Genomic DNA, 282,331 nt, shown 5'->3' with positions numbered 1-282,331 from the left:
ATTATAAGATCAATTGGATATTTCTATTTAAAAAGAAAAAGAAGCAAAACGATACTTATTTAAATAGATGCAAGGATCGAAATAATATCAATAGTTTGTTGTTTGCTGCTGATCTATATATGTAAGATCAACCTTAGAATATTGTGATTGTTTATTCTCGAAGTTGGAGAACGTAATAGCACAAATGTAACATAGATCTGTATGCGATTATGTTCAAAATACAGTGACTTATTTTCAATAAATTTAGATTTATGTTGGCATTCTGCTTGTTTGCTTTTGGTGTTATAAACAAATTCACCTAACATTCGGTTGGGCAATCATTGATTTTCGTATTTCATTTAGCTTTATAGCACACAAAAACATAGTTGTAAAATAATTTTGATTAGTTCCAAGGGCCACACATGTTTCGCCCAACTCGTGTTGGCCAAAAAATTGAACAAATGTCAAACTGGTGGCTTGTCAATCCAATGTTCGCACTCCTATCAACTTTTTTCTATTTTCTTCGTTATACGAAAAAATGTCGGGTCTTCGGAGAAACGCCAAATGTCAAAGTTGTAATTAAGATTTTTGTCTGCGGCTTTCGAGCTCTGTTTCTCGTCGCCGAGGTCCGTCCATCGGGGTTGTCATCTTTGGACCATCGGTCCACCTAACGGCCCCCTTTCCCCCCTGCGAACTACTGCTTATTATAATGTACTACTATTAACAGCAACTACAACAGCAATTATAGCCGCCGGATTGCTCACATCTCGGCATCTTCCATCTTCCATTTACCATCACCCATCGCCCATCACCCATCGCCCATCTACCGGGCTGCCAGCTTCCAGCTCTCCGAATTCTTCGGTCTTGTCTTGTCTTGGGGACTTTCAACATTTTGCTGCTGCTGCTGCTGCTGCTGCTGTTGATGCTGCTACCACTGCCACTGCCGATAATCAAAAAAACGTTTCGTCCAAGCCATCAAAACTTGTGATTGGTTTTCCGCCCCGCGTTCCCCCCTGCACCCTCGGTGGCTTAAGACATTTTAAGTGTTTGACAAAAATAATTACCCATGTACATGCATACTCACCTCGATCTGTCCAGCGAGTGCACTGCGCGAAAAACGAGGTAATCCTGCTGGAATGCTGCGGAATGTGGTGCACGTGTTTTCAAGGAAATCCAAGCTGTTTGTTGTTCAAATCTGCAAATTAAAAATAGAAAAAGGTACTTTTAATAAACTTGAAGTTAGTTGAGTTTGTTACATCAATCAAGAAATCCTAAAGTTGAATTTACAAGTTTTATAAATTAAATTCATAGATATATCATAGATAGTTATCAAGAATTCTAGTTGTATCAGAACTCATTATTTGGACATCAGCAAAGAAAAAGTGAAGAGAAGCTGGAATACAAACCCATTTTTTATGGCAGGCAGAACCCGATCGTTTCGAGTACTTGGCAATTGAGTTTAGAGTTTTTTTTGCGTTTTTTTTGAGTTTTTTTGAGTGTACATACACTCATTTTAATGCTATTGTTGTCATCGTTACTAATGAGCCCCATAAAAAGCGACCATCTCCTGGCTTTCTGCATTTGTATCCGAGTATCTGTGAGCCATAGTCGTCGTATGTGGTTTTGGCTTTTGGTGTTGGTTTCTTGGCCTGGCTTCTTCTTTTTTTAGCTGGCATTGGGCAAGTCGGGAGTGTGTTCGACTTTTGAGATCGAATCCAGATAGCCAGCCACGACATCGCACACACGATCGTCATCATCTCACCGCAGCCCCAACAATTGTCCCCAGTTTTGTGACGCCCCTGGGTTCGGTCTTTTTCGTTTGGTTTTTTTTCGCTTTTTCTACGTCGATTGCTGCTCACAATTACGGTAGCGAACGGAGCCCACAATAATAATAAAAAAAACTACAAAAAATAAAACAAAAAAGAGACAAAGCAGCAGAGAAAAGGCTAGCTCTTTGGTTTGGCTTTAAGTTTAGCGACTGATCGGATCCAAAGTCGAAGTCCGGCACTGATCGCCGCATGTTGTCGTCGCCGTCGACGTTGTCAGAGGCGATTTTAATGGCCACAAGAACCGAAAAAGCTGTAAAAGATTTCGCTCAAGTAAATGAGCCAATGTGCACTTACACGAGTACAGGTCGGCTTGGCTAAGTCGTAATGCTGTAAGGCAAACAGAAATATAGCTGCAATTTAAAACATATCGAAATTAAACAGGGTTTTCCCGAGTAGGGAATAAAAGTTTCACTTGCATATCCTTTTGATGTTATTCAAAAACAAAAAACGCCGATGATCTAATAATATTTTTCCATATATGTGTGCATATAAATTCAGCTTAAAATGTACAATTTGCTATTTGAGTGAGGCGTAAGTGCATCTTAATGATAGTCTACTGTTTTATTTGCTGACATAAAAGATTTGCCGACGCGAGTGTCACCGCTACATGTTTGAGTATTTTTCACACATGTATAGGTGTGTCTTACCAATAAATCTGACTGGATTTGCACAAAGTTGGCCAAGCTCCTTGGGAGCTTTCACTTGGGAATTTGGCAATACACTTGAGATATTTGCTTTAGAGCGCTTTTCAATAAAACAGATTAATGTTTCTCGGCGTGGCTGTGGTGTCATACATTTTCCCAATAAATATTTCAAAATACATATAGATTTTTTTTGCTTTTCGCAAGATAAATGACAAAGTAATCTTTGTTGTAATCCCCTGATTAATTGAGCACCCCGTATGGGGGGAGTTTGTCCCCTTGAACTATTCGACCGTTTCTCCCGACTTTTTGCCACTCTAATTGCGCATTGAAAGCGGGATGACCAATGTCCCAAAGTCCCCAAGTCAATGTCCACAGCGGCATGTCAAGTTTGCCCTGCTGACTCCGGGCGATAAGGTTGATTTTGATTCCAAATAGTTGCACAATCGACTGAGTTGACTTGACTTGCGTTGCGTTGCGTTGAGTTAAGTCCCATTCCCAGTCACTCCAGTCGGTGCAGCCACCCTGGCATTTAGCAATGGCAATAGCAATAGCAATAGTTTTTTTCGATTAGGACTGACCGAGCCAACCGATTCAATGACTTCCTGATTGACACACCCTGATTGACACTTCTAACGATACGTTCGCCTTTCTTTCCCCGCAGGCATCAAATCAGAGGAACCCAAGGAATCCGAGAATCCGAGAATCCGAGAACGGAGGAAAAACCCACACCGAAACACACACACACACACACACCATGGAGCACATAATGAATCCGTTCATGTCACCGGCTTATCTGCTGGGCCATGGCCCACATTCGCACCAGCACTTGTCCCACGGACCTTCCCACCCACAGACCGCCGCCTCGCCGGCCAGCTCACCCGGCGGATCCAGTGGCTCCGGCTCCGGCTCCGGCTCCGGATCTGGTTCAGGATCCGGTTCGGTTACCAACTCCTCGCTGAAGCAACGCCGCTGGGGCTCGCCGCCCATCAACCTGGCGGGCCAGTTCATCAATCCGGCAACGGGAAAGAAGCGCGTCCAGTGCTCCATCTGCTTCAAGACCTTCTGCGACAAGGGAGCCCTCAAGATCCACTTCTCCGCCGTCCACTTGCGGGAGATGCACAAGTGCACCGTCGAGGGATGCAACATGGTCTTCAGTTCGCGGCGCTCGAGGAATCGCCATAGCGCCAATCCGAATCCGAAGCTCCATTCGCCGCATATTCGCCGCAAGATTTCGCCGCACGACGGACGGACGGCGCAGCAGTTTCCGGTTTTCTCGCCCGGCACCGCTGCCGTTGCCGCCGCAGCCGCCGGCCGACTTCCGGTCGCCTTTCCCGGACTCTTGCCGCCGCCGCCACCGCACCACGGCCATCATCCGTACGTGATGTTCGGCGGACAGGCGGGTCTGCACAGTTTGGGTCTGCTCTCCGCCGGCTGCCAGGACAACGAGGCCGAGGCGGATCACGAACAGGACGCCGATCCCGAGGACGAGGCGGACTTCGTCTACGTGGACATGCAGGCCAACAGCTCCAGTCCGGCGGCTTCTTCCAATGAGGATCAGGAGGAGCACGAACAGGATCGTGACCCCGAGCGGGACGAGGAGATGCACTGCAGTCTAAGCATGGCGAGCAGCAATAGTCTGGATGAGGAGCGGAACGTGGATCAGCCGCTGGACTTCAGCCTGCACAAGCGACGCAAGTCGGAGCAGGAAAGGCAGGAAAGGCAGGAGGAGGAGCAGCAGGAGGATCTGGATCGCGACTCCCTGAGGGGGCAGGAGCACGAACAGGAACTCGATTCCGATAAGGAACCCGAACCGGAAACGGAGCGTGAAAAGCGCTCGCCCAGCGATGCCTTCTCCATGGACCAGTTGCTCGGCAAAAGGAGGCGACACGATAGCACCACCACCTCCAGTTCCGCCTGCTCCAATGCCACAATGGCAATGGTTGCCCCCTCCTCCTCCTCAACCTCCTCTTCTTCTTCTTCGCCACCGACCATCCTGCCACCTGCCAGCATCAAAATGGAACTCGATCCGGAGAACGAGAGCCCATCCTCCTTCTTGACCAGCCGGCGGCAAATGCTGCCACTGCCCGTTCTGGATCTGGAGGAGCGGCATCATCTGCGCCTGCTGCAAACCCAAATGTTTGCCGCCGCCGCCGCTGCGGCTGCCAGTCAACCGGCGGCACCGCCGAGCGGCGGCGCCTTCCTGCCCGCCGGTTCGCCCGTCGATCTGGCCAAGGACTCGCCGCCGATGTGGAGCCTCCTCTCCGAAATGTACCGCTCCATGCTGCTGAAAACGCAGCACCATCAGCAGCACCTGCAGATGCAGCAGCACCACCAGGAGCCGCATCCCCTCAACCACCACCTGAACCTCCATCATCTCCACCATCATCATCAGGAGCAGCACCACCTGAACCATCACCACCATTTGGGACACCAGCACCACCAGCAGCAGCCGCAGCAACAATCGCCGGCGGCCACCAATGCACCGATTTCGGTCTAGATTCGAGATTCGGGATGCTAGTTGTCTAGATTTCTAGATTGCCAGAGTTAAGATCACAGATTCTAAATTGCTAGATCTTCAGTTTATGGATTTTAGTTACTAGATTTTAGATTCTAGATTCTAGATTCTAGATTCTAGATTCTAGATTCTAGATTCTAGATAAACTGATTTTTGGATTCTAGATTCTGAACTCTAGATAGATTGAGTGGTTTTTAAATCCTACATTCTAGATATCTAGATTGCCAGTTTGCCAGCTGTTTTCCTTAGTCAAATTTTTGTTTATAAATATTTTTTTTTGTGCGTATTTTAAGGATACGTTTTGGGTGTTCGGGGGTGTTCGTCTGGTTGGCTGGCTGTTCAGCTTTTTTTTGTCGGTGGGGTCGTGCCAAAAGCTTGACCATTAAATGGCTGGCACTCCTCCTCAGGCGCGCACCCCGCCCGGCCACGCCCACCACGCCCCCAATCCCGCCTACCAGTCTGTAAACTGGAATTGCTCCAAAACTAAGCTTTTTCTGCTCGTACGTGTGTTATATGGATTTTTTTTTTGAAAACCTATATATATATATAAAAAATAATGTATAATGTATACCGTAGTGCGACATCTAATTGTATAGTATTCAATCCGTTCCTCAGTGTGCGAGTGTGTGTGTATGAAAGGATGTGTGCTTGTGTGTGTGCATGGGATCCAGAAATGCGGATCCAAAAAAAAAAAAATAAAGTCTGTCATCTGAAGAGCGGGCTGGGCAGTGCAGAATCGGGGAACGGGTTCAGTTTTTTTCCCTGCCCCACCCCCAAAAAATCGGTGTACAACGAAGTATTGATATTTATAAACGAAATCTATATTATGAATGCATATATTAAATAGTTTTAAGACAATTTTTTTCGTAGCCAATAAATAATTGTATTGTATAACTGAATGTACTAACGGCAAGCTAATTCTATTGAAAAACATATCCCGTGTGTTAAAGAAAGAAAACCCATCCCTAAAAAAAAACAGAAATCCATCGTTGGGTGAACGAAAAATGTTATTGCTCTCACAAACAAACGAAAATTCCTCCCGACGATTGTGTACTGTATTACAACAAGATTTTAAGTTTTTATTAACAATAAACAACGGCAAAATTGACGAAAACATGTAATCAAAGATTTGTTTTTTATTGGTGCTCCGGGCGGATACGTACTTTTCATGTTTCAGTACAATAAGTGCAAAGGAAATAAATTGTACTTTATGTGGAAATAATGTGAGTCATTGGCTTTGTAAATATTTACCTGGAATAGCTACATTATTTGTTTTGTTTATCCATCAGAAATTATACAAATATTTTTAAAAATGTGTCCTTGTTAAGGTTGTTGTTGAATAGCACTTAAAATTTGAACATTCTTTCTGTTTTGTATCGATGCTGGCATCCATTTTTCTGGTCTTCGGAATTTGTTTAAAACTATTTCTACAGCGTAAATACTAAACGTATAAAAAATGAATATTAAAAATACATTTTTACTCCTGCAGGTAGGCAACATTTTCTAAAACAGAATTTCGAATGTTTTATAATGTATATAAAATTTCATACGAAAAAAAATCAGAATTCTTATATTAAAAACTATTTTGTTTAGGGGAACAAACTGATTTTTATTGAGCATTTGAGGGCCTTTGAACGCCGATCTGATTTGCTATAAAATCAGTGCTTTCTGTGCGAACTCCATTATTGTATTATTATTGGGGGGTCGCAACCCGCAAGCCTTTCTCCCCAACACGAATCGCACATGGATATTTGCTTGTCTCGACGGACCCAGATTCAAATGTGTATAATATTGGTCTGATGAGATCTATAATGGGAAACGCCCTCGAAATTGTGTCTCCCTCCCGCTTGCGCATTTGGGTATTGGTATTGGTTTCGGTATTGGTATTGGTAAACCGACTCTTCGAGAAGGCGTGACATGCGGCATAAATTGTTTTTCGGTTCCGCGACTATACTATACTATTCCATACCACACTATACTCCTCCCTATAGACATACCCTACACCCCAGCCCCCCTCATTGCTATCCCCAGCCTCACCAGCCCGACCGTCGTGATGAATGATGACCAACTATTGGTCGCAGCGGCAACCACATCATCATCATCATTATGGATAGGCATTTGAGGCCACTTATGGACGGATTACACACTCGGGCATACGCACACTCGGTTAGTGTTCCCCCATACAGAAACAACGGCAAATATATATACGTATATAGTATAAGTGGCCGAATAGAAAGACCCTATAAGTAGACGGGGAGTACGAACCTCGCATTCTCGTTCGCCGCTCGCACATATTTACGATTCTATAAAACACGCAACGATATTAACACCGCGCTCTTTTCTTTTCTCTTTTTTTTTTGTTTTTTTCTTATTTCTCGTTTTCAATCACATCGGCGGACTCGGCTAACTTAAAAGAGACTAATTATACCCGGCGAAGTGGTACATTCTATAATACTTGCGCAAAAGATGGTTACTCGTACCTCAGTACATTCTTCTATCATCATCAACTAGGGAATAAAAAATATAACTATATTGAATTTAACCTACTCATTCTATTTTATAGCATTTTGATGATCGAAAGAGAAAGATTTTTGCCAAGATTAGTTTTTTGCAAAAGGGTTAATTTTTTATAAGTTCTTACGCCATAAATAACCGCATTATTTTTTCTTGCAATTAGCTGCAAATAAACTTTGTGCTACCTTCTCAAGAAAAATTCAAAATAATTCAATTTTCTTACATTTTGTCAACTCGACCTGCAGTAAAATGTCTACACAACAACAAAAATGTGTGAAGAATAGTTAAACTTGAACTAATAAAAACCTAAGCGACTATAGTATTTGTCAAAAAGAATTAAAAATGATTTTTAAGCCATCGTAATGTCCCGATAGAACTTACATTTGGTTTCCTGATTTTGTTCTTTAAACCAGTTCCTGCATATCATTAGGATTTTTATTAATATTTTATCAGATTCCATAATTTTAAGCTATCATTTCTTGCCGTGTGCCCACAAAATCCGAGCTGAAAATTCCACATTTATGTGGAGAATGGAGCTGTGCACACACACACACACATACACACACACACTCCCACCAAAAACGAATGTATGAAACCGAAACCGCAAAATTGACATGGATGCGAGACTGTGAAAATGTCAAGTGGTTTGAAGCGAAGGATATGAGTCGAGAGTTCCGTGCTTAGAGTTCTGAACTCACAGCTCACAGCTCAGAGCTGAGAACTCGGATGCCTCAGCCAAAATAAAAAAATAAAGAAAACAAAAAGAACATCAGCTAAGCCAATCCGTCAGAGCCCCCAAACCCGAACCCAATCCCAAACGCAGTCCCAATCCGAATCGGAATCCAAAACCCATTCCCACTCCCCTTGAGTTTCTCAATGGGGAAAGGAGGCGGTGGGGCAAACAGGGGGACTAAACGCTTGCCACATTATGAGATGATCCTTGGCAACGATGTCACTTGAGACAAACAGAACAGAACAGTACAGAACAGAACAGTCAGCCAAAAGACAATGGAACGCACTGGCAATTTGTATGGTGCGACGGACTCGCATCTCTTGGGATCTATTTACTTTTAAGTTTTTGAATTGGATGATGTCACGAGGCAGCCATCGGAGTTGGGGTTTCACCAGGGGCTTCCTGGCTGCCATCCGAGCAGATATCAGCAGGCATGGTATGATATGGTCCCGGGGTGTGTAACGTTTTTCAAGTACTTTTTTGCGTTTTCGAGAGGCAGAACGGAAACGGCGAAAAGGTTTTGCTCATGCCTGTCAACCTTTGGCAATGCTCTTTCAAATATTCACGGGATAAGCGCAGTATTTAGGCAGGGTTAAAAATGAATAGAAGAAGTAACTCACAAATAAATATTAAAATTTGCATAAGCAGTCTCACTAATGATTTACCAGCAAAAACCTTTCGAAAGATTAATATATACTAAACTAAAAACACTAACATTTCTAAAAGTAAATTGTTATTTTCATGACTTTGAGCGGCAAAGAGCATTTCGTTTTCGCTATGTTCTGCATATCATATTTTCTATTGCCATTTCTTAGGCTTTTGGCTTTATGAAATATTTGGAAAAATTTACAATGCGTTAAAAATTAACATTTAAAATGGGTTTGCGATTGACTCGCGTGTGAGTTTAGCAGGGGATGCAAATGCGTTTATTTCTGGAGACAATTGAAAACCACTCGAGGGTTATTGAGATGTGAGATGTGACAGTCAAGTAGTTGGAGTCGAGCCCGAGCCGAGTAACTTGACGTTTGAAATAGGATCAACAGCGACGTTGGCCACACTGGCATGGCAGCACGAATCCGAAAAATGACGCAGATACGAATTCATCCACATCCAAAGTGGTCCAAAATCGCACTGTCCCATGCTCGTCACGTGTGGCAGATCCCCATGACATCCGAGTGACACCCAAGCGACAGGAGAACACAAAGGGGGTTTGGAAGGGGTGTACACCACCCCTTTGGGAGCAAGTCAGCCGATTGGCAACATAAGTATCTCCCTAATGCGGTTGTAATTCACGATTTGACAGTTCCTCAAGATGAGTGAAACTGGGTTTAAATTCAGGTAATCACATTGATTAGCTTTCATTATTACATGCAATAATAACCTTTCATTGATCTACAAAATTGTAATCAACAATTACAAAATAATAGCAACAATTCACTTATAAGTATTTTGGATTATCTTATAAGACATCATTTCAATCCAACCTTTTTAATTTTATTTAATATTACCCAACCGAAGAAGTTGCTTGCCAAAATGCAAAGCTTTTCTTAAAAATAAAAGAAACTAATCGTTAAATCTTAGGAATTCTAAGAATGTAATTGAGAAAAGAGTGTCACCCTAAACTCTTCTGCATTGAAAAGATCTTCTGTGCGGCGCTCGATTTTAATGCACCTGATCTGATAAAAAGCCCACAGAGTTCCATTAAAGAGGTCATTTGATTTTATATTTGGCCTGGATGTAACCCCGATTTGGAGGCTCTTCATTCATTTGCTCACTTTGAATCGCTTCTGTTGGGTATTTGGATGCGCCAGAAATCGGTAAATAGATCGTTTTGCTGGGGAATTACTGCTCCTAGGAGAACCATAAAATTTGTTTCGATTTCGGTAATTGTACATATCAGAGACAGAAATAACAACAATCACGCGATCAACAGCAGACGACAGCAGCAGGCAGCAGGCAGCCGTAACTTTGATTCCGAGTAAGTGAATATACTTAATTTTAATGACAAGAAACCGCTGCTTAAGTGGCCACTGATTGAATCTCGTTAGTTCTTGCTGCCCGGGAGTGCGAGTGCCAGTGCCAGCCAGCCAGCCAGTCGGTCGAAAACAAGAAACGGCCTCAGTACTACTTGGGCAATAAATTCGACATTTTAATTTACATTTCATGGAAACATGATGGGTTGTCGTACACATTCACCAGAACACGAACTGGCCCGGGGGGCAGGCACTATCCCAATCAACTGCGAACAACTATTCCATGTTGTCACATCTGCACACACACCGGGGTGTCTTATAGAAGCCGAGGAATCGAGAACTAGGACCACTTCTTTTTGCACAAAAGTGACTCACTTAATAGCTCATCTAGTGACCACCAAGTGACGTGTTTTTTTCACGTTTTTTGGGCATATAAGAAAATATATTCTGGTGTAAACATCATAAATTGGTAATAAATGGTGCCAAAAATATACAATAAACTAATGTTGCAGTTTCTAAAAGAATTAAAATACAAAAACATAAAGAAAGGCCACTTCTAAATAACATTTCAATTATAAAAGTAAAAATTAACTAATGATGCAGCTCATTAGGAAATTAAACTGCAATCTTTAGGAGGTATGCCAGTCCCAAATCGGATCAGAATTAGAAAAGTTATGGTTGCACCCGGTGTGGTTTTACCTGATAATTAAAGGTTCTAGCTACCATCATTTCCAGCTTGACTTGGAAATGCTCTGCATTATATTTGGGGCATTAATATCGCAATTACCGCCCACTTGCCACACAACAGTTGGAGTTCAGTCCTAGCGGCGATTTTGACACCTGTCGTGGAGCCACGGAGTCCAGTTTGGAGCTCCATGTTTGCACACACACACACACACACGCATGTTCTGCGGGGAGGGGGCATACATTATCTGGTTAAACAATTGATTAAGTTTTAATAAATTTGAAAAATCAATATTAAAAATTAAGTGCTGTAATTACTTAAATGGCTATTTGCTTGCCAGCTCTCCAATGCAAATATTTTGCGAACAACAATTTAAACACGCCGTCGTTGTTGCCGCGGGCGTGTGTGCATTTGCACGGATGAATGTGTTTTCGCACACACACACACACATGTGAATGGGGGGATATGCGTATGTGTATGCATGTATGTAGATTCTACCTGCTGCATTATATAAATATTTACGTAATATCGCACGCACACACTGCCAGGCAGTCACGTAAAATGCGTAACGCCCGTTGTCAACAACATAATCAACAACAGCGCCAGCGCCACGAGCAGCCAATGGCGCCCCAACCCTGAAACTCTCGGCCAACCGACGGAGCCACTGCCCACTGCCCCACCGCACCACTGCCCCAGCGGACCAACGGACCAACGGACCACCGGTGGCACCACTGCTGCACTGCACCACCGCCTCGTCAGCAACCCACTGAGCCTCAGCTCGAGCTGGTTGAAGCTGGTAGGTGTTTTGTGTGCCGGTTCCCCACCGATCCCCTCACCGATTCCTTCACCGATTCCTTCACCGATTCCTCCACCGATTCCCCCACCGATTCCCCACCACTTCCTCCTCCTCCTCCACCTCCTCTTGGATTTTTTGTGCGTACGTTACACACTCACATTTGTGTGGAAAGCGATTTGCATATTTCTCCGTTCTCTCCATTCTTTTTTTGTCATTAATTAAATTACATTGCGCAAATTGCAGCTACCACACACTGCAGCAGCAGTGGGCATTGTGTGGGCACTGCATCCTCGAGGCGCGGGAGCAACATGAAACAATAACATACCCCATGTGAGCGGTGACCAGGGGTCCACCCCATCGGAATCACAGATGTGTGCACTGAGAATAATTGACATCTAGGGGGAAACTAAACTTAAACCCTTTAAATAACTTAACGTTTGGGTTATTTTAAACGAGTGATAAACAATCTTTCGACTTCCAACAAATTAGATCAGAAGTTTAAGTTTTATCTCCCATGTTTTTTACAGACTGTTAGGGTTAGACAAAGCTATATTTGAACCCTGAATACATGGTCAAAAAATACAATTCAAAAACCCTTGAAACTTCCTCACTGGTTCCATGTCAAGTGTTCAAATGATGGCCTAAATTTCCACCTTGTCATTAATGATATCAAGGACTTTCCATAAAGACATTCGGCCTTTTTGTTCTCCATTCTCCATTCTCCATTCTCCTTTCTCCCTGTGTATTCATCCCCTCGGTGGGGAAAGCAGCTCTGTTCGCCTGTCATACGCATCATCGGATGGTTAAATACGATATGTGAGGGAGGAGAGGAGGTGAGATGATCTACCAGCCACAGGATAACAAGATGAGCCCGATTATCCTGGGGGCGGGAAACGTGGATGTGGATGGGGCATGTGGAATTCCAAATTGGACAGGAGCGAGCTCAACACGGTTCCATGAAAGTTTCATTTTAAATTCTGGGATGGCAATTAGCAGACCAATAAAAACACAATGCACAAATACTAGTTAGGAGTCGTAACTGCTGTGGCCCTGATCTTTCCGGAAATTTTACTCGGAATATCTACTGAAAGAATCCAATGGTAAAAGAAACTTCAAGCAGACGTATCCAAAATAAAAGGAGGAGTATAAATGAATCAGGATAATGTCTCCGTTTAATCAGTATGTATAAACCTATTCCAAATTAGTTCTATTATTCAGGGAATTATGTATTCATAATATTATATATAATTATGTTGCATCAGAGTTGCTAGAGAAAAACGATTCATATAAAAACGTTTAAGAATCACGTTAAATGTTACTTTGACATTAATGGCATTGGTAATCCCTTCGATAAGTCGGTCTGCATCCGTGTGACACCTATTCATTAAAGAATGCTTGTCGGGAATGTAAACAAATTAGTGATCGTAAACACAAATGCATTCATCAATTTGTGCATCGTCGCAACATCGTGCCAACAAATAGATGCATTTCCATTTCCATTTCCCTGCCCATTATTTCCCTTTCCAATTCCGATTCCAATTCCATTTCCATGCTTATCTCCATTTCGATCTACCAGAGAAAAGAACAACAAAATAGTAAATACTAAAAGATAAATAGAAAAACCGTGAAAGGGTAAATTGGGCGACATGTTGTGAAAACATGCTACCGAATTTCAGTTTACAATAGTGCGACAAAACGACCCACGACGACCCAATATTGTGTGTGTGCGTTGAGAACCCAAAGTCTTGTGTTTCGTTTCTGTTGTTGGGTTACTGTTTGTGTTTGCCAAGACCGAGAGACCTTAAAGGTCCAAGGTTAGTTGTTGTCGGCAGTGCCGTTTAATCTGATATCTGGCCAAAGGGACAATGTCCGTTTCCCGATGCCCGATGCCCGATGCCCTTTGACCCGAGTGCCCATATTGATATCGCCATGCGGCGGCGGCGGCGGCGGTAGCAAAAAAGGATCACTTTTCAGGAAAAACACACGGCCAAGTGCAATTAACACATTCGGCATTCGGGAAATGTGTGAGGAGGATCGGGCTCGTCTGATAATGATAATGCGATCTGTGAGCATCGCTTCGGTTTTGTGTGGATCTGTCGCTGAAAAGGATCTCTGTGTTGTATCAACAGAAGACCAGAGAAGGAGACCCGGTGCCTTTGATTCATGCCCGAAAAACTAGTGGGTAAGTGCTAATTGGCTTTGCCAGAAACCGATACCGATGCCCCCGAACCAAACCGAATCTACTATATACACATATATATATCTATTTGGAAGGCGAAAGGGCTGCAGTCAGCTGCATATATCTTCTTCGTTTTCAGTTTTTGGTTATTGGTTTTGGGGGTCGGGGGTCGGGGTTAATGCTGTAATAGATCCTAATTCCACCCAACATCAATGTCACTTCTGTCTGGGCATCCGTTTCAGTGGCACAGCGCGCCACATGCTGGCAAGCCAACAACCAAAACGGTTGGGGGCTTCTTATTGTATTTCGTTAAACAAACTTGTATTTAAAGTATCGGAAAACATTAACTGCACGTGGATCTATTCTACGAGTGATGCTGATCAGAGATATAAATATATAGGATAGAGAGTTCTGGATGAATGCGCTTTAAAGTTTTGATAATGATATATTGAGTGGAATAGGGATGTATTGAATATTGGATGGATCTGTTTTATATTATGGTTTAACTGCAGCAATTTCTTTAAGTTTCTGTAAGCGAGATAAAATTGTTACTTTAAACACCCGAAAATATTGAAATATTAAGCAGAAAAAGCTTTGTTTTTCATCTAACGTAAAATATATCTTAAAAGCACGATATTCCTTTCAATTTCTGATTCCCAAATACTTTAAAATATATGTTATACATCTCGTATAGTTGCACAAAAACCTAACCGAAGGCCAGCTAATAGTTCTTCATGTTGAACAGCACTCGATTCAAGTGCTATGAGCTAGGTTTTTTTTCTGAATACTTAACTCTTTGTTGCACATTATGTCCTGATTAGGAATCAAAAATCATCGCCCGTATCAAATGCTTTTTTCTGCTCATAACGCTTTGAATTGCGAATCCATCAACGAGTTGCCAGTTGGCATTGGCCTGGCGATTGGCGATTGGCGATGGAAGGCGAGTCGGTCGATGGGTCTGAATGGTTTGGGTTTGGGTTTGGGCACTGAAAACCCAAGCCAGACGAACGGGGCCTAAGTTGTGTTTTTCATTTTTTGCATCTGTTAGTACTGGTACTTCATGCACTTTGACCGCTGCGGGCCTTCTCGCTTGACCAGAGGTCCAACATAAAAAAAAATAAGTTTGTTTTTGGTTTTCCTTTTTTTTTTATACTTTTTTATTAGCTCTGTGTGTGAGTGTGGTTTTTGAGCGATTCAATTGAAATTGAATGCCATGAATATCGAAGCAAACCGAGTGCAAGCGCGTTGCTTCTTTTTCTGCCGTTTTTAACAAACATAAAATCAATTACACAAGCTTCATTAAGCTCGCCGGCCAACTGGGTGTGAGTGAGTGTGGTCGTCCGTCGGCGGGTTGGCCAAGTCGGTAAAGTCGGTAAGGTTGGTAAGGTTGGTTTGGCTCGGCTGTCGAGCTGGGCTGGTGAGCTTGCTAAGGTCGCCGCCTTGTATTCGGCTTACCTGTGCCGGAAGCCGCAGGGAAATGGACCGAAAGTGGGTGGCGAAAATCAGTGTCGGTGGCGTGGCGAAGCAACTACCACATACGCGACCTCAAGAGCAGCGAAACCTGAAGGAGCGGGCTTTGAACCCAGACCCCCCTCACTTGAAATAATAATCCTCATTAAAGATATTGAAGAGTTATTAAATCCTACACTTGAAATATAACTCCTAATTAAATATCTCATTACATTGCATAGCTATTTCATTTAATTTCATTTTAACATATTTGTTTCGTCTTTTTCCTGGCACAACAATATCTGTATTATTTATTATTATACATATTTGCCTAACCTTTTCCTTGCACAACATTATTTGTTGGGATTCGCCACTAAGCTGATAAAATCCATTTGATCTGCAAATAAACGGGGAGTTTTTTTGGGGGAGTTCAGAGGGGGTGGCGAAAATTGGGGAGCGCTTAGGAAAATTAGCTGACGGCACAAAGGAAAATGCTTAAGCCACAAATATTTGACTGTCGACCGCATCAACAATGTTTCTCTTGGCAGAAGTTTGGTTTTTTAGTTTTGCGGCACTCGAACTGAACGAACGAGCCGGAGGTCGACTTCGAAGCCACCCACTCTGTCGCCCCCCTGAAAATCCACCTCCCCTTTCCCAAATTTGTCCATCCATCCATCCATCCATCTATCAACTTTGGCTCGACCTCGTCGTCGGAATCCGTGTGTTTACCCATTAACTTGCCTTTATTGACAACGACTTTGGTGATGAAACGTAAGTAAGTAAAGGAACATCAAAGCCAAATGCTCCTTGTCCTTAACCCAACTCCAAACTCCCAACTCCCATTTCCAAACTCCCAACCAAAACCAAGGCAGGAGAAAAAAAAAGGGAACTCCACCCACTTGGTTATTTGTTTGTTTGCCTGTTGGGCCGGCTTGTTTCGAATGTTTGCCCAGCCACCGGCCACTCAGCATTATGCTGATCCAAAGCGACCGACAGACCGACAGACAGACAACGAGGAAACGACGACGGATTCACATTATAAAAATCAATGAATTAACATTTACATTTACAAAAGTATTTGACCACAAAAAAGAAACAAATGTACAGCGACCTATGCCTATTTGTATACGTTGGCGTTAACCACCACCCTATTATATCCCATTTCCCCATTTCCATCCCCCCGAAAGCCAGAAATCCTGGGGAATCCTGCGGAATCCCGGAATCATCCCATCCCATCCCATCCGTTTGCCATGTCCTTCTATGTACACACGTGATTACTGGTGTTTTTTACCCCGCTGTTGTATTTGCTTTTCATGCGAATGCTTTTCCCTTTTTACTTCCTGCTTTTCGTCTTCCCCTTTACTTTTTTATATTTTATACTTATTTTTTGTGCCGTTTTGTAACATTAAAGTGGAATGCTGGAGCTCCGAGGGGCGTGGCATTTGGCCAGACGACAAAAGAGCGACCGAAATCAATTCTATCACGAATTTAATCATCCTAAACAGTTTTCCCCACACCCGCCAATTGATTCATGTCAGTGGCTTTCAATTGGCTTTCAACCGATTAGCAAAAGCAGAAGCTGAAGTCCCAAAGCCAAAAGGAGTAAATGCGTAAATGCGGCAACCCTATAATGTTAACCCCTTAACCCCTTCGTGGGTACTTAAAGCACTTCATTAGCATAAAACGGCAATATTTGACAGGTCGGTCCATATGTCGGGATCCTAAGCAGCATTTGCCATTCGAGTTCGCCATTCGCATTCGCATAAAAATTAGTATAAAAACTAGTCACTGCTAAAAAAAAGGTGCATTAGGGATGAGCATTTTATTCAGAAGTGGAAGCAATTGGGGTTTGGGCTTTTTTATTTAAGTAAAATCACTTCACCTGTACTATTTTTGTTAGCCAATGAAAATGAATAAATAGAGAAACAGGGTTTCAAACAAAGGTTAAAGTTTAAGGCATCTAAGATTCTATTGAAAATAGTTTTCTGTTTTTCTATTAATTTCACAATCTGACAAAACATATTATCTTTGATTGGTTTTTAAGTCAAGTAAATACTTTTAAATTGTTCTAACAAACTAGAGAGCTAGTATTTTCTTTAGGTGCACTCAACTAGAGTTCCTTTCTTGTTACGCGGCTATCTTAGCGGCTCTAATCACAATCCTGGGCCATTACCCAGAGCACTCGTTAGCCCGTCGGCGACCGATTGTATGACACATGGAGTCCATTGGGGCATCACTAGTTTACGATCGTGTACTATCCATCCAAACTGGGAATTGAGAACTGAGAACTAAGCACTGAGCATCGAGAACTGGGAACTGGGAACTGGGAACTGGGAATTGAGAACTGCAAACTGAAAACTGAAAACTGCGAGCCGATAAAGTGAGATCAAGCCGGCGTGGCCGCAATTTGCAGATTAGATCGACGAGGAGCGACAATGGAACGTGCTGTGTTTATTTTTTTCTCGCCGCTGATAAGAGCTTGCAGCAACTGGAAGTCGACTGCGATTCGCACCTCGCCACTTTTGGGATCGGTTGGGGGAGCCAAGGAGGAGACCTGAAAACCCGATCCACTGTTGTGGTTGGTGGTGCTGCTGGTGGTGCTGGTGGTGCTGGTGCTGTCAAAGACAAAGTGTCTGGCATAATGCTCATGGGCCTTGTGGGCCACTTTTAAAAGCCGAAACGAGTCTTCTTCGGCAGCGTTTCCTGCTTGTAATGCCGATGAGAAGCTGCAGAGAGAAGCCCCCTGATTTCCCCCCTCTTAATCTCGCTTTCGGCACGTAAAGAAAAAAAATACAAAAAAAAATCAAGTAAAGTCAAGTAAAGTAAGAAGAAAAAGTATCGCAAAGTGCTGGCGGTCCTTGTCCTGCGGCAGTAGTTTTACATACAATGCCATGCTGCTGCTGCTACTGCCACCAACTGGAGGAGAGTTCTCCACCGAAGCTCCAAGTGGAGGCTCCTTTTCTTTTCTTTTCCTTTCCTCCTTTTTTTGATTTTTTCTTTTCTCAACACAGATCGCATGCGATTGCGATCGGCGCGGTAACAAAGCGATAATGCGAAAATCGTGTAATCCATTAGCGTAACTTTTTAAAAATTTGTGACAATGACAATATTTAGATAACACATACGACTACACAGCAACGTGTGCATTGGTTCCACTCAGTCTTGGATTTGTTTTTTTTTTTTTTTTTGTCCTGAGTGGCGGGGAATTCAAATCCGTGGTCTCTGCCAAATTAATTTGTCGTCGGCGGAGAGCTGAGCCGAGCTGATCCGATCCGATCTGATCTCCGGCGAGTGGGGCAACAAAAGAATCGGATTCGGTGGTCCGTTCCTTCAGATCCCCCTCCTCACTCCCCTCCCTTTTTTTGTTGTTTTTTTTTTTGAGGGGAAGGAATTGCGATGCAGCAGAAAAGCGCAGCCGCAGATTAATTTCAGCAAGTTGCAACTAAGAGATTCAGATTCGGCTTTTGCCTTAATTGAAGATGCGTGCGCGCATACTTAAATCGCGCCAACAGCACTTTGATCTTAAAAAAAGTGACGTTTAGTGGTAGTTTTGCGGTGATAATGATCTCCCAGATGGGACAGTGATGCCATTTATTATGCATCGATTGCCGAAGCAGCGAAAGCGAATCCGTGGCGCCCGATCGCTGCCACCACATGGAATGCCATGGCTTGTAAGGATTATCAAGTCGAAATTAAACAGGAGGTCTCTATAAGGAGTACGAATATACTTGAGAACAGTTCTATGACTTACATAGAACAGGCAACTGATACAAATTAAAAAAAAAAAATAGCAGTGCTTCTGCTATTGTAGAATATGCTTCTATAAATCCATAGATCCTTTTTCTCTGTGTACTATAACTCCACATTTAGCACCGACGACAGCGACAAAAACAACGTCAACAATGTGACTTTCAGATACGGATATTTGTTTTCTTATATTGGGCTGTGTTTACATCCCGAACGACAAAGTTTACGTTGGCTGCCATTTAAAAATGAAAAAAGTGACAACAGCCGATGGGCAACTAAACACAGATCTTGGGGATCGTGTGGCAATATAGATTGAGAAGGACATTGACTCCAATTAAACTATCATGATAAATTGAACAAATAATAATGTTCGGTAAACATTATATTTAAAATGAACATTTAATATTTTAAACACAATAAACATGTTAATTATAAAAACTATTTTAAATAGAGTAACTATACTAAATAGAATGCAATTTATAAATATTATAAAATAATAATGAAATATATTCTATTAGCTCGTTTCTAAGCGATGGATTTCAATTTGTGGTTAAATGGATGCAAATCACACCCACAGTGAACTTCTCAAATGATGACAGTTGGCAGATTCTGCCACTCTTAGGTAAATAAATTGACATGCTCCTGACCTCCAATGCTGTTCCCCAATTTTTCCAGTGCGGAATCGAAAGATAAGCGGAGTAAATGGCACGAGGCGTCGAGCATCTGGATTCCAGCGACTCACATCAAATGGCAGTTTATTGCACTGCATTTGCCACAACCTACAGCCCCGAATCCTCCGCATGCCGCCGATGTCATACATTTCCTTGCACACCACATTTGCCCGCCTCAGTGGTCTCAGTCTGCACTGGGAAAAACACTTTGGCATCACATCTTATTAGATCATATAGATCGTATTGTACTTCTATTGGTTTAACTGCATCCACCGCCTGATCTTATGGAATCAATGTATTATTTTTGGAACCATTCGAAACTGTATGACATTCAAAAGTTTAAAACCTTCTTTGATATTACTATGAAGTTAGGAACATGGTTCTCAAACTATTAGGGATGTATTTCAGATAATCTTGGCTTGAAGGAAGTAAATGAAGTTAGGTCTTAAGCTAATCAGTTACAAAAGCTTTAATAGATACTTTCTTACTTATCGAATGTTTCATATTTAACCCTAATTAAGTTCTGCAACCCTTTTTTTTAGTGTAGAAGCACGGGGCACAAGAGCTGCCTGGGGCAGAGATGCGTGGAAGTTTCCCGTTGCCACCGAACTGGAGAACTACCCAACTACAGAACCGGGCAACTGGAAACCTGGAGAACTGGTGGACTGGAGAACTGGTGGACTGGAGAACTGGTGAACAGCACCCAAGAAGCCACCCACTCCAGTGCAGCCATCATCGATTACTCGCGGCATACACATCTATCGTATTTTTAGCTGGTGTTGATGTGTTCAATTAAAGAACCGTGGATGCTGCCTACAACAATTAGATTGCGGTGCGTTTAGCTAGTGCGAGTGCTACGCGATGTCAGACTGAGAATGGGTGGCTTTTTCGGTTTCTTCCAATGGATTGGATATTTTTCCTTTTTTTCGGGTGTTTGGGTGGCAAATGGAGGGAGGGAGAGGGGTAAATGTTTTCTGCAAGGTGTCGACACCCCGGGAAATTAGTTGTCAAATGCTTTTCAGCGATCTCGCGGTGACAGACGGCTTTTACCAATGTGTCGCCATGTCGCCATTCGGCCGTGAATCACCCACGAAACGAGAGAATTTCAATGTGTCTGCGTTAATAACTTATAAATTTATGATTTTTGTCGCTCGCCTCGTTAATGGTTTAGTTTCCTCACCCCCCCGGGAAAAATATATAAAAATATATGCATACATAATACACATTGCTTGCCCAGCAGCTTGTCAATATTATCAATTTAATGTGAATTTTTCCATTAGTCACAGTCTCCGATTTTAGACATGTCGTACACATCGGCGGACAAAACATTTTGTGTGTGTTTTCTTCTGCCCCCGCCCCCCAACATGTGTGTGTTTTGCCGGGTTTTCGGCTTTGACTATCGATGTACTCGAACTTTAAAAATATTCCCGGGATGCTTTGGTGGCAACCGAGGGACCACCAATTGCGAAGTTCCCGCCGAGCGGCTGAACAAATACATAAACTGGTCAATTCGAATTGTGTGCGGTGCGGTTTCAGATTTTATGACCTCTGACTATTCACATTCCCCCTAAAGATCCGCCGATCCGCCGATCCGCCGATCCGCCGATCCGAACTGATCCTATTCAATCGAATCGAATCGAAAGGTGGTGGTGCAAAAGCAAACGCATCGAGTGGATCCAAATACTCCTTCGCGGTGGTCCAACAATGCGGGCCGATCCGATTATTGAGCCAGATATATACTATATATATAGTTGGATATGCGTACAGTACACATTGCATGCGGTTCGACGCTTACATTACTGGACATTATTCCAGCGAATCGGCTACTCCAGACCGTGACTCTTTGGACACATGGGTGTAGAATCAACGGGCCCCCCGATATAATTCAGTTTTTAGTCACGAACGGATGTATTTTTGGACGCATCTCGAGACCCCAAAGCCAAAATCCTACGGGCTGCTGCCGGAAAGCAGTTGTGTAACGTAATCGGTGCATTCAATTGCATTGCAAAGTGCGAGTCTCCCCCTGGAAATGATCGAACAATCTCTGCTTTCAGCAAGGAGGCGAAAACAACGATCCTACTTGCCTAATTATGATTTCCATTGAAATCTTTGAAATGTAAGATTTGGCTAGATTAATGTGCTACATCAAAAAACATATTTCTTAGCCCGTTTAACCACTACATTAATTTATAAAAACATTTTTTTGATCACTCGTTTCTATGGCTTTAGATATTTTGTAAACCTTTTTGAAATCTTTTATAATAAAATGTGTATAGAATTGAGTCAAGTTCTGTGCAAGTATATTTATTAAACAATCTTGTGAAACTTCCCAATCCCTTTGCATTTAATCAACGACCCATCGAAGCTAACTTTCTTCGCCAGTTAAACAAATTTCTATACGGTTAGGGAAAATGTATCCCAAGAGTTGTGGTGCTCGGGAAGGCAAGAAGACAAATCGCCTGACCCGATTTAAGCAACAATTTGAGGACTCTCTGTCAAAAGCGACGCTTCGCAAATTGATACAATGGCATTTGCATTTGCTAAACCGGAAACCCCTTTTTGTGGCATTCGTTGTTATTGTTGTTGTTGGTGTTGTTGGTGTGAGGGAGTTGGGGAAAAATGTGCTGTTGATACTTGTCGGTTGTATTGTGTTGGAAATTGATTCTTAAACGCTGTGAAGAATGATGCGAGATTGACTGGGTGTCCATCCAACCCCGAGGAACCCAGGAACCCGAACCGAAACCCCAACCCCCAACCCCCAATCCAAAAAAAAAAAAACGAGGAAGATGAACGGATGCTGCCGGAAAGCAATATTCTGGGGGATGGTGTTACCAGTGGGTGGTAAAGTGGAGTGGGTGCCTCTGGAAGCCCATTAAACAGGAGTTCCCAAATGCAGTAGTGCTAAAAACAAAAAAAAAAACGAAACAACTGAAAATTTAAATGCCACTGTGTAAAAATTGTGTGTTGGTTAAGGGATACGAATATACGGAGATACGGATACGGATACCGATACCAATACGGATGCGGATGCGGATGCGGCTGGGGATACGAATACATATTGGCAAAAGGAAAACAATGTGAAAAAGTGACCACAACAACATGGTCCACGTCCAACCACATCCACCCCGGAAGGCTCAAAAATATATATGTATATATAGCAGTTACAGATGCGGATTCCGATTCCGATAGGGATACGGATACAGATACATTTACAGATACGGATACGGATACGTACAGATGTCGAGAGTCTTAAATTGCATTAACTCATTTAATGATGTTCAAATTGAGGCTGCCACAAAAGGATGGTGGGTGGTCGTTCGGTTGGTTGCTTGGTTGGTTCGTTGGTTGTTCTTCTGGTGGCGCCTCCCCGGATCTTTTGTCCCTCGCACTTCCTCAAAAATCTCACGCCACTTTGTCACACCAGCAGCACAACGGTGGGCCGCACAAAAACGGGGTGTTCCCCCGGCGACAAAACTGGGAGGAACTCGTCATCTCGTCATCTCGGCATCGGCATCACTTTAAATTGCTGCTGTCAAAGCGACAAGAGTGTGAGTGTGAGTATGAGTATGAGTATGAGTGTGAGTATGAGTTTTGAGTTTGGGCTTGGGTTTGCTGCGGACGGGGGGTTGAGATTCGTGTGCTTTTTTCGGCACGGGGAGTGCCAAACTATTTGTCATGCCTGTCATACTCTCGTACATCTTTGTCAACACTATTTAGAAGTTTAATAAATTTTCACTTTGCCTCCAACGGCAAGGGGTGAATGGCGAAAAGGGGGTTGAGAGGGGGAAAGGAGGGAAATGGGGGGTGGAGGCATCAATTCCGGATTTTAATAACAAGTGAGACTGGCGTAGTTCATCATGCTGGAGTGACAACTCATTCTGCCGTCGTTTTAAATTTACATTTTCTCCGCAATTACACAATGTGCCACTGGAAATTTGCTTGTACAGAAGGTGTGAAATGAACAAAAGTTTTACATCCATGACAAATAGTGATTAATATCACTAAATAAACAAAATCGTAATTAAATAAGTTACATTTTTCATTACAAATTTTAAGTTTGTATTTAAAAAATAATATAATAATTACTAATATATGTTTTCGTTCCCAAACTGGAAATTTGCTTGTAAAGAAGGTGTGAAATGAACAAAAGTTTTACATCCATGACAAATAGTGATTAATATCACTAAAGAAACAAAATCGTAATTAAATATGTTACATTTTTCGTTACAAATTTAAAGTTTGTATTTAAAAAATAATATAATAATTACTAATATATATTTTCGTTCTCAAACTTGGATTTGTTATCATAACTTTCACTTTGTGGTAAAGCATTACAAAATTAATTGATGCGTGGAATCTGAAAATGTCCAATCGAAATTAATTCGATTTTATATTTTCCTCAGGCAAATGCAACTAAAATGAGTTTCCCTTACCATATATATTACCAACATATTTATCGTAAATACAAATGCCAATTTACGCACATGAAAGTTATATTCAGCGATTCACCTGTAAAATGATGTTCCCCCCCCCCAACTGACATCCGCCTGCAAAAAAGGAAAAGCTACAATTTAGATAATAAATATAAGATCTGGCAATGTGATACAGTCATAATTGCTACCGCCAGTTCCACCCATTTGGCGTTGGCACCTGGAAAACTCAATCAGCCGGGCATCATAAATTTATGAGAACTGAATTAAATTATTCAATCAGTTGCCAATCCCAATACCCCGCCTTCCCCCCTCGCCCCCTCCCCTTGTTCTTTCGTATTATTATTACCTTTGTCAGCGAGAGTGTGTGGCGCTTTTTCAGCTTTTTGTTTTATTTTTTTTTTGTTTGTTGCTTTTGTTGCTTTGTTTTATTCCATGGCAAAATCTGCGTGAGAGTCTCCGGAGGGAGGTAAATGTACTATACTATATATACGTGCGATGCGATATATTCCCCTCGATATTCCCCAATGTTGTTGTTGCTGCTGCTACTGATGTTGCTGGTGTTACTGTTGCTGATGTTGCTGCTGTTTACTGTTGCTGTTGCTGTTGCTGTTGCTGTTGCTGGTGTCGTGTATGCAAATGTTTGACAGTGTCGCTTTATTGTTCCGCTCCGTTCCATTTGGTTTAGCAGGGGAAAGGGGAAAAGGGCAAGTGGCAAGTGGCAAGTGGCAGAACCACTTGCCTTCGTTGAGCGGACTACTATATAGGATGTTGCCTTAGTTGTGGAAAGTCACGCTGCCATATTGCGTGTTTTGATTGATGGATAAGCGCGATATTTGTTTTGCAAACACTTGACAGGAGGCTTGATTAAAAAACTTCACTGCTCACATGGGACTTGCCAGCGCTTGGCACTTGCCGCTGACTTTGCCAGGCAGAAAAACCTCCTCGACGACATTTACGGGCGTGTCCCAGGACCCAGGACCCAGGACCCCGGACCCATGGAAAAGGCAGCAGGAAGGGAGGAAGGGGAAGGAGCACAGTAAAGCCCAGGGAACAGCAGTCGGAACTGGCGAACCATCTGATTCCCGGAGGGGGCGGCGCGATACGAGTGTATACCAGAGAAACAATTACCAAAGGGCGGCAGATACCATTTACATGGGCTCTTACGCCTGTTCCTGATTTCTTGTCGCTATTTATTTCACGACCTTTTCTGTTCAACATGCAAATTAACATTAATGAAATTGTCGAAACGCCTGGGCACAATCTCTCTTCCTGTCAGATATGTCATCGCAAGTTCCCTCAGCGAATGAAACTCGGGCGTTGATTAATCGAAAACTCATAAACCCCGGAATGCCGGGAAGTTGCTCCATCGGATTTCGTGGCTATCTTTGTTTATATGTTGTGTATTTTACTCACTTCTCTGCAGTGCGACAGATGTTCCCCGGTCACCATGAGTGGGCAACTATTTGTGGATGGGTGATATGGCAAATGTGTCAAGAGGATAACTATGCAGAAAGGGTAAAGACAGCTGAGCTAAGGAACTCCTATTAAATATTATTTTTATGGAACATATAAAGGGTTTATTTCGCAATATTATCTGTTACTTCTTCAATATTGTATTATTTATTTAATTGTTTAAAATTGTTTATATGCTTCCATTTGCTGCTCTATGATTTACAAGATGCAATCAAAATGTATTTTCTTGAATGCAAAGCTTTAAACAATTTAAAATAAATCTAGCGTGACTCCTACAAATAAATCTTATCTTGACTTTTATTAAAATAATTAGTTAACTCAATAAATAATTTAATTAAAAATTGTAGTGATTGAAAAAATCGTAATATGGCAAATATGTCAAGAGGATAACTATGCAGAAAGGGTAAAGACAGCTGAGCTAAGGAACTCCTATTAAATATTATTTTTATGGAACATATAAAGGGTTTATTTCGCAATATTATCTGTTACTTGTTCAATATTGTATTATTCATTTAATTGTTTAATATTGTTTATATGCTTCCATTTGCTGCTCTATGATTTACAAGATGCAATCAAAATGTATTTTCTTGATTGCAAAGCTTTAAACAATTTAAAATAAATCTAGCGTGCCTCCTACAAATAAATCTTATCTTGACTTTTATTAAAATAATTAGCTAACTCAATTATTAATTTAATTAAAAATTGTAGTGATTGAAAAAATCGTAATAAGGCAAATATGTCAAGAGGATAACTATGCAGAAAGGGTAAAGAGAGCTAAGCTAAGGAACTCCTATTAAATATTATTTTTATGGAACATATAAAGGGTTTATTTCGCAATATTATCTGTTACTTGTTCAATATTGTATTATTCATTTAATTGTTTAATATTGGTTATATGTTTCCATTTTACAAGATGCAATCAAAATGTATTTTCTTGAATGCAACGCTTTAAACAATTTAAAATAAATCTAGCGTGACTCCTACAAATAAATCTTATCTTGACTTTTATTAAAATAATTAGCTAACTCAATTAATAATTTAATTAAAAATTGTAGTGATTGAAAAAATGTTACACATTATTTATCACGACCAATAACCCCGGTAATTATGGCATTTCGAATCACCTATGCAAATATTAAGCTTGTGTGCCTGCAACTGCTTCTTGTGCCATTGTTTTCCATTTAATTCCAGCTTAAACAACAACTTAGAATTCGACCTTCATCCAACAACGGGAAACACAAAAGCCAACACCTACGATTGTTTCCTACTAAAGTCACTTCACCCACAGAACTTCTTGGGTTAAATTCTTAAGGGAGTCCAAGCTGCGGATAATTTACTTGGGGGCTCAATGCCCTAATATGCAACAAACATATATTATATTCTCTGAAATCATTAAGGTGGCTACCGACCTCGGTGCGGTGGTAATGGATTGGATATTTGTAGCCCGCAATTACGATAACTGCATAATGGTATATTTATCATGAACGGCTTGCTAATCAACGTGGTGGGGGCAAAAAGCAAAAAGAAAAAAAAAAGAAAAAAAAAAAAAAAAGGCGAGTGGAACGGGTACTTGAGTGGGCGGCGAATGGGTTGAGGGTCAATCGGGTTCGACAAATGTCCCCCCGGCATTCGTTGTATTTATTTAGCCCGAATAAAGATGTCATAAAAAACAAATTCCGCTTTTATGTTTTGCCACGGCCAACGGGCGGAAAAGATTCATGGCCCAATCGAATTGGCCCTTAGCAGAAATCACAATTGGGGTGCTCTAGTCGGCTGGCACTGAAGAAAAATCTTTGGAGTAAAGAGTTACCTCCTAGCTGGTGTTACTAAATTCTTATAAATATAACCTATCTTATGTTACAAATATTATAACTATGTCCTGAATATTAAATATCAAGAAGGATTGAAAATATAGTAATGATTCTCGAATTTATGTCGTTTGACAAAACGAAAACCATTTAAGCTTGGTGAAAAAATAGCAGTATTAATTTTATATTTATTTTATAAAAGTATTACAGATTTGTATGCCTTATGTTTTCAGTAGTTGAAATGCATATTTTATTTCTCTCTGTGCATGAACCGAATGTGATGCTACCAGCGATGATTTCAAAGGACTCGCAAGGCATCAAGGCATCGAGGCATCGAGGCACTCGGCTCTGGCATCGAAATTAGCAGCTCCGAGGCGAAACTCAAAGGGTTGTCTCGCATACATTTGTCAGATCCCGAGGGTGGAGACCCCTTCCCCTTTTATGCTGATGTTGTCACCCTTGTGAGCCGGTGAGCTGCTTCCATCCTCGGACCAAGCCATCCGTTTCCACATCCACATCCACATCGGAATCACCATCACCATCACCATCCTCATCCTCATCTCACATCTACTTTCACATTCACTTTCACTGCCCAGTTGGAGATGGAGAGGTGGAAGGAAGGGAAGGGTTGGGTTGGGTTGGGTTGGGCCGGGCTTAAATGATTTGTCGCCTTTTACGCGAGCGATTACCACATTATAGGCTAAAGCGCTCCTTATATATCGGAAAACACTTTCGTTTATTGCAGCCGTGCTCGGGGTATTCCCAGTATTCCCACTTGTGCGCCAAAATAAGCCCCGGAAAATGCTGAAGGGTGCCAAAGGGGTGGGGATGGGTGGCGTTTTACTGGTCCACTGGTGGGCGGGCATTGCGACACATTTCTCCCGTTTTCCCATCGGGTTCATAAATAATATCCGAGGCCCTCCTGCATAAACAACTAAAGCCAACGTACACGAATTCAATTTGACGCTGGTGCGCTGAGCCGAAAGCCGAAAGCCGAAAGCCAGATCCTGAGCCCTTTTTTCAGCTCCGCTAATGAGTTTCTACGCAATTTCGTGTGCCGGAATTATTAAGGGCCAGCACACAAATTGTACTTCGAGCACTGAGAGAATTTCAAGTAATGTTGATGGGTGCAAAAATTGTTTGAATAGAAATTTAGATATTACATAATATTTATATTTATAAAGCAACTATTTAAATTAAACAGTTGTTATTAAAATGTCTGTTTATTTGTACAAAACTCAAACTTATCATTTTGTTTAAATTGAAAATCATACAGCCATAAAACGGATTCATTTAGCTGATAATGTTATACTTCTATGCAACTAGGACTGACTTATTTCAAATGCAATTTTATGCAAAATTTAGTGAGTTCTTGTACAGAGAATGGAAGCACTCCTTAGTTACCATTTGGTTCCCAGCGAATTGTCACTGATCCGATTCGTGAAGACCCACTTACATATCTGATTTGTCATTGTCCTGATCGAAAGCCAGCCGAGGGCATCATATTACACCTCTTGTCGCGGGACCTGCTCCCAAGCTCTGTTTTCCCTGTGGGTATCCGCTTCCCCGCCAAAAGACACTTACAAATGGGACCACCTCTTAGGTGGCTGCCGTTGTAACTGTTGCATTTCGCAGATAAGATTGGCGGACATTACTTTGATGAGCTGGTGGAGAGTAAAAACGTGGAATACCTTTTCTACAACTGAAAACAACCATTTCGTTGGCTTTGGCTACAAAAATTGTTTCGTAATAATCTATTATATTATATTATAAGATATTTTTCTCTGTTAAAAAATGTAACATTTTTATCTACTCTTTGATTTTTAACTGAGAATTTATTTAACATGAGTGGAATTGTGACCAAATGATGGATACAATTTTTTTTATTTGCATACAACATGTTGATAAGAGTTTATTCTCTCTGTTTTCAGAATTAAAAGAGGTGTAAGTACGCATTTCTCATCTGTAAATATTTTAAGAGACTTAAAAACTTATTTTCAAAGGGTATTCCCAGGTTGGCTGGCATGATAGAATTTTTTCCCCGATCTTAGTTGTCGATTCGTGTGGCTGGGTGTCCGAAGCGAAGCGTTTTAAGGCCGACTTCATCTTTCTCTGCTCGAGCTCCTGGTCTTTGGATTCAGATTCGAGTTTGGGACTTGGTCGTGATCGGGTCAGATTTCAAGCTATGGCCAAGGCTTTAAAGCTGTCCGTGTATTGTTCGAAATCTGGGCGACAATGGAGACAATATTCCTTTATCTAGAGCAGGAGCCTTTCAGTTGATATAAACCAGACAAATGGACAGGCTAAGCCATAATGAGTCGCAGTCACAAATTGGAACTCCGGCGAGGCTTTCCACTCTACAATGTGTACTCATTTAATAACCTCAAGCACAACCCCTTTAAAAAAAAAAAATAATAAAACTGAATACTACACCTCTCCCACTTTTTTGGCCGCAAAATTGTTTTGTTTTATTGGTTTTGTCGATTTGCTTGGCGGGTGGCGAGTGAAAGAAAAATATGGTCAACGGTCAGCGGATCAAGTTTTAACAGGACACATAAAAAAAAACAAAGAGAAGAAGAGAGGAACGAGGGCAGAAGGTCCTGCAAAAGTTTGAGCCTGGCTGGTTGAACCTGGGACAGCTGCTGGAAACAAATTGCCGATATGTCCAGAAGCGATGCCGCAAATTAGTGTGTTTAGTACGTGTGTGTCTGCGGCACTAACAAATTGAACTCATTTCGCTTACATGGCGATGATCACCGGAAAACAAATGGTCGCCGAGTGACGGAAGCCGGCCACACGTAGTGCGTCCTCTGTCCCAAAGCCCAGTAACCAACAACCAACAGCCAACAACCTACAACCGACAACCGATGACCAGTAGACAGGACTCTGGATCCTGCCTGGAATGGGGGCAAGGTGTTGTCGCTGTCCTCCGCTGAACTGTCCTGTCCCGCACTAGAGCTTGTAAACATTGCCGGTCCACTCAAAAAAAAAAAAAAAAAAAAAAAAAAAATTAAATCAGCTCAGAGGAATGAAAAAAAAAGAAATAACAACTATGTATATAACTTATAAAACCAAATCAAATATTATATGATAACTTCAGAAATGAATTAAATAAAACGATCTAGAAAGATCTAGTTTTTGACATATATTCTGGTAATATGAGACCCATTCATTTCTTGGAAGAGTTTCTGCGAGTGTCGGCTTGCGTGCTGGTCAAACATCCTCGCACTTCGCACACATCCTCGGACAATGACAAAGAGACAAATGAGAGGCACGTAAGTTATTTGTTCGACTTGTTTCCCCCTTCCAACCTCAACCCTCCAACCTCCAACCCTCCAACCCTCCAACCTCCAACCGACGACCGTCAACGGGAAACGCCCTTCGGACATCAGATGTTATGGTCATAAACAAAAGTGTTTTAATAACAAGGTTAATGACAAGTGGAATGCCGCTCGTCGTTTTCTACCCGCACTGCAGTCCGTACGTGAGACAGGATTTTCCCGCTTGTCTCAAGTTTTTTCCTCTCCCTATTTTCGAATGTTTGAGGGGGAGTTGAGAAAACAACTGGGCAAATCTGTCCAACTTGTCCAGCTTGTCCCATGTACGAACATTTGGCCCACAGTCATGGACGACGACTGGTATCAAAATTTAATTATGTCAAATAACTCACACATGTCAATGCAACTTGGGGACTACTTAGTGGCCGGCCAGCCAGTCCAAAAGGGAAGACAATGAAGAAGCCACAGACTGCGGTCGTTTTTGGCCAAAGACAAAGTTCTTATAAACTCGAGGCGAAAGTGGCAAGAAGCAAAGAAGCAGCGACCAGTGGCCACTGGCCAGTGCTCCATTCAATTCATAGATTATTAAAGCGAATTGCTGCTTGGCGAACACACAAAGGCATATAATTCTTATTTCGTTATTACTCGTACACTGCGAGCAAAGCAAAGCAACCCTGGCACGCTGATGCAATCAATTCATGCATAAACCCTTATGACTTTATACGCTTCACGCTTTCCCTTCAACGGAGACCGCTCCGCTCTGTCGCTTTACCGCTCCGCAATTCAGTTGGTCGTCCGCTCTCGAATTGGACACGAGACCAACACAAAACAACAAAAAAAAAGAAGGAAAATCCAAACCCAAAGCAAAAACAAACCCAAAGTAAAAGCCCAAGACCCAAACTCAAAACCAAAATGAAAACCCAGCTCGAAAATTCAAGTCAAAAACCGAGACGGTAGTATCGACCGAATGCCAGGGCAATATTTTACCATAATGTAACGGAAAATAGCCAAGACGTGGTCATTTGAAATATTTTATTTTATTTCGCTTCGGGGAAAAGGTGTAACGACAAAACGGAGGCAGCCGCAAAGGCCACAAAAGGCCAAGAAGACGGCAAACTATATGACTCGTTACCTCCAGATACTCAGATACATGGATACTCAGATACTTGGATACTCAGATACATGGATACTCAGATACTTGGATACTTGGATGACCGCCGCCGCCCACTTACATGAATTTTCGGCCATCCATCGCAACAATGAACGGATATGGACTCGAGTTCACTTGCCTCTTGGCGAGTCGCAATTTTAAAGACCCCATTGGAGCAGCGGCAGCCAAAAAATGTAGAAGTTCAAGAAGCGCATTCAGCTCCATTTGAATTATCTCAATGGAGCATCACTTGAAAATCCCCCTTTTTCCGAAGGATTGACCTCTTTCTGGGGTTTTTTTTTTAGGAATGGGAGTAGTTGAACCCTTACACCTAATGCGAGGTATAATCAAATAATTAAGGGAGGAAGGCAATTGCTTAAATAAAATGGTAATATTTAAAAGACCTCATTAAGTCATCAGCAGATGGAGGATAGAGTTAAAGAACCGCAGTAAGCTCTCTTTTAATTTTTTTGTAACAACTTTAAGAAAAACAAGAAAGGAAGCTAGCTTCGGCAAGACGAAGCTTATATACCCTTGCAGTCATCAAATATTTCGAACAGAATACACAAAGGCTAAACAACATCGAAGCTACGACGACTTTTCTATTAATTTTCCATATTTTTGACTATTGTTCATATGGCAGCTATATGATATAGTCGTCTTATTTTGATAAAATTTAATTTGTTATTCGAGAGTCGTTAGAAAACTCGATATTCCAAAAATCATGATTTTCTGAAGAGAAATAACGATGTTATCATTTTATTTCCTTTAATTCTATATAGATTTTTCGATGTTTCCTATGGCAGCTATATGATATAGTTGTCTGATTTTAATTTAAATTTTAAATTTTTAAATTTTTTAAATTTTTTTTTTATAATTCAAGGCTAGGTAAAAAACTTTATACTGAAAAAAATCATAGTCGTGTGATGAAAAACAATGACGTTATCAATTAATTTCCATTAATTCTATATATACCTATTTTTTGACCTCTCCTATGGCAGCTATATGATAGAGTTAACCGATTTTGATAAAATTTAAACCGAAATTCAATAGTAGTTAGAAAACGCCATCTGGAAGAAATCAAGTCGATCTGATTAAAAACAACGGAGTGAGAATTTTTTATTTCAATCTCTCGTATGGGAGCTCGTTCCGACTTATATACTGCGTGCAATAACTACACAACTTTTGTGAAAGTTTCAGCAAGATAGCTTCAAAACTGAGAGACTAGTTTACATAGAAACAGACCGACGGACAGACGGACAGACGGACCGACGGACAGACGGACCGACGGACAGACGGACCGACGGACAGACGTACATACATATTTCGATTCAGATGGTGATGCTGATCAAGAATATATATACTTTTTGGGGTCTGAGGTGTCTCCTTTACTGCGTTGCAAACTTCTGACTGAAATTATAATACCCTTTGCTCTGCAAGGGTATAAATATAACTCTTATCAATGATTTAAGGTGTAATAAAACAATAAAACCGTATAATTGAAACCACCTAAAGTAAAACTAAACAATAATGAAAAATTCACCTTTTTTATTATTTTCTTTTTATAAAATACAAATTGAAAAACCCAACTTCCTAAATCCTTCACAGATTCCCAATCGTTTTAAAATCAAATGAAAATTGTTTCCAAGTGTGGGGACACTGATAACATCTCAGGATCCAGGACATTTTCACCAATATTAAATTATGCGGAAGTCCGCAAGGAATTTTAAGTGAAGCATTGGGGGAGGATAAAGGCAAACCGGACGATAATCGATACATTGAAATGGATACTACGTGAAACACGGGCATTCGTACCGTACAACGTATAAATATGTTGAATGAAAACTTTTGATAAACCGATTTCAATTTCAATTGAAAAATCTACCGCATGCCGGAATGCATTAGAGAACTCTCCGGAGTTCCCGGCTGCCCACCGAAATGTTACGTGACTAAATAAAATATAGAATTCAGAATCCTTCCGGATGCGGAACAAGGGCGTCCCATTCAAGGATGTGTGTATGCCATTTGATTCATGAGATCTACAACATACCAAAAAAAAAAAAAAAAAAAATAGGAAGGGGTGTCCAATGTACCCGTGCGTGAGCTTACGTGTTTATGAGTCCGTGTGTGTGAGTGAGTGTGGGTGTGGTGTGTGGTGTGTGTGTGTGTATGTGTCTGATTTGAAATTATTGGCTGCTCCCACGGGTGTCGTAAGCTCGGACGAAACGCTCGGCTTCTGCATAGTTAGCCCTAAGGATGCCGTCCTCCTCGAACTTGGCCCACGTCCTCCTTTTCCCTTCACGTCCTTCAGTTTTCTTCTCCTCTTTTCTTTTTTTTTTTTTGCTTTCCCAGGCTGTAGCGGTGGCTTTTTATCTTATTGGATTGCCGGACTGACCACAGATTGCCGAGGCTGGGGCCCCACTGCCGCATATTACTCACAAAAAAAAAAAAAAAACCAGAAGCGGAGAAAAAATAATACTTCATCGAGCCATTTTAAATTCCGTGAGCAGCTGCCAAATAAACGCGATTGATCGTTAAAGCGAATGCCAGAATCGAAGCTAGTGGTGGGCACTATATTTTATGGTTCTTAAATTGAAATAAATGCCGCTCGAATCATTCTCATAAATTTTATTTGCTCTTAAAAAATAAGAAGTCGGCACTGAGGGTTGCACACTTCCAGGACTTTCATCTTGAAAGTCAGGGTGGATACTAAAACGGACCTACATGGACCCTCGACCGCAAATCTGTAGCTTTCCCTTCGCAAAAAGGCGCTTCGAAATCTATAATATATTGATTACTATTTTTCAAGGCAATATCGGGGGTTGAACGTGTCCTAGATTTTATTTTCTTTTTAATTTTATATAGATTTAAAATTGTATGAATAATGAAAAGACAAACTGCATTGCAATCATTAAAGGGTTAAGTTATCAATATATTTCTTCTTAAATTAAAGTTCCATAAAGTTTGATCAAATCGACAGGTTGATACTTGTTCGTATAAAAGCAAAAAAACCCCTAATTCCCTAAAAAAACATATTGTTTTGTCACGTAAAAACGAAGCACTTTGAACGGCATTCCATGCTGCCACTCACGGATCGAGACAATTGCGTTCCATCAAAGTCTTCTGTCTTTTGTCTTCTGTCTTCCAGCGGTGACAATTTAAAGAATCGCCACACACACATGGTACTATATGGCCAACAAGCCATAAAGCCGAGCCATTTTAGCCGAGAAACGAGTGCGAGTGCGACACTTAGACAGTGCTGACAGGTGACAGAATTAGCCTTGAACACCGCGTGGAGGTATTTTGGCCATGTCACCCCAACCGATTGTCTTGATTTTCTGTTGTTTTCGTTTTTTTTTTCTCTTTCTTTCCTTCGAATCTCGAATGGCCAACACAGTCGCTCGTCAACGCCAGCGCGGTATTTTTGACCCACTCCAGATGACAATGGAACGTTAGTAATCGCGTTTCTGTCACAGAAGTTAAACGACTGCGCGTTTGACAGATAAATTGACACGATCAAGTGCACCCCAAGCACCCAAGCTATATATACTCGTACCTATATATCCACATTAAGGTGGATTAAGCAAAATGGCAACTTCTCTTGGTCGTTTGTGTCTCCGACAGAATTCCTATTAAGACGACTTGACAGCTCGGCCAAGACGGCAAATTGAGCGACACTTTTGTGTTTCTTATTGAATGCCAACAATTTCTCCGCACTGAAATTACCTGTTTTTACCCTTGCAATGCGAGTATTGAAGTTCAAACTCACCTACACAAGGAATTTAATTGGTAAAGTGATGAACGTGCTTTTATTTTAACCTTGAATTTCGTGAACCAGTTGGGTAGACACATAAATAATTCTGCTACTTTAAGTTGTAGAATATAGATTGTAGTAAAAAATATCCTAAAGGGTTAATTTTTATTATAGTTAGCTTTTCAATATTTCAAATTCAGTAAAGATTTATCTACTGCAGCTTACTTGCTAACTTTAAATTAATTAAAGTTCTATTTTTTTACTGAGGTAAAGGTGGAAAAATTACCCGCCGACACTTGAGAAGTTTTCCCTTGTCGGTCGTTTGGTAATTGGCGCCAATATGTTATTTTTAAAGACTGCCGTTTACAGTCTGCATTGTAAAAGTTTTTCGGTGGAGTAATTGGCGCTAAACCGCCTACAAATCATCACAAAAATGTGACGAAATAAAATAAACAAACTGTCAAATGTCAAGACACTGGCATAAACATTTACAACTCTTCTATGCCCCTCTCCATCTGTGTCTGAACCGCGATATATATTCTGGATTCTGGATTCTCCATTCTGGCGCCCGTTGCTGTTGCAGGGAATTTGTGGAGAGGCCCCCTATATATCCCCTATGTTCAACACTACTCCTTCCCCCTTTGGAAAAATGCTGAGCATATTAGATAGGGCCAGCACCATCAGATTCTTGAGCATATCCGCCTGGCTCGACTTCTTCTTCGTCGCCGGCACTAATGCACCCGAGGCACCCGTGCACAGATGTCTACTAATTTGTGTATGGCTTCGACTCCAGATGCCAGATATGTGGATCTACGGAGACAATGCATATATACATATATTTATATATACCTATTTACAATATACTCGTCGTATGCATCCCAGCCACCCATCGAAAGCCGAAAGTCTGGCAGTGGCACCTCAAAACGAGGGCTGTCGTATCGTTTATGCCACACATACAACGGTGTATTTTTGAAAACCTCCGCGTTTGCCGCAGACATTACACACACACCCACACACCCACACACACACACACATAAAAGATTTAAAATTTGTCCCAGGAGCATTGAAAATTTACAATTTAATTTGCAAATGCTTTTTGCTTGGTTTACCCGAAAATGGCACAAACTTCAATGTCCAGCCCCATTCCTCTTTCTAATTTGTATGCAGGCGATCCAAGGATTAATTTGGGGGAACAAGAAAAGACTTTTTGGCTGGCAAATTACCGAAAGAAACAACAAGTAGCTTTAAGATGCAGTGACAGCAGACTGTGACCTTTGATTGAAGACAGAGACAAAGAGGGGGTTACAGTTTATATGTGTTATATATATAATATGTCACCATTACCGGGTAGTCAATATCCGTGAGTGGAATGGACTGGAGTGGAGTGGAGTCCTTGTTAAGTCTGTAGCCTCGTTATCCGCTTAATTACGATAATCATTCATCAATGTGACATTTGCGTTTGACAGACCCAAAAGCTGAATCACGGCCCATGATTAATTCCGCCAACTATTTCCGAAATTATTTCGGATTTTTGTCAGCTCATGTGGGTGTCCGTCCAGCAGAAGCAGCAAGCAAGCTGCTTCCTTGTTTCCTTGGACACATTTCCCAAAAGCATTAATTGTTGTTCGGCTGGGGAGTTGGCTTGGATCCACCACCCCAGATCCAAAAATGTTCGAGCGCCGTTGCCGCCTTGCCAGTTGGAAAGTCAGAAGGCAAAACGCTTGGGCAACCGCAGAGTGTCCGGCAAGCAAAAAAACAGAAAGAAACAGAAAAGTCAGGGGAGTTTGCCCCACTGCAACTCAAGTGGATCGCCAGAAAAATCGGCATCGGCATCGGCATCGGCAAAGACGTCAGCGTTTTACCAACATACTTGTATATTACAGCGACTTTGCTGCAATATCGCGATGGCGATTGTGATGGCGACACGGTGGCGAATACAATCGAATGGACGGTGGTGCCACGCAATCGGTGGGGCAAGCTCAGGAAAAGGGTGTTGGCCAACCGATATTGGCGTGATCTTTGAAAAGAAATAGACAGCTACGGTTTCTACCCAAAAATAAGACCAGTGTAACCGACTTTTTTATTGCATATAACTCTTAAAATACGGTTGGTTTTTACGATCTTGGGAGGGCACTTTGGATTTTATCCACACCATTTATTTATGGTGTCAATATTTAAGAGATATTTGAGAACAAAGTGGACAGATAAAATATGTTATTGAAAGTGGAGCAAAATTAGAATTGTATCCACATGCGCTATATATATTTATATTTATTTATATTTAAGTAATTTAAAAAAAGTAAATAAGAAATATGATTTGTATTAAATTTGGATTACTGCAACGGAAAGGATATTTGCTTAATTAATTTGCTTTCTTTATACATAGACTAAAAGTGTGATTAAATATGTATAGAATAGCCAAGGAGAAGCTCTTTCCGCAATTATTAATGTTGAATAAAAACAAATAGAAGCAGGGCCAAGGGTCTGCCATTTTACCCTTAAACGATGCAAAACACTGTTTACTTTCGCGGCACATGATCCATCATCATCTTGTTAGCCGTGCGGCTTCTGGCTAACTTTCATACGTAAATATAATTTAGTGGAAATTGGCTGTCTCTTAATGCGTAATAAACGACTTATTTAACACTTGGGCGATGCAAATTGCGGAATTCATTTAGGGAAAAGTCCCGGCAGTTCAGTAGTCCCAGCGATCCGAACTTCAAAGGCAGTGCTGCAAGTGAGGACAACGAGGACAACGCACATTTACATATGCAAATCGAGCCGAAAAGCGAACCGAAACGGAGGACTCTGTTCGAAAAAGCCGCTAAAAGGTAAGTGTGTACGTACGTACGAGTAAGTATATGCACAACATACCCTAGGGTTTTCAATCATTACTCAAATTATGATGGTTTAATTTGGCCGCTTTCGGAATCCGCAGTCATTAGCCCTGCCTCTCCAAAAAAAAAGAAAGAAAAAATACAACACAACCAGGGGGCATGGTACCGAATTTATATATGTATATATATATATATATATATATATATGTATATGCATGGTTTATGTGGTTGGGGTGCATAATGTGGAGTGCAATCAAAGGCCTGTTTGTTTTGCATACATGAGATAGCGATCAAAATGTCAAGCCTCTGGCTGAGTCAATGAATCTGTCAATCGCAGCACAACCAGAACATTCCCATCCACTTTGAGTGAAAATAATTCACAATCCAAGTTAAATGGGTTGAGAGATCTCCGGGCAACAGATAATTATAATTAATTAAATCAGAGAGTCGCATTTTCTTCGGCTCCCCTCAATTCAAAATGCCTAAGTATGCATATTAGGGCGAAATGTTGTCACTATTTTATATGTGATGGCTTCATCAAAATATACAACAACCTGCCTCATTAACTTATCTCCAGCACAATATATACAGACATCTGGAAATATATATTCAAGAAGTTAATTGAGAGAGTTGAGGAAGGGGGACGACAAAAACGCTTTTAGCAATTTGGTCTAATATGTAAAGTCCGAAAGTCCGGTGGACGGAAGTCGTTGGATAGATAAAACCCCTTTAGAAAACTTGAAAACTGGAACTGACTAAAGTAGCAGAAGAAGAAGAAAAAGAAGAAGAAGAAGAAGAACTGCCTCTGCGATATAGTTGGTGATTCATGAATATTTAAACGTCACATTTGGTCGCACTTTTCACGATGCTCATTAATAAGGCAAGGCAAAAAAAAGGGGGCGGGCGAAATAAAAAAAATAAAAAAAAGAAAAGAAAAAAAAACTAAAAAAGAAATGAGCGAAAAATGAAGAAAATGTGGCGATCATCGTCGTTTGGCGAGTTTCAAACGTTACAGCGTTTTAGCGCTTTTTGGATTGTGTGTTTGCGTTTTGCGTTTTTGCGTTTTTTGAGCCTTCAGTCTTTGAGTCTTGAAGTCTTTGAGTCTTCGAGTCTTTGAGTCTTCGAGTCTTGGAGTCTTAAGTCTTCGAGTTTTGCGTTTTGCGTTCGCGATTGCGATTGCGTTCCGTTCGTTTCTGGGGCAGTGAACAAGTGCCCTCTCTATGCACATGGACATGGCACGGTTGGACAACTATAAACTACAACTGTGCGCCAGCATTGGAGAGAAAAGTTTTCTTTGTCTCGGTTTCGGTTTCGGTTTCGGTTTTGGCTTTGGCTTTGGCTTTGGGTCTCCTCCTCGGACACACATGCACCATGCATCTGTTGAATATCTGCGGATCTTCTGCACCACTTGGATATGCAAGATAGCGCCGTATAGCGACTGCTTCGACTTCGTTTTGGTCTTGGTCTTGGTCTTGGTCGCTTAAAAAGATACTCGTACGTACAGTCGGAATAGTGAGATACTCGAGGGGGTAGCAAGTTGGATTTAATTTCATGCCGCAGTAGTTCGCGCATTCGTTTTACGCCGCAACATTTCCAGCTAAACGACGGCAACGGGAGCGTCCAACGACTCTTTAATTCGAACCACACGCTTTGGGATCGGCATAATAAGCATAAAGCCAACAACACAGATCGGTGAATTTCAAGAGCGGGGCGGGGGAGGGAGGGAGGTAAGGGTATGAATATATAATCAGTAGAGCTGCGGCCCATGTTGTCAACCCCTGACAGTATGAAAAATGCAACAAAAAAAATAAACGCCTTCACAGGGTCTTCACTTATGTGTGGATAATGACCTCTCCTCTCCAGCGACTTTGCACTTGCCACAACCAAAAAAAAAAAAAAAAAAGAGGAGGAGGAGAAAAAAACCTTTTGTCACCCATATTGTACGGCTACTCTTGTTGACTTATTGGCAGGTGCAGCCGCGTCTTGGTCACGGCCCATAAACACCAGGGTTTTAAGTAATTCCACAAATTTATATTCTTAATCGGAGGTCCAAGAAGAAGTCGTTGGCTTGACCAACAAAGGCCACACAACTTTGCAGCTAAATATGAATTGGAAAGGAACCAACAACAACAACAAAAATATGAACACACAACTAAGTGTACAATAAAAGGCTCCTTCGCAGACGACGCCACATAATTTGTTCTTATTACGTTTTCGTGATTTTTCGAATTATTCAAGAAATTAATCATTTACATCATTACCACATTATCAACCTCCGAAGCTTCGGCCCGCATGACTTGTTGGTTTTTATATCAAAAAAGATTCCGTTTTCCTTTTCTCGATTTTGATTTTGTGATTTTGGGGGCTGTCATCCGATGGCCGAGACCATGTATACTTGCTTGTATGCTGGACAAGTAAATGATCTAACCACAGCGAAACACACGACCCAGTGGGGGTTTGTGGTCCCCGCTCGAACCGGGTAAAAACTTTAATTGACAGGGGACCTTAGCATTCGAAGGCATTCGATTATGTACTGGATGACTAATAATATTGTAGCTTGTCCATCCACCAGAACTTTATGGCTTACAGCATCAAGTTGTGAAACCACAAACGACCATAGAACAAGAGGTTGAAAACCATTCTGTGTTGACTCGTAAAATAGATCTCAAAATGAACAAGATTTTTTATAATTAAAAATATTTCGACTTTTTTATCAGGAAAAAAAATGATACAACATTAATACAACAAAATAAATAAAATATAAATTATATTTTCATAATATTTCTAGCTGAAAACTGTGCTGCAAATTTTATGTCTCAAAAGCAAATTGAATTTGAAATGCATTTCCTCTTTATTCGGTTTTAAAAATAAACTCTTCCAGTTGAAATCTCTTTTTATAGTTTTCGTTTCGTTTTTGTTTTTATTTTTTGCAATTTCGGACCACGCCCCCGAATACTTGTGGTGAGTCCCTGTCGAAGGACATTTTTAATTAGCGCATTCACAGCGGGTAAAGGCTTTAGATTGAAAGGCCTTCCGCAGTCGTTTTTGTGGCCATGGCCGTGACCGTGGATCTGGCCAAATTGGAGAAGAAGGAAAAGACACAACCATGGTCTGCCCTTTGGGTTTCCCTTCACTCAGAAAAAATCCACCATTAAACCTTTGGTGGAGAAAACAATTTTGAACTAACAATATCCATTTTTATATGATATTTCTTTTCACAATATTTGGCTTAATATTAGAAAGTTTTTGAAAAACTCTTTTCTGGTAATTTCTTTTAAGTTTTATATTAAATTTATTTATTTTATTTTTTATTACATTTTTATTTAAATTTATATCTAAAATGTATCTTTCTTTTCAATAAATGCATTTTCATTTGACCAAACTTATACTCAGAAATTGTCACCAAGTTAGTCTGTCAACCATAAAAATGAATGACTAACTAAATTTGGAAAAAAACAATAAAGCAGAAATAGGATGTAAAAAGAAATAGATTGAACAGCTAATTGTATTCAAAATAAGTCCCCAAACTAATCTGCCAATTATAAATGGTTGATAAACGTATTTCCTGCAGACGCCATAAATCAAAATAAGGATGCAGATGCGAAGATGCGAGGCTCTGACCCCAATTTACCAACAATTCTTAATTCGAAACTCGAAATTGGAAATTCTTTTCTGTTAGTGTCTCCTTGAGGATGGCTATCTGCATTTGGGGCGTTTCCGACGGCGATAGCGGTGACGTCGTCCACCTTCGCCTCGAGATCATCCGGAGTGATAGTTCGGTGTCTCTCCTGAGGTCGTCACCTCGCCTCCGTTCGAATCCGCTCGAATCCGTTCCAGCGGTTCCACCGCCCCACCGACCGCACTTCATCTCGGCGGCAGCTGATTCATTCCCCTACGCATTATTAATGCACATATTTTGATAATTGCCGGGTTCGGGCAGTCAAACGTCTGCTTCCGCGGTAGGCGTTCCTCTTTTCCTTTTCTCTCTTCGACTTGAATTTGTTTTAGTGGTTCGTTTTGGGTTCCACGTAATCCATACATACATATACACACGATCACCTAGAAACTGGGTTTGCGGTTGTGTCTCAAAAAAAAAAAAAAAAAAAAAATATCAGGTAACTATGTATGTACCAGATGCATTTGTTTCTCATTTGGACGCGTAACCTCCTTTGATCATCTCTGGTAGTAACTGGGCTTCCAGCCCAATATGAGTATACAATTCGGTTCGCCGGGCAGCCAAACCAAACCAAATCAAGCCAGAAGAGGAAAAGAAACCCCCATCCAATCCAATCCAGTCCAATCCAATATGTCTTACTATGGCTCACTTGAAATCTCGCATATTTCATTTATATTTCCATCTCATTCTCGTATTTACTTCCCATCCGTCAATCAAACGAAAATGACCAAAAGATTAATCGTTTCTTTTCGGAATTTTGTTTTGATGTTTTATCGCCACAGTCCTCCAGATTACCGAAGCACCACGAACAATAACTCATACCCATACCACGCAATCTTTTCAACTTGTATGCTATATGCCCCGTGTGCCGTACAACTTTTTTCTTTTTTTTTTTTTTTTTACCCCCCCATCCTATGCAAAGTTTCGGCATTGTCGTATACCTGACTCATTTTAACGCTCGGCCTAATGATACTAGAGAACGGGGGGTGTCCCCAGCCCAGTCGATCGCCCCGCTGGGGAGCTCGCCTTTTGTGGCCAAGGTAGGTCTTGGGGTTACTACATACAATCACAATCACGAGCCAGGCCAGTAATTTGCAAATCAGCGATATCTGGTCTAATTCCTTAATTTAAACAAGAAAAGTGTATATACAATTTTTTAATTATTTTTTGAAATTTGTTTGAAATATTCGAAGAATATATATTTTAATTTATATATTTATATATTTTGATATGCCACCTACATATATTATTTATTAGCATCCTGTATTTCCTTTTCTAATCAAACTACTCTTTGATTATTAATGCTAGCCAAACAAAGCTTTCACAAAATCTTCCTAGTAAAACATTGACTAAAATTTACTCGCGTAAATGATTTTTCCATCGATTCGGTGGATTTGTTTATGGCTTAGGCACAGCATGGGACACGCAGACCACTGCCAAGTGCCAATCACATTCACACTCGCACACACTTTCGCCTTTCTCCCGAATCGAAAATCAAATAGGAGAAAAAACCCCAAGCCCAGACCAAAGAAAAAAAAAAAAAAAAAAAAAAGCAAAAACCAAACCCAATCGCAGTGCCCAAAGTCTCAGCCCCAAAAAAGCCAGCCTCGTTGGTCAATTTGATTTCGACAATATGGCAATCGACCGTCTCTTGGCCTTTGTAACTTGTGGTCGCCGTTTTTAGCCAAGTGTTGTTGTTGTTGTTGTTGTTGCTGTTTTTGTTGTTGTTGTTGTTGTTGTTGTTGTTGCCACTACCAATGTTCTGGGCCGTGGTCGATGGGCTATGTCGATGTCGATTTCGATGTCGAGTAGATGGTCACAATTTAAATTAATGATTTTTTCTACGCTTGATCTGTGATAGTGACTGACATTTTCCCGTCATTTTTAAGATTAGTCCATAGTCATCGGCATTTACTTTCTACTTTTGGCGCAGCCAGCACACACACACACACTCATACACATACATGTACACACACTTTTGGACTGGACGAATCCATTGGAACCTGGCCAGTAGTGGCCACTGGCATTGTGTCTGGTTTTAGATCCCGGATCCCGAGACCTCATCTCCGACCCCGTCATTTATTCCGTGTGTATGAGCGAGCACTTTTTCCCCGCACAAAGGAAAACGTAATAATTATGTAAAGAATCGCCCGCCCCTGTGCTGCGTTCTTTGGCAGTAGCTGAAAATCAGTACTGAAGATATAGATATTTTCCCGACGATTCTGAGAGATTAAACAACAAAATAATTGATTTCTAATAAAGAAAGACTTACTTTCTGTTTTTAACAATCTAAATTCTAAATGGATTTCAATATAAAAAATGATTATTTAAAAAAACTGCAAAACCCAAAAAACCTCTATATTTTCTCCTAACTAAAAAACGTTTTTTAATACAGTTATTAAGAATGAGTCACACAAATTTCTCAATTTCTTCAAAAGGAAAGATTCTTTTTATATAGTTCTATGCCGAATCTGCAATTTTCGCAGCTCCCTGCTGACTTTTGAGTTATCATTATTGGGCTCAATAAAATGGCATCTCTGGTCGCATCATCCTAGATGTCGATGTTTCCAGACGAGACGGCTTGGGAATCACTCCTTATAGAGAACACTTAGATCCCAAAACCCAGATCCCAGATTCCAGATGTGTTTGTGTGCAAGTGGAGTGACTTGACTTTGATTCCATGCGTGTATTTGTGTTTGTATTTGTATTTGTATTTGTATTCGTATTTGTGCCCGACAATCGGGCACTCTGGCGCTTCAGCGGCGTCATTATCAGATTGAGATTGATGGCTTATACCTCAAGAATCGGGCTTGGTCGGTGGCTATTTGGCTGGATGGCTCGTTGGTTAGGTTGGTTGGCTGGTTAGGTTGGTTGGTTAGGTTGCTTGTATGGTTGTACGGTTGGTTGGATGTCTGGATAACCGAATTGGTCGGTGGCGCCTTCGTTCTCTACAGCTCTCGTCTCGGGCCGCTGATACTGTTGTCAATAATTTGTCACAATCGCACGGCGCTCGGAACAAATTGTTCCATGTCATGTCTTTGTCAAGATTTGTCGATGGACCCGCCGGATAAGCTAGTGACAAAATAATTAAAATCCCAGTCACTGGGCTGAATCGGTTGAAAAATCGAATAACACAGGTCGCCGAGTGGTTTGGATGGGATGGGATGGGATGGGAGTGTTGGCTATCCAGATAAAAATTTTGGAAGTCATGCACTTACAGGCTATTACAAGGTGATTAAGACTCAGCTGCGACCGTGAAGGCTTTTTGTCAAACGTCCAATGTGTCCGCTTGATATATATCAACAGATTTGTCAGGTAGAATTTGGCCCCAGCGGGAAAGGAGTATCCATCAAATGGGCAGTGGTATATAAACACGAAACAATAGAGGGGTTTGTATTTTTTTAAACAAGTTTCCCTTACGTATTTTTAAGGCAAAAAGGATATTTTTACCCTGAAATTGAAAGCGTTTGTACATTTGAGTGCGTTGCCCACAGTTTAAAGGGCGAGAAATGTTTTTGGGCGGTGCAAGTTTGTATTAAAACGATTTACGCAGATTTAAATTGATTAACATAATTTTGAACTGCTGGGGTGTGTAAGCTTCGAAAAGGAAGCTTTCTTGTTGTCATTACATTTAATGGCCAACCGAAACTCAACTCTGGGAGAGTCCATCTTTTTGGTTGTCTCTGCCAACATTGCACTGTGGGGTAAAGCGGTCATTTTTGGAAACCAACATTTTTAAATCACAACAAATGTATAAAAACTAAGATTGAGGTGTATTCAAGTTCTGCTTTAATTTTGAGTAATTCTTGATTGTTCTTAAGACACATTTATCCAAATTCCTGTTATTAAATTTTCGTACATGCCCTCTTAGGCAGGCAACACTTTGTTTCAATGTAGCATAAATTGAAAATACTTTTATGAAACAAACGTAAGCCCAGCTACAAAAGTAGTTTATTCAATATTTTGTTCGGTTCAGTTTTTTCCAACATATTTGACTTTATTATCCACTGTGCCGGGTCGGTCGGCGCCTTGATTAAGTGTTAGCATAAAGGCATGGGAGCTGGCCTTGCCGGGCCTCATATGCTTAGAAATGACCATCGGACGGTTAATGATATTTGAGCCGTAATTTCGTTTTGGAATATTTAAAATTTCCCATAACTCAAAATCAGTGGAAACTATTTTGTGATTACCGCTTGTTACCGCTGTTATTCATACCGCTGCTTTCTAGCGCGATCAATCAATTCAATTTATCAACCTTCCCACCTCTTGATGACCCAAGCTGAGTAAAAGAAGCCAAGCGTCTGACAGTCGAGGGATACAAAACGAAGTCTCCAGCGTTTTCACAGCTGATTATGCCCGCATCTGTGGGAGCCACGGAAAATTTGGACCCCAAACACTAAAAGGTAGGCAAAAACTAATTATTTGTATGCCTAAATATGAGTTTAATGTACAATGTTTAATGTTATTGGTGGGTACTAAATTTTAGTTATTTTTGGGAAATATATAAGTAGATAGGATAATAATAATTGCCAAGTGAAATCATGTTTTAACTAAGCACTGGCTAAGTTAAGTTAGTGATGCATATTTATCATTATAAATACTTTTTATTCGTATAATTATGTTCAATTTTGTTATTTGATTGATCATTAAAGTAAAAGTAAGCTTTTTCCTAATATTAGGGGCAGGACAAAGAACAAAATTCGATGCAAAAGAAGGAACAGCAGGACTCCATTCGAATCGCGTGCCATGATTTTTTTGATCGTGGCCCAAAACCATAAGGCAACGGGAAAGTGCCGGCCATCTGCAGGGGTGCCAAATGTTTTCCCGGAACTTGTGGGCATGGTCATAAGCCATAAATCAGGGAAGAAAACTGTAACGCTTCCTTCCGGCAAGGATGAAACATATATTGCTAAAAATAAATTCGCATTGTTTTGCTTTTAGCAACTATATATGAATGTGATTACAAAATACAAGCTCAATTTTTAAATAAACACTAAAACTTTATTGTTGAAACCAAATCACACTTGTTAAAAAACATTCAGAAGGTTTTCAATGATCATTTTTTTACATATTGGTTTTACTTGAAACCACAACTGATTTTTATTTAAATCAGGAACTGGTATGGATTTCTCAGTGTACCCAAAATCATAGGTGGAGAATAAATAGAAGGGCAATTGGGAAATGTATATATCGGTCTGGGGAGTGGGCATGTTTATACTCGTATCTGCATCCGATTCTGGCCTGAAGACAACCTGCTGTGGCTTCGAACGCTTCAAGATGAAACAGTCCTGATCCATTTCGTATACACTCACGTGCCCCCAACTTTCCCCCCACCCCCTCCCCCCGAGCAACCCCTTCGTTGTGGATCTTTGGACAACTCAAGTGTCTAAGTGCTCACCGACCGACCGATTCGACTTGCACTCCCCTGCTGATGTTTCTGTAGTTTCATTTCCACATCGCCGCCTCGCCGACGTTCCTCTTTTTGAAAATCAGCATTCAGATCCAAACATTCGCATTGGGATGCTATTGGATCTGAATCTGAATCTGAATCTGGATGTCGATGTGGATGTGGCCGGGGGCTATGGGGCCATTGGATCTATTGGATCTATTGGGTGGGGCGGAGTGGTAAAGTGATGCATGCGAACGGTGAAAGCTCCCGGACTTTTCCTAAACCACTGATACCCGCCATCTTAGGCTGATGTGCACTGAAAATCAATAGCTGATCTACCTAACTTAAGAGTTTTGTCACTTTTCTTTAACAAATTATGAGATCTGAATAAGTAAAAGATATCCTTTCTTATTTTCACTTTGAATATAAAAGATTTGGTAATGGTACTACAAATGCTCAAGGAAATATGAAGGAAAGGGGTGCACTTTAATATCCATTGCATTTATTAAATTATTAAAACCCGTCATATAACCATTAAATTAATTTTAAGGATTCAGTGACATAGAATTTCAGCAAAGAAAAGATTAGTTAATACCATTTAACCATGTATATTAATTCCTAATCGCTTGGCGTGATGTTTCATATAGTGTTTGTTCGAGTGAAATAATTCTCATAAAATGAAATGGTTTTTTTTTTTGCTGTGTAGAAAATCATGAACGTCGCCAACGCAGGCAGAGAGAATTCGGCGGGGCCATCTGTTGCACATCATTCGCACTTGGTCTCTGTCGGCGCGCTGCCCTATATTAATGGTAATATCTTACTTTTTGTATACATTTTGGATTGAATGTGTTCTGTCTATTTTGTTTTTATTCGGAGGCAGGCAATTTTGGAATATGCGTGGATTTCATATAATTAAATCGTCTTCGTTTGGCTTTTTCGGTGCGGTTTCGATTCGTTTGGTTTGCTTTGCATCTTAGATTTATACTTTGTTGATACTTAACAATTAGGTATTGTGCTTCTTCTGTCTTCTGTTGTTCCGAGGCACTTGCACACGAATCTCGGATGCATGGATATTTGTGCGGATCGATTCGCATAGGTGGAGAATATACCAGCTAAATAAGTTTATGGGCAATCGGGTGGACCGCAGCGATTGTCGGCATACTTGTATGTGCGACTGGGCAGGGTGACTAATTGCAAGGGATACACCAGCAAAAGTCATTAATGAACCAAAAGCTTCAATTCAAAATGCTCGAGGTCGGAAATAAAGTCGGAATGAACCGAAGTCATATGGAATGCTGTAGTATGTATAAAACAAAATCATAGGAGCGGTGAAGCACGAAAAACGAACAAGCCAAACTAATAGGCCGTTGGAGTCAAATGCCGCACACTCAAGTCAGGCAAAACATCATCAACGGCAACAGGAGGAAAAAGAGCTACAAAACAATAAAAACAAAAAACAATATAACAACAATATCAACAAAAACACAGTGGGGAACTTTTTAGATGTCTTTATTTTTTACTATTTCGCGTGAAAGAAATTACGATGAAAAATGTGCTCTAATAACAATTATGAATAAGCAAACAAAACGCCCTGGAAAACCAAACGCCGCAAATAGCGGTCTTCAGCCAAATAGCCTCACCACCCCTTCAAGATCTCGAGATATATATACTCGTACACAACGATCCGCCATATCCCTTCTTCGGCGTGGATTCACCTCAAGTCATTGCCGATGAGATTTTATAATACTCGTACGTACTCGCATTCGTTCTGCCAGGCGAAAGAATACGCAGTTGTATCTATTCCGATATGTTTATGTTTTTCTTTAGCCCACCCCCACACACCCTACGAGTATTTAAAACAAAATACTGGTATCATTTCCAAGAAAAATTAAGAATAAACGAATGCGGGATACCTGTTTTAAAATAGTAATTCGGTAAAAATATAATTTGTTAAGAATAGAAACCATTTAAAAATAATCCAATATTATAAATTCAACGTTTCAAGTTCAAAAAGTCATTTTTCTCAAAAACAATATATCTTTTAGCCCACAAGTAAAAAAAGTATAAACACATAAACCATCAAAATTCATTGTTAAATCATTGGAAAAATCAGAGCCAATTCTATTTTCTTAGGGCTCTAGGAATAATGTATTCCTCACAAATTGACCAGTTTATCACCTGTCAGAGAAAATCATCTCTCTTGGTTTTGACTGTTGCGAAATAAACAAACAAAGCCAAACAAAATTGTAATTAGGCTGCCACAGAAATCTCTTAAACTTTTGAAAGAGCCTTAAAAAACAAACATTAATGTTTAACCGAGGACATTTAATGCAAAGCAAGCAACCAAACTAAAGATCTACAGATATATTTGCTTCAATAAAATTTAAATAAATGGCTTCGTGGGCTTTTGATACAAGAATAGGAAAATGAAGCAGCTCTTTGAAGAGAGATCAACACGGTAGTTTTTCAATGTCGTGATGATTTTATTTGGAATTGCACTTTTCGAGTGATTTTCGTTTAAATGTGAATGTGTAAAAAATGAGTTCAAAGTGGCCATTGCTTCGATGTGTGTACATTTCGGTAGCATCATTTGTATTTTTAGCCGAGTGTTAGACTTTGTTTATAGGCATGGATTGATCGGGTGAATGCGAGTGCGAGTGCCAGCAGTAAATGCCAATCTGGTCAGGTTCTTTTCAGTGCCTGTGCTGCCAGCAGCATCTCCTCCTCAAATTTATCTAATCGTCGCACTTCCCTCCAACTTTACTCTCTACGCCCAAAAAACAACCCATTCCATTTCACTATTATTTTGTTTTTTTTGTTCGAGTTAGTGGAGCTGGTGTGGATATGCCACGTGAAAAATAGCGGTCCAAAACTTTAATGCCTACTACACATTTTTTATTTCGATCTTGGGTAAACATTTAGCTGGAAGTAAACAAATACAAGACACTTAAAGATATTTTTGGTAGTCGGTACTTGCGACCAAATGTAGACATTCTGTTCATACACAGTTGCCTCGGAATGTATCGTTACAAATCGTTTCGGTAGCTCGTTTATATAAAACGCAAATGATTTCTTTTTCTAATCTTTCTGTTGTTTTTTTCCCGTATGTTTATTGATTCAAGGAATACGTTGACTCATGCGCCATTAACACTTCAAATTGTACTCATACACGACCGAAAAACATTTTTGTACCTTCTCATGCAGCTAGTCACATTAATTTGAGCATACTATATACAGGGGGGAAAAAAGCCTTGCAACATCGCGCTCTGCTTTATTTTACACAGAAAAATCTTTACCAAACAGGAAAAAAATAAGGGGTGCTGGAAAACAAGATGACATTTTTCCTAATAAATCCCCAAATTAACACTTGCCCAATATGAATTATAAATTAATTCATACAAGTAGAGATAAACGTACAATAACCCATATTCTTCCTAACAAAAGGGAAGGTTTATAAATCCATACCATATTTTCAAAAATTTGCATATAGGAATATTATTCAGAAACTTATTTGGTTGGCCTAAACGAAAACCTTTATATTGGCCACACATTTGCAATTATATAGTTCTTTTTGTTCATTTTTTTTTTCCTTAAAACAGTTTTGGCCATTTTCATTATTTTTTTGTGGCAAAGATTTCTTGCTCCTTCTTGACATCGTATTCCCAACCCCTTTTAATTTCCTTGCCGGGATAGACTCGCCATTCGATACAATGTTCGCGGAGTCTCTGCCTCTAATTTGATTGTTTTTTGGGTAACCCGAGCAGTGCGTGCGGTGGACGATTTTGTTAAGGTTTGTTGCCAAAAAAGACGGCGTGACCTGGCCATGGTTAGCAGACATTCTCATTCTCATTCTCAATCTCAATCTCATTCCCGTTGCCGTTGCCGTTCTCATTTTCGCCGTGGCTGGCAATTTGCGTGCTTTTGGCAGGGGGCTTCTTTTCGGTTTATACTCGTATATTTCTGCGGGATCCTCGCTTCGTGGTGTCTTTGTTTGATCCGTGTGAATGTGAGGAACGATCATCGATCGGCGGCGGCGGCGCTTACGAGCCTCGAGTGGCTTTTTAACAAAAATACATAAAAAAAAAAAAAAAAAGGAACCAGCTATAACAATAAGAACGACAACAAAGGACCCAAAGGAAGAGTGTGGTTCGATGAAGAGATGGCAGAGCGAAAGGTAAATGGCGAAGAGAGCTTAAAAACTGTGTCCACCTATATATGTCTGGACTTTTAGATGCCACTTTTTTTTGACTTTACTGCCAGAAGGTAACACCCACCGGCCGACTCCTGCATATTTCGAATCGAAATTCATTAAGATTCATTCTATGAGCCCGAAGGCAAACAGCCACAGCAGATTTAGCCAGCGTCCCCTTTGATATCTTTTCGTGACCAAGAAAGGACCGAACGGATGTTGCCGTTCTTGTGTCTTTTTGTCGATCCACTTTTATTATTTTTTTCTTGTTTTATTTTTTTTTTTTATTATTATTTTTTTGGGGTTTTTTTTTTTTTTTTTTGTGGTGCGCCCCGGATTTGACGTTAAGGCATCCATTTTGGCGATTTTTGTAACTTATAACTTGACAGCCAGCCAAGCAGACAGACCGAGAGTCAGCCAGTCAATCAAGCCAGCAACCAACCAGTCAAGCAGCCAACCAGCAGACCAGCGAGGATAAATGAAATTAGGCACTTATTTTAATGGAGTCCCTAAAACCGGGGAATAATACTATAAGCGTACCAGCCAACGACCACAGGCTAAAAAAAAAAAAAAAAAAACAAAAAAAAAAAAAAAAGAGGGAAAAAAGCAGCAACGCTTTTCAGGAGGAGGAGACCAAACTCGAGACGTCGGCGACAGTAAATGTTGGCCAAGCTTGTTTCCTCGACTCAGACACATTCGTATTATTGGAGGAATAATCAAGTTGGTCCAAAAGAGGAACACAAACAGAAAACTGGGACGAGGAACCGACTAAAGAACGGAGACCTGAGATCGGAGACAAGGAGAACGGCTACAAAAAAAAAAAAAAAAAAAAAAACTAAAAATGAAAACAAATTTGCCTTTATTTGATTGTACATAAGGATACACACGTATGGACAAATCCATTTGGAAGGCCGACTTTTATTTGTTAATTTATTGTGATGTTCTCCTGAAAATTAGTCTAGAGGTTCCCCCAATTTCCCATTATGTATGCTGTCTTAAGCCTTCATAACTGCCCATTTCGAGACAGGCTCATGTGAATCCGGGCGACGATCAGGATGAACTGAGCAAAACCAGAGCAAAGCCCGCCAAATTGTTTGTGGTATTGGTATTGTGGTATTGTGGTATTGGTAGCCTTACGTTGATTCGTCGAAACCAATTAATCATTTTCTTTAATTTGTATTCCCCATTCGTTCAGCTGTTTTTTCCATAATGCTTTTAATGCGAAATCAAAGCGTGTGACTTTGTCATTAAGTTTCCCAAACCCGTTGATAAGCCCATGGGAGCGCAGCAAACACGACTGGAAAGCGAACTTGAAGACTCGTATCTAATCGCAAATAGGAAGGTTCCAATGTGGGAGCCTGGGAATGCTCCTTCCGAGGTGTGCAATCACTATTTCTTTTATTTATTAGCCAGCGCTGCACAGTGGTTGTGCTTCGTAGTCAATAAGTTAGAGAATAAAGGATCTATCTCTATAATTAACTGTAAAAAATTGTTGTTCAAATTTGTATATCAAGTCGGAAATCAATTTTGTGTTTATGATTGGATTTATAATGAAACTGCATTGTAAGATCTTTTCAAATCAACACCATTGTATAAAATCATTAGATACTTTCCGGCACAAGTAGTTGAAAACTCGCAACCAAGAGTGCCTTCAAAATAACAATTAAACGTTAATTTCTCTGAGCAAGATCGTAGAAATCTCCCACTGTGCCATGGACACATCCAATCTGCGACGAAGCCGACGGACAGACTTCGTCGTGTCCGTTTTGAGTCATGTTGCTTTATAATAGACTACAGCTTTGAAGTTGTTTTGGCGATGACTTCGTCGCTTCATTCTCTCTTTCTTTTTTCCATAAATTTAAATTATTAATTTTTTAACCACGGATAAGATGACGGCGACGATGATTATGTCGTTTTATTATTGCTGCCGCCGCCGCTGCTGAAGCCTTTGTGCCCTTTTAACGAAATGAGAGTAATTTGTGAATTTTTTCCCCTTTTCCATTTGGCTCCGCTTGAGGTTTTTTTTTTTCGTTGTGTTATGTTTTATTTTTTTTTTTTTTTTGCCCTTGCCCAGACCATTATGTGGACCAAACAAAGGCAAACCAATTTGACTACAAGCGGCCTAACATCAAAACCGTCGCCATTGCGCTAAAAACAAACATGAAACAAACGTGAACTCTGGCCTTCGGACACTCGGACATTTGACCTCGACGTTTGGGTGCAGATCTTACAACCGCCCACGCCCCCCTCGTATTCATAAAAATGATTTCACAAAACGCCAAAATACCTGTGGGCATTGGATGCTGATGAAAACCCCGCGAAAAAAGGATGCAGACTGAAATACAATTTTTATGAAAACCCTTACAATATCCGGAATAATTAATTAGGATTGTAAGAAAGTAAGTACCTAGTGTATTTAAGCTACCAAAGATTGCGGTTTTGTGGTCCACTAGGAATCGAGAACCGCATTTGTATTTCCGGTTGTGGTTTCTTGCCACAAATTAGTGTCATCACTTCACATTATAATACAAAATCTGTCACCATTAATTTAACCACAAATAAAGCTTATAAAATTCCTCTAGGCCTTTAAAAGTTTTGTTGTTTGTAAATTTTTGTAAATATTTAAATATAAACTGAGGAACAAAAAGGAATATAAATGCACTTATAATTTGTTTCATATTTAAAATATATTTCATACAATTGCTTCCCTGGCTTATACATTTATTTGATTGTTTTAATTAGTTAAATTAATTTATTTATTTTATTACTCTCTGTTTTACCATGGTCTCTCCATTTGAGTTTGTAAAGCTGTTGCTTGTATCCAAATTATTCGCTTCCCGTTGGCAACCTGCCACAAATAAGAAGTACAAGTGCAAGCAAACTTACGAGTGTTTGTCTTGGCCGGGAGGAAAATTCGCAAAGGGGGCATTACCACGACCCACGACCATGGCACTGACTTTTTTTGTTTTGTTTTTTGTTTTAATGCAGGCCATAACCTGTGCCTGCTGCTGGTGGCAATACCGCCAGATGGCCGGAGGTCTTTGCTGATGCAGTTAATGAAGATACGTTTCAATTAGCTCAATTCGAACGTGAAAGTGTGAATGTGTGTATTTATAAACCCAGCCCATAGGGCCTCGCTAGCTGCTCCCCAACCAGCTGCATATTTAGCCACTAAGCGTAGAGTCCAAGACACTAAGAAAAAAGATTTTGTGCACAAGACACTAAATGCTGTGGTTCTAAACACAAATTTTCTTTTAGTTAGAAAATTATAAAGATATAGATTCACATTGATATTGGAAGCGCATCACTGAAATCTATACATTAATCTAGATTTAAAGGTTTCTGAAATTCATTTTTACAAAAAGACTAAGGGAAATAGTCTTAATTTGACATAAGTGACAGCTTTAGGAAGCAGGACATGGATTTATTAATTTGTTTTTTCATTATAAAGTTTTCATCCCTGCTTTTAACCTAAGCAACTATTTATTAATTTCTTAAAAATAATAGAACCCTAATTAAGCATTACTATTAGGCATTACAGTGTCCTATTTGATTAATTGTTAAATTTGATCATATTTTTTAGGTGTTCTTGTATCCTATTTCCTCGACAAGACGAAACCACTGTGCTGAACGGATCGCAGCAGATCCAAAGACAATGATTTCGACGCCGAGTTGAGTTGACTTGACTTGAGTTGAGTTGGTCCGAGTTGAGCCGCGAAGGCCTGCCAATGGATGCGATGTGCAATGCAAATAGTCATAATTGCGGGCAACCAGAAGTCGGAATGGTGTTCCTGTTTGCTGCTCGCCGGCTGATCATTAAGCGCAGTTGTTCACTTAACGCATGAAGGGATAAACAAATGCACGCGCGAAAATTCTTAAAATCAATTTACCCTCCGTGTTTATGTGAGCGAATGCCTTCTGCCATTGATTTGCCAATGTCTGCGAATGTCATTCAATGAGGCTGGCGGGAGGAGTAAAAACTATGAACAGGGACACCGCACAACTGCACACAAAAAAAAGTATTGAAAAAGTTATTAAAACGCAGTTTATGTAACAGTTTTCATTCAACATTTTCCTTTACTGACTCTCCCAAATAACCAATTTACTAAAAATAAATAAATAAACAAAAAAAAAATATACAATTCCACATACTAAAATTATTTCCGTGTAGAATGAAGTGGGAAATGCGGATTTTAGTTCAGTTAACCAGAAAACACATAAAATTCTGCACAGCAACGAGTAAAGAAAACCGCGAAAACCTCGAAATCTACAAATCTTGCAGAAATTTTTTCTGCAGATACTTTATTTTAGTTAAGCACGGAAATAATTTTCCGAAAAAAAAAAACACTGAAGTCCTTGAAAGTATAATCCGATCTAAAAGCTAGTACTGCTTTGGAAATCAATTTCTGTAATTCATAAATAAAAACCTCCAAGTCCTTTAAAGTTCATTCATTTTGGATTGACCGTAAAGCCCAGAAACAGGCAATAAAGAAATATCAAATACCCAACTCGTAGCTCAAAACATCATTTATAATTTCGAATAAATTATGTTTTATGCCCCCATTCAAAATTGCAACAAAAATTATTTTCAGAAAAGTGACCAGATGCCAGCACTTCTAAGCGCATAACTTTTCTAATTTTTGTCCGATTTATAAGTGGCATATATCTATGAATTTGTTATTAAAATATCTATCAAGCTGCATCATTAGTTTATTTTCGATTTTTTGGTCGATGTTTTGTCATTTTTTATGATGTCCCCCCTTTCAAAATTTGCAAAAACATGGATGTGCAGAAAAGTGACCAGATTCCGGCACTTTTAAGCCTATAACTTTTCTAATTTTTAAATTGCAAAAAAAAAAAATGGATTCCTAGGAAAAATTACAACGTACTGAGGAACTTCATGTTCGACATTCTATTGAAAGGCAATTAAAACGAGCAGCACGCTCGTATTTCTTATCACCGAAAATTCAACTCTTGAATGGTCATTTACTTAATGTTTCGCCTGATAGACAACAAAAATTGGGGGAGCTTCGGGGTCGAGGTCTTTAAGTTGGCTGGCAATCAAGAGCCAAAGTAGTCGCACGTGCGACACTCCAAGCGACTCATTAGCCCCACTCCCCCAAAGAATCCTACCATCTCCACCCAGCAAAAAAAAAAAAAAAAAAAAAAGGAGAGGAGAGGAGAAGCAAGAAAGAAAAAAAAAAAGACCAAAAGTCCAAAACAACATCTGTGGGCCGTGGGGCTACTTCCGTTCCAATAATAGTACTCGCATTTTGTTTCATCCCGACGCGATTAAAAACAAAAGAGCCCACACTTTTTGGATCTGCTGTGGATGGATGCGATTCAAGCTGGGGTCCAACTAAAATACACACCGACCGACCGACATCGAAAATACTTTGGCTCTAAGTGGTTTATTACGATAAGCGAGTTTTTCCGAGAGCACTCACCGTCCGCGTTTCAATTACCATTGTCAATTCCGTTGGCATTGCCTGCGGCCGAATCGACGACCTCTCGACTGGATTTCTCGGATATCTGCACTTCTGGCTGCCCTGCTGCTGTGTGGCTGTGTAGCTGGGTAGCTGGGTAGCTGGGTAGCTGGGGTGCCCTTCCGTTTCCAATTCCAATTCCGATGGCTATGCCGTTGCCGATTCCGATTCTGATTCCGATTCCAATCCAAATCCCAGTCCCCGTAAGTCAAGTGCCGCGCGGACTTCGCCCCAAAAACATGTGAGATGATTGCCATGATTGCGCCAGCCACAAGGATTACCCCTCACAAAAAAAAAGTAAAAAAAACAGGGGGCTCAAAACAAACAGAAGTAGACCAAAGTGTTCGAGAATTGAAGCCCAGGCATTTGTTGATCTTTTTATTACAAGTCTTTTTTTCTAGCTTGCAAGCATCGTGTGCACGAAATTCGTCGCAATATAAAAAAGGTGTATAAAAAATATAGCCAATAGTTAATGGTTTTCTTAAGTGTTCTAGATTGAACTTTGTGAACTTTCCAATGGTTTGTGGAAATCCTAAAAATCAGAGACTGGTGTTTGAAAAATATAAAATAGGTATAGCATACACAATAAATATAAAACAAAAATAATAAGTTAAACCCTTTGTTTTTAAACACAGAAATTTTGTGTAACTCTCCTTTTTAAATACTTGTATTATTCCTAAATTAAGCAGAAGTGCCTTAAATATTCTTGTAAAATTGTCATTTCTTTCCGGTCTCTTTAAGAATAAATTTCCCTAATTCAGGAATTAATTTTCCGGTGAGTTGAAGGGGGGAAACGCCCCGATGCATACAGATTGTGGCATGGGGCAGCGGCAGCAGAAGGGGCAGGGGGATAACCCAAACACATTCGTCCTATAATCAGAGAAGCAGCGAGCGGTTAGCTGGGATGCACTTGAGCGTGACTAAGTGCGACTCCGATTCGGTACCGATATGAGGTGCGAGCGGTTCTTGAGCGCTGAAACTCGAGACGTCGTACGTAGCCAAAGCAAAAGCTAAAAACTAAAACTAAAACTCAAACTAAAACTAAAACTAAAGCTGAAGCTGAAGAAAGAGCCAGAGCCAAAGCAATAGCAGCAGCTCCATATTGTGAACTCAATGGCTCCACCTGCTCGCTGGCCGTTGCATTAATAGCGAAGCAATCAGGGCGTTGCAAAAGCGAGCGCTAAGATCATAACGAACGGTTTAAATATAATATATTAACTGGATTTATAATGCCTAGAGATTGCGCCTCGTTCGTCGTTTTGGCCGCAGATACTCATACACTTGGCGAGCGAATGCAGGGAGGAGCCAATCGGAGTGCTTGACCGTAACCGAACGCAAAGATGTTGCTGAAAAAATATAAGGATGCATTGACATTACCAGATTGATGGCTAAAAAGTACACACACGATTTATCCAAAAATATATCTATGATTTATGTGCAAGGAAATCCATAAACAGATTATACAGAAAGTATATATAGTACAGAAAATATTTGTAATAACTCTTTGGTGTTATGGTTCATTAGCACTTGTATTATTTCTTTGCAAGTACACACAAACAAAATTATTATTCAAACTGCCAAAAATAAATAGTATGAACATCGTTTGTATGTATTGTTTTTTTAACGTAATTATCTTAACATTAGTTACTGGAATTACTGAATGAAGTAATACGCAAAGGGATGTTTAATTTTCGTTTTGAGTTTAATATTTAATTTGATTTAATTTGAAGAAAGACTAATTATGTGCAAATCTTAAACTTCAATTAAAGCGTGTTTAAAACTGCATTGGTTTTTTTTAAAGCAAAACTGCAAGTTTCAAAGAGATGAAACCTGGACAGATCATTTTCCAGGCTTTAGCCATGGACCAAAGGCTTTTCTTCGCCACGTTTTGCGTGATTGTCAGCTGCAGAAGGCCTAACCCCCACCCACTCGCAGTACCCCTCCTGGAAAACAAACACCCCCTCACATCGGCGCCCCTGTCACTCAGCGGTAGTGGCCACTGCTGCGATTTCGAAGCCGCAGTTATTACTCTGCCCAGTCGCAATTAAAGCTTCAACAGCAGCAACTAAGCGAGGAAAAACTAAAAAAAAAAAAATTAAAAACAAAAAAAACAACAACAAAATAGCAGAAGAGAAAGAAAAACTAACGTCTTTTAACTCTGCAGTTGCCGTTTGTTTCATCGTCCTCACTGAACACGCGCATAAATTTTGACTTAATTAGATACGTTGGGATGGGTTGCGATGGAAAGGGGACCGAGAAACACTATATATATATGTGTAGAGTATACATATATAGTATAATATATATACACATATATATATATATGCATTGCACTATCATTGGCATGTTGGTAGCAATGGCCAGCGATGTCTTTGTCGTGCCACACTTGCTCGTAGATATAGACTCCGTACGCTATATAGTAGACTGCGGATCTGGTCAGCGTACTGTTCTTTTTTTTCTGTTTTTTTTTGCCACATCTTCACTGACTTCTGTGGATCGGATCATGAGTAATTGGCCTTACAGCTCGCTGAACATCGTTAAGGATGTATATTGAGGCAGTTAATGAATGGTTTTGTTCAGAGTCCAACTTTACATTATTCCAATGCGACTGTTAGATCGTTTGTTCAGCGGAATTAATTGTAAATGCTTTATTTCCCTGGTCAACAACATTTTGTAAGATATAAAATTGTGTTTATTTATTGCCACTGTTTGCCACAACCTCCTTTATATATTTTCAATTAAAAAACTGAGAACTTTTTAGTATTTTGGAATCTCAAACTTTGTCCATTAACATTTTTCGCATACAATGTTGCCTAATTTATATCACATTTAGCTGCAAAAAGAATTAAGGGAGAAATATAATCGTTCATTATGGAGCTATTAAGCGGGCCATAAAAAAGGGATTAGCACAATTTTGATCACTTTTTGGTCACTTAAGTGATCTTTCATTAAATATCAAAAATAAGCTTCTGAGAACCATAAAACAGATATTGCCAAAATGATAATTAAAATTCTTCTCTTTTTGATTTGCAACTTTAAATTTCAACTTTAATATGTCTCTCAAAAACAAAACTTCAATTATTTAAAATAGAAATATTATACATAGTTGTACCCATCGAAATCCATTTAACCCCTATATATAATATACTATAACTGCGATATCGATGGCAGAAGTGCGCACACATCCACCACCGCTGACATATGTATATCCTTAAGACTCATGTCCTTTACAAGGATTGCGTAAGTGCCTACACAATGAAGGAGGCCAGTGGCAGGCATGGCAACAATGAAAAATCGCTTAGGTACAATACAAATAATATGCCGAGTGTACTCGCACTCGCAATCTGTCTTTCCTTCTCCGCCGAGTGGGCTAAAAACCATCCAATACCGGGGGTTTGGGTTTGGGTTTGGGTTTGGGAAAAACAGAAGGACCAGGAAAGCAGATGGCGCTTGTTGGTATCTTCGACATTGTGCTCGTCATTAGGGACTGGCTTGCTCCTTGCTCCTTTCTCCTTGCTCCTTTCTCCTTCTGCTTGATTAAGGGATCGCGGGCGAGGATTGGGATTTCTATTTGGAATTATGACAGCATAATAATGGCAACTAGGGGTCGCTCGCATCCTGACGATGGCCGTCGTTGTCGATGCCTGAGCGATGATTACACAATATTTATTTACAGAAATTATTATCATTTATGGAGAGGCAGGCCGTCTGGCGATGCATTGTCTGGCCGCTTCGGTTCATCGGTCTGATTCCATTCAGCAGCGCTCTTTGCTCTTCACTTCACTTTTATGTTTAATGTTTTTGGGAATCGAGACAGTTGCTTCCTTGATTGAGCCACAGCCTGTCTATCTGACAATTGTTTGCCAAACAGGATACACGCTTTATTTAAAAAAATATGTAATATGTTAACCAAACAAAAGGCAAATCATCTTATAGTAATGAGTGCATTTCTCTAAAGGATTTTCTTTCAAGATACTTAGCGAGCAAAGTACATTTGTTTATAAAACAAACTCGTTACTCTTCCTGAAGGTCTCAAAGATACTTAAGGAGGTTCCTCTCCGATTAATTAATCAAATTGGAGAGCGTATCATTATGCAATTTTCCCAGTTGTGACAGTATAAGATCAGTCACCTCGGTTCCCCTTCGGGAAAGAAAATCGCTTCCCTTGGGCATTGATAATGACCTTTCCCATCTTTTTGCAACGCCCTTGAGCCTTTTGCATTTGCCATCCGATTATCAATTCATGGCTGCGACGTTATTACTCGCATCTGAAAAAATGGAGAGGGGAGAGCAAAAAAAATAAGAAAAAAACAAGCAGAAAAAAAATAGTCAACGCTGCAGTCTGTGGGGCGACCGATCTTAATTTAAAATGAAAAAGTTGAATGCTATGGGGCGACGGCGGTTAGGAATGTTATGTAAATTGAACTTGAAAAACGTTGAAACAATGGAAAAGGTTTTGAATATTTCTCTCGCTTAATTAGTAAACGCAAGGAGGCGAACGCAAATAATTCTCCCTATAGAGCAGCCAACTTACGACTTCAAGCATTCAGAGTTGTTGGCACTGAGAAATTAGTTTTGAAAATTGAATTAAATATAAATGAAAAATAAATTAAATGATCGATATAAAAATGTAGAGTGAAGCATTTTCATTAACAAAGATTACTGTCCATCATATTTTTTAGAATCCTTTAAAGAACTTTAATAAGAATTCAATATTATATATGAAACAAATAGAGGGATTTAAAATATCGAGCGAAATATTTGCATTTAGTAATAGCGCTATTTTTTGTTTGTTTCTCCCAAAATAACCAAGTATTTCGCACAGTGTGTCGTGGAGGAGGTGACGTTGTCGGCGATGGTGAAGGTGGCGCATAAATTATTTAACAACTGGTTGGCTAGGCCGGTGTGTCGTGTGGTTTGGGCCAATCTGGCCCGCTGATCGGCCCTCCAATTGCGATTCCGACTTCGACTTCGACTCGGCCCTCGGTCCGTTCCGCATTGTCGACGCAACGTTGCCCACGACGAGACCTTACTATATACATACATATATATATATACACGTATATATATCGAGATCAAGAGGGACTGGTTCTAAGCCAAGAATCAGGAACCAAAAACAGCTGTTTTTCATTCTTCTAGCTAGTGGAAATCATTGATAAGAAAGGATCTCAGCTATACACCAATATCAATACTAATGCTTAGTATTTTACAAATGATTCTTACACCTTGCAGAAGGCATCATAATTGAAGTCACAAGTTGTCGGGTTTCGCTTAAGAAATATTTTACCACTACAAGAAATGTACCTAAAAAACTTAAGAATGGATTGTACTCTACAAGTCATTTATGTTTTATGGTTTAATCATTTTACCATTTTTCAAACGTAATGCTTAATAAAAATGGTAATGAAATTGTTCACTCCAATACAGAATATTGTTGTTCAAGCTGCACAGCTACACCTCAAGTGGAATTATCTGAAAAATGGCAAGGGAAAGATTGGAATTTTCTCAGTGCACATGGAGTGCACTGTCGTTCTGCAGGTTATAGGGTGTGAGTGCTGCTAATACTCGGTATTAATACGAACAGGTGCCGCAGGGAGTCGCGGTCGCGGTCGCAGTCACAGTATCGTCACCGTATCGTCGGCGGTGTGTGCGCCGTGAAAATTGCTCTGGGAGACCAAAAATTTGAATCGTCTCCAGCATTGTTATGCAAATGATGTCGCTCGGCACGCAAACGCCATAGCCATAGTCATCGCCATAGTCATAGCTATATATCCATAGCCATATAGTCATCGTAGTCGTAGTCGTAGTCGTATTCGCCACCGACGACCGACGACGTCGCCGTTGTCGCGGACAGATCCCTTTGTTGTCTCAACCCGGGGCGATTGCATATCATCATTATCATATTATGCGACAGGGCCGCGATGTTACACTGGGCACGACGAATGTCAACGCACAGGGCGACCTAGACGAAATGCTTTCGCATGACAGCGGAACATTGCCACCGCCGCCGACTTGGGAGTTGAGTTGAGACTTCGGTCTTGGGACGGCACTTTGGACCTGAGACTTGGGAGAGAAACCACCTCGGGATCGGGGTCTTCGTTCCCGAGGTTCTCAGCCAAATACTTATCCGCTAAGCAATTCGCTTGGGGTTAGGGGTAACGGCCTTGGTTGGATGGAATAAATAAGGTCGTGCCCCTCTTACATTTTCCCTTTTTATTGTGAAGGGCAGGCGTGGCTCTCCTCTATCTATCTTTTAAAATATTTTAATATATCATTTTTACTTTTTACTATAATTCTTTAGTGTTTTCAAAATAATTATGTGGTACTCCTATTAAATGTGAGCTTTATCATCAATAAGTTTTAATAAAATACGGTGAGAACGAAACTCCAGCGAGTGTCACATCTCTTTCTTGATGCATTCAAAAGTGAAATAAGGATTGTACCTGTTGACTTATCACAAATCCTGATGTCAAAGAACTTCTAATAAAACCATGCAAAATGGAAAATAAAGGTTTCTCCAAAATCGGATAGGAACTCGCTTAATGTTTCTCGCACACGCAGCAATTAGCTGGAAAGTTTGTCAAACTGCAAATGGGAGCAGGCTTTTAATGACTTTTAATAAGGTCGCTTGAGGTTGGAAGACCAAAGTTAATAGCCCGGGATGGCAAAAGCCTGATAGACTTGGCAACTTTGTGACCGCATTGGGACCCCGATTGGTGATCTATAGCATTCGATTTGGAGTCCCCATTCCCATTCCCTTCGCGAAAACCCATCCCCATCAGCATCACGTGAGATGATGTCCCGCACAAGAGGCTGTAATTAGCGGTCAGGGTCCTCCGCTGATCGCATGACATTTGGGCACGATGAATGAAGGCGAAATAAAAAATAACAATAAAAAAAAAAAACATTGGCCAGGTTGCCAGGTTGCTTGGGTTGCTCAGGTGTTGCGTGTTCGTTAAGATGCACTCGCCGATAAGAGTCAACAAACAATTTTCGAATTGTAAACAATTTGCGATGGTGTGTCTAGGCCGGCAGAGTCATCCAGCCATCCAGCCATCCTACCATCCAACGAACCATCCAAAAGCAACTCCCGATTCCAGCCAGTCCCACATTGAGTCCCAGTTTCAGTTTTTAGATTCCGAATCGAGTTCTAAAAGCCAATGGGAAAGTTTGTGTGGCGAGTGTGAATTTGACTCACAGCATGGTCGCGTTTGCCATCCATGAGCCCCATCACAGATCTACTGATTCGTTAATTAACTTAAGTTGCTCCGCCAGGGAAAACTGTCATGCCAAATGACCAACAGCACCGAGACACAAAATCGATCTGCTGCTGACCTCCACGAATCAGTTTTACTCTTCCTTATTCTTCTGAACAAATGCAACATTCTAATTTATTATCTGGGTATTAAGAGGCAAACAAAATATTAAATCGAGAAGAGAAACTTAAATTCACTTTCTTTGTTTAAATAATATGATTAGTACCTACGTTTAATTGAAAGCCAAAATTACTATACCCTCTGAACAGGGTACGAAATTTGCTGAATTGTGTTTAGAGTATCAGTTTTAAGAAGATTTATTAATCCTTTTACTAGCGATTAGTCTAAATTAATTGTACATATTACATACTATACATATTTAAATATAAATGAAGGTAAGCTAAATATGTTTATGTTTCAAATGCAAGGGTTTATATACTTTGTAGATTTGTTCTTTAAAGGAGAAAGGAACTTTCATAAGAAGCTATGATACACTTATTTGATCTTCTTTTTTTTGTAAGTATGTTGTTCACCCTTTCTTTTAAAATATTCTCTGGGTGGCCTGACAAAAACTAATATTTTTACCATTTTCCTAATTACTTTTACTAGCATTCGAAGTGTTCTACAAAAACAATGCTGTGAGCGAGTTCCAATGAGGTAAAAATGGGTGAGTGGACCAATTCGAAACTGCGGGATAGGTCCGCTCGGGTTTGGTGGACGTCCGCCCAGTCGCGTTCCGCCCTTCATGAAAACAGACCTTGGGGCAGGGAATGGAAATGGGAAATGGGCCTGAGAACAAACTTGGAGAAGGGAGAAGGGAGAAGGGGGGTGTAGGCCAAAAACCAGACTAAACTCTAAGCGAAACGAAATAGAAAGGCGTATTGTTCAGTTCGGGCGATTTTCAACAGCGTTAATTTTTGACATGAAGATAAATGTGCTGCGTCTGTGGCCAGTCTTCCCCGCCCCTCGCCGTTCTAATATGGGGGAACCCATATACACTCATGTATACCATATATATTTAACCATGGCTATATAGGCCCTCCCCCGTCCGCCGATCGAGCTGAATGTGAATGTGAATGTGGCGGCCAACGGCCAACAGGCCACGGCAAATGATCAAAGCCAACGCCGAAATCCAAGTCAAGAGGCAAGAAGCGCGGAGATCGAAAGAGAATTGACCGCAATTATGCGATAAAGATAAAACAATGTGGTGTCATCTTTATGGTTCTTTTTTTTTCTCGTCGGTTTCAGAAGGTTGAACCTTTCGGTTAGGTGCGGGAGTGAGCGGGATGGCGCGAAGGTGATAATCTATAATTGCCCTTGCTACAACAATTGTTCCTTTAATTCCACCGCCGGCGACGACAACGAAAACACAACGACAACACGGACAAAGACAATCTGTCCTACTGTCGCGAAGGCAGGAGGGCTGGAAAAGGATGGAGGCATTCGCTCGCTTAGGGTTTCGGTTCGGTTTCTGGGCTCGGGGATAAAGGACAGGGTTCCGAAACCGAAACACACACACCAAGGATCGATTCGAGCACCCAGAATGCAGAACCCAGAACCCAGAACCCACAAAACTGGAGAACGAACAACACAGACATTTGGTAACACGTGAAACGAATGCGTTGACAGCTTGAGAGTGTCTCCGTGTGTTGTGTGTGTTGTGTGTGTTGCGTGTGTTTCGTGTGTTCCTCGGGCCTGCGGTGAAAAAGTGATTAGGGATCAAAATATCGTTTATAACTCATAATGACCATGACAAATATTGCATTCATTGAGCTTCGCTTTTAGATCTCTGGCTTGCAGATCAGTATTAGTGATGACCTTCTAGCTATTTGTTTTTGGAACGATCGAATGAAAATTTTTATTAGATACCCTAACATAATAGGTATACATTAAACCCCCTTTAAATAGATTAATTTCTTTTAAATTTATATCCTTCTATGAAAGTTAAAGATGATATTATAAAGTTTCAGTTTATAAAGGATTCTCATCTGTCTCTCTCAAAAATATTAATCACAAATTTAATTCAATCCTCAGCTTTACTTATTAATCTGAAAGTTGGCTATTTTTTAACTGCAAAATTTGGCTACTAAAAATGCTGGGTTTTAGCCACTTTTTGTGGTTCAATTTCGGCCAACACTGTTTAGCTGTGCGGTCAGCAGTTGTGGTTGGGCGAGTCTGGCTGTCTCTGCTGCCCAACTGACCCTCAAGGACCGAGAAATTGTGGAAAGTAGTTGTGGAAAGCGGCGGACTGGCCCATATGGCATGGATCGCGATCGAGGGTTAGCATATAATAGCGTCATGTGATGTGTGACACACCCGAACCCGAACCGCTAATGAAGGTTACTCCGCCGATCCGGGAGGCATCCAAGGACAAACAGAAGGGGCCGAGCGGACCGAGCGTAAAGTCGCGACTAATGGTTAATCGTTTAATCGCTTATCAAAATTGCGCCCATTGCCTTGGCTATATCGGTTCCACATTAACCACAATTAGAGTGGCCGTGCCGTCAATTAATTTATCTTCTGTTAATTACACTCGTTGTTTGTAGAGTATAAGGGTATATTGCACTCTCGATCGGGATCAACAGCCCAGTTCATATAGCCTTGTCTATTGAGAGCTGGAGAATTTCTCTTTGACATGCAAACTATTTTCAAATTTATGGCATCCTTATTTTAATTCGTTCTTCCTCAGTAAAAATGAATAACTAGATAATTTTCTAAACAATTACTTGTTCTTTTTAAAAATTACCTAATATGCGCCCATATGTAGGCTATATTTTTTTTAAGAGAGTAGAAGACAGCAGGTATTTTATAGTCGACTATTTTTATTTTTTATTGAGTTTCCACCACCCAGAAACAATAATAAGTAGCAATTATATGTTATCTGAAGTTTTTAACCATGTGTACTTTCTACACTGTTACAAATCTTCAACAAGTTTAAAAATTGCATCGATAACAAGTTCTTTAAGTTGAAGCTCAAATAACTTTTCATGTTATGAAAGCCTTTTTTTATTTACAGTGCACTTGCACAATACAAAATGGAAGTGGGTTCAGTGTTATTTAATGTATTCCCAATCAACATTCTCGTAAATTTGCCAATTGTCGACATACTTGACGCTATCGAACCGAAAATGAAAATGCAATTACAATAGATGGAAACGCGAGTGAGATAAGGAGAACTGCAGTTCGAATCGGAGTGAGTGAGTTAAGAGCAAACAGACGTAGAGTCATCGTTTTCGTTTCTCGATTTATTTCCACATATTTATGTACCGATTTTTAGCGTTGTCACCTCGGTGAATTGCGCACTTGACTGCCCGAAACACAACAACAACAACAACAAAAAAAACCCGTGAAGAAGGTTAAAGAGCTTAAGGACACAGCAAACAGATAAAAAAAAAGGATGCGCCACCGAGGCTGGCAAAACAATGAGATTGCCGAATTTTTCAGAGAATGGCCCTTTTTTCGTAAACGTTTTTACGGCTTAATCCCTCTTTTTGTGTGAGGCAAAGGACATCAGGACATCGGGACATGAGGACATGTGTGCGAGATCGGTGTTGTGCACTTGAGAGCCAGCACACCGCACACCGCACACCGCACACCCCTCGCAATCCAAAGCAAATACCTGCGAGATCCCCTGTCCCGAAAGATGACAGCTAGGTGCGGGATTTGTCATTTTGTCGCTTGCTGTTGGCTGTTTGCTATTCACTGCTGGCCCAAGTCAATCTCCTCTCAGCCACTTGACTTGACATGCCTGGCATTATGGCATTATGGCAACTAACACACACTCCTCCATCGCTTCGTTTCGTTTTTTTTTTTTTTTTGCAGTTTTTTTGGATTTTTGGGATTTAACTTACAGGTCGACGGCGGCGGCGAACGGAAAGCCGGCGCAGATGCAATCGAAGCTGGTCCAGACGGAAATTCGAATCGCCGCGGGTCATCAGCTGCATGGAACCTCCAGTTTGCCAGTTCGCCAATCCACCAGTTTGCCAGTTTGCCAGTCGAAAGTCAAAGTCAACGTAGAAACCAACCTGATCCTCCCCCAGAACCGAAACCGAAACCCTCTCCCTCGCGATTTGTCCGGCGATAAAGGCATTCGGAGCTGGTCGATCGATTGGGCCCTAAGTAGCTTGCACCTGGCCAAGTTCCCCTCGATTACTCCACGATTTTTACCCGAGAGCAGGGGAATCGAATCGAGCTGCGCTCAACCACCCACTGCAGTGGCTAAAATGAGATCTCGCAGCTCTTTTGGTGCCATGTACTATATGAAAAGTTGGCACCAACTATCAAACAGTCGTCATTTTTATACCCTTGCAGTGTTCAATTAGTTGTAGTTCAAGACGATCTTATAGGGTACATAAATTATACGATTTACCAAGTAAATCTCAATTTTAATCTTAGCTGTTATGCATTAAAAAACCTTAGTCAAATACTCAAACTTTACTTCCTCTGATTGTGAACTTCCCTTGAAATACAGAATAAGTAGATTAGAACTTTAACAAAAAGAATAATAGTAATGCCTTAAGCTTTCATATTCAAACAGTGAGGAATAGGAAGTTATAGGATGAGACTATCCCTGAAATCTGAAACGTTAACCTGTCCTGGTCTCGCCTCATCCATTTCCCATCTGAAATCTCCATTAGCAGAGCCATGCACATCTGCTAAATTCCCAGCTGGGGCCTCAAACTGAGTCACTGGCGATCGTGAGAACTTGGCTTAATTGATTTCTACAGGCTTGGCCAATGTACGCCACCAGTGGAATCGGAATCGGAATCGAGTGCCACATATGGGGCAGCATTGGATTGCACAAGTTCAAATGCCACGCATGACCGTCACAAATCCAATGTAATCTCCGTTCAGATTTTTCATAATACAAATGGGGAGTTCAAGATTGGCTTCAACAATTCTATACCCTCTCGTATAAAAACAACGTTTTCAGAGGAAAACCTTTAGAAAAAAAACAAAACAGTTTAAAGCAAAGAGTCCAATTTGCTAAATTTGTTTAAAAATCACACAGCTAAAAATTGCTTATGCAGAATAATAATAATAATAAGGAGTAGTTTTATTTATTTTCTTTTACTTTTGGATAAACAAAAAAGAACTAATAAAAATTTATTAATTTTTTTTTAATTTTTTATAATTTATGTATAAGTTTTTAGTGTTATTGAATTAGATTTCCAAGTGTATAAGAACTTTTTGTGTGTCTATAAGTGTGCATCTGTGTTATCTGGTGAAAAAGAACTACGTTTTTCGCCTGCAGCATGCTCATGCTATTTTTTATTATTCGTCCTCCCTAAGTGATCGATCGAAATTAAATAAGAAAAGTAAGCCCAATGCGAAGGGCAGGAAGGAAGAAGGAAGACGGCCAGGCGCTGCGATCTGGTTGCCACAAAAAGTGGCACACTGCAGGCTGTGCGATGGTTAATGTGCGTTTAGATATCAAGACGTGTAATTTCCCAGCTTTGGTTTAAGCTGCAGCCACGGTCGATTTCGTAGTCTCTTTTGGTGGATGAGCTCTTTTGGCTTTGCCAGACACTTGTCAAAAGGACCAAGGATTATCTTACAGGCACACCAGTTGGCCATTTAGCCCAAGGACCCAATTCGACCTACATTCGGAAAAAATATTTTCATAATATAGTTTCTAAATATTTTAGAAAATGTTTGGATTTTGAAAAATAACCATGATTCGGAACCACATCAGGCTTTAAAATTTCAAAACATATAACACCACGAAACACAAAAATGTTTTTCTATAAAAAATTTTGTTTTTAACTTTTAGGTTAAAATTATATATAATTTTGTTATAGTTTGTTTATTATACTCTTAATTTTCAATTTTTGTTCTATTTTTAATAAATTGTTTTTGCTTTTAATTACCACTTTACTACAATCAATCACTTAATAAAAGAAAAAAATAATAAAAATGTATAAATCAATTTTTAAAGATATTTCTTAACAAAAATCTTGGCTTAGTTGAACTCCACGATTAAGACCCAATTTAAGGGTCGAAAATATACGAACTTGCTCCATTTTTATGGTGGCAGTATGTTGTTAGAAGACTTCATGAGTATTTATTTCAATTAAAATAAATCCTTGACGAGCGAGTGGGGGGATTTGCGAATGACCTTGGGCACACGCACTAGTACTTATCATGCGGATTATCATTAATTTGGGGTATAATCGCAATGATGGACCCAATGGGATACTCTAACCTCTGGACGATTGCCCCCGAAAAGGGGGTGGGGGTTGTGGGTGGATGGGGGGTAGGTGCACTGCTTAGCCGACGGCGAAAGAAGCCCCCTGTGTGACAGGGACAGGGATAGAGAGAGGCGATAGACTTTCTCTCTTTGCCATGCGCAGCCATCCATTCCGCTTTCGACCAATAAAGCGGGGAGTAGGTGCACCTGGCCGAATAAGAGAGGCAGCGAGAAAGAGAGGGCGCCAAGCGCAGAGAGGGGGCGAGAGCGAGAGAGAGCTAGATCGAGAGAGAGGGGAGGTCCTGGCGACACATTTTCATGTGTCACACGGAGTCCTGTGGACCCACTGCCTCCCTTTTTCTCCTCTTTATCCTCCTCCTCCTCCTTCTCCTTCGAGTCCCTCCCTTCCCCTCGAGATCGCCGCACTCTGTCGGACTTTCGGATTGGGCGCTTGTGCGGGGGAACGGGAGCGCTCTATGGACATCAGTCGGCAGGATGTGGGGCAGGTCCTTGGTTAAGGATTTGACCACCCTCCCTACCCCCACCCCCCACCTCCACCGCATTTTATCACCCCCATTGCAGAATATGTATCGCCTGCATCTGTGTGCTCATCTTGCGGGCACACACACACACAAACACAACTACAACTCCATGTGCAACTTCTACATGGGCACACAGGATACAGGATACACACTCACGTATTTACTTTCGCATCCAATAAACAAAATGTGTCTACAAATCCAAGAACACACACACACTATATACACACAAACTTATACATGTGTATGGGGATATAAATGTATCCCATTTGTATGCAATTGACATTCGGTTTCTGCATGCAATTCTCTCGGGTGGGGCTTTTCGGTTTTTTTTTAACATTTCACCGGGGCTTACAATTGCAGCTCAGAGCTTAAAGGCTTAAAGAAAATTACCTCAATGCACAATGCAATGTTGGGTAATATAAGCCTAAGATATTCGTAGATCTTAATGGTCTTAATGGTCTGGCGTTTTCAATGCAAATAAGCAAAATATTCATGTTTAGCACGTTATCTCAATTGTCTGGGATTAAACTCACTTATTTACATTAATATAATTTAACATTTTAGAAGCTTATATTCAACGAAAGGTCATTATCAACAGATCCAACGCTCTTTTCAGCAATTCAGTAAAAGATCTTTTTTTTTAACACAAAATGTCTTAAATCATGCTGGGAAATAAAAAGGGTAGTCTTTCGCCATTATTTGATCGCAACATTGGATTCAAATATGTGACGTAGCATACTTTTGAACGTCCTTATTGGTGATTTCAAATCTAGGCAGGTTTTAACATCTATGTTATTATAACCAATAGATATACCTATTTTTATGTTTAGAAACTATTCCGATTCATTGCTTAACTAGGAATTAAGCACAACTGGTGCCCAAAAATAAACACTTAAACCAAAATATGTCTTTAAATGAGACTGGTAGTAGTTTAAAGAGGCAACTTCTGTTGCACACATAACATTTGGAAAGCTCAAATAAAAACTGATGGTGGTATGTCGTGCTTTTACCTGCTGCCTTGTTATTTTTTAAGTCCTAGGATTATAAGTAAACATATTAAAAATGTATTCCAGCTCTAGAAATACAATTTTATTTTAGAAATTCCCTTATCGTAATACCCGTTCAGTATAAGTTTTGAAATTGTGTTATGTTTTATAAAAGTTCGTATATATTTTAAACCTTATTAAACACTAAACATTACAAAAATTTGTTTTTTATGGGACTTCGAGAAACATACATACATATATTAAAAAAATCTGTCTTGTCTTCTCCAATTACCATTCCCACGAAAAGTACCAATTGCCCATCAAAATATTCTATTGATAAATAATTATACCCAACGATAAGGAAGAAAAAAAATAATTCGTCGACCATAATGCCCCAGGACTCTCTCTTCTCGCAAAAGAGAGCGCCTGAGGGCACTTTGCTCTCTAGCGCCTCTCTTAAAACCGAGAACTGCTTTCCGACTGCTTGCTTTTGGCTCTCGCTGGCGGCACAATTGTGTGAGTGCGAGGGAGCCGGCACTACAACGAATGGACAACAATTGTTTGCAAGTGTGTGTGCGATGGGGTGCGCAATATAAGTGTGTGTATGTGCGAGTGTCCAGAGAATCCACATGTAAATAGAGGCGCGCTGCGCGTTCGTTTGTGTGGCTGTGTGTGTGTGTGCGTGCTTTGTTTGGCTCCCAGACGTTGTGTTGTTTTTTTTCTTCGTTTCTTCGGTTTTATTTTTTTTTTTTTTTTTTTTCGTGAGCGGAGCGCCAAGCGGCAAAAGCAGCAAAAGCGGCGGCGACGTGATTTCAAACAGTGAAGTCGACTTGCCGCTGCCGCATCGCATCGCACCGCACACACCGCAATCGGTAATCGGAATCGGAATAAAAAAAAAAACAGAAAAGAATCGGAATAGCCAGCGGTCGAAAAAATTTGTTGTTTATGCCACAACCCAACAACAACGTTAAATAAAATAAGAAACCAACCGACAGAAAATTATAAGAATATTCAAAACCGAAAAACGTACAACCACATCTTTTGCGTAGCGCGTTCGTTTTGCCGTCGCTAAAACCGTTAGTTTATATTTTGAGTTTTGTATATTTTTTTTATTGTTCCTACATGTTTTTACAGTGCAAAAAAAAAAAAAAAAATGAAAAACCAAAAATAAGAAAAGAACAAACTACAAGGATTTGAGTGTATTGGTATTGGTAAAGTGCTCCGCCCCTCGCAGGACATTTGTGTGGGTGTAAAAGGGGTGGGGAAAGAGGGAGGGGGTTTGGTGAGAGAGGAGGGGTGGGGAAGGTCTCCGCTCAGGATAACAGCGAATGTCCTGCTTCGTGTGCCTGCTATTTATTTAGTTTCCTATTTTTTTTTATCCCAATGCCCCTTCGGTTTTTCGCGCCTTCTCACTCGCACTCGCTGCAAAGTGTCGCCCTCGTCGGTTGTCGCTTGTCGTTTTGTCGCTTGTCGTTTGCGTCTTTTGGATTGGCTTCCTTGGGTTTTGCACAAGTGCGTTCGGTTTTTTAACCACCCCCCACCGCCCACCTACGCCCACTTCTTGGATTGGATTACATAGCGCCCCTCTCTCTTACTTTTTCTGTTTCTGTATTTTTATTTTTTTTTATATTTTTTCCCTTCTTTTCGTCGTCGTGTCCCCAGCATCTCTGCCGGCGGCGCTGCCGACGTCGACGTCGACATTTCGTTTTTTGTGACTCGTTTTTTGCGTGCGTGTGTGCGAGTGCGTGAGTGTGAGTCTGTGTGTGTGTGTGTTTGGCTGCGTATACGTGTGTGTGTGTGCTCGCTAATATTGTCGTCGAGTGTCATTGGTCGAAAGGCAAACGATGGGAGAAGGGGGAGGAAGGGGGCCGTGTGGGGATGGGGTATTTTATTAGAACGAGAGAGAGTGGGCAAAGGGGGCGTGGGCGAGTAGCCGAATGGGTTTTTGATTGTGTGTCGTCGCTGTGCGGGTGTATACGTATGTATATACGTATATGTGTGTATGTTGGTCTCTCTGGTTGTTTGGTGTCGCATGCAAGAGCGAGAGCGCGATAAGTGCATGTGGTGCATAAGCGTATGTAGGTGCAAGCGAGAGCGAGCGAGTGCAAAGTGCATAAAAGTTTTTGGCCAAGCGAAAAATGGCGACATCATCGGGTCGCAAAAAGCAGCGACGGCGACAGCGCGGTCGAAATAGCAGCGCCAATTTTGTTCGGTTTGTCGCGCGATTTTATAACCGTTTTCAAAAGCGGCGGCACTGTGACCTGTCGTCCGTCCTCCTCGCACGGAAGATATTGGCAAGAGTGGGGCAACAAGGACCCCCTTAGGAACAAATTCAAAAAAAATAAATTAAGGATTTAATCCCTAAATGAGACAACAATAAAAAAAAAAACCAAAAGAAATATAAAAACTTAGTGCCGGGACTTAACAACACACGTATGCTTATTGTCCATCTATTTTTTAGCCAGTTATGAGTTGATCAATATGAACAGCAGCAACGATAAGGAAGAGGACAACGAAGACGTATTTTAAGAAAAATTATAAATAATTTAAAATTTAATTAAAAAATAAAACACCCAAATAACAAACAACAAAAACACGGAGAGAGCATTTCGAGAACAACAAATAAATCTCGTGCACACGCACGTGGGGTTGCATGTGTGCGTATGTGCATCTGTGTGTGTGTGTGGGTGAGAGCAACTAAATCAGCATCTACAACTACAAGCTCAAAAATTAAGGAACTGAAGCAACGCACCAAAACAACGCACACTTAACACAAGTTCAGGTGAGCTAAGCTATCAATAGCTGGTAAATCCTACCAATCACCCATCAAATGTCTTGTATCACTTCGAATACAATAAATATCTTCTAATAAAACTAAAGGGCAAGAAAATTGGGAAAGTTTTAAGTAATATAACATTCAAAAAATTCCTGTCATATAATCTTATTCAAGATTTGATCAGGAACTGCCAAAAGCACTTAATATAGACCAAATTCTTATAATAGGGGAAAATAAATAACAAATATATTGAGAGATTTAAAAGTAACAGATGCAACTTTAGTGTGGGCCCACTGCTCGTATACGTAATTTTTTATAATACACACTTTATAAGACATTTAAAGGCATATTACAAGTTCAATATATGTATCTATAACATTTACTTTGTATATATTTAATATTATTTAATATTTTCATGTTTTCATTAAATATTTTTTGCTATTTTGCTAGCCAAAAGGCTTGGTTTGTGAAGCTTCCAAACGACTTACACTTTTAGCATAATTACGATCATATGTAACACATGTACCGGTTCCATGTTCCCTGTCAACTTTTCAGTCTAATCTCTAATTTGATCAAGTGCGGTTTAATACGCCTATTTATGCACAAGTGAGACTTTGTTGCTTTTATAGTTTCCGGTTACGTTATCAAGATTTGTGTTTGGAGCGCCGATCTTTGGTAAAAAAAAATTCAAAATACTTTTAAAACGATTAAATTTAGTCTAGCACATTAAATTGCTATTGAAGTATAAAAAAATGATGGGGTTTTCAATGAAATTTTGATTAACCAAAATGGCAACCATTTGTTATTGCATTACGTTCTTGGAAGATCGTAATGTAGTTCAATGAGGGTTTGGGAAAATTCTTTCAAACGAAATTTAAATAAATCTCACTTATGCTTTATATCTTAAAGAGCAAAGTAATTGAACAAATATATTTTTTTTCGACGGGAATCCCTTTCCTAATTCCGGACAGAAGGCCTATGGGCCCATCTTTGCCAGCAATTTGCAAAGCTCTTTTCATTCAGCCTTGAGTTTTTCCCTCAAACGAGCACTCCCCACTTTTTTCCCAGCCATATCTTCCATCTGGATTTTCTCATGAATTAAACAGGTCATTTTTGTTTTATTAATTCTCTTTTTTATTCAATCTCAAGGTCGGTTCCGCGCATATCTTTGTGTGTTCTGTGTGTACGCGCACGTGTGTGCCTGTATTTGGTGGAGGTTTTTGTCTAAACATTGATTTCCTATTCGCAGAAGTGATGAACAATAAATGAAATGTGGATAATATCTGAGTTCTTCATTCGAGAATGACAAATGAAGACACAAGAAATTCAGAACGGTAGCAGAGCGAATGAAAATCACTGCGGCTGTGTGAGTGGGAATATACCTGACAACAGTTCCGACATTTGCCTTTTGTCTTCACGTTTATCTCAACCTTTGTCAAATATATACTCGTATACATATATGTAGGTATAGTAGATATATATATTTTATCATTTATATATGCATGCTTGTATGTATGCGTGCTGCTTGTGTGTGGGCGCGAGTGTCGAACGGAGGCCATAACTATATAGTCATATAATCGGTTGTTCGTGAGCTGTAAACACAAGCATTGTAAATTTACACCATGCTTATAATTAGCAATAGAACGGCAGTTGACTTTTCCAGCTTTATTTACAACGGCCCCCCTACACCCAGACCTCCGCCTACAGTCAGTCCCCCAAGCCGCATATTTCGCATCTCTTCACTGCAACCGCAATCGGGTAAACAGATTTTCGCTCTTCGGAACGATTTTATACTTGGTCACTTTGTTAAAAATTTCGATTTCAACAGATCATGTTATTTAAGTATATTATATACTTATAATATAATGTATAGTATCAACAAATTCTTGCTATGAAATGTAATGCTAAAGGTGTCAAGCATTCTTATTATACATATAAGAAAAATGTAGATTTTTGCAGGTTTTTTCCGACTTTGTTTCTATGTTTTTCCGATTACGGATTCGAGAACTATAAATTAAATTCTACCTTTTTAAGGTTAAAACTCATTTTACTATCTGCATGAAAGGGAAATCATCTTATCACTAGATTTTATCTAAATGGCTTTAATTAGCAAATGAAAGAATAGTTAAAACTTACAACCACATTCTTAAAAGTATCAAAACATTAATTTCCCATTATATTTTTATTTAGCTAGAATGTGCACTTCAACCGCATTTTCTCTAAGTGTTTTTGAGGAAGGTGGCCAAGCGACAAAGATCGAATGACAGGCTGAAAGTGCAATGAGCACCCCGTTTCCCCTTTTCCCCTTTTCCCCTTTTCCCCTTTTCCCCTTTTCCCCTTTTCCCCATTTCCCCTTTTCCCCGTTTCCCGCTTCCCCAGTCACCTGGGATCATGCTTCACTGACGCCAAAGATTGTCGCTCAGGCGTCCACAATGGGCGCCAGTTGAAGTTGAAGCTGAAGTTGAAACTGATGTTGATGTTGATGTTGAAGTTGAGGCTGAGGCTGAGGCTGAGGCTGAGGCCAATGCCTCAATGCCTCCAGCTTCGAAAGACCGATCCGAAAGTCCGATCCGACCGCAAGGTAAACAGTGCTAAAGACCCTCTGACACTTGCTTACAGTGCAACTAAAAAGGTCTTCACTCTTAATAAGCTATGCTATCCATTCGGAATGTGCTTATTAATTTGATACTTATTTAAACGTATTACTTGGCAACTTGAAATAAATAATGAACAACAGAGTCTTTGATTCTTACTAAATGACTAAATATCTGAATTTAAATTTAATTACCTTACCATTTTAAAAAATGTTTGTACTTAAACGATTTTTGCGGTTTCAGCAACCTACTAAAGTTTTCAAGGAAATGGCAAAAGTTGTTTTTACATACAAATTACGAAGCAGGGTAAACAAAAACATTTAAACATCCACAAGTTTCCACATTAAATCCAAAATGTGTGCTATTGAAGTATTTTGTTCTTAATCTCCCAATAAGTCATTTCCCCTAGTAGAATCAAAAAGTCAAGTTTCGTATTTTCCTTGGTTTCAAGAAAAATTGTTCACAATATATTTAATTGTTTTTCTCAATCTTAAACATTCCGTATGTAACAAGGAGACGGAAGAGATTGAACTGTTTACCTATTTATAGCTATAAAATAAATCAACAGAATACAAAATTTCCATTCGAATAAAAACAAGCTTATTTTTTTTCAATCAGAAATATGGGAGCAAGATACCAAATTACTGTGCAGCAAAAGGAAACTTTTTAAACGCTTTACGTTAAATTTAAACTAAGAATGGCCTTAAATATTTTTTGCTTTAATATAGCTGAATTTAGATGAAAATCGATTACATGGTAAAAATACTGCTGGACTTTACGTTTCTGTCTGCTTAAACTTGTGCTCTTTTGCTCTTCACTCAAGTGCCCATTGCCGTCTATTAATTAGCATACATATTTTGCAAAGTAAAGTGGAGTTAATGCGAGGTGGAAAGTCCAACCGAATGGCAAGTGGTGCAGATATAGATCCGACGATCTTAGTCACTCCTTCACTCGCCAGGACAGTAATAATTTTGCTCGCATTGTTCCCCACCTTCGAAATAAAAAATAAAAAAAAGAGCAGCAAGTATGACTCGATGGTCCTTTGCCCGCGGTGGCATAAAATAAGATTGCAAAGGCAGCGGCAGCGGCAACAGCAAAACAACACACGAGTGTGCAGATGCAATGGAGGACATGGGACATTGTTCTCACATCCACAACCAACCACATCGATATCCACTGGCACATCCACCACGTCCATATCCACCATCCACCAAGTCCGACCTCGTCATCGTAATTGTTGCTGCCCAGCGCCGGCTCGTATAATCCGCTGGATCCACTGACCATCATCCCACCACCCCCGCCAGCCATGGCGTATAATTGCAGACCAGCCACCGCCGCCGCCGCCGTCGAACAGTGGTTCGAGATGCAATTCACTCCAAACTGATCCACAAATAACCACTCAAAAAAGTATACAAAAAAATGTATCCTAAAAAATAGGATATTTTACTTTTTTGGCTAATATGTTTGTTCCGTTTAAGAAAGTTTTTAATGGAATGTTATAATTTAAGTTAAAATAATTATAATTCAAAAACTCTCCTGAGATACGAATACTCCCCCTCGTTATTTTTTATCATTACAACAAATATGCCTATGCTTATCCATTATATTGTTTTAAATTTAAAACATACAGGAACAGGAAGTGGTAGTTTAACAGGCAAATGTGACAGTTGGCTGAAAACCAATAAATCAGCGATCAGTAAGGAATGGCTTCAAATCCCCCATAATAACACCGTTGAGAATTGAAAATAAGAGCCGGCGATTAAAAACAGCCCCACTGTGATCCAATGGGCCGCCGCCTCCGCTACCTCACAGCAAGCCACCAGATGTTCAATCTTCCGCTCGAAGTGCTCGATCGAGTTGGCAACAGTTTTTGGCCAGATCGTAATCGCTTGGGTCTCGGGTATATATGTATATATACATACATATATATATCTCGAACTCTTGGGTCGAGTTCTCTCTTTTGGGCTTTTGCGGCAAAAAGGCAGATGAAGACGACAACTTGGAGCTTATGTGTCAGGTGCGCGTCGTGCCGCGAATGTAACAATTTATTGCACTCGCTGTTGCAGTGTTTTCTTGCTGTTTTTTCTTTTTTTTTTTTGGATTATTTTTTTTTTGCTCCTTATATTTTGTTTTTTTGCTGCTGCCTGCTCCTGCTGCCCGGCCACCAAATTGAATTTTCCACCATCGAAGTTGTTTTCGGCTTCTTCACTGTTGTTCTGTTGTTGCAACAACAAGAATAAGATTCTGGCCAGCCAGGAAGCTTCAGGTTTGTATGTTCAACCGTTCGGCCACTTATTGTCCAATTTTCATTACCATAACGAACTCAGAAATAAGATCGATTAAGGGGCATTGTTGAATTACATCGAGGCGCCCCGAAGAACACAAAACAAAGAAGTGGCAAAATATCAATGTAATTCCCAGTTGTAAAAACAAAGCAATACGGATAATCTAGTTCACAATCAGAAGCAATGCAATTCAAATGTTATTACCTAATCGAATTGGTTTAAGTACTTTCTTTGCTACCTAAAACAATAATAATATTATAAGAACATTTTTTAAACATTTATTTCGAAACCGAACTTACAAATTTTTAAAACCTGTTTTATAATGCAAAGCAACTGACAATTATTGGTGATTTTCTTGAATCGTTAGAAACTGCTGCTCAAAGCTATAAACCCTCTAATTTAAAAATTGGGCTAAAGACAAGCCTTTTATAAGCCCGAAAAAAAAATTGTTGATCAAATTTGCGATCTAATCGATTTTTTGAATTTTTCCTTCCCGCTTTTTGATTAAGCCATTACATAGGTTAATGTGTATTCATAATTAAGGCATGGTCGACCTTGCCAGCCGGCTGGTCAGAGATCTTTCACGGCCTCGAGATTGGCTTGCCACTGCGATCGGATCCCTCAGACAATGGAACCCAATTTGGGTTTTCTTGAAACGAAAGAAATAGCATTTAAGTGGCTCTGCGGCTGCTTTTGAGGTGGGATTCTACGAATTCGTGACAACCATTGCCTCTGAGTTCAAGTTGTTCTCAAATATAAATTTTAAGGCTAGCAGTGATCATTTAACACTCTAAACAAACACAATAGTGAAAACCGAACAAAATAAAGATATGATTTATTACAACATTTGTAATCGTTTTCCGTCATTTCTATCCTTTAACCATTATGGTTTTGATATACTGAAACGCACGAGAACATATACACTTTATAGGGCGGAAGCGATTTCATCTATTTTTGCATATGTTCGCACGAATACAATAAACCCTTTTTTGCCATACGAAAGGGTTGGCCATGTTGACTAGAAACAGGCTTTCATCCCTCCGAACATACAATGCAACTAATCTATCCTTGTACCGGGTGTATTTATTAACCAACAATTATACCTATTGCACTATCGCGAACTTGTCGGAAATGAGACTTTGGTGATTAGTTCTCGTACATGGAATTGACATCCAAATCAAGACTTCGCATTTTGTTGACTCAAATCCATTGCATCGTATTTTCTGGGAAGAAGGGAAGCTGTTCGTTCGCAATTCAATTACCATCAGGTGGCTTTTCTGTCTGTCTCGCATCGATATCGCCATCTGAGCAGCGATCAAACAGAATACCCGGGAATCTACACGACGGCCTTAACTTATCCATCTCGTCAGGGCTTCTTTCCTCTTTCTCGGTGCCTCGTAAAAGTCAATCTATTTGTAGCAACTGAGTGGCGTGAGTGGCCAAATCGCACAGAACTGGTCACTTCAATAGGCAATTTTATGACACGAAATTAGTTTACACCAAAATTCAAAGCAACAGAAATCCCTACGAAATCTTTTAAAGTGTTTTATTAAATTTAGTTTGAATGCGTTTAAAGCGCTCTGTAACTTATTGCTTTTTTATTAACAATCTTAACAACCTTTTTGAAAACTTTTTAGAATGCAATTATCATTATTAAGTTGGTAACAAGAGTTATTTACTTTGTTACCAAAATATCAAAACAAATAAATATTATATTATATTCTGCTTTTTTTATAATTGAACGATTCAATGCGATAGTTAAATATAATAGAGAAACACGACGCTTCTCAAAATCTATGCCTTATGCTTTTAATAAAATGTATTTTTTTAATTGCCGACTTTGCTCCAGTTTGGTAGGCCTGTTGCCTTCATATTTACTTATAAATTATGAGGCTATTCGTGTGACGGGCGGTATGCTTTTGTTTGTCTGATGGCTGCTGCTTTGTGTCTATTCTGCTGAGTTGTTGTGCTTTGTAGCTTTTTGTGGGTTTTTCTCTCAACTGGTGTGTCGGCTGGCTGCGTCTCTGTCTCGGTCTTCTGTCGTCTTCACTTTGCCTGGGCACGAAAGATTAAATGTTTTTAATTTCGGCTAATTTGTGACATGCGCGACCTTAATGGCTTCTTTTCACATAGTAAACCTCGGCGTGCTCGGCGTTTAATTGCTCTCAAAAAAATCATTGTCCCACCGACGTCGTCTTCTCTTCAACTTACTGACTGTCTCCATGTCTCCCATGTGCAGCAAAAGCAAAAGCAAAGCAATGGTGATCCCATAGTTGACAATTCTCTGGGAAAATCTGGCTGGGCCCGCAATGAATTAATCATGCATTTGAGGCTTGAGAAATTAATGCTTGGACCTGCGACGCCCCGATGTAGTCGTCATCATCTCGCGTTGCAGCGCGTTTTTAATATGCTTTTATATTCAAATTAACACGCATGCCAAAGCAGTTTCCATGAAAGCAAATGCCGTAAAAGTACGATTTTTCTGTTCACACAGATAATAATGTTGGCCCTGATATAATAATCTGAGTCGAATGGATTATATATAGAGTCACCTTTTACGCTTCTTTTTTTTTATTAATATCCGAATAATAACATTTAAAAAATGTCACAAATAATTAGAGCCTATTTCCTTAAAATATATTCAACTAGATAATTTAGTAAAAACTTATTTTGCAACCTAAAGAGTTTAAGAAAATATTGTGGAGTTGGGTAACCATCTCTCTAGTTTTAAAACGTACACAAAAATATATATAGAATTTCTACAATTAAGTAGCAATAAGTATAGGCCTTTTTTCACTGTGCATGTGGCAACAGAAAGATAAGTTTGAGACTTGGGACCCGCTTTTAACGAGCCAAGCTGATGAATGCCATAGGCTGGCGGCCGGCATTCATGTTTATGTTAGAGCCAAAGATTTTCGATTGCTCCGTCCATTCCCCTCACTCACAGCCACCTTTCTTCAAGACAATTTGCTCGGAGCAAGGTCTGCACTCGGAGAAATTACACGTTCGGCGGGCCAATAAAGAAATTACTGGAGACCCAGCTTAACATATATTAAGACGAGATTATCTCGAAGATGGAACCAAATGTCAGCCCTTTGAAATATTGGACTAATTGATTTTAATGATTTGTTATGGCATCTTAAGAATACTTGGGGATCATAAGCTATTTACAAAGATTAAGCAAAGGTTGTGTATGCCTTTAAAGGGAAGCTTAAGGGGAGTTTGTTTAGTTCATTAAAGGCTTAAAGGGAATACATTTTTCACAGCTCTTGAGAGTAAGAAAAATAACTGACTTTAAAGCTCTATTTAAATAACTTCCTTCGGTTTTTTTGGTTACAAGCAAACTGATCAGCGTAACAACTTAATAATAGTAGGTTTAACCTGTTTAACTTATCAAATGGAATATTGGTAGGCAATTTTATTATCGAGGTACTTAACTCTTGCGTTCTAATACAGTGAAACAAATTAGTTCCTGTTTTTTTTTAAAGCAAATTAAGCATAGTGAGAACTCGGTGACATCAGCACAATTACAAACAGTGTAAACAGTGGTAACCTATGCTACGGAGGAAATAAAAACAAACAATTATATTACAGAATAGATAAACATTTAAAAAAAAACCTATTTTTTAATAAAATATTCTTAAAATTGTTTACACTGTTTTTAAAGAATGTAATTCATGTACTTGTAAAAGTTACAAATGAATCCTTCTTCTCCGTGATATAGTTCTTCCGATTCAATTACAATAGTTAATTGGTTATGCTTATTTGATTCGAGCAACGGTTGATTTGATCAGCAGTTGATGAGATCTCCGGCCTGTTTGATCCGCACTTTTACCCTCCGTTTGCCCCACTGTGCAGCGGTGCACGGTGCACACTCGTTCGCCTCCATTTATTGATGTGGACAATTTGTAATGGCATGCGATTTCCTGCCGACCTGCACAACCAGTCCAACTCAGCTTTCGAGGTCTGGACCCAGCCTGTAATTGAACTCACGCTGGCAGCTGTGAGCTAATGACAAGCCGAGTCCAAGCAAAGCGTATTAGCTGATCCCAACTTTGGCCCGTGATCCGCAGTACGTTTTTTTTTTTTTTTTTTTTTTGTTTCTGCTTTTCTTCTCATTTTGTTGTATTTTATTTCTTTTGGTTTCGCATCCCGATATTCCCGATATAACCATGTCCCTTTACCTTTCCCTTTTCATTGCCAATTCCGATATCCATCCCGTGGAGGGCACTTTGCGCCATTATCTGCCGGCAATTGCCACACCGCATGGGACAAACAACAGGCACATACGCAGCAATACGCGCTGATATGTTGATTAGCCGGGTTATTTCCATTTCCAATCCGTATCGAAATCTCGATGCGAATTTAACTGCTATATTTATACAATTGTGGGCAGCTGATGAGTGCTCAAATAAGAGTAGAATTATTGGTTTTCAAAACCAATTTTTGTTCTGATACTGATCAACAAATAAAGATATTCACACTTAAAAAAATATATATATTAAAAACAAAATTTGAAGGGTGACAAATATTAAATTTGTCTGCTGCTTTGCCCACTGTGCGGTGTCGCTGAAGATAAATATAAAAACAAAAAAACAGGCATAACGACAGCGACAGAAGAAGGGCCGATTTCTTAATTATACATATATAAATATATAGCTGTCATAGGATCGATTGGACCGTCCAAATGGGGCGTGACCAATTCTTGAAAAGCTCATGATACGTTGGATTAAACACAGACAGATCAACTATGCTGTTATGATGATGATCAAAAATGTCTCCATTCCTCATTGTTTAAAAAAAAAATGCGCTTAAATTATTCTACCCAAAAGAGCCATAAAAATAGTCATTAGCCAAAGTCTAAGCCAACTTGCAACCGCAAGTAATTAATGTGGGAGTTAACTACTTTTCATGGGTTCAGGCAGTTTAACAAGCATTCAAATTCATTTATTCCAAGTTCATTTAAATTAATCCCTTTTACTTTCTGTGTAATCCGATTAAAGAAATTAATTTATTAGTTTAAAGCTTCTTACAATTTATATATTATCGATAGTGATATATCACAAAGCACCGTGTATATATCACTTCAATTTATTTACACCCGAAAAGAAAATATGTTTAGCAAGTTCCTCTTGAAATCTGAAATATATCTTCGTAACAATATGATCGATGACCTTCTGCTCGGCAAAATTGAGTCTGATTTCCTTTGGAGAGAAGTGCGATTTGAGGCGGATTTCGTTTGCATTAGATTCAATGAGCATCAGTCATCAAGTTTAACAACTGCAGTCTGCCAGTCAGGCAGAAAGTAAAGTCAACCAGTTAGCGAGGCGAAGAAGAAGAAGAGGGATCGAGGGGCAAGATGCATGTGGCATTCTTGACATCGGTCGTCTGTATGGTGTGGATACTGTACGTTTTCGCACTGGCCGCACGTTGTTGTTTAATATTTACACCTCGGCCAGGCAAATCCATCAAAATATAGCAACTCGTTATGTGCCAAGACGACGGAGTAGATGGAACTGTGGGATTAGCGATCCACCGAGAAGAGAGAGAAGGCAAGAATAAAAGCAAAAAACAAAAGGGGGCGGTACCCGGGTCGCCGGAAGGAGAGGGCGGACACACTGGCAAAAAAAAAAAAAAAAAAAAAAAGAAAATAAAACCAACCAAAAAAAGAAGCAAACAGAAGAAAGAAAAAAGAACGCATGCTGCAGAGGGACGAACATCGGACCAAGTTCAGTTTCTGTTTGATTTTATTTAATGGCATGACAAGGTCAAGTCGCCACTACCACAACCACTACTACCACTTTCGAAAGACTACGCAGCAGCATCAGCAGCATCAGCAGCAGCAACCTCAGCATCAGCAGCAGCATCCACCAAAAGCCGCATCCACCACAAAAATAGGGACATTGGCAAGAAGTTTGCCAAGAAGTCGAGTCCAAGCTGGCGGAAGGTGGTCGAAGGTGGCGGAGGAGGTGCCTTTTGAGTGGAGTCGGCAGCTACCTGCCGACGACGACTAGCAATCGGGCAAAAAGCGATGAACGCGCAAGTTGGGCCGGGCCATAAGTCACAAAGCAATTACAGTGAATTGCTTTTTACAGGCTCAACTCCCAAGTCCCAGTCCAAGTCGAACTCGATGTTGGAGTCAAAGTCGCAGGCCAAGATCCCAAAAACTCCCGACTCTCCAGCTTCAGCTTCAGTTTCAGCTTCGGCTTCGGCTTCGGCTTCAGGTTCCCGCTCCAGCCATCTTAAATAAATGGAGGAGCAATAGAGCAGAGCCCAGCGGCATGGACATGGCCAGAACGGTCAGTTGAATATGGGCGAAGAGCGGGTGGAGTACACTAAGCAAAATAACCGATTGCTACCTGAGTAGTAGTAGGCAATATCTTGAACAGAACAGATTGGGAATTATAATAAAATAGGACAAGTATTCTTGGTATTCACATACAAATGTAACTGTTCATTTGATCTGTTATTTAACTTTTCCAGTAATTAAACCATTTGCATATTTTAACGTGGGAAAGTTTTTTCTTCATGTGTATTGCCTATTTATATATGAATAATACACATATTATTAATATTAGAGTATTTGGTATCGGATGAATATTATATATAGATTGCATGAAATAAATCTGATAACAACTTTAGGTGTTTACACATTTATTGTGAAATCCCTGAAACAGTTTAAAATAGGTTTTTTATTAAAACCCCATGAGATGTATCCATTATTATCAAATATTATTTATGTTCACATTCCCAGAGCTAGAGCTCGTAGCTTATTACCACTTTATTCTTTAATAAATTGATAACTGACATTAGAATCTCTTGACATCTGACCCGAACTAAGTACGACCTCGAATTAAATGAAAGAAAGAAATTGCACTGTTTGGTGCGATAATCCTTGGATCATGTCAGCTCATCGCATTCCATTAGACCCGTAATCGCTTGCCAAATTCCGTACAGTGTGCCGTACCGAGATGGTACCGATTAAAGGACGGGTACTAATCCAATCCACCCAGTGCGAGTGTCCACCCACCGAGCACCGCGGAGCACTCTTCCTTTTTTTTTTTTTTGTTGTTTCGTGGACTCGCCGTCGAAGGTGGCGACTGAAAAGCTGTGCGCGAACCCTGGGTTTCATAACACTATAAAGATGAAATTGAAACCGATTACCGCACTCTTGAAAAAAAAGGAGAAGAGAGCGAAAAAAAAAAAACGATCAAGTACCACGAATGCTCGCGGACACATTTTACTCATGTAATTTTATTGCGGCTGCGAATGATTGGCAATTCTCGCTAAAAGATAAAGCGAAGGGGAAGGCTGGACCGATGGATGGATGGATGGCCTGGGCGGCTGTACAGATGGACGGATGGCTGGATGGTTGGATGGTCGGTTGGTCCGTCGGTTGGTTCGTTGGTTGGTTGGTTGGTTGGTCGGTCGGTTGGTTGGATGGTTGGCTGGATGGATGGATGGATGGATGGAAAACCAGTTACCGCGTTGCACAATGGCGAAGCAATGTGATGCGACGGGTCCATGACTGCGGCTTGATAATGCCAAAAAAAAAAAAACAACAAAAAAAACAAAAACAAAAAATCAGAAATAAGAGAAAAGTAGAGGGGATTATAAAAACGAGCAAGAAAGACAATGGCAAACGAAATCAAACAGTTAGATGAGACACCTGCCATACAAGCTATATACTCTTGGTCCTATATCCAATTCAATCACTCAACGGAGACACACACATACACACATTTGCTGGAAAGTATGGCAATCTCGGTCCATCATAAAAATGTGCGAGTGAGAACTGAACCCGCCATTTCCGTGGACGCGAATGTGGATGTGGATGTGGATATGGGATGCGAATGCGAATGTGGATGTGGATGTTCGCGCTCGTGCAGTGCCGTAGATCAGCAGGCATCAAAAAATACAAAAAAAAAATACAAAAAAAAAATAGAGGGAGGAAGGAGGGGAGAGACAAAAGCACTTATCTTGTCTCAGCCTCAATAAGCCAACCTGTCAGCAGGAGCGGGAAAGGTAAAGGCCATGGGAATGCAGATGGACACACTGACTCTAAACAGGGACATCGGCATCTCCAGCATCGCCAGCATCTCGGCAACTCGACTCTCATCTTTCCTAGCTGGCAATGAACCATGCAAATAAAAATGACAATAAATTTAGTGCCGCATATAAACAAAACCAAGCAGATATGCAATAGTCCACTGCTTAAACCAAAGAATATTTATACGCGCATCGCATTGGGTATTTGGTACAGAAATAAATAAAAACCTTTCACACTCGCTTTGGAAACGAAAGCCCCTGATTTGCCAGTAAAGCGTTGGAACGCCACTGAGAATTAACATTAAAGTTGGGAACATGGGGATTCTAATGCGCAGAAGCCTCGGGTCAAGAAGTCTAAGTGCTTCGAAGGAGCACCCGACACCTTGTTCCACAGCAAAGGAATTAATGATGGTTAAAGTGGAATAGATAAAAGAGTCATTAATAAATGGAAGCAAATTAACGCGAATATAATAGAAGAATTTGGAGTGAAGTCAAAAATGATAAAAGAATTTGTATAATGCATTTTGTGAATAATATGACTTACAGCATGTGAATATCTTTTTCTATAAATTCTTAGTCAGTTAATAACGTGCAACACATATAACCCAAATATACAAAAATGAGCAAGATTCTTTTTTTTTTTTTTGGTTTGATTATCTTCTGACCTTTCGCATGACAAAGTTTATCAACCCAAATCGGAAGTCTCCGCTCCAAAGAACGATTATTCTACCTGGATTAGGTGTTGAACTAGACGACAAAGTTTACGCGGCTGCCTCTGAATGGATTAAAGTGTTTTGCGATGGGAAGCTTCGAGGGATTCGCTGAGCCGGGGAATATGGAAATGGAAATGGAAATGGAAATGCACAACATCGATCTGGCAGGCAGGTGAGCTGAGCCACGGCCTGCGTCTGATTTTGCGTTTGAGCCTGGCCAGTTGGCACCGTATGAGGTCCATTGAGGCAGGAGAATGGTCATGGGAGCTGAGATCTGAGATCTGCCTGCTGTTTTTCGGTTCACAGCCCTCTGTTCCTGTTCTTATTATTGCTGTTCTCTTGGCGGTGGCGTCTTGGCTTTTAGCTTGCCTTTTTTCCTTTCCTTCCTTTTTTCGCTTTTTTTTTTTTTTTTTTTTTGCTTTTGGAGGGAGTCTCAATCTTTCTCTCATTTGGGAAAACATGGTCGGTGATACTTTTACGAGCGAATATTACCCAATATGACGATTACAGACACCCATTGCCATGGCCATATGGCAATTTGTTGCCATCTTATTTTCGCATCCTATCGCTGGACACTGCAGGGCTTTTCGTTTTGATACTGCCGCTAGTGCCTGGTTGCCACGATCTGCGGCCCGATAAAACACGGCTCCCCGACTCGCAGGAAGATCATGTGCATCGCCCCGGCCAGCTGCTCCCTAGGAAACCTTTTTTCAGCTGCCATTCGTTTGGGAAAAAGCCAATCACTCCTTGCCCGGATATTTCCGCCTCGGCCATCCAGCCATCCAGCCATCTTGGTATGCAAATCTGCAAGCGGTTCCCTGAATCTAGGAGTCGTATATTAAATGCGTACCAATCGGTCGACCTCATCGAGTACACTAATCAAAATTTTTACAATTAAATCACACAAAACTTGCTCTTTCATAACAGATATTTAAAAATATATACAGTTTTTCAAAATTTGAAATGGGGAAGGACGTAAAAAAACATTTTAGTGCTAGATATTTGTAGTCAAAATTTTCTTATCAATTAAAATGGTTTCTCAACTTAATGACAAATCAAAAGAAAACAAATATGCATCTCTCATTTACCATTTGTAATATTTTCCCATCAAATATTAATATCCCCCTTAAAACAATCGATGATGTCCCCAAAAAGAAGATGTCGTTCCATTGGCTACACCTGCTGTCCAAAAAGAAAATATGGTTCCTAATCAAAATCGGTTCGGTTACATTTCGACCAGTAATAATATCGATATCAGATGGAGCAGTCGGAACCGAAGACACACAGCCAAGCCAAAGGACACACAGCGAGGAGGCGAGGGGCAAAGGCAAGATAAACACACAAGAGACAGACGAGAGACAGAAACAAGGAGAACATGCCCCCTAAAGTATGAAATTCGCATAATTTTCGAGACCGATCTCAGTGGCATGACAGAGCCAGATAATCATTTAATGCCCTCCGAGCGGAACGCCCCTGGATGAAAACTGGTACGAGAGCTAATAACGTTGCGTTTTTTCAGATATAATATATATCCAGCTTCGGAATCGAGCTCACACTACTGCGAACAAACTTCTGGGGGCCTTTTGACTCCACTCCACTCGACTTGACGCTACCCTTGACTTTTTGGTTGTTCTTGTTTTTTTTTTTTTTTGCGTTTTTTTCTGCATTTTTTTTTACCGCCGCCCATTTGTATTTACCTTATTCGCTGGCGTTTCTCGGCTTTTCGGATTGACAGCTCTCGAGTGACTCTCGCAAGTGTTTTCGGGTTCGGGCGACACAATGCACCTTCCCCACCTGCAGCTCACACACACATACGTAAAAAACAGCATTATAAAGGGGCAGAAGGAAAGCATACTATAACGAAAACCATACCATAACATAACATACACCGCACGGCTCCTTTTGAGGCCTCGGATTGGAGGATTGGAGGATTGGAGGAGGCGACGAACTATTTCTCCCGTTAACATGTTCACTTCTCGAGTGTTTCCTTTGTGAGAATCGCTGACTTGACTGACTGGCTGACTGACTGTCTGCCAGTATGAGGCCTGGTCGCTCGCCCGGCCGGCAAAACTACTGACACCGCCATGACGGCTGCCTTTCAAAAAAAAAAAAAAAAAAAAAAAAGCGAAAAAAAAAGCGAAAAAAAAAGAAATACAAACCCAAACGCAAACGCGCTGAGCCCAATGCCAGGTCCCCAATTGCAGTCCCAGTTCCAGAGCCTGTCCTGTTTTCCTCCGTACGTCCCGCGACCAGTGTTGACAAAAGAGTTAGAAGCCAGAAAGCAGCTAACAAAACGGCTATCATTGGGTTGTACAACTAATTGGGGCTCTTTTTTCCACTTCAAAAAACTTACTAGCTGTTACAATAAATATTAATAAAATCATACATATTAGCTTGTATAAATGTACTAGTAAAATTTTAAAAACAATCAACAGTACTTAATTATCACTTATTCCTTTGCAACACTGAGCGATACTAAAACTGAAAATTTTAAACGTGTGAAAATAATTTTAGTTGTAAAAATGTTATAAAAAACATGAGAATATTCAATCCCCTACTATAATTTCAAAGCCAGTAATTGCTTTAAAAGGCGTATCGAAATACCATACAACATATGTTAAAAGTTTACGTCAATATCAAATTAAAATTTAATAGTCGAAAAGTGTAGAGGTTTTCAACAAAACTGGATAATAATATTATCCTAATTTTGGCAGAAAAACCGCCAGTTGAACAATCCCGATTGGTGGCCATATTTCAGTTGACAACGTGGGGCTTTCGTCATTAACCCCAAGGATTATGATTTATGCGGAGTTGTCAGCCCGCTGAAAAAGTTATGTTGTGTGTTGCTCAGTTTGTCTTCGATTCACCGTGGATCAACTGCTAATGGGTTGCCAGATCTTTTACCGCCAATAAACATTTATATACCTATACATATACATATAAGGAAGAAAAAGAAGAAGAAGAAAAACGGTGACAGGGACGGTTCACCAAAAGGGTTAATGCCGAAATTCAAAAGGCCTTAATGAAAAGTTCAGCTGATTTGACGTCCCACTCGAGAAATCGCTCGGTTGGCGCATTCAAGTCAAAGTCACCATTTGCCACGTCCGTCCATCCGTCTGTCCTATACTATAGTATACTATATATACGATTTATACGAGGTGTACGCCAAAAGCGGAGGAGAAACGACAAAAAGTCAACCTGGTCGAGAACGCGAAGTCGAATCCGTGGCACGACAACACGACATCGTTTTGTACGTCACTCAAAACGTTCGTGGGCTGTCAGGGAGACAGTTCAAAAAATGAAATATGTATATACACATTATAACAAATTCTAAAAGGAAAGACACAAGCACATGCACTCGACGAGGAAAGTCTGCTGCTAGTCAGACAGCCAGTCGAAGTCATTGATTGAACATTGACGTTCACGGCGGAAAACAACAACCATATCAGCTCGGCAAAAAAGCTCCCCTGTTGATGTCACTAAATTTCCAGGCATTTCAAATACCATTTTTATAGGGCTGAGGGTTACGGTTCGATTTGTTTTAAATTGCGTTGACATTTTCATGACCTACAATAAAAAAAAAGTAGGAAAAAATAACGAAACCCAAAGTCAGTATCTAACATTTTTTGACACAATCTAAATTTTCATCTTACAAACCATTCCATTTTTTTTTTCCACCAATTAGAATTCTATAAGAAAAGATCTATAAATATAGATCTATAGGTAGATTTTTATCATAAGAGTAATACAGAGTAGGTATTTAATTATCAAGTAAGGGTAATATGTTTTTCTCTGTGCAACATATATGGAGTAGATCTGAACTGGTCGAATCGTAAACCAAGTTCGATGCCTACACCCATACGGAGTGGAATTCGAAAGGGGGGTCCGGCTCTCAAGAGCCGGCGATGGCGATGGCGAATGGTGACGTTGCCTTTCCTTGTGCTGAAATGCTGAAATGATGACACGATGACACGGACAGCGAAACGAACACGGACATGGAGTCAGCAGACAGGGGTCGTCCGTGTGTCCAGACCGAGATGGAGATGGAGATGGAGACGGGAGAAGGGAATCGGAATCGGAATCGAAGTCGGAGTCAAAATCCAAGTGTCATTGTCATCGTTGTACATTTTGATTTTATTATTGATTCAATTACAATGTCAACGGGGCAGCAACAGTCGTGCTGGGCGGAAGGATCAAGACCGAAGTCGCGGCGGCTCTGGTCAAGGATGAAGAGCCACCAAGAAGGGAAATAAAAGCACCGGACACATGAAATATTCAGTCGAAATACCAGTTCATTAATCAATCAGCGGTTGGACTCAAAAATTGAAAAAAAAAAAGGGACTGTAGTTTCTGTACGATTTTCATTTTGGTTAAATGGGGTTGGGACTACGAAATAAAAAATACTTCAATTCTTTAAAGCCAAGTTTGGATTTAAGGGCAACTTGCTTATGTAAATGGTGTAAGAATGATTACATTAGTTCTTATCAATTTTCAAACAGAACCTGCTCATAATTTAAACATATTTCAAATCAGATGATGCAATACTATAGTCTTATCAGGCGGCTACGTTATATATAATATTTGATGGCTGACGATTTGGCTGGTTGACAGGCGCTGCTGTCACAAATATAATACGTGTACCAAGCTGATAATTCCGCTAATGAGTTGCACCAATGTTTGCACAGTTAAAACTGTTAACTGTCCAAGACTTAAGCCCACACGATAAGTAAACAAATACAAATTTCGGGGATCATATGCGAATGCCTGAAATACTCTGTTATGAGAGCTTAATAAATTATTATATTTTTGTTTAAAACCCCTAAGTTATCAAAAACAAAAGGTGACATCTGATAGTAGCTTAGGGATAATATTTTTTTGAGGGACAGGTTCTTTAAATATTTGCAGGGTACACGAATAGTTGGCACACCCATACACACATTGGTTTCTCTTTACAAACACACAATGGCCATCATAACTGACGTTAACACCTAAATGGTACTGCTAATAAGCCGTTTAAATTTGACTTCTTCTTTCTTCTCTGCAAGTGTGGTTTTTGTTGCCAGTGCTAATGGCAATAAAATGATTAGCTTGTTTAATTGGTTTTCATTTTTCGGTTTTGTGTCATACGTTATGTACAAAATCAGTGCTACCGTTTTGTCATTTTACCGGTTAGATTCGTCTTTCTTCAAGCATTCTTTGTACAAATTGCCAAAATCTACTTAAAAAAAAAAAAAAAAGAATTAGGTAACAACTTCGCCATTCAATTTTAAATAAACCTGGAGTTTATTAAATGACTTTCTGTCCTGAGTTTTAACACTGCTCTAGAGCTATTTTTTTTAAATAGACAACTTTCTATGAACTTGCAATGTGTATTCCAAATTCAGTAAGAGCTTTGCAGAGAAAAATTCTAAAATTCTAATTTTAATTCAAAGACAAGCGAAATACATTTTACATACATATTTAGATTGCTATTTAACTTTAATTGAAAACAAATATTTTGTACGCATTAAAAGAGTGAGTAGCACAGTCGACTTAAATCTTTTATCTAAAACCAATGTGACGAGTTTTGTGTGCCGAGGCACTTTGCACATTTTTCGTACCTTTTTAGAAAAGACTCGGATTAAATTTTATGGTCGTTTATTATATTTTGTCATTTGATTTGAATTAACACAGTTTCATGGGGAGGGAAGGGTTTTAACAATACAAATAGCGTTGACTTCGGGCCATTGCGGCAATCCCGCCGAATCGAAATCGATATTCGGAGGCTAAGAGATTTGGTTTTTGGCATCGATGTGTGAAATGTGTCGAATTGTTGATGTGTGCCCAAGAATTTGACATTTTGACGGACGTGTTGGCACAAATCATCAAAACTTGTTGTGAGATCGTGATCACCCAGACTATAGCTCTAACCACTCGCTTTTCTTTCCATTTTTTTTTTGTTATTATAGATCTGCCGTGGAACTGCTCTGCATACAAGACTTTGAAATATATACCTATATATATAAACAGCCACCACGCACTTCAGGAAGTCGGTCCATAAACCCAATAAGACGTAAGTAGATATATGTATATACATATACAAGTATAAATTTAAGTATATATAAAGGCTTTTCTCGACTTCCTCATACCGGTCACTCGACGACCATTTCGACAATGTCTCGGCAAAACTAATTTGTATATCTCTATCGGCCGACGAGATGACTACAGATTTGCTTTAGATACGGCCCAGCACACAATAGAGTCACAACGCTATTAAAAACTGATATAAATCTCATTAAATGCGATGCTTGTAGCAGATGAACAAAGCCGCCGCCTCAGTTTCAGTTTCAGCCTCGGTTTTATCATCAGTCTTAAGCTTCAGTTTTGTTTTTCTTTTCTTTTTTTGTTACTTTTTTTTTGGGTTTCAGCCTCGGCTCTTATTTTTTCAATCCGCAGTCTCCTTGCCTTTCCTTCAATCAATCGTTGATTTTGCTCCCGGCAACAAACAAGAATGGCTTTTGTGGTTTACTTGAGATCAGTTCGGCGTACTTTCAGCAGAGGCTCTTTTGGCCAAAAATGCCATGGCCAAGCCTATGCAAGCGATGGCTTCAGCCAGCTTCAATAGCCATATAGCCATGTAGCCTGTGCCAACCTGGATGGTTGGTCGATGGTTGGTCATCAACTCGGTGACGCCCCGAAAGCGATAAGCAAATAAACAAAAAAGCGGCCAAATCGCGACTGTCCCTTGGATCGATCGCTGAACGATAAGAAAGTCATTGTCAAAGTAGCGAAATACCAAGCAGATTCTCCATTGCCGTTGAAGTCTTTTAAAGAAAAACTGATGATGAACCAAAGACCTTAATTCAATAACATTATTAAGTTCGTTATTTAATTCGTGCCAAAAGCTAATCTAATTTTTGCCAAATATTGGAAAAGTACAATAAAGTCAAACGACCTTAAAATCTTCGAAATTGCTTCGCCAGAATTTTAATAAAGTTAAGAAGAAGAAAGAAAGATTGTATAATTTGTAGAGTTATAAAAACAATGGGTAATTGCTTAAATTGAAGACAATCAAAATTTGAAGTTGTACATTTATTTAATAATTAAATATTAGATAGATGAACCATTTCGTTACACTAAATAAGTTATGTGCCAGGAAAAATAGGAAATCACATTCCAAGATCCCGAATTTGAACCAAAACTCCCTGATTCTTCCACTCAAACGCTCCCATTCCGTTAAAAAAAAAAGGAGAATAAGGCAGATGCTACACAGAAAAGCCCATAGATCCAGTAGCCCCAACATCACACTTTCCATCCGATGATGTTGATGCGGCTTCGTGTCTGCGCTTGAGGGCTAACCGACCTATCCACTTAAAACACAGTCTAAGCCCCGGATTACGACCATTCTGACCATTCTGGCCGACTGAATCGGGCCGAGGTTTTCAGGGAGCCGGGGAGCCTATGGAGCCTTTGGAGCGGACCCCTGCTAGGCAGACCGACCCAAACATCACGTCTGATCGGCTGCGACAGTCGGCCGAAGTCCCAAGTAGCGCCAGAGCATACACTGACCGAAAATCCCGGGTACATTCAAGCCATTTGTGGTATTCGGAAAATTAAAAAGTTATTTTTTAAAAAAGTGAACAACTACAATATGTTTTGATATGTCACTTTACACTTATTTGGATTTTAACAAAGGTGTTCTGTGCAATACAAATTGTTTACTGTTTTTTTTTTTTTTTCATTGAAATATTTTTCATTCCTTTCTAATTCATCTATCTCATAGATAAGCTTTTCTTCGTAACCTATATAATATTATATATTTTCTGTAAGTGTAACTAAAGTTAGATTTCTCACCTGCTTGCCAACAATCTCTTAGTGTTTATCAAACGGGATGGCGTGATTGGTAGAAAAGTATGACAAATTAGCTCTAAAAGCATGTAAATATTAATAACCATAGAACAAAATGAGTGTATTATGAAGGAGAAACATTTTTCGACTTCAAAAAGAAGATATGAATTGGCAAGTTCTTCAGATGTTTAAGGCCCTGGAACAGACTTCAATGGGAAGTTTACTGGGTAAAGAAAGAAAACAAAGCATAGATAAATAAGAATTTTATATGGATCACCCAAAATCGAATGGAAAAGATATTCTAATACGCTTCAAGGAATTTATGATTAATTTTAATTTGTAACTTGAATATAATTGTAAGTTTCAACACCTTCCATTTCAAAGGCGAACTTTGAATGGTTCTCAGAAATGTTTTCTCTGCATTGATGCTGCATTTGTCGAGTAGCATTTGCAGACCCTTTTCCTTTGCCTTTTCCCTGATTTGGGTCCAAGTCCGAATCCAAGTCCAAGTCCAAGTCCAAGTCCAAGTCCAAGTCCATGTTCGTGTTCGTGTCCTGCGATTGAACACCGCTCGATGTTGGCGCTCTCTTCTGTGGTTTCTACCGGCGGGGCAACCGGCGGCTTTCGTCAGCGATCCCACAAGGGATTTGCATATTAAAAAACAAAACAGCAACAACAACAACAAATACTAAGGGGGAAAAATGAAAATAAAAAACGAGAACAGAGAAGTAGCTTTTTATTTTCCTTCTTTTTTTTGTTGTTGTTGCTGTTGAAATCACTTTGTTAAGCCCTGTGTTCGGCAGCAGTCGGGGCGATTCAGAGGCGTTCATAATCAGAACTGAAGTGCTGCCTTGGTGCTGGGACTACTGAAGACCTGGAGATCCGGGGGAGGGGACAGTGGACAGCGGACAGCGGTCAGAGCGGTATTAAACATCGGCTTTGACTTGCCAAACACACATATCTCATGTGCGGCAAGCCGTGTTGACACTTTTAATGTGTTTCATAAATAAATTTTTACAAAATAGAGAGACAGAGCCACAAACTTGGACACTGCCCCTTGTGATCCCTGGGTTCGATTTGGTTTTGGGTTTTTTGGATCGTTTTTGGATCGGCTTGGGACCGTTTCATTTAATGGTTGACATCTTAAAAAAAAAAAAAAACGAAAAAAAGAAGAAATTTCTGTTGTTCGAGTTTAACACGCATTTATGACCGCCGCTGCTTTATGACTTTGGAAATGCGTTATGCGTTAAGAAAATGCGCCTTATGACGGCTGCCGCCTTATGACGGCCGCCGATTCTATGCGATAAAGCCAATAATAATCATGATTGGTGTCTGGAATGCCATTTTTCTTCCTCCTTTGTTCGGTTCGCTGTGGATGCGAGTGAGCGAACAGCTCGCAGCTTAGCGGCAATTTTGTTATGAGACGAAAATGAGTTTCATGTGAAATACGAAATTAAAAGGAGTTCTCTCATCTCTCGGACAGATTCTCATCGTCGTCGTCGTCATCGTCGTCGTCGTCGTCTGTCTGCCTCGCCAGTCGAGTCCAAGCGCTTCCATAAATGTCGATGAAACTTTGGGATACAAATTGCCCCGAACAACATCGATTGAGGGTAACGAACATGTGACCAGTGTTCCTCAGTGGGATAATGAAGTTTAGTGAGGAATCCGTCACAAATTAAGCCTGATCCTGGGTAGCAGGCATATAAATCTTGCTCAACAGCCATTAAAATAATCCGTAGTACTCTAATCGCTTTTAGTAAGCAAGCTCAACTGACAACGTTTAATACAATATAATAAAATAAAATGTGTAAGAATGTTACATTTATGGGAAGTGAAGATCAAAGCAAATAAATTTAAATTTCACTTTCTTAACTAAGTAACTAACGAGTTATTCCAAAACTAACCAAATAGTTTATTATTAAACGATGCAAATATTTAAAAGTGTCATTGTGGAAACTGGTAATAAGAGTAAATAATAAAAATACAGCTTCCGTAGTGGGAAAATCGAGGCTGAAATGCTGTCCAACAACTGTGGACTATGAACCCTAATTATAGGCAGACAACAAAGCTCCAATAATATTCACTGCAAACTGTCACTTTTATGCAATCAGTAGTGCTCAGAGCAGATGGGTTCACATACACAGCACAGCACAGCTCTCGTGCACATGATGCTGAAAGGAGAACTGGTTTTGGTCAGAACACACAGATTCGGAACGTGTCAAATCACAAATACACAAGGCAAAATAAGTAAGAAAAAAATAAAAAAATTAAATATCAGCCGAAAGCAATTAAAAGCTGCCGTTGACGAGACTGTCGCGTCGTGCATCTCAGGTTATAAATGCCGGCAGAACGACAGCGACAATTCCTTATTCGCCAGTTGAACAGAATCCGTATGGAGAGCTGAGCAGAACACCACAGAACAGAACAGAACAGAACAGAAAGGTAATCGTAATAAATGTCATTACAACAACAGCAGCCCGAACAGGTGGCAATTAAAAAACAATTTGTATAGCATTTAAATTACTCGCCAAGATGACATATATCATGCAAAGTTCCCCAATGCCAAATGGCACCATCCGAAAGCAGACGAGAAATAAATAATGATAATAGGAGCAAATGTTAGCAGAAGTGGTATTTTTGATTAATATTTATGAAATGAGATTGGTCTGCATTTCTCAGGTTCTTGTTATATTTTCCATTATAATTTCTTGGGGAAACAAAATGCTTCTATTTAAGAAACTGCATGCCAATTATTGTTTAAGAAAAATAAGCATAGTAAGTTTTGAATTGAAAAACTTGCTATTGAATTCCAACGAAGAAAATGCGATCCCTTTTTTTATGAATCAAAAAAAACTTTCGTTGGAAATACTTTCGTTCTTATTTTATTGCAATAAAATATGGATCACTTGGAATATAATTATATTTGTCAATGTCCAATAAATACAAAGGTAAGTAACCATGGAATTCGTCGCGTATTCGAGCGGCACTCATCACATGGGATCATCAAGAGGTCGCGCGTAATGATCGCGATCTCTCGGCCTCGATCTCGATCTCGATGGAAGTGGAGTTGAATATCACGATCCCCAGATCCCCAGATCCCAGAGCCATATCGATCCGATCGTTCTGTCTCTGTCTCTGTCTCTGTTTTTGTTTCTGTTTTTTTTTCTGTTGCTCTTTCTTTCTTTTAGCTGGGATCGATTCGAATTCGTATTTCGACTTCGACTTCGATTCGGATGCGGATTCGGATCTAGTCGGGTTGGTGGGGTTCGGTTCGTATCTTATTGGATCGTCTGAAGATCGGCTCTTGTGTGGTGTGGGGCTTGGCTATGGCGGTGGATAAGAATGTGTCATGGGGACTTCAAGTGGCCGTAGACGACAGCGCGAAGAGCCGTCTTCTGCACACACCAGCACATTGTCATGTCACGCCGGGCTCTCCATACCCATATACCCATATACCCATTCTCATTCCCATTTTCATTTCCATTCGAATAATGTGTATGTGTGTAAGTGTGTGTGAGCGTGTGTGTCTGTCTACAAGTGTCCCTCTGCTCGCTCGCCGACTCTCCAGACGTGAAGTGTCCACTCAGAATTTGTCACATCATTATTCTTATTTTTATTTTCAATAATCATCTGTACTCGTGTATGCACGGCGTGTGTCTTGGGAGGTCTCGTTTGGTCTGTCCGTCCGTTTGTCCGTTTGTCCGCCTGTCCGTTCGTCTGTCCGTCTGCCAAGTTGCGGCCACTTCGTTAGGCGGGTTTCGGTGGAAACTCCTTGACAATGTTTGAGATGCAAGATATGTGTGCTATGAGGCGCTCGGACACGCTGCTCCCCAAGATCGTTTAATGCCACACACACACACTTCACTTATACTCATACTCACACCCGGTCGCCACAAACTTGGGCAAAATTAATTCAAATTTTACCAGGTACTGAAGGTGGTTCAAATGATACACACATGTGGCATTTCAGCGCGCCAACATTAGCAAGAATTTAATGGTAAAGTGGCAAACGAGTAAATTATGTAAAGATAAAATAAATGTTTAAAAATCTGTTTCTTTTTTAGTATTAGAGGTGGCTTTTGTTGAATCGATTGAAATGAAATAGTGTGCCTTAGAGCTTGACAAGTTTGTCAAAAGTCAAAGCAATTGTAATTAAGTACTGTGATATTTTGCTTTTACAAATTAAAGCCTCTTAACTCTTTTTTCGTTGCTAACCATAACATTACAATTTCTCAATGAGATCATTTGACGTGCATTTGTTGGTACACATATTACAGATATTCTTTATGAATTTGCAGCTTATCCCTTTAATGATGAATCTGTTGTGTTTTCTTTCTTTCAGCGCAACGACAAAAAATCAAGAAAAGGTGGAAGAACCCAACTGCACAGCACCTGAAACCTAAATGCCGCATCTAGTCTAATGTTTGGTCAGAAGTCTACAGATTAACTGCTGTTGTTCCTAAGCCGCTTGATGAATATTGGCCACGATAATAAACCGCACTTTCATCCGCATCCGCAGTCGCAACCGCATCCGCATCCTCAGCTGCCATCGAGCAGCAGCAGCAGGAGCTCCTCATCAGAAGCAGCAGCAGCAGCCGTCGATATAAATCGTTTGGCCGCCGCCGGCGATCGATCGATCAGTCCGTCGTCGTATCAGTCCGTGATTGCCGTTTCCGCTGCCGCCGCCGTCGCCGTTGCCGCCGCCGCCTCCTCGTACCGCCACCACCCACTACTGCAGCAAGGTCATGAGCGGCAGCAGCAGCAGCAGCAGCAGCACCACAATTCAGTTGCCAACCAGCTGCAACATCAGCAACAGCAACAGCAACAACACCTTTACCACCCAAATTTACCACCAAAAATTAGCAGTGAATCCGGTCATCCGATGGTGATGACCCCCAGTCGACGAACCTCACCAACCCTTCCGGCACTTTCGCATCAGCATCAGCATTCGCATCCCCATCCCCATCCGCATCCACATTCGCATCCACATTCGCTGCCCCTGGCGCTACCGTTGCGCCATCCCCTCAACCTGAATGCGAGCGGTCAGCAGCAGCAGCAGCAGCAGCAGCAGCAACATCATCTTCATCAGCAGCAGCAGCAGCAGCAACAACAGAATTCACCATCCCGCTCGCAAACGCAAACGCAGCAACCGCAATCCCAATCGCCGGCACAATCGATGAGCGCCCACTTTTCGCAGCTGGCCCACGCCCAGCTGCATTTGCAGAATCAGTTGCAGCAGAAGCTAAGCCGGAGCAGCGCTGGCAATTCCAATTCCGGGGGGGAAAGAGCGGGTTCCGGCAGCGTTGGCAATCCAGACAATCCGCTCAATCCGCTCAGTGATTTGCAGAATATGCAACCGTTTGATTTTCGAAAAATCAATTCGGCGGCGTTGGGTGCGTTTGCGGGTCCGCTGCCATTGCCGCCGAGTCCCACGGAATTCGGGCATCATCAGCAGCACCAGCACCATCATCATCAGCATCAGCATCACCTGCACCGGAGCAATCAGTTCTTCAATGCAATGGCGATGGCGTACCATTTGCCACCGCCGCCGCCGCCGCCGCCACCGGCGTCGAATGAGTCCCGCTCGCCACCGCCGCTGCCGCCGCCGCCGGGCGTTGGCCCCTATCCGCATCCAGCCGGTTCGGGATTGGGCTCCGGATCGGGTTCGGGATCGGGATCGGGATCGGGTTCGGGTTCGGGTTCGGGTTGCGGTTCGTTGGACGAGGGATCGGGCGGCAAGCGAAACAGCGATAAGGCAACCAATTCGAATTCCAGCTCCGGCGTAACTTCCCAGCGAATGACACGGCTGGCCTTGTCCTCCAATATGCGAGCCAGTCGAAAGACCCATTCACCTGGCAGCGCTGGATCGGGCGGAGGTGGCGGTGGCGGAGGTGGGGGAGGATCGTCAGGCGGCGGGAAACGGCAGTGGGGCACCATGCCGGCCAATTTGGGCACACAGTTCATCAATCCGGTGACCGGCAAGAAGCGGGTGCAGTGCAATGTCTGTCTGAAGACCTTCTGCGACAAGGGCGCCCTCAAGATCCACTTCTCGGCCGTCCATCTGCGCGAGATGCACAAGTGCACGGTGGATGGCTGCAGCATGATGTTCAGCTCGCGGCGATCGCGGAACCGGCACAGCGCCAATCCGAATCCCAAGCTCCATTCGCCGCACCTGCGACGCAAGATCTCGCCGCACGACGGACGCAGTGCCCAGCCGCATCCGCTGCTCCTCCAGGCGCCGAATGGTCTGATGGCCGGCCTGGCTCCCTTCGGTAGCTTCCCCCTGCTCACCCCGCCGCCGGACCTGCGGCACCATGCGATGGGTGGCTCCGGAGCGGGCGGTGGTGGGTCGGCGGGTGTGGGCGCCTTGGAGCTGAAGCACGGGCAGGATTATCTGCAGAGATCCTACCTGGATGCCGGGCGGTTCGAGGGACAGCGGCGGAAGATGACGCTGGAGAACGAACACACTGAGGACGAGGACGACGACGAGATCCTCGAGGTGGGTGCACAAAAGAAAAAGAAATAATAAAAAAGCTAAGCATTTTTCGACCTTCATTATTTTTAACCTTTTGATTAAACTGCAAAAAAGAAAAATGCAATAGAAAAGGTTTTCTAAAAGAAAGTGTTCAAGTGCACTTTTTTTCAATCGGAAAATAAATAGAAAAGATGAGAAAACACTCAATCCAAAAATAAAATCTGTTAGTTACGTATATATATTTTTTTTTTTTTTAATTCTAGGCCATTTTTCCGTTAACTTAACTTCATAAAGAATTCATAAAAGGTTTTAAATTCCCGTTAATCAATTATTCTTGTTGGCACCAAATTAAAAAAAATCTTTAAATGATCCAGATATCACACGAATAGACCCATATTACTCATCCGACCTGTAGGCTGTGTGAGAATTAGTGCTGTCTTAGAGTTTATGCGTAATATAATTATCTTTAGACGAAATTCTATAATTATCGATGCTTTAGTTAATTCAGTTTAGTTTTGGAACCAAACATTTCGAAGAAAACAGCCTACTATTTTGTAATGGGAAAGTGTTGTTGGTGGCCATTAAAAGTTGATACAATTTTCCATTGTTTATACGTTTTGCAGGTTGGCATCCATATGGCCGGCGATGACGATGACGACGAGGCTGATGGCGATGAGGATGACGACGACGATGATCCCGATGGCATTGTTGTGGTTGGCGATGAGCTCGATAGCATGCCGCTCGATCACGACAACGATCACGATAATGATAATGATAACGATAACGATAACGAGCATGAGAACGATAACGACGAGAGCGATGAGCGCTCAACGTCGGCGGTTTCCAGCCTGAGTCAAACCAAAGAGCAACCCAGTCCTCCGGGCAAGGCCGTTCTGTCCAGCGGCCTCGAGGAATGTCACACGCATGCCCATGTCTATGGCCATGCCGCCCATCACACACAGCACGCCCACGCCCACGCCCACTCGCAGCAGCAGCACGCCCTCGCCCACGCCCACCACTCGCAGCACGCCAACGCCAACGCCCACTTGCACGCCCACGCCCACGCCCATGCACTCGCCCAAATGGCAGCGAATAAACGTAAGCGCAAGAGCCAAAATCCAACGAGATGTCCCGTTCAATCGGACGAGAATTCCGGCGAGAATTCGGTGGACTACGATGTCGCCGCCGATTTGTCCATTAAGAAGGTGCGCCTGCCCGTTCAGGCCGCCGCATCCGCCAAAGAAACAGAGGTGGGGGAGTCGACCAAATCGATACCATCGCCGCCGCTAACGCCGTACGGTGATCTCAGGCCAGCGGTGGGTCTTTGTATCAAAACGGAGCAGGAGACCGAATCCGAGCCACCCGAACCGGAAACGGAATTCAAGAGGGAGCGGGTGGTGGAGGAACACGAAAGGGATACGGAAACGGAAGCGAGGAGATCGGGTGACGAAACGGAGGCGAAGGATCAACAACCGGTAACACCGGACACCAGTTTGGATCTTTCCCGGGCAGCGGCCGCCATCAAGTTGGAACCACTGGAGGAGATCGGCTACGAGGCGGACGAGAATCGGTATGTGCGCATCAAACAGGAGCTAATGGGCGGCGATGAGTCCTTGGCGGAGTCAGCGGCCAAGACTGCCAATCACAATAATAATAACAATAATAACAATAACAACAGCAGTGGCAATGGTTTGGTCGACGAGGATGAGCGCGAAACGGAAACGGAAGTGGATGTGGAACCCGAAACGGAACCAGAACCGGAACCAGAACCGGAACCAGAACCCGAAGCGGAACCGGAACCCGAGGTGCCCATCGACAAGGAGAACCCACTGAAGTGCACCGCCTGCGGCGAGATATTCCAAAATCACTTCCATCTGAAGACCCACCACCAAAGCGTCCACCTCAAGCTGCACCACAAGTGCAACATCGACGGCTGCAATGCGGCGTTCCCCTCGAAGCGCAGTCGCGATCGCCACAGTTCGAATCTGAACCTGCACCGCAAGCTGCTGTCGACCAGCGATGATCATGGTCTGTTGCATGCACCCAGTGTTCTGCCCACGGATCCGCTGCTCGAGCTAATGAGTCTTAATTTGAACAACAATAAGGTTGGTGGTGGTGGTGGTGGTTTTCCCCACTCAACGGTGGGCGGTTCGGTGGTGAATCCAGCGGTGGGTGTTAATCCAGCAGTGGGCAGCATCCAGGCGGAGATCCTGGCCAGAATCTGTGCCGGTGTCCATGCCCATGGACTGAATGTACCGCTGTGCTTCGAGGCGCTGCAACATCGATTCGCCGTGGGACACGGACACTCGTATCCGCTGGTCAACGATGGCAACGCACCGAATCCGAATCCCCGCCTGCTCCTGAGCCACGGTGGTGTGAGCAGTCCACTGCTCTTTGCCGGCCTGCCGCGAATGCCGAGATTTCCGCAGCTAACGCCGCACATGTTGGCCGGTAATCCGGGAATGGCGGCGGCTCTCAGTCCCTTCTGCCGACGAACTTCCTCCGATTCGAATTCGCAGCACTCGGTCACACCGCCGCCGCCCACGAAGCGATCCCGTTCGCGATCGGGGTCACCACATCCGGCCGAGGCAATCATCCCGGGCCTGGCCACCTCAAACACCGAGGAGGCGGGCCAGCGACAAAGTCCCGATCGCATATCATGACCATGTACCTCGTATTATGCCAAGGCCTTGGCATTTTATCACTAAGAGTGTCCTCATGTCATGCACACACCACACACACTCACGAACACACACACACACTTTGGAAAGTCAAATGCATCCATCTATAACATAGATTCTATATAATATATACACACATATATATCTATATAGAGTGCATTGCTCATGAAGATCGAGGATCGTCTGCCGCTCATAATACGAAATAAAAGCAAAAAATAAAATAAAAATGAAAATGAGAAATACTTTCACTTAGGCTAATGCTAAAATAAAATATTAGATGGATCAACTAGCATTTTTTTTCTATACTTAAATATACATATACTATATATATACAAATATATATATATGAGTCCCTTTTTTTTAAATTGTACTTATAAAGAACGGATGTTTTGTGTACAAGCGTCGTGTTGTAGAGAATTTATAAATGGCAAAGAAAATAACAAGTACTAAATAAATAAATAACGATACATATTGTTAGTGATACTCGATTATGTAAGTTAATAGCCACTAAGCAGCGCCTACTGGTATCGTGAATAATATTTTTTTTTTATTATTATTATTATTATTATTACTATCATTATTTTAACTGGAATATTAAGTGTGTTGTAAATGATATGGCGATGGCATTGGGAATGCAAAAATTAGATGAGTCAACGACGACGAAACGCTTGATATGAGGAATCGAACAAAATTTGATTACAGATCGATTACAGATTTATCGAATTAGGTAGGATCACTCATTCAAAGTCCTCATGATCCAAATCGAAAAAAATGATGTTTTGTTGTTTTTTTTTTATTACAAACAAATCCTAAAGTAATTATGTAGTCGGTTAGTTAGTTCTGAAACAGTAACCAGACAAATACCTTCAACTCATATTTAAGCTATATATGTTTGCAATAAAATATCTGAAAACTCTTAAATCTCTGTCTTGTAATTGGGGAAGGGAAGAGAAGGGCGTTTGAAAGCTCAAATTACATGATGGACTTCATGATATTAAGCTGGATTTAAATATACAATCTTTTATGAAATGGAATATGCGGTCTCAACTTCAAAATACTGCATACAAAACTGAAGGAATTTACTGTGCTACAATTGCATAAATCCTCCTCTATTTTCTGTAAAAACGGAGCGTTTTCAAAGCTGACAAAGTTTCTTTTATCCATTGTTGTATTCCCCTTAAAAGGAATTGTTTTTCACTGTAAAAAGACTTGAATATACCTTGTAAGTAATAAAGTTTGCAGGTCAGTTTTTTTAGATTTCAAATTAAAAAGGAGGCCCATTATTATCCTTAAAAACCTGATATAAAAAGATAGTCCCTTTACCATTTTTCTAATCATTGAATTATTTATGCTCTTTTATGGAGATACATTTTTATGTAGAAATAAACTAGAATAGTGTCCATCTTATCTTACTTCGGTTTCACTTTAAACTACTGTTGCTATTAAAATAACGAATTTTACAGTACGTACTCCCATTTAACGGAAAAGGGAGATACTCCGATGAACTTGAGCGCAGTGGGGCGATAGTTACACAGAAGAAGTATTGCAAATTGTTGATAACAATTAGGATTGCAGATAGCTAAAATGCATGAAGGTGGAAGTTGGCTTTTGTTTTCCGTCGTTTTTTTTTCGCAACGAAGAAGGGTTGATTCCCGCAAGCCGTTTAATTTTAGATCGATTAAGGGAAGCTCGTAAATTTTGCTGCCCCGTTCAGCGAGGGCGTCAGTGGTGTCCAAATAAATAAATGCAGTGCCAGTATCTGCAGGCGGAACATTGCAGGCAGGCAGGTCGGGTTGGGTCGGGTCCGTAAGGTGTGCTCCGTATCTTATATGGGTGGATATGGATATATATAACGTACGTACTAATATGTATATGTATAGAGTATGTAGATGTATATGGGTGCCATCTATGGGATACATGTGTGTGGTATGTGGTGTGTGGTGTGGTTGGCCATGTCACAACCCCTTGGCCAACCCCAAAGAATACTGGCTATATAGCACCGACACCGACACCATTGCCATCGGCATACAGCCATCGCCATATAGCCATATAACCCATTACAATGACCTCCCCCTTTTTTCCTTTTCCTCCCTATCTCCTTCTATTTTTTTTTTTTTTTTTTTTTTTTTTGAGGGCAGGAGCTTGTGTCTAGAAAATAGCTGTGCCGAGCCTCGGTGTGGTGCAATTTATTTAAAGTAACATTTTAGTGTTTCCTTCCGCTGAAATCCGCTCTCTTCCTTCCTGTTTCGCCAGGACTCGGTTCGGTTTTGGGTCCCTCTGTCTGTGCCCAGTGCTCTGTGCCATATCCACTGTTCACTGTTCACTGTTCAGAGCCATATTCTGAACTATGGGTGCCCGGACTCTTGCCTCTTGGCGCCCGGTCTCAAGTTGTACGGGGGAAAACAACAGATTGTGGGTAAATAAAATTGCCACAATGTTATCGTTGAGCCAGAAGCGAACACGCAGAAAACAAGCAGCAGGAACAGCAGACACAAGGCACGGTAATGTATTTTCCCTTAAATGCTTTTCACTCCTTTAAGCTTTGTTCAAAATCGAACAGTACGCATTTGCAAAAGTGGTTTAATTCAAGCGTTTAATACAATTAAATGCATAGAAAGGGTTGCTTTCAATTTCAAGATGTTTCTACATGCAAAACTTTTAGGAACAGTTGTAGATAATAAGATAAACCTCGAACAATTGACACTTTTATTCGATTGAATGAAATAAAAACTTGACAAATAACACAACTAAAACAATTGTGCAAATATATAAGAAACCACTTCTAATTAAATACATTTTCTAGGGTAATTTGAAGCAAATTGAAGCGAATCTGATTCAAAAATAGTTTGAACTGAACCCAAAATTTGTTGATTGATCGCGGGAGTAAGTTCACTGTTGGGCAAAAATCGTTGCATCCAGATACCGATTTCGTTTCTTTTGTTTATCTTTTCCTTCTTTATTTATTTATTTTTTTTTTGTTGCCTTTGCAGTCGTGGACTTACTGCATTTTTAAGTGCACCTGTCGTGGAGTGAACGTTAACCCGAGTCTAATTCAGATTCAAAGGCCCCAACAAACGCATACCAGCAGTCGAGCAGTCGAGGAGCAACCCAGCAGCCGGAGTTCTCGTAAACGAGCAGTGTCATCATCGGCATCATAGGCATCTTCTGGCCGGCTGCCACGACTCCCAATCGTAATTTAATGCTGGCGGTCAATAGCATTACTGCAGCAACTGCTGCTGCTGCTGCTGCTGCAACTAAAAACTGCAGCAACAACAACAGCAACAAAAGGCTTATGAACAAAAACAAAAAGCGCAGAAAAAAAAAGGAAAAAAAGCTAATCTGATAATACAGAATTGAAAGGGGCGGTCACGGCACGAATTTTGCTACACGCTCTCGATACGATGGCAGTTCTCCAACGCCCCAACATCCAACTGAACTGAACTGAAGTCCAGCGATTGACGTTGGCAGCATCGTCAACCGAACTTCTTCTTCTTCATCCTTCATATTGGTATAGTGCAGTATATATAGTGTATAGTATAGTATAGTGGTAGTAGGTAGTATAGTGCATCAGTGCACCGCATGCGGCTCTTAAAAAACAGAAGGGATCGATGGTCAGACGGTGAAATTGCCTTTGGCCGGGGCTAAAGTTGGAGCTCAACAAACTCCACGAATGCAATGTACCTGTGTGATAGAAGGTTGCTTCAGAAGCACCACAAAAAAACAACGAAAATAACAACAACAACAAGAACAACAACAACAACAACAAGAACAACAAGAACAATAGCCACAACACAAAAGTAGCAGCAACAACACCATGGGTCCTTATAATCTTCTGCGAGATTGATGGCATGGGACCAGATGTCAATAATTCAGAGCAATGGCGGTGGTTCACTGTACCCAATAGCAGTAGTTTACTGTACCCACTGCAATAGTTGCAGTCAATCGCCAGCGAGGAACGCGGTGAATAATATATATAATATAATGCCATAGCGTTTGATATTTCGTCTCAAAAGGAAATGACTAAAAAATGTTTATCGTGATTTCAGAAAGATTGCAAAGTCCAGTAGGAATGTCTCCTGGGGATTTTTCTGAATTAATTATCAATATCATGATGATCAATAATTTTTGTCCTTATAGTTTTGAGTCTATTTAAGATAACAAAATTAAATTCAATTAAATAAAATTATTATAAATCAAATAACTTTTGTAAATACTCTTAAATAGTTTAAAAATCAATTAAAATAGACTCGAATTTTCAAATTTTCGACCAGATCAAGGAGGTTTTCCCCGCTTTGAGCCAACTTGGGTCACTGCTGCCATGAAACGAAACTAGCAGAGGAGCAAAGAAAGGGATTAAAAAATCTGCTCAGCTCAATTATAAAAATTCATCCCAATCTCAATTCCCGCGAATCGTCGTCGTCGTCGTCGTCGTCGTCCCAGGCTCGTATTATTGCCATTCTGGCCTCACATCTTGGTGATCCCGATTCACTCTGCGTTTTGCTGTGGTCATTCGTCATTTAAAGTTCGCTCAGTCACACAGACACAGCGTCCGGTTTCCCAATCTTCAGCAGAAGAAGACCCAGAAGACACCATAATCTTGGCGATGCCCAGAGAGTCCCCACAGTCGCCGTCCAATTCGCAATTCGCAATTCGCAATTCGCAGTTCGCAAGTCTCAGGCTCAAGTCCAGGTCCCCAGTCATTGACACTGATATGTGTGGCTTTTGAAATGACAATCAGCAATTTGCTATTCGGAACCGTTTAAAGTAATTTATTTTTTACCCCATCCAGGACGAGATTCACGCGGCGCGAAGAGATCTGTATATCACACAAATGTGCGAGTGGCTCTGATTTGAATCTGATCTGGCTTCGTATGGGTTCTCGTATCCATCCAACCATCTCGTCCCTGTTTTATTACACTGCATAGACTTTGAGCGGGGCATTGACAAAGGATTTCGAAGGACAGCACACTCTTTCCGTTTAATTAATGACCTTACTACATTTGCTGCCTTGCAAATCAATCGCAGAGTCTCCACGTATACACTCATCAAAAAATTTACCGTTTTCGGGATTTATTAAATTAGGAAAAAAGTTCCATTCTCTAACAAACTGCATCATTAGTTAAGTTTTGCAAAAAAATGGGTTTGTTGAAAATTGACAAAAATTAACTACTCCTAAGCCCATAATTTGTATAATTTTAATCAGATTCCTAAGTGGTATAGTTAGTTTATATTTATAGTTTCCTACAATGTAAGTTCCACTCATTTTTTGAGTGTACCCACGAAGGATGGCCAAAACATTCCGTTATGGTAAATTGACTTCGTGAATATTTCATGTTCGGAAAAATAGTGTAATCCCAGCACCCACATCTTCGACTTTGGGTCCCATCGTTTCCCATCGCTCCAAGCACTGACCATCCCAACCAGTGATTGAGCACTGCATACGCCTCGCCATATGTCAACCCCTTTTCGGATTGTCCACTGTAGTTTCTGGATGCCCAATGATCCCATGTCTTGGGCACATCTCATAAATAATGCAGTCAATTAGACCAAGCGAGTGTGTAACACTCACCCTTCCCAAACAGGTCGATATGGGTAAGATAAGGATTTAGCTTATAAGTAATGAAACTAACATATGTTGATATTGGTTAAAGATTTTAAATAGACAACAAATTACTCATCCGCCATGTGGGTTATACATATCTGTGTATACAGAAAACGTGAGTACCACTTAAAAATATTTTACACAACAAAGTAATATAACTTAATTTGTAAGATTATTCAATCTTTTACCCTTATTTAAGGGTAATTGAATATTTACGCAATTTGCTAAAATGCATCGCTTATATTAATATTATGAGCCTTCTTTGCTGTGGATCTCCCATGAGAAAAGACCGCTTCATGGTTGTCTTTCTCTTTACCGCTGTCCTTGTTCCTGAATGCAAAGATGCCTTGCATTGACTAGCCGCTCGTTTCGAATTGCGTGTAAGGGGCACATTTCGCCAACATGCGTGAATAAATTAAGGTTTCTAAAGGGATTGTCACCCATGCCACTAAAACAAAATCCGTTGTCATATATATCACTCGACCAGGGGGCGGACTTCGAGTTTGTGTGGCTGCCACAGGAAGAGAACTTGGGGCCTTCGACCGGGACAATGGGTACTGGTCACTGGACAGTGGACACTGAACAGTGAACACTGGAGACCGAACACTGAATACTGAACACTGAACACTGGTCATTGGACGTGGGTCGCAGCGAGCTGCCAGACATAACCGGCCCATAAAATATGACAAACATAACTGGCTAGCAGCAGAGACAGAACACAACGGCGGTAACAACAACAGCTGCACAGACCTGTCGGCATTGATACAAAGGGCAAAAGACGGTGTGTGGACACCCGCTTCTTAGCTGTCAATCGTCCACCAAATCGTTACGTCCACTTGACGGTCAGAATGAAATGCAGCCCACTTTTAAATTATTAACGACAAAAAAAAAAAAGAAATAGAGAAGAAAAGAAAATGTTTTGACCGGTTAAGTCGGCAATACATAATGGGCCATGTAAAACGGACTTAACACCCCTGAAAATGCGTATTTCTGCTAACTGGGATATCCGGCTCGAAGGCTCAAAAGATATAAAGAGGCGAATTTGACTGCGATTGCGAACGCGATGTGAATGTGTAATGTCACATCCACATGCCATAAACGTTGTGATCACTGTAATCATAATTTATAATTGACTTGCTCGAAAATAAATGGCACCGAGAACCGAGCACCGACCGACCGCGATCATTGGCATCCTGTCGTCACATTCATTTAAATGGTATAAGAGCGAGTCAAATGACCCGGGTCCTTTTTTGCCTTATGTAGGGTGAGGACTGGGGAAGTCATAATTCGCTGATTCCGCCTCGTCGCCAAACCAATGAGCTTTAATTGTATCAAGGTTAATACCTCTCACACATTCCTTCTGAAATTATTTATGAAGACAAATATTCGGAGAGAAAATCTTAAGATCATTCAAAAATTAAATTGTTTAGTTTTACTTTATAAAAACCTTAAATAGGTTTTCATAAAAACGAATAAGCACCTATTTTTTGAATTGGTTGTTGTTTAATAGCTTTTCACGCTTAAACAGGAACTGAAATTAAAAGCAATATTCACTTGATTTGAGATCAAAGCAAACTCCAATTGAAGTAAATTGGCAAGAAGGTAGGGGATCGATTTTACACCTTGGCAGACGGAGCTGCAAAAAAGCGGCCTGAATTGGATTCTCGGGCGCCAATGTTTGCACCGCGGGGTGCAACTGGAAGCAATGATGCGGATTTGGCAGGCAAACGAAACCGAACCGAGCCAAAACCAAACCATTTACCGTCGGTGGAGCACACTGAGATGGTTTTATTGTATTGCATGTGAAATGAGAAATAAAACAATGTCATCGCCGGATCTGATCTGTAAATCTTTGTGTGTTCGATCCGCGATGCGATCTTCGAGGTGCGTACTGTATATGCCATCTAATTTTGCTCCCAAAATGAAACGGGAAGGAAGTCGTGAATCTATGGATTTGCCTTTTTATTCCCTTTTGGCTTTTGAGTTGGCAACATTTGAGAAGTAATCGTTCAACGAAGCGATTGACAAGGTAATCTACCCCGTAACATGTGTTCACAATATCAAGGCCGTGCCACGCAACATTCGCCCCATCCTACGGCCATCTACACATCCTTTTCTGCCAAAATGGGCAGTGAACAAAGGTTCTGTGGCTGTGCAAAGTTTTTCGCAAAATACGCCTCTTCGACCCTTCGACGCTTCTCAGAGGTCAAGCCCACACACACACCAAAAATGATGGAATAAGAAAAAAAAATGAAAGAAAACAGAACTGAGAAGAAAATCCCGAGTACGGGAAAGTGGGAAACGTGACGTGCAAAACTTTTGGCCGCTGATAAGATTTTGGGGCAGCATTGAAAAGGGTTTTGCGTCCCCTTTTTCGATGTGCCGGAGGTTTTCGGGCCACTTTTTCTCGCTTCATCACTTATGCATGCTTTGGTCTATTAGATTTCCGTTTCCGGTTCAACTGTAACGCATAAAAGTTTAACAACGTGTTTGAGGTTTTACGCTCTTTTTGGCACACACGTCAATGCGATTTTAACCGCTAAGGCTCGCACACCTGACCCAAGTCCTCGGTCTTGGTCCTCTTATTGTCCTGGCATTTTCCGACTTTCCGCTCCGTTCCGTACGACCGCCAAAGCCACGGGTGATGTATTAAATTTTTGTTATTCATATTTGTTGGTCAATACACTTACTTTGAGGAAAATCAAACAAAAAGAACAACAACATCCTTTAACAGAAAATTAAATACAAGCAAACTGGCAAAGGCATAAGGTAAAAATAAAAAAAAGGTAAAAAAAATTTTTAAGTTAAACCGTTTTATGTAAAACGTGTACTAAATGTACTAAAAGCCTAAAAAATAATATAAAATAGATACAGACGTGGGAATTATAAACATATGCTTAGACTAGACTAAAATAAAACCGTGGGGCTAGTCAATTGTGTACAATCGTTGATTAAAATGGTTGTTTGCCCCACGGTTTTATTTTAGTCTAGTCTAAGCATATGTTTATAATTCCCACGTCTGTATCTATTTTATATTATTTTTAGGCTTTTAGTACATTTAGTACACGTTTTACATAAAACGGTTTAACTTAAAAATTTTTTTACCTTTTTTTATTTTCTAGTTTTTAGTTTTTATTTCGCATTTTTATTTATATTTTTTTTTTCGAAGTTAACTCCACAGGTAAGTATGTTAATGCAGCAGCGTTGTACCGAACTGTAACGAACTTGATTAGGATAACAACGTTTGGTACAAATATAACAAACATGTATATGTCGGATCAAATGAAACGGGGCCTACTTTATTCTCTTGGTCAGAGTAGGTGAAGCGGGGCCTTCTTTAATGTGAAGCAGGGACTATTAAAAAAGGAAGTTAGAAATTGAGTGAAAGCATGGCAGAGCGGCACAGATTTAGACTGCTGCCAAGTGAGGTCTGTTCGTTAAGCGCTGACATACATGCTAGAAAGAGAGGACTAACAATGTATAAGAATTGAGTAGAAATTAGAAATTTGGAAAGAAGACTCTTGGGAAGTCACTGACTTGGGAGTTCAGAAAGCGCCTGGCAAACGAACAGAACTTGCTGCTGAGGATTCTAGTTAAAGAAATGGAAAAGACAAACGACCCTCCGACATATACATGTTGTGTTAATAGCCTTCTCGAATGCCTGCAGATTATAAGCTCTGCTCTGTGTTTTTGATGCTTTTTGTTCCCGTCGTTTCTGTAATCGACCATTTCTATCAACTTCACTTTCTTTAGCTCGTTTTGCTTTATAATTTTCTTTCGCTTTTTGAAGCCTTCGTTTACGCTGTGTTGCAGTTTCTTTCATAATTATTATTATTATTTAGCTTACCCCGTTTGTTGTCAGATTGATCTGAATTAATCTGATGTGTTTGACAGTGACAATGATAGCCATGTTGATGGGATTGATAAAACCTAAGTTATCCGCCATTTTGCAGAGGCCGCCATCTTGAATTTTAATTTTATTTAGTACATTGTATTCTACTTTTGGAGACCTTTCATTTGATACCCATATTGGTAGGATTGATAGAACCTACGTTATCCGCCATTTTGCGGCCGACATCTTGGATTTACAATGTTATTGACATTACTATATTGTATTGTCATCGGAACTGAAGGTGTGTACCAAATTTCAGATCAATCTGACAACAGGAGGGTACTTACATTTCAATTTCTAATTTTGACCCTAGGGTGAGCTAAATAAAACAGTTTAAAAAAAGTATGTAGCTATAAAGAAACTTAACTAATTTCTTTCGGGTCGTGAATTGACTTTTGCATCAGTTGATTTGTTTACTTTAATAAAGAGCTACATAAAAATACCTAACTAGCACCCATAATCAATGCAATCAAAAAGGGCATTAAAATTTCGTTATTATTGAGAACGATTGTGTTCTGACAACTTACAAAAGTCTTTGACATTGCTGCAGAGGCTGTGTCAGGACCTTTTTGTTCATGTAAGCATTTAATTCGATGTATGCCGTTGGAATTACGGCGATAAGGGCGAAGGGTTAGGTTGCGAATAGATGGATGGCTGGATGGGCTGACCGACCGGATCGAATTATGGTCATGGGGTAACGGGAATATTTCACCAGTCACTGACAAACCGAAAAGACAAAAAGGGTAAAGACGTGGGCGAAGGGTTGCTGCAAAGGCTTATCTTCATGCGGAGTTATTATTGTTGATTTCTTAAGTGGCCTTTATATCACAGATGCGCCCTTTGCTACTTTACTTTCTTGTTTTCCTAACTAATATAAAAAGAAATACTCTTACCACACGTGTCATGATGGATCGGTGTAACACAATACATATATTCATATTATTTTAGGAAATAAATAATTTAAAAAATTGAAATGTTCTATCGAACCTTTCAGAACTTTCTAGGCTTAGTTTTCTATCAAGTTTAATTTAATCCCTAATCAAAAATCTAAAATAATATTCTATACTATCATCCATTCGGTTTTTTTTTTTTCGTCTGTATAGGTAGGCGTTTTATTCACAGCAATTCTGCCACTTGAGGCGCTCCCACCTAAGCCATTATTTTGCATTGGGCCCTTTGCCTTTCGGCCGAAGCAAATTCAAACTAATTAGCATAAAATTGAAAATGTTCTTGCATTTACCTTTCAGCGGAGGACCAACAGAAAAATGGAAGCGACCGGCGAATGAGCTGCGCGGATCAAGTGCAGTTAGATGAGAGACATGTTGCTTTCGGGAATAACCAAGCTAAATGGCTAAAGACAGATCCAGTTTTGCCACAGATCATATCGCATCCACATCGTCACATCCAGGCAGAAGAAGTTTGGGTAGCGAAGCGATCAACATAAAACAATTACGCCTACACTTGCTCGCTGCCTTTACTTTTCTTATTTTTTATTTTTTTTTTGGTTTTCTTCTCTTTTGCTGCATGTGGATGTCGATGATGATGATTATGTGCGGATGAGGAGGCTGTAGAGAAAATGGTGCGGCGGCGCTTTTGCAGTGCACGACCTTCCTTGGAATCCATTTGCTAGCCAACTACAGTACAGAGTAAAAAAAAACCTCTATCGAATTGTTTACCTCATTAAAAAAAGAGCGGAAATCGAATATATAAAAAAACATATACTACAATAGTAACTATAATGTACTTTAAATGGCACAGATAAAAGTGTTTACAGATTTTATTTGAGTAAATATCACAAGATTGTAAAAAGAAGCATAGCGTTTTTTATACGTTCATACCTATGTCTTAATTTATAAAGCAATACCAATTTCTTTACCATATTTCCAGTCCTTATTTATGAAATTTGTAACGAGACTGAAAGTAAAACCAGAATGTTTTGAAATTAGATTTTACATTTTTCAAAAGATAAATAGAATGGATACCAAATAAATTTTTGTTTTCATTTTTACTATAGATTATAGATACAGTTATTTGCGAAACAGATGTTAAAATTGTAAAAATAAAAACCAAACAGTAAATAAATTGTTATTAATAATTTAATTAATATTTAACAACTAAGGCGCTTTTCTCGCTGTGCAGTCTTCTTTGCGCTATATTAAGGCTTATTTTCAGTGCCCAAAACGGATTCCAGTCGGAAGCTGTAAAAGACTACTTCAGCCTTCTGCGGCAGGCTATGAAACACAGTATTCATTAACTTAGGGAGGCATTAATGCTGGGCCCAAACTGCCTTATGTAGCTCCATCTGCTGCTCGAAGACGACTTGGCTTGACTGGGTTTGGTTTGGTTTGCTTCGGTTTGGCTTGGCGCTCTATGGGTATAAATGCAACTTGAACGGTGCCTGGATACTCGGATACTTGGATGCTTGGATACTTGGATGCTGGGATACTGGGATACTGGATTCTCGATCGCCGAGACTCGCTGAAATGGCGTTGGTGGGGCTCGTGGGTTTGGCTATAAGTTCATTTTTTATGCTTTTTTCACGGTTCTCTCGGGATGTAATAATGCAGATATTAAACTCGGCGTTTAAAGGGGCTTCCTTATATCTGTGGCGAAACTGCTTGGTCGGAAAATCGCAGTATCATTTTCGTTGAGAGATTTTCACATCGAAGGAGATTGTCAATAGAAATCTAATGATCGTTGAGTTTGCCAAATAGCGCAAATTGGGTTCTTAATTTTTTTTAAATTTTTTTAAAATCAAATACACAAAGAAAACTTGATTTTGTATACATAGTTTTTGTATACATTTTTAAAATGTCTCCTTATTGTTAATTTTATGCAGACCTATATAGTATGAACAGTTAGCTAACAAGTTTTGAATTTAAACTGATAATCTTATAGTTTTGTATATAATTATTTTGAAAACAATTCGAAAAGCCCGCAGCCAAAAGAACTCCAATCACCTTAACTAATAGTTTGCGGTGAGTAAGGGAAAGGGTAGCATAATTTCAGAAGAAACTACTTAGTGAATGGTTTAGGTGGCTTCTGTGTGTCCACATATCGGTGGTCAGATGGAGCCCACATGCAAGCGCTCGGGACAATAACATCAATTTCCTGTTAATGTCCATATTGGGGATCGTGGCATACAAAGCAACAGCAAATTTAATTGAGCCCAATGCAAATTATGGTGAACAGAATTTTCCCACAGATTGCCAAAGGTTTTAACGATACTTTTTCACTGCCTCTTTTTGACGTAATGAGCCTTAAAGTCAAACGTAGACCTGACAGCTCCAATGGCTTAAACGTAGCACAGAAGCTGCAACTAACCACAAATCACAGGTAACTCCCGTATAGCATGGGCTCGGTTTTGGTTTTGGCTTTGGCCTCAACTCAACCTCTCTCTCCGTTTCGGTTCGGTTTTCGGATTCGGGTCCCTGGAGAGTTTGCGTTTTGGCTTTCTGGCTGGGAACTCCTAACTGGGAATATGGGAAGTCGACGCAACGCATAATCATTATCACTTAAATTGGGGGGCCCCCTAAATTGGTCGGCATACGATACAATATGCAATGCGATCCAAACCGATCCGATACGAAAGCCAAAGACGAAAACCCAACCCAACCCAACCGAAGACCAATTATGTGGGTAAAGCCAAAGTCAAAGTCGCTGCTAATACCAAAGCTAAAGCCAAAGACGAAGATGAAATTTCCCCCCCTGCTACTGCTACTTTTCTGAAAAAAAAAAAAAAATAAGCATATGCATATGAGGCTGGCTGATGGGATACGCCGGCACCTAAACAGTGGCCTCACTACCTCAGCTCCTGTCCGACCGTCGAAATCCCAATTCGAGTACCGTAACCGAACCCCCGAATTAAGGAAATGTTAAACTCTATGCGACCATCGCATCGCATCCATTGATTGGCCGACCAAGTTCCGAATCCATCATTACGCGCAGATTGCCAGTTAAGCGAACGGAGGCCATGCCCTTGGCATTGTCTAGGGAACCCCGTGGGGTATGCTCGAGATAATGCCATTTTAATGGTCAATCGACCTCTGAACCAGTTATCATACTTTTCCAAAACTGAAGCTTTGGGGAGGTGTCATTTGGGTGACCAAAACCAGGTAGTAGAGTCGAGTCCCGATAATTCGAAATGGCAAGGGGATCACTTTTTTTACGAATTAGACGGGAATTCGATTTATCGAGATTTTTTTCAAGGGAACAGAATTTTTTACGAATTATCGCGATTTTCGATTTAGCGGGGTACGAATTATCGGGATTCGACTGTAATTGTGCAAATAATTTGAAAAAGGCAGGCTCAACACGGACATATTTTAGGATGGGCAGTAAAAAATGTATTCCAATTACTTCACTTGTTTGATTTATTTTAAAAAAATTTCAAACTCGCCCATGTAATTTAACCAATTTATTGTTTTAAATATCAGAATTTTTGCGTAGCTCGTATCAATTTCAAATTGTGTACAGACATACAACAGCAATACAATAACATTAAATTAAAAAAAAAAAACAGTGATATATTTTCGTTTGCTTTGGCCATTATTTTCAATTCGCTGGCATTTTTTCCTTTCCACAATAAATGCATGCAAAAAACGTTATATTCGCGTGCTAAAAAAGTGTATGGTAGCTATTAATTAACGGTTATATGCATATCAAAAAGCTTTTTTACTTCCGTTCATACAGTTTAAGTTCATGTTAAAATCGTATTTTTAATATTTTGCAAGGGTTCCTTCAATCAATTCTCGGAACTTAATCTGAAGATAATGATTCGAGGAGTTAGCTTTCAAACGCATATTTTGTTTAAACTAGCTGAAGCCCAAAAATATATTAAGTTTTTTAGAAATATTTGTTTCCTAACATACTTTTTGTTTGGTTTGTGAAACCGATATTATTTTAAGCTGACGTCTCAGCAGTTTACTCTAGATGGCGCTGGAGTAGTTCAACAACTTACTGATATGTGGCGCTATTCACTGTTTAAATCTTCCGCTTGTTGTCGCTCTTTTGTTCTACCACTTTTATACACTGTTACGTGTTTTACTTTAGGGTTGCCACAAAATTTGTTTTTGGGATTAACTCATTAACTTTCATAAATATTAATCAATAAAAAATAAATTTATTAAAACTTGGTTCTTAAGATACTTATTTTTTTGTAATCATTATTCTGAATCTATCCACCTGGCAACGACTTAAGCCGTGATGAAAATGAAGAAGAAATTTTACAAGCTACACAAGAAGAAAACACTAAAATTTGATTGGCTATTTTTTTATTTTATGAGAACTGTTTGTGAATAATGGAATGCTTATATGTACAACATATTCGTTAAGTTTAGGCACTTTAATTTGTATATAGATTTTACCACAATCTTAATGAAATCTATATTGCATGAGATTCATTGTACTTAATTTATCCATGTTCCAAGTGATATGGAAAATGTAAAACATTATGTTTGATATTTGAAGTATATCTTGAAAATAATTTTTGTTTTTACCAGTGTAAGTTCTCCCAAATCTGAGCTCAAGCTCGAAACCCGCTATTCTGACAGAGCTATATATATCTGTACATAAAGCTCTCGGCGCTTGCTCTCTCCTCACCGGGAGTCGGCTGCCAAGTCGTTCGGATTGAGTCCGTTAACGTTCAGTGCGCTCTATTCCTGTTTCTTTCGCACTTACTTAAAAAACACCCTTTCACTCGCACTCATTGTAATGGTAAATAATGGACTGATGGACCGACGAGACAACTACCCTACACTATTCGGGAGCACGTTTTTGCCGCTTGATGTTCGACTTTTGGTTTCGTGTTGTTTATTTCCAAGCTGAGCGAGCGGTACTCAAATCTCAAAACCGCTTTGAACTCTGTAGCGAGCGGACGTGTGTGTTTTTTTTTTCGGTTTTCTGGTTGGTTTTCCGTTTTGCTATCCGCCGGAGAAGTACTTGTTGTTAAGTGCGCGTCGTTATACCGCCGCTATTGTTCACGTTTGTTTAGGTAATTGTCGTAAAATAAAGTCAAACGCAAACACAATCGCACACCGAGTACGGATTGTATCTGTGTGCCTGTTGTGACTGCCTTTTGCATATGTGTTATATATATCTTTTTTTTTATTATTATATTACCCAACTTGGCAAAAAAAAAAAAAAAAAAAAAAAGAAGAGGAAAAGAAACATATTCGACTGTTTTGTGAACGCTTTACTCTTGGCTTTGTAACCAATGTGTATGACGACGAAACAACACGGCGAAATTAATAATACTTACTCGAAAAACAGTGGTGGATTCGGTTGGTGGAGGGGTTTTTGGGGATCTCAACCACCGATTGTTTACAGTGGTTGTGTGAGTAAGCGAACGTTAGTGCGAGTGTATGTATCTTGTATCTGTATGATTTTGTATCTTTTTCTTATATTTTTCCTTTTTTTTTTTTTATTTGTTTGTTTTTGTATCTGTGAGTGCGGTGGGTTAGGCCAAGAGGTTCGTGAAAACGTTGGGGGTTTTCTTGGAGGCCAACAAGACCAACTGGGATGTTCTTATTGGCATCTGTCAGTTTGCCGTGCGGTGAATGAACTCTCGAACTCTCCAACTCACACTTTTGCCGCTGCGTTTGCCGCTGCCAAACCAACGGAAAAAAAGAGGCGCATTAAGCATTAAACAACAACAGCAACAAAAACGGAAAAATATAAAAGAAAAGCCCAAGCAAGCACAACCCAAACCACAAAATGGTGGCAGAGACACACAATTACTGCTTATTTTTGAAATATTAACCCAACTGTGCGCAACGGCAATAGCAACAGCAATATAACCATAACAATGACGAAAGCAAAAACCTAAAAAACAGAAAAAAAAAAAAAAAAAAACAAAAAACGGCCTAGGTCCAATCAGAAAAAGCCAACGAGAATAGGAGCCAGAGGCTGCAATTTAATGTCTTCCACAGTTGCCTTCATTATGGATTTTTCCAATCGGACATTGATTCATCTTATGAGAAAATCTAGTCGGAACTCTATGCGGAATTAGGGATGCAGTTGCATCCCCATTTTTCGTGGTGGTAAGCGGGAAATTTATGCTATATCGATTGACCGCTGCTCAGTGCTGTGTACACTGAAAAAATTCTAAAAGAATTCTATTGAATACAAAAAATAATTTTCTGGTAAAGAAGCAAGTTATATTTTAATAAATTTCTATATTTCCTCTAAATCATTTTTTATTTAATTATATTATAGAATTATTTTACATTTATCCTTTTCACTGAGGTGTTTTTTTTTTTTTTTTGAGTGTGGAATTCTGCGAAATTTTCTTTTACTTTGTTTAAGGGGTTATTTCCCATTACTGAATATTTGTATTGTGTGTGTGAGTTCGTTTTATTGGCTCTGTTGCAACGATACCCCCGTCAATAAATAAAATATCGATTCAATGTTAGTATATTTGTTTTGCTTTCAATTCAGTTCAAGTTCAGTTTAGAGTATTAATTGTATAATTCTTAGTAGTTTTGTTCTATATTCCGAACGAAATTAGCATATTGCATTTTGCATAAACGAGCAAAAACGACTTGAATTACCCTTGCCGCCTTCACACACACACACACAAGCACAAACGACGACAAACGAACGAGAACGTTTAGAAAAGTTCACGTAGTCACCGCACCGCAATTCCCATATGAAATTGTACAATTTTCGTACAGATAATTCTGACTGGGAAGGTCCAACTGGGGTCTCTCCCCCAACCCCTTCTCCCCCTCTTCCGCTCTGATTAGAATTCAAATTATTTATGAGTACTGAAGCGAGTTCTCGTTTGTATGTGTATATTTATGTGTGTATTTGTGTTTGGTTAGATAATGTTGACTATCTTATCAGAGGGCTTAATCTTTTGCAAGCTGGAAGCGAAAAAAAAAAACTGCGATCGAGTTGGGAGCAGCTGTTCGTGGAAACGTACTAACAGGCTTACTTCACCGAAACAAAAAAAAATAAAATACATAAAAAAAAAACATCGATCGAATATGCATTTAGTAAGCTTCTCAGCCTTCGGGCATTACTCACAGCTACAGTTCAGTTTGTTCGCCGTACGTATCTTTTCTTGCCAACATGCGAAGTTTGGCAAGACGATGACGAGGCCCTTGCCTCAGCAAAAGCAAAAAAAAAAAAGAGACAAATAAAAAGAACAAGGTACGAGTGCACCGACCATAGGATATCCTCTACCTACCGTATTAAAAAAAAAAGAACCTTTAAAACGCGACTCTAACCAAATAGAGTCGAAATTGCATTACTTTTTTTTATAACCCAGTGCGTAAGAATTTCTGAAACACCGCTGTGCATACTAATTAACTTCAACTGGCCACTGGTTCGCTTTTATAACCCTTTTCGAGGGCATTATAATTAGTTTTTGCTTTTTTTTTATTACCAAAAGACCAAAAGCCAACTGCGTGTTTGCTACCATTTCTGTGGGCTTCTTTTTGTAGCTATTGTAGCTACGCATTCGGCTTCAGTTGTTTTTTAGAGTGTGGTGTTGCTCAAGTTACCGATGATGGAGCAACCCTTTTTCAGGCCCTATTAGACGACGCCGACTTCTGCGGTCGATCTGCGTCGCAGTATTCAAATTCAAATAATCGCAGCTGCTGCTGTGCGCAGATTGAAATCAATTGTAAAACCAAATGCCCCCGCATTTAGCAGCAGTCGGCGGCACTACACATCAGATGTCACGGAATCGCAACTGAGTTAACCAGTTTCTCTGCCAATTACCGAACACGACTCCGTCGCACACACCAGTATTTGACACGGGGTGGCTCTGGCTGGCAATCGTTAGTGGGTTAGTAGATAAAATGCTTATTCGGGCCAACAAACCGCAGTGTCGCGAATTTGATACTAGGGAAAAGGTACACACACAAAAGTAGGTTGCCAATGCAAAAAGTTATGATTTTCCAAAGAGGAAACGTGCATATAAAATAACATTTCGCAATAAAAAATCAACAGACACCTTATGAATTGAATTACAAACAGCAAACTACTTTTTTTTGGCATTGTTAAAAATATTATCATATTAAACCATTTAGGTTTTAGCAAGATATAAATAAGAGTTGCTCCAACTAAAATCCTTCAATCAATATTGCACATTACCTTGTAAAAATTGCAGATAACACACTAGTATTTATACAGTGTTCTGTGTATTGATTTTTTGGTATTGGGATTCACTCATGACAATAACCAATAACCAACTATCGTGAAAACCTAGGCAGAATTGGCTCGAATGAGCTTCTCGTGTATTTTTACTCTTCGATTGCCGGATACAAAAAGCCTAGTCAAGTGCCATTGTGGCATTTTGACCTTTTTTTTTTTTCCTTGTTTTGGACGAGTGGCGGAGGGGGCCTTAATTAAATGATCAACTCAAGTGAAATTCCCGAGACGTAGATATCTGACTTGCATATGTATGTATGTATGTATGTATGTACACACAGTGGGCCACTCGATCGTAGTTCCAATTCGAATGTATATGTGTATGTGTATGTGTGTCTGCCTTTTATTGAGGTCGATTGTTCATTTATCGTCAATGTCAGTCATCAGGTGGCCTGCGTGCATGTTTTGTTGTTTTTACACATTCCCTCGCGATTTGTTTACGTTTACAGCGCTCATTACAGAGCATCCAGCCAAATCAGAGATCCCACTAGGTCGTTTTCCATTCGTTTTCCATTGGGCCTTCCCCTCGGGATTTCCCAATCGCACAGTATTCCAGGCTATTTCAATTTCATTCCCGATTTCCAGCAGCTGGAGTGGTTCGTTTTTCCCAATTAAGGCATTTGCCAGAATCTGCAAGGCGGCGTTCCATTGAATTTTGACTTTTGCGGGGGAAAAACATTGCCGATAAATTTCCAAATATTTCAAATTTTCAGGGCATATGTTTTTATTAATTATGGAGTTTCGACTAGGGAACAACAAGGTCGATTTATGGAGTATACATCTTGTCAACCGGAGTACTTTTAAAAGTTCTGTTCTGTTACAGAAATTCCATTTATTTGGCCAAATGTTAATACAATTTAAAAGGAATGTTTATAACAGTGGTTTCATTTAAAATTAGGTAATTCGAAGTGTTCGCCATTAAAAATATTACAAAGAGTTGTGGAATGCTATAAACCACAGAGCAAGTGTTGCACTTTTTGTTTTGGTTTAATCGTATAAACATCTTGATACAACAAATAAAGTTCCTTGACTTTTGCAAAGAATGTGTTATTATTTATAAACAAAAAGAATAATGTTTGCCAGGATTTTCGGAATTTTTCTTTAATGCTTTTTGATTTAACGTATAACATCTGAATTGTATTTGCAGATTTTCTTGTGCGGACGCCAGACAACATTATCGATGGTGGGCGTAGAGACGTCATCGGCTTCCAACTCTCTTCCACTCCAAGCCCTCTCGTTCTCCCCCTCACCAATCCCCCCCAACTACAGCTGCAAAAGATGTCTGAGACCATTGCAAGCGAAGAAGGAATCCGTCCTGTAAGCGAATCCAAGCCACAAGAAGTCGATAATACGCTTGATCCACAGGATCCGCAGAAAACAGCCAAGGAAATTGAGCAGGAGAACTTCGAAACCTACATCACTGCCCCTCTGAAAATCGTCGAACCCTTCGAGAAGTTTGAAGAAAAGGAAAAGGAGGAGGCTGATAAGGAGAAGGATAGCCCAGCCGAATCGGAGAGTCCCATAACCGAGATCGAGGTCATCAGTGCCAAGGCAAAAAAGTCGGTTAGCTTCAATCCGAATGACGAGCAGATCCGAAAGTTCACTTCAGGTGAACCGATTGTGGACCAAAAGAATCCGTTTCGCAATGGCAATGTAGTAACATCCCGGGATAAAAAGACACCGCCACCAGTTCCTACCAAGCGTTCGACCCTAAGTGTTCGGAAAACGGTGACCCAACAGCTGAGGGAACGGGAAAGGGAGAAGGAAAAGGAGCGGGAACAGCAGAAAAACGAGTCCAATACCCGCAAAACTAAGGCCAGTCGATCCCAGTCGCAGGCCGATGAGTATGTGACCACCGAGGAGGTGCTCAAGCAGTCCAAGTATGTGAAAACGTACATCAAGAACCCGGATGCCTACTTCGTTTACGATCCCACGGTTCTGGCACGTCTCAAATTCGAAGAGCTCCAGGAAACGACGGGCAAGCAGCTGCCCAAGCGAAAGCAAACTCCCAACTCCCAATTGAGGGCGGGCAAGCAGGCGCGCACTCAAAATCAGAGCCAAAACAAACAGGAGATAAAAAAGCCGGCGGTCACTTTTAAGAAGTGCTCGAAGCCCAACTACCCGGAGTTGGCCAACTTGAAAATCCGCACCGGCACCACCAATTCCGATCCCGAAAGCAGTGCCTTATTCAATCCCGCTGAGGTGACCAAGAATGCCCGAAAGTTCGACGAGCGGGTGAAGAAGCTACAGATCACATCGGACGATGACCTCGACGACATCGATGGACCGCTGACAAAGAGTGAGTCGAGTGACGAACTGGCGACAAGCTCATCGGTGCCGCCGAGTCCCGCGAAGCCGATCGCTATGAGTGGAAACGAGGATGTGGAGTCGTCCCAGCCGGGCACCTTTACCAACACCATCAGCTCGGATGAATTTCAGGCCTATCTGGATCGCAAGGGCCTGGCTCTGATGCCCAGAAGGGAGTTATTTTCGCCGACGCCCTCGCTACCCAGAACCTCGCCGCAGGGACAAACGGCCGAGGAGCGGCGCCAACAGGTCGCCGAATCCCTGGCCGCACTTCGCAAGAGCAACACAAAGAAGCTATCGGTATTGCAACGGCTGTCGAACAGCCTCTTTCCGGCCCGGCGAAAAACCACACCCAAGCTGGAAGCCCCTCTGCCACGCAATGTCTATCAATCGGACTCGGATAAGGAGGATTATCGCCGCAAGCCAGATGTCCCCTCCGAGATCCGTCGCATTCTGCTCGAACGTCAAAGTTCAAACGGTCAGCAACTGAAGCAAACGATGCCCATGGAGTCTACCACCCAGAAAATCGAGGAGATCCCTTTACGGAGATCAACGCTCGAACGACCGGGTCTCAGTCCCAGACGCCAATGGCCAGGAACGCAGATGGGACGCATTAATCGTTCCACTTCCGTCGATCGTAGCCAATTCGGTGGTGAACAACCGATCCTTGAACGACCCGTGGCCTCCTCGACACCTGTCCGAGGTCAAAATCAGTGGGACCAATTGCGGGCCATCAAGGAGGTGACCGATCGCCAGCTCTATCACAAGCTCCATCAGCAACAGCAATTGCAGGGACAAACCCTCCAGCATAATGTGAAACAGCGACCGAATGAGGATATCTACTCCCAGGTGGTTGTTCAGCCCGATCAGGCTAACTTCGTGCGAGGTTCGCTGCAACGAAACACCTTCTCCGGAATCAGTGGTCGCAATCGCCAGTTGACCGTATACAATGGGACACCTTTAAGGCAAATGCAACAACCGCCGCGATGTCAAAGCGTATTGGACAATATTGTACCGAATGGTGGGGGAAATCTGGGACAGCATCCGGAAAGTCAAACGCCGGTGGTAATGCGACACAAGCCGGATCAAGGGCAACAGCAGGCGGCCAGTCGTCGAATCGGTGGACTTCTCACACGCGAGGAGATTCTCGAAAAAGTCAAGGAGTTTTGTCGAAAGAGCAGTTCCCGAACACCAGACATCAAAACGCCGATGCAGGCCATCTACAAGAGACATCTAACACCGCCAAATGCAGATGTCTCACCCGTTTCGTATGCTTCCGTGGATGATCAGTGGTAATTAAGGGGTTATATGTAACCTATATTATGCTATTCGAGATCTACCACATCCAAGATCAAAATGATAATATAGTTTATTGGTTTTACAGTGCTCGACCTCAAGTACCACAGCGTGTCCAGAGTTTACCCGTTGCCCAGGGACGTTATGTTGCCGGGGGAATGCCAGTCGAAGGACCCTCGCCAATCTACGCCCATGTTAGCAAACGAAATAGTCTGCTCTCCAATGTCTCCGAACAGTATTTGTCCAATCAGCAGCTCGGCACTCTGCCAAGGACCGTGCCCCTCAATCAACTGGTGTTGGTGGACACGGGTGAGGGTGTTCAGGTGGCCCAGCTTGTGGACTACCTACCCTACGTTCGTCCAGCTCCGAACCATGGCTATGCCATGCAAGATGGCCGGGCCACGCCGCTCATCCTGGACCATTCGGCTCAGCAAACAAGCCAAATCTACTGGACGCCACAGCATCGTCAGCGGATTGCTCATCCAGTGCCGGCACCTCGTTTTATGAAGGGAGTGCCGACATCGAGGAATAGTACGATAAGTCGAAATATGGAGGCTAGGAATGGAAATGCCTCAGATTGGGAACTCAGCTCTGAGGCAGGTGAAGTGCGGCGGATCATGAAAATGCAATTATAAGGTGAGATAACCTGACCCCATTATTCACTAGGCACAACGCACGAATGATACGATGATTGAGCCGTTATTCTCAAGTTTAAAACCAAATTGATGTACATTTTTGCTTTTTAAGCTTTGCGGGTGGTTAAATAAGTTCCTTTATTTAAGTTGAAATATTTGAAGTACAACGATATCTGGTAATAAGAAGTATGTATTTATCAAAGTACCGTTAGTCAAGTAATTTAGTGGAGCAACGAACCAAGGTATATGTCCACAATAAGCTCCATCTTTTGGTATTTTAATCGATATCAATTTGGATACACTGACAGTTCCATCGAAGTCTTCCCACCTCTAGAGCACACAAAGGTTGGAATTTATTTATTTACTACTGGAGATAGCTGTTGCGCTAGTGTTTATTGAAACTATCTGCCATCTACGTTAGATGTCACAAATAGCTCCAGATCGAGGTGTGTAGTGTTTTTAAAGTTAACCCCTATTTCAATTTCACAATAACGAACCAATTGGAGCTAACCCACACAAATGCATTTAAAATACGTACTTAGCAATAGTTTTTTGTGTTTTGAACTGCATTGCGACGAGACATTCTGCATACATTCATGTACGGCTTTCAAGGTCGGAGTTGTAATATGCCTAATCACCCTACACTAAAATTGGAGCCTTGCAATCCCTCCCGAAATTTCCGTTAATGACGTATTTATTTCTATCACGCTCACACCTTCGGAAAAGTGCGCATGTGAGAAGTCTATTGCTTTCTCGCTTGTTCTTACGCGGCTGCAGAATTTTCTTCTCTAGGTCAGTGTCAAAATCAAGGAAAATCTTTGCTAGTCCCCGCTTATATTTTACCTTACGCACTCTTTAATGTCTGACCTATTTTTAGATAATTTTCCATATCTCATTTGAATGTACAAGAGCCCATTTTTAGGTAATGATAACATAAAACAATATTTTTATTGTGCATATTCTCATTATTTTAAACCAACAAGGGGCCTGTTGTGTGTATGCCTCTTAAAAGTATATTATAGACATGACCTGCTACTTTAGTATATTGATAGCCGAGCCCCGGGTAACCAGCGCACATTGGGGTAATGTAGGCCAAACTGGCAGACTAAATCATTAAACACAAAGAACTTTTTGAAAACTTTGTTGCTCAGATAATAAGCTAAACGGTTCCGTATTTAAAGCCTTTTGTTAATTTTGCTTTAATAAATTGCTTTCAAAAATTAAATTAATACTTTAATATCCCATTTTACAAGTACAATTTTACACTGTTTCACATGATTTCACAAAAAGACAAAGCCTGAAGGTCCGAAGTATGTATTTCTTTCAATTTTATATAGTATAGCTAAACCACAAAGAAGTCTTGGTTACCCAGTTATATACTCTATGCTTCAGTCGAAAACAGTAAAAGGAAATAATCAAATGCAAGTCATTTTATTTTTGTTTTCAAGTTAAATGCATAGAGGATAGTTTCTGCTTTTAGGTCTTAATTATTTGAGGAACCCAAAAGTTCTTGGAAATTATTTATAATTTATTAACCTTATTTTCAGACGATAGTTCAGAGATGGAGACGGAGGGCAGCAGGTGCGAAGATATTGGGCCAACGAAGACCAGGTCGAATTTAAGCGAGGAGTCTCTGGGGAGCAGCACCTCATCATCAGTACTTAACTCGTGGACCATTTTGCCAAAGGAGAAGGATAATGAGCTGGAGAAGACCGAGGAGTTAGCGGATTCAAGGCCGGCCAGTCAAGTGGAGAAGCAGAAAAACGAGAGGTTAAGTTATTTCTAGTTTTAAATGTTAACATAAACTCATCATCGATTATTTTTGTCCAACAGATGCAATAGGCCTGCGGCCGAGGATCCCCAAGCGGATGATATTTCCGATGGAATTTCGATAATCAGCGATTGCGAGAGCACCGATCGCATCTCGCCAAATCTTTTTCTGCGCGAACCCCTTGTCGATTTAGGTTTCGGCGAATTGCCAACGAGTCCAATAGAACTAATTGCACCCACTGGCAGTGGACAGCAATTAAACGAATATCCTGAAAGGGAACAGGTCGATTCTGCCAATATTGTTCGATCCAAGTTTGAATTGCAGCTGCCGCCTTTGGTGCAAAATGGCTTAACTGCTTTCTTTTATGTGGCTGCCACATTGGCTATTTTGGCTTTTGTGGGCAAACTACGTCATCCCGAATGGCAGGTCCTGGGCGAGGATAAACCATTGGTCGAACTCGAACGCCGAGTGGGTGAACTGGAGCTGCAAAACAACCTGTTGCGTGCCGAGATCGATATAATGTCGAAGAAGCTGCAATATCTGGGATCTGGGATTCAGGATTCAGCACAACAACAACGACAGGCGGCTCGTTCGAAAGGCGGCAAGACATTTAAGGCCTGGCCAGGCAATGGCGACTCTGTAAGTCCCGTAGATATTACCAAAGAGGATCTAAAGCAGCCCTTCCAATGTCCCGACGGCCAGTTCGTTGAGATTGCTGGCATGTGTTTGGAGAACAGGCAGCATATCGAATCACTAACCGATGAGATTGGCGATGCGGTTAACGATGTTCTAAAGCAATCCGGAGCCTTTCACAAGTTTGAAAAGGTCACCGAGAAGCTGGGCAACTTTGCCGGCGAGGATGAGGATGAGAAACCGTCGAAAAGTAGTAGGCCAGATGCCGCCACTTCCCATGGCCAGCAAAAGCTGGCGAATGGTTCGAAAGAGCGCTATAGGCCGAAATACAAGCAGGATAACTCGTACGAGCGAAAGCCGAAGAGCTCCAAGGAGCAGGATTACAGTCGAAGGAGTCGGCAGGATGATCACTCCAAGGAGCAGGCCAAACGAAAGTACCACGATCAGTCCGGTCGAGGACGCTACAATAATAAGCACTCCAAGAAGTCCAACGAGCACTCCCATGAAAACAGCAAGGAAGGCGATCATCATCAGAATAACGACGACGACAGTGGCAGCGGTGAGTGGCACGAGCGAATGATGCAACATCGGGAGAACGCTCGTCACAAAAACGCCCAGAAGCGAAATAAAAACAATTGGTTCATTCAACGGGGCGATAGTCGCGAGCAAAAACGTTCCGACAACCTGGAAATTTATTCATAAAGAACGAAAGGGATTTCGAGTTTTTGCCCAAGGTCAAGGATATATACCTATATATATATTTTAATCCCAAAAGTATACTTAAGGACGACGTGTGCTAAAAAGCGCGCACACCGAATTGCGCTGGTTCCTAACTGGTTATAACTATATATATGTTTCTGCAGGATGTTTTGAGGAGAGAATGGTTTTGAAAAACACACTGCTGGAAAACAAGGAGCTTAACACGCATCAATCGACGATGCAAGTGCTTAATATTTATTTATTTTTTATCTACGAATACAGTTTTTGGCTGCTTAAAGGGCAGCATTATCCTTGTATCCCTTGATTTTGCATTGTATGTACAGACAAAGTTTGAATAGTCAGTGTTAATTGCTAGTGTATCGCATTTTTAATGGAAACATCTCATACATATCGCACACATTTAACTTAAGTGGCCACAAAGTAAATATCCTGTTCATCTTTGCGATATTTCTTTTGAAGCAATGCTGCATCTGAAGTTAAATGTGGGCGATCTTTTTGTATATTATTGGTTCCTTCCACTTAAGGGTGTGATCCTTCTACTAAGTTCCAGCTCAACCTAAGAGACAGACCGACCCAGGTGCGGTTTCACTTGGCGCAGTCCGTCAATAAAGCAAATGCAATTTCCTTTCAACGAGTACATCCAATGATCCTTTTGAAACCGTAGATTTTCGCTAAAAATTATGTATTGATACATACATATATATATTTGTGATACCTATACTAATACTTTTTTTTAGTCTAGACAAATAAATTATTGTACCATATTAGGTATTCCTGGAAAGCCAATTCAAAAAGCAAAAAGAAAAAAAAAAACATGGAAAAAATTAAATTGAAAGGAACAGAAATCAATATTTTTGTATGCATGTTCGTTCAAAATCTAAGCGTATACCTATATATGTATAAATAAATGTATAAATGTGTACCCAACATGTTTTGCGATAAAATAAATAAAATATCCTTAAAATCCATTGTTTGTTTATTTGCGGACTTCAAATTCTTAGGTTTTGCAGTACGTATAAATGTTTCTAACACAAAAACAGCTGATTTCTTTCTGGGATCATAAACAGATGATAAGCTCTTACATTTAGCCGTTTTTGGGGCACCAAAACAGAATATCCACAGATTTCTGTGTTACGTCAAAAGCGCAAAAAAAAAAATTTACCCATAATTTTTTTTTTAAGCAAAACCGAAAATCTGTTAGCGTGACCTTTGACATTTCATGCGAACGAGGTCCACTCTAATGTACACATTATTTTTGTGTGTACGCATATGTAAACGTGCTTATGCACTTTCATTTCTTGCCCCAGTTTTCGGAGCCAGGGGGCGGACTAGTGACGAAGGCTGAAGAGAGACTTTCGGTCGGCTGACGACGTGGTGGGCGGCGCGGGGATCTGTACTAAAAGTGTGCCACGGAAGGACTTGCACTCAGCGCGCAAGCCCTTTCTAGGCTCAATTTTACTACGAGCACAACCGACACACATCCACCCACAAACTCCTGCATTCGCACAGTCACGCGCCACATTATTCAGAGCATTCGAAAGATACAAAAACAAGAGGTGAGTCTAATTTGGAGAAGCCGAATCTCATATATCCTTGCATATCTTGGAACAATATGTAAACGTCTGTAAAAATAATAGCGCAACAATAGCGCTTACAGTGTAAATCGAACTTATTATCAAAAAAACAAACAAAAACTTGTTAAAATCGATTTGATATCGTTCTTATCTGAACAACTCAAAGATAAAAACGTTAGTGTGGACCATTTATATCTACCTTGTTTGTACATTTTTCTGTAGAAATAACATCAATAAGATAATTAACCACCTAGGTTATATTTGTTAGTTATACATCAACTAGAAAAGCGATTTTCTGATAATCTCAAAGTGACATCCTTTGAGAGAAAGAATCGGTTTACGCAGAATTTGATTTACCCAGATGGTTAAAGGTCAAAGGTGCAATTTTTAGGTCAAATCATGGTACTCTTTGAAAGGGTAAAAATGTGTCGAGAGAAAATCACCCACAATACGAAAAGTGAGAGATGGAAAGAGGGTAAACCGTAAAAGCAGGAGAAAGAGAGAGAGTGAAAAAGAGAGTAACCGTGTTTAGAACACTTAGCTTCGTGAGTGATTCGTGCGTAGTGCCGAATGTGTTTTTTTTTTGCGGGGGTGATGGTAGTGGTAATGGTGCCGAAGTGTGCCTGTGCACTTGCTTTGTTGTTGGTTCACTGGGGCTCGTTCGCGCGTCAATAAAGTCTCAGTTACTAAACCGATTTCAAGAACCACGGACGCTCCACTCGGCCCTTGCTGGTGGCGTGTGCTACAATTAAGTAACGGGCAGAGACATTTCACAAAAATAAAAAACCAAATAAAACCAAACAACCCAAAACGAAATCAACAATGAGAAACCACAAAATCCCCAACAAATCTATTACAAACAAGAAATGAATAAATAGACAGACATCCGAGCACATACATATACCCACACAAAAGTCAAAACGAAAAAAAAAAAAAAAACAATAGCATACCAGTTGGAACAATTGGGGCTATTTTATAACTCGCCAAACCCTTCGTTCAAATACAACGACGACCAGGAGACAACTAAAAAAACAAAGCCAGAATATCGGGCATCGGCAAATCGCACCGGTATTTTTTACAAAAATATTTCAATTACATTTTTTTACATATTAAAAAAAAATGAAAAATAACGCAATAGTTCTGTGATTGTGCTGTGCAAAAATTGAGAATGCTGAGAACTAGATTCCCCACTACACATACACACAAATAGTACACCTCTCCAGCCCCTACAAAAAATACAATAACAATAATTGAGATAGAGCAAAAACAGAACAAAAAAAATAATAATAGAAAGGAGATGGAGCATCTGTTCTCTCACTTTCGCTCGGCTGTTTTCATATCGTTTTGTTTTGTTGTCGTTATTGCGCTCAGTAGAGCACTGGGTTTTGAGCTCCGAAAGGGACAGCTGTTCGTCACAAATATTGGGTAGAGCCCGACTCCCGGGAACGGGCACACTGAAAGCCACTGCAGCAGGTTCGGCGCCAAAATACTGTACGACTTTATTACTTTCACAACTTAAACCAAAAAAAGAAAAAAGGAAGAAAAGTACAAATTTGATTTTTTTTTTTTTTTAAACCTTAATATAAACTTAAATATGTATTAAGTAAAGTATTTTGGCGGCAAGGTAACGAACAATTTAACTTTTTATCTCGCCCTATTGCTCTCCCGACAATTTGTTGCCATAATTCGTGCTTATAAGCTAGATCTGACAGCTGATGGCTGCGGAAGCGACCCCCACATACAGTCTGTCCTGCCTAACACACACCTGCAAGTCATTTTAATTGTTAACATGGTTTAAAAGGAACTTTCATATTCCGGAGCTGTTTTCTATCATATTAGTTTATTCAAAATATGAAAAAGTGTTTCACTCATATATATTTTGTAGGTATCTAAATTCGCCAAGTGTTGGCCATGTTGCGTTTTAATAAAAGTGCTTAAGGGTAGACAAACACAAATTTCAATTGATTGTGCAGCTGCAGAACCAGCCTGTCTCTTCTAAGTTCGTCCCACTGTATTTCCCACACAAACTTATACAGTTGTTGCACAACAAAAATTCAAATGTTATAATAGAGCATGTGCAAATTCATTTGCGTAAGATTTTGAGGCAGCATCGATGATTCGATAGCGATTGTTGCAAGTTGCAGGCGAAACCTGCAAAAAAAAACAAGAGAATATTGTGGCCACCGACTGCAGCTGTTTTTGCATTTCTGCCAGAATTAAAAAAAAAAAAAAAAAAAAAACAACATTTCGACCAAACCCAAAAACCCAAAATACGAACCCCGGCCAGACGATATATTGAGTCAGACCATCATTTGGCATTTTGTCGCGGGGTTCGTCGCAAGCTTATTTTGTATCTATGTACGTTCATACATACAGAAAGAAAAAAATGTATATTGCGCTCTGTACACATTCGAGTGTGTATAGACATTCCGGCATGACAGTGTATTTGTTATTTCAATTTTCGTGTGTGCTCAGATAAACGAACGAGAATCATGTGCCTACATTTTTATTTTCCTTTTTTTTCCCCTGACGTTGTGAAGTAAAATGTTTAACATCTTTGCCATTGTGTCGAAATGTGAACAGCTGATTTTGTTTTTGTGGCTCAGACGTTGCTTTATGCTGCTGATGTTATGTCGTAACTCATAAAGTATTCAAGTGAAATGTATATATTTTGGCAAAGTGCAGAGCACAGGTAAAAATAAATAATAATAATACGAGGAAGCGAGGGAAATGCCAATAGTTCACGCGCACGAAAACATTCACTGTTTCGGTCAGCTGTTTTGTGTTGTCTTGAGCTCACAGGGTCTCTCTTTTACTTTTTTTTTTTTTTTTTTTTGTCCCCCTCTGGGTGTCTCGTCGTCTCTTCTCTATTGAAAATACCCCTGCGCCACTTGGGGAAAAATTAGAGCAACGCCTGCTACAACGCTCGATAATCTGCGGGAAATGCTGCAAGCAATAACTAAAAATAATTTGTGATGATCTTGTAAATTGAAGTACTGCACAATGTGAATATCTACAAGTTTGAAATGCACATAAGGACGTCGTGTGAGTGTGATTTTACCACCAAATGCTGCAAGGAGAAACCCCAAAGCGTTATGCAATGTACTGACAAATCGCAGAGCTTTTTCGTTGTTGTCAATTTAAATATGGTCTAGTGCGCCCAAATCATTAGGATCTTTAAATATTAGGACGAGAGCGGGTTTTATGTAATGACTTCGTTCTCATTTCATTCGCCAATTTCGATAACTGTGTGCTTTGATTGCTGTTTACGAAACGTAGACAATTTCACTTCAATTTGGCACTTCCGCTCACAGAAACGCAGTGGCAGTGAATTAGAAAAGTGGATTACACTTTGGTATGCAAAAGATGAATGCAATTCGAATAAGAAACGAAAAATAAAATAAAAACAAACAAGCAAAATAAGTTGAGACACGACATGTCGGTAAATACAGCTGTTAGTTAAATAAAAACAGTTTTCTTAAACTTCGATTTTTTTGTTTTTTTTTTTTTTTTTTTGCCTTATATATTTATATGTTTAATTATTTGTTCAATAACATATAATTATGTAATATTTTCATATTTTTAAGAATTATTAAAACCACCTGTACAGGTTAAAAGACGACAGATTTTGATTACCCTTTGAGTTCATTAGAACATAAGGTCCGCACTAAACTTAAATATTCAGCTGCATGAACATTTGTGTAATCTCCTCTAATTATCTTCAAACAAACGAGGAAATGTCAGCTTGCAAATAGTCGTACCTTAAATACCCTTACCTCATTATAGTGGCTCGCAAATTGACAGCTTAACTTAATTGATTTCAATTTGGCTAATTGGAAGACAAAAGCATTGTGCCAAGCGAATCCGATGAAAGCTACATGCACACAGAATAATTTCCCATTTTAAATTTAAAATGAAATACTACCTTAAGGGAAAAACTTTCAAGAAACTTGCGATTAAGTTATTCATTAGATTTTAAATGTTTTTCACACTTTTGGAAATCTAATCGTTAAAATACTGTAGCGTAAGTTTCAGACTTTTCCTAGTCATTGAAGCTTTCAAAAATCTTGGCTTAGTGCTTCAGCACTATGCTCTTTATGCAAATGCAACTTTAATGCAGAGTTATGTAAGTATTTGCATTAATCTATTTACTCTGCACTGCGCGTGTGTGCGCTGGCCAAGTGAACTTGAAAAGCCCTATTTTCACTTTTATGCCAGTAGTACATAAGACACAAGAAACTACGTCTTTAAGCGAACCAGACACAAATCTGTAGTTGTTCGCAATGGAAATTGGGGGGGAGACTCCCCGAATTTATTTTATCGGCTGGCATATAAAAATAAATAGACAGAAGGCGGAGTTTTTACCAACATGATATGGCCTTCTGGCTTAAGAACTCAAACAAGACGTCGTCGTTCATGTCTTTTTAATCAACCTTTAAAACTGGTGGCCCAGATTTTATTGATTTTATGTTGCGAAGAGCGACCCACACAGTCCATTGAAGAGTGCAGTGGCGCTCAGTAGAGAGTGTCAAATCGAGAGATACCGTTGTGCATTGGGGGTGAGGGTGAGAGAAAGGCCATCAGCTGAGAGAGTTCACTTTCTCCGCCCGTTTCCAGTCCACTACGAGCAACAGCAACCTGAATACACACGTACATATATATGTATATATGTATGTATATATACATGTATTTATAAATATATGCATGTACGAACTCCGAGCTTGGGGATGTGTATTTGTGGAAGGAATATAAGGTGAAATGTCAACTGTGTCCCGCCTTCGGCAACTTGGAGGAGTTGCCTTTAGTTAAGTTGGGAATCTGAGAGGATTTAAATATAGACGTGTACGCTTCGGTTGTTTCCTGAAATTTATTCAAGCCTTTGTCGAGTAAAAATTATGATAACCGTGAGAGAAATAAGGACCTGCCATTAAGTACCCTGAACAGCATCAACAGGCGAATCTACATATATCTGTATGTACATATGGCCATTTGTTGAGGGCACGACTTTTAAGCTTGAACTTAATCGATTAGAATCCTAAAATCCTAAATAGTTATTTTTGATCTTGCATGTTTTGAAATAATTAATTATTATTTTTTTGTTTTTGACGTAACTATTTTTTAAATATATTATAAGTATGTAAGGTTTATCGAGTAGCCAGATTTTTTAACACAAAATAGATCCCGTAATTTATTTTTTCATTTTTTGAGATCACTGCATTTGATCTGCTATGTTCAGGATTTTTATACGTTTGTAAAATGTGTTCTACCCACACACAACTAAATTGGGGGCTCTTCAAGTCTTAAACATCTTTAAATGTAATTAAAGAGCACTCTGCTAACTTTTGTGATTTGAGTGATTTAAAAACTCTAAAACTTCCATTAAAATCTCAGTATCTGCAATATTTTCTAAAAACTCCAATATTTAATCAATACAGTTACTGCTATCTTTAAATGAAAACTATTGTCTGTCGCTTCCGAGATCTACTTTGAATTTGGCTCGGATTTAAGCGATCTAAATTAGTCCAATAAAGCTGTGGAGCACTGTTAGCACCTATACCCCGATGAAGGCAAATGTCAAGCCTTCGCAACGGCTATGCCTTTCATGGCGTGGCCTTCAATTGGTTTACAAAATGCAAAAAGCAGGTTATGTACATGCACATAGATACGCACACAGATACGCATGACCCCGCTGCATTCACACAGATGCACTTAGTGCTAAAAAAAATACGTGTGTGGGCGCGATGAGGTCTCGGTGACGTATGAATTTATGTTTTGTTACTGCGCAGTGGAATACTATTAGAGAAAGAAATCTGAGAGGCAGAGAAGAGCCCACTACAGGCCTTTTCTTCATGCTTTCTTTGCCAAACAAAATTTTGTTCTAAAAGCTCCTAAATAAATATTAAGTATATTATAAAAAAATATAAAAAAATAAAACAGATTATCCTTTTTCTCAATATCATCGTAAGGAAAACAATGGTACTTTTTTCGGAGTTAATAATCGAATTCACCACTTTTTTTAACACCTCAATAGACAGAATTATTAATTGTTTTCAAATACTTAAATCATACCATTGGAAAACCACTTAAAAACTAAAGATTTCCTCGAATTTTCTTATAAATTGCAATAATTTTTCGGAGTGTATTGTTTCTGCGATTTTCCCTCTCTAAATTCATGTTAAATAGCTCTCCTTGCTAACGTTCGTGTTGTGTACATTTGCGTCTGTGGGACACACGAAGGCCGTCAATTGCGCTTCGTGTGCCTCAAATGCGTGGGTTGAGAAAAATCTCACTACGATTCTCGCTCTCTCTCTCGGTAGCCGCCGTTACCGTTACGTGGGTGCCTTCGGTCTAAAACGCTCAGCTGTGCTCCAGTTTCGCTCCCGAATGCAGTTAGTCCTGCCCCTGCAAGCCCATTTTGGAGTAGAGCTTCTCCTTCCCGGACAAACAGTTAACCTAAATTCCTTGAATGACGTAGGAAGGAGAGCATGCACATATACATATGTACATGCGAACATAAATTGGCTGGTAAGCCGTTGCAGAAATTGCATTCATAAATGATTACCAACAATGAGCTAAAAATCCTACCTATGTATTGGTATAATAAGGGGAGGGTTTACACCAAAAAAAATATTATGTGTTTAGTCATTAAAAACTGATGAGACGTGGAACTTTTTTTTCTATACTTCTATAAGAAATAAAAGAAATTATTAAACGTACATACTTATAATAAATCGATGATTACTTTTATACATATTTGCTTTTTGTACAATTATTTTATATTTTATTTTGCAACCATACAAGCAAAGTGTCTTTTTTTAAATCAAACTTTATTGGAAGACAGCAAATTTTGGTAATTAAACATCTCGTAAACATTTCTAAATTAACTAGCATCATCGCTGGTCTCAACGATGCGGCACATAATGGGTATATCCTCCTCCTTAGTGATATTACCCTTCTCCTCTAGATTGAGAAGGCTTTGGATGTAGTCGTGTCGGAATTTGTTCCACTGCCGGGTCTTTAAAAAGTTGGTAAACAGGTCCTCACGTGAGGGCACGTTACACTCAAAGTAGAACCGGCGTCGGTGCCATATATTTCCCGGATTTTGTTCCTCTTCAAGTAGCCAAAAGCGAGGAATAAGCAGGCATTGAACAACAGTGCGTGCCATTATAACACGGTGTTCCATCTTTTCGCCCAAACCGAAGACACTGCCAAAAGTCAATGAGCCAACGTCTATAAAGTGGGTTTCGATAGGATCCTAAAACGGGAATTAGGATTGTAAACTGAACCCTGTTTCGGGTGTTAAGGAAACTAATCAAAGCTAAGAACTCACGACGTGGCCAACGGATGGATTGTCGAAACTACTCTTTCTTTCACTAGTATACGAACTAGCCGTAAATATTTCTGATGAAGAACTGGACTCTTTTTTCTCGACTTCTTCGGCTTCTTCTTTGGGACTTTCAGCGCTGTGCCGTTTCAGCTGCACTTGTACCATTGTTCTGTTCAACGAGACATCGTCCGATTCGTCTGAGGTCTCCGTTGTACTGTACTCGTAGAGACCATCCTCATCATAATCGTCCAAATCATCTTCATCATCAAGACTATCGTCGTCCATATAGAAATCCAGTACGTTTGGCATCCAAGGTGTTTTTCTTCGCAGTGCTTGTATCATCATAGTTTTTCGGACCTGTGCCGCCTGCGTATTCATAGTTTTTCTTGGCTTCATCTTTCGACGAATCGGTGTCCCAGATGAACGAATTCCACAAAACTTTTGAATTTCTTTAAGTCCCATTTTGCGTAACTGCACAGGAATTGATTAAATGAAATGAATTGAAAACAATTTGGGGAAGCACACACCGTTTGTTTCTTTTTTGTGGTACCTTCGCCATCGTCAGATGTTGAGGATGAGGCCAAAATGTCCTGTATGTCTATAAAAGAAGCTGGAATGCTGATCTCCTTCAGTGATTGAAACATTTGAAGTCCGTCCTTATCCTTGTCAATTTCGGTCAGCACGTAGTTTATTTTTCCGTCGTCGTGGGTTACCTAAAGATGTTAAATTAATATTGCTAAATAGAGTATACCTTCTGATTAAATCGAAATCTAATACGTACATTCATACTTAAGCACTGCAAAATGACGCACTCTCCGCTAAGAACAAACCGCACAAAACCCAAAGAGCCCTTATCCCCCAAATAAATGGTCTCCAGTGGTTCGTATTGAACCAAGTGAGCGTACTTGCAAGCGAGAATTATCTGAGTGGAAAGAACATTAGTAATTTGTGGATACGTGAACACCTAGACTAACCTGTTCAGGGGTCAGAAAATTAAAATAATCAAATGCACTGAGTGCGACCTTCTTTTCATTCCATATTTTCAAATGACATGGTTTTAAAATGCGTTCATAGTCCACGTCGTAAATCGATAAAACCTCGCAACTAGCTAAAATACAAATTAGGCTCCCTGTTGTCAATTTTTTTTTGAGGTTCTTACACATCGCTAAATACGTATTCATCCTTGGGCAATCCTCAACCATTTCTACGTCTCCAAAACAATCTCCTGGACCGAAAATTGCCTCCGGCACTGTGTCCTCTTGTTTTGTAGTCTAACAAAGACATTTTGTTGGTTTTAGGGGGTTCAATTGTGATTTTACATAATATTATTCTTCATGAAGTTTTGTTGACTTTAAATATCAAACAAGAAGATTTCTCTTATCACCTACCATCTTTGTCTTTTTAATGTAAATGTATTAAAATCTTTTATGAATTACTGTTTTATTAATTGATTTTGTTTACTGTCTTTCAGTTCTGTTGGCAAGAAAATGTAATACAATAGTTAACAAAAAACACACCAAATAAAGGACTCAAGACGTGCTTGCTGGTAAGTAACTTCTTAGAAGCAGATATCAATATAGTATATTACCTTATTGTAAACAGTCTTCTGCATTTCGACCTCGCCGTTTAGGATGAAATAGACCGCGAAAGGCATGTTGCCCTTTTTGATAAGCGTTCGGGATTCATTTATCGACATAAACTTGAGGACCGGCACCATGCGAGCTCGAATTTTCTAAGCTCGTAATGGAATATTTTGGTTAATAGTAACTAAAATATATAATAGAAAATGTAATAGTAATATTTGAACTAACCGGTGGAATTCTGGAAAAACAATTTAAACCAGCTATAAGCAAGCAAATCTTTTTGCGTTCCTCAATTGTCCTAAAAGCTGGATTGGAACGTAAAAGTGCTTTGTCCTAAAATCATTTTTCAAGAATTATAACGTATTTTTAGATAAACAATTATTATTTACCGCTAAGGTTAGCATTCCTGGCTTACGTTTTTGGCGCATTAAGGCGACGTTTCTCTTGACGTTCATAGAGATTCCCTGTTCCTCCTCATCGGAGAGCCACGATTGATTCATAATCACCGCCCTAACTAACTTTTTAAAACGGGCCCTAAGGTCCATTTTATGTTTGACGATATCCGCATCCCGGTTGCGTTTTGCGGCCATTTTTGTGTATGATATAGATTTATTTTTGGGTTACTATTGTGTTTTGTTTTTTTAGTTGTTCTTCCCGAACAAGTTGTTGGGAATTTACATAAAGTATATATCAACTAAACGTCAAAGTGTCAAACAAACCAAACCAAATGCATTCTTTGATAGGAAAAATGTTCGTAATTTAAGGATCTTATAAATGTACTAAGATTGCATGTTTTTCCTTTGCCTTTCAGGAGACATCAGACATTTGATTAAAGTGCAAGCCTTTGAAAACCGGTTATTAATGAAACCGTTTTAGAAAAGCGTGCTCGGATTGCCAAATCAGTAAGAAAAAAGAGAACCGACAGATGCACCACCAAAAGGAAAAACAACCAAATTACATTGGTATCACTGTTGCCAAATAAAAGCCGACGACAAAAGACACATACATATACATATGTACATAATTTAATATTCGGATATGCCTTGTAAATACAGCATAAAAATTTAGGATCTAGGCAACTACGCTTAAAACGACAACTGAAACCAGGAGAAGGAGAACGAACACACCTTTTCGATTTTCAATACAACACGACGCTCATTCTAGTCGAGAAACTTTCATAATTACAGATATTCTTCACACGGTGAAACACTATAAACATTAGCTAAACAATAAACAAAATAAAGACCTTCCCCACCAAAACAACAGAAACAAAACAAACCAAGCAAAAAAAAAAACAATAAGAAATAAGCGAAAAAGTAAAAAAAAAAAGAAAAGAAAATAGAGGAAAAGATAACAGAATTAAACGAATTACAAATAGGCCACAACAGCCAAGTTTTCCAAATCAGTGTGCGGACGATCCACAAAGATCGAACATAACTCAATCCTGAAATCGAGAGGTAATTGCCAACAGACGCAGCTCGAGCTGCGCATCTCTTCGCATAACAACATAATAACAATCAATTCGGAGCCGGAAGTAGTGAACATTAACGGATCCGGAAACGGGATTAACGGCAATCCGAGATCCGTTAACGGGGAAAGGGGTAAATAAACAAATCGACGAAGGTGGAAAGAGATCAAAGGCTTTTGGAGCGAAGGGGACGACGAAGGGTCAAGATGCATATTGAAATCCAGGTGGCTCTCAACTTTGTCATATCCTATCTCTATAACAAATTGCCGCGCAGACGTGTAAACATATTCGGCGAGGAGTTGGAAAAGGCGTTGCGCGACAAGTTCCAGGGTCACTGGTACCCAGAGAAGCCCTTTAAGGTTAGTACATCTTTGATTTGGCTATCTGTTATTATTCCTGTACTTGTAACTTATTTCGTTGCAGGGCTCTGCTTATCGTTGCTTGAAAACCGGGGATCCCATTGATTCGGTTCTCGAACGGGCGGCGAGGGAAAGTGGAGTGCCCATCGGTGATATTCTGGAAAACTTGCCCAATGAACTGTCCGTTTGGGTTGATCCCGGGGAGGTTTCATTCCGCATTGGCGAAAAGGGAGCAGTGAAGGTAATCGCATTAAAAAAGAAAGTGTATTTTTACAGCTAAAGCTGGAACATAAACTAAACATTACACTAGAGGACTTCCCGGTTTATGATATATGATATGATATATTATATATCTTTTTCCCCATCTTCTCTGAATTATAAAATCAAAATTTAATTGGCAAATTATAAATGATTTATGAACCTATCTTACTGAATCCCCCAGATACTCTACACGGAGAACAATGAGAACCACGAGGACAGTCACTCGGCGGACCGCGAGGTCACCAAGATGTTCAATCCGGAGGCGCAGTGCTTTCGTCCGATCGATGCGGTCAACACGACCATGAACAACTTGAGCCTCAGCCCGAAGGCACTTCCATTGACGCTGCCCCAGGCAGGATCCTCGCCGCACTCGGCCGCCTCCAGTTCGCCGACGTACAAGGGCAGTCCGAATCCGACGATCTCCGGCAGCTGCAGTTCCGGAGCATCCGGAGCTGGTTCGGGAACGGGCTCCGGCTCCGGCTCCGGATCTGGATCCGGATCGACATTGGGACCTGGCCCAGGTGCCGCTCCAGTGCCAGTGACCGGCAACAGTGCGTCGGCCAATGCAGCTGCCGCCGCATTTATGCAGCGCGGCAATCAGGCGCCGCTCACTTTCACAACGGCCACCTTCGCGCAGACCAAATTCGGCAGCACCAAGCTGAAGACCAGCTCCAAGCGCACAAACAGGTGAATACCCCTTACTAAGTAGCACTTGTATTTTAGAAATCCATTTCATTTGCTTGATTTGAATTGCTTTAAATATACATTTAAAGTATAAATATAAAATATAAGTATTTAAATTTAAATATACATTTAAATATGCATTTAAAGTAATTAAATCAACGCCAACTCAATGAGTATAAAATATATTGTGAACGTAAACAGTGCGTATGAGTGATATAGTATATGAGTATATTCATTACTCATACGCACTGTGGTCGTGTTGCTGTCTATTTGATCTCTGCTCTTGTATTTTAAAAATCCATTTTATTTGCTTGATTTGAATTGCTTTAAATATCCATTTAATAATATTTATTTTATAAATATAAAATATAAATATTTAAATTTAAATATACATTTAAATATCCATTTAAAGTAATTAAATCAACGCCAACTCAATGAGTATAAAATATATTGTGAACGTAAACAGTGCGTATGAGTGATATGGCATATGAGTATATTCATTACTCATACGCACTGTGGCCGCGTTGCTGTCTATTTGATCTCTGCTCTTTTTTTTCGTATGTGCAAAGCAGTAAAACCGAAATTTTGATCGCAAATAGTTTTGTAAATTCTGAACTCTTTGTTCTTTGCAACCCCAGCAGCGCCTACCGCATGTCGCCCACTGAATTCTCCAACTACATCAAGCAACGAGCGATGCAGCAGCAAATGCACCACGGCCACGCCGGAGTTGTGCCATCGGGCGGATCATCGGTGTCAACGTTTGGTGGCTTGGACGCCGTATCTCCAGCCCGATCCCTTTCGCCGAACCCCCTCTCATTGGGCGGCAGCAGTCAGACGACCAGCGGCACAGCAGCCGATCCCTTCTACTATCCGAACATGGCAATCGGTCTTTATCCGCAATTCGGCAATCCACGCAGCCTGTTCGAACCTCACTTCAATGCAGATGCCAATTTGGGTCTCTTTTTCGGCGCTGGAACTGGAGGAGCCACAATGACCACCGCCGCAGCCGCCGCCGCCGCTGGCGGAGGTGCCAACAAGTATAGTACTTATCTGGAGCCGTGCTACTTTGGCAATTCACAGCTGCCGCAGCAACAGAATCGAGGCGGTTCGATCGGCATGGATCGATCGAATAGCAATGAAAGTTGCTTTGGATTGAATGTAGATTGTGGCCTTGAGGATGCATCAACATCATCGGTGGTCGGCGTAACTGTTGCCGTTGCAATGGCCGGTGATTCATCGCCGGATATTAGTCCCTTAAGTACTCCCACCGTGGGCGTGGCCGGTTCGGAGAATTCGACAGGCAACAACTTTAACACAACAACCGTTCCATCGACCAGTAATAATCATCAGCAGCAGCAGCAGCAGCAGTCCCAACAGCAGCCAGCTGCTCAGGAACCGTCCTCGGGAAACAGCAATAGCAACTCGAACAGCAAACTGATTGATGGCATTAGCTCTTTCTATGGCACTGGATCGTCGTATCAACAATTGTTGGTTGCCAACTAGAGTTACCTCGAGAACTAGTCATCCATAAAAGAGCATCCGCCGTAGGTTGTTTATCCAACAAATCAAAAAAAAAAAAAAAGAAAAGAAAAAGATAGGTCGACAATGATGACTAGAAGTTGGATACTCAGGGCTGCAGGAATAATAGGAATAGCAAAGAACTGATAATGCAGTTTTGAGAGAAGAAGAGAGGGAAGCGGAAGCACCTACGATAGGAGAAGAAATGGGTTAAGGTGAAGTCGAAGCCAAAAAGGGGAATGAGGAGGGACAATATAGAATTACAATCCTTTGCCATTTTGGATAGCCATGCAACAAGTGTCCTTGCAAGAAGAACAGCGACATTGGATGCAAATCTATGAGAACGAACCATTCGATTCGATGCGATGTTGGACTCCCACACAATATGAAACACAAAAGAAAATCACTCTGATGTTTAAGCGAGCTATAAGAAGAAGTATATACAGATGCATATATATGTTGATAGGACCAAACACCAACAAACTGCGAGAGTACTGTGTGTGGGGACCTATAAATGTAGATATGCACGTGAACTATATACAGACATGTATCAGCCATAAAACAATATTTATTTTGTTATTAAAATCAGCATAGAGAGCAAAGTAAAGTTTCTTTCTGGTGTCAGGAGCGTGCATAGAATAAATAACTAAGCGTAAAGCAGAAATACATATGTACACAGGTGTAGCCATAGGCACATACAACATATGTTTGCCACACAACACAAGCAAATGATATAAAACCAACAAACCAATAAGCAACCAAAAATAATACCACAAATATATATATATACATATATATATATATATAAAAGGACAAATAGAATGTCTCAACTAATTGTTTTTACTTGTTATGAATATATATAAATATATATATATACATATAAATATATTTAATTATCCAACTTAGGATCAACTTTTACATTAAGTTTTTAATTAGTTGTAAATTAAAGATAAGATCATTTTTGTAGATCAAGTTGCTAAACAAACAAAAAAAAAAAAAGGAAAAAAACACAACATACACATGTATATTGATAAAAGTCAACATTGTTATTAATAGAGATGCAACTTGCATACCCTGAGCATCCTGACCCGTGAAAAAAAATTATTTGCAGCAGTAGTCCTTCTTCCGATTCTCTGTATTTTTAGAAAATATTATTTTGTATTTTGTATACGTCTTAAAGCTAACTAGCAAACGAAGATACTTTACTGTATTCAGTTTTGAAAATATTAAAAAAAACGATTACATTTTTATAACTGAAAAAATGATCCAAAGAACTTGTTTGGTATCTGAAGTTTTTCTTCCTTAATCATTTTGTACAAATGCCTTGGTGAGTTAGTTAATTTGCCAAAATTTTAAACTTGACAAAAGAACCCCGAATAATGTCGCTTAAACTGTTTACAAAACCACCAGGTTCTAGGTACCCCGCTGATAGACTGGAAAATATTTAAGAGAAATAAGAACAAAACCCCACAAATTTGCTCAAAAATTAGGACGTACCGTGTAGCCCAACTCTTAAAAGTAAACATTTGAAAGCGACTTTCTCTTGTCCGAAATGCACCAAGAGCTAACTTTTAAAATTATAAAGTATTTTGCGAAAGCTTTAACCGCTGCAGAGAGTCAAAAAAAAATTATTCCTACACTTTTTTACATGATCAAAATGAAATAATTCGAAAAATCAAAGACTAGGAAAAAGGACTCTTTAGTTTTCCGTAAAATTCAAAAGCGTTAGGAAATGTATTTCTAAATTTGAGATTCTTTTAGCGAATGCTAACCAAACCTTAACTTCCTGAGTCCTAAATTATCCGACATTTAATTGTTTTGCCACAAAACTTCTTTGAGCAATCGATCTTATTGAGAAAAACTCATATACCAGATATATAGTGTACAAGTTATGATTTTATTGATAGTGCCAAGGTCGCCGGGTCACTGCTAGTTTTTTTTTTACCCCAAGATACAAGTTATGCAAGCTGTGAAAAGCTTTTAAGTAAAGTAAAATAAAAACCAAATAATAAAATTGAAGAAATTTTATATTTTCGTTGTGTGTTATATTGTATGTATTACCATTTGACTTCGTATTTTTTTTGTATATATATATCTATTTTTATATGAACATTTGTAATTTTTATAAATCGAGTACAGTAAAAAAAATTTTATACTTTTTATATGGGCTTACGTGAAAATACCTTGCGCTATATAATTGCTTACTTTAATTAAAAACAAATGAAGAAAAAAGAAACCGAGAGAGCATTTTTGTTTAATTTATATGAGTCTCCCTGATGAAACACAACAAGTTAATGTAAATAAGTAATTTCTTATATAGTTTCCTTTGTTCCGAATTTAACGGCAAACACTTCTCAATGTATGTTGTTTATTGAAAGTATAGTGGGTTTATGAAAGTATGAAAGTACTTAGAAGATAAGATAATAAATGAAATAACAAAAATGTAGTCAGCAATGGAATTCATTCTATGTGTATCTTGTTAAGGAACATTTGTAATTTATGAAAACATTTTTTTAATGGCCTAGTCAGCAACAAGAGCAAAAGGAATGTGGGAAACTGGACGAAAGGGGAAGATTTTCAGCTTTTGAGAACTGTATTCGATATGTACCTACACATCTGATAGATGTGTGTATCTAAACCTACCACTGAAAACAGAAATTTAATGAAACATTTAAGTACCTTAACGACGCTTCTAATTATAGCTACTGTGACCACGAACAAGAGTCAAAATCAAAGCCAAGCCAACAAGAAATGCTAATTCAATCGAATTACAGATTGCAGATTGCATTGGGCCTAGCTTTTCCAATTCTGATCATGGTAGCGAATAAGTACCTACAGACAGACAAACATACACACACCATTTGACATGCACACATTAAGGATTAGGCACGTTTTTTTCTTAGATATATTAGAGTGTATTTAAATTACAAACAAATTAAACAGAAAACAAGAAATTTTGTACTTTTATATATATGATGAGTATATATATATTCGTATACAGTATACATATGAATGCCTCTAACGGTTCAACTAAACGGATTCTCAATGTATTTTTTGTATGTCTCTCAGAATGGCAGGCATGAAAACCAAACCAACAAACTTATATTCGTAATGTTAGAAATTGTCTTACATGCCATATATTCTATAAGTAAGCATATTTGTATGGCACAAGTATAGGCCCCGAAATGTATGCTATCTGCCAACCTATCTTTACCTGAATCATAGTGGGAAATGGAAAGATATGATGGGAAGAGTATTGTGGGAGAATACCGATTGCTTGCTTATAAAACTATTCTATTGTGATTGTGATAACAATGTAAGGCACAGAGATACAGATACAGAGAAGTACAGAAACCGATGTGGAAATGGCTAACAATATTCATACATATGTATATGTACATAAACGGGAATAAATTAAAATAAAGTATCCGCCTATCATCGATGTCCACCAACTTTAAATTTTAACTCGATCGAGATGAAAATGTATCCGACCGATCTAATAAGCAAAATGAACCATAAGGTAGATACACAAATATACAAACATATTTTACAATATGAAAGAAATAAAAACCACACACCAACCAACATTTTAATACACACTTAAAATGAAGAAATGCTGATTCCAAGCAAATCAAGCAAGATGTAGAAACAATTCACTAACTAAAGTAAAGAGCGATATTGGTATGTATTTAGCTACAAGGACGACAACAAAAAATATAAATAATACAGCTTTTTATACCTCAGATATGTTTCTATATGTATGTAAATGTACGAAGAGATATCTCACGCAATGCAAAGTAACATTAAAACCAAATTTAAGTAAATTAAGCCCACTTATTGTCGATAAGGTTCATAAGTACAGATATTTTGATAGGTAGTTAGATGAACAACTCATTTACGAATGTAACTTTTATATATTTTTTTAGGAAACTTGTTTAATTGATACGCGATTTCCAAACATAAATCTAAATGTGCATTACCAACCACAATTGTGTGGCCCAGACTCTTAAATAGTATTTCCGGAAATTGGTTAGTGGACAGATCTGGATGTTAGCGTGAAAAAAAAACATTGCATATATATATAATATATATATATATATATATATAGATATCATAATACAACTGAAAAAGTATCAGCATATAAGCAACTGTACTTTGTATCATAAGTGTTATATTCTTTCCAAATTATCGGGCTTACAAACAAAAATTTATCTGATACAAAATATTTTCTCATGCGTGTCTAGATTTTACATATGTACATAAAACGATATGTACGTATGTATGTATTTATATTCCTAATTAACACCAAGCATGAATATGAAATTTTATGTGATCTGAGTTCTCCAGTTATTTTCTGTTAAATAAGGCATATGTACATATATATAAGTAAAGGCTGAGAAGGCATACAGACATACATTTACTGCACATATGTACGGATGAATATTTGTATGTAAAACTATGTTTTAAACTTCAATTCAAATAAAATGTGGTACCGATTGATATATGTATGGCTTTCGTTTAACAGAAAATCAGAAAGAAAAAGTAATTAAATTAATGCATATCAGTGATTACAATAAAGATGTACATACATGCAAAACAATAAGAAAAAATAATGAATATGTGTGACCACATAAACACACAATAAACGTGTATGTATATCTATTCTTAGTACCGAAATATTCAATCAATTTAAAACCCTTTACGTGTGGACATAGGCATAGAGGTAAATAATATAAAATGTATGTAATATGTATAGTAACAAATATAACTTCCATATGAGTATTTTTCGTATTACCTTTAGTAGAATAAAGATTATCGTATAATTAAAAATCATTGTTTAAACAAAAATAGTCCGTGATCAAACAGGGCATCTGCCCTGATCACCGATACACCTTTTTAAAGCAATTGGATATTGATAGAAAAAAAAGATAAAGTTCGATGTTTTCTTCGCACTGTTGCATAAGTATTCAGTATTCTGAAAACAGATGTCCTTTTACAAGATTAGTACTCACGGCAAAATAAACGCTCAAAAACAGTACGTACCAAGGTAAAATAGTGCAGTACTTTCTACCTTTAATATGTAAATAAATAAATGAATACATTTTACCTTCCCCAGGCATGGATTTTGATTTGAAGATATTAGAAAAATTTTAATGTTTTTTGACTGTGTTTCTATTTGTTTTACAGAAATTATCCCTATAACCAGAAAACTTAATTGCTGTGAGGACATTTCATAGTACAATTATTAAGGCACAGGAAACTGCTGTCAGCTTAAAAACCAAATAGGTCTGATTTTATATTTTTTAACGTGTAAATATGTTTTTTAATACTGTCCAATTAGGTTTATCCATTTTTTGAATTATAACAAAAAATGTGTCACAATATTTTTCTTTCACTTTCTCTTACCTCTTGTAATCTTCTTGGCGTAACCTTTTCACAGAGCGTTTTGGATGTTACAATATAGCTCTCCTTCTTTAAATTTTCTTGCAATAAGGTTAGGTTGAATGATTTAGCACACGATCAATGGCGGCTGTGCGTAAACGCTCACACACATTCACACGGAGCCACAAGTGCGTGTGTGAGACACAAATTTTGGAGCACCCTTCGAAGAACGATGATTTTAACGTTTTAACGTAAAATTATGATCGAACTTCGTTACTCCGGCCTGCAGTTTGCTATGTGCGGCCAAACGAAGAAAATAAACACCAAATAAAATGTAAACAATATATGTTTACCAACGGCCGCCGATAACAAGTTATCGATTCTGCGTGAGTCCAGGCACGGATGCGACTTTTTAAGCCTCTGGAACTGGTTCCCCAGGAATAACTCCCAAGTGAACCAAAAAGGTGAATTTGAAAAACTTGAAGTATTTTTGTGGCGAAGAGAGGATGGAAAAGAAAAAGTGCATTTTGCTGAAGAGGTTAAATCAAGAAGATATCGGATCTATTTTTCTTGGACAAGTTGAAGGAGGAGCAACACCCAAAGGAAGAGGGCAAATTTTCTTTTAAGAAAAAAATTAACCACTCATTGCTGGGTGGCCCCCAGGTTTTTGTTTAGCTTAACTATTTATTTATTACAAACTAATTAGATTTAAGTTAAAATCAAAGACAAAATATGAAGTAAATATTAATGAAATAATCCAACAGTCCAAATATTTATTCCAAAAAGAAGTAAAGTAAATGAAGTAGTTGAAATCTTGATATTAACATGTGATATACGCCATACTTATTTATTATTTCTTATGCACTATTTATTTATTTATTATTTATTACTCTCGATTTATTTATTTATTATTTATTTCTAATTTATTATTTGATGTTTCTTGTAATTCGAGATGAGGGCGTATTTCCACGAGTAAGATATTAGGGAGGTGCAACATAAGATGCACCCATGGTTGGGCGGGCCTCAGAAGAATCTAAATATATCTTTTGAGTCCATATGTATCTGTCCCAAAATCCGTTGTTTTTAGTCCATGTTCAGATTGTAGTTTCAAAATTCCGTTTTGTTTATTTTTGTTGTGACTGCCGTGTAAGTGTTCGCTATGGTTGTTCCCCTCCCTGGGATATCGACGGCTAGTCGGCAAGCGGCACAGTACACCAGAAGAAAAAAAGGCAGGACATGACAAATGGCGCCCAAGCAAAAAAATATAGAAGAAAATTAATAAAATGGAATCAATAAAAATATAAAGTAAACACTCACCAGGGTAAAGGCCAGTAAATAAGATCTCAGAAACCATCTGTTTGGACCGTGGGCAGGCGAAGTAGGCCAGACCCATCGTAGCCACAGTGGGGAGAATTCTGGGAAGTCCTTGTTGCTGAGCACAGTCCTTGAGGTGAAAGGAAGACCGACTAGAAGTGGACCCATGACCGAGTAAACACGGTACATGCGAAGCCAGGCTAGAAGGTACACAGTGTCTGAAAAAAATAAACAGTTGTTTTTTTAATATGTTGTCTAAAGTAAAGTAAATTGGTAATAACTTATCTAAATCTGTTGTCTTTGTTTGGGATTGTTGTGGTCCATGTACACTGGTTGAAATGTGTAGCATCGATGCCCAGCAGTTGCAAGTATAGACTGAAAAAAAAAGAAATTAAATTAAATTGATTAAATGCAAACAAATTCAGATACTAACCGGAAGCGGGAACGGAAACCAGCTGTTTGGACCGAGGTCACTACCATCAGGGTGGTGATTCTCGAAGCCACAGTGGGACAATCCTGAATTTCTTCCTGCGAAACTCGTCCGAAGTGATAAAAAAAAAATCGCTGATCTGTAGTGGACCCATGGCCGAGTAAAGAACGGTACCAGGCATGGTACCAGTCGCACGTCGTCCTGGGGGAGTGCATTTTCCACCACAAGGACCACCGTCTGACCAACAGAGGAGCGACCGAAACTGGGAAGGATTGTTGAGACCGGCGATAACGCAGGAACAGATTCATTCGAATCAGTTGTCTCTGAACATCGACCAGCCGGAGGAAGAAAGCGGTCGTCAAGTTCACTGGTCGCGAACAGCATATCAGGAACCTCCGTCCGGCCAAAGCAGAATGTCAAATGGCAGTTATTCTGGGCAGGATCCGCGTCTGGGGAACGGGAATAGAAATGACCCATTAGTACAAGTTGGTAAATTACGAAAATGGGGAGTTACCTTTGATGGTAGTCCTAAAGGTATGCCGGTATCCGAGTTTATATTTCGTTTGGAACATCTCCAAAAGTCTTATCAGGTCCCGTGGAAGGAAGTCCTTAGAGAGTTTCACGTATTAGTCGAAGGACAGGCTAAAGAATGGTATTGGATCTATGTGAGGTCTGTGGAGCGACCAGAGTGGCCTTACCTAAGGTACGCCCTGCAGCAGCAATTCCAGAGCCAGCGTTCAAACTTCGAACGGGAATATGAACTGCGGGAACGGAAACAGAATGGAAAGGTTCCGTCCGTATGTGGAGTGGATGCCGTTCATCATAGTCACCGATCATGCTAGCCTGCAATGGCTATTGACGCTCAAGGACTTGAACGGGAGATTGGCGCGATGGTCTCTGGTCAACATCGAACACCGAGAAGGCAAGGATAACGTCGTGGCGGACATGTTATCTCGACCGAATAAGGTAGCCGAAATTGAGTTCTTCGACTTCGAGACAACAGAGTTTGAAAGTCCCGAATATCTGGAAAGACTGCGGTTAATTGAAGAGCATGGAAATGATAAGTTTCCGGACTTACGTGTCGAAGAAGGACTTCTCTTCAAGAAGACACAATTTAAAAGAGAAGAAAGCGACGAGTTTGAATGGAAACTATGGGTTCCTGAAGCTCTGACGACGACATTAATCCAGCAAGCTCACTGCGGCAACATGGCAATGCATGGAGGTATGGGAAAGACCTTAACGAGACTCCAACAGATGTTTTACTGGCCCAAAATGGTGGTTCAAGTCCGAGAGTTCGTAGCAGCTTGTGAAAACTGCAAGGAAAACAAACATACGACACAGATAAAACGACCAATGATGGGAAAGGAGGTACAGTCGGATCGACCTATCCAAAAGTTGTACTTGGATTTCCTAGGAAAATATCCGCGCTCCCGCCGAGGAAATACCATGCTATTCATTGTGTTAGACCACTTTACCAAATTTGTATGGTTGAAAGCGATGCCGAAAGCCACGTCGACAGCTGTGATCCGATTCCTGCAAGAAAATATTTTCACACAGTATGGAGTTCCGGAAATTATCCACACGGACAACGGAAGACAATTCATCTCCCAGGAATTTGAGAATATGCTGCAAGAGTACGGGATTACACATATGAAAACAGGAAGATACGCACCGCAATCCAATGCTTCAGAAAGAGTAAACCAATCTCTATTAGCCGCAATTCGAGTGAATATCCAGGACGACCACACACGATGGGATGAACACTTAGCAGACATACAAGCGTCACTGAGGTCATCTGTCCACAACAGCACTGGAACTTCTCCATATTTTGCCATGTTCGGACAACATATGTTTACGCATGGGAAAGATTACTCGCTAGCTCGCAAGCTGGGTGCTCTTAATGAATCAGAGGTAGCCCAATTGCCTAGATCCGATCGACAACAGCTGTACAGGGAGAAGATAAAAGAAAGGATACATCAGGCCTACGAGAAAGCAGCGAAAAATTACAACCTGAAGGCTCGAGAAGTTCGATACTCACCTGGACAGGAAATATATAAGAGGAATTCGTACTTAGTGACTTTAACAAGAGCAGAAACTCCAAGTTTTGCCGAAAGTACACTAAATGCCGAGTCACGAAGGCGTTGGGAAATTCTTTGTACGCTTTGGAAAACTTGCGTGGCCATCCTTTGGGACTTTTCCATGCCCGGCTAACTCAGTGTGTTCTCTTGTTTTTAAAATCAGGGTCGTGGGCGGTGGCCTACGTTGGGCTGTACAAAATTAACACACCATCAACAAACGCACATCCTCCACTCCTGTTCCGCGACAAGCCTTGAAACCGTAGTGTGCTTGTTATGTGCGGCCAAACGAAGAAAATAAACACCAAATAAAATGTAAACAATATATGTTTACCAACGGCCGCCGATAACAAGTTATCGATTCTGCGTGAGTCCAGGCACGGTTGCGACTTTTTAAGCCTCTGGAACTGGTTCCCCAGGAATAACTCCCAAGTGAACCAAAAAGGTGAATTTGAAAAACTTGAAGTATTTTTTTTGGCGAAGAGAGGATAGAAAAGAAAAAGTGCATTTTGTTGAAGAGGTTAAATCAAGAAGATATCGGATCTATTTTTCTTGGACAAGTTGAAGGAGGAGCAACACCCAAAGGAAAAGGGCAAATTTTCTTTTAAGAAAAAATTGTCCACTCATTGCTGGGTGGCCCCCAGGTTTTGTTTAGCTTAACTACTTATTTAAGTTAAAATCAAAGACAAAATATGAAGTGAATATTAATGAAATAATCCAACAGTCCAAATATTTATTCCGAAAAAGAAGTAAAGTAAATGAAGTAGTTGAAATCTTGATATTAACATGTGATATACGCCATACTTATTTATTATTTCTTATGCACCATTTATTTATTTATTATTTATTACTCTCGATTTATTTATTTATTATTTATTTCTAATTTATTATTTGATGTTTCTTGTAATTCGTCCCGCGGTACCGTGGTTAGGTGTTAGATGTTATACATGTTAATATTTAAGTAAAATATCGCCTTGGCCGTTGCTCGTGGAGTAAGGATATACTGTGCTTGTCAAAAAGTATGTACCATATTAAAAAGTACATGTATTCTTTATCAGGATTATTGATATTATGTATGTACATATGTCAATCCGACAGTATAAATGTCGAGAACTCAAAAACTATAGGTAGAACATTATTATTAAACAGACAGATTCGAATAGTGAAGACGCAGCGAAATAAGTTTTAAAAAGAGAGAAGAGAGAGGGCGTAAATTTTGATGGCATGGATATTTTTATGGATTTTGATAATAAATACGTTACACGTCTATTTCGAATTAATTATAAATTTTTTATTCTTCACTAGTGAAGGCACTCTTTTAATCTTTGCTTTTTATTAAATTTTTTAAAATTGGATTCCTAATTAACAATTTAAACTTATTTGCTTGCAAACAGACAAGTGTTTATTTGCCTATGAAAGTCAATCTTTAGCTGAAAACTGTCGAACTTCATCATTTGGAACCAAATTAATTTTCGCAAAAAAGAATACAACTTTTAATGCTTACTTTAGTGCACAGAAAACTTCGTATATCTTAATTGATGAATATTAGTTATCTTCAAAACGTGATTGCTTTGTAAAGAATAACACTTAATCAAAATAATAAAAAAAAACTTACATAAACATTAAGCATTTATACCATCTTGGTTGAAAAATTTTAAAATCATTAAACTGAACTCCACTCTGTAAGTTATTAGGCCGAGAAATATGCAGCACCAAAATGGTCAAATAAAAGATTTAATTACAATATATACTTTTAACTATTTAACTGTATATCTGAAATTAAAGGTCTAAATGAAGACATTTTGTATTGTGTATTGAGATAGTTACAATAATTTTTTGTCACAAAATTCCAAATCGGAAAACTTGCACATTGTTATATTTTTACATCGCTGTAAGAGGTTAAAGTTATGAAAATTGTTTTCCGTATAATTTGAGCCTACCAAGCGCATGACATTATTTAACTGCTTTTGAAGCCTATTAAAGAGGTTTTTTATTAATTGCGTGCCTCGAATTTTTGTTATTTTACCCCTGCTGCCGCGTCTTTTTACTACCCATCACACTCACATACACTTATGGAGATGAAAGCAGATCGAGTCCATCGAATTGAAAAGGTGAAAATCCAACTAAAACCAATAAAAAGGCATAGGCAGTTTCAAAGCAACTGCGGTTGGAGAAAGGGGCTCGCACAATTAGTTAAAAACTCATTTTTCGGAAGTGTACAACAATTGGTTAATTAATTTGTAATCATCGTTTTATTGTAAATTTATTTTTAAGCAAAGTCGCATTTTTGTAAGGCTTTTTTTTTAAATTTTAAATTGTTAAACATGGGCTACGCCCATGGATTCAAGGCAGAGATGGTCGTGAATGGCTCGAACGAAATGCCAATTTCGGTTTGTATGTACACAAATGTGTGACTGTTGTGTTTATGCGCCAGCTTCGAGCCAGTTTGTTGCCCCTGCTCTTGCCGCTTCTCGGCCTTCTTCAGTTCTTCAGCTCTTCTGTTGGCGTTTCCAGCCAGAGTCCCGAACTCGATTCGACTACAAGCCGACGCAACTTAAATCCAATTCGACGCAAAGCAGTCGCGCAGACGCAGTCGCGGCTTTGGTCGCTCGGGGATTACACCTTGCGCAGCGCAGCATTCCATCGATACTACAATACTACGGCCTCCGTTATTGCTCTCCAATTTTCGTTCTCAGCTGGTTTCGAAAGTCGAACTCTCCACGGGGAAAGCACAGGCGAGCAGGAGAAAGAGGTAAGTCTAAGTATCTCTTTAAGCCACCCACTTATTACCGAATAGGTAACTACCTTTTAAGAAGTTTGTTGCACAATGCACATTGCATCTTTGTTCGAAGCACCAACAATGGGTCTGTGAAAATGTCAGTCAAAGAAAAGAAAAACAACTATACACACACACATGCACAAGCAAACATTTTCACTGTCAGTGTTTGGCTGGTGCGAAACCCCGCTTAAAGTAGAAAAGTCGTGACGATCGCACCTTTCAGATTTGTTAAATCTTTTATTGTTTACAACTATTTCTTTATGTTCTCTATTTAAGTTTTGGGTTATGCCCTTATACTTACTTATACTTTGGTAACTTAAAGAAGTAGAAAAGTCCTAATGACCGCCCATTTTAACTTTGATATATTTTCATTGTTTGAAATTATCTCTTTATGTAGTATTCTAGTCATTTTTTTTGTTTCTTGGGCAGATCTGTTTCTTATTTCTTATACTCTGGCAGCAAGTATTATAATTTCAGTCAACATTTGGGAGCGCAGTGAAGAAGGTACCAATGACTCCATAAATTACCTCCTAAAATTTTACCGATTGTTTCTATTGCAGCCAAATAATAAAGTCTTTCGGTTTTTAAAAAATACAATTTTACCGTAAACAAATCCAATGTATATGATTTCCAGTTCTGCAAATTTCGAATAAATTGTAATGCCCTCTGCATGGGTGTGAAAGGTTAACTTTAATAAAAATTAAATTAAATATATTACCTTTGTACACCCTTGCAGAGCAAAAGGGTACTATAATTTCAGTCAGAAGTTTGCCACGCAGTAAAGGGGACACCTCAGACCCCATAAAGTATATATATTCTTGATCAGCATCACCATCTGAATCGAAATACGTCTGTACGTCTGCCTCTCAGTTTTAAAGCTATCTTGCTGAAACTTTCCCAAAAGTTGTGTAGTTATTGCACGCAGTATATAAGTCGGAACGGGCCGGATCGGCCGACTATATCGGATAGCTCCCGTTCGAGAGAATGAAAGAAAAAATTCTCACGCCGTTGTTTTTGATCAGATCAACTTAATTTCTTCCAGATGGCGTTTTCTAACTACTATTGAATTTCGGATTAAATTTTATCAAAATCGGATAGCTCTATCATATAGCTGTCATAGGAAATATCGAAAAATATATATAGAAATAATGGAAAAAAAATTATAACATCGTTGTTTTTAATCCGTCGAGCATGATTTTCAGAATATGGAGCGTTTTAATAACCCTTGAATCGAGAAAAAAATTTCATTAAAATCCGACAACGTTATATAGACAAATCTATATAGAAATAAGCGAGATAAAATTATAACATCGTTGTTTTTCATCAGACAATCATGATTTTTGGAATATAGAGTTTTCCTACAACTCTTGAATAACGAATTGAATTTCATAAAAATCGGACAACTATATCATATAGCTGTCATATAAAAGTCGTCAAAAATATGGATAATTGATAGAAAAATCGTCATAGCTTCGATGTTGTTTAGTCTTTATGCATTTTGATCGTCATATTTGATGACTGCAAGGGTATATAGGCTTGCCGAAGCTAGCTTCCTTTCTTGTTTTTTTAATAATTAAGAGAAATGCTGTGTATCACGTCTGAAATTTGTAACTTACGCGAACTTTGTATTTTTGTAGCCAAGATGCGTCAGCGGTGCGGAAGTGTTTACACCTGGAACTGCGCCGGCGAGCTCTATGCCATCGAGTGCTCCCTGTGCGAGCAGCGCCCCCTGTGCGCTCTCTCCGAGTTCCCGGAGCACATGGACGTGTGGCACTCCGACTGGCAAGCACCCGACGCCCAAGTCGATGAAGCCACCTGCTCATCTGAAGCCGTTCCCGAGGATGAGCTCATGCAGGAGGTGCTGGCAGAGCAGCGAACCAATGGCGAGGACAATGAGCTCAAGCAGCAGCTGGTTCTGGAACTAAATGCCACCGAGGAGGAGATGCTTCCAGATGAGTCGGTAGTTTCCGTGCAACCAGTGGATGCTCTTGCTGAAGCAGAAACATTTGAGCCGCCAGGGGAATTGGACAAGTTTTTGGATACATCCGAAGAACCAGCTACAAATGCTGAAATAGAATCCCCACGAGGCCCAGATACCACTATGCAGGTAGGTGCATATCATAAAAAAAGTATACGATTTGGGTGCTAGAATGTTGATTTATAATTGAAAACAAAAAAAGTCTTTAACTATAACTATAACTATAACGTTAGGAGGAAATCTCTAGGTTCGGACAGTTAAGATTTTCCATTTTTTTTCCTTAAAAACATTTTATACTGTTTATTTATTATTATTCAATCAGAAAAGGTAAAGCTTTAGTTTTTACTATAAAATAATTGACCTATAGTTTTCAAGTTCAATAATATACTAAAATTGAAGTCAAAAAATTGATTTTAGTTATGTTGATTTTTCTATTAATTTTATAATTTTTATATAATAATCCGCCGCACGAACACACAAGTTCGCAATTTTAGACGTTGATAAATCCTAAGCAAATATCAACTTATTTGGTTTTAATATTTTGGTTAGTCGGCTTTACTAAGCGGCGCATTGAATCGACATGTTTTGTTTATACCAATAAATGAAGGAATGCGAAAAGTTTTTCAACTATGGATTAGAATACGTTTTATATAAATTCTATATCATGGTTCGCTGAAGAGCTGAAACTTTAAAAATATATCTCAAATAATAGGCCTTCTATATTTGGATTGGAATTAAACAGTATTTAAGAAGTATTTAATACATATTGGTGATGATAAAAAGTAAAAAAAAGAGTAGGAGCGCTCAAAAAATATTGTTTAAGTCATTAACATTTGATGCATCACATAATCGTATTTACAGGCAGGGATATGCTATTAGCTTATAATAATATAATTATAATTATATTAGGCAAGATGCCTAGCTATTCAGGTATTTTTTTAATAGGGGCGAACCAATGTATTTATTTGGTTGAATCAGTTAAAGAAAGTCACGGCATTTATTATGAGAACTTTTCCCTTTTGGAGGTGCGAACTGCTCGCAAACTTGATTTGAATGGCAGTTAGGCTACCCCCTTCTGCCACCGCAGCTTAACCCGCCCGTGTCCCAACCTTCCCTTCTTCCCAGGAGGCATCCCCCGTTCCGGAGGGCCAGCGTCTCAGCAGCCAGCACATCCAGCGCCTGATCGAGTTGTACCGCTCGGAGCCGCGTCTCTGGAACCAGTCGCACGCGGAGTTCCACGACATGGAGCTGTGCCGCGCCTCCTGGCGCCGGATCACCGACGCCTGGGGAGCCTACTGCGGCCGGAGCTTCAGCGTGACGGACGTCCGGATCCGGGTGTCGACCCTCTGCCAGCGGTTCCTCAAGCAGCGGGAGCGCCTGGAGGCGGACGGTGAGCTGGACGACGCCGCCAAGTTCGCGCACTTCGACCAGCTGGGCTTCCTCTGCGAACAGCAGTCGCTCCTGAAGCGCCAGCGCCACTACGCCCGCGAGAACCGTCGCCTCTTGGAGCTCTACGAGCACTACCCGGTGCTCTGGCACAACGCCCACAAGAGGGTGCGGTGCGCGGAGTCCGTGCGCCAGCGGCAGGACGCCCACCTGGGCCTCCAGATGGCGCTGAGGCTCTCGGGGATCACCCTGTCGCCGGTGGTCATCCAGCGGCGGCTGCAGTCGCTGCGCAAGCGCTATCGCCTGGAGAAGATCAGCTACCTGCAGAGCGTGGTGGAGGGCAGGCAGGCGGAGTTCGTCTCCGGGTTCGAGCACTACGCGGAAATGGAGTTCCTGCACAAGCACATCGATCCGTACGTGTGCGCCGTGTGTGGCAAGATATTCGAGAAGCTGGAGGGCCACCAAGCCCATGTCCAGAGCAGCTGTGAGGCGCGCAGAGCGGGTGAGCCAGAGGACGCGCAGGCGGAGGCGGACCAGAGCCTGCAGAAGCACCTGAAGGTGGTGCTGAGCGAGGAGAACGAGCTGGTCAGGAAGTTGACCCAGCAGACAGTCGATCTTCTCAAGGAGAAGCTGGCAGAGGCACCCATGGTCGCCCAGTCGGTGGAGGACTCCCTTGGGAGTGGAGCCGGTGGCCAGGAGACACCTGGTCTGCCCAGCCTGGCCGAGGCCTGTGCCGCCGCCCAGTTGGACGATCCCGGCGAGCTGGACACCTTCCTGGATCCCGTGGAAGCGGAGTCCGCCGAGGGAAGAGTGAGTCTCCGGTTGAGCCCCTCGGAAACCCAGGAGCTGGTCCGTCTCTACCGGTCGCATGTGTGCCTGTGGGACCCCAACCACCTGGACTACCATGCCCGCAACCAGAGGCGACTGGCCTGGCAGGCCATCACCGAGGAGCTGACAACGAGGGCTGACAGTCGAGGTGGCCAGTCGAGGTTCACCTGGCAGATGCTGCACCGCAAGATCACCGACTATACCAAGTACTACCGCAAGGAGCGGCAGCGGCAGATCAGGCAGACGGACCCCCCACTCCAGCTGGAGCCTGTTCGAGGAGTTCCGCTTCCTGGACGACGTCCTGCCCATCAGCAGCGAGGTGCAGAAGACGCTCAGCCAGCGGGAGACGAGCCTGAAGATCATCGCCGTCTATCAGAGCAGCACGCAGCTGTGGTGCACCGACCACCCGGACTACACCAAGCGGAGGCAGCGCCAGCGGCAGCTGGTGTCCCTCTGCACCAGGCTGCAGGAGGAGTGCAACCTGCAGATGACGGTGGAGCGGCTGAAGAGCCGCCTCATCGAGTTCCGCTGCCAGTATCGCCACTGCAAGGAGGCCCGCCTGGAGGCGCTGAAGGAGTCGAGGCCGTGGACACCCAACTACGAGTACTACGAGCCGCTGCGCTTCCTCGAGCTGCACGTGGCGCCCTTCCAGTGTCCCAGGTGCCCGGCGTCGTTCAAGCGCCGCACGGACTACCTGCAGCACGAGAGGAATGTCCACGCGGAGGCGGAGAAGTCCCTCGACGGGGAGTTCTTCTACGTGCGGCGGAGAGGGAAGCGGGGCAAGTCCAGGGAGGACCAGAACATGGCGAACATCTGTCACATTTGCGGCCTGAAGTTCTCGCTGAGGAACAGCCTTCTGGCCCACCTGCGCCGCCATCTCGGCCAGAGAACCTTCGCCTGCGCCGAGTGCCCCAAGAAGTTCTTCAGCTCGACAGCGCTGCGGGTACACCAGCGGAGCCACACGAAGGAGCTGCCCTACGTGTGCGAGCACTGCGCCCGGGGATTCGTGAATGCCAGCAAACTGAACCAGCACGTCAAGCGGCACAGGAACCAGCGGGACTTCCCCTGCAACAGGTGCGAGAAGGCCTTCTACACGGCCCACGAAAGGGATCGCCACCTGCGCGCCCACCTGAACATCCGGGACAAGGTGTGTCCGTACTGCTCCCGCGCCTTCGTGGTGGGCAGTGCCTACTACGCCCACCTCAACCTCCATCGCAGCGAGAAGCGCTACGCCTGCGCAGCCTGCGGCACGAGGTTCGCCCAGTACGCCGGCCTCTACAAGCACCGCAGACGCTGTCTTCCGGCAGAGGTGATTGAGGAGTGATTTCGAGGCATGATTCCATTTGTTACTCTTTTCGGAAAGGAAATGTCCAAGCAAGCACCTTATCTACATTAAATATTGATTAATTGTTACACTAGATCATACATTTTTTCAAAAATGTTCAAAAACCTTCCTCGAGTACAAATCTTTTGAAATTTGCCTTCAGTTAAGAAGAAAATCAAATTTAAACAAATAACAAATATTGTTCGACAGAATGAATCTATGCCATATCAAAAGATATTTGAAATACATCCGAAATGAAAAATTTCAAGGATTTTAGTAAAAAGGCTACATTTGTAAATATGCTTTAAGTTGAATTGAAAAAAGTGTTCACTACTTTAAAATATTCATAGGTTATTGTTCTATTTAACATTTTAATAACTACAATTGGTTTTAAAATACAGACACATCGCGATGGCTGCAATATTTAAATAAATACCCAACAAATACACAAGTACATAAATTATTCTATTTTAGGGAAATGTATTTATCAAAAGTAATGCAATTGTAACCTATTCATACACATCTAATATGATTTTTGATCTTCGTATTTCAACAAGAAAGTATTAAAATGGATTTAAAATTATTACCTTACCTTATTATTTGTCTATAAACCCACAGCTACTGCAGCACAAAGATACCTTAGTTTATCTTTTTATTTTCAGTATGTTTTTTGTAAATGCATTAGTTAAAAAATACGTGGAAATCTGGCTAGACAGCGGACTTCAGTTGGACTTGGCGAACCGCTTTAGCTGGCGCAGGCGGTAAATATCATGGGTGGGCGGCACGGCTGTCTGCAGCTCGTCGTCACTGTCATCGCCACCGGGAAGGAGGCGTCGCCTTCGCGGCGGAATGGCCGTGACACTGTGTTGCACCCCCGTATACGTACTCGTGTCCACGATCCAGTGCACCGACTTGGCCAAATCGAAGATCTTGGGCGACAGCTCGTTGTCTCCGTTCGGAAGCGGTGCAGCTACAAAGTAAATGAATAACATGTGAATAAGATGCCAACGCAACGCAGTTGTAACACTCACAGTCGGGCAGATTGAGACGCATGAAAATATCGAAGAGGAGCTCCACGCTGACGAAGGGTCCGCGGAAGGAGTTCGGAGGTGGCAAGGTGGCGCACAAGGCGGCCAGAGCCGGCGGTTGCGGGAAGACACCGCCTGCCAGCGGATGGGCACCTGGATGAGCACATGGACGCGGCTTGAAGGGAATCATCTGCGAGAAATCCGGACGTGGAAGCGGTGGCGCAGCCTCGCTATCCGCCTCGGCCTCCCCGTTGTTTTGGCTTTGCACTCCGCCTCCCACCTTGTTTAGGATGATGCCCACATTCTGCAATTACAAACATTTTCGAAAACATATTAGGTTTCAGCAAAATGTAAGACTAACTAACTAAATGTAAGACTAACAAAGTATAAGCAACTATTTTGTAAAACTGGTTTATTTAATAAATTAATAATAGTTCGAAAATCCTACAAAAAACGATTTGAAAATAAAGTTTTGGATGGAGCCCCCCAAGTGTGAGAAAAATGTAGGGACATTAATATAAAAATGCACCTCATAATCATTGTTGCCATATGTTAGCATATTTTTAGCTTTTTTTTTTTAATTTTTAGCTTATTCTAGCTTATTTTTTTCTTCAATCTAGCTTAATTTATCTTTCAAAATCTGGCTGCACTGCTCATAATGCCTTCAATCTATCTCGCTCTCCCTCACACTTCTTGCTGTAGAAAATACTCTTGCTCTTTCTTTTTGGTTTTCGTTGTGTAAAATAAAAGCAAGAGTATCAATGTTTTTAACGTATGTATGCCTTTGAATATAGATATCTACCTAAATGTGTTTTTTAAATATGTCCACAGTTAAAAGCTTGAACAGGAGGACATGTTGCGTATCTTTTCCAAACATTTGGTCCTTTCAAACAAGAGTTTGTTAACATATTTAACAGAATTAATTTGCTACTATATAGCATGGGAGATAACTCGAGAGACTAGTACGCTATGCAAAGCGAGTAGTACAAACTAGTTATGAGCATTATAAAAGAACGCACCTCTGCATATCCTATGGACTTGAGTTCGGTGCTCGTGCAGGGGTAGAGATCCAGGAACTTGTATCGGTCCACCAGCTGGGCGGTTTCCTTGCCCTCGTACTCTTTGAGCTTCAATAAATAGGAAGTTCGGTAAGTTTACAATATTCTGCAGTACTATAGTACCACTTTAAAAAAGTGAACACCTACGTTTTCAAAGACGGCACTCCGGCGACGTTCAACCTTGACGATGCTGGACAGATCCCCAATGTTGGACTCGAATTCAAGGAAACGATTCCACACCTCCACGCTTTTGTGTGGTGACAAGCCGCCCGAGCTGAGCACGCGCTCAAATAGGACTCTCGTGTTGTTATCCTCGTTCAGATGTGACAGGTAGTCGATGTAGCACATCACGTACTCTGGACTGCCGCCAAATCGCTTCAATCCCAACTCAAAGATGCGGAAAGCGATCTCCTTGTCCTTCGAGCAGTAGTACTCCATCAAGGCGGCGGCCACAAAGATGTGGTATCGTGAGCGAACGTCTTCTCTCGCCTTCTTGAAGATGCCACGCGCAGACTTAATGCCCTCGGCGCGTCGAGCGAACTTCATGTACTGAACATATACCTGGAGGAGTTGATATCAAAATTGTAAGTTGACATACAGCAATAACATATGTAAGTGCTTTTACCAGTGTGGGATCAATGTCCGGCAGCTGCAACAGCTTGTTGTACATGGAGTGCACCTTCTCGTACTTCAACCGGCCCTCTTCAAAGTCCGCATAAGCGAAGTAGAGCAATGCATTCCGGTTAAGCACGCCGTTTATGGAACGTTCTAGTATGATGGCGCACTCGTCCGCAAATATCTTAGCCGCCTGGACGTCCTGCAAACGTATACATAAGAAATTAGCATAGGAATACACAGGGTTTGGCTTATAGTGGTAAAGTGATTAAAACGCGTGCGGCCTGGCCAAGAGCAATGGGGCAAGCGGCGACGGTGGCACAGAGGCTGCGATTCGACACCGCGTGCTCCCTTACTCGAGGGGCGACACTTCTCAACATATAAGAGACTATGTTTGAATTCGTTTTTGATCTTGACTTTCGCGCAAAGGCCAAAATCCAATCTATTTGCTTGACTACAGGAACGCAAAGAACGAAGAGGGTGGTTGTTGCAACACTAGTACGCACGCCTTTTTCGGTGAGCACGCGAGCACTGGTGTCCAGGAACTGAGAGGCCTGGTGCCACACAGCCGGATGGTGGGTCAGCACCAGCAGGCACTGCTCCGTGGCGAACATGACGCGACGGGTGACCAGGGCGGTGTCTTCGGTGCGCAACGGATTGGACTTCTCGTATGTAATGAAGCGCTTCCACAGCTCCACCTGCTTCACCTCCTCCTTGGTCAGAGTGGGAGGAACTGCGGGCAAATTTCGATTAAGGCCCTTGGTGTGATATTCCAGCTCCTTGGCCACGCGACGGGCATTCATGTAGTCCCTGGTCAGAAGAGGAACTTTAAATGGTTTTCTTGTAAGGGCTGGGCAGCTAGCTTACTTGGATCGCTCAAGACTCATCTTCTCGGATATAATCGGGTTGATGTTTTGCTCGAAGGCGATGTAGTCCTTCCACAGCTGCTCAATGCCCACAATAGGTGTCACTACCGCCTTTTGGTAGACGCGACGCACCGCGGTTATCTTCTGGTTCTCCGCATAGTTGCCTACTGCTTCGACGCCGCGTAAAAAGTAAATGTAGTCTTGCCAAATGCTAAACGAGTGCAGATCCATCCCGATCTTTTCTAGGGCGAAATCGTATGCCTGCGCCATTTTTTCTCTGAAAAAGGAATTTAGTAGGATAGATAATATTAGTATTCTAGTTATAATTATAACTTATTATACAATATCAGACCTGAGCTACAGCTGACGTGGGAAAAAATGATTAGTCCTACCCCAACCGAAAAAAAAGAGTTCTGAGTGAAGAAAGATACTCACTTGTGTGTGCTGAGACCAGACTTGGTTTCCTTCACGTAGGTGAGGTAGAGCTTCCAGAGGTCGATGTTTAATATCTTGACCAGACAGCGCTGAAAGAGCTTCTCCACGCGCTCGTAGTACCGGCTGCGCATCTCCATCTCGATGTAGAGCTTCCAGTAGCGGGCGGTGGTGGGAAACACATTAACCAGCGATTCGTAGAGGCTGCGGACCTCGTGAATGGGACGCGTTTGGGCCTCGCGGATCATTACGCTCCACGACTCGATGTCGTATGGACGCAGTTCCACAACTTGTTGGGCCCGCACCAGGCGCTCCATTCCCCATTCCTGGTGGTGATTTCGAAAATGTTAGTGCGGCTCATTAACATACTCGTACTTCACTTACTATGTCGATTTTGATCAGGTCTCTGGCCGACGACATGATTATTGCTTCCTGACTGCGCTTTTGTTGTTTTGTGCCGACGTTGTCCCACTATAATTGATTATAACTAGGACTGCTATGATGTTTTTGCAATGCGGCTTTGACCAGTGTTGTAAGACCATAGAACAATCGAAGAAAATATCGATTGAGCTTCTTTGATTTTTGTCGAAACATCGGTTCCTTGTTTAGGAATTGGTATTCATATTTGATGCTATTTATTAAATAAACTGAGTTTTTGTAGTTGATTTGAAAAATGTACTATTTTCATTAAGAAATAAAGTTCGGTTACCTCGAGAATGTATGGTGCCACATACATTTTTTTAATTGACCTAATATATACGGTTTCTTCGAATAATCAAAATTTTATATAAAATTAGTGATTCGCTTATTGCTTATTTTAGTTCATGCATTTTTTTAAAACTATATTTCTTATGATTCATTCATTATTTGTTTTTTTTTTTTTGGTGCTTATTAAGTTTTGGTTATTATCCAGTTTATGAAAGAACAGGCGATTAAAAAATTAAGAGTTGAAACAAAATACAGTTTCTAGACGCAAGCAAAGAAAAATCATACCTAAATGGACTTTTATAGGTGTCATTTTGAAGCCGACCGTATTGAGTATTGAGAATATTTTTCGACACATTTTGATGGCTTGCAATTTTTTGACAACAAAACATGTTTTACCAATTTAACTTATTATGTGTATCTACTAAGAAACTAAGCTAACGGCTAAGATAAATTGGCCATCTAGCATATGGATGTTGCCCAGTGGAAATCCACTATTATTAAATTCATTTTGAGTTTTCAATTGTTGTCTTATGGTCACACTGCTTAGTAGATAAAACCGTCGTACATTTCTGTTAGCAAAGAGGCATCCGACCCGCGAACCAATGCATAGAGTGGTTAATGAAATCGGTTTGGGGGAGAGCTGGATTTTTTAGTGAAAACTCATTGGCCGAGTGAAATTGGGGGAAAGCCATATCACTGAACACTGAAACAATCAAGCGTGGCAATCAAACGAAATCGGGAAAAACTCATGAGACTAAAAGCAAAGGCAACGAGTGGGTTTTGTTAATAACTGAATAGGCTCTCAAAAACGAAGTGAATTAACAACCCACATATGGACATACGCGAATTTCGGAAGCAGAAGCGATGACCAGCTGTTGTTCGACTGCATAGCGGTATCATTTTGGTAAGCACCTGCAATCAATACGCTCTGTTTTGTTTGTCACTCCTTTTTGACTCTCCGCCGAAGTAATTATTCAATGGCTGCAGGTATCGTTTACTGTTTCGCTTGGCTCTCTGCTTCTTTTTGTTGACGGTTTATTGACCGACAAGCCCAGTAAAAAGTAAAGCGTACGTGCACCACTCTACCCCTGCCTCTCCTTCTCCGTTACTTTTAGTGTGCTTGTGTGTGATAAGGCGTAATAAGTGTGTCACACAGACGCGCTTTGTCCCTGCAAGCATTTTCTATTGCAAAAGACACTCTTTAGTGACTTCTGGAATTTCAAAATTGTTGCCCGCGATATCTTTTTTCGAATCGCGGAGGTGTCTTTGTTCGGGATAAAATGCGCCGCTTCGTTGATACTTTTGGAAGTCACGAGTCTTTCAGAAGTAGAGTTTTTTTTTTCATATATTTAATTTTGAAATACATATATGATCTTTTTACCTTTCAAAAGTGATTCTGGGCTCTAAAACGCTTGTGTTTTCATTTAATTTCTTTCTTATTTTGTCTCCTTATGATTATAAATGCGTTCTGTTTTAGGAAAGATTCATAAATATGATCGGTCTATCGTCGGTCTCCTCCTTACGAGTAATAAGTGGTGGTTTTCTAGGCGATAAGCGATAGTTTTCTTATCCAAATGCTTGCAGGTGTGTTTAACTGTTGAAAGTGTAATGTGTGTGTGTGTTTCCCTTTCACTCACTCGCACACACTTTCTTTTGGTTCTAATTGAGCATGTATTAACCCTTACATAAAAGTACAATTTTACCACTCTTGCCCCACTTTTCTTTGTGGCTCTGTGTTTGCCTACTTTTAAGCGCCGGTCACACACTCTCTTTTAGTTTTCCGCTCCTCGCCGCAAATAAAGACGCTAATTATTTGTAACGCCATTATTTTTGCAATCGCAGTAGTCGCTTGTAGGGCAAACCCATTTCTGACCACAAACCATTTTGGAAACCATGTAAAAACCGTTATTCTTTATAATACAGTCGAGTCCCGATAATTCGAAATGGCAAGGGGATCACTTTTTTTTACGAATTAGACGGGAATTCGATTTATCGAGATTTTTTTCAAGGGAACAGAATTTTTTACGAATTATAGCGATTTTCGATTTAGCGGGGTACGAATTATCGGGATTGGACTGTAATTTAAAAATTTGAAATTCTCATATACCTAACAAGCATTTCGAGCGATTGTGTTAATAAGCCGAACTTGGGTCCTGCAAACGCTGAGTAATAATTATTAGCTCAGAGATTGAGAAACAAGAGCTTGTATGAGAATCCAAACCACATTGGTAATGTATTTCTATACTGTATGTAACAGGTTGATGAAAGGATGCATTTTCTTGGTCTGGCCATTTATGTTCTTTTGTCCGTCCGTATACACTTAGACCTTTGGAAACTATACGCACTAGCGATATAATGTTTTTGACTGATTATCTGGATTTTAATTATAGGCAGCGGAGGGTTTTTAAAAAACTTGCCACACCTACTTTTTGCATAAGCCTCGTGCACGTATCCGTCTCTCTGTATGGTTGATTTAACATGTAAATTCTAGTGATGCAATTCCACTGCTTGTTTATTTAAAAACTCGCCAACAACCCTCTAAATTCCTCGGCAGTTGTGCAAATTCTAGAGGTGAATATCCAGCGGACAGCGGTTAGCGTTAAAACTATATCACTATAGTCAAAAAGTCTTGTTGCTGTTGCAGATCGTGTATATTTATGTATGCATGATGGAACGGGTGGCATCGGACGACTATATGATTCAGCTGCTATAGGAATAAGAATAACATATCTCGTTTAATAACAAAAATTCGTACGACTTTGTATACAATTCTTATTTGCGATATTTCCAATTTATTTAAAGATTCTTGAATTATGTACTAATAAAATTTCATAAAATTTAAAACAAACTAAGAAAATGATTGTAAACAAAGTGATTAAGGGTTTTTGCACTGGTTTGACTAAAGATTTTCGCTCTTTATTTTGAAAAATAAAAAAATAACTACACCTTTATTTAAGAAGTTTTAATGTATGATATATGTACGCCATGTATACTTACAAATTTACTTAAGTAAATTATATGAATATGTTACCAAGTTCAAGCTATGTGATCCATCATCTAATCAAAATGTTTGCTAATCCTTAGTCATTAACATTTACTGCATTAATTAGGAAAGACCTGTTAAAGACCTGTTATATTACCTGTTCTTCATTCGTATAACTGCCATAGAGGTATACCAGATAATTCCGTGAATATGCAAGGTTACCTCGATATTCTGTTATATATTTTGCTGACGTGACTTTTTATTTATACCATAATAGATAACAAAACTAACCCTAAGAAACGCCGAGGTACATGCCTCTATCAAAATAATAATTACGGGGCGTGGGGGCGTTTACGACTTGTGCCTAGACTTTCGGTTGTAGGCCCAAAAGTGTTGTATCCCTGAACCTACCCTACCCTACCATTCTTCTAACGTTCTCGACGTTTTGTTGGCCTGTGTCGTTGTTTGTCGTGAGTCGGAAAATGCAAATTGGACTGAATTGGCTTGTCGAGGGGGGTGGCATGAAAGATGTTCCAGTTGCAATGATTAACGTCATGAATAAAACTAATTTTGTTATTGAGAGATTGGCTTTGCTTCGCTGAATGTAGGAGTTCAACGGCTGATAGCTGTATTACAACTTCAGATTCATTTTTAGTAATTTATTTTTAGTAACACGTAGACAAAGTTATTCAAATACGGGCTTTAATATTTTACACCAAATCAATTTTGGTTGAATACAACAAAAGCGATTTTTATTGCTCCCTTTTTAGTTTCCATGAACTACTTCATTTTAAGCAACACCAATAATCCATTTTAAAACTATTGCTTGTAATTCACGAGATGTTAACAAGTATTTTGATTGATCGAATTTATTAGAAATGGAAAAGGGTATTCAAGATTCCAATTAACCGTCCACTTTCGCCTCTCTTTACTGTCCCTATTACCATTCGATGTCGAACAAACGACAACAAATCGCGACCTGACGTGATAAAGAATAACCGCAAACCGTTGTTGCCAACAGAATTTGTATTGTTCGGTTGTTCAATAAATGTACATAATTTGAAGCACCCATCGGTGGCCAATTGGGATGCTCCACTTCCCCCTTCCTCCCTCATCGCATTCCGGTAACAATGGGCGATGAGGAGGAGCCATCAATGACAACACGTGCAGTTCGCTTCGTTGCCTCCGACGGGCAAGTTGGCCTGGAGCGGGTCACCCGTTCCATTGTCCTTCGAATCCGGCTGTCCGACTGTCTGCTGTCCGCTGTCAGTTGCCTGATTTCCTGCTTTGCTGCCCTCTAATCACCCGGATCATGTGCTCATCCGTAGGCCTGGTCGTCGAGGGCATCTCCCTCGGCAGTGGCCGCCAGTTTACTCCCCGGTTGACCATGAAGCGGGAGTACAACACCAAGTGCTTTCGGCCGGAGCGGTATCGCCACGAGGTGGCCAATCACTACAGGGACTACAAGCTGCAGCAGCACGTGGGATCCGGGTCTGGACACGAATCCGGACACTCGGCCCATCGACGGCGCAGGAGGAGAAACCGTCTCTTCTTTGCACCCGCAGTGTCAACCTCACTGGCGTCGGGGGGAAGTGCGCAGTTCCGCGATGTGTGGCCAACCCATGTGCACTACTTTCCCAGGTGGGTTGGTGGGTTCGTAGGTTGATGGGTTGGTGGGTTGGTGACTTGGTGGGTTGTGGTTCGGGTGCAGCCCACTGGCAATTTGCGCCTGTGAAGCGCTCTCGGGCGTGGCTCTTTGACAGTTTCTGCCATAAATATACTCGTAAGTTGGCTGCCTGAATAGCATCTCCGCCGTTCGGGTTACATGGACATGGACATGGCCTCCCCGTCCCTGTCGGCGGAAGTATCAGGCTGCAGTTGAGTTTCGGTTTTCACCTGCAAACCTTCAGCGCGACAGCATCCCCAAGCAGGTGCAACTTGCAGCTTCAGATGGCTTTGCCCCTTGTCACTTCCAGGCCAAATGCTATTTGAATCCACTCGCACATTTCTTGAGTTTGACAAGGACGAATTTACCAAAGACTTTTCACTCACTGTCCATTACAGATAGTTCTTCTGATGGCTTTGGTAAGAGTTTTTGGAAAGAATACTCGTTTGTAACATAAACTTTCTGAAAATAGTGACGTGTACGCAAAGTATGTTTTAAGCTCGATTGAGAGAATTACATACATATATTTTTGTGAGATTTTAGGTACCAAACTACCCAGTAAGTAGTGTAGAATCAGTTACAAGGAAAACGAATTTATGTGGACGCTAGCACTTTGCCACGAAATGTTCTCAATTCTTCAAAGTCTTCCGAGTGTTTTGTGATCAAGACGTTGACTCCAAGTCATTCGAGGTCTAAATACATATGGCATGCTTTTGTTACTTTAATGCAAGATGACGCAAATATCAAAGCAATGGCGTAATTGCACGCTATTTCGGAACAGAGTGCCTCGACTATCAGATACCTTTCACTTTATTAAACCATTTTTATTTTGCAAACCACTGTGTTCTTTGCGAATTACTCACTAAAATGTTGTGATCATCATACACTTTCCAAATAAACGTGCGCTGGGTAGGCGTTTCTAGGATCTACGTGATCAATTTCAATATTCTAATCTCTTAGGTTTTTGAGATTTCCACGTTTATACGGTCGGAAAAAGAGACATTCCTGATCAAGCATATTTATATATTTTATGAACAGAAGAGGAGCGAACCATGGAAGACAAGGTAGTTAAAGAGAACCTTTAAAACAACTACTAATTTCCTGTTTTAATTCATCCGGCTTAAGTCAAAGTTTTACTAATTTAAAAAAAAAAAAAAAAAAATAACAACTTCTACTGTATTAGTTTTAGTTTAAATGCTATTGATGAACGGACAACTTACAGCTTAATTAATTTGCACTCTAAATTGCGTACTTCCACGGTAACAAAAGAGACAAACTCCCAAAATATGGCTGGTGGTACTCGTATTCCCCTGAGGAGCAGCTTGCTTGGCTTTTTAATTATATCACCCTGTGCGGGCAGATATCCCGTCCCGTCCGCTTCGGTTATAGGTACAGGTTATATGGGTTATGGGTTATGGGTTATGGGTTATGGGTTATGGGTTAGGGGTTATGAGAACGGACTAGGGACTACGGGCTACGGGGTTACGAGCTTTGGGTTCGGACTTTGGGCCGCGGGTTAAAGAAGCTCGCTTGTTTGCCCGCTTTGTTATCGTACGTGTTTGCATTTGGCATTGTAATTAATGTGTTGTTTGGTTTGGTTCCATTCTATTTTCTGCCCACGATGTGGCTGTGCCTGTGAATGTGCCCCCGTCTAATTGGTGCTTCCACTAATTACAGATCCGACGATACAACGTATGCGTCCCGCGGCCGACGGACAGTGTGCTCCGGTGAGCCGCCCGACGACACCTACAACGACGCAGTGCGTCGCATAAGGAGTGCCCACAGCTGCGAGCAGCTGCGCCACCTCGTCCACCGCATTCCATGGAGGAGCAAGTGCCGAAGTGCCAGCAGTAATGCCGTGCCCGTGGCCCCCGCGCATGGAAGCCAAACCAGCGAAACCAGCGACACCAGCGACAGAAGAGTCCGTGTAAATTATAAGCCGAATATTAATAAGTGGCCCGCGGAAAGCCTACAAAAGCAGCAGAAGCAGCAGCAGCAGCAGCAGCCGCCGGTGGACTTCTACGGCTACCTGCAATTGGCCAGCGGCTATTACGAGCGGGGGTTGCAGGCCAACATTAAGTACCTTCAATCGATTGGCCAGCGGCAGTGTAATGCGATAAGTCCGGTGCCGGGTTTATTCTTGGACGCAGTGCAGCGCGGCGAGAGTCCGGTCCAAAAGCTCACCGGCCGACTGGTGTCGCTGCTCAAGAGCTTGCGGCGCAAGGCAGCCAAATCGGCCAAAACAGCAAAGACAGCCAAGGAAAAGACGGGCGATCCGGTCATCTGCGTGAAGGTCAAGCAACAGAAGGAGGAGCGGGAGCCAGGGGAGGAGGAGCTCTTGGACAACTCGGAGGAAGGGCCAGCAGAGCAGTCGGCTAGCATGTGCGACTATTATGCCACAGACTGCACAGCAACACAATCAGGAGAAGCCACAGCATCAGAGGCCTCATTCGCCAATTCATCGAGTAGAACTGTAGCCCAGGCCACATCCGCTGCATCCGCTGCATCCACTGCGTCCGGTGACCACCGACGCCTCTACGAGATCATCGACAATCTGGGCCACCTTGGCATCGGGGATGCAACCGGCAGTCGCAGGCAACAGCAAACGCTGAAGCTGCCCCAGATCTCGTTCACCGACTGCACCGCTCAACAGGTGGCGCCGCACTGCTCCAGCTTCAACATCGTCAGACTGCAGATACCCAACGAAGCCAGACCACCGAACCTCGGCCTGAGAGCACGTAGAGTCAACACATAGAGGAACAACAATCGGCAATTGAATCGAATAGAATCGCATTAAATCGAATCGAATGACCCGAGCGAACTGAAAGCGATAGCAGAACGTAGAACCGAACCGAACAGAATAGAACCAAACGGATCCTAAAGACGCGCGCACGTCAGCGGAAATCGTTTATATGCTAAGTACAAAACAACAACAAAACCGAAACCAAAACCAAAAACAAATAGCAAATAGCAAACTAGCAAAATAGCAAACTAGCGAAGCTCGCGCTCTCAAACAATGGTTGTTGCTGTTGTCGCTGCCAACGTCGTTGAAAACAGCAGCAGCGCGAGCGGTGACAGCAGCGGTATCGTTGGAGGTGCCGCCGAGTCTCCATCATTTGTCGGTGGCCCACAAGCGGCAGCGGTCAAATACAATTACACTGTACAGGACACCACAACAACAACAACAACAAAAACAACAGTAACAGCAACAATAACAACAACGACTGAATCGGAGGCGGAGCACCATCCGAAGGATACTCACACGGTCACGGATAATCAAGAGCAGGACATAGACAACAACAATCCCAGCAGCGACATTAGCAACATCGCCAACAACAACAACAACAACATGACGGATGCGGCGAAAGGAGCCGCAACGACAACTGCAAGCACGACGGGATCGGAGGCCAACACCATGACCACCAAGAGCGCCGTCAGCCAGCGGAACGTGGACATAAAGATCGAGAAGACCAACAACATGGAGGCGGCCACCCAGCAGCTGACCAAAAAGGTCCTCAAACTGGATCTGGGCGGCAAGAACCTCGACGAGTACCCACTTAAGTCGCCAAAGTCACCCATATCTGGTTAGTATACCCAATTGCAGTATTACTACTTTGATCTCACCAACAGACTCGATTTTGCAACTCAATGTTTTCAATAGTTTTCTGATCTTATTGACACAAGTATGTTAAACCCTACATTTTCTATTTCATTTGTACTATCCCCGTTTTGTTTTTTAATGTAAACCATATTCTTGTACCCTTTACTCGGAAAGTAAAACTATATACTGTAGGTATTTGTTGAAAAGTATGTGACAGGAATCACTGGTGACCCTATAAGGCATGCATATTATTGATCAGGGGTGCCTTATTAATTAATCAATCCAAAATTCTGTACTATCAAAATTGTGGCAGAAGTGGGCGTGGCCAAAAATGCACTTTCTATATTCTAGTTTTTGAACTTTCTGACAACTTTACGTAAATCCTGACGTACAGGAAGACATAGCTTTGAATCGTCTGATGATTCCAATCAAGAACACGTACACACTTTATGGGTTTGCAAGAGATTATTTTTACCTGTTATGTATGTTATGTTCCAGCAAGTACGTAAACCCTTTTGACTATCTGAGGAACGGATTTAGTTAGAACGGACCCCTATGTCATATAGCTACCAAAGAAAAAATAGGAAAAATATTGAAAAAATCTTAACTTTAATTCGTACTCGTATCTCGAATAAGGTATGTAAATAATAAGATGTAATAAATATTTGGTGCTTTTTATACCCTTGCAGAGCAAAGGGTATTATAATTTCAGTCAGAAGTTTGCAACGCAATGAAGGAGGCACCTCACACCCTATAAAGTGTATATATGTATTCTTGATCAGCATCACGATCTGAATCGAGATCCGTCTGTCTGTTTCTATGTAAACTAGTCTCTCAGTTTTGAAGCCATCTTGCTGAAACTTTCCCAAAAGGTGTGTAGTTATTGCACGCAGTATATAAGTCGGAACGAACCGGATCGGCCGACTATATCGGATAGCTCCCATACGAGAGATTGAAAAAAAAAATTCTCACTCCGTTGTTTTTGATCGGATCGACTTGATTTCTTCCAGATGGTGTTTACTGTCGAATTTCGGATTTAATTTTTTCAAAATCGGATAACTCTATCATATAGCTCATAGGAAAAATATATATAGAATCAATGGAAATTAATTGATAACGTCATTGTTTTTCATCACACGACTATGATGAGTATCAACTTTTTTAACTAGCCTTGATTTATAAAAAACAAGAAAGGAAGCTAGCTTCGGCAAGCCGAAGCTTATTTACCCTTGCAGTCATCAAATAAATCGAACAAAATACATAAAGGCTAAACAACATCGAAGCTAAGACGATTTTTCTATTAATTTTCCATATTTTCGACTATAGATCATATGGGAGCTATATGATATAGTTGTCCGATTTTGATCAAATTTAATTCGTAATTCAAGAGTCCTTAGAAAACTTTATATTCCAAAAATCATGCTTATCTAATAAAAACCAACGATGTTATAATTTTATTTCCATTATTTCTATATAGATTTTTCGATCTTTCCTATGGCAGCTATAAGATATAGTTGTCCGATTTTTATGAAACTTTTTTCTCAATATAAGGGTTGTTAAAAAACTTGATATTCAAAAAATCATGCTCGTGGGTTAAAAAACAACGATGTTATCAAATTTATTTCCATTAATTCTATATATATTTTTCGATCTCTCCTATGGCAGCTATATGATAGAGTTATCCGATTTTAATTTAATCTGAAATTCAATAACAGTTAGAAAACGCCATCTTGAAGAATTCAAGTCGATCTGATAAAAAACAACGGCGTGAGAATTTTTTATTTCATTCTCTCGTATGGGAGCTATCCGATATAGTCGGCCGATCCGGCTCGTTCCGACTTATATACTGCGTGCAATAACTATACACCTTTTGGGAAAGTTTCAGCAAGATAGCTTTAAAACTGAGAGACTAGTTTACATAGAAACAGACAGACGGACAGACAGACAGACGGACAGACGGACAGACGTACAGACGTATTCCGACTCTGCTCGTGATGCTGATCAAGAATATATATACTTTATGGGGTCTGAGGTGTCTCCTTCACTGCGTTGCAAACTTCTGACTGAAATTATAATACCCTTTTGCTCTGCAAGGGTATAAAAATTCATAAAAATCGGACAACTATATCATATAGCTGCCATAGGAAAGATCGAAAAATCCATATAGAATTAACGGAAATAAAATGATAACATCGTTATTTCTCATCAGAAAATAATAATTTTTGGAATATAGAGTTTTCTAACGACTCTTGAATAACAAATAAAATTTCATCAAAATCGGACGACTATATCATATATGGAATATTAATAGAACAGTCGTCGTAGCTTCGATGTTGTTAAGCCTTTATGCATTTTGTTCGAAATATTTGATGACTGCAGGGGTATATAAGCTTCGGCTTGCCGAAGCTAGCTTCCTTTCTTGTTGTTTTAGCAAATTTAGGATAACAGTCGTTGAATAGTATTTATAATGAAAGTTAAAAATATATTCATAAAAGTAAAAGTTATAAACTTTTTAAATGGTATAAAATAAGTAATGGATGGTTTGACAGCTAAAGGATAAAGTTATATGATTTTGACAAAACATCATTAGCATTCCTAAAAAATGTCATTTTACAGTTTTGAGAGTGGTTCAGGAAGAACTATAGTACTGGAATTTGATATGTTTAAAAATATAACTTACTTTGTTTAAATTGGACGATGTTTCTATTTATTACCTATCTATAATTTGTGCTATTGTTCCAATATCAGGTATATGATATAGTCGTGTGATTTTTATAGACATTAATTCGTAGTTCAGATTTTGTAAACAACATCAGGTTTAACATTTTCAAGCCTGTATGTCTGAGTATTGTTTATTTTTATTTTCTGTTATTATTCCGAATGTTTCTATGGCAGCTGTATAACATATAGTCGTCCGATTTAAATGAAACTGAATTCCAAAGCTAAAAAACAATGACGTTGTTAAAATGTTTGGATCTATGTATTTTTTTAATGTGTCTTTTCGATATTTCCCAGTCAGTAACTAACTACCTGACTAGTTACACAAACTAACGGACAAACTGAAATATGAAAACCGACTCAAATATCATGGTAATCATGTTGGCTAAAATTATATAAGTCTATGCAAGTAGACCCAAACTTAATGTGCAGATACGCTTATAAAATGACTCATGGTTTCTATATCTCATTGAAAAAATAGGAAAAGGCAAAGTCAAATACATTTTTTTTTAAGCGGCTGTGCATAATAGTGAGTAATGGGTACTGAAAATTCTAAAGTGAGCTGTTTTTGGTTTTGTTTAACTTTTATCGTTTAAAATTTGGTACAAAGATATCGTTTATGTAAAATTGTTGATTTTCAAGTTTGACTTATCAGCTTCCTCAAAATTTTCGCTCTTTAATTGCTCTTGGCCTCTTTTTGTTCACTCGCTCATTCATTTTTGTATGAATGCTCGTATGCACATACAAACGTTTTCTGTTTGCGCCAGCAATTTGACCTTACTGCCGGGCTTATCACATTTATTATTATTAATTTGATTGCTGCTTGATTTGTTTCTACGGCCGGCGGCTCACTCTGTTCTGTTGGTATTTGCAGCACGTTTGCCGCATCAAACATCGCTGACGTCATCCGTGGACGTGGAGGACCGGAAGACATTACGAGAGGCCTTATACCAGGGTATATTCCATCGCCACCGACGCACCATCTTCGCTGTGGGCAGCTTCCTGCGAATGCTGCGCAGCCGCAACTCGCAGTACAACACCATTCGCAGCTCGTCGGAGGGAGAGGACATCGATGAGGTTAGATAAGACCTAAATATGATCCCCATGTATGATCCCACGCCCATTCCGCACATCTCCTTCAGCAGCAATTGAAGCATCATCCGCAGGAGCTGGAGCAGACGCCTGGCCAAGAAGTAACGAGCACATCCACGACATCATCATCCGGACAGCAGCGACCATCGGATTCGGTTTAGATGGCATAGTTTCATTTCGGACTTGTTTACTAGCCAGCCGCCCATTCCGATCGACAGTCGCATTATCGATTATCGTATTATTAACTGCTATTCCACGATTAAACGGTTGCACTCCGTGCATCCGCGACTAGCCAGACTAGCCATCCGTTGTGTTAGCATGTAGTGTGCCATATATTAGTTCCGTAACTAGTACTATTGCCGACGGACCACGACCTGACTCCCATACCATGCGATACCCATACCAAAACCAAAATCAACATTCCCGAGGAACCGCTGCTTCATCTCAATCATTCTTCGAGCAGATCGCCTTATTGTAACTGCGATCCACTTAAGCTTAACTTAACAAATACTATGCTATATATGAGAACTAAAATTGTTTGTATTGAATCCCCATTGCTTAACCGCCCAGCACTCCGTATTTTAGTAACTGATACAGTCTACAGCCCGTTGTTGCATCACTGATCACTGATCATTAGGTTTTTTAATAACCCCGTATACAACTAGTTGATCCCATTAGTCATTTAAGAGAAAATAAAAATGTTCACCTAGGTAAGTCAGTGCAATACAAATTAAGTCCATACACGTCACTTTGAATTTTTTTTTATGTAATACTATCAAAAGCGAGAAAAGTTGTAACCCAATTATTTTTTCAATTAAACTGCTTAGTTGTATTTTAAAACCGAGGAAATTTATAAAATTGAAAATAAAACACAAATGCGGACTTAGAGGTGCAATATATACATATGTGTGTAGATTTAAAAACGCTTTAAGACTAAACTTTACATTTTTTTGTGCTATTTATATTTGCATGTTTTGCAATATTTGGTTTTACATAGACGAATGAGAAATACTGGAAGGAATAAAATAATAATTTCCTATTAGCGCATTTTAATTAAAGTCTTTTGTTTGTGGTACATTTTCTTTAAATATAACCAAACAAAACATACAGGGTTTCAAAGCTTAAACATTACCGAACCTAATAATCAATACACTTTCAACAATTTAAGTCACAAAAAACGTCAAGAGTAAATTCCTATGCTTATTTTGCGATAAGGTTCCTTATCTGCATTTAAATAAAATCAGAGTGCTGGGTAGAGAAAGAGTCAAGAGGTAATTGTTTTTCTAGCGATTCTTCAGTTAATTACAATCTGTTTTATATATGTATGTCATTGACAATTTGTTATCATTCGTATTTCATTACAAAGGGAACAAAACTTTTAAAGACACTCGTCGAAATAATATTTTTAAACGACGTACAAACTGATATATTGCGCCTAGACCTAATATATATGTGTAGCTACTATATACGATTTATAAACCCACATATACTGATATATTTGAATGTATATGGCCTAGTAATAGAACATACACGATTGTTGTTGTCCCCATAAACCTACTATAAGTAATTAATTTTAATTTGCGATCCCAATCTTAAAAAAATCTATAAAATAGTGTTAACATATATTTTAGAGCATTTTTTTATTCATGGTACCTTACAAGCGAGCTAAAACTAAATAAATAGCTAGTGGTTTAAGAAGACATTTTATACAGGACAAAAACAATTGAAGTCGATTTTTGAAACAAGAGGCAACCGATATTTGCTAAACCGTACCGTTCCGTAGATTACTTCTTATGACACCCCTTGATACCGCGATACGATTCTTCGAGTTTTAATTTCAATTGGAAAAACAATAAAACCTAAAATATTGCTAGTTACTGTTTGCCGTTTGTTTCATTGATTCACCACACATTGCATTTCTTTATATCTTGATCCTTTCAGTTCCTTAGGCGGCGCGGTTCGAAGCTCCTTCGCTTTCCGCATCTCTTCGATCGCTGATCCCGATCCTGATCCATTCCAAGCTGCGAGACGTAAGGCAAAGTTTTATTGGACAGCGGTCAGCCGAACATGGGCCAAGCGATGGGGAGGAGGTTTATGGCTGGCGCGGGCCAAAGAGGTGGCAAGGATATAGGTACTACTGGCCAACTATTGCCACCAAGGCTAGTAAGGAAAGCCTGGCAAGAATAAAATACACGACATATTAGTAAAATGGTTTCTTTGAATGTGGGTTTATACCACCAAATTAACGAGCTTGGGGAATGTTTATTTTAAAACATACTCGAACGTTATTTATATATTATTTATATTTATACAAACATATATTTATAGATTTATAAAAAGATCAATTATTACCATTCTTTCAATTACGAATTAAGTTTTTTAAAGATATTGCGAAATTCAAATTTAATTTATTTTGAACCATCTAATTTGTGGCATAATACAGAAAATATTTATCCTCACGTTTTAAGTATCGAAACACCCATCTGAAAAAATCTCCTTTTACTGATTTCGGTTCAACTTGATAACTTATTCCCATTTACTTTATTAAGTTTATGTATTTTTAATTAATATACTAAGTCTTACAAAATGCAACATTTAAAGTTCAAATAAAAAAGTAAAAAAAAGGCTCGGTCTCATTTTCAAAAATGTTTAACAACAATTTACTGATAAAATCAAGGAAAAGATTATAGGAAAGGTTCATACTTAGCTTCGATGTGAAATTATTAGGTTTTTGCTAAAAAAAACGATTTACGAACATTTCTAAAAACCAAATACATTATTACGTTATTGTCGTCGGTAAACTCTGTGGGGTTAAGACAGCTGTTTAAGGTAGGTTACTTTTTAGAAGTTGCTTTCAAAAAAGATGGATTCTCTTCTGAAGAGTTTCGACCTAAGGTTTGTATTGCTTTTAAACCTTACCTGCGGAGGCGGAGCGGCAACCACATATGTGTCTTCGTCGACGGCCTTCTGGATCGCTGTTCTTATGTGCGACACTTCCTTCAGCTTCTGCGGAGTAACCACCACCTTGCTTTGCGAGTTGGGCGGCGCCGGGGGTCCCATCAAGTGGGTGGGCGTGACTATTTGACGGCGCCACCTTGTCACAGGTGTGGCAGAAGCCGAAACGAAGAACAGCCACAAGATGGTCAACTGCCAGCGCATGACGTTGGCTAAGAAATGAAAACTGGAAGTCTGGAGATCTAGCAAGCCATAGAATAACCGATGTCAGCATTTTTCGCCTGACCTTATGGCGATTCAACAATCAAAACGATTTCGTTTGAGAATTTATTTCTGTGTTGGCAGTGAACACGCAAAAACCGTGTTCTGTAAAAGACTTTTTACATATCTCTGGCCCAAGGTTTGGGTTACAAAACGCATTACACTAAGCAGCTAGATTAAAGAAAGCATACCAAGCCAAGATGTGCACACGCAGGCATCATTTATGGATTTGCCTCCTCGGCAGGCGCATCCTGCGGCTCATCCTTGATATGCACATCGTCATCCTCCTGGTCCTCCTTGCTGTTCTCATGGAGCAGCACATACTCGCGCGAGCTAAAGCCAAACTTTATCACGTCCTTCTCCATCAGTTCGTAGTACTTCCTCCCGTCGATCTTCTTGTTGTTAAGGAAAGTCCCATTGGCGGATTCCAGATCGATCAGGTATAATCGCACGCGCTTCCCGTGACTGCCATCCTCTCGCTCAAAGGGCACCAGTCGGTACTGCAGGGCGGCATGCTGTTTGGAGCAACTGGGGTGATCTACTGCCAAGTCGACGACTTTACGATCCCGTCCCACTAGAAAGCAGCTTTGCCGATGGATGTGCAGCGTGGGGAGTGCCGTTTCGCCCTTAAATGGGTAAAGCCTCCAGCGCCGCTTAGGTTTGCGGGCCTCCGGAGGCTCAGAGTATTTTACCACCACGCCATTCACCTTGTTGGTGTCTTCGGTGAGGGCGCCACTTAGTCCCAAGTTCGGCTTTTCCTTTTCCACCGGCTCCTCGTCGGCCGCCGAGGCTTTTGCGTCGCCCTGCTTGCCCCAGTCGTACTGCTCGTCCTCATTTCTGTTGCGATTGTCGCGACGTTGATTTCGTTGGCGTCCCTGGCCAAAGTCGCGTCCTCCGCGGTAAAAGTGTTCGCGTGGACTTTGACTGCGACTGAAAGGAAGACAATTTATGTTAACTAGAAGTGGGTCCATCTTTAATGTTGGGAAACTTCATTAGGGTGAATTGAAAACGCGTTCTTTACACAACGGGACTCTCAGTTCCCGCCCAATTTCCATCTATGTATTAAATTCTGGGAATTTCATTTGAGCAACCTACCGAACTGGCCTCTTATCAGGCGATCTCCGCTGGCGATCCCTATCCCGCTCCCGATCCTTGCGGTCGCCGCTCCTAGAACGCTGTCGGCGTTCCTTGCTGCGATCCCTTTCCCGTCCGCTGCGCTGCATGTGATTGTCCCACTCGCGTTCGCGGTTGCGCTCTCTGTCGCGCTGTCGATCCCTGTCCCTTTCGCTGCGATCCCTGGAACGACTGCGGCTGTGCCGGCGCTGTCTGGAGCTGTTTCGATGTGAGTTGCTGCGTTCCGGGCTGTCCCACTTGGAGCGCTGCTCTTGCACGTCCTCCGAGGGCTTCATTGGTTGTTTGGATCGCTTTTCATGGTGCTCCGGGGATTCCCTCGGCTTTCTGCTGGGCTTCGACTTTTTTCTGCCGGGCGAGGGGCTACTGTGACTGGATTTCTTGCTCACGGATGAGGAATCCGATGAACTAGAGGATTCGCGGGCCACCTTTTGTTTGGCTTTCTTTGATTTTGACGAATTGCGCTGGCTTGCTTTGATGTCCTCCTCGTCGCCACTGAAGGACTGCGGCTCCTGATGCCGATCCCGGCTGCGTCGCTTGCCCATTTTGCAGATAAAGTGCGTAGGCTTCCCCGAAATAAAAAATGTTTTTTTTTTATGCCGCCAGCTGCTTCAATGAGTGTGACCAGGGCGGGTGAAATACTATAGAACAACCCTGTTGAAAAATATCAAATGGATGCGTTTTTATAGCAACGAAAATCCTAATAAAAAGTTTAACAGCTAAAAAAATGAGTGTAACCTTATAATAACAACAATATAACGTAAAAACGTATTTTGTGAATAAAAATTCAGCAAAAGATGCGTAAGGAAAAAAAAAAGAAAATTACCTGGATACTAGATGCCGAATATCAAATGTGTTTTTCTGTACACATGTATTATGATAGAAGTTGTTGAGGCGGGCATTAGAGTTCAAAAAGATACACCGCCAATCTGAACATCCTATAAGCTGATATCTACATAAATAGCAGCAAAAAACCGAAGAGGCTCTGAAATTTGAAGGTTTAATTTATTGTTTTACCCTTTACTAGATTTACATATTAGTTTAACAATTTATACATTTTAATACATAGAAAAAGATTTTTTGTCTTTTCAAAAAGTCACAGCATATATTTATGATAGCTCTAAATTTCCAAATGTATAAATGCTGCATATAATACTATTCATGTTAAGGCGGGTGGAACCGTAACTTAAACCGTTTTACCAGAATTGGAATATCCCAAATACTAGCAAATTGAGAGTGCCAAATTAGGCCGCCAGCAATTGGTCGGACCTGGTCACACAGACAAAAAGCCGTGCGAAATCGAGCGAAGTTTTAAGGAATTTCGGTGGCCATGCCATGAAAGTTATATTATAATCATCCGGACCGGACCGCCATGCTGTCTACGGCCAGCAGCAGCTTAAGTAATTAGCAGCTGTTTTGGTCGCAGTTGCCAAACCCACAATCAAGTGCAAAAAAGCGTCCTTTGCGGAGACCAGCGCCTTTTAAGCCACGATGACACCGTTCGATGACTTTGTCTATCTCATTAATCATGTGTTGCTGGGCGAGGAGCCGGTAAGTGGTTTGCATGCTGCCGATCCCCGACAGTCACTGACTTCGTCCCTATGCAGACCATTGAGGATTTCATTCTGCTGGTGGGCACTTTGGTGGCGTTTATAGCCTTCATCCTGTGGTGCTGCTTTCCCATACAACCGAAGGTGCGTTCGCTAGAGATCGTGAGATACAGTAAACCCATTAGTTGTATTCCCCCAGCAGGAGCCTGGTCCCCATCGCCAGTTCACGTGCAAGATTATTCAGAACCCCATCAAGGCCTTCGACGCCTCCACCAGCACCGATGATGCACCTAACCCGGCAGGTGGATCCGGAACTGGAGGCTCCACATCCAACATGCAGTACAATGGGAGCAACAGCGGCGGTGGCAGTGCAAGTGGAAGCTACAGCAAGAACGGCACAGTCGCTATGCACAATTACTATGTTAAGAACGGACACCACTGCTGCACCTAATATTGATCATCCCAACTAGCCACTGCCCATGTCCCAGGCAAAGCGCAGCCATACCGTGTGCGGCGGTGTATCGATTGAGATTTGTGCCAATTGGTCCGACAGGTCGCTAGGCGGCAGCTTAAAGCTGCTCGTTCGTATTCGCAGGCACATTTGAATTGTAATTGCTCAGACTGATTTGTTTATGGAACACAAGGAGGATGACGAGGAGGACAGGTACCAGGGTCAAGGCCAAGCACACAGTTTTTAAAACTTCCTTGATATCCTTAAATATTGTGTGCATTTGTTGACATACCAAATGTTGTGTGCGTATTTGTGTAAAAAAAGGAAAGCTGGGTGTAAAAACCAAGCCACTAATTCTAAGTATTTATTTGTGTAAACGATTCGCTTGGCCCCCGAGAAACTTCAAGACATTTGCCAACACATTGTGTGCAAAAAAACAAAAGCCCTTAAAATAGCTATCAATTATGTTTAGTCGGGGTGGAGTTCTTAAGCGTCCCCTCAGCTATGCATATATACATTTATATATCTTAAAGATACATAATGTACACACCCAGATACACACAAATTAATTAGCATAAGTATTCGCCCTAAAATTGCTTCTGATTTATTTTTATTTGATGTGTATTACGGTGTATTTGATCTCATTTAAAGACTTTGTGATTTTACTTCAAAATAATCCCCATACTTCTTTAATGTGAATGGTTTGTAAACCCCTCTTAAAAGCAAATGAAACTCAAACTTTACGACAAGCCGATACCCAAGTGTAACTGTTTTACTTTAATTTTGACGCCGGGGTACAATCAGTTAATCAGAAGCCTCTCGAGCTGGTTATCAATCCACTTGCACGCTATTGATTGATTATTCGTAATGAAAGTCAGGTTCGGTAACATTTGTCTTACGATGTATTTATAAATTAATAACAATGGTATCAAGGGTTAAGACAACGTTAACAAATAGTCCTTACAGCACTAAGCACGCGTGGAAGCGCGGAATATCAACATAGGGTTTTGTGGGTGTTTTTGGATTTTGTTGTTGTTGAGTTTGTACGGCCCTTGGCAGGAAGTTTGGTGAACGAAGTGGGCACTTTCAGATACATATGTATACTCGTATGTGTGTGTATTATCCTCTTAACTGATAATATCCCGATTTGGGCTTTGGCAACGGTTCAAACATTTGTGGATGGTACTACAGGCTATGGAATATGCACTGAGTCATATGTAGAATTAATTCAACGCGAAATAAATAGAAATAGTTGCTTTATCGTCTAAACCTAAAGACAGTCTTAGGCAATAATCAAAGTGTAAACTATGGTAACAACAAAAAAAAAACAGGTTATACTCGTATGCTACTTCTGTTATGTGATCGAATATACAAATGATAATTACAAAACAGCTAAATCGTCAAGATCTTGAACTTATCATTTTAGTTTCTCAGACTTAAGCAAATCTAAAGTTAACCAAAATATTCCCAAGTGATTTTAGGACCCGTAGCGGGTTTCAGAGTAATAATCTCCTGGTGCCAGCACCAAAAGTATTGGGCAAGGTTGGTTTTCTCCTACTTCCGTGGGTTTCCAGACTCCAGACACCATCACTAGCTACTGCAGTCTCTTGGGAAGAAGACGTTCATCTCGATGAGGATCTGGAGGACGATGAACACTCCGTAGACCGTGAAAAGAGCCACGCCCACTCGCTTTGTGAGGCGGTAGCCACTGAAGCTCAGGATCACGAAGAGCGCCACCGTGGAGACGATCAGGATCAGGATGTTGTACTCGATGCCCTGGGTGCCCACCTGCTGGGGCTCCCCGGTGCTGTAGTGGATGCAGTTCTTGATGAACCACGGCACTCCCAGGGACAACAGGATGGCCAGGGAGTTGGCGCCCAACGAGTTTGAAACTCCAATGCCGTTTTCACCTGAAAATGTTCGGAATACATCATTTTATATTACAAGAAATTTTTTATTAAGATTTAGTTTTATATTTTCCTAGAAAATGAAAGTGAACCTTGCTTTTTTTCAAAATTGTTGTAAGTTAATGACTATTTGTATATAAAACAAGGCCAATCGCTTTAGGATTCCCTTAATATTATATTATATGTATGTATATACAATATCCATTTTTCTGTACTAGTAATGGTGTATATAATCTATTACAACATTCTAAAACTTTTTTTTTGGTTCCTCAAAACTTAATCAATTGAAATAAACAAGGTTTCACGAAACAAAATACTTTTCTGTATATTTTAAATTGTTTTGAAGTAAATGTGATAGTTAATTCACCACTTACCATTTCTTAGCGAAATAAGACTGGAAACGGCTTCCGGCATGGTGGATCCGGCGGCCAGGAAGGTGAGCCCCATCACAATGGTGGGCACGTGAATAGCCACACCGAAGGCAGTCAGCATCCAGACAATTAGGTAGGCATTCCCGCCGATGCACAGGATGCACATGATGAATGACAGCGGGTAGAGGCGGCGGTGCTTCATCGGATGCGGGATCAGCAGCGATAGAGTGAACTTGATGGGGAAGACGAAGATCCACCAGAACTGCTTCCATCCGGATTTGTCGCGCGGGTAGGCGTATATGCTCTTGGGCATTCCGTCCTCCTCGTCGTCCTCGCCATTCCCTAATAATACAACAATAAATAAATGGTTATAGATATTTAAAGTTGTGTAATTAGAAACTAAAAACCTACAAAGCTTCGAGTGTGTCAGGTTGGCCGTGGAGGACATGGAGGATGTGTTCTCGGGAAGATTGACCACGAAGAGGCCATCGCCGGACAGTGGATCCTTCTTTAGCGGCAGCTGAGCCTTGGCACTGTTCTCTGGGGGCTCCGTCAGGTCTGAAGTATACAAGTATAGTAAATAATTTTGAATGTACAAAGTAATGTAGTGATACAATCAGGGTCTTTTCTCTTCAGTGGTCGCAGCAAAAGTGATCTTTATTTATGCTATAATGCTAAGCCTATTTCACAATCTCGTATGTGCAAGAGAGAGACGTACATACTTAGATATGGGTTTACATGGTGTTTCTTAAAGGAGTAAGGGGGACATAAAGGATGACTTAACTTAAGGGATACACAATAACGTTAACTGCTTATCAAGCCGTGCTTAATAATAGGGCTGCTTGCTACAGTAATTCCCTCAATGAACTCACCATATCGCGTGGAGAAGCAGCAGTTCATCCGATCCTCGATAAACACCCGGATGGCCGGCATGAACTTGTTGTTGTTGAACGTGATCAGGTAGTAGAGCACCAGGAATCCCATCATGATGCAGGACTCCGTGAAGCTAATGCTGCCTCCCCAGGCCAACACCAGCAGGATGATCGTGTTGAAGATGTAAATGAAGCAGTCGCGGGCTATTGGCCACCAGTCCAGCTGCACCGGCTGTAAAACAAAATCAATTTGGTTTTTTAATTATTTATTGAAGGAAAACATCGGGCGCAATATTCGAATAGTATAAGGGTATCCAACATTTATAATTATTTTTGTTCTATATATTAGTTAGTTGGGACTTCAAAGTCGTCGCAACTCTATAGCTAAAGGTTTTTGTGCATCACAAGTCAGAAATTAGAAATATGTACTGCATATTTCATCCGTAATCTGTAGTTACTTCTATAAGTTTTCACATTTCTGTCAGTTTCTGTCAGCTAGTTATAATGTTTAACAACTATTACCTTTTTTATAGTTCGTCTGATAGTTTCTTTGGCAGTGACGAATTTTATGAAATTTTGTTCGTAGTTGAAGAGTCGTTAATTCTGTTTTTCATTAGTAAACAACTACTTTCTAATTTGTTTTCCTTTAATTTTATAGGGATATTTTGGTTTACGTATGCCAGCTATGTATGTGATATAGTCGACCGATTTTTATGAGTTTAGTTCACATTTTGAGAGCAACTTTATGCGTGATACATATTTTCTCCATTTCTCCTCAAACAACTGATTTTCTTAAAGTCTTGCTATGCATTTCCCATACTCTTAACGATCTTCTGCTTTATTTGTAAATCTTTTCCTTTAAGCACTTTACTAGTGATCATCGTCACTATGTGAACTGCAGAACTGCACAGTGGTACCAAATATTTAACATTTTAAGTATCAGAAATACGACAGGTAAAACTCTAGTCACAAAAAAGTATGTTTGATACAGTTTTTTTTATGGATTTATATACTATATACGAGTATAGAATTCAGCTAGCCAAAACGGGCTTCCTTTTCGTAAGTTTATGTAATACTAATCGGGGTTATCCTCACCTTTTCGATGGCCAGGGCGGCCAAGCCGGCCACTCCGAGTGTGTTGAACATCAACGATCCGATGATCGTGCCCAGGCCCATATCGGATTCCAGGATCAGAGTGCTGATCGTGTTCGTGAAGAACTCGGGCATCGAGGTGGCCGTGGCCATGAAGGTGGCCGCCGCCACGTCCTTGGAGAGATGCAGGTCCTCGCAGATGCACTCCACCGTCGGCAGGAAGTAGTCGTTGCAAATGATGGCCAGCAGGATGAAGAAGTACACTGCGGCGAAGACGTGCAACACTACCCAACCCTGACGGAGTTGCTCCACTGGCGATCAAATGGCAAATAAAACACAAAGAGTCATGTTAGCTTGCTTGGATTAAGTAAATGTGCACAGATAAATTATTATTTTAGTGGGCCACGAAAATGTAACATCTGGCAGGAATTTAAGCAATTAGTCAAGTAAACCTTATATTAATGCAACGAAACCTGTCTGTGGTCATTAATTCTTCTAATTTTTATGAAATCAACACAAAACAGTCGTCATATCTTTGTACAAATAATTTATTTATATCTGTTTTCGTAACTAATGGCTAAAAGCCGCAAAGCAAATTGCATGCATGTTTAACAACATCGAAATTATAACGATTTTTTAATAATTTTCTATAATACACCCAACTGTTTGTTTTTAAGTCAGTCTTTTGGTTAAGTTTGTGTGAATAATTAGATCGACACATATGCTGTTCTAGATGTGCAATACTTTGTCGTCAATATTGTTTCCTTTGCAAAATCTCTGCAAAGGATTTCTTTCTTCAATTTGTAAGTTTTTAATTGAACATTAATACAGTTATTGTCTGGGTAAATATAATCACATTAAAACAAGTTGGCAACAGCGGCGCAGAAGAACACTGACCTGAGAAACATGATCTCTTTCATATTAAAGTTATTGCCGACTAATAAAGATTAGGAACGTGGCAATTGACACATAACATTAGTTCAAAGGCACAGTGGAGAAAGCTAAATTGGTTCATTCTGAAAAACGAAATTGAGAGAATTTTGATTTTGCCTCAGAGTGCATAAAGTACTAACTAGAGCATTAGTATACAGTTCTTATTCTTTAGTTAGTTCCCAGTGTTTTATTTCTTTTTATACTTTTAAAACATTTGCATCCTTCTTCAAAAATATTTTCCATATCCAGGATTTTTTTTTTAGTTCTTAGCAACGTTCTACCCCAGACAAAACATCATATCATATCTTCAGGGTTGCTTTTGTTAGGAGTGTATAAGACACAAACTGGAACTGGATGAAATCATAGATCATATTTCGGGATAGTTATGTAAACTGAAAGCGATTTCGGTATGAACGATGCGTTGAGTGACAGATCTACGATTTAATCAAATTCACCTGGCAACGAGCCAATGGATTATAGACGGACACGCAATCGATCCTAGTCATTCGGTATATTTAGACCCAAAAAAAAGGCCTCAGCCGCAGAAGCGGCGAAATCTTATCGCGGTTCCTATTAGAATCTAGACCCGTTCCCCGGAGAACGTCCATCTGAGCTGTAAGTGTTTGCTTTAGCCACGATAACAACGCGCTCCCCAAGTGCTCGGTCGCATGTCCATTTGTCCGCGACTCCAGTGGGCTCTATACTCTATACTCGTTTGTGATGACGACTCTATAAACAGACTATGCGGCTCGTCTGATTTATTGGCCATTGAATTGCCCGTTATCGCCGCGGCTGATAGGGCCCAAAACAGGAAAGACATTGGGCCAAGACGACGGACACCGTGGATCGCGGACAACGGACAACGGACAACGGACAACGGACAATGGACAACGGACAAGTTCAAGTTCAAGTTCAGTCGTCGCATTGGGGTCATCAGTGGCTTATGGTGTGTATTTATCGGTTACTGGTGAACAGATAAACCCGGAACTTAACTCACCCGTAAACAGGTCGGCGAACTCGTCCATCGGAGAGGCCTCATCTTCGCCAGGACACGTGGCGCGTGGCAGGATGTCCAGGAGCAGCTGCTCGTCGAAGTAGCGCAGGGAGACCTCCAGGAAACTGCTTCCGTTGCCAGTCGCTGCTGGAAAAACCAAGCAAGAGTGGGCAATTAATCGATTTACCATCGGGCTCTTGAGATGCATATCGCCGCGGCCGTGACTCTCTTCCAGGTTAATGGAGAATTCACCCAGTGATAAGATTAAGTCGCGGCGGAGAAAACAACAAACTGACATCGTAATCAAAATCGACCGATGTAAATGATTCGAGACCGATCTTCTGTTGCCAGGTGATCGAGGTATTCAGGGTATATTCGAATTGCCAAGCAGCTTGAAGAATTTTAATTTATAACGTTCTCTCCATATTTATTCCTAATTAAGAAATCTTAAACAAAACTTTTATTTAGGCTGTTCTACTAATTTTTTATTATTTTTATCATGATTGTTCAAGCTTATTATAATACTATTATAATAATATTAATAATAATATTATAATAGTATTACGTAAATGCGGTGCGATACTAAAGTGCATTTTAAATAATAAGTTAAGTAATACAAACATTCTTTGTGGTTTCTCGCACTATTATTTTAATCATTTCTATGGAAGCTACATGATAATGCCGTCCGATTTGGAAAAAAAATTGTCTATTTATTTATCTATGTATATCTTAAGTAAGTAAGTCTAAAAACATCGATTTTATTTAGTTTTTTTTTTCAATATTTACTGTATGGTTTTGAATGTGATTTTTATTTGAGTTTAGTGAAAATTGTACGCAGTTCAGTAAAGTCAAAAATTTACGTTTGTATCAAACCAGTTTTTTTTTAACTTTTCTTCAACACACCTGCACAACGCATCTTGTCACATAGATTGCAATAAATTTAAGGCATTCCCTTTGAATGGATTAACAATATTCAGAAATATTATCTCGAAATTATTTTTATATAAAACAGTAACAAAAATAATTGGTAGTTATTTTTTGCAATTGTTTAAACAGGGTTCCCTGGGACTGACTGAAATTGAAGGTAATCAAGAGAATGTTTACACAATATAGGATCAATCTTTAATTAAATAAGTGCTCTTTAGTTTATAAATCACAGCTAGACAACTCCTGTCAGTAAAAAATCGGAACAAATTATCTTTGTTTTCCAGGGATGAGGAATAAAATACTTTTTTTGCAGATAGCTTTTATTGGCATTCAAGTTAGTCATTGCCAGCTCTCGACTATTATGATTTCAGTTTAATTTCTGCAGTTCGCACGAAAAGCGCAAGAAAAACAAAAACATTCCATTCGTGTATTCGTATTCGTGGTCAGATAACCAATTATATAGCCGTGGGCGCAATTAAGTTGGATGCCAGAATTATTACTGCGCGTCTGCTCGATTTTGATTGGGAATTGTTTAACAACAACGTTACGTACATACTCATATAGGCGTATTTATTTTTGTTTTTGTTTTTTTTTTTTTTTTTTTTTTTTTTTTTTTGGAGAAATTGCATTGGCGAACCGAAATAGGTGAGACAGTCATGGGCATTTGGTCGATGATTTGTTTATGTTTGTCTGGCTTTGTGCGATTGCCTTATTATTATTCGCGGACGAGAGGTTTCTTTATCTTGAGGAAGGGCGAGTTCTCAGTCTAGGTCCACAACCTTATCAGTTTTACACCCCCCGGCCAGTAAATTAATTACCAATGTCAGTCATAATTTTCTGTTTCTGTTTCTGTTTCGTTTTCACTTGGTTTTATGATAACTCGTATTACTTTTAAGCCGTTTTTGTTAACCAAGTCCCACTCAGAGTGGGGCCAACCTCCTGACCCGATTTTCAAGATTCAAGATTAAGTGGGCAATGCAGCAGCAGCAACGCTCGATGGGTTTTCCTCACCGAGGGTATTGTTGTCTCGATTTGTAGTCGTATTTCTGTTCGAATTGCGTGCCAAGAATTGTGGCACCTGCACATTGGCAACATTGGCAACTTCAGCGATTGCACGGCAGCGAACTCGCGCGACAAGAGCAATAATTGTTTAATTGTTTTCCACCTGCAATCTCCAGGTGGAAAATGGAAACATAGCAGACAATCGCGCCGCGGGAAAAACAAAGGCCAATATAACATAAAGCAAACATGGGCCGATCTTTCACACTCCCTGCACCCGAACTCAAACTCAAACTCAGACTGAAACTCAAACTCAAACTCGAACCCCAAGCCCGTAGGTCAAACTGACGTCCACAACCGAGAGCTCTCATTCCGCTTCCCGCCGAGAGGAAAAGTCTTGGCCAACTAACTTGGCAACTCGGCAGCTTGGCATTGCATCTGGGGAATGCATTTAGCCACAGTCACCATCGCCATCGCAGAACGTGTCTACGATCATTACGGCCCAAAATCCGAACCCGAACCGAGCCGAGCTCAGCAGACAAACAAGTTTAATGAACTTGTTGGTGGCGGCGGCGGCCAGTTTGAAACGCAAACACTCGAACAAAATGGGAAAACTAGTACCATCGAAAAAATAAATCCAATGAATCCATGTACTTCGAAGAGCAGCCAGCTTAAGTTTAACTTAAGATCGGGATTGAGAAGTTATTCTTGTTAAACAAAAATATTTGACATTAATGTCTCTTGTAAATGAAATGAATAAGGATTGCAATTAAAGATTAAATGGTCTTTTTTTTTAAATGCAATTAAAATTAAATAAAATGGAGAAAAATCGAACTTCGACAATCCGAAACTTAAGGCATATTACATTCATAAAATCCATATACGAACATTAATAAGTAATTTGTAAAAAGAACTCGTATTCCGATTGGTTTTACACTTGTTAAAAAATAAGTTATGGCGACTGCTAATTTTCTGATTATGCGTGTATAGAAATTTTCGAATAAAATAAGTACACATAAGTTTTTTCTATGAATAACAAGTAAAAAGGGTGCCTTTCTGTTATTACATTTCCTTCTGCTTAACAAAATTAGACCTTTTTTATAGTTTTAATGCCTGCAAATCAAACGCATATATCTTATATCTGCCATAGGACCGATCGTGTCATTAAACCTGTTTGAATATATCTCACTGTTTTGTATTCAATGTGGATAATGTACTAAAAACTGTCGAAATTGGCTTCCGTTTCCCCTAAAACCGATTTTCGTGTTAGTCAATATCGCCGCTTAAACTCACTAAGAAGACGTGTTAAATGCCTAATGTAATAGCATAGAATCAATTGTTTCTACGTCAAGGGCATTTTGAAAGCAAAGGGATTCCCCCGAAATTCGCGGTAGGCGTTTTTTCTTCGAGTGTAGCGTAAAGCTTACGAGATGCAATGGAAAACCCAATCTCGAGTCGAGTCTGTAGCCCACTCAAAGTCGTGTTTTATTCCTGAGTGTCGGGCCGAGTTGCGGAAGTCGGGGAAATCTGTGAATCGATGTTCCGAAGCCCTCGATCGAGGCTAAATAACGAAATGTTCATCCGCGGGAAGACCCGAGTCTTAGGGCTCCACCCATTTACCCAATTAATTGTGCAGCTTCGAAATGCATCCTATATAATACCAATTGCCTAGCCAGCCTAGTTTGAAAACACCAGCACCTCCGAATGCAAATAACAATTCGAATCAAAGTCACTGCCAATCAAAAAGGCATTGCAAAAAGCACCGGCTAATTGTTTCGTAAACACTATTTATTGGTTCAATGCCAGTGATGGCTATAATGGTTATGAGCCATCACTGACCAGCAAAGTTTTTGGTTCAACTGAACACAAGCGACTGATTTGTAAAGAAAGCACTGAAGTGAGAAATAAATTGAAGTATTATAACTCACACCTTCCTAAGATTTACCTTCCTTTGATTAAAACAAAAATGTCCTCTAATATTATTTATTATTTTCTATAGAAATGTATACATTTTTTTATATTATTTTATTTATTTTGTTTTCTACTTTGGGATCTTGAAATTCCAAGGGTTTGAAGAGCCATGTTGCATGGTGTTGCAAACAGACGAGCTGTTTACTCGTTTGTGCCGGCATAATAAAAACAAAACGATTCGACTGCACTGAATAGGTGAATAAAATAAGTTAGACTGTGGCACTCAAGCCCAATATTGAGACAACAAGAAAACAGGTGTTGGCGGAAAACTGAAGACTGTAATTAACGATTATGGCTTTTCGAAAATTCCCCGGACGGCAACTCCCAAATTTGCTGGCCAGTTGGCTCAAGTGCAGCAGGCAGCGTCATCAGAGAAGAAATTCCTTTTCATCGTTCCAACGAAAATCTCAATTCGGAATTACCGAATACGAAGTGAGCATATTAATCGCAGGTGGGCAGCCTATTTATAGATCTTCTGGGCATTGGGCTTTGGGTTGAGAATCGAGAGTTGAGAATTGGGATTTGCGTTTCCAAAGATACCGGGAATCACCTGGAGAGGTGAGGCTAACCGATCGATTACCGATGGCTGCACTAAGATCACATTAAGATCGAGATCATGAATCGACAAATTTGAAAGCGTGAACTTCGTAATAATAGTTGGGGAACATGACGTGCTCGTAAAAGTCTAAAGTCTAGATCGAATGAATCCCATTAGATATGGACAAACAATGCAAACAAACTGCTTTCGTCACTTTAAAGTCTATTCAAAACGAAGTATGATCTTAAATTAGATATTGAGAAATACGAGAATGTTTCAATAAAATGGGTATTGTGGTTTCTGGAAAACAGTAATGCAAAATTGTCCTAAATAATATAAATAAGTGTATTCTATTTCCATGAAGTTTGCCAAATTGGCACTAATTAAAATTATTTAATTCGCCCATTAAACAAATCGACCTTAAATGCGTGGACACGGCCTAGTCCCCTATTTTTGTGGGTGTAGCTCGGTTTGCTTGGCTTGATGGCTCTTATGGCAATTATATTGCTAACGATTATGTCAATTTATAAATGCATTGCTGCAATTGTTCTTAGGAATTTGCGGTTGTTGACCAATGTGTAAAGTAATTGTTAATGCTTTTTCTGGGAAAGAAAATCCCCAAAATCCCACTTTCTCTACGTGCTTGGGGTTTTGTGGTGACTTTTATTCAAAATCAAAGTTTTTAAAATTAAATGAATGTACGGCATAAAGATGACTATGGAATATTTGAAATTTTATCATTAGATTATCTAAATGAAATAAATGCATGAAAACCAATTAAAAGTATGTTATGTGCACTCATATTTCTTATTTCAATAAATACATAAAAAAAAGTTGAAGTTATGACTTTTGCATAGTTTCCCATGATGTGCACTAAAATATAAATGCAAAACTCATAGTCGTTCCAAGCTAAAGAGTTTTCAAATTGTATTTTAAAGTGATATGAAAAAAAATGCATTCAAAACTAAAAAAGTATTGCCAATGGGAAAGACCCTGATCCGTTTAAGTTGAAAAACAAGAACATGGCTCATTCGATTGTTGAAAAACGATTGCGATTGTAGCCGTATCACCGGCCCATAATGGATAATCAAAAATCTGAGAGGAAGTCGTCGACTTGCGACGATAGTGGCTCTGTTCAATCAAAATGATCGAGCATTATATAGTGGGCGGCCACGATTTGTGTTTAATGGCAGTGGGCCGCTTACACTTTTATAGCCGCGTTGGCGATTACCAACTGAAGTGGAGTACCCTTTGGTGTGGGGTCCATAAAGCCATCACCCTGATTTTTCGCCCATCCCTATCACTCGGGGTCCTCCGATAAGGGGACATGCCACCCCCAAAAACAACGAGCCCCAAAATAATGTAATTGCCAAGGAAGCATCCATTTGTCGTCGGCGGGTAAGTGCTTCATGATTGATCGATCGATCCGCCCATCCGGCGGATAAGTGCGGGCTAAATCGCTTCGGGTCGACAGGAGGTCTAGATAAGCGCGTGGCTAGTGGCTAGTGGTTAGTGGTTAGTGGTTAGTGGCTAGTGATTAGACTAGTCACCAGTGTACAAAGCCTCTGGAACAGCGGAGAGCCGGAAAGGCCCGCAAATATTTGGCAAACGTTTTCCGTGGAAAGGTAAACATATTAAGGGCTGTATTTATCTAGCTCTCAGGTTACCAAAACAATCTTGCGTGTCACCCAAAACATTCGAGATACGACGTCGGGATGGTATTATAACTTTTGAATGATGTATATATTTAACTTGTCTGACCTTTATAGTTTATAATGGGACAACACCAAACGGTAGGGATCGTACCATCATGTCACGTAGCTATGAGATATGATTTTCTTTCACTTTTAATGGGCCCGTCGAGTTTCAAATAAAAATTCAACTTTAACGGAAGAAATATACCCTATGTATAGCTCGTGATTGATTGTGCTGTGTATTTAAATATAAAAGCTCAGAGTTTGTCTGCTCTTACCTACATATATAAAAAATAGTTCTTGAATTTCTTACATTAGAACAAAAAAAACCACACAAAATGTGTATCCGTTAGTTGTAAATTGGTTAAGTTAAATTGTATCTCACAAGCTTAATGCTAGTTACTTTTATTTAAGTTAAGTAGCTTCGCTTCCTAGCCCAAAAATGATCAGTCTGTTAAGGAACTCACCAGTTGCCTGAGTATCCGTTACAAGGCAGCCACATATTGTTAGGAAGAAGGCCACCAAAAGAGCGGTGGCTTTAACCATTGCGGATGCTGGGTTATTATAAACCAAAAACCAACAGCCTCGGAACGGAAAAAACAAAAAACAAATTTAAAGAACACTTGAACCGATCTTGGGATTCTTGGGATTAAATGCGCCTTGTTGTGAATTAAAGGGGAACACACACGGCGTATGCGCAACGGAGCGCTTGAATTCGAATCGCTGGCGGATGTTCGAATTTTCGATGTGCTCGATATTCGAACTTTCGAATTTCCGTCCGCCGTTTTACTTTCTGTCGTCGCTTCTCGCTGGCCAACTCCAGCAAACCGCTTGGCTAGAATTGTATCGCACAACTAATTAATTGCGGCCCGCTCGCACTCGTCTTAATAATAAACCGCGACGTCGGCGGTAGCGTCGGCAGAGGCAGCGGCAGCGGCAGCGGCGGTAGCTGCGGCAGAGGCAGCGCCTCGTATTGACGGTTTTATAAAGATATCTCTCTAGTACGTCTAGTCAACTCAAGTCAGTCGGTGCACGTTGCCGGTTTTATGGCCAGTTTTTGTTTTGTGGCCACTCCTCCTCTGCAACTCCCCCTCCCCCTCCCCCTCCTCCTTCTCTGCCACTCCTCCTTCCTTAACTCCCATTTCTCCTCCTCATTTCCCCTGTCCCTTTCGCCATGTAGTAAACCCCATTTCGCCGTGGAATCGGGGAAACCGGAAGGGGGTCTACCCGCCAGAAAGAAGGGAGATCTCGAGTGCACAATGAGCGGGGAAAACCGGCGATCGCTCTGAAATTATGCTACATGCATACGCCCAAACTACGCAATCGAAGTCCAGAAAAGAATCGGGGAATTTCGCCGCCTTTTCTTACAACACTCCTACTTTCGGAATGGCAACCAAGAATTTTCTTAATACTTTTCAATAATAATCAATTGATAATTAACACTTAAACACTCGATCAAATAATGCATCTTTAATACCTTTGTCTTATTTTATACTCCCTTTATAATGCTATTTAATACTTCTTTTAGTTTGACTTCAAAAACAAACACATTTTTTGCCCAGTAATCTATTTGTAATCTATTATCAGTCAAATCAATGCCAAGTGAAATTAGTTTGTTGATTTACGTTCTATTAAAGATTGTTTTTGCACCCGCTACCCGTTCTCTCTCCCGAAAGTAATTGAGCAATAAAAACAGAATTTTTATCAGTTCAGAACAATTTACGCTGTGTCAACATCGAGTTTTTCGGAAAGGGAGCCTTAAACACCGATGGATGCATACATACAAAAACGAACAAATGTTCGCCATAAAAAAAGACATTACAAATCTCATTTCTTTAATAACTTTTCAACGGAGCAGCTGATTACAACAAATAAGGTGTCATCGCACACGTTTTCCCAACACGTTTTGTGTTTTTTTACTTCAACCGCAGTTTTCCCTGAACCCATTGAATTTCTGAAAGTCTTGGTATGCACAACTCTTAGCTTGAATTATACCTTTTGATCAGTATTTCGCTAGTGTATTAAAAAGAATGTAACTAGAAGAAAGCACTTATAAGCCCATAAAGTGTATACGTATACATATATTTCAAATTTAACGCCCACAAACTGAGCAGTTTGGGATCGAGGATTTAATTTCTAGTGAAAAATACGCAGCAAATGACGTTAAAAATTTGCCACGCCCACTTCTACGTCTGTTTAAATGTCAATATCTTTAGAAGTGTAAGAACTAGAGAATTGGGATTAAAGATGCTGATTTTAGTGAAGAGTACGCGGCGATAGACGTTTAGTTAGAATTCTTCATCTGAGTAACAAGTATCTGATGGTCAAGACACTCGTCTTCAACGTTCTCTTTTGTTTTTAAACTCGCCTAAGTAATGACGTCGTTTATGCCAATTATTTACTGTCTTTTGCTTTCAAAGATTATTCCGTCGAGAAAGGATTGTAAATAACAAATAAGAAATTATATTTATACACACTATCAGGCAAAGAAATTGGTTTCACGCCTTTATCACTACTGATTTCCGACAAATCAAAACTGAGTTTGATTTTATTTTCTTTTTCGGTCTTTATTGCGGAGCTTCTTTTTTTGGGGGTTTTGCTGGTGACGTCCGAAATAAATGAATACGTCATGGTTTTGGTCAAGCAATGGCGTAGCAGCTGCTAGAGCCTCTAAGATTATATATGTTTGGCTTATCTGTACACGAGTATATCAATGAAGTGGCGATAACTTAACTCAGGCAGCTGATCGACTCCAATGCACCTGAGATATCTGACAATTTTTGACAATTTAATATTGACAGACAGCTGGCGTTTTGATTTGGGGTGGCTTTATCCAGAGAATAAGTATTATTTAAGGCTCTAGGGGTTGTCTTCGTCAAGGTTACCCAATAAAATAACATAAGTTCACTTATTCAGAAGATTGAACTGCATAATGTTAACATTATATATTCTTGATCAGCTTCACTTGGCGAACTTATTTAACACCGGTTAAAAACTTAGTTTAAAAGTTTTTAATTTTTAAAGATGTTTAAATATTTATGTTGATGTAACGATCGGAAAACGAATTTAGAATTTGTGGGAGATTAAAAAAAAGGCCTTGCTTGTATTAAGCTAAAATCTATGAACACTTTGGTAGTAAGATTTTTTCTATTGTTGATCTCCCACTGTCAAGTCTACTTTATTTATTTATTTTCAGCTTTTTCCACGGCAAAAAATTCCATATCTTAATATTCACGTGTATATTTAAAAACAGCAAAGCTCTATATTTTTTTAATGTTCTGGTTTTATGTCAATTTCAGATCGGCAGATTAATATGCAACTTAACTAGTAATTCAAAAGTCAATTAAAATAATTATGTCTATTTCGAGATGTAACGAGATGCGACTGGTAAAGGTGATAATGCAATATACTTTTCCAATTTAAACACAAAATTGTATACAGAAGCTTGGATCCATTTCTTTCAAAGGTAAAAAAAAGCTAGAACACGAAAAAACGTGACTAACTTTTTCGGTTATCAAAAACCAACTGCTAATCTGAAATGTCTTATAATGTCAACATATGAGAAAAATATGGCTACCAACATAACAAAAAATAAACATCGATAACACTGTGTTTTGGCATATTTCACAGCCTTATAATCACATATTGGGAAAATATTTTTTCACCGTTATAAGCGTTTTATGCAAGTTCAATATCTATTAATTAAAATGTATTAAGAAAATATACCGTTAGGCTTTTATAACAATGCTTTAAAAATTTTTTTCTCCCAGCTCTATACTCTGGGCGACTACGTATGGAACTTGTTACGCGAGGATACCTCTGAAAAAGCCAAAAAAAAATCTGGAAAAAAATTCACTTAAAAAAAAATAATAGTTTATTGAAAGTAAAAAAAAAATAATATTTAGTGTTAATTATTTTCATAATAATAATTTCATAAAATTTATCATAAAAAAAGAAATCATATCACTTAGAAGGTGGCATAGATATTTTTGTGCATAATTTATGCATCTTAACCGAAAACAATCAAAAAAGTAACTTAAACAAACATTTCGTTAAATTTAGTCGCACAGTGTAATCGAATGCATACAGCCCGCGTAAATTCGAAAAAAAAATCGAAATAACTAGATTAAAGAGTAATAGAAAATGCCATCTGTAAGTAACAGCGAAAAAGAAAAATAATGAGAACTCAGTGGAGTCCAAAAGGTTTGGACAATTGCGATTGAAATGATAACTATAAATGTACCGTAGGCACACAAATTATTCGTATAGCCTTGGGTTGTAATTTAATTTGTTAATTACTTCTTCCATATAAGAATACTATTGATATTCGCTAAAGAAAAAATATCAATAGTATTCTTATATGGAAAATAGTATTCATATTTAGGGGAAAGGTTTACATATTTATATTTTTTCATCAGATGTTACAGTTTCAAAAAAAAAAAAAAAACAATTCTTGACGCGCCAAGCGATTCGGAGACCATAAATTTAAAAGCCAGTCATTGCAACTGATTTAGGTATACTTGGCTTTTAAAGTTAATACTCATCTCTTATTTTGAGCTGGCAAAAATTCAAATTCGGTCTGATAGGTTATTATTATTATTATTGCCAAGATATACAACTTATATTTCAATAATTTAATACATGATAATTTAATACAAGCACAATTCATAAAAAAAAACATGATTTTAGAGAATGTGTTGCTCATCTGCAAGAGCAAATTAAAATCACATTATTTTTTGAATAACAACTGTTGACTATCAGGCCATAAAGTGGCAAAACTTTGTTTGCAGAGAATCAATTTTTGGGGGCGGCAGAAGCCAGTTTTATAAGGGGCACTTATGGTTTACGGTTGGTTATATAGAGTAACTTGGGGAGTACCGACCGACTGATTGCTAAGTCGCTTAAAATAAAATTTAATTCGAAATTTATTTGGCAAAACGAAATTAATCTACCCAACGATTGTCGATGGTTTATCGTTCTAGTTCAATGTATGTACATATGTATACAATTTCCTTTCCGTTTTGAGCAGAAGTAAAAAACCTCAAGTGGTCATACGATTATTGATAATCATGAACGCGAGCCAATCCAGCGTCAAACATCATAGGTAAGAGTTTATCAAGACTACCACCCACTCCAGATCCAGTGGCGACATGGTCTCAAGTATTCTCCGCATTTTAGTACTCCTTCCCCCACTGGTTGAAAATTGTTACATACGTTGTTGCCCATTTAGTTGCCCCAAAATCCGCTTTCACTTAAATTCTTTATTAAGAAAAAAGTTACACTAAGGCATAGTTTAACCAAAAAAAAAAAAAATAATATAAAAATTTTCCAAATATGTACATATAAATGTTTTCTTAGTTAGGAAAATATTTTCTAACAAGAGAGAACGCAATAGTGAGGTTTCCCGATTTTCAGATTCCCGTTACTCAGAAATGGAGCCTGCATTTACTTAGGTGGCTGCATTGGCTTAGGTTTCTCCATTGGCCTAGGTGGGTGCGTTGGGTAAGGTTTGGGTACCGGATATCGAGGCAGAGGCCCACAGATTTTCGCAGCTTGTTGGCGTAATAATGGGCGTGGCAAAACAATTTAACAAACTTGCACTGCGTAAGAATAATAAGTATCTACAGTTTTAATCCCAATATTCTAGTTCCTGCAGTTCCCGAGACCTCGACTTTAATACGGACAGTCGACCAGACTTGTGTCTAAAGCATCTAAAGCGTCTGCTAAAGCTTAAGCAACGGAGGAGCCAATCCATATGAGGTAAGGCTTTTTTTTTTAGACCTTTTCAGATTTCAGTCAGGGACTTCCAATCTTATTTTTTTCAAAGATCTTTGGCCAGGTGTTTGATTTTTTTTGGTAACAAATTCGTTTGATTATAAACAATCGACACGAAATTTTTATTTTTGTTCAGAAGTAGGTACATCATACAGCTGCCATATAAACAATAGCCGAAAGCATGGAAAATTAGTAGAAAAATCGTTATAGCTTCCATGTTGTTTAGCCTTTATGCACTTTGTTCGACATATTTGATGACTGCAAGGATATATAAATTGGCTTGGGTTTGCCGAAGCTAGCTTTCTTTCTTGTTTATTTTTAACTCGTTACGGAATATGTAATACCCTCGGCAAAAAAATATTAAAAATACATAAAATACTCCGAATACAAAGCGTTGAAGAGCTGGGGAATGTGAGTCCCAGGCGCCACTATCTTTGGTATAAATATCTCCCCGGCATTCGGGCTCAAGTGTCCAAAGAAATTAAAAAATCCTTATCTTCAATATAAATTAAACTACACTAAATACAGAGGTAAATTGCCAGTGACAGGTTGAAATACAAGTATCTCCCTTCTCGATGCCGATGTCATAACATGGCTAATTGACGTCATATTGTTCCGATTGCCGGGAATAGATTTGGGTCCTATCCTCGAATCAATTAGTTTTCTGCGATTAGAGGACATATCGATCATATCTATATCGAGAGAGGGACGTTCGAAAGGCTGCCTCAAGATATCGTGAGGCGACGATGTATTAAAGGGACTTTTTGTTAATAATCTCAAGTCAACAACAACACTCAAATCTTAATTGTAAATTAGAAAAGAATTGAGTGGTCTGCACTCATCAGTAATGATTTTTGTGGGTGCCTAAAGAAACAACTAACTCATATTGAAATCATATCATAATCACGGAATCATAGTGTGAAGTTTAAAATGTTCAAGGTGCAATTGAAAAGTGTTGTTTTTTGTTTTCTTCGTTGCTTACACTTGCGTTTGTGGACTTTCAGGAGTCTTCCTTTTGTCGGCTCACTGCTTGCACATCTATTGGCCTACTGCTTGCACATCTATTGGTCTACTGCTTGCTACTGAGTTCTTCGAACTCTTCGCACTAACTTGAGGTTATATGTATGTACAATGAAACATTGTGAAACATGAAGTCTCCGTAAGGCTTGAGGACGCAATAACAATGGAGTTATGCACAGAGCAAGGAAATGCATTTAATCTGGTATTAATTTTAATATCTGTTGTATGCAATTGTATAACTCATCCCAATCTCCACTGCAGAGGGGATACTCGTTTTTGCCTCGTAGATGTGGGATCCAATACTGTTACCATTAGCTGGGAAAAAACCTATTGAACCTTTGTTTAAGGACGTGATATTGTAGCGGAGAAACCATATTACCTCTTATTAAGAAAAGCTCTGGGGTAAGTATTATTACATTAGCAATGAAATCATGATGTGTTCATTGAAACTTTTAGCCCGCTGTGTTGACTGATGAGCTTGACTTGGGCGGTCGTTAGTGGAATGCTACAATTTGGTGTGTCAAGAAATTGCTTGAAGCTTAGAAAGTCGATGGGAGCTGTGGGTGAGGAAGGTGTGGTGGCTTTGTCCACATTGCTGACAGTTCCGCACGCTGTTGCAAGGCAAAAACCAGGGTGGCATGAATTGAACTGAAGAAGAACTCGGGTTGGGTAGGCTTTATGCCCCTCACAAAGTAGTCACGATTTATTTGCATGGATAATTTGGTTAAGCAGAATTTCAAAGCATAAATATTCAGTTAAATATACTCCTTTTATGGTTAATTTATTTGAAGTTATGTGTAATTTTTCCGCACGTAAGTTTTCAAGTTCTCCGTTCACATTTGAGTTGTCGATTAACTTTAACTTATTCCTTTTCGTGAACTGCTTGCACATTAATAGGTCTACTGCTTGCAAGCTACTTCTTCTACGAAGGAAAATTAGCAAAATTCTTATCTGCAAAAAAAAATATATATATATTGATTAAATACAGATATACACATATGTATTTATCAAAAACAGTCGAAAATATGCAGAAAGTAATATTATTTAGCCTTTATGTATTTTTTTTCGAAGTATTTGATGACTAAAAGGGTATATCAGATAAATGTAATTTTTAAGTCCAATGACACTAAGTCGTTTACTTACCTTGAAAAACAATGACATAGAAATTGTATTTCATGCTCCTGTTCATTGGGTTCATTAGGATTCCTCAATATCGCACATAATCGTTGTGTACAAAAGCATCTCCAGTACACAGGCCATGATTACGAAAAGCACATAGGAGATAAGGCTGATCCATCCCACGACCTTGCCTATTACAAACTTGGTGATCAGAAGGCTCCCATAAAGGATAACCGCGGTGAATACCAGCAAGCCATTGGTGATGGTCAGTGCCGAGGAATCAATTGCGATAGAGTCCTTGCTTATCAGGTTCTTTAGCACCCATGGCAAACCAAGGCACATAAAAATGTTAAACGTGTTCGAGCCAATTGCATTGCAGATAGACATCGAGCCATATCCTAATTAAAAGGAAAAAAAATTGACATATATTACCAACAAAACACAAATTATGAAATGTATACCCCATCTAAAAATTCACGACAATTAAATATAAATATTTAATATTAAATTAAATATTAAAATATAAAGGCGTGACAACTATTTGAATAAATGCTTGCCATTTTTAGAATCTTTATGTGCATGTCACATATTTTAGTTTTTATATTCCCAAAGACATCGGGTTTCAAACGAAAGGTAAGGCGCGACCGTCACGCGTGGGAGTGGCAAATTTTTAAAAGCGTAATTTAGAGTGTATTTTTTTAGTCAAGTCCGAATAATTTAAAATAATACAATTTATGTAATAAAAATTTACATTATAGTTGCAATGTTCTAGTTCTTATAGTTTTGAAGATCTCGAAGTTTATATTGTTTGACAGACATGAATCGTCACGATGCCCCCAAACAAAAATGAATATACTTACTGGAGTCTCAGAATTATGAGAGAATATCCCCGGTCAGCGATTTAGTATCTCCGCTGTAGCAATACTAATTGTCTAGCCTTCTCTAGAAGAATGTACACTACCGGGTACATGATATGCAGTAACTCACCCTTTTTAGACACGATAAATGAAGAGGCTGCCTCAGGAATACTTGTGCCAGCGGCGAGGAAAGTGAGCCCCATGATTGAGTCAGGGATGTTGCAATTGTATCCCAGAACGGTGAGAAACCAGGCGAGCAGGTAGGCTAATGCTATAATCCAAACTGTAGCCATCAACATCGTCAGGAAGAAGATGGATCTCACACTTGGGATTGTGCAGGCGAGAACAACCTTCGCCGGGTACTTAATCAGCCACCAGATCCACTGCCAGGTATTAGATTTCAACTCTGGTGCTCTGCATACTTGATCCTTGAATCCCTGCAGCGGCTCATCCTCCCGGGTCATCGGGTTCTCGTTCATCAGCTCCGACTCCGTGTGCTCCTCTAGAGAAGATTTTTTCGTTAGATGCTGCAAGATTTGGGTGATCTTATCCGTGTTTTTACCCAAACCCAAAGAACACATTCCCGGTAACTTAGATAACTTGTTTTAAAAATGCATATTTATTTAAATTTAGACAAACTTCCTCTCTTTATAGTTACTCAACCAAAATGAAAGCTTTGACATTCCGATTTTAGGTACGACTTTTTTCTGAGTTTTGATTAAAACAAAATTATTTGTTTCCTAAGCTTAACAAGACAAACAAATATAATATATGAAGTTAACACTAGTTCCGCTTTAATCAGGTTTTAAAAATTTTAAGAAATATCAAAAATGCTTGAATAGGCAGGATATATATTGATATAACAAAAATAGAATTTTTGAAAAGTCTCAAAATTTTAAATATGTTTCAAACATATTTCAAATATTTAAGTAATTCTAAGCCTATGTTATTTTTTCAAGCCTTTTTTATACCCTTGCAGAGCAAAGGGTATTACAATTTTCGTCAGAAGTTTCAGAACATATACTATAAGGTGTACGAAATAAGTAACTAGGACATTCATGTTAATGACTTTTTTGTCCTCAAAAACCAATTCCCGGAATTTTTTTCTTCTAGTAATTGTTGGTTGAACAATTTGTGAGACATTAGCAATGAGAACATAAAAAAGGACCGTACGATTATCCCGTCAGGTCCGTTTTTATCTGGTGAACTTTGCTTTTGCGAACGAAATAAGTAAGTGGGACAGATCACTTTGTGTTCGTTTTAGTAAAGCTGATGACATCGAATTAAATTATTTCAATTGCAGTGATTGCTAACAATTACAAATAAATAAATTTAGTGAGTTTCGTCAAAAAAAATATTTTTTATAAGGTTCTAATATTAACATTTGTTGTTCAGATATGTCAACTTTTATTCATTCGAGCGATGTAGAGCGGGCATGAATATTGGCACTCCGAGAAATGGGGATGTCAATACGCAAAATTGCTAAAGAATGTTAGAGGAGTAAGAGGACGGCGGAAAACCTTTTAAAGGACCCAGAAAATCATGGTAGAAAACCTCGTTCTGGGCGCCCCGCCTATGTGACGAGCGAGACAAGCGACGAATTCAATTTCTGGCAATTAATGAAAACATCAGTGCATCCCAAATACGATGTAATTTGTCTCTTCCAGTATCCACTCGTCGAGTCCAACAAATTTTAAAAGGATCTGAAAATGTTTCATATGAAAAAAAAATGCTTAAACCTGAACTACTGCCCAGGCACAAAGTGGCCCGATTGCAGTTTGCTAATTAATACAAATTCTGGGATGTAGAGTGGTAAAATGTTATATTTAGCGATAAGAAAAATGTAATTTAGATGGCCCTGATGGCTATCGTTATTATTATCGCGATATAAGAAGTCCCAAAAAAGTCCACGTCTCCAGGAACTTTCACGGTGGGTCTCTCATGGTATGGGCTGCCTTTGGATATAATGGAAAGGCTCCTATGTGCTTTATATCTCATGAAATGAATGCACAAACATATGTAGAAATCTTCTAGTCCAATTTGGAGAGTTTTTTTTTTGGTGAAGAATGGACTTTTCAACAGGATAATGCACCTATCCACTGTGCAAAGCATACAAGAAGCTTCTTTTCATCATCGCAAATCCCAATTTTGGAATGGCCAGCTCGCAGCCCGGACTTAAATCCAATTGAAAATCTTTGGGGCATATTATCCCAAATGGATTATGCTAATGGGAAACAATTCAGTAGTCTTAAAGTATTAAAAGAAACTATCAAACATGAATGGGAGAAAATCGACATAGAAATACTGAAAAACTTAATTAATTCAATGCCAGGACGAATTCTTAAGGTATTAGACAACAAAGGATGCACTATTTAAAATATATATATACTTTTTCTTACTAAATTTATCCTAAAATTACCGTTAAGCTTGCTATTTTAACTTTGTCCTACTTACTTATTTCGTTTGAAAGTTTTTTGATTTATTTTCTATAATATTTTGTGAAGTTTAATTTTATTTCTAAAACTTGAAAAGTGTTACATATTTAATAAAGAATAATTACAAATTTGTTTTTTTGAAAAATATTCTAGCGTTATTTTGTTAAACAAAAAAATTAGGTGTCCTACATACTTATTTCGGGCACCTTATATACTTTATAGGGTCTGAGGTGCCTCCTTCACTGCGTTGCAAATATATTTTGTTCGACATATTTGACTGCAAGGGTATACAAGCTTCGGCTTGCCGAAGCTAGCTTCCTTTCTTGTTTTTTAGTAAAAGAAGATCATTTTCCAATTTCGAAAGTTAGAAGAGAAAAGGCAGGGACAACAAACGATATTCTTACTGCGAACCAAGTTTTGAATGCGGCGGTCCAGGATCAGTTGAATAAGGTAAATACAGTACAGTAGCAAAAGGCCGACGGCCTCATACCAAAAGACCAGCGAATCCCATAACACAATTGTAAGCGCCGTGATGGCCACTAGGTACCAGATCGTGTCCCTCGTTACAGGCCACCAATCCAATTTGTTCTAAAGAAGATATACAAAATATTAGAAATATTAGCATTTAATTATTGGGAACTACGCACCGGTTGAGCAAGGATGCCGCAAATAGCCGGAATCACCAGGATATTGAACACGGAGGATCCAACTATGGTTCCCAAGCCGATGTCACCCTGTGTGATGAAGGTTGCCACAAAGTTTATGAACAGTTCTGGTGCCGAGGTGGCAGCCGCCAGGAAAGTGGCTCCTGCCACATCGTATGTCAAACGTAGGCCTGTTCGAATGGGACTTTTGTTACTTACGAGTATATTAGGAAGGATCAAGCGTATTTGAACAATTATTTTATATAACGACCAGACTATTTAGAGTAGGTAAACAATGTAAGCTATTAAGTAAACCGTATAGGTAAGTTATTGATAAAATCTGATATGTATGTAAGATTAAAAAAAAGAAAGATTAAACATATAAAATACCTGAAAAGACTACACATCCCTTGAAAAAGTGAAAAAGCAGTAAAAATAGCATATCGACGCATTTCCGCGACTGTATCGTATGTAGAAAAATCAAATTTTACAGGAGTAGCTTTTTCTTTATTTTTGTATTTCGGTATTTTTGTGCGATTGCAATGCAATTTTCTCCATGCAAAATTCGTATAAGCCACCGACGACTCGTTCGATGAAACGGACAAAAAGTTCATCGAGAGCGACATGTATACCGAATACGGCGATGCTATATAAAATGTCTCTATGAAATTTCGTCGCTGCGGCAACGGTTGCTACCCCCGCTGTCGTCGGTGCGGCTTCGCACATTTCATCGACGACAAAGCAATTTTGCAACTGCAGGGATTGCCATGACAACAATGCAATAAGAGAAACGAAAGTGTAGAAGACAAATTTGGTGTCGGGCCGCCGTCGTTTGCAAGCAACAAAATCGTATTATAAGAGTGAGAAAGAGAGGGAAACTTAGGAATATCGCTTTTCCTTTTCCTACACCCATGATTGCTTGAATGCCAAGAGTCACCACGTACAGCCAGAACTGCAGGGTTGGTGAATCGTTTCACAAAAATTTGGGTTTTCGGTGGAAACACGGCTGAGGGGCGCTCGCTTATGTACACTCTTAGGTTTAAAAGTTTTTAAAATAATTTATTTAAAATTAATATAAATATATACACTATAATATTAAATACCAGATATTTCCTGGGAATAATTTTAAAATTAAAATTCAGCACATTATAAATCAATATTAATTAATTTTTTAATATTTACCAGATATACCTTTAATAAATACTATATTATTTATTTAAAAAAAAATTGTTAAATGGTTTTATAATTTGACTAAATAGTTTATATTAATTCGCGTCGCATATAAAGTCAGGTATGACTTGAATCGAAAGGGAATGCCAACAAGGCACGCCGTGGAAGAGACTAAAACGAAACAAAAGAGACGGGGCAAAATGATGAAAAAACTGCCCTGAGTCAGTCTTTCGTTGTTTGACAGCCAAGGGGATAACATTTCTCAGTGAAAATTGTGATGAAAGTTCTAAATTGTTAAAATTGTTTAAATAAAAAACCAGGTTAGTGTTTAAATTAAATTAAAGTGCTCTTTTTTTATTAGTGCGGTTCTCTTCCAAAAGCAAACAATTTAAAATGTATTTGTGTTTAACAAATGTTTACCTTCCTTTTACACAGTGGTGTCATTTTTTCTGAGAAAAAAAGCTGGATCAACGAAAAAGTTCAATACTTAACATAAGATATATAACATACATATGTATGTACTTTAATGTACAAAAATTAAGGGTAATTGTTTGCAAGTGCGGTCCACGGTAAAAACAGCTTAAAAAAAATAAAATATGTAAATGACGTGTTTTTTATAAAACTTTGAAATCAGTTGGCGGAAAGTGAAAATATTGCACCATTTTTTTTGTTGTTACAACAATTTAAGATGCGATTGGTAGAACAAATTTGGATTCAGGTGACCGTATTTGCATGTGATGTGCCGATTATTGCAGTCGTCTGGTGTCGATTTATTGCAAATACGGCCACCTGAATCAGCTGGGCAGCTGGGTGGTAGATTGTAGTTAAGACAGCAATTGTAATTGTAAGTAAATCATTTTCCAATTTATGAATAAAAATAAATTTAAATATGGCCCTTATACTTAGTATTGCGTTTGACGTTTCAACGCTGCCCGCTGTTTTCATATTTTCCCCGCAATCACACTTCAAAAAAATCCAAATCTGACGGGAAAAAAGCGGAAATGACACCGCTGCTTTTAATTTCATACATATGTGCGCCGGCGCAGTCTGACGCTTGTGCTGACGTTTTAATTTACTGTAACTTCCCTTGATGCTTTTTGTACTTTTTATTCACGAGTCGTACCGTTTTTATTAAATTAAAAAATTTGTTTTTAATTTTCAGCGTTTGTTTTTTATTGCAAATTTCTGTCATAGTAAAAAAAGGAAAATGGTAGGACCTCGTCAAGTTCGTCATTTAGTTAGAAAGGAAAAAGAAGACTTAGCTAAAAGGCTAAAATTAGCTGAAAATCCGATCGAAGAAAAATTTGACTTTGCCGAGCCGGGTAAGTATAAATTCCATTATACAAAAGTGAAATTAAAATATTATTTTTCCATTCACAGATCAGCCATCCGTGTCTCGTAAGTTGGTTAACTTTTTTAGGTAATTGTAATAACTTATTTTAATTTTTTTACAGATTCCGCTGAAAACCGGATTATTTCACTTTTAAAAGGTATTATTTGCTATATGGCAGTTAGAATCATTTTAAAACAAATTTATTTTCTATTTTAGAAGAATTCACCTATCTCCGTGAGCAGAACGCATCTCTACACCACAAGGTGGATATATTAGCAGAGAAGCTGGCGGAAACCACAGCACTTCTCAAAGTTAAGTTGAAGGCGGACGAGAATGTGGAGCGGTCTGGGGTTTCCTTCCCCCTAAGGTCCGAACAGGACATAGAACTCTTCGAGAGCTCTATCACGCCAGAACTGTGGGAGTGTTACGTAAGTTCTTTTATACTGTTGGAGCCAAAATATTTCAACTTTTTATCATTACAGAAAAAAAAATAATTAAAGTGGCCAAGAAGGAGACTTTCGTCAAGGCTATCCGCTTGGTCCTGGACGATAGCTTGATCCAAAACTATAATCTGGACGGGACTAGCGGCAAAAAAAGCCTTAAAAGTTTTTCAATCCTATACAATATTTTGAAAGGTGACCAAATCTAAAAAACTTTTTTCATAGCAATAATTTTAATAAATATCTGTTTATATTTTCAGAGGTCTCAGAGACGGCATTTCCCTTTGATGAGCCCGATAAGGCAATAAGAAAGGCGATCCATAATATTAAAAACAGTTTCTTTAAAAAAAAAAAAAGGATTAGTGTTAAGTTAAATAATACATTATAAGAAATAAAAGTAAAATAATAATAAAATACAAATAAAAAGAAATGTAAAATAAATAATAATAATAATAAAATACAAATAAAAAGAAATGTAAAATTAATAGTAATATGTAATAATAATAAAAAGACAATGTAAAAAAATGACAATGTTAAAATAAATATAAAAATACATTTTTGTGTGCCATTCTTCTTTTCTATTAATTAATTGGTGAATTCATAAAGGACATGGTTTAAAAAGTCAGCGGTGGTTTTTTGAAGGTCTTATTTGTAAGTCTTATTGATGAATGCACCAACGACATATTCAAAAAGTCGTTGCTGTTTTCTCAAAAGGTATTCTCGCGAATACCATCGATAGAAACATTTTCATGCCATCACATACACATACCCCGTTTTCACCAATGAGTTCTATTACATCGGCGACAAGGGACTTTTGGAACTCAAGAGTCCTTTAAAAGTATTAAGATCTTGACGTTGATACGTATGGATAGTTATATATAGATGGTTGGTTAGATACATAAATAGTTTGAATAGTAAGGTATCTAGCTACAATTATTTTTCTGTGCTGCTGTAAAGTATCTGACAAATGTTTATTTGTGATATTTAATGTATTATATCAAGCATTTGAAATCTTACTGTAGCACAAGCGCTCCATTGCTGGCACCAGGTAGTCATCACAAACAATCGCTAGAACAATGAACAGATACATGCTAATAAAAAAGGACGCTACTGCTGATATCCAACTTTTCTGTCTCATCCAGTTGGGAAACTCCATGATGGCCGGCATAGTGCAATTGGGGTCATCTAGACTATCCCGCAGACTCTCTCGAAAACTAATTCGATGTGAAAATTCTGAAATAAATTAGATACATAATCAACAACACCAAAAGTTTATGTATTGAATATAAAGAAATATTAATCGTAAGGCGCCATATTTACGAAGATTTCAGTAAAATGAAGTAAGCTGAGAGTCTAGAACTCTGGAGGGAAAACTACAGAGCTCTTAACGCAATAATACGTCTTTTGAATCCCATTCAGATCGACCGCTTGTCGATTCGACCTGTCACATTGGGACTTAACCTAATCGTACACTTTTCATGCCAAAAAAGCTTTTGGGACTATCCGATATAGTCGCTCGATCCGTCCCGTTCCGACTTATATACTGCGTGCAATAACTACACAACTTTTGGGAAAGTTTTAGCAAGAAAGCTTTAAATCTGAGAGACTAGTTTGGGCAGAAACGGACAGACGGACAGATAGACAGCCGGACAGACAGACAGACGGACGGACAGACGTATTTCGATTCAGAGGTTGATGCTGATCAAGAATATATGTATATACTCTATGGGGTGTCTCCTTCACTGCGTTGCAAACTTCTGACTAAAATTATAATAACCTTTTGCTCTACAAGGGTATAAATATATATGAAGATATTGAATTCATTAATAATGCTTGAGGTCTTACCACTATCATGCTGTAAAAACTTTATTAAGTCCAAATCGGAGAACATTGTGTTGCTTTTAAAATTTTTAAGTTAAATTAGCCAAATATGTGAAACAGACATACCAATTAAAATATATACAATAACGATCACAAGATTTGATAATATAAGCAAAGCATGTCCTGATTTTTCAATAAAAAAGTGTTGCTGAGTAAAATTTTGAAATACATATATTTCAAAGGGTGTCTGAATGTATCTGTATTTGGGAAAGAATAAGGGCAAGAATATTGCAAATAAACATTCATAGTAATGAATACTCAGCGAAAAAAATCTCACAAGTAGTTACGCCTCTCCATTTTTGGTTTCTTTTAATTGGGTGACTATGATACAGATGTATTATATGTATGTATATGGCTCACGATATTTGATTTCAGATGTAAAACATTATACTTATTAAGATCGGTCGAGTATATAAAATAGCTGTGCTGGTCAGGGTTTTCTCTTGATTTTCTCTGAGCGAATATAATTCTGAAAAAGACAATTTTTTAAAAGATGTTTTTGTTGATCCCTCCAATTTCGACTATTATTATAACGTTATTAAATTTAACCCATTATACTCTTATTTATCCGTATATAATATACAAGGATTCCGAGCGGAAGTGGTAGAAAGTAAACGTAATTGGCAGAGATTGACCAACAATTAGGAAAATAATAATTATTAAACCCTTATAAGTTTGTGTTGGATTCAAAATCACGAAACATATTTATTTTTTGTTAAATTTTGTTTATGTTCAGTTCGACTATACAACAAACTTCTTTATTCATGAAATTGGTTATTTCATTTGACCGTTCTTGATGGCTGCGATATAATTTGTTGTATAGTGGAAAATATATTCTATTTTGCGTTTGTCACCCGCAGGGTAATCTAAGAGCAATATAAATTTATAATTATTTGTTCAGTGCAGAATGAAAAATAAAAACAGATTCCTAAGGCCTTACAAATAATAATTTGAATAACTCGAATCAAATAGTTTATTTTTATAGTTAACAATTTTTGTTGGGAAAATAAGAACTGCTTGAAATATCTTACCGAATTTTTATTTCATGTTGAATGAAATATATGGTACAAAAGAATTAAAGTGAAAATAATACATAAATTATGAAAATTTAGTTTGTGAGACAAATGTATTTACATACGTCAAAAGTTAATAAAGCACACTTTTGGGTAAAAATATAATCCCATCAGCAAGAATCAGAACAACATACCTTTTAGTTCTGAAAAACGTTGGTTCAATTTAATAAAAAATCGTTCCGCAAACCAAGCAAATCCCATCAAGAATATTCGTCATCACCCAACTCTTTGTTAAATCTCATATATATTAATCATATAAATACATTATTGAATTTGTTTGGTTTTGTTTTTGGTTTTCGTTTCTCCCTTCGCTTCGCTCAGTTTATCTTTTTATTACTTCTCGTCTATTTGCATTTGTCTTTTGGTTTTCAACCGAAGGTCTTGAAAGTCTACTTCAATAATAATAATAAAAAAAAAGTATTATTACAATAACAGCATAACGTATAACGTAACTCAACTATCAAGGTAGATAGAATAGAACAGAAAATATATATTAATTAATTAAAGGACTGCACTCAGGGTTTTTTTCCAGCCAGCAGCCGGAAACGAAGGCGGAATCGGAAATCGGAAACAGCAATGGCATCCGGCATCCCTCCAATCTATTCATCCATCCATCCATCCATCCATCTATCCATCCATCTATCCATCCATCTAGCCATCCATCTAGCCATCCATCCATCCGTTCATCCAAAATCGCACACAAGCTGTCCCTCGGATATCGTCGGATATTTGATTCGGATTCGTCGGATTTTTGTCGGATTTGTCGGATGCAGATCCATCTCATGATCGACCGCACGTGGGCAGGTTGACGCGGAAGAACACATTGAGTTCGATGAGGGAGGCGAAGACCATGAAGACCAGGTACATCACCAGACAGGCAGTGCCCACCTTCTTGTCCAGCTTGAACTTGTTCGTCGAGAAGGTCAGATAGAGGAGGAACAGCGTGGACAGCAAGGTGATCGCCGAGTACTCCAGTCCGGCCGAGTTGATGGCCACGTAGTTCTGGCCCGGCTGAATCGGGAAGAAGACCGCCTTGATCAGCCAGGGAACTCCGAGGCAGAGCAGGATGTCGAAGGTGTTCGACCCGATCGAGTTGCAGATCCCCATCGATCCGTGACCTGCATCATGATCAGATTCTTGTATAGTTATCCACAGTCTGAGAGCCTTCTCATCGTCATCAGCTCAACTCACCGCGTTTCGCTACAATTACACTGGAAACCGCTTCGGGTACACTGGTCCCGGCCGCCAGGAACGTAATCCCCATCACCGAGTCCGGAATCTTGAGAGTGTCACCTGCAGAAGAGGCAGATGGAAATGGTAGATCAATAACACGAATAAGGCATGGAGTTGGCAAGGAAGAAAGCGTCAAGGAGTTGTCCTAAAGTTTCTCTGATTCCTACAGAATATTAAGAAGTTACATGACTTTCTTACTCATACTTTATGATTGGGATTAAGATGTTGGCTTAGATGTTCAATATATAAAAATGATGTAACGGCAAATAGATATACAGACAAAACATGAAAGTCCACATTATGTATTATCGTAGTTGAATAGTCGTTTAAAAACTATATACTCTAAAAATGATGGAAAGGTACATGAGCAGCTTTCTTTTTTAATAAATTCGAAATTTTCTGAATTTAGGGATGCAGACATTTTACCTATTATGGTTATCATCCACGCAACCACATAGGACAGCGATCCGATCCAGACGATGCACATGATGAAGGTCAGGGGGAAGATCTTGTTGTTCTTGGCCTTCTTGCAGTCGGGAATGGCGATGCGGAAGAGCAGGTGGATGGGCCAGATGATCAGCCAGGTGAACTGGGCGAAGCAGCTCTTGTCCTTCGGGTAGGCGAGCAGGGAGTAGCCCTCCTCCTCGCGATCCTCGCCAGCGGCAGCCACTGCGCCGGATTGGGCCTCCGCCTCGTCCAGTGGAGCCATTTGGGCAATGGGTCCAGCTCCTGGGGGCACGCCCCCTCCCTCTCCGCCCCCAGCTGCGTGGCTGGTGGTGGTGGTGGTGGTGGTGCTGACGCTTATCGTGGTGGTCAAGGTCGAGGTGGTGGTGGTGCCGCCACCGCTGGTGCCTGCGGTCTTGGCCTGGTCATTGTTGAGTCCTCCGTTCAGCTGGATGTTGGCCATGTTCTGGCAAATGCGGTTCTCCACGAGCTCTGCATTGGTGGGTTGAAAGAGGTTGTTGTTACAAATGCTACGGTGCAAGGGGTCAGAGGTCAGTGGGTCAGGGGGTCAGGGGGTCAGGGGTCCAAGGGCTTGTGTGTTGGCTGGTGTGGAGGTGGAAGTGGCTTTAATTTTCGTTTCGTGTACCTGGTTCCTTCTCATTGCTGTTCTTTGTGTGTATGCTGCAGTTTGAGGACCGGCTGCGCGAACGCGCCTGCTTAACGCCACCTGTGTAGTATATTGTATATTGTATATTGTATATTGTTTAATGTATATTGTATATTGTATATTGTATATTCCCTGCAGTTCTGGCTGTTCACAAGTGAATTGTGGCAATTACCAATCATGTGTGTAGGAAAGGAAAAGGGATACTCCCAAGTTTCCCTCTCTTGCTCACTCTTAGAACACATGTATACCGAAAACGGCAATGCCATACAAAATGTCTCTATGAAATGTCGTCGGTGCGGCTTCGCACATTTCATCGACGACAAAGCAATTTTGGAACTGCAGGGTTGTATATTGTATAATGTAGTTTGTGAGAGTATTGTTTTGCGTTCTTGTATCAGGAAGTGTATCTGTATCTGAAATTGGGACTAAGTGACGGCACAAAGGACTCCCGAACTTTTACTAAAATAGTACTCGTATTTAGTAAGTATTATAATTCACAGCATTCTCCTCGATTCCTATTGACTATCACAATTAGATTGAGAATCCGTTAGCTAGCATTTGGAGAGAGTAAATGTTTTTGATTTTTCTCAGATGTGTTGAGGTGTTTTCAAAAAAAGGACACGCCTGCTGTTACGCCCACAAATAGCGAATTGATCACTTTGTTAATTACTGTATTGCGATTAAACATGCTGATTAAAATGAAAACACTCTTCTCGAAGTGGGCATTAAATGTAGACGCCTTTTTACCAATAGCTTTAATAGTGAAATATTCGTATTTCGTCATCAACGTTTCTTAAACAACGTTAACTCAGATATTAAGTATTGGTAATTTAGTCTCATTACCATATAGGGTTAGATCAAAGTGAATTCTTGCTTGAATGTTTTCCTGCTGTCGTTTATATAGTTAGAAATTAACAGAGTGGAGTTCTTGTCAGTTACCATCCTCCCGCATTTAAAATTTAAAGAGTATACAAAAAATGAAAAATACGTTGCTTTGCAACCTTACTATTTAGTAAAAAAAACTTGAAACGAATGTTGCTGCACCCAAAGGGGTGAGGCGTCCTAGTTAGTTTGACTCACCTTTGGCGCACTTCTGGAAGGTCTTGTCGAAGTACATGACCGCCAGGTAGACGGCGTACAGGGAGACCAGGATGAGGGCCTCGTACCACTCGACGCGCTCGTCGTGCATCACGCAGATGAGGATGGCCACCGTCACTCCGTAGGCGATGCTGTCCCTCGTCAACGGCCACCAGTCCAGGGGAATAGTCTGTGCGAAGCATGAGAGGATTAGGGCTGTTCTGGGGGGAACACAAGAGGAAACGAGTGGGAGTAGACTTGCCATGCCAGCTCCGATGCCGCAGCAGGCGGCCACCGCCAAGATGTTAAAGACCGCCGATCCGACAATCGTGCCCACTCCGATGTCGCCCTCCGTGATGAACGTGCCTATCACGTTGACGAACAACTCGGGGGCGGAGGTGGCCGCGGCCATGAACGTGGCGCCCGCCACATCGTTGGACATGTTGAGTGCTGGTCATCAAATAACAACATTGTAGTATACGATATAATATATAAAGTGATCGGGGAAGTGTTAAGCCCACCCACCTGCACATATTTTCTCGACTGCTGGCACAAAGTACTCATCACACACTACGGCTAAGGCTACGAATAAATATAAACTGGCTATAACATGAAGTACAACAGCACCGGACTGTCTTTGCGCCTCCGAGAACAGGTCCCTGGGGAAGTCATCAATGGCGGGCTGAGTGCAATTTTTATCTGCAAGATACGGCAGTGCGTTCATCATTTTAATGGGATTTCTTTTTTATATTTTAAGGGCACTAAGATGATACATTTTTATAAATATTAACTTCTTTGTTGAATTTGAAACAAATTTTATAACAGATCATTTTTACGTTTTTTCTCATTTATGTTTTGTGCATATTTTTCTCTTCATAGAATTTAGAGGAATTGTTTTATCACAGTCTTTTTAAAGCATATATTCACAGGCAATATACTATAGGTTTACTCATGTAGAAATTTAACAACTAACATCAAACTTAAGAAACGTACTTATAAATACCATAACTCTTCACGTGATTGTAAGTAAACTTATAGTTTGAATGTTTTAAATTGTCTTTTCTGATTTCTTTTTGTAATCTTTATTCGTCACTGAATTTTTAGTTTTATAAGTTGGTTTTGTGATTTGGGCCCTTAAAGGTGTTTAATCACTATTTTGCGCACATTTCATGCTGCCACAACGTTTCACCCAAAAAAAAAAAAACAAACTAATTCGGATCGATCGGGGAAGAAGTAGATTTATCTACGTATCGCCGGACTGTTCCGAGTGCCTCGACTTTCTTTTCTTTGTGTCGGTAATGAACTGAACCAGCAGAGTTGTAAGAAAGACCACAAGACTGGCGATCGGAACCCAGAACTTGGCAGCCCAGGAATCGAAGCTCAAAACAGAAGCTGAAATGGAAACCGCTCGAGATACAGATACAATTACCACGGATACCCATACCCATACCCATACCGAAGCATAACATATTTGCTGGTGGTCACAGATACAGATACAGATACAGATACGTCTGCTGAACCGAAATAGAAACCGAATTAGAGCCGAAACCGAAACAGAAACACAGAAACAGAAGCCGAAGCCGAAGCCTCGCTTTCTTATTATCGCATTATATAGATGTACTTGATCATCGATCAAGTATGCGACGGACCTCCGATCCAACTAACTAACGATCCGCAGCGGAAGCGATAAATACGCCTTTGATGTCATCAAATTGAATTGCAAAACAACAAAACTGAAGCCGCACGCTGAAACCCCCGACAAAACAGAAGCTCAAACCGTAATTAAGACCGAAAACTATGCCCACTGCTGAAAACGATCCACTAGCGAAAAAAGAAAAACATATCGACACGGAGAAAAATGATTCCCTACTCAATCCTTACATCCAACACCCGCAAAGGTATCGTAACCTATTCTTACCTTTGCAACTCAGCTAAGAAACAGTTTTCTAAACATGTATAATACTAAAACATTTTCACTATATTTTAGCGGGCATATAAAGGATCCTTAGGTCTACAGGACAAGCCAATTGTGTTCAATAAGATTTAATTAAAATTTGAATACAAAAACGAAATTTACCCAAATTTATTAATTGCTCATATGACTTTTAAGGCATAAACATTATTTTTCTTAGATCATCTTATCTTGTGATGACATAACATAATCTTAAACATTTTTCAACAAATTTTAGTTATCTCATTGGGTTCAAGTATGATCAATTATTTTTTTCCGTGCTAAGCAGCTATGCCAAAAACAAGAAGACGATAAAAACGAAATAGACCAACTTAAAGTCGCAAATTGAAGCAATAAAAGCTAACCGAGCCGAATGACTAAAACCAGCACAACAACATGGATAATATCAATCGATTGAGCGGCAAAACACTATGGACACACAGATACATTGGCAGAGACAGATTAGAGGCGATCATTTAAAACTAATTTTACATTTCATTTTTAGGAGCTCATTCTAAGTGTAGTAAAATAGAAAAAACCAGTAATCATTTATAGATACATTTAATCCTCCATTGCACGCGTGACCAATCAAGCAAATTCTGTTTTGCTGTCGAAATCGAAATCCTGAAATACCGTTATTTTGCCGGTAAAGTCGATAAAGACAGGAAAATGTCGATTGATTGTTGTGAAACAACGATCGAAATTCGATTTACTGATATCGATTGTTGGCCAATCTCTTTTGAAATCCTCAGTCCAATATCCCAAAATCCAAATTTACAAATAACAACACTTCTCGCATAAAGGCTCTTGGCTCGAGAATTTGTTTTCCGTAATTTAGCTTATTTAAGTGCGATTGACTGCAAGTGGAGTGCGAAGTCGGAGTTGAGCGCAAAGATATAGATATATATTCATCTGGAGCGAGAAATAAAGACACAGACGCAGACGAAGATTGAGAGGTACAGAAAGTCAGTCGGAGTCCGGGGTCAATTGAGACAAACGCATTTTGTAACCGCCAACCCGCATAATGCAATGAGGCTTAATAGACATTTACAGCGTTCCCTAGTTAAAGCGAACGGGAGAGCAACAGGGTGCGAGCGAGAGGGCGATACGAGTGTTAATGATAATCAATTTAGCGGGGATAACAATCAGCAAAACATTCAATCACAGTAAATTAAGTTAACTTTAATTGAATGAGGGAAGCATTAACGGTAAAAGCGTATCGAATTTTTGAAACTGTGCATCTTGCAAACGTCACGGATAATCAAGTTGGAATTAAGACAAGAAAAGAACCTAGATTCGGCAAGCCAAAACCCTCATACCCTTATAGTAAAGCTCTAATCTATAAAATGAACTCAGTATTTACACTCTTCAAGAGGGCATTCTAATTTTAATCACAACTATTTAATTTACGAATGCCAGTCTTTTCTTCAAACTGATTTAATAGCTACCTTGCTGAAACTTTATCGAAATCAATACACATTTTGGAGAACAACTATTGTATCATACTGGAAAATTCCATATTACATATAAACAATATAAAAATACCTAACCTCCACTATTTCTTTAATTTGTTATAATTTTTTCAACATACAAAATTTCTTATATTAAATTTCGGGACGAAAATTGTTTAACATTTTTTATTTGGTCCTCTTTTTTTTAATTTTTTATCTTTACCAAATTGGTGTAGCATACTTTTCAGCGAAATTGTATTATCAAACAGTGGTTTCGACTGGACAAAATTTGATGAATTATTTTCAAATTTTATATTAAAATTTGGTGATTGGGCAAATGGTAGAAGGAAAACAATTCCTGCAGTTACCTACAGATCTCTTCACTGCGGAAAACTGATTAACAAACTCCTTACTTTCTACAAAGGAAGATGGAAATAAGACATGAGTATGTGTGTCTTATTTCCACTTGTATATTATAAATTAGGAAAAGTAAATGTTAGGTGAATATTTATTCTAAATCGATATCACCACGCAAGTCGGTACAGATGAAACCAACTGTAGTTCAACTGTAAAAACCGGAATTATGTTAGCTTTCAGTACTTGAACCTTCCTCAGGAAAACATCTCAAACTTTTCCGGATAACTTAACAGCCATGTTAAGCAACATGCCATATTACGTATCCGCCTCGTTTTCTCAATTGTTTTATAGAAAAACTTAAGGCCTATCACCTCGCGGACACTCAAATAAATCCACATGGATTTACGGCAGAGATCTGTACGATCCGTGTGTATACCCATATGTAAGTTCATTTCTGACCATAAGTAAGGAAAATCAGTGTGACAATACGTTTTAATATGACTTTTGTGTTCCGTTTAAAGTAACATTTTCAAAACGAATCCAGCTTTGTAACTTTTGCATGTGTACGAGTATGTCCAATTTTTAGTTAGTTAGTCTTACTTGGCACACCCAAGACAATAACTAAATCAGAAAAAGGGGAATATAACGCTGCATTGGCTACAAAAAGGTCAAAGATTTAATTTGTTTATTTTCGATTCATGTGGCTTAATTAATTTTGGTTTTGACAGCTTGCTCGGCATATTGTTTTGACTTTACGCTTGATTGCGCCACTGATCACAAAAAGGTATTTGATGACGATTCACCTGTTTGATTACACATTCGCTAGGTTTTCCAAAAAGGTTTTGCTATTTTTTATACTGTTTCGCTCTTTAAAATGTAAATTAATTTTTTTTTGTTAATATGTTGTGTATGAAAATACATTTTTCAAGAGTGTAAATAACTTGTTTTTGTGTTCAGAACATTTTCCAATAACTTAGTTTAAAATACAAGAAATGTAACACAATAACATAGTTAATACACGGAAAAAAAAAACAGTTTGAAGGTGGTCAAAATAAATTAAAAATGGAAAAGTATGATTGATCAAAGCTACCTACTTTAATTAGTGGTTATAACCGGTCTAAATATATTATTTTTTTAAACTAATATACCTGTCAAATGTTTGGTTCAATTATAAGTTTGTCTTACAATTAATGTATTAAAAAATAGAACGAAAGAAAAGAATAAAATCTCTTAATTACTTGGGTTTCTAAAAATTCTCGTTTTTAAATTCAAAATCCTTTGGTAGATTGAGCGGTCAATTTTTCACATAAAAAGTTGAAAATTAGGTAGCAATAGAAATCCAATCGAAATTCAAGAAAAACATTAAGGGAAGCTAAGCTTGTAATTGAAACCAAAGCCCATAAATCAAAAAGATTATGTACAAATCGATTTAAAACGGATTTTTTCGTGTATATTTATCGACGTATGAATAGAACCAGATATTTAGAAATACAAAGTATATGGACTTCTGAATTTATTATCTTTTTATTAATATTCCATTGATTTATATTGACTTGGATTGTGGCATTGATCAAGAATTTGGAACTGCTTCCCTTTTTCTGCTTAGATAATTGTGATTATAATGATAATATCTTCTGCAAAGGCTTAAAACATAAGGCATTCCACGCTTTATTTTTTAGATTCTCAAATTTTTTTATAAATTTTAAGTGCAATAAAACTAACTTGCCTTGACCGGCCGAAACTAACTTCCGTAAACCATTTTAAATACAGCTATCTATATAAAAAACAAGGGAAAAACAATAATTAAAAAAATTATTTTTTAGAAGTGCAGTTAGAGCTAACTAACCACAACTAACCACATTTGATTTTTTCTGGCACCGCTTTTTATATTTAGACAAATTTAAAGGGCTTAATTTACTTCAAGAAAAAAAATTATTTTTTTAGGGTACATTGCGCATACGCCCCATGGGCCATGCGCTTCTTTTTGGTAACATTAAACATTGCTCATACGCCGCATAGCACAGCACCCAAGGAAATTAGCTAAGCAAAACCCGAAACTACGAAACTTACGAACACACTAAAATGGGAAACTAAACAAAATTGAAAAGCAAAAAGGAAGAAAGAATCCAAGGCACAGTTTTTGTTGTCATTGTGCATAGTAAATGTCATTAAGATTCACTTAATGAGCCAATTTAGACAATTGATCCATATGCCATAGTTTACGCGCACATACACGTAGATAAACACACTTGCACTCGCGGGAGCGTACATCCACGTCGGGCAAATATATACATATACTCGTACATACATGAGTGTGGATATATACATACAAACATATAAGCTCGTATGTAGACATATGTATGCGTAAGATCGTGCAGAAGTAGCGTTTTTCATCGGCTTAACCTGTGCTTGCCTGGAGTCCTATGACGTCATTGCACGCACACACTCACACTTAATTGCATTGCATTAAAATTATACCGTTTCATTCGGGGCTTAACTGATTTATTAAATTTGTTTATCTCTTTTTTGTCGCCGCTACTGGCGCCGCCACACAGAACATTAAAAACAACAAAAAAAATTTGCATAATCTACGATGGATGTTTTCTTGTGTCAATTAGTTAAGAGGACACTTGTGGGGAGAGGGGTTATTATGTAGTTAATTATCAACTTATCTGTACTTTTCGATCTTTTCGTATTCCTCCCGTTTCGTTTCGTTTCGTTTCGTATCTTGTGTTTTTTTTTTTTAAAGACGAATTGTGAGATCAGAAGGGGAAACACTTTTGGGGGATGGTCGTTTGAATAATGATGAGATCCTCGATTATCGAGCTTAGTCTTAGCTTAGATTTTAGCTAGTTTAGTTAGTGGTTATGTACCCGTAGTGCTGCTAAGACCCCAATAGTCTTCCATTACTGCACGGTGTTGTAGTGGTGATGGACACTCGTAAACTGCGATGCGCCGTTGTATGAAGCGCAATCTCAATCTCAATCCCCACTTCAATGGTGTTGATTTTCTCTTTTCTTTCCTTTCCGGTTCTCTCGCCTCCCTGGCCTTTCTTTTCTTTTCTTTTCTTTTTCGTTTTCGGTTTCTTGTCTTTTATTTGATTTTCTGGTTCTTCTCTGGTTTCTTCTCTCCTCCTTCGGCTTTATTCCTCTTTTCAGCTTGGCTTGGCTTAAGTGAGACGGCGAGAGATATCTCAATTTGTGCTAAGATCAAGATCCACAATAGCACGTAGAGTCCCCGGGTCGTTTGGTGGGTGGAATTGTGGGTGATGAATGGCGGATGGCGGTTGGCGGATGGCGGATTGCGGAACGGAGGCAATTGAGACACACACACACTGCCACGCACGGACGGACACCTAGCACACATAAACAGGTTCACACCTCCGCAAGACGCTCTTGCATCTCGTTCCGTTCGAAATCGGGCGATCTGTGGATTACGATATGTGTTTTAAAGCAGCGATTACGAGTATTGCCGAACAACCAATTTTAAATATTTCTTTAAAAGTAGCTATTTTAAGTTATAAATAATTGGGAAGAACACAAATTAATTTTATAACAAGACATTTCAGAGAAGAAACAATCCCGAGATAAATACAATTTTACTGTTACTTTGGCATTCATCAATTATGGCCATTTTACAATATACCCAATACTAAACTGAGCTTACTATTACTATATATCTATTTTTTTCTAAAGAATTGTAAAAGGAGAAGTGTATATATTAAATGACCTCCTAATATTTGAATTGAAAATATCTATCAGAAATATTGTAGATCGGACCATTGTGAAAATATTGTAATTTATCAGGGCTAATTAAAGTTATTTCAAGTAACAAGTTACTAATTGCAAGTTACAAGTTAAAAAGTTGTTTTTTAATGATGAACTGGACTAACTTTTTTATTTTTTAAAGATCACTGGAAAGATTTTTAGCTCAATTTGGCGCCTTTAAAAACTTTACCAATTAAGGGGTTTGCTTGCCGGCAATGTAAATACGTGTTAAAATTAAATCAAAAGATTTAATTAAGCTTAAACAAGCAACAATGCATCATGGTTGATTCCCTCCCTTCTCGGATTGTTCATGCTCCAAAAAACCTCACTTAAGGAAAGAAAAGAAATGGTGGAATGAAATGGAACAGGAAGCACTCGAATTTCTTGAACTCAAGATTCCATAAATTGTGGTTTGAAAGTTGTTCCTTAATTGTATGTTTTGCAGTAGAACCCACATATATGAACTTTAAATTGTGTTTGAATACTCGTAAATATATTTCGAATTCAAGTTATTTTCGATTAATGCATACATATGTAGGTGTACCGAGCAATAGAAGTTCGACTGCAATTGGGAATTTTTATAGTTTCTGAACCTTGCTCTTGACACTCTCACTTAAAGATTGCGGCACAACAACAAAAACACTAGGACAGATTCCGTTACGCAGCGTATTTTTCCGCTTTGTCTCGTTTTGTCCCGTTTCGTTTCGCTTTGTTCCGCGTTCACTCGCGTCTTTTTTATACTCGCTGACATTAATCTCGATCTTTTCGTTATCGTTTCCGTTCTCGCTGTTCAAATTTTTACGATTAATATTCCCTTTTCTGTTTCTTCGCCTATATAATGGTTTTTTTTTTTTTTAATTTTCAATATGACTTGGCTTGTGTTGTTGTCTATATATTGTCTTGATGCCGCCGACGTTGACGTTAAACTGATTCTGAATCGGTGCTTGGAGCGCTTTAGTCCAAACCGAGCTCACTATTTTCATACTCTTGCAGGGGGTGTTATAATTTTAGTCAGAAGCTTGCTACGTAGTGAATTGGGTGCATCCGAACTCAAAGAGTATGTATAATATATTCTTTATGAGCATCAGCACACTTGTCGTTTTAGGCATGTCTGACAGTCTGTCTTTCTTTATTAATATTCTTATGCAAACAAGTCTCTTAGTTTTTAAGCTTTCTTGCTGAAACTTTGCCCAAAACATTGTTTTTTGGTGGCATGTTGTATATAATGCAGAAATCAAAATCCTATATCATCTTTTTAAAATATTAATAAGCTTTGATATACAAAAATTATTTATGAGTTTAATAAAAGGAATAATGATTTGAACGACCTTACCATTGTCATTATCATTACCTACCTACATACCATTGAAAACATTATAAAATCAATAGAAAAATCGACATAAATTGGTTTTTTTAGAAGATCCAATTCGATTGCTAGTATTTGAGTAATAAAAGAAAGAAATCCAATCGATTTTGGGTTTAACTGAAGGGGTATATCGGATTCGGCTTGCCAAAGCTAGCTTCTTTTCATCATTTTTGTTTTTTTTATTCGCCGAGCTTGATTTGGCTCTGGATCCGAGCGTGTGTGCACTATATACATACTATGTGTGCTACTAAAATACAGTTTAACTGACTTTAGACAAATACCAGCAGTTATTCAAAGGCGGATTGCTGGCTGGTGTGCGTGTTTGTATTTCATTTTTCCCGAGAACGTTTGTGCTGGTTGTGGGGGTGCATTGTTCGTCAATGTTTCAGTTATTCAGTTTTCCCTTTTTGTTTTATTTTCATTTGGTCAATTTTATTCGGCCAGAGTGGGCATTGACGATCCGCAAAGGTCAAGTCATGGTAGAGCGATCAACTAATTAGAGTTAAGCGCAGACTCGTGCCATCGCTTGGGGCTTGGCACCTGGCCCATACATTCTCCATCCAGATTTTTCTGGTCCTACACCGAAAAAACTGAAAAGATGATAAATACCCGGGTGCTTAGCAAAGCAACGTTCTAATAACACTATTCAAAAAATAATAAATATAGGCCCAATTTCACAGCCATTTAGATCCTGAAGCCCATCAATAAAATATTTTTTATTTCAGGGTATTACTTCTTCAGTCATATTTGAGTTAGATCACTATAAATCGATATAGCAATTTCCTTTGATTTAAGATGTACATTATTTTTTATTTATTCTTATTGCTTAAGAGTATTTTAATTAAGTATAACAACTTCAACTCAATGACGGTAATTCTGGAACTCTGTCGAAATAGTCATAGACTTTGCCAAATATGACTTACCGAAAAATTGTTTTCTCGGGTAATTGCGTTTTAATTAAAATTACGAAAGACGGTTGATCTTTTTTCACTATACTCCCAGGTTCATAGATGTTTAAATAATAATAATACTAAGAGATTTGAGCTGAACGTTTCGAAAAGGTACAAACTTCGATTTTGTTTTTCCTGATTACTAATAATTAGATCAATGACAGGCGACTAGCCCGTTTTCTTAAAAATTTGTTGGGCTTTTTGGCACTATTTCCTCAAGGTATACAAAATATCAAAAAATGCATAGCTATATTTTTCGGTGGAATACAAATTTTATGTTATGTGTTTTACGAAAAATTTTTAAGTTAAAAATCAAGTTAATTAAGTTGGCTTTACTAGGAATCTTTTCTCTATCGTTTACGTGCTTGTAATCAATGAGCGTGGAGTTACAAATAAAAATTACATTTCAAAACTTTCCAGTAAATTATTTAGTATTACAATTTTCGATGACATTTTAAAATGGTTTTTATAAAATTAACTTAATATAAAATGCTAAAACGGTCTTGCGATAACGGTTTTATAGAAGAAAACTTTCTTATCGCAAACTTTCACCTAATTAGTCGAAATTGGAAACCAAAAACCAAAACAAATATTTAAAACAACCGGAGATTTGGAAGCTTATCATATTTCTTTGATTAGGTTAATTAGGTTTAAGCGGAACAGCTTTAGTTGGATTTAGACATCTAAATTCACACGATTATAGAAGCTGATCAAGTATGTAAGGGTACATGTACACTCAATATAGTTTAAGTCCTTTGCTATGTTGCTAGTTGGGGTTTAATTTCATTCTTTGCAGTCGTTATTCAACAAATAAATCTAGCTTTTCGGCATAACTAGCGAGACCTGTACGGTACGATACTTCCGTGGCGGTGCCCATGAGAAGAATTTACTACTATAGAATATGTTTAAAGCATATTCTCAGCTTACGTGGCATGTGAGCCACTGCCTTTCTTTGACGACGCCGTAAGATACATATATGTATCTTAGATACAAATGGATCTTCCGAAAATCAGTCCGCAAACACAAATACGGCGATACGCAGATATAAGTGGGCATTTGGATTGAGAAGATGGGGGCCATCGTCATATAACTAAACAGTCACTAATTGACGAAGAGCTTTTTAATTAAGCGAACATCTATTAAAATAGACAGTAGAACAGACGATTACAAAGTCTCAATAGAAAGATACGAACAGTGTATTTAAGCTTACAAAATATTTTAGAAAATAATACTATTTCGCATAGGTGCCATAAAAGTGCTGTTGTTTATTTAGCTTTGCAAAAGGTTTATCCCAACCCAAAAAAAAAATAAAATGTATACATATTTTCAATCCGCGCAATCTGTCCATTTAAAAATGGTTATCTATCCGCCTTAAGGTTTCGCAAGTAAGTCTCAGTTTCGCAGATATTTAGTAGAGGTATTTGCTTTCTTGATCGGAATCTTCAGATAAAACGATTGAATAAAAATAAAACGCATAGCTTCATTGTTAGTAAGCATGAATGAACGTAATCCTAAATAAATATTTTTAACCATTTTATAGAATAAAAAACAAGAAAGGAAGCTAGCTTCGGCAAGCCGAAGCTTATATACCCTTGCAGTCATCAAATATGTTGAACAAAATACATAAAGGATAAACAACATCAAAGCTATCACAATTTTTCTATTAATTTTCCATATTTTCTATTTCTATTGTTCATATGACAGCTATATGATATAGTTGCCCGATTTTGATGAAATGTAATTTGAAATATGTGAAGTAATATGAAATATGAATAGAGTCATTGAAAAACATCGATGTTATCATTTTATTTCCGTTATTTCTGTATATATTTTTGATCTTTCTTATGGGAGCTATATGATTATAGTAGTCCGATTTTAATGAAAATTTTTTTCCCGATTCAAGGGTATTTATAAAACTCGATGTTCCAAAAATCATGCTCATAATTAAAAACCTCGACTTTATAATTTGTTTTCCATTATTTATATATAAATTTTTTTTATCTTTCCTATGGCAGCTATATGATAGAGTTATCCAATTTTGATAATATTTAATCAGAAATTCAATAGTAGTTAGAAAACGCCATCTGGAAGACATGAAGACGATCTGATGAAAAACAACGGCGTGAGAATTTTTTATTTCATGCTCTCGTATGGGAGCTATCCGATATAGTCGGCCGATCCGGCTCGTTCCGACTTATATACTGCGTGCAATAACTACACACCTTTTGGGAAAGTTTCAGCAAGATAGCTTTAAAACTGAGAGACTAGTTTACACAGAAACCGACAGGAGGACAGATGGGCATTCGGACAGACGTGCAGAGGTATTTGGATTCTGATCGTGATGCTGATCAAGAATATATATACTTTGTGGGGTCTGAGGTGTCTTCTTCACTGCGTTGAATACATCTGACTTTGCTACCCTTTGCTCTGCAAGGGTATAAAAATAGGAAACGCTATAGTCGAGTTCCCCGAATATCAGATCTGGACGTTTATACAGAAAATTTAAATTAAATGTGGAGGTGGCACTTTATAAAAACTTATTTTCTTGTACGTTCAGCAATAGAATATGCATGTTTAATTCTAATATAATATTTTAATCAATGGGAGCCAGTGAATTTTGCGATTTTCACTTTATACGAATAATTTTACGGACAGACAGAACTAATGGCAAACAGTCATAGTAAGATGGACTTGTCTGAGTATGTCTACACTTTATGGGGTCATATATCCTTTTTTAAGTCATTAGGTTAAGAAATAATTTTCATCCTGTGGAATTGGCATTTTTAGGTATGTAATTCGCAAAACACGGTTGCCTAAAAGTAGGCAGTGAAAGTATATTTTTTTTTTTTTTTTTTTCGATATTTATTATTGTCGCCGGAATCGTTCAGGACCATCTGAGCATAACCGGGCGTTTAGAAGATGGGGTAGGTGTGGTACATATGGGATATGGACCTGGGCTATGGTATATACAAATATTTACAACTATTTACAATAATTTACAATTATTTACATATCTTTACAAAAATTAGTGTACAACACGGGAAGACAAATCGCTGGGGTGGAATCTCTTCAAACGTCTAAGAGTTTGCGGGTCGACCAGCCTGCTAGCCAGTGGATTTGGGTGACTCGTTAGCCTATCCGAGTACCGTCGGCTGTGTTGATTTAGGAGGTCGCCCACAGGAACAAGGCGTAGATCGTTTTGGATGGCCTGGTTTGTCACATACCAGGGGAGTCCCGATGCCCGTCGAGCAGCACGTGCCTGCACTACCCTCAGTCTGTTTAGCTGGTGCTTGGATGCGGTGCCCCATACCTCGATAGCGTACGTCCATGTTGGCGTAAGGATTGCCTTGATGAGTAAAACTTTAGTCGAAAGCTGGAGGCTTGTGGATCTCAGGAGCCAATCGAGCTTCTGGAGTTTGCGAACGCACTTAGCTCTGATCGCCGTGATGTGGGTGTTCCATATGAGCCAGTGATCCAAGTGTACACCCAAGTAGCAGTGAGAGGAGGCGTTTTCAATGGCGTCACCGTTGAAAGTATGGACGATGCCAATCACTAGTCTTAGAGAAAAAGTGACGCATGCCGACTTGCTGCAATTTATTGCAATGTTCCATTGCTTGGTCCAGCGCTCCATCGCATTTAGCCAGTCCTGAACAGCAGCCGAAGCTGTCAGCTGAGACGAGTGGGATGCAAGCAAGGCCGTATCGTCGGCGTAAGTAGCCAGAAGCATACGAGCGTCTGTGGTGGGTGACGGAACTGGCATATCGCTTGTGTACATGGTGTATAGGAACGGACCAAGTACACTTCCTTGGGGCACTCCTGCGTGTATGTTCGATAAGCTGGATAGTGAGTCCCTTACTGCTACAACAAAGGTTCGATCGGCAATGAAAGACCTTAGGATGGCAAAATAGGGTGCAGGGAGAAGTTCCTTGATTTTGTAAAGAAGGCCCTCATGCCACACCTTGTCAAAGGCTTGTTTGACGTCAAGGAAGACGCCTATAGTGTGCAGTTTATGCTCGAGTCCGTGGGTGATATGGTTGACTAGGCGATGAACTTGTTCTGGGCAGCCGTGGGATTTTCTGAAGCCGAACTGGTGTTGAGGAATATGGCCTTCTACTTGTGGTAGTTCCAACAGTCTACTGAGTAGAATCCGCTCGAACACTTTCGACAAAGTGGATAGTAGGCTGATTGGGCGGTAGGAATCAACTTGGGATAGTGGCTTGCTTGGCTTTGGGATCATGATGATCCGGGCTTGCTTCCGCAGTGAAAGTATAGAAAAGAGTTTTTGATCAAATAAGAAGAGCTATAGAAACAAATAATTCACAATGGCCTACTTACCCGAACCGCACTGTACACTACCCTATACAGATTGATTTTAAATTGATCGCGAGTAAAGATAGTTGCTGTGGACGTGGATCCAAAAACTAGTTGAGAGGCAATGAAAAACAGTGTAATTAAAGTTTTTTGGTCTACGTCCTTTGGTAGAACTGGTTTGTATTTTGTATTTAAGGTATCAACAGAATTTTTTTAAGGTCTTCGTTTGCTACTTGATAACTTTAACAATTAAAACTAGAAATTTCTCTCCTCACACCTCTCTCTCTCTCGCTCCGCCGCAAGCAAATGCGGGATATGTACACAGAAATGAAAAACACAATTTGGATAGTTTAACCACTGGTGTTGAACCGACCGGAAAGGTGTAAGGGCATAGCATAGGGTAAACAGAAACCCAACTAATTTACACGTAAAGACAAAAAGACATTGGTCTAAGCGAGGGCGAAAGAACAACAAAAGATGAAAGTAGGAATCGAACTGATTCTAAGTCAATTGGGCATGCCGACGCCCTGCTGAAAGCCAAGCGTCTCCTGCTGCTTCTTCACCTCGTCCTGCATCTCGAGGGCCAGCTTCTTGTACTTCTCAGCTTCCTTCTCGTTCTTCTCGATCCCGTCGCCGCGGGCGTACATCTGGCTGAGATTGGCACACGCGTACATGTTGCGGAGCTCGCACGCCTTGCGGGCGAATTGGAACGCCTTCTTCATGTCTTTCAGCACAATGTAGTCGGAGTCCTTCAGCGGCGTCTTTGCAACAGGCGGTGGCGCAGGCCCACTCCCGGCGGATGCAGTCGCTGCGCTCTGTTCAGGCTTTTTCTGCACGCCCGAGATGTGCATGCCGGAGAGGTAGAAGCAGGCGGTGGCGTTGTTCATGTCGCAGCTCTTGGTCAAGAACTCCAAGCCCTGTTGGAGAAATTATAAATTGACTTGTTATTTAGCGTTATGTATTTAAAGTTTCAAAATACCCGTAGACCCTGCCCTATAGCACACTTTGTACTAATGTTTTCGAAATGTTTACACATTTTTAGAACAATTTTAGTTGTTTAACTGTATCTATTTTTAATACCTTTTACACTAATTGCTATTGAAACATAGCCATCAGCAAATTATAGCGCTGTGAAACCGACGCTTTCGAACCAATAAAACATACATATTATTAATCTGATCATCATGCAGGTTGATATAGACACGCATAGTTTGTCCGCCTTTTCGCAAACTATATGGGGCGAGTGGGCGGATATGGAGGAGAATGTCATATACCTTCGGGAATTTAGACATTACAATTTAAATTACCTGTAATTTGTGTTTAAACTTTGCGAAATACAAATTATAGATTTTTAAAAATCAAACAAAAAAATTCTGAAGCTAGTGTATTATTTTATACGATTTTATATATAGGATGACGAATTGAATGCCAAAATGGATATACGTAATTTGTCTAACTTATCTAATTCGAGCACTATTATGTTATCAATAGTAACCTTTCTATTCAACTATTGCAAAATATAGCTAGCTTTCTTTCCTGTTATTTGTACATATACAAACTTTTACCCTTAAAAGAGGCAATAAGGATTTACAAAGGGTAGTAATTTCTCCCAATGGCGCTCCTAACTATCTACATATGCACACAAACGGTCTAACCTGATGTACGCTTTAGGAGGTGAAGCTGTACATCTATTTTATAATATGATTTCCTACAGTCATGATCTTGATGTTTTCTCAGATCTTGCGCTGAATAAAAAAGACAATGCAACTTTCGCGGCAAAGATTAACCACTTGATCGAAGGAATCAGTGTCCTGGAACCATTACCTTTGGCACGTTCCTGTCGATCTCCTTGGGCATAGACCGGGAGACAAGCAGCAGGCCAGAGTGAAGGCAGGCGTCCGAGTCGTTTAGGTTGCAGCCCTTCTCGTAGTATTCGTATGCCGCCCGGGGGTCTCCCTTGCTCCCGCTCTTGCCCTTGCCCAGGAAGCTGTAGTTGCCGTACTTGTAGCAGGACTTTGCGTAACCGTAGTCGTCGCACGTCGATTTGTAGACCTTGGATGCCTTCTCGAAATCCTTTTTGATGCCCTCAAGGTAGTCGCCGAGTAGGTGGCAGGCTGCAATGCGATTTGTTTTGTAATACCCGCAAAACCTAGGTTATAGATCGGAGTTGTTGTTGGCGCGGCTCGGTCGCCGCCGACTGCGCTGCTTACCTTCCGGCTTCTTCTCGGAATAACACCCGAACCGGTACTCCACGCCCAACTTGTCGATGTACTCCTTCACGTCCGACTCCTTCTTCAGGTCGTATGCCATGGTCAACGATTTTTAATAGATAACAAAAGAAAATTATGCTTGTCCTCTGCGTGTTGTGTTGACTGCGGCTGGAACTAGGGGTGCAGAAACATCGAGTGAAACATCGATAACATCGATGTTTTCAAAACATCGTAACCATCGATGGTTCGTGACCACCATCGATGTTTTCACTAACAACTCTGCGTTCGGTGCAAACAAATTGTAAGTAAATTAATTAAATTTTTTTCTAACAACTAACAAAATTGTTGATAATATTTAGGATTTCTGGTTGATGGTGTTGGTGGACGTCGATGGAAGACAACGGCAAGATGGAGAATTACCTGAAAAGTAAGTTATATATGTATCTTCTTTACAAGCTTCTTCCCTTAGATATGTGTGCAAGTATGTGTCTGTACACACATACATTCATAAATTAGCGAAAAATAACTAATGCCGCAAAAATTTGGCGCAAGCCTTAAAATAAAGTAGCTATTGTTTGATAATGTTGTTTAATGAATATTTTAAATTACATACAGTTTGGTAACATCCATTTTTTTTTATTGGTGTAATAGGAGCGGAACCGACAGAGGAAGAGGAGACGGAGTCTCCCATAACAGAACAAGGCACTTGGTTTGCGTACGAAACGACTGCGAGGAATTCACGGTGATGCATCTGGGATTCCTTGACTATGCTCACTATATATTGATCTCAAATAAACCTCATTGTTATCGTTTGTATTGTTTTGCCTTTTCTTTTTTTTTAAACATCGATGTTTCACTCGATGTTTTTTTTGAAAACATCGAAAACATCGATGGACGCGAACATCGATGTTTCTGCACCCCTAGCTGGAACAAAAATCGATGGTTTCTTCGATAGTATCGCTGCATCCCATAAATCGGCACTATCGATGATATTCCGTCAGTCACCTTCAAATGAAAAGTCAAGATTCAAATAGACAGTACACACTGCAGCGAGTTTCCCATTGATACCAATAGATACACAAAACGCTTTTAGATCAGGCACACTAACAGTTAATTCTCGCAAAGCACATTTCATGAAACATTTGCCGTGTCTATTTGGCATTGATAGTGCAATTCTACAGAGTTCATTCAAGCCAAATAACTGGGAATTATAAATAACGAAAAACACTGATTTCCACTGAGCACTTTCAAATGTCGATATGGGCAGAATTTTGTAGAACTAAAAATTCGTTTTACAAATTCTGGCCATATCGACTTTTCACTCAAACTGGATGCAAAATGATTTCTTTTAGCTTGAATTTTAAAAATTAAAGAGGTGAGTACTTAAATGATTTTGAAAATAATACCTTACATACATATGTTTGCACTCTTTACCTTCTTTTACTCCGCTGGCTGGCTTAGAGAGACGCAGTAGAAAATGAAAGGCATACAGGAGGCTTGACATTTATAAGAAAAAAAAAAGGAATAAAAACTCATAGTCGTAAGCCGTATAGCTTCCATAACCACATTAATAATAAGTAAGATAAGTAACTGACTTCTGGAAGTTAAAATACCACTGACATCTTCTTTCAGAAAAATTGTCATTTCCTAAATTTTGAAGATACTTTTTCTTAACACAAATCTCGTTAAATATGCTTTTTATTGGCATTTGCTAGGATAAACGCTGACACTCGATCTTTTGTTTTAAATGTCTTTAAGGGGGGGGTAAGGTTTTAAAGGCCAAAAAAAGGGCCATGTTTGATTTTTTTTCGCGCCGAAATGAGTAAGTTTATATTATTGAGCTCAATTACATGTTATTGTTTAACTTTTAAAGAGTATTAGAAAAAAAAATTATTAAAAAATATTAAGAAATACGCCTGTGGCGGTTAGTCTTCCGAAGCGCCTAAAGAAAAAGTTGTTTTGCGGTGAACATCATAGGGCGTTAACGGATCATCTTAAAAATAAAATGTGATATGCGTTGTAAAGACAATGAATTTCCAGAGGTAATCAGGAAGAGTTTTTTTTAAATTTATTTTTTGTCTATTTTTGGGAGCACTTGAAAGTGAAAAGTGCGATTTTAGCTTAAAAAATCGCTGTTAATTTATTTTTTAAAAATAGAAAAAAATTACAAATTAAAAAAACTCTTCCTGATTACCTGCGTATTTATATTGAGAATTTGTGTTAAAAATTTGAAAAGGATCGGTTCAGTAGATTTTGAGTTCTGATGTTCACCGACTTTCAAAATAACGTCTTCGGCAAAATCGATTCAAAGTATTTTTATACGTGAAAATACGTCCAAATACGGTTGCTTAAAACGCTGTAACTCTGTTAGTTTAACTTTAATTGACTCAAAATTTTTACACAATGTTCTCGACACATTGGTCATTCAGAAAAAAAAAAAAAAAAAATGTAAAAAAAAAATTTTAAAACCTTACCCCCCTTAAAAAACTTGGCAACTTGGCGCGTTTACATCATCTGACAACAATCGAAAACCATCGGTGACAGGAACTGTTTACAAACGCCGATACTATCGATGCTACATCGATTGTTTTTGTAGCTCTCAAAAAAATTTACCATTTCATCTTGTTTCTTTTCGTTTTTCCGTGTCCCCTCTGGAAACCAATGTGCATCCAGGCTGGACAGCTAGGAATCGGGAATCGACAATGAGCGCGCGCAGGTCGAGGAGCGGTCCTACCCTGAATTTCAAGGCGGTGCTGCTGGGCGAAGGTGGGTTCCGCGTTCCGCGAAGTCCCATAATGCCGAATAAGCCATAAAGCTACCTGATAATTGCAGGTTGTGTGGGCAAGACGTCGCTTGTGCTGCGCTACATGGAAGATCGATTCAACGCCCAGCATTTGAGCACTCTACAGGCTTCCTTTGTGTCCCGCAAGGTGTCCCTTGAGGACGGGCGGAGGGCCCAGCTGAACATCTGGGATACGGCTGGCCAGGAGCGGTTCCACGCCCTGGGACCCATCTACTATCGAGGATCCGACGGCGCCCTGCTCGTCTACGACATAACCGATCAGGACTCGTTCCAGAAGGTCAAGTCCTGGGTGCGGGAACTCCGGCAGATGCGAGGAACGGAGATTGCTCTGATAATCGTGGGCAACAAGACTGATCTGGAGGAGCAGAGGGCGGTGGCGCACGAAGAGGCACTTCAGTACGCGCGCACAGTGGGCGCCCAGTATGTGGAAACCTCGGCCAAAGAGAACGAGGGCGTGGCTGAGCTCTTCGAGCTGCTCACTTACCTGATGCAACTCAGACAGCGGGAGTCGGATGCGAGTCCGCTGCGCCTTCAGAATCCGGATACAGATGCCCTCAGCAACGTCGAGGAGTCGGAGGCCACGGATCCCGGCGATCCTGCGGGTCAGCGATCTTGCTGCGGCATTTAGTGTCCCCATTGTGATAGTAATCATAATTATGTACTAGTACCCCTGTAGCTGATGTTCATCTTGTGTATATATTATAACTTTACTTGTAGCCCGTGTTTCTGTTATCAAATAACTCTAAAACCAAACTAATCCGCGTACTATGTTGATCCTCATTATTGTTTTCCAAATTGCTTTAGTGTTTGCCATTTCGACATTCGATTTTCTCCGCTCTTTGTGTGCGCCAAGCAATAAATTATTTTGTACTTGCACTTATCTTGTTTTCAGGGGGAGGACGGTAGAAATCAGTACGTTTCGGCTTTCGAGCTGATAGCCAGTTGGTGTTTATCTATAAACCATACTGCTATGTGTCACCAATGACGACTTTCTTACAGCACTTTAAGCAATAACTTTTGACTTAATTGAAGTAAAAGAAGCAAAGTCAAAAATATCTATAAGAAATGAGGTTTATCTATTGAGTTCAGACAGAAACAGTTTTTTTTTGCGCATGACTGATCGATATAATCCCTTTAGGACTGCTCCCTTGGAAATATGTGTAGTCAGGCTTACGCTATAGAAAATTAGTAAAGCACAGGTTATACAAAAAGTTCATTACTTTACTCAGCAATGAGTTCAAGTTGGTGCATTCGGAAACCTCCCATTCCGCCCACCTTGTTATTAATGACACTTGACAGGCTAATTGAATGCTCATTACACACCGACTCGTCTCCTAATGATGGTGCAACCTTGGTCCTGTAAGTGCGCCACTAAGTAAATGCATAAGCACGAATCGTGGCAATCGTTGTAATTTCAGTTCATGACACAGAGCCATTTATTTTGATTCTAGTCAATAATATCGCCTTTGACCCGAGGGGCAGTACATTTGGGTAATTACCAGAGATTGCTCTGCTCCACTGCAATTACTCTGGAAATTCCGCAGGGAAAGTCACACTCCACTATTAGTTTTCACATTTTCAGTAACCCTTTGGCTTTGCAGTTGAATTTCCCGCAGAACAAAGCTAATGTTCAATATCCTGAGAGCTGGCTTGGTCTACGGATTCGTGGTGGTCTTTACCTTGGTCACCCGCTTCCTGAAGGGTTGCTTGGACCTCAGTCACTCGCTGGTCATATGAGGAAATGGAGTGCCAGGAGGTGGAATACCAGGAGTTGGAGTGCCAGGAGGTGGATTACCAGGAGGTGGAATACCAGGAGGTGGAGTGCCAGGAGGTGAAGCACTAGGAGGCGGAGAACTAGGAGGTGGGATACCAGGAGGTGGGGCTGATATCACTAATCTAGCCCAATGTTTACTCAGCCAGGTACGAGTGTGACTTGTGGGAAGTGAGTTTCCCGGACTTATCGGCCCGGCAATCAATAATGACGGCCTTATCGGACTCGCACCTTTGGCAGGTAACACGTCTGTTATTACAGTGGACACTGCCCTGCATGAATTAGCAATATTTTAAAGTAAATCAGTAAAAGTTTTTTTCATTGGTTCAATATTAAAATTTTTATTAGTACTAAATATTTTTTATAATAATGTAAAGTGTCTTTAAATGATCTTATAATAAGTTAAAAATGCAGATAAGTAATACATTTTTATTTTAACATTTATTTTTTATTAAATCGGTATTCCTCCCAAAATTCAAAGAAACTAATTGATTTTGTAACAATTTTTTAAAATTCAGATAAGTAATACATTTTTTTATACCCTTGCAGAGCAAAAGGGTATTATAATTTCAGTCAGAAGTTTGCCACGCAGTGAAGGAGACACCTCAGACCCCGAAAAGTATATATATTCTTGATCAGCATCACGGGCAGAACCGGAATACGTCTGTACGTCTGTCCGTTTGTCCGTTTGTCCGTTTGTCCGTTTGTCCGTTTGTCCGTCTGTCCTCCTGTCTGTTTCAACGCAAACTAGTCTCTCAGTTTTAAAGCTATCTTGCTGAAACTTTCCCAAAAGGTGTGTAGTTATTGCACGCAGTATATAAGTCGGAACGAGCCGGATCGGGCGACTATATAGGATAGCTCCCATACGAGAGAATGAAATAAAAATTCTTACGTCGTTGTTTTTGATCAGATCGACTTGATTTCTACTTGCCGAAGCTAGCTCCCTTCCGCCTGTGCGTTATTTTCATCGAATCAGGTCCTCCCTTTGCTAAGCGGACGCCATGTGTTCCACAGTTCGTCGCCTAATAAATACAATTGAGAGCATAACCGATACTAACTATTATTTAATCTTTAATTGTTCGTGGTACTTTACCCCATTCTAATGCCAAATGGCCGCGCTGTGCAATACAGTGCGTCGCTCAAAACATGCGAACAGAGAAAATACTTAATTTTGAATTATAAATCTTGCCCTCGAACTTCTGGTTTTATTAAAAAATTGGATTACTTAAAATCCTCTTTGATTTTGTGTGCTACTATATGCCTTAGACCCTTCCATCTCTTTTTTGTAAAAGGGGGAGGAAAAGAGTTTATTAGTACATTTACCTTGTAGTACGACCCATTTAGGCAGGGTTCACTGTGTCTGCGGAGCACTGGGTGGCTGTTATCTGGTCAGGTTGGGCACATGTCGATGGCTGTTCGATCGGGTCGGTTCGTTTGTGGGTCTCGCGGCGCCCTGCTGCTGCTCCTGCTCATCCTGGCTGGCAGCCTGATGATCCTCCACAGGGTCGTCCAGTCGCCACTGCTTAATCAGTACGAAATCCTGCAGGACCACCTGGAGCGCCAGCAGAGTCGGAATACCCGGTCCACACGCACCATTCTCCTGTGGAGCAGTTTCTTCGGGGACCCGCGCTGGAAATTGTCCTGGGACACTTTGGGCCCCCAGGAACTGAGGGACGAGCTCGGGTGCCCGGTGTACCAGTGTGAGATCACCAACCAGCACGACTTCCTGCCCGCCGTGGAGCTCTACGATGCCGTCGTCTTCCACGCGGCGGAGATGTTCCCGCTGCTGCGACCCGTTCCCTCCCAGAGGAGTCGCCACCAGGCGTACGTCTTCGCCACGATGGAATCGCCCGGGGAGACCAAGCATCGGCTCGACGACGAGTTGGGATTCTATAACCTCACCATGACCTATCGCCTGGACTCGGATGTGGTGTGGCCCTACGGCCAGCTTCTAGACATCGAAACGGACGCCGTGGTGGCGCCCAGTGAGAGGCCACATTGGCGGAAGCCCCCGGCGGCGTTCAACGATTCTGCGGTCTGGGATCTTTGGGCGGGAAAAACAAAAACTGCCGCTTGGTTCGTCTCCCATTGCGAGACTCTTTCCAAAAGGGAGGTTTTGGCCGACAGACTTCAGGAATTCTTTGCGATAGACATTTACGGGAAGTGTGGAAAACTCAGGTAATTCAATAATTAGACTGAAATTCAAAATCTCTTTTTTTGGTTTTTTAAATCACTAGCAAACTGGTGGAGGAAATCATAATCAAAATAAGCGTTTTTCTATTTGAATATGCATACAGAAAGACACTAATTCCTAAATATATGCAATCTAAAACGGAAAGATTTTATTTTTGAAATAGTAAAAACATTTTAACACGTGTGTTAATCGCGTGTGTTTGAAAATAATAAAGTGGTTTTATCGGAGTGTTCCCATGTCAGCTGTATAAAATAAAAGATCGTAAATAATGCTATATCTTGTTAAGAAATCTACATACATATGTATAACTTTTCATACATTTTATACAGAATTTTCTTTCCGTCCTGTGATCAGAAATTTATAAATATACCCTATTACATATATTGAATGATATTATAACATATTATTATGTTATGTATTATTATATTATATATTATTTATTATTTATAATATAATCAATTCCAGTTGCGCACGAGGAGATCCGCGCTGCGAGGAGATGTTGGACACCGATTACCTGTTCTACCTGGCCTTCGAGAACTCCCTGTGCGACGACTACGTGACGGAAAAGCTGTTCGACGCCCTCCGCCGGAACGTAATACCCGTGGTGTTCGGCGGAGCGGACTACTCGCGCATCCTGCCGCCGCACTCGTACATCGATGCCAGTCGCTTCCAGAGCGTCGAGGATCTGGCCCAGCACCTGAACTTCGTGGGCGGGGACCAGGAGGAGTACGTCAGCTACTTCTGGTGGCGCAGCCACTACCGCTTGGCCTCCACCTCACCCTTTTGCGATCTGTGCGCCCGGCTCCATGCGCCGGGATTCAGCCACAAGACGCAGTCCTACGGGGACATTCAGTCCTGGTGGTTCAACAGCTGTCGCCTGGAGAGCCGGATTCGGTTGTGATTGTGTTGTGTGCGCGGAATCAAGAAAGACAGGTGCAGCTTTGGGTCACCAAAGAGAGCGAGATGGAGCACCGGGTGTTTGTTACCCTCACGCAACATCTGTTGTTTTGATCCTAAGCCTACAATTGAGTTCGCTAGCCACTCCCAGAAATGTGTGTTAAGTACATTTCTGGAAAGATAAGATATACAGGTCTCTGATTTCATGGCACTCCAAACAAACCAGGAAATTGTCGTCTAATGGGGACATGACTCACCAGCAGTCCAATTTCAAATGCGATTTCTATTGGTTTTGGTAAAGCCAGAATTTCAAAACGGAAAATGCCAGGCACTCAAAATTGGCAAGTTTGTGTAATAGGTCTCATAAGCTTTTTAAAGTCAACAAATTATAATTATAAAAGCTTTGATTATAATTTATAATTTAGTTCAATTTATAATTAGTTCAAGCAAGAACCAAACGTCCAAATAAATTTGTTTAAATAATTACTATTTGAAGTTTATTTTATTTGTATTTATAACGCTCGTTCAAGTTGAATAACAGCAATTTTTCTTTCTTAAGGACAATTATTCGTTTTATACAAAACCGAAAAACTTAGCAATTCGGCGAAGCCTTTACAATTTGAAAAATTAATTTTCTTGGTAATCACTTACCATTCGAATCGAAAATTTTATTTTTGTGAGTGTATAAAAGCTTGCTGAGACAACTTTTAGGGTTGGAATAGTTACCACGATTGTTACCACTACACAATTGGCCTAAAAGTTAAAGCCTTCCCAGGGAGGGTAGAAAGCTTTTGAATATTTGAATATTATAAAGATAGTGTTAACCTATTTGAGAATGTTTCGCATTTTCGGTCCCTTTATCCCAAATAATTGAAGAATTTATTTTATTTTTGAATTTGGAAAAGAAGAATGACGATTTTGTAAATTTTTGGGAAATAAGAAAAAGACAGTCGTACCCTAGTTCGTGATATGTTAAAAATGTTTTTAAAAATTAATTTCTAGAAGCTGTGCAATCAAAATGGAAATTAATTTTGTTTTTTGTAAAATTGTTTTTAGAAATTAATTTCTACAAATGGAAATTAGTTTTATTTTTAGTTTATTATGTTGAGAGAAAGTTTTTTAGCTTTTCAAACGTTTTTTAATAAAAAAAAATTAAATGATTAAAATATGCATTAGCACTATTTTATAAATATGATTCTATTATAAAATGCTTGCTCCAAGTCATTAACTTTTTAAACCTTTCTTGTTTTAGTAGGATTTAATATAAACGTTTTAAAAAAATGTACATATCATTTCTTCCTTGATCCGCATTCCAAAATAATGAAATTGCTCTAACAATTTCACATTTACTTAAAAAAATGTCTGGTTCATTTTAAAATACATAGTTCGTAAATTTAATACAATACAAACAATTATTGTTGTATGTATTTTCAGTGTTGGCTAACGGTTTTGACCAGAAGTTGGCATGCGCGCAAAAAAAAACAAAATGTCAAGTGTCAAACGTCGTGACGTAGTTGACAGCTCTCTTTTTCCACCCACTCTCTTTCTCTGTCTCTCTATCTCTCTCTCTATTACGCAAAAGTTTGGAGCTTCTGGAGCAGGAAAATGCCTGCAGGAGAAACAGGATAGCAATATCTAACGACGTCAGCTGTGGGAGGAAACTTTCCTTGGAAAGAGAGAGTGCTTTTTCGAAGCTTATTTATGCTTTCGCTATATCCTGCGTTGGCGCTGCCGGAAAGCTACCTCTCCTCTGCCAGCGTCGCTGCTTGCGAAAAGCACTTCCTATGGAATTTCTTGACATTTTATTCATTCTGCGCTAGATTTCCCGATAGTTCAAATCAGAGGTAAAGCCCCCGAAGCAAACCGAAACGAGAAAACCAGAAATCCTCTTAAATTAAACCAAAAAGGCCAAGTTGTTAAAATTTTACTATTTGCTCATTTTTATATATTTCCGGAAATATTGGGTCCAAAAAGCAGGGAGGAGAACACAGAGCCTAGTGAATCGGTATTTTTATACGAATCGAGTTCTCCGTCGAGATACAAGTGTGCACAAAAGCGAGACGTAAGTTGCATAATTTCCACAACCCACCAGGACATTATTCGGGCAAACCAGCAACTCACTTTTTTTTTACTGTGCTGAAAAAAGTCCTAGAAATAGTACAAATTTTCGGACTCTGTATCCATACATACATTTTTCTGTACTTTTTCTTTTGTATGCAATCGCGTGTGTGTGCGCGCGTGCATGTGTGTGCGAAGCGGTGTGCGCGGATACGGTCTTACTTGCACGAGTGTTCCTTCTTGTTCGCACTTGCCACTTGCCACTTGCCTGAAAAGTGCGTCTCTCAATCATCGATTTTTCCCAACAAAACAAATTTAAAAGGAAAAGAAGGAGAAAAGAGCAATAATAAGAGGTTGAGGGAGGGCAGAAGAATAATACTACTGCCCCCCTTTTGCATACAGAGAGCGGGAGATAGAGAAAGAGAGCACCAAACGCGACCTTCTCTTTTTCTCGTCTTTCTGGAACATGCATCTGTTAAGCACATTTACCGTTTCGATTTCGAAGTCAAAACCGAACCAAAGCCTAAACTTTGGAGACTCGTAACACCTCATGCAAAAGTTACGCTTGCAAAAAAACCAATCAAACTCTCCAATAATCAAGATCAAACAACTTTTACTCGGGCAATGTGCCAAATGAAATGTGTGCGAAAGTACGAAAGTACGAACTATTCAAGCTTTTAAAAGTGCGTCAACACAAACACAAGGACCTCAAGCTTAAAACGTTAGCACTCCACACATGAGGGATTTAACAAAATCTTTTGCTAGGTTTTAAAAGGTATGATATCCCTGCAATCAATTTACTTATTGATTAAGCTTTGAACGAAAGGAATCGGACTTGGGTTCCGCATAAAGTTTTTCTACCAAATACATTTTTCTTAACTTAAAACATACGTACTTTTCGTTCAAACTGCTGCTAAAACCGCATTATATAAAGGAATTACTGTTTATGCTACAATTTTCAAAGTATCCATTTCGATTGGCAAAGTTCAAGTATTTTTTTTGAACCCAATTCAGGAACGCAAAACATGAACATAACAAACTGTCTGAAAATATATCATGCATGAAATATACACCAAATGTGGTGCCTATTTTTTTGGGCAGCGAGACTTTTCCGCCTGTCGTGTGTGTGTCTGTGTGTGTGTGTGTGCGTAACGAGCTTTGAATGACTCTACTGTTGTTGTTGCGTTGCCTTTTTGGTGGTGTGTGGTGAAAAAGCTCTGGCGACTCGACAAGTTCACGTGTAGGTACACAGTCGTGCGCTTTATATATAGCCACATAGATATGTATCAAGTTTTCCGCAATCGGGGTTCTCTGGCAGATTTACTTGAGGTTTTAACCAAAATTTAGGCGATAACGGCTGGAAAAACACCCGATGGGGCGTCGGTGAGTGGGTGGGAAAATACCTGTATCAATAACTAATCATCATAGGTTAGGCCATCAGATCTTAGAAACCGTAGTTTCGAAACCGGTGCGATTTGGAGAGACGTGCATAGCTTACATAATTCCCCGTCTGCTCCTCCCACCCGCAGTTCCAAGACCCCATCCAAAAACCAACTAGAACCACACAGAATCCTACGTAGCTGCCGTTATCGTAACCGTAAACCGTAACCGTAACCACTCCACCACCTCCATCTCCAGCTCGAAATCGCTCTCGACCGGAGTCAGTAAGTTTCACGACCTATTTGCAGACCGATCTCGATGTCTCCGCAATTAGATAATGCTTAAGCTACCAAAGGGTCTAAAAAGAAAAAGAAGAAGTCGAAAAAGGACCAGGAGCTCTTCACCGAGGAGGAGCTCGAGCAGTACAAGCGCGACCTAAAGGCCAAACAGGAGGCTGCGGCCAACAAATCGGACGCCGGCGAATCCGACGGAGCGGCATCAGACGTCGAGGGTCACCACGAGCCAGTTGCCTCGCATTCGCATTCACACTCGGGATCGGGAGTAGCTTCGGGATCGGGAGAGGGCCACCACCCAGCAGGAGGAGCGTCCGCGAGTAACGCCCACCACCAACAGCCGGGGGAGCAGAGTCAGGGAGCTGCCGGCGGCGACGAGGAATGGGCCAAGTTTAAGGCGCTCACCTCCGGCGTCGATAGCATCCTACACAAGACCCAGGACGAGCTCGATCGGATCAAGAAGGAGTCCTTCTACCAGCGCCTGCCCTCCGCCGCCGAGAAGAAGAAGCAGGAGGAGGAGGAGGCAGCCCGCCTTGAGGCCGAGCGTCAGGAGCGGGAGCGCCAGCGTCTGGGCCAGATCGAGGCCCAGCGGGACAAGCTAGCCGAAGCGGTTGTCCAGCTATCCGAATCGGAGGAGGAGGCCGGCGACTACGAGGCCGATGACATCTTCGCCACCGACTACATCGAGGCGATCACCAGCGGAGAGCTCCAACTAGCCGTCGTTCCCGACTCGCCGATCCTCGCCGACGACGGACCGGACCCCTTCGATACCGCCTACGCGGAGAAGGTGATTGTGGGCGCCGACCGCTCCAAGGACAAGAGCAAGAAGCTAGTGAGTCTCGGTGCCGCCGTCGAGGTCCTTTCGGGTCGCGTCGACCGCGAGCACGCCGTCGCCCTAGCGAATCCCAAGCGGAAGCTGCGCAAGGGCATCCGGAACCTACTGCTCAGCGAGAGCGTTGAGCTAGCCGATCCGGAGGCGGATCTCCTGACCGCCGGCGCCAGCGACGAGCCGCAGCACAATCTGCTCGACGATCTCGACGAGGAACTGCCCGAGTCCTCGGCCCCCATCGATCTCAGTGTCTCGCTGCACTTGCACCTAATCAAGCCCAGGAACGTCGAGGAGGAGGAGGAGGAGGAGCAGCAGCAGCAGGACCAGGACGGGCAGCTGCTCAACCCGGACCTATCCGAGTTCGACGCCCTCAAGGACGAGGAGGATGACGAGTTCGCCGAACTAGCCGCCGAGTCGCTGACCAAAAAGGAGGAGGTCACCATCGTCACCCAGGTGGTACTGCCTCCCGCGGAGCTACCAACCGAAGCCTTCGGCGAAGCCAGCTGGGCCGAGTTTGAAGCCGATCCCGAACCGGATTCAGGTGAGCACCTTGTCCTCGCTTTTCCGCCTCCGTTGACCTGTCGTCCGAACGAGTATTTGAGATAAATGGTTTAAATTACTCAACACTGGCAATTTAAGCTGTTGTTTCACTTGAATAGCATCCTCTTCCAATCAACTCAATGTCGTTGAGTTAACCAGATGTGGGTAATAGGTAGAAGGTAGGCACCCCTGCTTTTTTGGACTGTTGAAAATATGGCAAACATACATAATACCTATTGTGATTAAGCACAGAGTACTGATGGTCCGTCTTTACTGATAAGATTGGTCGAACTTAAAACATATAATCCCGCATTAGGTTTTGGTATTTGGAAAAAGATCAGGAAATAGTCAGTTTTTTGTTTATTTTATTAATTGAGGTTACGAAAGTAAACACCCTTGAATTGTAATTTTGGTCGAATGTCGGAAAAGCTGTGAAGGAGGCGTTTTTGACCCTTCAAAGAACATGTATGTATTTCTTATAAGATAAAAGTTATATATTTTATATAATAATGAGTACCAGGACCCGTCGAGTTGATAGAGTCAGATCTTTTGCTTCTAAAGAGTTTAAAGGTATCGATATTTATGCGAGCTCGGATAAAGTTTGCACATTAGCAGATATTATATATACATATGTATATCCCAAAACTCACAGATACAAAATATAAAAATTCATTGATGGGATAACTGCAATGGAGCTAACGTCCTTTATTGCACTTTTTTAGGGTACTCCGTTTATAATTAGGTTTGTATTTGGTTTTCAGCTACAAAGAGTTTTCATTCACTAAAATGTTTTAAAAGAAACATATTGTCTATAACCATATTAAAAAACTTTTGTTCAATATTTATAATGTCAATCAGTAGTTAATTATAATTAAGTTAGTTATAGTTGAGATCGGTAAATATTAAAATATTTTAAAATCAAATGGCCGCCTCTTGAACGCTGTTACTTTGCTGAAAATAGCTATACAAATTTATACATGGTTTTAAAAAGTATTTTCTGAACAATAATAATATAAATTAAGTTAGGGATGATCTTAGGTATTATAGTTCATAGTAATTGAATTCAAAAAGCAACCCAGATTAAAAATTAAGTTACCCCTTTCAAGAACTGCCTGATTATTTAAATTGGTAACCAATCAACGCACTCTTCATTCTTCTGCAGGAAAACCGAAGCGTCCTCCGCCGCCAGTCCGTCCGCCCACAGGACCGCACATCGTGCCCGGTGCCATCTACGTTTCGGACGACGAGGAGCAGGACCCGGACGACGACCCCTTCAACACCAACTACGCGGAGCAGGTGATCAAGAAGACCACCGTACTCGAGGAGGACGACGACTTCGATCCGCGAGCGGAGGAGCCCGCCGGGCTATCCTCTCTAGCGGCTCCGGCCCACGACCTCCTCGCCGGGAGCGCCACCGATCTTAGCAAGGTGGTGCCAGCGCCCTTGGCGCCCACCTTGAGTGTCGACCAGGAGCCGGAGGACTTCGACCCCTTCGACACCTCGGCCGTCTCGGCTCTGGTGCAGCCCAAGGCCACGGAGCTGCGCTTCCTGGAGCGCGAGCTGCTCAACGAGACCTCGCTCAAGCACTCGCTGAGCGACCCGGACTTCGACCCACGCGCGGATCAGGAGCCCTCCGATCCCCAGGAGCCGCCGCCGACGAACCAGATCCAGATCGACCAGATCCAGCCGGAGTTCGACGCCGCCCGCCGCAAGTCCTCGCTGAGCCTGAACATCCAGGCGAAGAGTGTGGGCTTCCTGGTGCCGGCACCGGACCTCCTTGGAGCGGGTAACGAGCTGGGGGCCAACAAGAAGCCCCCTGACGCCGTACTACGCCCCCACTGGCAATCCCCTGCAGGAGGGGGAGCGCGAGGCCGAGGACGCCGACCCCTTCGACACCTCCTACGTGCCCGAGGCGAAGCTCAGCGCCATAGAGCTCAAGCACATCGAGAAGGACCTCATCGCGGAGCCCGCCCCTCTGCGGCACAGTCTCTCCGACCCGGACTTCGATCCCCGGGCCCCGCCCACTCCGGTTCCGGCCGAAGTGCTGCTGGCCGTCGAGGAGAACATCGACATCAAGGTACTGACGCCCGCGCAGGAGCGCAGGAAGATAACCGGCTTGGGCGAAGGCGGCGACTCCGAGGAGGACATCGACCCCTTCGACACCTCGATAGCGGCGAACCTGCGCCCGGGGGAGACGGAGCTGAAGCTCCTCGAGAACGAACTGCTGCCGGAGACGCGCCCCTCGGTGACCGACGTCCTCGACTTCCAGAGCGACGCCCAGGAGCTGGGCTTGGGCGACAAGGTCCTCACGCCATCCACGCACTCGCGACCGAGTGTCCCCGCCGCGGAGGACATCGACCCCTTCGACACCTCCATTGCGGAGAACCTAGCGCCCGGCGAGACGGAGATCAAGCTGCTCGAGAGCGAGCTGATCGAGCGCTAAGCTAAACTAAGCACCAAAGCACCAAAGCAACAAAAGCAACCCAAGCAACAAACATGGCCAATCCCTTCCTGATGGACGACGACCTGGATGGCGGCGACATGGCCGCCAATCCGTTTCTCATGCAATCTGAGCCGGAAACCGGAGCGGACAATCCCTTTGCAGCAGGTGAGTGGCATTCCCTTAAAGGCAAGAAGGTACGTGGAAGGTATTAGGATATATGTATCATTGTATTCCCTTCTTAGCTTCTGCTGCCTCGAACCCCTTTGCCTTCGGGGGCGACGACCTGGAGGCGGAGGCGGAACCGGAACCAGAACCGGAGGCGGAGGCGGGCCACGACAACGACCTCGATCCGGCGATGAGCTTCTTCGGCACCACCATCGAGGCGGAGGACGACGCCCTGAGCCTCAAGTCGGCGGCCGAGGAGGAGGACGAGGGCGGCAAGAAGCCGCCACACGCACACCCGCCACCGCCACGCCCCCAGGCGCCGCCGCAGAGCACCCAGGATCTGATCAGCACGGTGTCCAGCCAGCTGGAGGAGACCAGCTCGGAGCTGCTCGGCCGCATCCCCGCCACCCGGTCCCCCAGTCCCGTCTCCATGCGGGACCTGCACTCGCCGAGTCCCACTCCCGACTCCGGGCTGGCCGACCTGCTGGACGTCTCGGTGGACAGCGGTTCCAGCGGCGCCCACACCCAGGGCATCGAGGTGGACCTCATCGGGGGCGTCGCTTCCGCCGGCAGCGCACCGCTCGAAAATCCCTTCCCGACGGCGGTGCCCAACATACAGGCGGCCGCACCGCTTCCGGCCACGCCGGTCAAGCAGCCGCCGCGCCCACCACCGCCACGCCCCGCTCCGCCGCGTCCCACGCCACCAGCCCACGTGGCTCCCCAGAGGCCCCCGCCTCCGGTGGCCGCAGCTCCACCTCCGGCCGCCGAGGCGGACGACCTGCTGGACATGTTCGGCACCACGGCCGGGAAGCCGCCGAAGCCGCCGCCACCCAAGTCCAAGGAGGACATCCTCAGTCTCTTCGAGCAGCCGCCAGCACCGCCAGCACCCAAGCCAGATCTCCTGCTCGACGACCTCCCGGAGACGAAGCCGGAGGCCGTTCAGCCTGAGAAGGAGCGCGAGAGGGAGGAGGGCGAGGAGGAGGTGAAGGAGGAGCCGGTGTTCACCTCGCTGCTCATCCGGCCGGACGAGAGCACCCACGACATCACCTCCCAGCCGCAGGCGGCCACCGGACTGGAGCGGCAGGCGAACCACATGGCGGCGCCCGCGGAGGCGGCCAACAGACAGCGGGCACCGACGCCGGACATCGAGATCACCACGGTGGAGGACCTGCCGCGCTCCGATGACGAGGACGAGCCGGAGGCTAAGCAACCGGAGCCGGAACCCGAACCGGAACCGGAAGTGAAGGTCGAGCCACTGGGGGAACCGGAAGCGGAGCCGGAGCTGATATCCGATCACAGTCCGCCGACGGAGTCGCTGGTGACCACACAGGCGGCCTTCGGGGAGGAGGAGGAGCCGCCGGCCAGCGAACCGGAGCCGGAGCAAATGGACACCGGGCTGGACTTCCCGCTGGCCACCAGTGGCCTCGCCAGCGGCCAGCTGTCCGCCAATCCCTTCGCCAGTCCCGAGGAGGAGGAGGAGCCGGGCTTCGCGCCCGTGCCCGTGCCCGCGGTGGTGGGCAACATCTTCGCCGTGGACGAACCTCCCGAGCCGGAGGTGGAGCCCCCGCCACCCGAGGTGGCGCCCAGCTACGCGGCCAACATCTTTGCCGCCGAGCCGGACGAGTTCGACGCCTTCTCGGCCAAGTTCGACTCGGTGAAGAAGGACAACATCAGCATCCTCGACGGGTTCGGGGGATCGGGAGCCATTACGCCCACGGGAGGAGATGGTGAGTAGCATGAGCGCTTACCTTGGGTATTTCATTTTGTAGGTCGAAAGAAGGAAAGCCAGGCTTTGGGGTATTAAGAACCGAAATCTATAACTAGACTATGTCATTCGTACGCCTCTTCCCAGAAGAGTTTGTAATTCGGTTGATTACATTCGATTTTATACGTTATTAGATACTTAAAGATATTACGAAGATATGCCAATGTTGCCTAGACATCAGATTTTGGTAAAAAATTAGGAAGTTACACACATTTCATGCATTCCAAATGAGCTTAGCGTTTCTTTCAATGAAAGCATTTGAATGTAGTCATCCACTTTCATCCCGATCTTCCCGCAAGTCGGCATGGTAAAATCGCAGAAACTGCAGTAGTTCGAGCTTAAGCACTTCTATTCAATTGAGAAGATCCGGAGGAGCTTTATATTCGACTTTTTTTTTAGATAACAAGCGATAACGCTAACTGATGTATTCCATGTTCTAGTCCAATTGTGTATTAATCGAAATATATCGACCAGTTTACAAGTATACTCTACTTGCAATTATAAGCTTATTTATATTATTAATATTAATAAGTAATAGGGTCTAAGGATATGTTAGCTTATATTCCTTCAGGTAGCTATCGCTTACCAAACTGTCCTTTTCGATTTTCCAGCCTGGGGTGACAGCGCCTTCGGATCGGCCACGATCTCGGCCAACGCCTTCGGGGACACGAACTCGGCGGACGACGGGTTCGGGAACGAGGACGACGACTTCTATGCGATGAAGGCGCCCGCACGCGCGGAGTCCGTGGAGTCGGTGGACAAGGAGTTCAGCGTGGTCATCCGCCCGAAGGCGGAGGGCACTGGAGGAGTGGCGCCCCAGCTGGCACCGCCGCCTCCGCCGGCGAGGAGTGGCAACCAGGCGCAGACCGCTTCGCCGCCCGGCGCGACGGTCAATCCGTTCGAGGACGTCAGCGGGTTCCCGGCGCCGGGTCCGCCGGCGGCCGACGGGGCCACCATGAAGCGCACGGACTCGCAGGACACGCCACAGACGCCGCTCTACGACGAGGACGTCTCGCAGCCGCTGGAGGAGTTCCCGCGCCTCCACTACGTGGGACCCGGATGGGAGATGCAGCTGCGGCAGCCGAACAAGAAGAAGATCACCGGACAGCGGTTCTGGAAGAAGATCTTCGTGCGGCTGGTGGTGCAGAACGATGTGCCGGTGGTGCAGCTGCTGAACCAGGCGGGCGACAAGCAGCCCTTCCAGGAGCTGCCGCTGCAGCCCTCGTACTCCGTGTCGGAGGTGGGCGCCCAGCAGTACGACCAGTTCGGCAAGATCTTCACGATGAAGCTGCAGTACATATTCTACAAGGAGCGACCCGGCGTGAGGCCCGGCCAGGTGACCAAGGCGGAGCGGATCACCAACAAGCTGACCAAGTTCGCACAATACGCCATCGCCGGCGACTACGAGGGCGTCAAGGAGTTTGGCAGCGACCTCAAGAAGCTCGGCCTGCCCGTCGAGCATGCGCCGCAGTCGTCGCAGCTCTTCAAGATCGGCTCGATGAACTACGAGGACATGAAGCAGTTCTCCGTCTGCATCGAGGAGGCGCTCTTCAAGCTGCCAGCTTTGCGCGAACGCGCCCTCACCTACAAGATGGAGGAGGTGCAGGTGACCGCCGTGGATGAGATCACTGTGGAGCAGGACTTCGAGGGCAAGATCCTCAAGCAGATCGCCCGGGTGCGACTCTTCTTCCTCGCCTTCCTCACCGGCATGCCCACCATCGAGCTGGGCGTGAACGACATGTGGCGGCAGGGGAAGGAGGTCGTCGGCCGGCACGACATCATCCCGGTGGCCACCGAGGAGTGGATCCGGCTGGAGGCCGTCGAGTTCCACAGCGTGGTCAACCAGCAGGAGTACGAGAGAACGCGCACCATCAAGTGAGTAGAGATTGTACACTGTTCATTCTTAATAAGTTGTTCATCCTTGGTAAGTTGTTCATTTTGCGAATGGAAGGTCATGGGGCCAAAGTGAACCACTCGGTGAGTGAACTTACGGTTGAGTTGTTCCCCACTAGTAGGTTATGAGTAAATTGAACTAAGCAACAGCGCGAGTAAACAAGTGAACAACTTATCAAGAGAGCAAGAAGCTGAGCAAATGAACACCTAAGTGAATCTTGGTGTGCTCATAACCGTTGCATCTCGTCCACCTGAGTGAAATACTCTCTTTATCATTCATGAATTTATCTTTCCAGATTCCAACCGCCCGACGCCAACTATATTGAACTGCTGCGCTTCCGTGTGCGTCCGCCCAAGAATCGCGAACTTCCGCTGCAGCTGAAGGCCACCTGGTGCGTCACCGGCAACAAGGTGGAGCTGCGGGCCGACATCCTGGTGCCGGGCTTCACCTCCCGCAAGCTGGGCCAGATCCCCTGCGAGGACGTCTCGGTGCGCTTCCCCATCCCCGAGTGCTGGATCTACCTGTTTCGCGTGGAGAAGCACTTCAGGTGGGTGTTCCTGCCCGTGACCGACTGGGTATTCCTTACTAAACGTTGTTATTTTCCCGGGGGTTGGAGCAGATATGGTTCGGTCAAGTCCGCTCATCGGCGAACGGGAAAGATCAAGGGTATCGAGCGGATCCTGGGCGCCGTGGACACGCTGCAGGAGTCTCTGATCGAGGTGACATCCGGACAGGCCAAGTACGAGCACCATCATCGGGCCATCGTGTGGCGATGTCCCCGCCTGCCCAAGGAGGGTCAAGGTAAGTTATTTGTGGAGCGGGGTCTTCGGGGACCAAATCCAATCAGGACAACCTTTACCCCCTTTAATCGTTGTCGTTCCTCCCGCCAGGTGCCTACACCACTCATCAGCTCGTCTGCCGCATGGCCCTCACTTCCTACGACCAGATACCCAGCGAATTGGCGCCATACGCGTTTGTGGAGTTCACTATGCCCGCCACGCAGGTCTCGCATACCACCGTGCGCTCCGTGAGTGTCCAGGACTCGGATGCCGACGAGCCGCCGGAGAAGTACGTCCGCTACTTGGCACGGCACGAGTACAAGTAAGTAGCCCTCCTTCGAGGGTTCAATGCATTAATGGCTTTCTCGTGGTTGCAATGACGCTGGGATCTACAATTGAATTACTTTTAAGCTTTTGAAGGCTGCATGCTGACTTAACTACCGGTTAAAATTGGTTCTCAAAGCTTATAGCTGTAAATCTGGCATGGAACCCTTATGTTTTGAGATTTGATTACTTAGAGTCCCTACCCGATCTTAGATTACGTACAGTGCCAAACCCGTGAAAGTCATTGATGTAACCGCATAAAACAAACGGTTACCTTACGTTAACCTTGCATGCATTTTGACCCTGGCTAGGCTTTAAGTTGGCCTAGGTCATGCGACAACTGAGGAACGAGGGCCGACGACTGACCGCCACTTCTCTTTCTTTCCAGGGTTGGCATCGAGACCACGCACGGCGAGTCCACGAACGCGTATTTGGCGGCAACACGTCCCATTCGCGAGGAGCCGGCCAGCACGGCCGCCAAGCCGACGGCCTCCCCGGTGCCACCGAGTGACTCGGACACGGACTCCAACTAAGCTGGCACCCCGGGAAACGGGATTAGCTGGATTGAAATGAGAGGCAGCGCAGCCAGGCGGCCTTCTGTAGATACTCCCCGTGCATGGTTTTCGCAATCGTTCTTGTTGTATACATATTATATAATCTATATAAATATTTCCGAGGCGTCTGCCGCAATTTTCCCCTCTAGCAAGTGCAGCGTGTTCATCGCTTCGGGTTAGGTAAAGATTAGTTGACAATAATGTTAGGTGCAGCAGCTGGAGAGTGCGAAGATTACGAAGCAGACGATGAATTGATGAACACTGTGTAAAAAGCCAAATGAATGAAGACCGAGATGAAGCTGATGGATCTGCGGACACGTCAACTGAGGAACCGATAGCGTCTTAGGTATCCGTATCCGTATCAGTATCCCATATCCTGTTAACCGCTTAGCCACAACCATAATCACTTGACCTAGCCTAGCCTAGCCGAGGAAACCAACTAATCTGCGTTACATGTAGCCATACGAACACGTTCAATCGATATCAGACCAGAATCGTATGTAAAGTCAAACCATACAAATGCATTAAGATAAAGGTTATAATCGCAACACACGAACATATACTATATATATATACGATAACTGATGTAATCTGAAGTAAGCATAAGCCAGGGAAATGAAAAGCAATTTCGTCGTAATTGTTCTTAAAAGGCTCAAGTGCGAATAAGGTTAATCAACACTGAAACGAGCTGCCAGCCTTATATTTACTTAGTCAGCACTGGGTGGAGCTGCCAGCTTTGCGTAAATGACCAACGGTAAGGTACTGGCACAAGCTGCCAGCTTCTTGAGCTTCGGATGAGCTGCCAACTTCACAAGAACGAGCTGTCAGCTTTACATACAGTTAACCAACACCGGTCAGACTACATATGTGGGAAGTGGAACTTAAAACTATCCATAGCCATCAGATAAACAAACTTTTAGCTTTATGTATACCATTGATTTAACTATAAATTTAGAGATGAATTCAAAACTCCAAGCAAAAGCGACATGGTAAACGAAAATGCATATTCAAATGTTATTGTTGTGAATCAAATAAAATTATATTCAAACTATACTAAAAAGTAAAGGAAAACCATATAGGCAAATCATCTTTGTTAAAGCAAAAAGTATAAAGTTAAAGTAAACGAGGAAACCAAAAGCAAACCTAACGTAAATCTAAACGAAGTTATTCATAACTATACTCGTATGCCATACGTATTGATTGATAACTGATTCATTGATTGATTGAGTTTACTAGCAAGATTGAATAATAATAGATTTGTTAATTACGTGTTAAATGAAAATATATTCTATGATCCCGGCTTAACCACACGATGTTTGCCTCTGTTCTACTCTATTTCCTACCCACTCAATATCACTCCAAACTCATTTCTCATGCCAGACAACAGATGTACTACGGACACTTAGAAGGACTCTAAATAGAATCACGATTTATTACTAATAGAGAATGTGAATATTGTACCTCTAAGAAATTAATCCTCATTCATGTATTTTATATGTTACATTATTTACCTACGATTAATTCTGCATATATTATATATCGTCTATAGCATATGTATTGTATGTACAATAAAAAAAGGAACCCCATGCAAACAAAGACCGATCGGTTGACAAACACTCTCACATGTTATATTTATGTATTAATTATACAAAAACCCGACGGCACCGCTGCAATATATATCCTCGATCCGTGTCGGATCGTGAGGGCATATACTGCAACGGGACTGGTCGCCATTATACAAATATGCGGCGCAAGCTAATGGTATTAACCGATAAACTAAATACAATATGATGAATTATTATGAAACGAGCAAAAAACGCATTATGATGGAAAATTATCTAGTCAAATGAGAAAATAAATATTGCGACAACAAATATAAAGTAATGCAAATTGACTTCCTGCCTTTAACTGGGTGTCGGGACTGGCAAAACCTTAAATTATTGTTTCTCATTTCCCAATTTATGATATTACAAATTGAAAGATTATCACAGCGGACGGCAGAAGTTTTGAATAATGGATTCGTCAATAAAATATTCGACGATAATTTACGAGAAAACAAGATAGAGGCGACAAGAGTCAGAGCGAGAGAGAGAGGTGAAATAATGGCTCTCAGGACTATTGTAGAATATTGTTGTGGTAAAAGCTTTGGACGCCGAGGAAAAGGACATGACATTAGGATCTTTGGTGTCAAAAACGGATAACCAAGGGATTAAAGCAGAAGCAGGAACGACGAGAAAGAGAAAGATCGAAACGTTCGGAGCTTGTAATTTATTTATCCTAAAGAGGATTACTTACTGCCGGCAAAGGAGTTAACATATAGATTTGTGAGCCTCAAAATAGTTTGAGATCTTGGGAGACTTTCCCTGGAAAGGCAATCGATGCGTAGTACCATGCAACTATACAAAATTAATGAAAGAGCACTGCGCTCTTACACGGTTACAGTTATCCTTCTTCCTCTAAGCTCTCTCTTAGCTCCTCTGAGCTCTTAGCAGTCGGCTAGAGCTCTGAGCGCACTGCTTTCTCGACTGCTTGCCGGAGCCACAGATCCCTTTATCGGAGTTGGTGGCGCCACCTTTAATGCGGAGGTTAACCACCACTACAATCACACGTGTGACGGCCTGGCGCCATTTTAAATGACGGTATTACCACAATATATTTTGTTATTAGTGGAAAGAAATGGTAATTAGTATTACCATATTTGGTATATATCAGTATATTAGTCACAGTATAAATAAATGTAATAATATGTCAGACATTAAAGACGGGTTTGTGCCAACTTCATTTTGCAACTGGACTTTTGCATCTTAGAATACACCTGTGTTTTTAATACACGAACACAACAGGCCAAGCCAATAATGGAGTCTGATTTACAAGGAGTTTAATTAAGTATTTTACATGCTATAATATGTTGTCCATTTAATGTATACAACATTAGCCATACTGCACACCATTGGTTTTCCTTGAGCAATCAGTTTTTTTTTATCTATTTAAAGTTCACCTTTTAAAGTTTACAGTACCAAGAGTAAAACCAATGTTGACCTCAATGATTGACCAGTAAACACTGGAGTTGTGTATATTATTGTCTGAAATGTTCAGCAAATCAAGAGCTGTGAAGTTGGTAACAATTAATTTCTTTCTGTTAAGCGTGTCTTAATTAGACGGATCAAATCGGACTCAAATACGTCAATGAGTCCCAGAGGGAATGTTCTATTCTTTCAACGGGTCATACCAAAATAGGGAACTCGGGGTGCTCCTTGAACTTCATACTCATCCTCAGATTCCACCTGGAAACACAGATTTGAGTTTGCTAGGTAAGTTTCCTCCTTCAAACTTGAATTGTTCCTTAACCCGATGCTCAGTCCGGCTCACAAGCGTCAGGGCTTCTTATCATTCAGTGATTTCCTGAACTACACAAAGATACGCTTTAAGTCTAAAGGGAGATGTTGCAAAGCTCAGCGAGCCAATGTGCGCTTGCCCTTGGCTTCATTTATCATAAACAGTTGCAGGATGTCTTCCCCAACATTTTATTATTATTTCTTCATAATTTGATACACCAGCCCCCGGCTGACTGCAGTTCTTGGCTGCATGCTGGAGTCATTTGTCATTAGCTTGGATTCAGGATTCAGGATCCAGAACCAAGGATCCGAGATGCGGGATGCGGAATGAGGAGCTCCGAATGCGGGACTGCTGCAATCAGTGCACACATGTGCAGCTCGGAGATTTGGCCATGAAGGCCTCATAAAATATTATGCTCAACTTTTGCCGCTGTTGTGTTGGCAGTGTGCTCTCTTCGTTTTTCTTTTTTTTTTTTTGGGGAACTCCTTACGTGACTGGCTGCCGAGTACTTCAAGGACGTAAGTCCTGGGCTTTGGCAGTCTAATGAATCTGGTACGCCTCACCCAACCAAATGGTGCGGACTATCCCACTGACGGCTGCCACCTCTGAGCTCCAGCACCTGTTCCGGCCTAATAAGTTCACTTCCGACTCGATTGACACAGCCGGCGGACACGTGAGGAAAATTCCCTGTCAGCAAATCCATAGCTGAAACACCAACTTGAAGCTTCCTTCCTGGAAAATATGCCAACCTGCCTCTTCTGTTTATTGTGTCCAAATGGCAATGAAATACCGCATCGCAGAATCTTTACCATAAGTTAAAACGGCAATTATACATACTCGTATGTGTTATTTTTCAACCATTGTGGTGTGAATGTTCATGTTTATTAGGAACATATTTCACATTTGGTGCAAGGTTTGTGAGAAGTTTTCTTAGTTGTGTGTTATAAGTTAAGAACAATTTGATTTCTTTAAATTCGTTTAGCTGTTCAAACTGAGAGGCTGTCTTAATTAACTGGCAATGCTCACTTAGAACAATATACCTTATTTATTACTAAACTTGAGACTAAAATGATTATACCTTCAGTAAGGGAAAGCAAAGGACGCCTTAGTGCTGAAAAGATCAAACTCAATATTTGCCCTGCACGTCCTGGGTCCTTTGTTATATCTTCCATAGTATATCCGGCGTTTATCTGCCACCGAACACGTGTCTCCTCGGCTGCTCGGCTGCAATATGAATAAATAAATGAGCTGAATAAATGACACAAGCTGCCGAGCGAAATCGACTTGTTTACGAATTGAGCTCCTGACATCTGGCCATTGGGAAAGGGCCACAAAACCCGTCGGCGTGTTATTGAATAATATTGGCACGATTGACTGGCATCTGACAAGGAGCGCCAAATAAAATTTCCTTTCCGAACTCAAATCCAAATCCGGTAAGCTGAAAGGGAGTCCGTTATCAAAGGGAAGAACTGATAAGAAATATTAGTTAAGAAATATTATGTTACTAAGGCATTAAAAAAATAAATTTAAAGCAATAGGTTTATAAATTTTGTAATTTAAACTGTCGTCAGACAACAGAAGAATGAGATGAGATTGCATTTCTAAGAAAAAAGGTATTTTATGTGTGTTCCTCGCAAGAATCATTAGAATTTTTCCAAGTACTATGTAGATTGAGTTCCTAATTTCTGTTTCAGCTACTTTTCAGGCAGAACATAACGAAAGTTTCCGGTCGGTCGTTGTCTTATTTTTATTGGCTGTGGAAATGGCCCTGGATGCTGGCCAAATCGGATCTGCGAAAGAAGCCGTCATAAACTGGAGCTCGAAAGGATATCCGCTTCCCCAGTTGGCAACCGACTCCAACTAATTGTTGGGCGAGCCAAAAAATAACGCATTTCGGTGCGCATTAAAATCAAATCAATCATTCAGCGATCACGTGTGATGCAGCGAAGGCAACAAAGTCCTTTCTGGCCATCTCCTCGAGGACATTGTTGCAGGCGCTTATCCTGGTCGGTTTATGTTTATGCCTGGTCATAACAGTCGAAACGCCAAGTGGCTGCATTTCCACAGGAAGTGGAAGTGGATGTGGCAGTGGAAGTGCCACCTGGCTGCTCGAAGGGAAAGCTGCCTTCTTGGCCATAAAACGGAGGCATAAACCAGCTCAAATGGCCGAAGGCACAAGGGTGTGGGTGTGGGTGTGTCCCCGCCAGCTGCTTACGTAATTATGCTGTGGATGGTGGGAAAAGGGGGCGGGGGAGGGAGGAGAAGGGAGGCCAAAACAAATTGGCATAATGAAATCAGCTTGCGACGCCTTCGAGGGTCGAGAGGCCGAATGCTAATAGCGCGTGTTTGCTGCACATCCTGCACATCCCACACTCGTATCACTTGGCGCCTGCTGCTGCTGCTGCTGGTCCTTCGGGTTCTCGGGATTGCGCATTCCACATTCCGCATTCCATATTCCCTGCTTCGAATTTGAATTTGAATTTCGAATAGCCCTTTTCAAGGGGACACCACATATGCCGGGACCGCATAAATTTCCTCCACACTTTCTGTGGCCAGAGCCGAGGGTCACATCCTCCCACCAACCCACCTCCCACCTCCATCTTCCATCTTCCATCTTCTATCTTCCCGGCGATATCAAACGAATTAGCATAGAAAACTGCAAATTTGAATTATGACCGGCGGCGGCAGAAGACACAACAAGGAGCTCAGGGAGTACAAGGAGCAGCAGCCTCCAAAGATCACGAACAGGCAGGGGCGGACGCAGAAAAAAATTTTGGGGGGTCCGGTCGAAAAATTGTTTCGTTTGGGGGGGGGTCCGGTCAAAAAATTTTTAGTTTATATGGTTGAAAGGCCGTGTGCTGTAAGGGAATTTGAAAAAGTCTGCGATTTTGGGGGGGGTCCGGACCCCTCAAACACCCCCTGCGTCCGCCCCTGCGAACAGGAACAGGAGAGGAGCAGGACCAGGAGCAGGAGCTCCTGCAGCAGATGTTCCAGTCTCTTCTGTTCGACCGGCACAACGTATGTAAGCGACATCAAGTTGCAGACTATCGCCAACTAGAAGAGACACTCTTGCCACACGAAATGTGGCAACAAACTTTGTGGAATAAAAAAATATGATTAGATACATAAGATGAGGTGGTGAATTCTATAATATGTATTTTAGTTAACAGTGATATTTTATTTAAAATGATAAAGTTTGAATGCCAATAATTTTAAAGGTATTTTACTGCTTGGAGTCCCCGATATTACAATGACCAGATTCAATTTCCTAGCTTTATAGTTTTCTAACTCTTGAATGATAACAATCAAAATGTTTATTCCATGCAATCATTTGTATTAAAAACTTTTTATTGCTTGCTTTGTAAATGTGTAAAACTTGTTTGCATTTGAATTCAGAACTTTTGAGCAAATTATTATTTTTCACACTTTAAAGCCATATACTTTTCCCTCTACGAGTGGCAGGTAAACTGTAAAAATCCGCAATTACTTTTATAATTATTCTTTTTAAAAGTCAGTCAAAATATAACCAAATAAAAACGGATATCCATGACGACAGTTAAGTATTGTAAATTAGCTCTCTTATTTAAATCAATCGCCGATTCCAGATGGTAGAACACATATGGGAAGTGATTTTCTTTAGCCCTAAAGGCTCCCATGTACAGTCCTTCTTCGCCGAGTGTTTGCATAATTCAGAGAGCTCACTGTAGTGGTGTTTGCAACTCCAGACGCAGAAGAAACCCCCATGTGCTTTTTCCAATTTACACGTGCATATGCATACGAGTGTGCTCGGCATTGAACTCTGAACCTGCCACATGTGGAGGACGTCGATGGGGTGGAGAGCCCTTCGAGCCTCCAAGTCCGAGTAGAGGGCGCATCCTGGCGAGTCTAATGCGACTAATAGATCCTTGTTTGCCGAAAAAGAAAAGTTTGGGGCACCCACTTAGACTTGTTTGCTCCCTGCTCCTCGGCAAATACGTAATCAGTGAAATTTTCCTGCGCATTTTTCTTGCCTTTTCCCCGCCGCTCCCCTTGTTCCCCTCGCCGAGTCGCCAAATAAACGCTTTGAGCTGACGCTCCTCCAAATACTCGAATACTTGAAATACGTTGCTCAATTTCCATAAACACGTGAGCAAATAGCACGTGTGCCCATGGGACAGGAGTCGCTGGAAATCACAGCACCGAAAATCGCTGCACAGTGAAAAGAATGTTTTTGAAACTAAATAAATTGATTATGTGTTGGGTAAGTGGATAGTTCGAAGTTTGTAATTTTCGAAGAATAACTACTATAATATCTAACAACAAACTTGCAATGCATAATATTTGTTTTAGATAATATCAAAAAATATATAATACTCAGCTGCTTTATAATGTTAAATAAATAAATAAATAAGGAATTTAGCTGGAAAAGTTTATGTTCCTTTGCAGCTAAATCTTCGATCTGTTAAACGATTTTATGTTATTATTATACAAGGTCATCCAAAAGTTTCAGTGGAAAGTATGTCAAATAAGATGTGTTGAAATTATTAAAGTTATATTTCCCCATTCATTTCTTGTATTATTTTAATGACATTCATAATTGTTATAAAATTATTTGTAGTTTATAACTAAATTTCTTGTTTTACTTATTCAGATGATTTCAATTCAATTTCAACTTTATAAAATAGTCGACTTCTACACTAATTTAAGTAGCAACAATACCTTTGGGCGTTTTTCAGTAATGTGTTTTTTATATAACTGTTGGGGCAGTTACCTGTTTAAGGGTTACACCAAGTAGGGTTATCCGGCTCGAAGGACCATTTGTTGGGGCAGTTACCTGTTTAAGGGTTACACCAAGTAGGGTTATGGGGCTCGAAAGACCGACTTATGGTCAATAGGCCACCGCAATATGTATCACTCCACTCGTCTAGTAATTTAACACACTCTTAAGCGATTGAAATGAATTTATTAAACAAAAATTAAAGAGAAAACTTTTGGCGTCTGTTCTTGTCGATGTTCTTCATGTGACTTCTCGAATAGGTATACATATAATCTAGTCAGTAAGTGTGGCAACCTTGTACCGATAAGTTTTAAAAATAAAATTTAAGGGGGGTGACACTTTTGATATCTTATTCCAAAAAATTCGTTATATTTAAAATTAATACTAGCGTCAACAATAACCCTCTGCAAGTGTATTCAAATAAAAAGAAAAACCTCATTTTTAGGCTTGTTTTGCGAGTGCATTTAAAATGGTTCTGAGACAGAAACCCACCGGGTGTTCCCCTACGGCGTTTGTTAACTATTGCCGACTTTTGTTTGCCTATGTGGCGCACACACCCACACACCCACACACCCGCACACCCACACACCCCCATCCACACAACACTCCCCGCAGAAATCTTCGACACTCCGCCTGTGTTTTTCGCTTGGAAAGGCCGCTGTGTTTGAGTTTCGGCGTTGTAAAATGCGCCTCAAATTGATTTTTATTTATATTTCAAAGGAAAAACTTTTGTGCAGCTGTCGAGCTTGTTGTTTTTCTTCCGTTTTTGTTGGCCCGATTTGCAGCTGCGACAAACTTGCGAATACGACCCGTCAATATTTCATTACGGGCTCCTCTTCATGCAACTTCGATTTAGTTATTCAAGGGGAAAACAGGAGCAAACAGCTTACGGCACGCCAAAATCGAAAATGACCCAGATTGTGGTACAGTAAAACCTTGAGGTAGCTGAAGAAGTAATCAAACGCCTAATACCACCATTCACCGAATTTGTTGTTTTGCCAGAAGGGAGATTCCTTTGCAGTATAGCATTGTTTTTGAAATTTACAGCCTAAAATATTATATATTCTTTTAAAACTCACTGTAGGGAATTTTATTTGATTTCTGATAAAAGTAATAGTGCAATACCGATCGAGAGGGTATTATTTGTCCAACTGGAGCGTGCAACTGTGATTGAAATGCGGTCTGAATTGATCTGTAATCGGATCTCCTCAATCTGTGGTTTTTGCTGCGTTGTGCAACCTGCAGTTGCAATCAAATGCGGAGATTTAAATGCACAATGAGAAATTAAAGCATTTTAGTTAAAGATTGCTTTGGAAATTATAATAATTTTTAAAGTTCTGAAATTAGCAGGAAAAAAAGGTACTTACACTAATTAACACTGTATTTCAAACGAGCCTCTAATGTTACTAGTTATATTTGGTGATTTGATTTTTAAGTCTATATTAGTTGAACATAAAAATAGAAAATATAGAACAAAAACCATTTAAACGTTTTTTTGAAATGTCTGATTTCTTTAATATATACTGGATTAAAACACTGAGGGCCAAACTTTTACCGATTTGCAAATGGTCCCTGAAAATGTTATCGTTATTCATTTATCGTTTTCTTTTGTTTATCGTTTTCTTTTGTTTATCGCTGAAGCTTAAGGGCTCAATTTAAGGTAGATTTCTTAAATGTTTTTTTGTTATTTAAAGTCCGTTTAATAAATCATTTTTCTCTGTATGGAAATCTAAGCTGGGCACCGAGCATCCGATGATTTCGTTCGAGGCGGAGACCTCCAGACTTCATTCACCTGGGAGTCGTCGGCATGGAACGTTGGCAGAATCGCGTGGCCGTGGTGACCGGCGCCAGTTCGGGAATCGGAGCGGAGATCGCCAGGAAGCTGGTCTCCGCCGGTGTGGTGGTGGTTGCCCTGGCCCGTCGCCTCGACCGCCTGGAGCAACTGCGTCAGGATCTCCCCGAGGATCGGCGGTCCCAGCTGCACATCCTCCAGTGCGACGTGACGGATGTGGAATCGGTGAACGGGGCCTTCGACGAGGTGCTCAGGGATCTGGGCGCCGTGGACATCCTGATCAACAACGCCGGCAAGCTCTCCGGGGGGCAGCTGCTCACCATGCCACTGGACACCGTGCAGCAGGTGCTCCAGACGAACGTGATGGGCGTGGTCTACTGCACCCAGCGCGCCTTCCACTCGATGCGGCAGCGCCACTCCGATGGCCACGTGGTGCTCGTCAACAGCATCGTGGGCCACTACATCTTCAACCCGCTGCCCGGCAGCCAGCAGGAGCTCAACATGTACCCGGCCACCAAGCACGCGGTCACCGCCCTCACCGAGCTCTTCCGCCAGGAGATGCGCGAGTTCAAGACGAAGGTCAAGGTCACGGTGGGTACAGCCTCCTATACTATGTATATACCTATACTACCAATCTGCTATATACTATACTAGGTACTATATGCTTTATGGTCTACTATATATTACTTACTACCATATATTTTTATATAATGTATATACATATATTTCCTATACTACTATACCCTATATATATGTATGTATATACTAAGCTATATGTTTTTTTTTTATCGGCATGGCTCTCACTCAAGTCGCTAAAGACTGATCCTTCTTTTAGATTCTTTTTTTTTTATTTTTTATTAAATTTATTTGATAAAGCTTACAAGTCGGAAATGTTTAAAATACATTTTTTAAAGCTTCTGGTTTTTGTAAATGGTTCAAACTTATATCTTATTTTCATTGCGCCTTGAGTTCTTCAAGAATCCAACTTTGAGGAGCTTTCTATTGAATCACTGCAACCTCCTTAGGGAATTTACAATGCCCCCTGAAAGAGTAATGCAAATTAGTATTCCGTTCTAAGCTATTTTTCACAAGCCAGCCCTAAAAGCAGTTTTTGGTTGGCTTAGGTCTAAAAGTCGCGTAATCCGAAACTAAACAGTCAAAGTCCGATATAAATGTCAGTCACGTCTGCGCTTAACGATTTATTACTGCATTTAAAAGTGTCCCTCCTCTCTTTAGTAGTTTTATGACCTAACCCAAGTGATTAGCTGGTGGCTGGGGTAATTAATATGTTTGGCTTGGGCGAAAGTGACTAATGCACCGGCTAATCTACACTCGTCCACAGAGCATCAGTCCGGGATTGGTGGACACGGAGCTGGTGCCTCTGGCCTACAAAAGGCTCCCAATGCTGCAGGCGGAGGATGTGGCCAATGCCATCCTGTATGTCCTGGCCACGCCCCCCACGTCCAGGTGCACGAGCTGACCCTCAAGCCGATGGGCGAACCCTTCTAGGAGGCCCTGCATTGCTCCACTTTCCACTTTCGCCACCTGAATATTTCAGTGTATTGTGCAAAGTCCCAGGAAACTTTTCCAGTGAATAATTTGTGGCACACGCAACACACAGAACTTAAACCTTCAGTTGGAAACCAAATTTCATTTGTTACTCCATTTTACCAACTTACAGTTTCTTCAGCAAAAACGAAACATTTTCAATTTGTTACTGCATTTTACCAACTAAAAATTTGCTCGGCAGAAAACCTATTTTTTTTATTATATATCTTTAAGTCATATTAGTTATGAGCATTATTTACTGGAATTAAAGTTTGCTTCATCATTTTCTTATTTTGTTTTTGTTTTCAATATGCTATTTGTATTCAATACAGTCCACTGAGAATATTATTTCGTTAAAACACACAATAAAATAACAAAATGAAGTCTGGTGTTGTTACTTACATAGAACCCTGCTGAAATTTATGACTGATGGTTAGTCTTCATCACTCAACTGATTTATTATGCGGAAGTTTCCCAGGCCCTCCGTCGATTTGAAAGCAACTACTATTCGTATTTTTCGTATTTTTGCGACCCGCTTACGTTTTAATTGCCGCTAAAAATGCGCCTTAGATCGGTCAGAGAGCTCAATTATTCAGCTCACGTGTGAACTGCGCGCTTGGGCGGTCGATCCTAAATAATTTATTTGGCCATCCAAGTTTGGCTGTCACTTCGGGCTATAAAAGCCGGTTGTGCGGGGCGCCACCTCAAGTCAGTTGCGAGGAGAACTGTCTGCTGGTTGGATCGGGAGCTGAAGCTTGGGGAATCCAGGAAAGGAGAAGGGACACGAAAACCCATTGATACCTGTTGATAAACTTGGACAAATGGACCGCTGGCAGGATCGCGTGGCTGTGGTCACAGGGGCCAGTTCCGGAATCGGAGCGGCGGTGGCCAAGCATCTGGTGAAGGCGGGGGTGGTGGTGGTGGGCATGGCGAGGAGGATGGACCGCATGGAGGCCATCAAGGAGCAGCTGCCGTCGGAGCTGCAGAGCCGCCTGCACCTGCTCCACTGCGACGTGGCGGACCTGGATTCGCTGACCGCCGCCTTCGATTGGGTCGAGGAGACGCTCGGCGGGATCGACATCCTGGTGAACAACGCCGGCTGCCTGAATCCCGGCCAGCTGCTCACCCTCGAGCTGGAGCAGCTGCAGCAGGTGCTCAATGTGAACCTGATGGGCGTGGTCATCTGCACCCGGCGCGCCTTCCGCTCGATGCAGCAGCGCGACTTCGCCGGCCACGTGGTGCTCATCAACAGCCTCACCGGGAGGAACATCATCAACCCTCCGGGCGCCGAGCTCCAGAGCCTCAACATGTATCCGCTGACCAAGCACGGGATCACCGCCCTGCTCGAGATCCTGCGCCAGGAGTTCCGCGGCTTCAACACCAAGATCAAGGTCACGGTGAGTCCAAGCTAGCGGTGTATTGCCGATCTTAACAGATCTTACTAACTACCTACTTGTTAGTAAGATCTGTTAAGAAAACGTTAAATATTAGTAAGAGTGAGTTATCGCAAGTGAACACAAAATGCGTTCTTTCCCTCGTTTTTTTTTAAGTGCTTCACTAAATAAACTTAAGGAAATTCCAGCCGAGAATATTTTTTTTATAGTGAATAGTAATTGCAGCAAGTCCGGCTTAAATTGAATTGTATATATATTTTTTTACAGTGAAAAGCAAGTGAAACAAGTAAGTCCGGCCATTAAAACGGAAATTTAACGTTGAAATCACCCAAGTGAGCAACCTGCAATTGTTCAGTTCGATTTCAACATTTTTTTGGGTTGTGTTGGGTCACTACAAGTAAAATCAAAGTGATAAATACTCAAAATGCAATATTTCGGTTATTCATTTGCAATTGAATTTTTAATGCTCATCAAAAAATGTTTAATTGATTGGCTCTGAACAAAAAATATAATGAACGCTTTTGTCAAGTACCTCGACCATCAGATACTATTAGTTTTAATAGTCTTGACTACTTTTTGAAAACAGCTATCGCTGTTTGACTTATTGACTTTTATTTGCAATTTTATTTTTTAATGGTCTTCTTTTAACATACCAGATGATTGTCAGTTTTTACTGTTTTAGGGCTTAATAAAAATACTTTTTTGTGGTAACTCAATATAACACAACATAAGAGTTACATTGCTAGCTTCTGACTGAAATACCAACAAAAAAGCGAACAAATATAACTTCGTTATTTTAAAGATTATAATATTTATATAAACAGATATAAAAAGTACTAACAAGGACTCGGCAAAATAATTTTGCCAACTAGTGATTCCTCTACAATAATCGTTTATAGTATATTAATCGAAAAAATGATGTGCTTCTCTCCCAACTTTTAGAGCATCACACCCGGCGTGACGGACACGGAGATTCTTCCTCCCGGGTTCGATGTCCTACCGATGCTGAGCCCAGATGACATCGCCGATGGCATTATCTACGCCCTGGCCACGCCCCCTCATGTCCAGGTGCACGAACTGACCATCAAGCCACTGGGCGAACCCTTCTGAGTTCTCACTTTGGATAAGGCCCACTTGGTTTTCAGCTAATATACAAAGCGATGAATAAAATGTCGTGTTCTTTATTTGAAAATAACTTGCGGTGGGAAGTCAGGAATGGCGAACAATATGAAAATAAGGTAGCATTAGCATGCCAAGAGACGCGCTTTTTGGCCGCGGGGAGGTGGAGTCGGAATAAGATTGACGAGTCTACATCCGTATCCGCATCAGCATCCACATTCTCATCCTCAACCTTATCCCCATCCTTATCCTCATCCTCAACCTTATCCTTATCCTCATCCTCATCCTTATCCTCATCCTTGTCCTCATCCTCGACTGCAGCGGGAAGGCTCTGTGTCAATATTGAAAGACTGCGCGTTTGACATAAAATGTAATATAGTCGCAAGTCGCATCCCGCACACAAATAGAGTTAAAAGGAGTTGGTTGGCTATATGCATCGTTCAATGCAACCGCCAAAAGGCGAAACGGGAGCAGAAGTCTTTATACCCTTGCAGGCTAAGACAAAAATACTCATTAAACAACAACTCCTTCGCCCACTAATATTCCCATGACAGCTATACTAGGTTGTTTAACACAATTAATGGTGTATACATTATTAGAAGGGTAAAATGGTAAGTATCAGGTAGAACAATGAACATCCGACCTTATTAAATGTAAGTATATCTCTATTTTTCAAAGAATCTCGAAAAGAACACGCAGCGGAGGAAGGTTTCAAAAACTTGTCACGCCCACTTCTACGCCCATAAATGTACTCGTCGTTTGATGCCTACAATATATTATATATAATATAATAAGTATATAATATAATAAGTAGTTCAAAGGTTAAAAACGCCAAACAAAGTAACTATGGTTTCATATTCGTTAAATTTTGCATTCTTGTTCCAAACTTTCCGGACGGAGCTATTGGACATTTACCGGATCTATGCATCGCTCTTATTTAAGTCATAATTATAAACAAACATTTCAGCAATTTTTAGTAAGTCAGTGTTCGAAGGTTTTCAAAATGTATAAAAGGTAAGTAGCTAAATTGGCTTTTATCAATACCCTGTAGATTAAAGTAATGCTGAAATACTAGGAGTTGTTAACAAAAAAGGAAAACGCTGTTACCAACTCTCATTTGGCAGTGCACCACCCGGTGGCTCTACATTTTGGGTTTTACTTCGGAGTACTCTCAGTGTTTTTTTCAGGGGGCACTCGCATGGTTCGCTCCTCAATGCCGCCTTCATCTTCGAGTTGGCCAAAGTCTGACAACTTTTATGACATGCTCGCAAACAGGAGCAGCTCCAAAAGCAACAGTAATGGTAATGGCGATGCTTATGGCAACTGCAGCAACATCAGCATCAAAAACCAACAATAACTACAGGAGGAACAGGAACATTGAACTTCGTTTCGCGTAACGCCAAGTTGTCAATGTTGCGTGTAAATAGGGAGTTGTCTATGTTGCTGTTTTGGCAAGGGAGCCCAGCACACAATGTTCGCATTGCTCAAAAATAGGCGAATCGTAGAAGAAAAGTGTGTACTAAAGATATTAAAAATTATTTTTAAGGTAGAAGTACATTTTTTCTACCCCGTAAAGTATATATTTTCCTGATTGGGATCATCAGACGGGTCCGCATGAACATTAATATACTATTGGGAACTATAAGGGGTATTGAGATTGAATATGCAGATTCTTGTTATTGGTACGCAGCGCAAATTTATTAAGCTTCATAGCCACGCCCACTTGCGCGCCCATAAGCCCCATTTACGTCACTCAGCTTTTTAGACTTTCAACATTCTACTGTATAGATGAACGATCTTAAGAACAACTGAGTAGAACCCTCTTCAAGAGCAGTTGTTGTCAATATTCACAATCTCCACAAACAGATCTTGATTTAAGAAATATTTTTTCTATTTTTACGGTACATTTAAAAAAAGGAACAAAAACCTAATAGATAATAATCATCATCCCGCTTACATTTTTAATTTGCTGATTAATATTTTGTTTGTAGGCTCTTTGCTTCTTTTTTAGAAGGAACAAAGAGCTGAGGTTATAAATGAATTACGCTTACTTGTTGAGGAATAACTTTTTGCTCGTAGACGTTTTGTTCTTAGTTTTAATTTTTCAGTATTTATTTGGTCATTATTCTTCAACATATTCGAGCATGGAATTGACACAGACATTGTAGCATATGTTGTAGCTAATTGACCGATATTTAATACATTGAACTATAACAGAGAAAACCAGTGATTCGATTCCTACTTTTGTTTCTCAACAACATTCAATCAGTCAAAGGATCTCTTAAGTTATCAAGCAAATCGAAAATTCTCAGAGTTCAAACATTAAACACAGTGTTGAAAACATACGTTTTTTTTTAAAAGTCCGTTCCCATTTTCGTTCATGTTTCATTTCCTCTTTCCCATAACGGTAATTCCTTAAAGTCCTGCTCACACTGGTAATTTGCCTCTGTTTTTTCCCCGTGGCGGCGGGAAAAAGTACGAGTATTTTTTACGCGGCTCTTGAATTTTTCCTTTTTCATGCGCTCCCCATTCTCGGGACTTGCCCGGGGTCACAAAAGGGCGTAGAAGTGGGCGTGGAAGTGGGAGTGGAAGTGGGAGGAGGAGTGGGCGTGGTTTGCGGCATGGGCGGGTGGGCTGTTAGTGTTATGACACTTATTAGTGGCTAGTTTCTAATTTGTTTTTAAATATGTAGCCCCGGGAGCAGTCTGTTAAGTGGTGCCGCCAGAGGTTGCTGAAACACTCGGTGGGCAAAATCTAGGGCAAGTTTGCCTACACTAAGAAATAAACAGCGGGCCAAAGTGAAGTACACACAATCGGTCTTGACTTAATCAGGTTCGTACTGGAGCGAACTTAAATTAAGAACGGTAGAGTGTGCAAAGCCATCGATTGTATGAAAAACTTAGGGATTTGCTTAACAAGACTTAAAAAACTTTAATTTAGTTCAGAAGAAATAGAGGGGAAATTCAATAGTGGATGGTAATAAAAAATTTAGCTTTTGAAGTTGGTTGAGTAGATTTAAAACAGGTAAGCAAAATTAAATAATAAACATACAAAGTCTGTACAGAAGAAAATAAAAATTGAGTTGTGAATATATTTATTTAAATTAAATGTTTGTTGGTATACACACTTGTTTCTTATTTGTTTTTGACACACTTAAACGTGAGTCACATTTTTGTATGTTCTTTGTTTAATTATAAAAGAAATAAAGAATTGTGTATAACATTGTGCGTTAAATACGAGTATGAATAAAAAGCTCCCATGGCTGTTGCATTTGGCAAGTCTACTTTGTCTACGAAAAGTGTTGATAATGAGGAACGTGCTGGAGTTGCAGTCACGTCAAAAAGCGAAGATAGCATCGAACCAGTGTGGAAAATAGTTTTTGAAAATAGTCGAAAAAGTACTGAAGATATTGCAATGGTTTTGGCAAGAAACGTGTGGCATAAAAGGTTTTTCAAAATTCATAATGCACCAGTTCACACATAAATAAGACTCATTCAGAAAATGTTTGTCTCATAAAAGAGTTAAATTAATGCTGAGAAACAATTCCTGCTTTTAAGAAACTTGTTCTTTTTTTTTAGAAATTCTATATATTATTTAAAAAGATATTTTCCTAAAAGGTCGTCCTTCCACAATTGAATTAATTTCTTATTTAATTTTCAAATTTGGTGGTAATTTGTTCCTTTAAAAATTATTAAGATTTTAATAAGCTTTTTGTCTTTGTATATACGAAAAAAACTGATACAAAGCTCCTCTAATTTTTGTTATACGTTTTTTATTTGATTTCGGTAAAGTTGCAGCCAGATTGCAGCCAATGGTCTCAACTCGAAAAGAAAACATTTTTGGTAGGCAGTTATTTGGTTTTGGAGTAGCCTACGCATTGAAGTCCAACATGAAGCTGTTGCCCGTTTCCTTTAAATTCAAATTGTCCAGAACCAAAAAGGTCCCACTACACCCACTACACCCACACACTCTCACACACACACTCCTGTGCCCACACGCACTGACCTCGAGGTCCTGTCACATGCCACGCCCCTTTGCCATCTGCCGATGTCCCGAAATTTGATCAAATTTCTGCTGAAAACTTCGGGCGCCAGCTGGGAATTAGCATTAAAATTGGGCGACGCGAATGCGAGCGGCGTCCTATTAAGCTAATCAGCCTGCTCTTTGACCACTTTTTCTTTCATTTCTTGGCTTTTTGTTGAGTTTTTGTTTTTGTCTTCCGCGGAACTCAGAACTTATCCCTGGGCGAAGCCTTGAACCTTGATTGATTTGCCGCGACATTTCGGCTTGACACCTTTCTCCGTCTAGCGGCTAATTACCATAATGCCGACAGTTTTTAATAAGTTGCGGCTTTCCGGAGGCCTGTGTTTTTGGGTTGGGTTTCGGTCGGTGTTTTCGGGGACCTTCAAGTGGAAGCAGGTGCTGCAAATGCATTTGATTGCCCGATGTAGTAGTTGCCTTTTAATTAAAACTTCAATCCGAGCCGAAGATGCAGACCCAGCACGCCTGTCCTGTCCTTATCCCCAATTTCCCCCCAGATTTCCCGCTCTGCCGCTTTCCCGCCTTCTTTTGGAAAACTCAGCTGTGACTCAATCACGCGGCTCACATCTCGCAGCGAAAATCTAATTAAACAGCTTCTCCGGAGAGAGAAAAGCCGCGGGTGGCACTGAGTTTGTTTCTGTGTCCCGGTTTCTGTGTATCTGTACACTGGAAACAATACATAAGGACCTACGTACTATCGTACTACTTGATATTCCCGTTTTTGGATATTTGAAAATCAACATTTTAGTTTTCTTTGGGCAAGCTTTGAGGTATTTGGAATACTCGTATTACAGAAGTGTTTCTGAAACTAAGTTTGATTTAATTTTTAAAAATAAAATTTGATAAAATTTGCATGTTCAATTGCAACATTCTGGATATTTTATTTGTTTTTAAGATATCAATGTTCAAACAAAAAAATAACCGACGTTCGTTTATATATTGATGGTTATAAATGTAATAAGCTTGAGCTCGTTCTGAATAACTAAAATTTTTATTTTTCTTTTTCTTACAGTTTCAGGGATTTTACTTTTATACGGAAGGACAGACTGATTTTATATATTATATTATATTATTTGTGCTTATATTTTCTTTGTCCAAATCGACTCAGGAACACCATCCTGTACATGAATCTATATATTGACTTCAAAAAATACAATATTCTGCAAGGGTATAACAACATAGATTCTTGCCCAAAAATCACATAAAGACTCAAAAAAGTGCGAGCTCAAGCACTTCGGTTAATACTTCTCCGAAGAACTAACTTTTTTAACTATTAATTAACTATCGTTAATGCTCCCCATTATACTTTATTTTCTTCTAACAGTTAATTCAGATTATAGGTGACATATGTAAATTCTTCAGATAATAAAATGAATATAAACAACCCACATAACTTGAAAGTATTTTCTTAGTTCCATTTATTGTGGTAAGGAAAATGCTGAAAACTGACACCTCCAAAAGGGTTTTTATTTTTTTGTGCCGGGGCCTTTGAGTCTTTTGTGAGCTGCCTTTCCGGACGCTCCATTGGAGTTGAACTTCATATTATTATAGTATAGCCCTCGGCGATTCTGCGGACTTGCATAATTTCCGCTGGGCTTTCGCGGCTGCCGCCTTTCCGCACTTCCGCCTCCGTTCGCGCTGTCGCAGCTAAAAGTCAACTAATTATAAAGTTGTGAGCGGAAACATTTACAAAACATTTAGCGAAAAATGCATATTTCCCAGAAACGTGTGCGGACTTTGTAATATGCGAGTTTGCCACGAGCCAACGAGCTGTCCTGTACCGCTCCTTCCTCCTTCCCCTCCCCCTTCCCCTTCCTTTTCATCACCACCCTCCCCCTCCCCTTTTCATCCTCCGCCCACGACACGTAGAGGCAGCCAACCGGGCATGCAAATGCCCCCATCCGGCGACCAAAGACCGCAAGCGAGCTCCGACTCTCATTCTCCTTCCTGCCGGCATCACACATTTCCCACTCACTCCGGTCCGTTCTAAAAAGAGGAAAAACAAGGCTCGAATTATCTGTAGATTCCAGTACTTCTTACCCTGGAAAATCAGTGGAAATGGATCACCCAATCGGATATTTATTGAATAACCTAAAGAAGAAAGGTTCAATTTAGTTATTTATATTTATAGAAAATCACAATTCAGCAACAGCAACTTTGTAAGAGAATGAAAATACTGTGAACAATTTCCAGTGGCTCAAAAAAGGATAATACCCTCCTGCAGGGTGTGAAAGGGAAGGGGTGGAAAGGGGGGGGTGGGGAAAGGGGGAGGGAGAGAGCCTGTGGAAAAGACGCAGCGCCAGATAATAAATGTCAAGCCGGGCGAGACGTGGCCACTGTGGCTTATGGGCTTGCAACTTTTAAAGTCCATGCATTCCTGAATACGTAATCGTAATCTCTGCATATGCGTGCAACGCACTCGCTTTCCCTGCGATTTTCCCTCCGTCGGCATTTTCCTGAATTCCGCCCTTTTATCGCTGTGGCACCAAGATAAGGCAAGCTAGATGCCCTACGAGTGGAACCATTTCCGAATTCTTTCCAATATTTGATACATTGGTCTGCCTTGTCAGTTTATTTTTTTGCGACTTGTAGCTAGACCAATAAAGCGCAGAATGGGCCTAATGATTTTGTCGTCAGTTTAAAAATGTAAAGATTGAAAAGTATATTAGTGTCGAAAGAGTGGGGAGGTGTTTTTCTTCCCTTACAGAAAACAGTATGACTTCAATCAATCCGGAGTCTATCTATATATGAACGTCTATCTGGATGGGATCATACATATGGAAAATATTTGATACTATTGATTTGTGGAGAGGCTTGTCGTTTTAAGAATTGAGTTCCAAACTCTAGGGTATATAGGCTTAATTTCTTGTATTTAATTTTTTATTACATTTTAAGACATTTTAAGACATTTTAAGTTAATAGCAAAAACTAAAAAAACCTTGCATTTAAAAAATGGGCTCAACACTAAATTAATATTCAAATTTAGATTTTAACTGTCCACGAATTAATTTTAAATTTAATAATTTATCCGTTTTATGATTATTATTCAATTTATTAATATTCGAATTTAAATTTTAACTGTCCACGAATTAATTTTGAATTTAATAATTTATCAGTTTTATGATTTAGTAATAGTTTTTAATAGTTAATGCAATAATTTAAAATCAAGTCTACAACAAAATTTATTTGATATTTTACTATCGAATCTACAAAACTGTATTGTAAGATGTCCAATAAAATCAATAAGCACATTAATATTTAAATTGATATTTACAATGTTGAGATCGATTTCGAAATAACCCACTGAAATGCCAGTATCAATATTAAATTTTGTATGCAAAAAACATTTCAGTACATTAACTGATTAGTCATTATTCATTCCTCATCATCAAGGTACGTAACGCAATTTTTAATAATTTGTTATGAAAAACGATTAAATTCAGAGCGCTTTATATAATAGAAATATAACTGATTTCCAGGAAATTGTGTCGCAGTCGAAGTAGATAGTATTGAATCCCGTTTAAACTCGGTTGCTCGTCGATCTATCGAACTGCGGAATAGTTTACTTTCAACAGGTGATTGATGGATAGGTATTGGGTGATAGTAGTCCGTAGGATGGTGCAGCTACTCGATGTGTTCTGGGAGCAGGATGAGGCGTCCCTGGTTGTCGCAGTCCAGTCGGAAGGGGCTGAGCATCTCACGGGTGTCCCTCAAGATACGAGGACTCTGCTTGGTGACGTGGTTGATGCCGTAGATAACTAACAAGCAGATGGTGGCCAGCGAGAAGGCGAAGACGCCGTGGCTGGAGAGGATGCGGAGCACCAGCCACTCTCCCTCACTCTCCTTGTCGCTCCGCATCCAGTGGCAGGCGCTGATCGCCGAGCAGGCGAAGATCGCTCCAAAAACGAGGCGCCACCGGAAGGAGTGCGGCTTGTCCTCCTTCACCAGATCGGCCAGTCGCAGCTCGAAGGCCTGCAGGTCCTCTGCCTCGGGGTCCTCCATGCTCAAGCAATCCTGCGAACCTTCCTAGATGGCTTTCTAGTGGGTAATCAACTTGAGGGACAGCTGCTCTAAACCGGCGCCATCTGCAGGATTTTGACTGGGAGACAAAATATCACACGAAGCCTGAAGTCTGTGTAAAGGAAGCTAGAAGGTCCAACTGTGATGTTTAAGGAAAGAGTGCTATGTCGGCAAGAATTACAATTCCAAGTACACTCCGAAATCATTCTATAACTAAACGTTATACACTTTTTTACTAATTGTAAAGTTGGCAGGTCTTTTGTAAAATTCAATTGTTAAAAAGGTAAAAAGAAGTCGGCCAAGTTCCCTTGGAATCCTTTTAAAACGAGGACTCGCTGGTTCCACCATTTTAGTGGCTTAAGATCATGTCATACGAGTATTTATGTACCAAAAGATTTAGTAAATCAGAATAAAAGTTTAACCGCCTTAGTAAATTTAGAATAGCCAAGCAAACTTCTCGTATTATTCAAAGTTGTACTCTACGCTTATCTTTTACTTTGTCTAGATACAAACCGCAAAATCGTATTTGCTTTAATAGACAGTAGTTTTCAATTTTTGCCAAATCATGCATCTACTGAGTATTTAAGCAATACTCGTATTTAAGGTTCTAGTTCCCATTGGTGAGCCAACAACTTCTCCCCAGGATAATGAACTGCTGCGAAATCGTTATGCCAATGCGAATCCTCAACTCGAACGGAGGAACAATACCAATTTGAGCATAATACGGCAACCGGCATTTTGCACCCATTAAATCTGTCAGGTGGAATCTGTGACGGGCATATTGGACCGGACATAAACACCCAGTTGCTCCTGGCCGGTGGGGCTGGGTGATTTGGGGTTACAGTCACGAGGACAACCATTCTGTCCGTTTGGTGTGGCAATTGCGACCGGGATTGTTATGAAGCCATCGTAAATACTCCTCGGACACACTGCCCGACGCAAAAGTGCTGCTCAATCGGGTAAGACTGGAGCTCCCCATTGCCCATTCCCCATACCCGCACTCATTCCTTCACCCATTCCCATGGAATGCATTACGAAACCCCCGCCCCCATTTACGCCATGTCAAGTAGTTGCGGCGACTACATGTCTGCTCTAGAGATGGCTTCACGGTCGAAAAATCATTCAAAATATGGGATAACTCCTTGCTTCTCCAACTTAACTGCGAGATATATTTATAAAGACTATGTAGAAAATGATCTTTAAACTATTTGTTTACCTTTCAAGTTTCAAATAAAGATATAACCATTTCTTAGGACAAGATACTCAGTTTTGACCTTTGAGTCTGTTCTAAAATCAATATGGGTCATACCCATTTAAAAAAAATTTAAGATATAGGAATAAATAAATGTTTAAGGTATAATATATTATTTTATAAAATCTGAAACTCTTAAAAAATTCATTAAAAACAAAGGTTAAAAAAACTACGATCTTGCAGCTGTATTATTAAAATAATTCTACAAATGGTGGTGGTGGTTATGGTGGTAAAATATGTAATATATTCTTCGAATTATGCTTTTTTTTAATAGTTGCCTTGTATTAACCGATGTTTTTTTTACGATATCCAAGTGACATCTCTGGTGCGATTTGACTGCCATTGAACCGTGGAGAAGCGTTATAGAAGCGCCGACAATTCAGAGACATTACATTCTTCTCTATGTTCGTGTTATGCAATAAATAGTCCTGTTTTATAATAATCTAATGGCAATTGTGGGCAAAAGTTCTGGTCCCTGGTCGCGGACCCCTACTCCTCGTCGATTCCTTTTTTTAAGGGCCACATACATACTATACTATACTAGTATATGTATGTACTTGTGTACTTGTCTCCTTCGATGTCCGCATGTAGTAGTCGCCGTTTCCCAGTCGCCTGCCGAACGTAAATGGCATGGAAAGTAAAAAAGATGTGGGAAGATGGGGAAATTAGGGGATAAGTCGGACGGGCACTGCCACGCCCCCTTTTTGCCCCCTGTTTGCGGGGACAGAAGAAGCAGGAGCATCATCGCACTGAGAGTCTAATAAAAATGGCAACGAAATTATGCAATTAGTGGCGTAATATGAAGCACTTTACGGGCGTTGTGGGCGTTCTCGTTAATAACGATCTGGGTCTCCCCCGATTTCCCCTTCTCGCTATCATCGCACTTTTCCCTATCCCGAAACAAAAAGTTTTTCCTATTCCCTCGAAATCTTCCCACTTTTGGTGATAATGATAATGAAGTCGAGGGAGAAAGATATTCGACCGCAGATTAATGGATAATCTGCTGATGCCAAAAGCTTTATTGGCCATAATGTCAACTTAGTTTGTAAATAACCTTAAAACATCGCCATTTTTTTGTTAATCAAATGAAATGGTTTCTGCTGTGATTAAAATTGTTTTAAAAACTAAAAGGAACACTTAAGTTGAGTGCAGATAGTCGATCTGATACACTCAAATAAATTTAAAATAAATAAAACTAAACAAAATTAGGCTCGTAATTTATAAATGTTATAACCAACCTTTTTCACTTTCCACTTTCGCTTGGAAAAAGTCGAATTTCAAAAACAACAGGAAAGGAAACTATCTTCGGCAAGCCGAAGTTTATATACCCAAAATTTATATATACAAAATGCATTAAGGCTTAACAACATCGAAGCAATGTCGATTTTTCTATTCATTTTCCATATTTTCGACTATTGTTCATATGGCAGCTATATGATATAGTTGTACGATTTTAATAAAATTTATTTCCTAATTTAAGAGTCGTTAGGAAACTCTATATTCCAAAAATCATGCTTGTCTGATAAAAAACAACGATGTTATAATTTTATTTCAGTTATTTCTATATAGGTACATTTTTCAATCTTTCCTATGG

At 40.5% G+C, this 282,331-nt stretch overlaps 25 protein-coding genes and 4 long non-coding RNA genes across 58 annotated transcripts in view; 18 read left to right on the top strand and 11 right to left on the bottom strand.

Moving 5' to 3' along the window:
- LOC108102172 (protein disconnected) overlaps nt 1-6,088 on the top strand; it is a 6,604-nt gene extending 516 nt beyond the window's left edge. Inside the window, exon 2 of the mRNA XM_017206877.2 lies at nt 3,114-6,088. Coding sequence (XP_017062366.1) covers nt 3,207-4,949 — 1,743 coding nt within the window. The 5' untranslated portion in view covers nt 3,114-3,206 and the 3' untranslated portion in view covers nt 4,950-6,088. The remainder of the gene's footprint in view (nt 1-3,113) is intronic.
- A 66,848-nt stretch (nt 6,089-72,936) lies between these two features.
- LOC108102148 lies at nt 72,937-106,482 on the top strand. 7 transcript variants are annotated; one of them, XM_017206828.2, is made up of 5 exons: nt 72,937-73,033; nt 74,623-74,943; nt 94,527-94,630; nt 100,748-102,904; nt 103,504-106,482. In XM_017206828.2, exons 4-5 carry the CDS (start codon nt 100,877-100,879, stop codon nt 105,541-105,543), a joined length of 4,068 nt encoding a protein of 1,355 aa, XP_017062317.1. In that variant the 5' UTR covers nt 72,937-73,033; nt 74,623-74,943; nt 94,527-94,630; nt 100,748-100,876; the 3' UTR covers nt 105,544-106,482. The 7 variants fall into 7 exon arrangements, with proteins under 7 accessions (XP_017062317.1, XP_017062318.1, XP_017062316.1 ...); XM_017206829.2 differs by having other exon boundaries at nt 72,966-73,237; nt 74,627-74,943; XM_017206827.2 differs by having other exon boundaries at nt 72,966-73,366.
- A 14,397-nt stretch (nt 106,483-120,879) lies between these two features.
- LOC108102155 lies at nt 120,880-132,544 on the top strand. Of its 3 annotated transcripts, XM_017206845.2 has the most exons (4): nt 120,880-121,047; nt 125,362-127,813; nt 127,906-128,453; nt 130,000-130,107. In XM_017206845.2, the coding sequence occupies exons 2-3, from the start codon at nt 125,493-125,495 to the stop codon at nt 128,450-128,452; spliced, it is 2,868 nt and encodes a 955-aa protein (XP_017062334.1). In that variant the 5' UTR covers nt 120,880-121,047; nt 125,362-125,492; the 3' UTR covers nt 128,453; nt 130,000-130,107. The 3 variants fall into 3 exon arrangements, with proteins under 3 accessions (XP_017062334.1, XP_017062336.1, XP_017062335.1); XM_017206847.2 differs by lacking the exons at nt 120,880-121,047; nt 125,362-127,813 and adding an exon at nt 130,286-132,544 and having other exon boundaries at nt 128,342-128,453; nt 130,000-130,222; XM_017206846.2 differs by lacking the exons at nt 120,880-121,047; nt 125,362-127,813; nt 127,906-128,453 and adding exons at nt 128,754-128,898; nt 130,286-132,544 and having other exon boundaries at nt 130,000-130,222.
- Nucleotides 132,545-133,827: 1,283 nt separating this feature from the next.
- Nucleotides 133,828-150,852, top strand: LOC108102146 (secreted protein C). 3 transcript variants are annotated; one of them, XM_017206822.2, is made up of 6 exons: nt 133,828-134,218; nt 141,949-142,023; nt 142,872-143,887; nt 143,952-144,128; nt 144,330-144,835; nt 145,474-150,852. In XM_017206822.2, exons 3-6 carry the CDS (start codon nt 143,735-143,737, stop codon nt 146,333-146,335), a joined length of 1,698 nt encoding a protein of 565 aa, XP_017062311.1. In that variant the 5' UTR covers nt 133,828-134,218; nt 141,949-142,023; nt 142,872-143,734; the 3' UTR covers nt 146,336-150,852. The 3 variants fall into 3 exon arrangements, with proteins under 3 accessions (XP_017062311.1, XP_017062309.1, XP_017062310.1); XM_017206820.2 differs by having other exon boundaries at nt 145,471-150,852; XM_017206821.2 differs by lacking the exon at nt 133,828-134,218 and adding an exon at nt 135,576-135,842 and having other exon boundaries at nt 145,471-150,852.
- Nucleotides 139,959-142,837, bottom strand: LOC108102145. Of its 2 annotated transcripts, XM_017206819.2 has the most exons (9): nt 142,450-142,835; nt 142,289-142,393; nt 142,066-142,209; nt 141,637-141,748; nt 141,452-141,585; nt 141,259-141,399; nt 141,005-141,190; nt 140,481-140,948; nt 139,959-140,405 (listed from the first exon to the last, which is right to left on the bottom strand). In XM_017206819.2, exons 1-9 carry the CDS (start codon nt 142,648-142,650, stop codon nt 140,031-140,033), a joined length of 1,866 nt encoding a protein of 621 aa, XP_017062308.1. In that variant the 5' UTR covers nt 142,651-142,835; the 3' UTR covers nt 139,959-140,030. The 2 variants fall into 2 exon arrangements, with proteins under 2 accessions (XP_017062308.1, XP_017062307.1); XM_017206818.1 differs by having other exon boundaries at nt 141,452-141,748; nt 142,450-142,837.
- Nucleotides 150,853-153,297: 2,445 nt separating the features above from the next.
- LOC108102123 lies at nt 153,298-154,248 on the bottom strand. Its single transcript, XM_017206785.1, has 4 exons — nt 154,175-154,248; nt 153,991-154,084; nt 153,480-153,925; nt 153,298-153,421 (listed from the first exon to the last, which is right to left on the bottom strand). The coding sequence occupies exons 2-4, from the start codon at nt 154,046-154,048 to the stop codon at nt 153,332-153,334; spliced, it is 594 nt and encodes a 197-aa protein (XP_017062274.1). The 5' UTR covers nt 154,049-154,084; nt 154,175-154,248; the 3' UTR covers nt 153,298-153,331.
- Nucleotides 154,249-157,806: 3,558 nt separating this feature from the next.
- LOC108102125 lies at nt 157,807-164,429 on the top strand. Its single transcript, XM_017206786.2, has 3 exons — nt 157,807-158,303; nt 159,968-160,437; nt 161,434-164,429. The coding sequence occupies exons 1-3, from the start codon at nt 157,916-157,918 to the stop codon at nt 163,837-163,839; spliced, it is 3,264 nt and encodes a 1,087-aa protein (XP_017062275.2). The 5' UTR covers nt 157,807-157,915; the 3' UTR covers nt 163,840-164,429.
- A 52-nt stretch (nt 164,430-164,481) lies between these two features.
- Nucleotides 164,482-168,458, bottom strand: LOC108102126 (protein suppressor of forked). The gene is made up of 9 exons (XM_017206788.2): nt 168,230-168,458; nt 167,849-168,171; nt 167,415-167,690; nt 167,054-167,357; nt 166,558-166,749; nt 166,080-166,493; nt 165,894-166,001; nt 164,878-165,178; nt 164,482-164,816 (listed from the first exon to the last, which is right to left on the bottom strand). The coding sequence occupies exons 1-9, from the start codon at nt 168,263-168,265 to the stop codon at nt 164,569-164,571; spliced, it is 2,202 nt and encodes a 733-aa protein (XP_017062277.1). The 5' UTR covers nt 168,266-168,458; the 3' UTR covers nt 164,482-164,568.
- A 670-nt stretch (nt 168,459-169,128) lies between these two features.
- LOC108102130 lies at nt 169,129-175,970 on the top strand. 2 transcript variants are annotated; one of them, XR_001772145.1, is made up of 2 exons: nt 169,129-169,457; nt 174,880-174,994. XR_001772145.1 is itself a non-coding variant. In XM_017206794.2 (2 exons), exons 1-2 carry the CDS (start codon nt 172,849-172,851, stop codon nt 175,955-175,957), a joined length of 1,407 nt encoding a protein of 468 aa, XP_017062283.1. In that variant the 5' UTR covers nt 171,838-172,848; the 3' UTR covers nt 175,958-175,970. The 2 variants fall into 2 exon arrangements, 1 of the variants encoding a protein (XP_017062283.1); XM_017206794.2 differs by lacking the exon at nt 169,129-169,457 and adding an exon at nt 171,838-173,177 and having other exon boundaries at nt 174,880-175,970.
- A 5-nt stretch (nt 175,971-175,975) lies between these two features.
- On the top strand, nt 175,976-183,259 carry LOC108102128 (probable serine/threonine-protein kinase roco11). Of its 3 annotated transcripts, none has more exons than XM_017206792.2 (3): nt 175,976-176,786; nt 180,396-180,598; nt 182,555-183,259. In XM_017206792.2, the coding sequence occupies exons 1-3, from the start codon at nt 176,219-176,221 to the stop codon at nt 182,609-182,611; spliced, it is 828 nt and encodes a 275-aa protein (XP_017062281.1). In that variant the 5' UTR covers nt 175,976-176,218; the 3' UTR covers nt 182,612-183,259. The 3 variants fall into 3 exon arrangements, with proteins under 3 accessions (XP_017062281.1, XP_017062280.1, XP_017062279.1); XM_017206791.2 differs by lacking the exon at nt 182,555-183,259 and adding an exon at nt 180,667-182,490 and having other exon boundaries at nt 175,977-176,786; XM_017206790.2 differs by lacking the exon at nt 182,555-183,259 and adding an exon at nt 180,664-182,490 and having other exon boundaries at nt 175,977-176,786.
- Nucleotides 182,671-183,796, bottom strand: LOC108102129. The gene is made up of 2 exons (XM_017206793.2): nt 183,533-183,796; nt 182,671-182,787 (listed from the first exon to the last, which is right to left on the bottom strand). Exons 1-2 carry the CDS (start codon nt 183,770-183,772, stop codon nt 182,671-182,673), a joined length of 357 nt encoding a protein of 118 aa, XP_017062282.1. The 5' UTR covers nt 183,773-183,796.
- Nucleotides 183,797-183,881: 85 nt separating this feature from the next.
- On the bottom strand, nt 183,882-185,602 carry LOC108102127 (FHA domain-containing protein DDL). The gene is made up of 2 exons (XM_017206789.2): nt 184,925-185,602; nt 183,882-184,759 (listed from the first exon to the last, which is right to left on the bottom strand). Exons 1-2 carry the CDS (start codon nt 185,503-185,505, stop codon nt 184,051-184,053), a joined length of 1,290 nt encoding a protein of 429 aa, XP_017062278.1. The 5' UTR covers nt 185,506-185,602; the 3' UTR covers nt 183,882-184,050.
- A 604-nt stretch (nt 185,603-186,206) lies between these two features.
- LOC108102162 lies at nt 186,207-187,715 on the top strand. 2 transcript variants are annotated; one of them, XM_017206861.2, is made up of 3 exons: nt 186,207-186,511; nt 186,568-186,654; nt 186,710-187,715. In XM_017206861.2, exons 1-3 carry the CDS (start codon nt 186,452-186,454, stop codon nt 186,959-186,961), a joined length of 399 nt encoding a protein of 132 aa, XP_017062350.1. In that variant the 5' UTR covers nt 186,207-186,451; the 3' UTR covers nt 186,962-187,715. The 2 variants fall into 2 exon arrangements, with proteins under 2 accessions (XP_017062350.1, XP_017062351.1); XM_017206862.2 differs by having other exon boundaries at nt 186,210-186,511; nt 186,713-187,715.
- A 125-nt stretch (nt 187,716-187,840) lies between these two features.
- Nucleotides 187,841-202,794, bottom strand: LOC108102159 (sodium/potassium/calcium exchanger 2). 6 transcript variants are annotated; one of them, XM_017206855.2, is made up of 7 exons: nt 202,699-202,794; nt 193,134-193,277; nt 191,207-191,514; nt 190,112-190,343; nt 189,651-189,797; nt 189,243-189,581; nt 187,841-188,871 (listed from the first exon to the last, which is right to left on the bottom strand). In XM_017206855.2, the coding sequence occupies exons 1-7, from the start codon at nt 202,712-202,714 to the stop codon at nt 188,552-188,554; spliced, it is 1,506 nt and encodes a 501-aa protein (XP_017062344.1). In that variant the 5' UTR covers nt 202,715-202,794; the 3' UTR covers nt 187,841-188,551. The 6 variants fall into 6 exon arrangements, with proteins under 6 accessions (XP_017062344.1, XP_017062341.1, XP_017062343.1 ...); XM_017206852.2 differs by lacking the exon at nt 202,699-202,794 and adding an exon at nt 199,727-200,090; XM_017206854.2 differs by lacking the exon at nt 202,699-202,794 and adding an exon at nt 199,727-200,090 and having other exon boundaries at nt 193,134-193,274.
- A 2,023-nt stretch (nt 202,795-204,817) lies between these two features.
- On the top strand, nt 204,818-206,635 carry LOC108102164. Its single transcript, XR_001772147.1, has 4 exons — nt 204,818-205,019; nt 206,039-206,256; nt 206,316-206,456; nt 206,511-206,635. It is a non-coding gene; the product is annotated as an uncharacterized LOC108102164 (long non-coding RNA).
- Nucleotides 206,636-206,719: 84 nt separating this feature from the next.
- On the bottom strand, nt 206,720-216,097 carry LOC108102160 (sodium/potassium/calcium exchanger 4). The gene is made up of 7 exons (XM_017206858.2): nt 215,898-216,097; nt 215,070-215,285; nt 211,113-211,300; nt 210,870-211,053; nt 208,161-208,532; nt 207,198-207,571; nt 206,720-207,005 (listed from the first exon to the last, which is right to left on the bottom strand). The coding sequence occupies exons 1-6, from the start codon at nt 215,941-215,943 to the stop codon at nt 207,252-207,254; spliced, it is 1,326 nt and encodes a 441-aa protein (XP_017062347.1). The 5' UTR covers nt 215,944-216,097; the 3' UTR covers nt 206,720-207,005; nt 207,198-207,251.
- LOC108102161 lies at nt 212,492-214,471 on the top strand. 3 transcript variants are annotated; one of them, XM_043209537.1, is made up of 7 exons: nt 212,492-212,599; nt 213,442-213,601; nt 213,660-213,677; nt 213,734-213,769; nt 213,832-214,044; nt 214,095-214,247; nt 214,313-214,471. In XM_043209537.1, exons 2-7 carry the CDS (start codon nt 213,487-213,489, stop codon nt 214,438-214,440), a joined length of 663 nt encoding a protein of 220 aa, XP_043065472.1. In that variant the 5' UTR covers nt 212,492-212,599; nt 213,442-213,486; the 3' UTR covers nt 214,441-214,471. The 3 variants fall into 3 exon arrangements, with proteins under 3 accessions (XP_043065472.1, XP_017062348.2, XP_017062349.1); XM_017206859.2 differs by having other exon boundaries at nt 213,829-214,044; XM_017206860.1 differs by lacking the exon at nt 214,313-214,471 and having other exon boundaries at nt 213,829-214,040; nt 214,095-214,200.
- A 1,134-nt stretch (nt 216,098-217,231) lies between the features above and the next one.
- Nucleotides 217,232-228,867, bottom strand: LOC108102171 (sodium/potassium/calcium exchanger 3). 5 transcript variants are annotated; one of them, XM_017206871.2, is made up of 9 exons: nt 228,484-228,867; nt 227,060-227,612; nt 220,953-221,126; nt 220,690-220,877; nt 220,431-220,617; nt 219,330-219,410; nt 218,666-219,175; nt 218,198-218,299; nt 217,232-218,124 (listed from the first exon to the last, which is right to left on the bottom strand). In XM_017206871.2, exons 2-9 carry the CDS (start codon nt 227,091-227,093, stop codon nt 217,787-217,789), a joined length of 1,614 nt encoding a protein of 537 aa, XP_017062360.1. In that variant the 5' UTR covers nt 227,094-227,612; nt 228,484-228,867; the 3' UTR covers nt 217,232-217,786. The 5 variants fall into 5 exon arrangements, with proteins under 5 accessions (XP_017062360.1, XP_017062361.1, XP_017062362.1 ...); XM_017206872.2 differs by having other exon boundaries at nt 228,498-228,867; XM_017206873.2 differs by having other exon boundaries at nt 228,547-228,867.
- A 5,853-nt stretch (nt 228,868-234,720) lies between these two features.
- On the bottom strand, nt 234,721-236,992 carry LOC108102173 (cytochrome c oxidase assembly factor 7 homolog). The gene is made up of 3 exons (XM_017206878.2): nt 236,791-236,992; nt 236,405-236,694; nt 234,721-235,497 (listed from the first exon to the last, which is right to left on the bottom strand). The coding sequence occupies exons 1-3, from the start codon at nt 236,888-236,890 to the stop codon at nt 235,087-235,089; spliced, it is 801 nt and encodes a 266-aa protein (XP_017062367.1). The 5' UTR covers nt 236,891-236,992; the 3' UTR covers nt 234,721-235,086.
- A 57-nt stretch (nt 236,993-237,049) lies between these two features.
- LOC108102174 lies at nt 237,050-237,602 on the top strand. Its single transcript, XR_001772148.1, has 3 exons — nt 237,050-237,091; nt 237,150-237,217; nt 237,442-237,602. It is a non-coding gene; the product is annotated as an uncharacterized LOC108102174 (long non-coding RNA).
- A 1,737-nt stretch (nt 237,603-239,339) lies between these two features.
- On the top strand, nt 239,340-240,469 carry LOC108102117 (ras-related protein Rab-21). Its single transcript, XM_017206780.2, has 2 exons — nt 239,340-239,556; nt 239,623-240,469. Exons 1-2 carry the CDS (start codon nt 239,493-239,495, stop codon nt 240,219-240,221), a joined length of 663 nt encoding a protein of 220 aa, XP_017062269.1. The 5' UTR covers nt 239,340-239,492; the 3' UTR covers nt 240,222-240,469.
- Nucleotides 240,470-241,032: 563 nt separating this feature from the next.
- On the top strand, nt 241,033-244,944 carry LOC108102179 (alpha-(1,3)-fucosyltransferase C). Of its 3 annotated transcripts, none has more exons than XM_017206884.2 (4): nt 241,033-241,454; nt 241,514-241,604; nt 242,911-243,542; nt 244,024-244,944. In XM_017206884.2, exons 2-4 carry the CDS (start codon nt 241,572-241,574, stop codon nt 244,457-244,459), a joined length of 1,101 nt encoding a protein of 366 aa, XP_017062373.1. In that variant the 5' UTR covers nt 241,033-241,454; nt 241,514-241,571; the 3' UTR covers nt 244,460-244,944. The 3 variants fall into 3 exon arrangements, with proteins under 3 accessions (XP_017062373.1, XP_017062372.1, XP_017062371.1); XM_017206883.2 differs by having other exon boundaries at nt 241,510-241,604; XM_017206882.1 differs by lacking the exons at nt 241,033-241,454; nt 241,514-241,604 and having other exon boundaries at nt 242,752-243,542.
- Nucleotides 244,945-247,018: 2,074 nt separating this feature from the next.
- Nucleotides 247,019-251,998, top strand: LOC108102150 (protein stoned-A). The gene is given in 5 exon segments (XM_017206836.2): nt 247,019-247,288; nt 248,043-248,249; nt 248,252-249,556; nt 250,718-251,367; nt 251,369-251,998. Coding segments are annotated over 4 exon segments (2,604 nt in total). The 5' UTR covers nt 247,019-247,288; nt 248,043-248,230.
- Nucleotides 251,999-252,051: 53 nt separating this feature from the next.
- On the top strand, nt 252,052-259,373 carry LOC108102149 (protein stoned-B). The gene is made up of 7 exons (XM_017206832.2): nt 252,052-252,163; nt 252,241-253,890; nt 254,540-255,803; nt 256,118-256,369; nt 256,442-256,623; nt 256,713-256,923; nt 257,314-259,373. The coding sequence occupies exons 1-7, from the start codon at nt 252,052-252,054 to the stop codon at nt 257,456-257,458; spliced, it is 3,816 nt and encodes a 1,271-aa protein (XP_017062321.1). The 3' UTR covers nt 257,459-259,373.
- A 2,288-nt stretch (nt 259,374-261,661) lies between these two features.
- On the bottom strand, nt 261,662-266,712 carry LOC108102124. 2 transcript variants are annotated; one of them, XR_001772143.2, is made up of 3 exons: nt 266,651-266,712; nt 262,100-262,253; nt 261,662-262,039 (listed from the first exon to the last, which is right to left on the bottom strand). It is a non-coding gene; the product is annotated as an uncharacterized LOC108102124 (long non-coding RNA). The 2 variants fall into 2 exon arrangements; XR_001772144.2 differs by having other exon boundaries at nt 262,108-262,253.
- A 629-nt stretch (nt 266,713-267,341) lies between these two features.
- On the top strand, nt 267,342-269,294 carry LOC108102175 (farnesol dehydrogenase). Its single transcript, XM_017206879.2, is given in 3 exon segments — nt 267,342-267,954; nt 268,706-268,817; nt 268,820-269,294. Coding segments are annotated over 3 exon segments (741 nt in total). The 5' UTR covers nt 267,342-267,378; the 3' UTR covers nt 268,873-269,294.
- A 352-nt stretch (nt 269,295-269,646) lies between these two features.
- On the top strand, nt 269,647-271,483 carry LOC108102176 (farnesol dehydrogenase). The gene is made up of 2 exons (XM_017206880.1): nt 269,647-270,308; nt 271,248-271,483. The coding sequence occupies exons 1-2, from the start codon at nt 269,733-269,735 to the stop codon at nt 271,413-271,415; spliced, it is 744 nt and encodes a 247-aa protein (XP_017062369.1). The 5' UTR covers nt 269,647-269,732; the 3' UTR covers nt 271,416-271,483.
- A 907-nt stretch (nt 271,484-272,390) lies between these two features.
- On the top strand, nt 272,391-272,999 carry LOC122319720. The gene is made up of 2 exons (XR_006245293.1): nt 272,391-272,438; nt 272,500-272,999. It is a non-coding gene; the product is annotated as an uncharacterized LOC122319720 (long non-coding RNA).
- A 5,844-nt stretch (nt 273,000-278,843) lies between these two features.
- Nucleotides 278,844-279,643, bottom strand: LOC108102120 (nuclear envelope phosphatase-regulatory subunit 1 homolog). Its single transcript, XM_017206784.1, has one exon. The coding sequence runs from the start codon at nt 279,465-279,467 to the stop codon at nt 279,090-279,092; it is 378 nt and encodes a 125-aa protein (XP_017062273.1). The 5' UTR covers nt 279,468-279,643; the 3' UTR covers nt 278,844-279,089.
- Between the last annotated feature and the right edge of the window lie 2,688 nt (nt 279,644-282,331).

This window comes from Drosophila ficusphila, unplaced genomic scaffold (assembly GCF_018152265.1).
Source record: "Drosophila ficusphila isolate 14025-0441.05 unplaced genomic scaffold, ASM1815226v1 contig_197, whole genome shotgun sequence".
Lineage (NCBI taxonomy): Eukaryota > Metazoa > Arthropoda > Insecta > Diptera > Drosophilidae > Drosophila > Drosophila ficusphila.
This window is presented reverse-complemented; position numbering and strand designations above follow the sequence as displayed.

Bases quoted from the DNA above. Each gene is read 5' to 3' on its own strand.
- LOC108102148 (XM_017206828.2), top strand. From the start codon at position 100,877: ATGAATATTGGCCACGATAATAAACCGCACTTTCATCCGCATCCGCAG. The intron at 102,905-103,503 runs GTGGGTGCACAA...TACGTTTTGCAG, and splicing joins ACGACGACGAGATCCTCGAG to GTTGGCATCCATATGGCCGG.
- LOC108102128 (XM_017206790.2), top strand. From the start codon at position 176,219: ATGGTTGTTGCTGTTGTCGCTGCCAACGTCGTTGAAAACAGCAGCAGC. The intron at 176,787-180,395 runs GTTAGTATACCC...TGGTATTTGCAG, and splicing joins GCCAAAGTCACCCATATCTG to CACGTTTGCCGCATCAAACA. The intron at 180,599-180,663 runs GTTAGATAAGAC...CATCTCCTTCAG, and splicing joins AGGGAGAGGACATCGATGAG to CAGCAATTGAAGCATCATCC.
- LOC108102146 (XM_017206820.2), top strand. From the start codon at position 143,735: ATGCATATTGAAATCCAGGTGGCTCTCAACTTTGTCATATCCTATCTC. The intron at 143,888-143,951 runs GTTAGTACATCT...ATTTCGTTGCAG, and splicing joins ACCCAGAGAAGCCCTTTAAG to GGCTCTGCTTATCGTTGCTT. The intron at 144,129-144,329 runs GTAATCGCATTA...TGAATCCCCCAG, and splicing joins GCGAAAAGGGAGCAGTGAAG to ATACTCTACACGGAGAACAA.
- LOC108102129 (XM_017206793.2), bottom strand. From the start codon at position 183,772: ATGCGCTGGCAGTTGACCATCTTGTGGCTGTTCTTCGTTTCGGCTTCT. The intron at 182,788-183,532 runs GTAAGGTTTAAA...TATTCTTGCCAG, and splicing joins TTGCCGCTCCGCCTCCGCAG to GCTTTCCTTACTAGCCTTGG.
- LOC108102117 (XM_017206780.2), top strand. From the start codon at position 239,493: ATGAGCGCGCGCAGGTCGAGGAGCGGTCCTACCCTGAATTTCAAGGCG. The intron at 239,557-239,622 runs GTGGGTTCCGCG...TGATAATTGCAG, and splicing joins GGCGGTGCTGCTGGGCGAAG to GTTGTGTGGGCAAGACGTCG.
- LOC108102171 (XM_017206871.2), bottom strand. From the start codon at position 227,093: ATGGAAGACTATTGGGGTCTTAGCAGCACTACGG. The intron at 221,127-227,059 runs GTACATAACCAC...CGTATCTTGCAG, and splicing joins GGGTCTTAGCAGCACTACGG to ATAAAAATTGCACTCAGCCC. The intron at 218,300-218,665 runs GTAAAATGTCTG...CCTCTTCTGCAG, and splicing joins GTGGATGATAACCATAATAG to GTGACACTCTCAAGATTCCG.
- LOC108102173 (XM_017206878.2), bottom strand. From the start codon at position 236,890: ATGGCATACGACCTGAAGAAGGAGTCGGACGTGAAGGAGTACATCGAC. The intron at 236,695-236,790 runs GTAAGCAGCGCA...ATCGCATTGCAG, and splicing joins TTCCGAGAAGAAGCCGGAAG to CCTGCCACCTACTCGGCGAC. The intron at 235,498-236,404 runs GTAATGGTTCCA...TTTCTCCAACAG, and splicing joins TCGACAGGAACGTGCCAAAG to GGCTTGGAGTTCTTGACCAA.
- LOC108102161 (XM_017206859.2), top strand. From the start codon at position 213,487: ATGGTAGGACCTCGTCAAGTTCGTCATTTAGTTAGAAAGGAAAAAGAA. The intron at 213,770-213,828 runs GTATTATTTGCT...TTTCTATTTTAG, and splicing joins GATTATTTCACTTTTAAAAG to AAGAATTCACCTATCTCCGT. The intron at 214,248-214,312 runs GTGACCAAATCT...TTATATTTTCAG, and splicing joins CCTATACAATATTTTGAAAG to AGGTCTCAGAGACGGCATTT.
- LOC108102126 (XM_017206788.2), bottom strand. From the start codon at position 168,265: ATGTCGTCGGCCAGAGACCTGATCAAAATCGACATA. The intron at 167,691-167,848 runs GTGAGTATCTTT...TTCCTTTTTCAG, and splicing joins TCTGGTCTCAGCACACACAA to AGAAAAAATGGCGCAGGCAT. The intron at 167,358-167,414 runs GTAAGCTAGCTG...TCTTCTGACCAG, and splicing joins ATGAGTCTTGAGCGATCCAA to GGACTACATGAATGCCCGTC.
- LOC108102120 (XM_017206784.1), bottom strand. From the start codon at position 279,467: ATGGAGGACCCCGAGGCAGAGGACCTGCAGGCCTTCGAGCTGCGACTG.
- LOC108102176 (XM_017206880.1), top strand. From the start codon at position 269,733: ATGGACCGCTGGCAGGATCGCGTGGCTGTGGTCACAGGGGCCAGTTCC. The intron at 270,309-271,247 runs GTGAGTCCAAGC...CCCAACTTTTAG, and splicing joins ACACCAAGATCAAGGTCACG to AGCATCACACCCGGCGTGAC.
- LOC108102160 (XM_017206858.2), bottom strand. From the start codon at position 215,943: ATGTTCTCCGATTTGGACTTAATAAAGTTTTTACAGCATGATAGTG. The intron at 215,286-215,897 runs GTAAGACCTCAA...AATTTATTTCAG, and splicing joins GTTTTTACAGCATGATAGTG to AATTTTCACATCGAATTAGT. The intron at 207,572-208,160 runs GTGAGTTACTGC...CCTTTTAATTAG, and splicing joins ATTTATCGTGTCTAAAAAGG to GATATGGCTCGATGTCTATC.
- LOC108102123 (XM_017206785.1), bottom strand. From the start codon at position 154,048: ATGTTCCAAACGAAATATAAACTCGGATACCGGCATACCTTTAGGACT. The intron at 153,926-153,990 runs GTAACTCCCCAT...CCCGTTCCCCAG, and splicing joins CTTTAGGACTACCATCAAAG to ACGCGGATCCTGCCCAGAAT. The intron at 153,422-153,479 runs GTTAGTATCTGA...TTTTTTTTTCAG, and splicing joins GGTTTCCGTTCCCGCTTCCG to TCTATACTTGCAACTGCTGG.
- LOC108102179 (XM_017206882.1), top strand. From the start codon at position 242,767: ATGTCGATGGCTGTTCGATCGGGTCGGTTCGTTTGTGGGTCTCGCGGC. The intron at 243,543-244,023 runs GTAATTCAATAA...AATCAATTCCAG, and splicing joins GGGAAGTGTGGAAAACTCAG to TTGCGCACGAGGAGATCCGC.
- LOC108102159 (XM_017206851.2), bottom strand. From the start codon at position 193,428: ATGTCAGTTTGTTGTTTTCTCCGCCGCGACTTAATCTTATCACTGGGT. The intron at 189,798-190,111 runs GTGAGTTCATTG...TGTATACTTCAG, and splicing joins CTGCTTCTCCACGCGATATG to ACCTGACGGAGCCCCCAGAG. The intron at 188,872-189,242 runs GTAAGTGGTGAA...GAACATTTTCAG, and splicing joins TCTTATTTCGCTAAGAAATG to GTGAAAACGGCATTGGAGTT.
- LOC108102125 (XM_017206786.2), top strand. From the start codon at position 157,916: ATGGCTCGAACGAAATGCCAATTTCGGTTTGTATGTACACAAATGTGT. The intron at 158,304-159,967 runs GTAAGTCTAAGT...GTATTTTTGTAG, and splicing joins CAGGCGAGCAGGAGAAAGAG to CCAAGATGCGTCAGCGGTGC. The intron at 160,438-161,433 runs GTAGGTGCATAT...CCTTCTTCCCAG, and splicing joins GCCCAGATACCACTATGCAG to GAGGCATCCCCCGTTCCGGA.
- LOC108102155 (XM_017206845.2), top strand. From the start codon at position 125,493: ATGTCTGAGACCATTGCAAGCGAAGAAGGAATCCGTCCTGTAAGCGAA. The intron at 127,814-127,905 runs GTAATTAAGGGG...TTGGTTTTACAG, and splicing joins GCTTCCGTGGATGATCAGTG to TGCTCGACCTCAAGTACCAC.
- LOC108102127 (XM_017206789.2), bottom strand. From the start codon at position 185,505: ATGGGCAAGCGACGCAGCCGGGATCGGCATCAGGAGCCGCAGTCCTTC. The intron at 184,760-184,924 runs GTAGGTTGCTCA...TCTTCCTTTCAG, and splicing joins CCTGATAAGAGGCCAGTTCG to TCGCAGTCAAAGTCCACGCG.
- LOC108102149 (XM_017206832.2), top strand. From the start codon at position 252,052: ATGGCCAATCCCTTCCTGATGGACGACGACCTGGATGGCGGCGACATG. The intron at 253,891-254,539 runs GTGAGTAGCATG...TCGATTTTCCAG, and splicing joins TACGCCCACGGGAGGAGATG to CCTGGGGTGACAGCGCCTTC. The intron at 256,924-257,313 runs GTAAGTAGCCCT...CTTTCTTTCCAG, and splicing joins TTGGCACGGCACGAGTACAA to GGTTGGCATCGAGACCACGC.
- LOC108102130 (XM_017206794.2), top strand. From the start codon at position 172,849: ATGTGCTCATCCGTAGGCCTGGTCGTCGAGGGCATCTCCCTCGGCAGT. The intron at 173,178-174,879 runs GTGGGTTGGTGG...CACTAATTACAG, and splicing joins CATGTGCACTACTTTCCCAG to ATCCGACGATACAACGTATG.
- LOC108102162 (XM_017206861.2), top strand. From the start codon at position 186,452: ATGACACCGTTCGATGACTTTGTCTATCTCATTAATCATGTGTTGCTG. The intron at 186,512-186,567 runs GTAAGTGGTTTG...GTCCCTATGCAG, and splicing joins TGTTGCTGGGCGAGGAGCCG to ACCATTGAGGATTTCATTCT. The intron at 186,655-186,709 runs GTGCGTTCGCTA...GTATTCCCCCAG, and splicing joins GCTTTCCCATACAACCGAAG to CAGGAGCCTGGTCCCCATCG.
- LOC108102145 (XM_017206818.1), bottom strand. From the start codon at position 142,650: ATGGCCGCAAAACGCAACCGGGATGCGGATATCGTCAAACATAAAATG. The intron at 141,400-141,451 runs GTTAGTCTAGGT...CTTTCCACTCAG, and splicing joins ATTTTCTGACCCCTGAACAG to ATAATTCTCGCTTGCAAGTA. The intron at 141,191-141,258 runs GTACGTATTAGA...TAACATCTTTAG, and splicing joins TGCAGTGCTTAAGTATGAAT to GTAACCCACGACGACGGAAA.